At 40.8% G+C, this 288358-nt stretch overlaps 2 protein-coding genes and 1 pseudogene across 4 annotated transcripts; 1 reads left to right on the forward strand and 2 right to left on the reverse strand.

The window, feature by feature from the left end:
- The first annotated feature begins 2228 nt into the window (after positions 1–2228).
- On the forward strand, positions 2229–197379 carry TBC1D4 (TBC1 domain family member 4). Of its 2 annotated transcripts, XM_081084189.1 has the most exons (21): positions 2229–3403; positions 123176–123757; positions 125418–125507; positions 129329–129433; positions 135641–135773; positions 142578–142669; positions 143019–143129; positions 147217–147336; positions 158090–158164; positions 159461–159687; positions 161265–161429; positions 166532–166555; positions 173800–173960; positions 176502–176711; positions 180413–180571; positions 183898–184056; positions 186777–187021; positions 190947–191106; positions 191817–191986; positions 193272–193448; positions 195091–197379. In XM_081084189.1, the coding sequence occupies exons 1-21, from the start codon at positions 2906–2908 to the stop codon at positions 195322–195324; spliced, it is 3897 nt and encodes a 1298-aa protein (XP_080940315.1). In that variant the 5' UTR covers positions 2229–2905; the 3' UTR covers positions 195325–197379. The 2 variants fall into 2 exon arrangements, with proteins under 2 accessions (XP_080940315.1, XP_080940316.1); XM_081084190.1 differs by lacking the exons at positions 161265–161429; positions 166532–166555.
- LOC308511677 (ubiquitin-like FUBI-ribosomal protein eS30 fusion protein) lies at positions 68402–69168 on the reverse strand (annotated as a pseudogene). Its single transcript has 2 exons — positions 69082–69168; positions 68402–68770 (listed from the first exon to the last, which is right to left on the reverse strand). The product of its transcript is annotated as a ubiquitin-like FUBI-ribosomal protein eS30 fusion protein (transcript).
- Positions 197380–201810: 4431 nt separating the features above from the next.
- Positions 201811–211849, reverse strand: LOC308513727 (terminal uridylyltransferase 7-like; the record flags this gene model as incomplete). The annotated part of the gene is given in 8 exon segments (XM_081083890.1): positions 201811–201896; positions 204909–205029; positions 205031–205050; positions 205053–205326; positions 205330–207489; positions 207491–207613; positions 207615–208389; positions 211827–211849. Coding segments are annotated over 8 exon segments (3582 nt in total).
- Positions 211850–288358: the final 76509 nt, after the last annotated feature.

A 288358-nucleotide genomic window follows, 5' to 3' on the forward strand; every position in this document is an offset into this window, starting at 1 on the left:
ACAGGAGAGCCTAGGATGGACTGCTTTATCTTACTGGAAAATCAGAGAAAAGGGGGCTTTGGAGACAGGATCAGGCATTAAACCCTGGACAAGCTTCCACTGCCCATTCCTCCCCTGGTTGCAAGTCTTGTGAGGTCCCTTAGAGAAAAAGAACAGAGATACAAGGTGTGGGTGTTCTCTAGTAAGAGCATGCTATGTGTCCTTTATCTTGAGGCTTTTTATCTTTCTTTGGCTAGCCAGAATCCTAGGGGAGGGCCTTAACAGACTATTTAGTAGCCTTCCAGATATTTCCTTCAATATGCTGATTCATCAAAATGTGCGCACAGAGGTGTCAGGGACTATTTTCTGGTTAGTTTTATTTTCAAAGACTGTCACCAAGAACTTCAACAAAGAGGGATCAGGACCATCTGGCCCCGGATGGTCTGGAACAACAGTCGCCAACTGGTGGTCTGCGGACCACTGGTGGTCTGTGAGGTCCGAAAGGTTGGTGACCGCTGGTCTGGAATGATTAAACCATTTGCTCCTAAGTGTATTTGGTTGGGGAAGATAAAACCCTGTGATTCATTAGCTGGCTGTAAATTGCTCAGCTTGTTTGGCCTTGTTTAATTATTTTATCTGTTTCCCTTATTCCACTTGTCAAGGAATTTCCCCAACTTCTTACTATCCTGCCACATGTTCACTGTCAAGACAAATCTTATGACTGTGCCTAACTTTCAGAGGGCAGGGAAGAGCTATCTTTCCATGTATCAGGAGGTAGAGAGGATCAGATATTTGTAGACAGTAATAATATTCATTAACGCATTGTAGGAGAAACATCACAAAAGCTACAAAGAAAGGGCAAAGGGCATTCCAGAGCAGGAAGCAATCACACTTAGGATGTCATGTAATAAAAGAAATTTCTTCTGTTTTTTTCTTTTTTCTTTTTTGTCAGTAAGTGAAAGCTGTTTATTGCTTCTCTTTCTTTTACTAGTAGGAGATGGCCTGCTGGGGCTCCAAATTCGGTCCTGGCTGCAAAGCTGGTTGATTTGGTAGAACCTACAAGACTTTCATGCTTTTCTCAGATTCTTGTTTTTTTCTTTCTTTTTAGATCTCAGGTATGTCGCCTAGAGAAATGGGCCTGTATGAGAGTTTCTGGTAGGGTTCTAGAAGGTTTCAGCCCATATTCCAAGAACTTTTCACCACTTTTTGAAGACATGGACCTATGGTGGAGTAGCTAAACCAAATGACTAAACTAAGCAATGAATGTCTCTATCTTAGAGTTTAGATGCTTATTTACAAGAGAGCTATCAGGTGCACCCATAAATTCAGCATAGGAATAAAGGCAGTTGATTATAGTGATCTTCCATAAATAGGATCAAAAATATTCCCTGGGTTTTATAGATACTGAGACGAGAGAGAGAGAGAGAGAGAGAGAGAGAGAGAGAGAGAGAGAGAGAGAAAACCCCAACAACCTGGGTTTTCATTTTTCCTATAAGCACTTTGTTAAAAGTTGGGGATTTTTAGTATTTTTCCCATTTATTTTGTTTACCTCTTATCTAATTAATTATAATTCAGTAAGAGTAAAAAGAGAAGAGTCCAATTTGCTAAAATGAATAAAAAATACTTCTTTAAAATTAGAATGACCAAATTATCCCTAAAATTTTTTTAAGGTCCTTGGAAATATATGTCACTACATATTAAAGGGTGAGAAGTTTCTACACTAGCTTTGAACTGAGTACATAATGACTAAAATATGAATTTTCCTTATTTTAAGAAACTGGCTGCATTAAGAGCTAGGAAGACTCATATTTCTTATACAGTGTTATAGCTTTATGAAAAATTAGAATTACAATATTTTATTGTGACATTATGATTTAAAACACGAGCATTTTTCCCATTAGGAAATAAGATTCAGAAATTATGCAATCTTTAGAAGGGATTGAAACCATGCAAATACTATTAATAAAAAAAAAAAATCCCAGCGCCCCATTGAGAGTGGCCCCCTTTCCAGGGGGCAGTAGAGATGCCCAGAATGGGGCAGAGATCTTGGCGGCTTGAGAGAGGCCGTGTTGGTCCGGGGAGTGCCCGCGCCAGGCGCAGGGCTGCTGCCCCAGGGGCGGATTGGAGGGGCGGGCTGGGAAAGGGGCCAGAGGAAGAGGCGGAGGGGCGACTTCACAATTATGCTTTCGTAGGACGGGAGGCGGGGTAGCAGCCCCATTAAAGAAGCAGCCTGGAAGGAAGGAAGGAGCGAGGGAGGGACGGGAACAGTTGGAGGAGGAGCAGTGAGTTGGGCCGTGGCGCCCGGAGGAGGAGCGACCCCCACGAGGCCACGTTTTGTTTTTGTTATTTTCCCTTCGAATAGTTCTCGCAGGCCCTTTCGGGAGACCGATTGCGTGGAAGCCCAGCCGCCCCGACCTTCCAGGTGACAGCCGGTCACCCTGGTAGGAGTCAGCTCCGCCCCCAGACACCCCCTCCCGCCCACAGCCCGTTCCCTGCCCAGCCTCCCGATCCGGCCCCGGGCGAGCGCGGCGGCCGCAGCGGCTCTGCGGCGCTGAAGGAGGCGGCCCCCGGCGGCGGCGGGGGATCCTCGGCGTCGTCCTCCGACCTGGCAGAGCGGCGGCGGAGGAAGGGGGAAGCCCGGCCCCGAGGCCCGAGCCGGAGAAAGGAGCATGACGATTTAACCCTCCCTCTCCCACCAGTCCAGCGGCCGGGAGCTCCCCAGGTGCCCGCCGCCGGAACCTCGGAGCTGCGCCCGGGAAAGTGCCGCAGGGGGCAGGCCCGCTGAGCGCCGAGTTCTGGGTCGCGCCGCGGCGGGCGCGGGGTCCCGGCGAGGCAGTTGGCACAGTTTCGGCAGCGCCTTCCGTGTGCGAGTTTGGGGCGCGGCACGCCTCTTCGGTCGCCTCGGAGCCCGAGTGAAGCGCGAGTTATGGAGCCCCCCAGCTGCATCCAGGACGAGCCGTTCCCGCACCCCTTGGAGCCCGAGCCGAGCGCCCCGGCGCAGCCGGGCCCCGGGAAGCCGGGCGACAAGATGTTCCGGCTGTGGTACGTGGGTGGGTCGTGCCTGGACCGCAGGACCACGCTGCCCATGTTGCCCTGGCTCATGGCCGAGATCCGTCGGCGCAGCCAGAAGCCCGAGGCGGGCGGCTGCGGGGCGCCCGCACCCCGCGAGGTGCTCCTGGTGCTCAGCGCGCCCTTTCTCCGCTGCGTCCCCGCGCCGGGTGCCGGGGCGGCGGGGGGCCCGGGCCCCGCGGCCGCGCAGCCCAGCTCGGCGGTGTTCATCTTCGAGCACAAGGCGCAGCACATTTCGCGTTTCATCCACAACAGCCACGACCTCACCTACTTCGCCTACCTGATCAAGGCGCAGCCCGAGGACCCCGAGTCGCAGATGGCCTGCCACGTTTTCCGCGCCACAGACCCCAATCAGGCAAGGCGGCGGCCCGAGGGCGCGGGGGAGGGTCCGGCGCCCGCGGGGAGAGGAGCGGGGCGGGCGGCGCTGGCTCCCTGCTTTGGGGATCCGCTGTGGTCCCGCTGCTAGTGCGCGCTCTGCACGTGGCGCGTTTGAGCGCCAGCTGGTCGCGCTCCCCAGACCCAGAGTCGGGAAACCAGCGGTCCGGGGCGGGTTGTGGGTGGGGTGGCGGGGTCCGACGGAGACCCGAAGCTGGCGAAAGGGAGGGAGGCAGAGTGGTCCCGGGACGCAGGAGGAGCGGGCGTGCCCCGGGAGGATGCGGGGAGCAGCGTGCGTCCGGGGAGGACCGCGGTGTCCGGAGTGTGACTGCAGAGAACACGCCTGGCCAGTGCCTTGCGTGTGTGCATGTGTGTGTTTAAGAGGGAACGCTGGAGAGGGTTGGGTTTCTGGAGGTCCCGCGCTCACTCTTGCTTGGTCTTGGTGGAGTTCTGCCCCTTGACCCATTTGGATGGTCGCATCCTAGTCACAGAAGCACCTGCGGGTCTCGGTGTGGGAGGCTGTTTCGAGCCGGCTTAGGAAACGTTACTAGATATTGTCAGATTCCTGGCCAAGGACGAATCTGCGTTTAGATGTTGCGTGGAAAGAGTTTTGTTGAAAATGCTTTTATACGCGAATTGGAGGCAGAAGCAACACCTACTTGGGTGGGTTAAAAATCAGTGTCTCAGAAGAGGTCGAAATCTGTCTTCTAAGATAATTTCTCCAGAGTTTACTAAATGGAGGTGCCTGTTACCAAATAGTGTATTTTTACTTCCTTAAAATCTAGCGCGATTTTTATCTACTGGCAAGAGTAATCTAAACAAAACTTTACCATAGTGATTGTGTCTTTGAAAACAGGCTTTAAAAATGTGTGAAGAGTTTTTACCACATCAAAAGCCCCCGAACTGCGATTCTAGAGGTAGTTATTTAATGTTTGCATGGTACTTTAGATCCTTTGGAAAAACAGTGTTGTCAAAATATAAATAAATAAAGTCTCAGTTGCACCATGTGGCTGTTCCTCTGGTATCTGGGAAATGAATAGTCAGATGAGAAAAATAGCCTATACTGGTAAATAAGGCTTTAATTTTAAAATTTTTTATTATTTTATACCTGTAATTGAAAGACATTCTGTTTGTCCAGTAGAATTTCACAAACAGCCTGAGGCTGAATTGAAGAAAAGAAAAGCTCATTGTCTTAGATTTCATCAGTCACTTTGTAAGCTAGTTTAATAACTTAACAGAACTACCAAAGTGAAGAGAGCAATTTTAACTTATGTGACCACTGTTATATTTATGGTAAGACTAGAGGCCTGGTGTAGGAATTCCTGCATGGGTGAGGTCCCTCGGTCTGGCAGGCGATTGAGGCCTATGGGGGGGCTGGCTGGCCAGGGGGAAGGATCCTGGGAGGTTGGCCAGCCAGCCCCCCCCCCCCAGTGGGGGCCTATTGGGTGCCAGCTGGCAGAGGGGAGGGACAGTGGGAGGTTAGCCAGCTGGGGGGAGGGACTGCAGGATGTTGGCCAGCCAGCCCCCCAATTGGGGCCATTAGGGGGGCTGGCCAGCTGGAGGGAGGGGCTGCGGGAGGTTGGCTGTAAGAGTGCACTGACCCCCAGGGGCCAGCTCCTGCATTGAGCATCTGACCCCTAGTGGTCAGTGCATGTCATAGCAACTGGTCAACCGGTTGTTCCAGTCATTCTTGTCATTCGGTTGTAACGGTTGCTTAGGCTTTTATATATATAGATTACACGTTGATTGGTTGAATGGTTGACCGGACATTTAGCATATTAGGCTTTTATTATATAGGATATCTTACTACAAATTATTTTAAGATGCTGAACATGATTAAAATAATTTGCATTTCATCCTTATTTGTTAAAAAACATTTAATCTTTCACCTATGTTGTGAAATTAGAGTGCAGCATGAGTGCCTCTGGGATTTATTGATAGTCAATTAAAAACATCCCCTTTTATTTACCTTCATCATATATTTAGGTGTTAGAGGTTGAATGTGCTGTTTACTTTACAAATAATAATAATATGCTTAGGCTCATGTCCTCCTTTGGTTCATGTAGGAACAGTGGAAGCTATGTGTCTGTTCGATAAAAAACACACAAACATAACATTTCCTATTTATTGCTATTTCCCAGTTGAGTCTTTGATCTAAAGCAGTGTTTTTTCCACCTTTTTCATCTCATGGCACACATAAACTAATTAAAATTCTGCAGTAGCCCAAAAATATGTATTTTTTGCTGATCTGACAAAAATACGTATACTTTTGATTAATTCACACTAGACAGTTATTGTGTTGGTTTTTGTCTTATTTATTTTATTTTTTGACAATTTAAGGGAAAAGAGGTCAGTGCCCTAAATAGTCAGGTACTGCATGCTTCAAAAATTCTTTCAGCACACCAGTTGAGAATAGATTATCTAAAGAAATGGATTTCTGTTTGCTATTTTGAAAGGCCAGATGTTGTCCCTCTAGGGGTTATCTCCAACCATAAATCAGGGGTTATAAACTCAAATGCCTGGGAAGAGGGTTGAGTGAGGACTGTGGAGGACTATATAGTGGGAGTCCTTTTTTAAGGTGCTATTCTGCTCCAGTTAGAAACTGAGTGAACAGGTTACAAATCCAGTGTTGCCAGAGCTTCTGATTTCCCAAGAGAAAGTGGAAATTGGGATTTTAATGAATACATCCACATTTTAAAGAATTAGCAAATATCTTAAACATTTAAGAATCCTCTCTGGGCCATATAAAACACATTTGAGGGTTGGTTTCAGAGATCTAAGGACTGCCACTTTCAGTCTTTGGCATTAATATTTGTTGAGTGGACAAGTGCAGTCATCAGACACTGTGTGCTGTTTGCCACATATCCTTTTGAGTATCTGAATTCATTTCATATGATTCTCATAGTAGGGAACATTGGAAACATGTTTGGGGAAGAATCTACTAAGTAAAACTCCGGTAAGAGATGATTTTTCATCACCTGTTGAGGGAGATGATTCACCACATTATTACCATGCAGCAGTATGCCTCATAGAGTAGACTCTGGGTGGTCTGGGCACCCTTGAAATCAGAAGGAAAAAGACGTGCTGTTTGCTTTACCCCTGAGTTCTACATTTGAAGAAGAGAATTATTTAGTTGGACTTTCAAGATAATTGTTAATAGCCTTAGCCGGTTTGGCTCAGTGGATGGAGCGTTGGCCTGCGGACTGAAAGGTCCCAGCTTCGATGTTTCTCTCTCATCGATGTTTCTGGCTCTCTATCCCTCTCCCTTCCTCTCTGTAAAAAATCAATAAAATATATATTTTTTAAAAAAGATAATTGTTAATAGATTCTCCTAAGTGTTTTCCTCAGTCACTGAACAAGTGTGGAAGGTAGCCTAGAGCAGTGGGTCTGCAAACATCCCCAAATAATCTTGCCTCTGGTTTCTCCCTCATGCTTGTCCCTTTTCTGAAATGGGCCTGTCTGTAGGATGACTATATAATTTATTGTTTTTTAATTACTTTAAAAATATTTTTATTGATTTCAGAGAGGAAGGGAGAGGGAGAGAGAGATAGAAACATCAATGATGAGAGAGAATCATTGATCGGCTGCCTCCTGCATGTCCCACTCTGGGGATCAAGCCCGCAACCCGGCATGTGCCCTTGACCAGAATCGAACTTGGGACCTTTCAGTTCACAGGCCGATGCTCTATCCACTGAGTCAGACAGGCTAGGGCTATAATTTATTGTTTAATCTGGGACAGGTTTCATGAAGAAAGGGGGCACCACTAATGATTACACAAGCATAACAAGTACAAACTTAGATCGATAAGGGTGAACTGAGACATTTTGACACTAGGTTAAATGGCAAAGTTTGTGTTCCCGCCGAGTCACTGAGATGAAGACAGAAACCACTTACTGGTTTCTATATATAAAATGATGAGGTTTTGCAGAATATCTGTTCACACATCTTTTTGGCGATGGATCTGCATGTGACCTCAGAGATGGAAGCACTTGGGTATGTTTTGGGGAGTTGTTGTAGTGACGTGCCCTCTGGCTCCAGACCTTCCCGAAGGGTCATAGGCAACTTAAGGATGTGTGTCTGGAGGAGCCCTCAGTGGGAATGGCCTAGTACAGAGCTGTTTCTCCCAGGTGCAAAGCCAGGTGGGAGTTGGGAGCAAACCAACCAGTTCCAGATCAAATGTATGCCAATACAGTTTGGTTCCCGTTTACTCAAGCTTGTGTAGTCTAGCACAGGGGAATTGTCAGCCTAGCATATTTCAGCAAAACTTGGATATTTGAACTAGTAAAAGTGCTTAACTCTTCTTACTTTAAGAAATTCCACTGGTGCCCTAGCTGGTTTGGCTCTGTGGATATAGAGCGTCGGCCTGTGGACTGAAGGGTCCCAGGTTCGATTCCAGTCAAGGGCACATGCGAGGGTGGCGGGCTTGATCCCCATTAGGGGGCGTGCAGGAGGCAGCTGATCAGTGATTCTCTCTCATCATTGATGTTTCTATCTCTCTCTCTCCCCCTTCCTTTCTGAAATCAATAAAAATATATTTAAAAAATTCCACTGGCATAAATTGAGTTGTAAAACTGGTTGGGGATCCAAGAATTCGCTACCTGCGATCTAGAATGGGTCACTAAAATTTTTCAAATATTTATCTTTACTTTTAGAAAGAGGCTGTATAGCATTATCTCAATTTTCCTACTAAAAACCAGAAATTGTTTTATATCATGTGTATTTTACCATACCAGAGGCCCGATACATGAAATTCGTGCAAGGGGCTTGGCCCTCGCAGCCCCAGCTTCGTCTGGAAGGTCGACCAGAAGGACGACCAGAAGGTCATTTGGCTGTCCAGTCTAATTAGCATATTACACTTTTATTATTATCTACATTAATAAAAGAGAAATATGGTAATTGGTGTACGACCACTACCCCTTTCATTGGCTAATCAGCGAGATATGCAAATTAACTGTCAGCCAAGATGGCCCGGCAGCCAGGCAGCTTGAAACTAACATGAGGCTTGCTTGCCTCAGTGACAGAGGACTCCAACGTTCCCCGCCTGCCGCTGCAGGCCTCTGAGCCTGCAGTTTCAAACATTGTAACAAAACCCCAGAAACCAGCTTTCAGCCGGCTGGGATCTCAGAGCTGGAGTTGATACAGAGTTTCAAGAACCGAAACAAACCAAATACCTGCTTTCAGGAGCGAAGGCCTAAGAGCTGGAGCCTCAGAGGTAAAGCTGGCCCAGAATAAAAAAAAAAAAAAAGGAAAAAAAGGAGCAGTTGGGAGCTTCAGTCCCAGCCTGAAAACAGCCCTCAGCCCCTCATCCAGGCTGGCCAGGCACCCCAGTGGGGACCCCCACCCTGATCCAGGACACCCTTCAGGGCAAACCAGCCTGCCCCCACCCGTGCACCAGGCCTCTATTTCATATAGTAAAAGGGTAATATGCCTCCCAGCACTGGGATCAGCGGAGCTGAGAGGCCTCCGGGCACCTGGATCAGTGTGACAGGGGGCAGCGTCCAAACCCCCTGATTGCCCTGCGGCTCTGTGTGTGACAGGGGGCGGGGCCACAACCTCCCTATCGGCCCTGCTCTGTTCGTGACAGGTGAAGGTGCCCCAACCCCCTGGTCGGCCCTGCTCTGTGGGTGATAGAGGGCGGCGCCCCAAACCCCTGATCTGCCTGCCCTGCTCTGTGTGTGACAGGGGGTGCTGTGCCAACTCCCCTATCGGCCCTACTCTGTGCGTGACAGGGGGGAGCTCCCCAACCCCCTGATCGGCCCTGCTCTGTGCGTGACAGGGGGTGGCGCCACAACCTCCCCATCGACTCTGCCTTGAGTGTGACAGGGGGTGGTGCCCCAACCCCCAAATCGGCCCTACCCTGAGCATGACTGAGGGTGGCATCGCAACCTCCCAATCTGCGCTGCTCTGTGCATGACAGGGGGCGGCGCCCCAACTCCCCAATTGGCCCTGCTCTGAGCCCAACCAGGGGCTGCACCTAGGGATTGGGCCTGCCCTCTGCCACCCGGGAGCAGGCCTAAGCCAGCAGGTCGTTATCTCCTGAGGGGTCCCAGACTGCGAGAGGGCACAGGCCGGGCTGAGGGACCTCCTCCCCCATCCCCCCCGAGTGCACAAATTTTTGTGCACCGGGCCTCTAGTAGATTATAAAAAGCAAGAGCAGTTAGTGTTTATAAACATTGTTAGAGTTAATTATCATTTGCATGAGACTCTTAGCAGGAAAATTAGATATCATAATTATAGCATGAACAATCATTTAAAAGATAAAAACATAATAGCTATAATTTTTAAATGTTTTTATTGATTTCAGTTATTGGATTTCAGAGATTGGAAGGGAGAGGGAGAGAGAGTTAATAATGAGAGAAAATCATCAATTTGCTGCCTCCTACACGCCCTCTACAGGGGATCGAGCTGGCAACCAACTGGGCATGTGCCCTGATGAGTGCCCTAATCTGGATCGAACCCTGACCTCCTGGTTCATGTCAGTGCTCAACCACTGAGCCACACTTGCCAGGCTAATTTCTGTAATTTTCATTGATTTTGTTTATGTACTTTTTAAAGTTGCCTATGACCCATCAGGAAGGTCTGGAGCCACCTCACCTTCCATTGATTTCTAGAGAGTAGAAGGGGGGGAGGAGGGGGGAGTGAGGAAGAGAGAGAGAGAGAGAGAGAGAGAGAGAGAGAGAGAGAGAGAGAGAAGAAGCATCCACATGAGAGAGACACATTGGTTGATTGTCTCTCGCATGTGCCTCCACCTGGGACTGGGAACCTGCAACCGAGGTGCATGCCCTTGACTGGGAATGGAACCCATGACTCTTCGGTCTACAGGCCGACATGCTAACCAGTGAGCACATGTATATATTTCTTGAAGCTTCTCAGAACATATTTTCTGAGCTTTATTCAGGTAACCAATATTCAACTTAATTTTTATTGATGTATTTCAAAAAAGGTTATTTTTCAGTTCTTTCTCATAGTTGACGGTTAGTAGCTTTGTGAATATACTAGTCAGGAAAGTAGAGAAATAGAAATGTGGAAGTTCCCACAATTCTCCCTCGGCTGACTGAGTAGTTTGCTATTCTGGACAGGTAGACCTCTTTTTTTTTTTTTAAATATATTTTATTGATTTTTTACAGAGAGGAAGGGAGAGAGATAGAGAGTTAGAAACATCGATGAGAGAGAAACATCGATCAGTCGCCTCCTGCACACCCCCTACTGGGGATATGCCCGCAACCCAGGTACATGCCCTTGACCGGAACCGAACCCAGGACCCTTCAGTCCGCAGGCCGATGCTCTATCCACTGAGCCAAACCGGTTTCGGCCTCTCTTTATGTTTGATGTAGTCATTTTTTTCTTCTCTCCCTTCCTGCTGATCTGAGGTGCAGGTTAATGTGCTCTGGCTCCTGGTAGAATCTTGCCTGTGATATCTTGGGGAAGGTAGAAATGTGTGCCCAGGCTTCCCAGTTGTGAAGGAGAGTTTTAATGAAGATTGAGGCTGTTTGTTATCAGGGCTTGTGTGTCATAAACCAGAGGCTCAAACTTGATTCTGTGTCAGAATCACCTGGAGGGCTTGTTAAAACAGACCGCTGGATCCCACCCTGTTTGTGATGCTAACAACTTCCCAGATGTTGCTCAGACTACTGGACCGGGGACCACAGTTTTAGAACCATGGCTGTCAATGATGTTGTTCATGTGGTTTGTTGATTATATGACCACAATGTTCCTTTGGTTATTTTTACAATCATTCTCAGACTTGAAAGTTCAAGGTGAGTGTGAAGAGGAAAAATATCTGACTACAGAAGATTTTAATGAAACTCTTCTTTTTCTGCTTCATAGCTTTGCATCTCTTCTTCTCTTGATAGACAGTATTCTGCCAGGCATCATAAGACTAGTCATATGTTGAATGGAAACTTTACCTTTCAAGCAAAAGTTTTAAGTTCTGCAGAGGGACTAAACAACTTTTGGGGGAATATATCCTAATGTTACATTAACATGAGTTTTTGCAAAACTCAAAGCTTTATTTACTTGCATTTAGTGAAATAACAATATTCAGCATGTTTGATATACTAACTGTTAAGAAAATCAGGCAAAAAGAAATAAAGATTTAACACTTTGGTGAATAAGACAATGGCCACTCTGAATAATTATTGCAAACAATTCTGTTTATTCCTTTTTTTTTTTTTTTTAATCCCAGGGCCTTTGTTTTGTCAAATCATCTGGATCGTTGTTTCATTTGGGCTATGTTAGTGTGTCTGAGTCAAGTCAACATGCAGTTACTTAGATATAAAATGAGGGGCAGATTAATTATAATTTAGTATGTTCAGAATAATTGACCAGGAAAAGGATTGTGCTTGAAATATGGTCTACATGAAATATTAACACAAATTTAAGAACTCATTGGGAGGCATTGACTAAGGATGTCTCTGGCTTGTTACTCTAATGCTGTAGTGCAGTACTGTACACCATAGTATGTCTGTCTGAGCTTTTCAATGCATTTCCTTAAAAGTTAACATTATGGAGCACCTGCTGGGTGATGTCAGTGCCCATAGTGCATTTCCTAGGCTGTCCCATTTTATCTTCACAGCAACCATGTAGAAAGTGTACACCAGGATTCTCCCCCGCTTTACAGATGACATAACTGGTATAGAAAATTAAATTATTTCCTCAAGGACACAAAGCTTGTAATATTAGAAGCAGATTCCAGTCCAGGCAGACAGATTCTAAAGCCTATTCTCTTATCTGCTGTGCTAGAATGCAGTTGTTGAAAAATTGTTTTTAGTTGTTAGAGTTATGAACGTTTATGTTATCATTTTTATCCACTATTTCTTTTCAGCTTTATTGAGGTATAATTAAAAAATAAAAATTGTGTATACTTTAGGGTACACTGTGATTTTTTGATATATGCATCAAATGAAATGATTACCACAATCAAACTAATTAACGTATTCATCACCTCACAGGGTTATCATTTTTGTGGTGAGAAAACTTAAGATCTTCTCTTTTTGGAAATTTCAAGTATGCAATGAATTATTATTTACTATAGTCACCATGCTGTCTGTACATTAGATATTCAGCACTTACTTATCCTGCATATCTGAAAGTTGGTGTCCCTTGGCCAACATCACCCCATTTTTCCCATCTGCCAGTCCCTGGCAACCACTATTCTTCTCTCTGCATTTATGAGTTTGACATTTTCAGATTCTATATATAAGGAGATCAAGTATTTTAGATTCTATATATAAGTGAGTATTTGTATTTCCCCCCACTTTTATATTGAAATTCTCCACAGTTAAATAGGCATATTAACTTTGTAAAATAATAATTAACACTGAATGCATGCTTGGATGTAGTTACGCCACTATGTACTTGTCTTTTAATAGGAAGAAAAAAGTCTACATGATTTGTTAAGCTGGTGAAGCGAACCTGCTAACCTTTTACTAAATCACTGGAAAATGTTTAGAATCAATGGGGGAATTTAAAATATAAAGGGCTGTCAAGAAATAGAATACAATATCATCCCTTTTCTTATTGCTTTAATATTGTTATTAAAACTCTGGACAGAAATCTGAGCCTGCTTCAGATGAGATAAAAGGTGATTAGATATGAGATGATTTGACCGTGAGTGGTGGGTATACAATGCAATATACAGATCTTGTATCATAGAAATGTACACACTTGAAATCTATATGATCTTATTAACCCATGTCACCCCAATAAATTTAATTAAAAAAAGAATTATGGCTGAACATAGAGGGCACAACCACCATACATGCCAACAGGTCTTTGCAAAAATCTATTTGAAAACTAAAATAAAAGCAGTGCATAATGGTTAACAGCCTTGCAAGGAGCCAACAGGAAGGGACAGGAGCAAACCATCTCATAGAAGAGGGAAGGCCAGCTTTCATAACTGGAAAGAAATTCAATCCAACAGACAATGCACAATATTTAAAGAGTTAGGTGACAAGCATTCGGTGATCTTCAAAGTGAGCAACAGAATCAGGGCTGTCCAACACAGAGTGATGAAGTATCCCAGCAGGCATAAAGAGCATGCTACTAGATTCCTAAGGGGAAGAAATATTTGGAGAACCAAGACAATCAGTTAATTTCTGGTAAACTCGGGAAAAACGCTTGGGCTGCCCAGCTAAAGAGAATTAAATAGCTAACACCAGGGCAAGAGGTGAATTGAAGAAGCAGGGAACCATCTAGGGCCTAAAAACAGATTTGTTTATTGGTTTGTAAAAGGCCAAGCCATAAATGTATTTCTTCAGATTATATAACTTATTACTGAAAATGTGTATGAAGATACAATTGTGAGGTGCAAGACTACTTGATTTGCACAGCCAGAAACACTGACTTAGAATTTAGACAACAAATTACTAACAGTTACATAATATTGATAGTACAATGTTCTGTGATTTTAAAATTTGAGAATTTTTTGAAATTTTTGTGAAAATCCATAGCAGTTTCAAAGTAAAGACTATCCATCTGGTTAAGGGCATCTACAAAATACAAGAACTAGAGCAGCAAATTTAGGTTCTATATTTAGCCAGGAAGATCCTATTACTTGGAAATCCTTCCATCCCAACCACTTATAAGAAATGAAACTTGGAATAGATCAGTAACTTAAAAAATAATAACTCTAATATATTCTTGGTGGGATTGCAAAAATGTGTATCAAGGTTATCTGAAATTAAACAACCAAAATTCTAATCCCATATTTTTTCCCTTTCTGTCATCTAATCATAGAGTATCAGGGACATAACAAATAACATCTGAAAGTCTAAACTCAGAGATTTCCAAATTTATGGTTGTTCAGAATCCTTTTAAATGTAAATTAAGATGTTAACATAATTATTTTACTGTTACTTTATGTTCACAAAAATGTAGATATAAACTTTATATACTTATAGCTCTAGCTTTTAAACAACTCTAAAACCAAAACCAATTTACAAAATACCCACAAACACAAGTATAAAACCAGTAACATTTGTTTTATACTAACAACCTAAATTCAATATGATGAAAGATGTTATTTTCTAAACACATTACTATGGCACCGGATGCTATATATAACACAGGTGCAGCACGCTGAGTTACTGTGGACCCTGTGGTTTTTTGTGGGGGAGGGAATCATTTGTTTTGAACTCCTACAGAACCATACATCAGACCATCGGGTCACTGGGCTTTATCTAGCTAGCCTTAAAATTTAAATATTCTTTTCTCTTCAACCCAAGGTAATTAAGATTGCACAACTTGGTGCCTATGCCCCTTGCTTTATTGTATATGTTGTATAATGATGGTAAGATGCATTATATTTATATTTTATACTTCATAGTACATGATATACTTTTTTTTTAAAATATATTTTATTGATTTTTTACAGAGAGGAAGGGAGAGAGATAGAGAGCTAGAAACATCGATGAGAGAGAAACATCGATCAGCTGCCTTCTGCACATCTCCTACTGGGGATATGCCCGCAACCGAGGTACATGCCCTTGACCGGAATCGAACCTGGGACCCTTCAGTCCACAGGCCGACGCTCTATCCACTGAGCCAAACCGGTTTCGGCTACATGATATACTTTGATGTCACAATAAATACACTTTAATAGTTTCTACTTTGTAATACTTTGTAGTATTTATATACTTTATGGTTCAATAAAATATATCCAGATTCATGGTTGTATCTGTTTCTTAAATACATACCCTAATGTTTTTTATTCTAAACAAAAGTAGTTATAAAGTTTACAAATAGACTTTCATCCTTTACTTCCCTGCCTTTACTACACTATTACATAAAAGATACACCAGAGTTCAGCTTCACCATTTGTTGGATTGGTGTAGTTAGTTTCACGTAATTTCTCAAGTGTTCTTATGTAAGTCCACCTCATAGTTTAACAAGAGTTTGCTATCTCTCTGCTGATCGACACACCATAGGTATCCAGCATTTGATTCTGTCTTTGGAATTAAACTGTAAACTTCTAGGAGCCAGGTTAATAATAATAAGAGATATGCATTGATAATAATAATAAAGAATATATACTTTATTTTTTTTGACAAGAGGGTGTCAAACTTTAGCATGTATCACCCACAGGCTTTGTTATAATACTGACTGCTGGACCACCCCCAGAGTGTCTGACTCAGTAAGTCTGGGGTGAGGTCCAGAATTTTCATTTCTAACCATTTCCAGGTGACCCTGATGCTGCTGGTCCAGGACCACACTTTGAGAACCACTGCTCTAAACATAGGGGTTGGCAAACTATGGCCTTTTAAAAAAAAATACAGACTGGTTTGTCTCAGTGGATAGAGCGTCGGCCTGCAGACTGAAAGGTCCCAGGTTCGATTCCGGTCAAGGGCATGTACCTTGGTTGCGGGCACATCCCCAGTGGGGGGTGTGCAGGAGGCAGCTGATCGATGTTTCTCTCTCATCGATGTTTCTAACTCTCTATCCCTCTCCCTTCCTCTCTGTAAAAAAAAATGTAAATCAATAAAATATATTTTAAAAAATTAAAAAAAATTCAACAGTTTTATTTGAACACAAGCCCACTCATCTGTTTGAATATTGTCTATGGCTCTTTTCATGGTACAATGATAGAAGTGACTATTTTGACAGAGACCCTATGGCTGCCAAGCCCCAAATCCTTATTATCTGTCCCTTTACAGGAAAAGTTTGCTGGCCTCTCCTCTGGACAATCCAATTAAAAATAGGATTCCCCCCTTTTTTATAGGTGAGAAAGCTGTAGTTTCCCTAAGGACACAAATTAGCAAGTAGAAGATCTGGGTTTCCAAAACCCATGCAGGTTTAAAAACCCACTTTGTAAATTTTATTGATGGTTCTTAAATTAATCGCTATAGCCTAGCCCTCTCTGTTGAGCTTCAGCTTTTTTTTCAGTATCTAAATGCTTATTTAACACCTGCACTTGAATATACAGTTTCTGGTTCAGGTAACCTAGGAATTATATTTGAGTCCTACCTTTTTGGTCCTGGAGGGAAGTCATGTTGATTCTGCCTCCAAAACTTAGTTTGAGTATGTCCACATCTCTCTATGGCCAGTGCAGCCGCCTGATCTAGTAACTTACATCCTCTTGCTGGGATTATTAGACTCCTCTCAACTGTTCCCTCTGCTCTCCTCTTGTCCTACTACCAATCCCTTCTCCCGTGGAGCAGTAGGAGTGGTGGTTGTAAAATTCAAAGCAGATCAGTTTTTCTTTGCACTCAAATAGGCAATTTCCTTCTCACCTGATCGATCCTCTATGACTCCGCCCACTTTAGCTCTCCAGTCTCATCTTAGACTGCTTCTCTCTAGCATGCTCTCTATGTTTTAGCCATCTTTAAAGAAGCCCAGACCCTTAGATTACTTCAAAGCCTTTGCATGTGTGGTTCCCATTCCTTTTTTTTGTTTTTTTGTTAATACTCAATATTTCCCCATTGATTTTTAGAGAGAGTGTAAGGGAGGAGGAGAGACAGAGAGAAACATTGATGTGAAAGAGGCGTATCAATTGGTTGCCTCCCGCACATGCCCGGACTAGGGCTGGGGATCCAGACTGCAACTGAGATGGGTGCCCTTGACCGAAATCGAACCCGGGAGCCTTCAGCCTGTGGGCTGATGCTCTATCCACTGAGCCAAACCGGGTTGGGCCTGGTTCCCATTCGCTGCTAGATCAGCTTTTTCTCAGGTTTCAATTCTTTGCTTAACTCACAAATGTAACTTTCTCAGATTGGCCTCCAACGACCCTCTATCTAACAAACTAGCTAGGTATTCCAGTTTTGCACTTCTGTCCCAGCCCTATATTTGTTTTCCTTTTGTCCCTTAAACATTTAAAATTAAAATTTTTAACACTTTCTGAGGTTACTGTTATACCATCTCTACAATGTAAAGCTCTGTTCACAGTTGTATGCCTAGGACCTAATTTTATAGCAGGGAATCATTTGAACAAATTAAAATTCAGTTGAACCGAGCCAAAGTGGCTCAGTTTGTTGAGTGCCCATCACCCTGTGCAGGGAAAGGTAACTGGTTCGATTCCCATTCAGGGCACATACCTGGATTGTGGGTTTGATCCTGGTCAGGGCATGTATGGAGGGCAACTGATTGATGTTTCTTTCTCTCTCTGTCTCTGTCTCTCTCTTTCTTCTCCTTCCTCTCTCTAAGCATGTCCTCCCATGAGGATTAAAAAAAAAAAAATTAAGTTGAGTAAGAATTAGTCCCTGCCCTCAAGGAATTTAAATCTACATGCAGAGTTTAAAGTTTACTGGCAAGGATACACATATGTTCCTATATTTGTTGCCTTTAGTTATCATTAACTTTAACAAATGTGGGTTGTATTGTTTGTACTATATTATTCTTTTTTGTTAGGAATGTTTATAATTTTAGAGACATCATACTGCTTATAATATTAAACGGTTTTATAGGGCAGGTGTTTTTAATAAGTAAGTTATATAGTTTCTGAAAAAATTAGTAGGCTAATTTGAGATGGATTTTTCCTTGCCCCATCAAGACACATGAAATTTATTGATGCTGCTCACATGGAACAGACCTCTCTGTCACATTTTCATTGAATAATGTAAACGGAACCTTCGGGCATCTGGAAGATGATCAGCAAGAGTGATGTTATGAATATGTCCTTGCAATAGTTGGATTATTTTTCAGTTTCAGTTCAACTCAGTTACTTTGGCTTCTCAGTGGGAAATGATCTCATTTGGAAGGCTATTTAAGATATTTACTCAATGCTTTGAATGGATTCTGTAAGCTTTTACTCCAAAGTCTAAAATTGACTATTTTCTTAGCCCCTGATTTTTAGTCTGATCCCAAAAAGGGCAAGGAGGACCCAAAAGGTGTCTCAAACATTTTTTTTTTTAATCAAAACGGTAAATGGGCTTCTGGTCAGGTGGTGGCATAAGTAAATGCAGTACTAGAATCCTTCCAGAACCATGGCAAAAAATACAAATAATATTCAGAACAACCATCATTCAGAACTGCCTGAAATCTAGCTGAATGGAAGTCCTACAAATAGGGAATTAAAGAAGAAGCCCCATCAAAATTGGTAGGAGGGGCAGAGGCACAGAACAAGCTGGTCCCACACACATCTGTGGCAGTTTTTAATGGAGAGTGATATCTTAACTGCAGAGGTCCCCCTCTGAGAGGTGAGGGGTCCCACCCTAACACCAGACCCCTCAGCCCAGGGTTGCAGTGCTGGGAAGAGAAGTCCGCATAACTTTGGCTGTAAAAACCAGTGGTGATTGAGGCTGAGAAAAACAAAGGCTGCTGGAGTCTCAGGCAGTTCCTCCTAAAGGACCCACACATGGACTTACTTGGACTTATTCCCTCAGAGCTCCAGCAGTGGGGTAGCCGCTTGAAAGGAACAAAGCATATACAGGGAAGAACTAAATTGTCTAGCATTAGGGCAAGAGCTGGGGTTGGGGGTGGGGGGGGGCAGCTTTCTCCCAGACAAAGTGCTGGGAGAGGCCATTGTTCCTTTGCTAAGCCCTCCCCAGCACAGCAGTCACACGCAGGTGCCATATCTGAGTCTTCATCAGTCTTGCTTACACTGTTCATCCCATTCTGGTGATTCCCTGAGACCCCACCCCACCCAACTTGTGGACTCTTCCAAGCCTTTTCCATATAACTGGCCTCATTTGGTTCATGCTTCTGACTTTTCTAAAATCTCTCAAACAAGTAGCAGCTGGCCTCAGTGTGCTCTGTACCTTTCGCTAAATGGCCCCAGGCCCAGCACCAGTGTAAGTCCACTTTGGTTCACAGTTTGGCCTCTTATGGACACCTCTAAGCCCATCACAAGTAGCAGCCATTTTCAGATCGCCCATCAGCTCATGCCCAGTGGCCCCAGGCAGGGCACAGGCAGTGGCTGACTTTGTACCTCCTGGGAGGCCCCAGAGCCAGTGTACCTGGTGGATAGCTTCAGACCACACTGGATTACAACCCTACCCACCTCCATGAGTCACAAACTCAATGGGTGGCCTTGGTGAGCTCCAAAGTCCCACTGAAGTGAACCCTGCTCTGTAGGGTTGTCATCTGCACAGAAGCTCTTCAGTTGTAGTCAAAGGTGGTCCTCACAGCCAGTTGGCCTGGGGATCAATTCTTCCCTGTGATGCCAACAGCAACCAAGGCTCAACTACAACAGGACAGTGCACACAACCCATACAGGGACACACCTGGAGCATCCAGCTCAGGTGACTGGGGAGGCTGCATCACTGTGCCCTATAGGACATCTACTACACAAGGCTACTCTACCAAGTCTGGGAGACATAACAGCTCTACCTAATACATAGAAACAAACACAGGGAAGCAGCCAAAATGCAGAGACAAAGAAACATGTTGCAAATGAAAGAACAGGAGAAATATCCAGGAAAAAAAAACCCTAAATGAAATGAAGGCAAGCAAACTACTAGATACACAGTTTAAAACAATGGTTATAAGGATGCTCAAGGAACTTACTGAGCATATCAAGGAACTTAGTGATAACTTCAACAGCATGAAAAATATTTAGGAACCATAAAAAAGAACCAGTCATAAATGAAGGATACATGAACTTAAATGAAGAATAATTTACAGGTAGTCAACAGTAGAATAGAAGTTGCTCATAATTAAATCAGCAATTTGGAATATGAGGAAGCAAAAACACCCAATCAGAACAGTAAAAAGAAGAAAGAATATAAAAATATAAAGATAGTGTAAGAAACCTCTGAGACAACTTTAAGCATATCAACATTTGCATTGTGGGGGTGCCAGAAGAAGACGGGGAGGATGCAAGAAATTGAAAAAATAATTACAGAAAACATCCATTACTTGATGAAAGAAATAGACATACAAGTCCAGGAAGCACAGAGAGTCCCCAACAAGATGATTCCAAAGAGACCCATACCAAAACACATCATAATTAAAATGCCAAGGATTAAAGACAAAGAGAGACTCTTAGAAGCCACAAGAGAAAAACAGTTAGTTACCTACAAGGGAGCTCTCATATGACTGTCAGCTGATTTCTTAACAGAAACTTTGTAGGCCAGAGGGAATGGCAGGAAATATTCAAAGTAATGAATAGCAAGGACCTACAACTAAGATTATCCAGCGAAGCTGTCATTTAGAATTGAAGGTCAGATAAAGAGCTTCACAGACAAGTAAAAGCTAAAAGAATTTATGACCACCAAACCAGTAGTGCATGAAATGATAATGGGTCTTCTTTCAGAAACAGAAGAAAAATGAGATAAAACTGTGAACAATAAAGTGGCAATAAATACATATCTATCAACAATTGAATCTGAAAGTCAAAATAAATGAACAAGCAGAACAGAAACAGAATCACAGTTACAGAGAACATTTTGACAGTTGCCAGTTGGGAGGGGGATTGGGGAAATGGGTGGAAAAGGTGAAGGGATAAACAAGTACAAATTAATATTTATAGTGTAGTCATGGGGGTGGAAAGTACAGCATAGGGAATATAGTCAATTATATTCTAATTAAGTACTGTGTCAGATGGATATGCGATTTTTTGGGGTAATCTTTTAGTAAGTTTTATAATGTCTAATCACTGGGGTGTACACCTGAAACTAACATAATGTATGTCAACTGTAATGAAAAAATAAAAAATGATTTAAAAAAAGGAGGCAGGAGGCCAGTCTTTGTGAAAAGTATTCCAGCGGGTTTCCCTACATCCTCAGGTCTGCCTTGGACTTCTCCTTTAGACCAGTACTTCTTAAACACAAAGATCCCCTGGGTTACCTGGGAGACTTTAAAAAACACAATCACTAACGTAGTACACATAAAATATGGAAACAATATATAGACATATATATATATTTATAAAGAGGTAATATGCATATTAGGCCGGGATACCGTAATGGTCACGACCAGCTCAGGAGGAGGGGCCTGGCATGGACCCAGAGCTGAGAGAACAACAGACAGGGCAGCCTGCACCTGGCCCTGGAGCCAGAGAGAACAACACGCAGTGGGGCTGGCCCCCAACTCCAGCCCCGCAGCCGCGGCGCTGGGCTGCTGGGGCCGGAGCGGAAACACAAACCCGCAGGGGGCTGGGTTCAAATCTGATCAAGGGCATGTTGCTAGGTTTCAGGCTCCTCCCTGGCTGGGGCCCAAGTCAGAGCTCATGCAGGAGGCAACCAATTGAAGTGTGCCTCTCACACTGATGTTTCTCTCTGTCTTTCCCTCTCTCTCCCACGCTCTCTAAAAATCAATGGAAAAATATCCTCAGGTGAGGATAAAAAAAAAAAGAAAGAACTGTCATATCTTATGAAAGAGACATCTTGAAAATGCCTAAAGAAAGTTGTCATTTTTTTTGTGGTGAAGGGATTGGAGTCCGTGTTGATGAAAACACCTTGGCGGCTGTGATGGCCAGCAGTGGCGGCAGCAGCGGGATGATGGGGGTGGCATCTTCTCCTGATCAGCCTGGTTGCCTCCTACAGAGGGTGGCCAGACTGAGGCTTAGGCGGGCCTAAGCTGTCAGTAGGACATCCCCTGAGGGCTCCCAGACTGTGAGAGGGGGCAGGCTGGCCTGAGGAAATTTCATGCACCGGGCCTCTAGCACTAAATAAAATTAGATGTCTTCCTGCTAAAAAAAGAGAAAACAAGTAAACAAATGAATGAATGGAGGGGAGATCCACCAGGATGAGACTGGGGATGGGAAAGAAAACAGCTGTGCCCAATGTCCACAGTGAACTGTTGACCGATAATAAGATGTAAGATTTGTATTACGGATTTTTTTTTTTTGTTTGCTTGAACAGCATGTCCTGTGACAGAGTAATTACTTCCCTTGCATTAATTTTATCTGATGTTTAGAATAAGAACAGTTAATAGGTTGATTATAATGTTCAGTGGCCACGGGGCATGAAGCAGGACGCCACAAGTAGGATGATATTCACATTCTGCAGTACAGTATCCCCATGGGTTGGGGCTCTACTTTAAAGAATACACACTCAAGTAAAAAAAACTTTATTTTTCTAGGAAATAAAAAAGTGCCATAGTCATTTGCCTTTATAAATACAGGCCCCCCTGCTTCTCCCTCTCCCCCTCAGAAAGGGCATTTCCTCCTCATTCCTTCATTGCTTTCAGGTATAATTTGTGTACCTACCAGCATCTCCACGTTTCTTCAGTGTCTGGTCCCTTGTACAGGGTAGGAGAATACCTTTTGCTCCATTGATGAAGCAGGGTGTGTTTTCTGAAAGAGCTTCTCTGTTTTGTCATTGTTCTTTATTAATGACTGAAATGATCTTTGAAAACCTCCTTCCCATTAATTAGTAAGCTTGGCCTGAAGACAGATATTGCTGATGCTGCATTGTTCAAAACAGCAAATATAGCTGTTATTAAGGCAAAAGGCAAACATGTAAATAGTTTCATAACACGTCTGCCCATTTAAAAATGGCTGTTTTCCTTTGCTCTTGGAATGGAGGATAAACCCAGGAGTCACTTCGGCAGAGAAACAAGCTGTAATGTTCATATTGAGTTTGAGAGTTGATATCTGTTAGCATTGGGTTTGTTACTCTGTTTACATTACCGTGAGGAACCAGTTAGGTTAATAGCTTTTGTGTATTTGTGATTCTACCAATTAATAGCTTCTTTGGAAATGTTGTTGGCTGTGATTTTGCTGTGATTTTTCTTCTGAGAGCAGAATTAATTCTGGATATCGACAGTGGGAACGAACGTATCTGTGCCCCGTAATTTTCTCTTATCTACTTACATTTTCCAGATGATTTATTTTTAGAAGTCCTTGCACCACCTTGAAAGAGAATTACAACAAGCACTTTGCTTATACTTAGATCCACATAAATCAAGTGGATACTTTGAACTGATTAGTTTTCTAAATGGTTAATTTAAAAAATATTTGTTAAATTTCCTCAGTACCTGCATAGGGCTTAGTGTATGTTTTTAGTTTTGGGTTCTTACTTTTAATGAACAAAATTTTCATTTGTTGAATGCAGGTAAGGTAAATGCAAGAAAATCTCATTCTTAACTCACATCATTCTATGTTTTGAACATGTTCACTTATTATCTGTCTTAAAAGAAGTGACTCCTGCTTGAGTCTTCATTTGCTGTTCAGTGGCTTTGCAAAGGAGAAAAGACTACTTATTATTGACTATGTAGGCCTACCATGTAGAACAGAGATAGCGGACCTCCAGGTAGAGCAGCCAGACACAGGAAATGGAAGCCGTGGACCCCACTCCTCCATAACATGAAAAATCTGTGAATCTGGATTGTGGTTTTCCAAGTTGTTCCTTTGTTCATTACCTCATTCATTCACTTATATCTTCAACCATCTATTAATTTGTTCAGATATTAGGTGAATTGAATGTTTTTTATATGTCTGGTGTACTACATTAGACATTAATTTGGAATAGTATACAAAATAAATGCATTCCCTGCTTCATATATCTCGTAGTTTTGTGGAGGAGCAAGGAAGAACTAAGGGAAAGAACCACACCGGGCAGTAGCTGAGAGCCTGGGCTCTGGGTCCTGGTGGTTGGGACTCAAAACCCTACCGGTTATAGGCTCCATGGCCCTGGGCAAGCGGCACCTCTCGGTACCTTGCTCTCCTCATCTGTAATATGGGGATGATAGGATTGTTCTGAGGATTAAGTGAACCCATTTCACTTGAAGCATTTAGAACAGTGCCATATAATAAGTGCTCTGTACATGTTAGCTACATATCCACACATAATCCAATGTCAAACTGTGATAAGGGCTATGAAGAAAACGATTGTGGTGCTGTGAGAGACTTACTCTAGAATGGGTTGAGTAGTAGATAGATTCTCCATCTCTCTCTTCCTAATAAAATCTTACATGTTTCTTAAAGATGTCTGCTCTTTTGCCACTCAGCCCACATGGGATTCTGGCCCCATCCCAGCTCCAAGGTGGGAAATGCCACCTTGTCCAGGAATCCAGGCACAAACTAGTTTATAAGGTTGTACCTGGCGATCCAGGGAATGTGTCTCAGTTTTTGCCAAGAGGAGAGAAATTGACAGAATTTCCCGGGAAAGTTTTCTCCTCGGTCATTGTGTATAGACTTAAAGCCTGGAAGTCTTATAGTTCTTTCACTGCCAGGATAAAAACAGGACTAACACACTAAGGGGGGCACCCTTGAGGGATGGGAAAAACTGCGCCTGAACTGGGGACATGCCTGTTTACCGCCTACCTGCAGGCCTTTTCAGTTTATGAAAGTCGAGTTGAATTTTCTGGTACTTGCAGTTAAAAGCAAGACACGAGTTAGGGAAGGAAGGGTTTTTGTGGACATGACAATTAAGAGCAAACTTCCTGGTTTGCTGAATTTTTGGCTAATGGGTGGGTTTCATACTGATAGGAGGAAATCTGGTTGGAGGAGTCCAAGAGAAATAGGCTTTAGGGGCAAATCAAGAGTTTTCATTTGTCAAATAAGAGGGCTGGATGTTAGCAGTGATTTGCACACTTTTTCTTTTTCTGGCCAAAGATACCCGAGAGAGATGAGGTCCTTCATCAGTAATTATGATTTTTAGAGCTTGGCCACCATTTTCATGAACATTGGGCCAATGAATTCAGAAACTCTGTGGGGGTGGGGAGGGTGATATGCAGGTGGTTTTCAACCTGAGAGCACAAAAGAATCTTATGGGGACTTTGAGAAAAACATACATATTTATTGGATTCTTGAACCCCTCCCCAGATGTGTTGAATCAGAATCTCTACCTGGGAATCTATTTAAAAACTGGTGCCTGGAATGCAGCCAGCTTGGCAGCTGTGCAGCCTGCATTTGGAGAACCACTGCACTAGGAGGTCCAGGCCCCTTCCTGTACAGGGATTTTGATCACAACCCTAGGAACCGACTTCAGTTAATTTAAGATCAGGAACCAGCAAGACCCATAGGACTAGGCCAGCGGTTCTCAACTTGTGGGTCGCGACCCCTTTGGCGGTCGAACGACCCTTTCGCAGGGGTCGCCTAAGACCATCCTGCATATCAGATATTTACATTACGATCATAACAGTAGCAACATTACAGTTTGAAGCAGCAATGAAAATAATTTTATGGTTGGGTCACAACATGAGGAACTGTATTTAAAGGGCCAGAAGGTTGAGAACCACTGGACTAGGCATAACACCATCTTGTTAAAAAGCCTCAGCTGCCATCATGACACTGTTGCTTCTTGATACCACCTCTGGTCACATTGTTAGGATGTAGATTCTTTCAGCAGTGATGGTCAAAACGCCATATCTGACTGCAGGCATAATGGCAGTATTGCAAGGGTATTAATAGTGATCAGTGCTTGGGTGTTTGATTGATGGTTACTAGAACACTAGGGGCCCAGTGCACGAATTCGTGCACCTTGAAAGGAACTGTGGCCTTGAGGCTGTGGTGGGCACAGGGGCGGGTCTCTGCCCATTTTTCGTGCCCCCGCCTGGCCCCTTCCGCAGTGGACCCCAGTTCCCTGTCTGCTGGCAGCCCCATTCCCGCCACCGCTCCCAAGCACTGATGGTGCCAACCCCACTCACACCCGCTGACGGTGTGGAGTGATTGGGGTCAGCGCTGTCAGTGGGTGCAAGCAGCTGCTGCTGCCCTGATTGCCCCTCAGGAGCAGGGGAAGGTGGAGAAGCCCTCAGGGGCGATTGGGTCTGGCAGATGCTGCTCGCACCCCCTGATGGCACTGAGTGATCAGGGCCAGCGCCGAGTGCCGGCAATGGGTGCGAGCAGTGGCACCAGCAGTGGGTGTGAGTGGGGCCGGCGCCGGCAGCAGGTGGGAGCACCAGGCGGGACTGTGGCATGTGGGAGCAAATAATTTTCGGTAACCACCAGAGGCTTGCCCTGCCTTGGTCTTGGTAGCCCCGCTCACGTTCTCCACCATCCCGCCGCGGCTTATGCCCGTCATGTTCTGTGCTCTGCCATCTGCTGCCCACGCCCACCATGTTCTGCGTGTGCCCCCTAGTGGTCAGCGCATGTCATAGGACCGGTTGTTCAGTTATTTGGTTGTTCCTCCATTTGGTCTATTTGCATATTAGGGTTTTAGATATAAAGATCTGTTACTTAACCGCTAAAATGTCACTTTATGTATCAGTAGCTGGGTAAATTCCATGAGAAATCAGGTACTAGATCAGCTTCTAATCATAAGGTTATGTTCCATAGTCGTTGCAAGGACATTACTACCCATGCTCTGCCCAACAGGTGACTTTCATCAGACAGTGAGAGGCTGTTCTGGAGAAGAAACAAGCCAAGGACACACTGAGGCATGATGAGCAGCAGTGTTACAAGCAGCAGGGAGGAGAGTTGTCTGTGATGGGGATGAGCCAAGGATGGTACAGGCTTCAAGGCTGAGACAGGCCCCCCAAAGAATGAGATGCTCTGCAGAAAGAATTGCTCTAATTAATATAATTAAGGCTTTATTCATGGTCATTTTGGGCTGCATTGGCAGCTAGGCAATTTGCCCAAGGTAGTAAGATTCTCTCAGCTTTGGAAAATGATGCTGTAGGCATTTTGGAGGAAATTTTGCTTTGTTTTGCCACATCTTTTTTTTCGTCCCCTTCAACCTCTACCCTCATAGGCTTACAAGTGGTGGATGGAGAACACCTAGTCCTGGAAGGAGGCAGCAGTATATTAACTCTACTGTGTAATAATAGATAGGTTTCCGATTTGTTTCTGATTGGAATTTCCCAGAAAGAAAACAAAATCCTATATAATAAAGAGCTAATATGCAAATGCACCCTCACGCCATCACACTGTAACAGCTCAGACACTCAACACTGGGGAGAGAGGAATGGGGACCAGCCAGGCACAAATGAGCTCACGATAGAGGAATGGGGACCAGCCATGCTGCAGCCTGGGAGAGGGACAAGTTGCCTGCCCCAAGGTCCTGGGTACCAACAGCTGGGCTGTGCTTGGGAGAGGGACAAGCCGCCCGCCCCACAGTCCCTGGCACCAGCAGCTGCGCCTGTGCCTGTGGCCTGGCCTGGGAGAGGGACAAGCCGCCTGCTCCGTGGTCGCGGGCGCCAGCACCTGTGCCTGTGCCTGTGGCCTGGGAGAGGGACAAGCTGCCCACCCCGCGGTCCCGGGCGCTAGCGCCTGCAGCTGTGGCCCAGGAGAGGGACAAGCAGCCTGCCCCGCAGTCCTGGGTGCCTGCAACTGTGGCCCGGGCGAAGCTGCCCATCCATGGTCCCTTGTGGCTTCCGCCGGCCCAGGCAAAGCTGGCCCAGGTCCCAGGTGTCTGCGACCAGCCAGAGGAGGGAATCCTGGGTCCTGGGTGCAGGGCGAGGCAGAGGCAGTTAGGGGCAATCAGGCCAGCAGGGGAGCAGTTAGGGGCGATCATTCAGGCAGGCATAGGTGGTTAGGGGTGATCAGGCAGGCAGAGGGGTTAGGGGCAATCAGGCAGGCTGGCAGTCAAGCAGTTAGGAGCCAGCAGTCCCGGATTGCGAGAAGCAGTCAGACTTCCCCTGAGGGGTCCTGGATTGGAGAGGGTACAGGCCGGGCTGAAGGACCCCCCTCCCCCACTGCCCCTGTGTATGAATTTCGTGCACTGGGCCTCTAGTGTAAATATAACAGTCTTTGTGCTGATTTATTTTTGAGGTGATATGCACTTTAGGAGTTATCTTAGGTATGATAGGAACTTCAGAACATTGGACACCTTTGCATTTGTTTCTCTTTTTCAATTTGCCATCCATAATATGAATTGGCTTTTATACTTAAAAATTAGCTGAGCCTGGCTGGTATGGCTTAGTGGTTGAGCATCGACCTATGAACCTAGAATGTCTTTGTTCAATTCTGGACAGGGCACAGTTCAGGGCACATGGTTGTTATGGGCTCTATCCCCAGTGGGTTGTGAGTTCGAACCCCAGGCAGGAGAGGGGCATGTAGGAGGCAGCTGATCAATGATTCTCATCATTGATGTTTCTCCCTCTCTTCCTCTCACTTCCTATCTGAAATCAATACAAATATATATAAAGAAAAAAAATTCGTTGATCTGAGGAAAAAAAAATAACGGTGTCTGTGTAGGATATTTAGAGGATGACTTTTGGTTACATGTTAGAGCTAAGCATGTCAAACTCAAAGGCTAACGGGCCAAATGAACGAGCATGCGGCCTGCAGGCCGTGAGTTTGACATGCTTGTGTTAGACCTTGGAAGCCATGAAACTCTTGTAGTCATCAGAGTGTTTGAATTTCAGCTCCACTACGGCCATGAACATGGTTAAGCTAATCAAGTGTAAAGATTAGCGCGTTAGCAACCAGGCATGAGAGATTGGAGTGATTTCTGCAGAAACAGATGAACAGTGGTAGTAGCATAAGCTTTTCTTACATGTGAGGGAAGCTGTTGAGAGAACACATGTTTAGTGGGTCCCTCCGCATTCTCTGACATGAGGTCTGTACTATGTCTCCAGGGATTGGTTCTAGAGTTTAGAGAAAAGTGACAGATAATTTTTAACAATTAAGGATTTTGTTCTTTAGTGGAATGTTGCCCTTAATTTGTCTGAGACTTTTTAAAGTCAGTATATCTACCTGTATAAAGGAAATGAAGAACTCTGTTAGGAAATTTTAACAGCAGTGGTTGTTTTATCATTCTTACATTTCTAAAAAGAATATGGCATTTATGGATTTAATTGAGTTACACATTTCTTTCAGTAGCTTCATGATGATTTTCAAGTTGCTCAGAAACATAATCATGCCATTTTGAAAGAACATGCTGGTATAGCTGGCAAGTTTATAGCTCCTAGTAATTTTTGAATTTGTAACATTAAAGAAATTTATAGCTCCATTATGTATGGAAATGGGAGCTTGAAAACATATGATAATTGAAATCCACACATAGTCCTTCGCTTGGGGTCCTCTCCAGACTGTGGTGAGAAATAAAAATCATAGCACCAACCCTTTTTATTTTAAGCTCTCACTTGCATTCTTTTTTACCATTATGTACTGAAGATTCTAAGAGGTATTACAAGTATTTTAAAAAAGTAGTAAACTGAATATGAGCTCCTCATTGTTTTGCTTCTTCCTTTCTATGGTTACAGACATTTATGGGACCCCAAACTTACACAGAGTAGTAGATGCACTCTCTGTAATCTAGTGACTTAAGTCATCATGATAGTATTGAAAATGACAACCAAAATCTATGTTGACTGTTCACGGAAACAGGTTATGAAAGGGTGCAGCTTAATCTTGTATAATGTTAGTGTCTGGTATCTAAGACTCTATAGTCATTGACGGGGTATTTGGCTCAACCGTTTATTTCAGTCCTTGTTTCTCTCCTTTCTTAGGCCCAGCCCCGTTGCTCAGAGAATGCCCAAGCTCCTTAACGTGGCTTAGGTGCTACCCCTTTCCCTTTTCCCACCTGCCACTCCGGCTCTGCCTTCCAGCCTCTTTGAACTTCTTATGTCCTCTCCCCCCGGCCTTTCACATCTTTAAGTTTGTTGGGAATGTCTTCTTGCCCACCATTCTGGTGGTGCGGTCTCCTAATCTTTACAGGCACCACTCAAGTCACTTCTTTTCCTGTAACATCTTTGACATCAACTTCCAGCCATTTGAGAGTTGCTTCTTCCTCTGTGCTCCCAGACTCCTTCTGTATAGCTTTATCATGCAGTTGTCTAGTAATCTTATTGTTCATTTATAAGCCTCTCTCTACTGCTAGTTGGTAAACTCATCGCAAGTTGAGACATTGTCTAACCCCTCTGTGGTACACCTGAAACTAAAAATACATACTATGGAATGTAAACTCTAATTTAAAAAATTAAAACATTTGAGGCAGTGCCATTTTTGTATCTTTAGCATCTAGCACAGTGACTGATATGTATTCTGCATTCACTAATGCTTTGTGGAAATAATTTCAACAAAATACATTTTTGTTGTTGCTTTTGACTGTTTTCCTTTCTGAGTAGGACTGTGCTATGTGTCCAGTGGTATAAGAAGTGTGACATCTGACTTGGGTCTTAAGAGGCTTAAATTTTTTTTTAATCCTCACCGAGAGAGAGAAAGAGAGAGAGAGAGAGATCTATGTGAGAGAGAAGCATTGATCAATTGCCTCCTGTATGAGTCCAGACGGGTGATTGAATGTGAAACCTAGGTATGTGCCCTGGCCGAAATCAAATTCACAAGCTATTGGTGTATGCCAGTGGTACTCAACCTTCCTAATGCTGAGACCCTTGAATATAGTTCCTCATGTTGTGGTGACCCCCAATTTCATTGTTACAAATTGAACATAATTAAAGCATAGTGATTAATTACAAAAACAATATGTAATTATATATGTGTTTTCTGATGGTCTTAGGCGACCCCTGTGAAAGGGTCATTCGACCTCCAGAGGGGTCGCGACCCACAGGTTGAGAACCACTGGTGTATGGGATGATGATCCAACCAAATGAGCCACCGGCCAGGGCCTTCAGAGGTTTATATTGCGGTTGGAAGAGAAAAGATACAAAAGGAAAATGTTAAGTAATTAAAGACATTGAATGGTACTACCACTGCTTTAAGAAAAAGAACATGGAGAAAGCACGTAGGTCCTCCATAGAGAACTGTGTAAAACACACTATGTTTGTACAGAAGAGGGGAGACATAGGAAAGTTGGATGGAGTGTATGCATCTGTTTTGGAGGAGGAAAAGGAAAACATAAAGCAGTGTCTGAGTATGGAGACTAGATGGAATTGAGAGAATTAGTAAATTACTTAATCTAAATATTGTTTTCTCTTCTATAATAATAGGAATAATATTAGTACCTATTTCACAGAATTATGCAAAAAAAGCGAGATAATTCATGTAAAGCATTTAACATTATGCTTGCAACACAGGAAGTACTTACATGATAGCAATTTGTTATTATTGTTGTTGTTATACTTGTTCTCATTAAATTGTAGTGGCCAGGCATAAAAACTCACTATTATGAGGGGACCATAGGAAGCAAATCATGCAATCAATCAGAAAAACGGTTGGAGAATCACATCAGCCAAAAGGAAATTGGGAATGAACACGGATCAGGTCAGTGTTTGGAGAAAGGAAAGGCAGAGAAGTTTCAAGAGCAGGCAGGAGCTAATACAAGAACTAGTGAACAGGAGACGACCTTGAAACTAAGGCAGTGCTTGCCTGCGGCTGGTAAAAGAATGATCAGCTTTCTGCTGGGACTGGAATGATGAAGGAGTGTGACCAGCCAGGCCCTGATGGTGGGAGCAGGTGTGTAGAAAGAGTGAGCTGGTAATTAGGATGACTTGTGGAAAGTGGGGACTTGCAGGAGGGGCAGATGGTGACAAGAGACAGAGTAGGCCCTAGCTGGTTTGCCTCAGTGGATAGAGGTTCGGCCTGAGGACTGAAGGGGCCTGGGTTCCATTCTGGTCAAGGGCACATGCCCGGGTTGCCGGCTCGATCCCCAGTAGGGGGCGTGCAAGAGGTAGCCAATCAGTGATTCTCATCATTGATGTTTCTATCTCTCTCTCCCTCTCCCTTCCTCTCTGAAATAAATAAAAACATATTAGAAAAGAAAGAGAGAGACAGTGTAGTGCTGGAGGTAGGTAGGGATACTTTTGAGGGAAAAGAATGGCTGAAAGATTTATCAGAAACAGGATCCAGATTTAACTTTACCCGCTGCTTTCTCTTTCCACTGCCCTCTGTTCAAAAGGCAAGACCAGCAATCCAGAAATGGTGTCATCTCATAGGCCCCTAGGGGAATCCGCAGCCACTTGCTTGACCCATCTGTTCCCAAATGTTAGACAGTTCCATGCACAGTATTTCAGCTTTCATTGACTTTTATTCTATTTTATTTAGCATGAGATAAAAAAATAAAGTCTTGTTTATTTTGTTTGTGAAAATGTTCAGGATTTTTGTCATGTAATATAACCAGAACATTTTCTACCTCAGGCGTATACATTAAATATAGCTTAGAGCATACTGTTCTCAGACTTGCATGTTTATCAAAATCACCTGAGGTGCTTGTTAGACAAGTTAGATTTATAGGCCACTCCCCAGACCTACTGAATTTCTAGGGAAAGCACCTGGGAATTTATACTTATAAGCATCCCAGGTACTTTTCATGATCAGGCAACTTGTATACATATTGCTTATGTCAAGTGAAAGACTATGAAGTTCTTCTATCTGTGTAGGTCAAGGATTCCAGTTATAAATTTTTAAGTCATAATTTGATCGTACTCTGATTCAAACTTTAAGAGATTATAAGGAAGGTTTACTATATCTTCCTAGTTACATAGGGAGTTTAGCCTAGGGGTTCTCAGCTGGGGAGGGCGTGGATTTTATCCCCCAGGGGACATTTGGCAATGTCTGGAGACAGGCACCTAGTGGGTAGAGAGGCCATGGATAATGCTAAATATTCTTTTTTTAAATTTTTTTAAAAAAATTCTTTATTAGTTAAGGTATTACAAATGTGTCCTTATCCCCCTCCCCATTAACCCCTCCCCCCATGCATGTTCTCATCCCCCTGTTGTCCATGTCCATTGGTTTGGCTTATATGCATGCATACAAGTCCTTTGGTTGATCTCTTCCCCTTACCCCCTCCCTCCGCTACTTTCCCTCTGGGGAGTGATAGTCTGATTGCTGTTTCTCTGTCTTTGGATCTGTTTTTGTTCATCAGTCTATGTTGTTCTCTATAATCCACAAATGAGTGAGATCATGTGGTATTTATCTTTCTCTGACTGGCTTATTTCACTTAGCATAATGCTCTCCAGTTCCATCCATGCTGTTGCAAAAGGCAAGAGTTCCTTCTTTTTTACCGCAGCGTAGTATTCCATTGTGTAGATGTATCACAGTGTTCTAATCCATTCATCTGCTGATGGGCACTTAGGCTGTTTCCAAATCTTAGCTATGGTGAATTGTGCTGCTGTGAACATAGGGGTGCACATATCCTTTCTGATTGGTGTTTCTGGTTTCTTGGGATATAGTCCTAGAAGTGGGATCACTGGGTCAAATGGGAGTTCCATTTTTAGTTTTTTGAGGAAACTCCGTACTGTTCTCCACAGTGGTTGTACCAGTCTGCATTCCCACCAGCAGTGCAGAAGGGTTCCTTTTTCTCCACATCCTCTCCAACACTTGTTGTTTGTTGATTTGTTGATGATAGCCATTCTGACAGGTGTGAGATGATACCGCATTGTCGTTTTGATTTGCATCTCTCGTATAATTAGTGACTTTGAGCATGTTTTCATATGTCTTTCGGCCTTCTGTATGTCCTCTTTGGAAAAGTGTCTATCTAGGTCCCTTGCCACTTTTTGATTGGATTGTTTATCTTCCTATTGTTAAGTTTCATGAGTTCCCTGTAAATGTTGGAGATTAAACCCTTATTGGTGATATCATTGACAAATATGTTCTCCCATATAGTGGGTCTTCTTCTTGTTTTTTTTTTTAATTTTAAAAATATTTTTTATTGATTTCAGAGAGAGTGAGGCAGAGAGAGAGAAACATCAATGATGAGAATCTTTGATTGGCTTCTTCCACCTGCAGCCCCCCACCGGGGATCGAGCCTGCAACCTGGGTATATGCCCTGACCGGGAATTGAATCATAACCTCCTGGTTCATAGGTTGATGCTCAACCACTCTGGCCTGGTCTAAATATTCCATTTAAAAAATATATTATAAAATTCATTCTAGAGAGAGAGAGGAAGGAAGAGGGAGAGAGAGAAACATCGTTTGGTCACCTCCCATACACTCCCTGACTGGGGATCCAACCTGCAACCTGGGTATGTGCGCTGACAGGGAATTGAACCTTCAACACTTCAGTGCAACCAACTGAGCTACACTGGCCAGGGTAATGCTAAAATATTCTATAGGACTAAGACAGCCTCTTACAAACAAGGAATTATATGGCCCCAAATATCACTAATGCCAAGGTCAAGGAAGCCTGGTTAGCCCTAAGGTCTGTCTGAATTCATCTCTCTATATAAAAGCCTAAGTGACCGTTCAACTGTTGGACTGTTCGACCAGTTGCTGTGAGACACACTGACCACCAGGGGGCAGACCAGTTGCTTTGAGGCACACTGACCACCAGGGGGCAGATGCTCAACGCAGGTGCACAGCTGACTGAGGGGTGCCGGGTTCGGCTGGTGAGCGGTGAAAGCCTCTCCCATGGACACTCCCCCTGTATGCCCCTCCCCCATCCGACTGGGACTAGCATCGGGACTGACTGGGCGCGAGCCCATGGCTGATTCTCGGCCATGGGTGTGCTGGTATCACCCTAACACAGGTGCACGGAGACCACAGCAGAGCGGCAGCGAGCCTGCCGAGTGGCAGGTGCAGCAGGGCTGGGATGAGTGGGAGCGAGGCGGTGCCCGTCTGGGCTCGGGCTCCTCCCTGGCCGCCTGCCGCTTCATGCACTACTACATCCCTTGGGATGTTGGACTGCTGGTTTTGGTCCATCCCCCCAGGCTCCACAGGCCAGGTGCACGAATCCATGTACCGGGCCTCTAGTTAATAAATAATTAGTTAATTAACTAAGTCTTTAATCACATATCATATATATCCCATGTGACTACCATTCATAATAAATATAGAACATTTCCTGCACTCAAAAGTGTCTTGTCTCTTCCTCCTGTAGATACCCATTCTCTATCCAGAAATCATTATCCTAAACATCATAGACGGCTTTGTTTGTGCCTGAACTTTATAAATAGAATCATATAGTATGTACTCTTTTGTGTCTTGCATTTGTTCAAATTTATACTTGAGAGATAAATTCATGTTGTTGCCTATGTATTACTGCAATTTAGCTATCCATTTTACGGTTGACAGATTTGGTGTTGTTCCCAATTTTTGGCTATTATGATTAAGGTACTTTGGACATCTTTGCGTGTGTCTTTTAGTGAACATAAGCAATCACTTCTCTTGCATATATTCCTAGGAGTAGAATTGTTAGATCTTGGGGTAGTGTTTGGCCTCAGTAGATAACAGCCAAACAGGTTTCCCAAGTGTTAGAGCTCACCAGCGATGTGTGACAGTTGTATAGTTCTACTTCCTTCCTCCTGTCAAATATTGGCAGCTTTTACATCTTTATGGCAGTATACTGTTATTTTGTGGAGGTTTGAATATGCATTTCTCAGATGACTAATGATGTGCTAAGCACTGTTTCATAGGACTTATTGGCTCTTTGGATATTCTCACATGTGAAACAAGAGGCTCGATGCATGAAATTCCTGCAAAGGGGCTCGGCCCTTGCAGCCACAGCGGCTTGCCTCGGCCCTTGGCTTCTTCCGGAAGGTCAGTCGGCTGTCTGGTCTAATTAGTATATTACACTTTGATTATTATAGATGCCTGTTCAATGTCTTTTGCCTATTAAAAAATACTGTATACCAGCTATACTTAAATTTTTTAAAAATTGGGGTTGTTTGTCCTTTTACTATTGATTTGTGGTAGTTTTAAAAAATATATTCTGGATATGAGTCCTTTTTCAGAGCTATGCATATTGCAAATGTATTCTTCTAGTGTCTTACCTGGCCTTTTTGTTCTCTTTTGTCTTTTGTGAAATACCAGGCCTTAATTTTAATTAAATCCACTTTATCAATCTTCTGCTATAATTAGTGCTTTTGTGACCTGTTAGAGCAGCGATTTTCAACTAATGTGTAGCCGTGGCGCACTGGTATGCTGCAAGAATTTTTATAACGTGCAATACTTGACTATTTAGTCAGGGACCCTGGCCTCTTATCCCTTAGATTGCAAATGAAAAATGACAACAGCCGGTCAGTGTTGCTCAGTGGTTGAGCATTGACCCATGAACCAGGAGATCACTGTTCAATTCCTGGTCGGGGGACATGCCCAGGTTTCGGGCAGCCAATTGATGATTCTCTCTCATTGATATTTCTGTCTCTCTCTCCCTCTCTATTTCTCTCTCTGACATAAACAAAACAAAAAAAATATTTAAAAAAAATGACAACAGCCAATCTAACAATAGTCATTCAGTGTGAATGAATCAAAATTATACCTTTTTTTTCCAGATCAGCAAAAAATATATTTTTTGGTGTACCACAGAATTGTAGTAATTAGTTTATGTGTACCATAAGATGAAAAAGGTTGAAAATTGCTGTTAGAATAACAGATACAGAGGCAGAGCTGCCTCAAACAGATTGTCAAACTGCAGCGGGAAGGCCGGGGAGGGTTGGGGGGCAGGAGGTAGGGGGGTAAGAGATCAACTAAAGGACTTGTATGCATGCATATAAGCATAACCAATGGACATAAGACACTGGGGGATAGGGGAGGCTGGAGGACTGTCTAAGGCGGGGGGATAAAATGGACACATATGTAATACCCTTTGTAATACTTTAAGCAATAACAAAAAAAAAGAAAAAAGAAAATTGCTGTTAGAGAAATTAGTGCCTGTCTCAGACATTTGAGATCTTTTGATGTTCAGGTTTCTATGTCAGCTCTGATCTTTGTAGTGAACCAGATTTGAAGCAATTAGGGCTTGTTTTTCTTTTGTATAATGTAGTTGGTTTATACTGGACACTGTATAAAAAGCCTATATGAGTAGCAGTCATATATATATATATTGCTAGTCTCTTGAGATAGGTTCAGGTCAAGGTTCTTTTTTGCAGATGGACAGATTTTAGAGAGTAGCATCTCTGATCCAAGCATGTCGAACTTGAGGCCCGTGGGCCACATGCGGCCCAAAATAAATATTTTTGCAGCCCAGCCAATATAATAGTATGTAAGAAACGGTTTTTTTTTTTAAAATATATTTTATTGATTTTCTACAGAGAGGAAGGGAGAGAGACAGAGAGTCAGAAACATCGATGAGAGAGAAACATCGACCAGCCGCCTCCTGCACATCCCCCACTGGGGATGTGCCCGCAACCCAGGTACATGCCCCTGACCGGAATCGAACCTGGGACCTTTCAGTCCGCAGGCCGACGCTCTATCCACTGAGCCAAACCGGCTTCGGCGTAAGAAACGTTTTAATAAAAAACTTTATAACTTAATTTTTACAATATCCTGTTATATATAACTAGAGGCCCGATGCACAAAATTTGTGCAAGGGGCTCAGCCTTTGCAGCCCTGGCTACGAAGGTTGTTTGGACGGTTGTTTCACTGTTCAGCTGTTCAGTCAATTTGCATATTATGCTTTTATTATTATAGATTATTAATAATGAACTACAATGTTTGCTAATGACTGATTACTATAATCGTGTTGCATTCATTTCTCTCTTTTTTAAAAATATATTTTATTGATTTTTTACAGAGAGAAAGGGAGAGGGATAGAGAGTTAGAAACATCGATGAGAGAGAAACATTGATCAGCTGCCTCCTGCACACTCCCTACTGGGGATGTGCCCGCAACCAAGGTACATGTCCTTGACCGGAATCAAACCTGGGACCTTTCATTCCGCAGGCCGATGCTCTATCCACTGAGCCAAACCGGTGAGAGTTGCATTCATTTCTCTTATATGCCTTACGTGCAGGCGCACCGTTTCTCTCCACTAATACTAGCAGTGAATATTTTAGCAGCCGATTGCTACGTCATTAGTCTTGGACTGACTAGTTTGGTGTGCGCAACAGAAAATATTTTGCTTTCAGAGAAAAAGAAAAATAGGTTTATTTGCGTTACGCTTATTAATTTGTGCAGTTACTCAGTGTCTGGTAAGTTAATGTTCAAGAAAAAATATTAATTTTTATTAAAATGTTCTGTTATTTTATGTTTACAATTACTCATTTATTTCATCCCTTTGTATTCAGCATGTTCCTATCAAAATAAACCTATGTTTCTATGAAAATTGAAGCTTTTGTTTTTTTGCGGCCCACATAAACTTAAACCTTGTTTATTTGGCTTGTGTTAGCCTTTGAATTTGACGTGCTTGCTCTGATCCATTTTTTAAACTAAATTACACTTTAAAGGTTCTGTTGAAGTGGAATCAGAATGTAAAGACACTTGGGAATCGGTCTGAGTCCAAAGTCATCCTAAATTTTTACAATTTTTCTCATTTTCTTTTATTGTTGTCCAGTCTGTACTTGATTTTGATAAGAGTTTTTTGTTTTGACTTGCCTCAATCCTGTAAGACACGTTTTTTGTTTTTTTATTTCATTTGGGACTCATACTTTATCAGTTTACCTTATATTTAGTTACATGAGTGTGATTCCAACTGCTATAAAGTGAGTACAAACAGGGCTGGGGACAAACACAATAGACTTACAAGGATTCAACTAGGGGGACTGATAAGGTTTCATAAGTGGAGGGCGGGCCCCTAATGACTAGTAGCCAGTGGGTGTGTGGGCACAGGGGACATGCATGTTTTATGTTCATCAACTCACTTTTGGGAAGGTTTATGAAGAAGCTTCTCCAACTGGTGTGGCTTGGTTGGGTGTAGTCCCATGCACCAGGAGGTTGCTGGTTCGATTCCCTCAGGGCTCATGCCTGGTTTTCCAGCTTGATCCCCAGTAGTGGGTGTGTGTTGGAGGCAGCCAATCAATGTTTCTCTCTCGTGGATGTTTCAGTAAAGATATATATTTTAAAGAAGCTTCTCCAGTTCTCACCGAGGCGTGTAGTTTGGAAAACAGGATGGAAAGGACTGAAAATCAGGTATTTTGATCAGCTACATAGAAGCAGTCTAATTTTTCTAACCTCTCTAATGTAGACAACTAAAACTTAAATTGTGACTTTTCACCAATTCATAGTTTTTGAAAAGAATCAGAAGTGATTGAAAGAATAGCCATATATTTCATTAGGAAAAACATGTTGATGTTCACAGTTTTTCTAGAGAGTACTGAATTTTTAAGTTTAAAATAATAGTGTGGGATCAGATAGAAGATTCTGACAACTACAAAAAGTTACTTTTGTGTACGTTTTCAATGTGATTATGTAAAGTACTTTAAGATTATATTTCAGAAGCAAAATACATGTGTCTTTAGATGAAATCATTGCAAACCCTGGGTAAGAGGTCTGGGACTTGCAGACTCTTGTTGGTTCTTGCTTGTCTGTATCTAGAGCCAGCCTTGATTAACAAGCCAAAATTCCACCCCATAAATTCTGCCAGAAAGCACTCTGCCAGTTTGAAGCTGTGTATTGCTTCATAAAGTCTAGCAACTCCTATATGTTTTCTGTAGAAGCTGAGTAAATGTAGCAAGATAGAATCTGTGCTTACTTCCAGAAATGATAGTATCTTTTACTTAAAATATTTCAGTTAAAAGTTGGAAGTAATTATTGCATGCAGCTTTAATTTCACATGAACTATTTTTATATACTGTGGGAGAAGTCTTGTAAGAATTTAAAATGGAACATCTGTGCTAGCATTTGTATTCGTTTTTTTATATACCTGGAAATAACCCTCTTAAATAATATGAGTGGATAGTTTAAATTACATTTCAGAATGGTAGACTATATACTTTTTTTTTTAGTCACAAGTGAGATTTATTTTATCATGCCTTGTTAGAAATAATTGTATCTCACAAGCAATTCCTTTTATTTCCATTTTTGCTTAATTTATTATTGACAATTCCAGGTACTAGGATACACACATGATTTTTCTTGTTCACCTTTTTATTTTTTTTTTTATTTTTTTATTTTATTTATTTTTTTTTTTTGTTCACCTTTTTAAATAAGAATCTTTTATAATAGATAAACTTTCTCCCCAGTGGAATATACAGATAATTAGTATTTTTAAAAGAAAATTGAATAACTTTATTTATTTATTTTATTTTATTTTTTGTTAATCCTCACCCGCATATATTTTTCCATTGATTTTTTTTAGGGAGAGTGGAAGAGAGGGAAAGACAGAGAGAAACATCAATGTGAGAGAAACACATGGATTGGTTGCCTCCTGCATTGGCCCTGGCAGGCTGATGTTCTATCCACTGAGCAAAACTGGCTAGGGCTGAATAACTTGATTTAAAATGTTTATGGGCTCTGTCCAGTTGCTCAATGGTTAGAGCATCAGCCCGAGGACTGAAGGGTCTCGGGTTTGATTCCTGTCAAGGGCATGTACCTTGGTTGCGGGCTCCATCCCTGGCCCCATTGGGGTGCTTGCAGCAGGCAGCCAATCAATGTGTTTCTCTCTGTCTCTCCCCCTCCTACCTCCCTTCTGCTCTCTTAAAAATCAATGGAAAAAAATATCCTCAGGTGAGAATTAACAAAAAAATGTGTATGGGTGTAACTCAATTATTTGGCAGTATTTGGGGAGGAAAATATGAATTGGTGAAAATTTCAAATTTAAGCTTTAACTGTATAATTTATTGTGTTGAAAAGAAAAGCTGAATAAATGTAGCCATATAGAATCTGTGTTTAATTTTGGAAATGATAGTATCTTTGACTTAAAATATTTCTTGTTAGAGAGTCTTAGGAAATTGGATCTGAATAGCTAAGAAAACCTTATAACTAGCGGAATTCTAGATGTACAACTCAGTGCTTGAGGGTGCTTGAAAACAAATTTTTTTTCCTAAAAGTCCTATTTACATATTCATAAACCACCTGTTTGTGTTTATCCTTTTTTCCAGGTAAACACTATTTATTACAGATGTTTTACAATCTCATAACGCCTGGGATTACTCAATATATGGTGTTTGTAGTCTGTCTAGAAATCGCAAATAAGATGAACTTTTGTACTTCTTCCATAAAGGACAAAGATATTTTCTTGGAGTTTATGACCCCAAATACCCTAATTAACATACAATGCCTCCATCTGTTCAGAAACTGTGAACATATGATATGAGCATATTTTTATAAAGCTATGAGCATATCTTTTAAAAACTTGTCACATTGGCTTACAAAGCTAAATTATAACACCAATAAAAATGGGGGAACATAATTTGAAATATGTATTCATGTTTATTTCATAATTACCTAAGAATCTGTCAGTTATTCTTTATGATTAAGTATTAACCCACATTCCATTGCATAACCATTCCTTAAAAGTTGTTACAAATTGACACAAGTAATTTTCACCAGAGAAACGGGTAGAGGTTAGTCTATATTCTATTTTAAAACACTTTAATCCCTCATATGTGAGTGGAGGAGTGTGGTGATTATCTGGATCACAGGAGATAAGATAACACTTCAGTTGTGGTTCTGTAGAAATGCCATATGAAAGTCTTTTTCCTTTTCGTGCAGTGTCTGTTTCTATGTAGCTTGTTGCTGTGGTGGGGAAGCCTGAGGAGGAAACCCAGGGCAATAGCGTCTGGAGGTCTTAGACTTCGCACTCAGCATCTTTAATTAGAGCAGCTGCTTTTATGTCATTGGTATACTGGGATTACTTGGATGATGTCCTTTGCGATAAAGAATACTCCCAAGACCAAAACCAGGCTGGTTTAGAAAACCCTGGCCCAAGAGAATGTTTAAGGATTTTAAACATAGACTGAGCAGTTGGAAATTATAATAGAACAGAGAAGTAGAAAGGAGAAGCAATACAGATGGCAGGAGACAGATTCATTTTCTCTCCACACACCACAGTGAAAATGTGAAGAATGTAATATGACTGTTAGGCTGCTAACCATATGCTACTTGCTGAGCTAATGCCGCACTATTTTTTATTTTTATTTTTATTGAGGTAAAATTTTTAGAACATAAAATTAACTCTTTTTAAATAAACCGTACAGCTCCATAGCATTTTTATGACTATGGAGTACTTCTAATTTGTGCTTATTGAATTTATTTATACTGGGCTTTTTTCTAAAAAGAGCTTAGAAATGGCATTTAATAAAGACAATTAATGAAACAGAGATGGAGATCAGGACCAAGGAAAGGAAAGGAGAAGGAAGCTAATATGTCATCCACCATTGCTAGTGTCGTCTTTATTCAGTGTCATAGTTGACTCTGAAGTGTCCCAGCAGCAGGGCATTCAGGTGCATCCCATAAATAACCTAAAAGCAGAGCAAGTGCCGGCTCCTCAGAGGAAACAGTTTTTCTTCACACTCAGCTCTAAATGACATTTCTTGTTTTGGGACTTGACATAGCATTGAGTGACTACAGTTTTACAGTGGATGCTGAAGCGTTTTGAATATGGCTCTTTTTGTAATAATGCTCAATAAAAGCTAAGGGCACAACATTATTCTGTGAGGCAATGGCAGGAATTTTAGAAACAGCAGTCACCAATATTTGACTTCTACTTGCTTGATCTCGTGGTAGTCTAGATCAGCGGTTCTCAACCTGTGGGTCGCGACCCCATTGGGGGTTGAACAACCCTTTCACAGGGGTCGCCTAAGACCATTGGAAAACACATATAAAATTACATATTGTTTTTGTGATTAATCACTATGCTTTAATTATGTTCAATTTGTAACAGTGAAATTGGGGGTCACCACAACATGAGGAACTGTATTAAAGGGTCGCAGCATTAGGAAGGTGGAGAACCACTGGTCTAGATAATTTTTTTTTTTTTTTTTTTTTTTTAACTAGAAAGAGGCAGGAAGTCCTTAAGAAGGCCTCTGTCAGCAGTCCTGAGGAGCTGGGAGCCTGGTTGGGCCAGGGGTATGTTTTGCAGTTAATAGTGAAATTATAGTTTGAGGGCTGACATTTTTTTTGTATGTTTATGTAATGAGGCATAGAGGATACAAGTGTTAACATTTTGGGACATTTGTATTACCTCTTTTTATTAAATGCGGAACCATTTGAAAGTAAGTTGTAGGCATGATATTTTAGCATGCATTTTTTAAGAGTATGGATATTTTCACTTACTCCACAACCACACTGTCATTATTACAGCCGAGACATTTAACACTGATAATAGTAAAGTTATCTGTATTCTGTTTATACTCAAAATATCACATTCATCCTGGAAATGTCCTTTCTACTGTTTTTCTCCCCCCACCCCGCCCAACCCGCTCCATTCAGGATTCAATCAAGGCACATGCCTGGCATTTGCTTGTCATGCTTCTTTAGTCTCCTTCAATCTAGAAAAGCCCTGCTGCCTTTTATCTTTCATAATATTGATAGATTTGAAGAGTACAAGCAGTGTTTGTTTTGTTTTTTTAGAGAATGACCAGTGGTCTGGTTTTGTTTGATTGTGTTTCCTGTTAGATTCAGGTTATACTATAATGGCAGGAATGTTACATAGGTGAGATTGTGTTCTTTCCATTTCATCACACCAAAAGGCACATGTGTTGTTTCTTCTGTTTTTGGTAATGCTCTATTTGATAAGTAGGTTATGGTGGGATTCCAGAACTTTTTATCTACTGGTAACTTTTCTCCTTTGTAATTAATAAAGGAGCCATTTGATAGTCTGTGAATATCCTCTACCTCATCTGTATATTGCATTGTGTGCCCACCACCCAAATTCAAATCATCCTCTGTCACCATGTATTTGACTCCCTTTACTTACCTTTTACTATCTCCGATCCCCTCTTCTTCTGGTAACTGCCACACTGTTGTCTATGAGGTTTTGTGTGATTGTTTTTCTTTTCTTTTAAAAAAATTTTTTTAAAAAATATATTTTATTGATTTTTTACAGAGAGGAAGGGAGAGGGATAGAGAGTTAGAAACATTGATGAGAGAGAAACATCAATCAGCTGCCTCCTGCACACCCTCCACTGGGGATGTGTCCGCAACCAAGGTACATGCCCTTGACCAGAATCGAACCTAGACCCTTCAGTCCGCAGGCCTACGCTCCATCCACTGAGTCAAACCAATTAGGGCTTGATTGTTTTTCTTGTTTGTTCATCTGTTGCTTTCTGTTTTAGATCCCACGTATGATGGAAATCACTCAGTTCTTTAAAACAGGTAAATTGCCCTAACTGGTTTGGCTCAGTGGATAGAGCGTCGGTCTGTGGACTGAAAGGTCCCAGGTTCGATTCCGGTCAAGGGCTTGTACCTTGGTTGTGGGCACATCCCCAGTAGGGAGTGTGCAGGAGGCAGCTGATCAATGTTTCTCTTTCATTGATGTTTCTAACTCTCTATCCCTCTCCCTTCTTCTCCGTAAAAAAAATCAATAAAATATAATTAAAAACAAAAAACAAGTTTTTTTTCTGTTTTATTGCTCTGTAACATCACAACATTTTTTTTTTTTTATCCATTCATCTGTTGAGGACACTTAGGTTGTTTCCTTATCTTGGTTACTGTGAATAATGCTGCCGTGAACATGGGAATGCAAAGAGCTCTTTGAGTTATTAATTTTGTTTCCTTTTAATATATACTAAGAAGTGGGATTGCTGAATCATATGGTAGTTCTATTTTTAATTTTGAGGAACTTTCATACTTTTTCCATAATAGCTGTACTAATTTACATTCCCACCAACTGTGCAAGAGGGTTCCCTTTTTTCTACATCCTCAACAACAGCTGTTATCTCTTATCCTTTTGATAATGGCCTTTCAAACAGGTATGAGATCATATCTTATTGTGGTTTTATTTTGCATTTTCTTGATGATCAGTGATGTTGAGCACCTTTTCATGTGCTTGTGGCCATCTGTATGTCTTGGGGGAAAATGTCTATTCAAAGGTTCTCTGCCCATTTTTTAAGTGGATTATTTGCCTTTTTTTTTTTCTATTGAGTTGTATGAGTTCCTTATATATTTTAGATATTAACCTCATATCAGATATATTTGGATATATTTTGGATATATTGTCTCCTGTCTGTAGGTTGCCTTTCATTTTGTTGATGATTTCCTTTGCTGTGCAGAAACTTTTTAGTTTGATGTAGTCCCACTTGCTTATTTTTGCGTATGTTACCTGTGTTTCTGGTGTTATAGCCAACAAATCATTGCCAAGACCAGTGCCAAGGAGCACGTCCCCTTTGCTTCTTCTATCACTTACATTTAAGTCTTTAATTCATTTTGAGTTAATTTTTGGGAGTGGTGTAAGATAGGGGTCCAGTTTTGTTCCTTTGCATGTGGCTATCCAGTTTTATCAGCACCATTTATTGAAGAGATTATCCTTTACCCATTGTGTGTTTTTTGGAGCTCTTGTTAAAGATTAGTTGATCATATAGGTGCAGGTTTATTTCTGGGCTTGCTAGTGTGTTCTGTTGGTCTGTCTGTTTTTGTGTCAGTTTTCATTATTATGGCTTGGTAATATAATTTTAATTTAGGAACGATATCTTCAACTTTGTTGTTCTTTCTCAAAATTGTTTTGCCAATTTGGGATCTGTTGTGGTTCCACACATAGTTTAGGATGTTTTCTCTATTTCTGTGAAAAAAGCTATTGGGATTTTGACAGGGATTTCATTGAATCTGTAAATCGCTTTAGTTAGTACGGTCAGTTTAACAATATTAATTTGCCCAATTCAAGATCATAAAATATCTTTTCATTTACTTGCCTTCTTCAGTTTCTTTGATCAATGTCTTAATAGTGTTTATTATATGCCTTTTAACTCCTTAGTTACATTTATTTACAAGTATTTTACTTTTTGGATGCTATTGTAAATGGAATTTCTTTCTTAATTTTTCTTTCAGGTAGTTTGTTGTTAGTGTACAGAAATACAACTGATTTTTACAATGGTTTCTGAGGAAAACACAACAGACATTATTATACCTTTTGGTACATATGACATAATAACGTGCTAAAGGACCATGTTCATATTCAAATCTCCACAAGAAGTCCAATGTCATATAGACAAGGAAGTGTTCTCTTCTACAGATTTGAAGATATTTATTCAATAACAGCTTGAGCAGTTTTAAGAACAGTGCCATTCATTGTTCTATATGCAGTATGGGATACAGAAATGAACAATGTATACCTATAGATTATTTCAAATTCTGTAAAGATGGGAAATTGAGAAATGGCAGTTCACTCTGTGGTTTTATATATATTAGTGTGTGTATGTATATAAATGTATATATATTTAAATATATCTTTATTGACTTTTAGAGAGAGAGGAAGGGAGAGAGAGAGATAGAAACATCAATGAGAGAGAAGCATTCATTGGTTGCCTCCTGCAAGCTCCTGGCTGGGGATCTAACCCACAACCCAGGCATGTGCCCTGACCAGGCATCAAAGAAGCGACCTCTTGGTGCATGGGTGACACCCAACAACTGAGCAACACAGGCTGGGCTGGATATATTGTTTGATGGCTGCATAATGTTACTAGAAAATACCAGTTTCAATATAGCATGAGGAAAAAACATGATCTTCCGAGTTTACATAGTTGTGATGACAGCCCTTAGCTTTTCTATTGGTTTGACTTGGGCAAGTGACTTCTTTTTAATTGTTATTTGGAAAACGCAGATAATTGTATCTATTCCCAGAGGTTTTGGGAGAGTTAAATGAGACCACATACAATCAATAAATAGTAGTCACCTGAGATTTGGCTGTCTGTAGGAAAAGGTGATTTCTTTTCAAGACCATCAAACTTGGAATGAATACAGTATTCTCTTTCTTGACAGCTATCTATTTTGAGCCCGGGGGAAAGTATACTCATTTACTAGGTGGATATAATATTCTATTTTTGTAATGTGCAAAGACACAATCTATAACCCAACTGGGAGTGAATTTTATTATCTATCTATTTCCTCTTATACATATTGGAATTATTCAATAAATAGTTTTTGAATGCTAAAAAATGGTAGCCACTAAGATAATTTCCTTTCAATATTGAAATATAAAGTAGAAATATAAAGTAATCATAATACATCACATTATAAATTAAGGTATTAACACAATATCAACACAAAATTTGAATTTAGCTGTGTAAACGAACACACAGACTGTAGGGATATATGATCAACTCTAGAACAGAGGCGTTTTATTTTATTTATTCTTTGTCTCTTGAGCCGTTTTGTAAGTCTGTAGGTGGCTTCTAGAAAAGCTGGGGAATACATCAAACGTTGTCTGGTTAGAAGCCAGATGATCTGGCAAATCTAGCTGCCTTTGTGTGTATAATTCTAATGTATATATATTATTTTCATAAACTTTCAAAACTCCATGACACATCTTGCCTTTTAGTTTCTTCATGGTTAAACTCAACAGTGAAAAAGGCAGTTGCACAGTTATTTGTCAGTGACATATTTTGGCCACTATGTCCACTTTTCATCTGCCCACATTTAGTGAGGGGCCTCTGAACTGAAGGAAGTAAGCCCTGGGGAGCTATGACAAACTCCACAGAAGACAGGCCAGTGGTACCTGTAGCAGCTTATCCGTAATGGTGGTCCGCAGGCTAAGCGATGATGCTGTTTTTAGCTTAGGCCAGCACACAGAGAAGAGTTCTCAGCCCAGGCAGGAGAGGGAGTCTGCACTGTTTTTGTTTGTTTATTTGTTTTTCCCCTGGGTCTCCCTTCCCTATCTTTTCTTCATTCTCCCCCCCACCCCAAGTAAGTCACACTCGACTTGAAATATTAGCTTTAGATGATATTCCAGGACCAAATGTAAGTGATTTTTACACTTGTCTTCTATTTGGGGATATTCTAGCATTGCTGTACTTTATTACTGTTGATCATTAGGATCTTAATAATAATAACATTAATTATCATGGCTATAATGGCTAAGGTTTAGTAAACGTCAGGTATGTGCTAGATTCTCTACTGGACATTATTTGGTTTAGTTCTAAAATGATTCTGTGAATAAATGTTACTATTAGTCCTATTTCTTGGAAGAAGAAACCAGTTTTAAGAGGTTAAATGTAAAACAGCATTTGTCAAAAACTAACTAAAGACCACTTCCTCCTTTTTGAGACCTGATACATATTTTTTGAGGTTACTCATTATACAACTGAGGAAGTACAATATATATATATATATATATATATATATATATATATATATATATAGTCCCAAATTCACACAAGAAGTAATTTTGATAGAAAACACAGGTTTATAATTAAAAATTGTAAATTTTTTATTGATTCATAAAGTATACAGTATAGGGTTATGCATGGAATAGCACATCGGATAAATGGCCTCCACGGCTTTGCTGGCACATACGCAAAGCTGTAGTCTTCATTGTCCCTGCTCCTGGGCCATAATTGGTACTTGGTAATGCTTATCAAATTGAAGGGATTGAAATCAAAGGGCAACAGATATTAGAATCTGATTCAATAAACCAGGTAAAATTAGGCTTTTATTTGTTGTTGTTGTTGTTGTTAATGCTTACGCAAAATTCAAATCTTGCGTGAATTTTGGGACACCATATATATATGTGTGTGTATATATATATATATATATATATATGGTATATATTATGATGTTTATAAATTATCCAAGTATTTACTGAAACTTTTGAGCAGCCCTAAAATGGAAATATGACTAATCATTATTAATAAGTACATTTAGCTGAGTTAAATATTGAATATAGTTACACCATACATTAGATACAAAGATGTGTAAAGTGAGTCTAGTTTGTCTTCATATGGGTGAAACAGACACATGCAGTTAAACTGTAATGCGGATCGGATAGCTGCTATAATTCACGGGGAAACCACAATGGGAGTATAGAGAATGCAGTGATTGATTTTTACTGGCAGGATTGGAAAGGCTATAGAGTTGTCCTTCTGTTTCTGGATTTAACTGATCCTGTTACAGCTTGCAATTTTAAATTAGTCCTAATAGTCATGACTACATAATTTTGTAACATAGTAGGTGTTGTAGGCCATCTGAGCACGTGGTACATTGACCTTCCTGGGCGATGGAAAATAAACTATATTTTTAATCTTCTTAGAGATAGTAAGAATATAATGCTTTTAAGGTAGCATATTAATTCATGGTTTCTTGTGGTATTTGATGTCTGCTTTTGAAAATATGTTTTCTAGATGAGTTCCCTAAAATAGATATAGCTGTCTTCATTGTATATATTTCACATATTGAATATATAAAGCAATAGTTTTTTATATCTCAAAAGTAATGTCATCTCTTATTCTCTTTTTTATCATCTAACATTTAGCATAGTACCTGTCTGATAGAAGTGAATGATCATTGAATGTGAATAAGTATTAAAATATGGAGATGTAAACATAGGTTCAGTCTTCAATGTGTATTTCTTGCTTTTAGTTTAGTCTTCATATTCTTTTTTATAAAATACTTTTTATTGATTTCAGAGAGGAAGGGAGAGGGAGAGAGAGATAGAAACATCAATGATGACAGAGAATCATTGATTGGCTGCCTCCTGCATGCCCCCCACTGGGGATCGAGCCCACAACCCAAGCATGTGCCCTTGACTGGAATCGAACCTGGGACCCTTCAGTCTACAGGCCAACACTCTATCCACTTAGCCATACCAGCTAGGGCAGTCTTCATATTCTTTATATCACAGGCAGTGTGTTTGTTTTTTTCCCCCTCTAAAATTTAATTGTGCCAATCACTGCATTAGTTTAAAACCCCAGCTGTTTTCTCATTACTTGAAAATGAAGTCCAATTTCGTGCATGGCCTAATGCCCACTTCATGATGTGACCTGGCTCAGCTTAGCCTCAGACTTCTCAAGGGACCTATTCCCCCTTGAAGATTTAACCACTTCACTTGTGTATTCTTCACTCCCACTTGAAATACCTTCCTCTCTACTTCCAATGAAAGCAGTTTTTACCTTATCGTAAATGTTCATTCACTTATATGAGTCCTTGGAACTTCTTGAAGATGGGAATTTCTGCCTTAATATATTTATATAGTTCATCTTTTAAAAATACCCGTGTCTGTTTCATAGTAAGTAGATTAAAAAATGCTTGTCTAATAATTGTGTGCTCTCTCAGAGTCCTGCACACATTTTTTTTTATGCTCATTAAGTACAAAGAATCTTTTAGTAAAAGATGCAGTGCAAAGTCAGACATTAATTTTGCCATGTGGTATACTATATTCCAAGGAGTTTTGGCTGTTATAGATACTGACACATTTTACACTAGCATCAGTAAAAATGACTATCTTAGTTTTCTATTGCTGCTGTAACGCATTACCACAGATGCACAGGCTGAAAACAACCCACATGTATTGTCTTCCAGGTCTGGAAGTCAGAGTCTGACATAGGCTTCATGAGATGGAGCCACTGTGCTGGCGGGGCTGCTTTCCTCTGGAGGACCCCGCCTTGGCTCCAGGGAGGACCCCGCCTTGACTCTCTGTGCGGTCCTTAGCTTGTGGCGCCCCTCCAGCGATTGCATCACTCTGATGTCTGTTTCCTCCGGTGATAGCTTCTTCTCCCACCCCCTCGCCTCTCTTTTCTCCTGTAACTCTTGTGATGACATCAGTCCCACTGGGATAATCCAGGATAATCTCGGCCATCTCGAGACCCTTAATTTAATTGCACCCGCAGATTCCCTTTTTCCATGTGAAGTATTGGGGATTAGGACAGGGATGTTGTTGACGGGGGACGTTATTCTGCCTACCACAGTGATTAAATGCTCTTAAAATTGTATTTGTTTTTCTAAACAGTGAGCCAAGCAAAAATAGTAATGGACAGAAAGAACAGACTGATGAATGTGTTCTAAGCAGCTACAAGTGAAGTATTTATCAATTTATACCAAGTTTTAGACGTAGTCAGTGGTTTATGATTTCTGTTAAGTACTCTCCATACCAACCTTATTATTTTGTATAATTAATATGATATCTTTGAGTGAACAGTATGATTTGCACAGGAGAAAGAACAAAAGATTAAAAGATCAAGCATATATTCATGATGACGACAAAGTATTAAATATGAACTGCCAAAAGTAAAAAATTACAAGTTTTATCACAATACTGGCCTGAAGTGAATAAAAATCAGCATACATACAGTAAGAACTAAGTCTTTTTATAAAGTTTATTATAAAGATATTTAGATGTGGTAAATTTTACTTAAAGTTTCCACCAAGAAACTGGAATTATCTCTTGGATGAGGAATGAGGCACTTTTTTTGAGATTTTCTCTATGGCAAACATTTATAGAATTTTCAAAGAGAAACATCAGTAGTTTGTTGCTAGAGCTTATCGTCAGCTGCAGCAGCTAAGCACTTTGTTCTCAAAATATGTGGTGCACACAACACCATAAAACAAAGTATTAAACCTTTGGCACTAAAAAATGTAGCTCTTCATTTAAATGATCTTAAACCATAAATATTTTTTTATCTCATATCATGTGCCCTTTTTACTATACAAGTACATAATTGTAAGAAGTGATTTCCACGTTTTGTAAACAACGAGTCTGAGGATTAGCCACTGTTTATCTGTAGTGGATGAGGTCGACATTAAACTGCTACAAAAAATAAGTGAGGAGCCATGCCACGCTTTTGGATGAAAGCCTTAACATTGTAAAAGTTTTCCATAACGTTTTACTGCTTGTAACTTGAAATTTTAGTGTCGTATGGCCTGGTGTGTCCTTGCCTCTTAGACCGACTCTTGGTAGAGAACTTGGCTACACATTTGTTGGCTATGTTTCCTACACAATGGGTGTTATAGAGGACATTGATTGGATTTGCCCCTTTCTGTACATCCAGGTTGGAGCCTTTTCATTTTTAAATTTTTAGATATTTGCAAGTGACTAGAGTTTTGTTAAGGTGGTATTTCAGGAGCAGCTAATATTCAAAGACAATGAAATGTTTCTAGAGAAAACTGAGCATAAACATTGTTTCAATTAATTATTTGGAAAAAATTTTTTTACAATGGTCAGATTAATAGAGATGCTTTTTTGTTTTATTTTTTTTAAAAATAGATTTTTATTGATTTTAGAGAGGAAGGGAGAGGGAGAGAGAGATAGATATATCAATGATGAGAAAGAACCATTGGTTGACTGCCTCCTGCATCCACCTCTCTGGGGATCGAGCCCACAGCTTGGGCATGTGCCCTTGACGGGAATTGCACCCAGGACCCTTTAGTCCTCAGGCCAAAGCTCTATCCACTGAGCCAAACCAGCGAGGGCATGTTTTATTCTTTATAAGTTGTAAGTTTCTAATAATTCCTAGAAAATGTAATTAATGGAATATGCACAACTTCAAGAGGAAGGCTTGACTAAAAATTAAAAGGCGGAAGTTGAAAGAGCAATTTTGAAAGAGCAATTCATCATCATTTTAGTTATTGGATAAAGCAAGATGATAAAAAGTTTATAATGTTGGAAAATTAGGGTGTGATTGTAGAGTCTGCAGGTCCCCCCCCCCCCCCATATTAGTTTAGCTTTTTTGAGTATCACCTAGGCTTACAACATTTTCCCCAAATTGCAATAATTACAGCTATAGTTCCTCTAAAATAGCTTAGAAAGGCCTTGTGAAAAAGAACTAGATTTATTAATGATTTTAAGCACATCTTTACTCTTTAGGCAGCCTTCTACTAGTAACCAGGAAGAGTTAAAGGCATCTTCAAATAGTTCACAGGGAATAACAGTGACTTCTCACTGAGAAGGTCAGGACACTTAACAGCCTGCTCAGTTGTTTTTTTTTGTGGTTTTTTTTTGGAGGAATTAGCTGCTACTGGTGAGTTAGCTGTTCTCTGAGAGGCTGCTATCCACTGGAGAACTGCCAGACTTTTTAAGACATCAGCAACTTTTCAGTGTATTAAATCTGAAAAATTGTATGTTGGTTTTTTTTTTTTTTGGAGGGGCTAGAAATAACCCCACGTTTTTTACTGTCTGTAATGAGAATATAACTTAAAGGAATTTGCTTCCAGGTGATAAACTGGACACAAGGAATGTGTACACTGTAGCCAACTGATTGTAGAGTTAAAAAAACACTATATTTTACAACTTTTTTTGTTTTGAAATAGTTTCAGACTTATAGAAACATTGAAAGAATGTTACAAAAAACATTTGTCTCTTGCTCAAATTTCCCATTTGTTAATATTTTTGCCAAATATGATTACAATTCTCTCTTCATAAATTTTTACATAATTTAAAAAATATAGTTTTATTGATTTCAGAGAGGAAGGGAGAGGGAGAAAGAGATAGAAACATCAATGATGAGAGAGAATCATTGATCGGCTGCCTCATGCACACCCCTTACTGGGGATTGAGCCCGCAACCTTGGCATGTGCCCTTGACTGGAATCAAACCTGGGATCCTTTAGTCCGCAGGCCAATGCTGTATCTACTGAGCCAAACTAAGTAGGGCATAATTCTTTTTTTTTTATATTTTTTTATTGATTAAGATATTACATATGTGTACCCTCTACCCCCCCCCCACCCGCTCATCCCCTCACCCCCCCGTTGTCCGTGTCCATTGGTTAGGCCTATATGCTTGCATATAAGTCCTTTGGTTGATCCTTCCCCCTTGCCCCCACCCTCCCCTACCTTCCCTCCAAGGCCCGACAGTCCAATCAAAGCCTCTCCGTCTCTGGATCAGTCCTTGTTCATCAGTTTATGTTGTTCATTATATTCCACAAATAAGTGAGATCTTGTGGTATTTATCTGCTCTCCAGTTCCATCGATGCTGTGGCAAATGGTAAGAGTTCCTTTTTCTTCTTCCTCTTCTTAAAGAATACCTTTCAGCATTTCATATAATGCTGGTTTGGTGGTGATGAACTCCTTTAGCTTTTTCTTATCCGTGAAGCTCTTTATCTGACCTTCCATTCTGAATGATAGCTTTGCTGGATAAAGTAATCTTGGTTGCAGGTTCTTGCTATTCATCTCTTTGAATATTTCTTGCCACTCTCTTCTGACCTGCATGGTTTCTGTTGAGAAATCAGCTGACAGTCAGATGGGTACTCCCTTGTAGGTAACTGACTGTCTTTCTCTTGCTGCTTTTAAGATTCTCTCTTTATCTTTTGCTCTTGGCATTTTAATTATGATGTGTCTTGGTGTGGTCCTCTTTGGATTCCTTTTGTTTGGGGTTCTCTGCACTTCCTGGACTTGTAAGCCCATTTCTTTTACCAGGTGGGGGAAGTTTTCTGTCATTATTTCTTCAAAAAGGTTTTCAATATCTTGCCCTCTCTCTCCTTCTGGTACCCCTATAATTCTGATGTTGGTACGCTTGAAGTTGTCCCGGAGGTTCCTTACACTATCTTCATATTTTTTGAATCTCTTTTCTTTGTTCTTTTTCGGTTGGGTATTTTTTGTTTCTTTGTATTTCAAATCTTTGACTTGATTCTTGGGATCCTCTTGTCTGCTGTTGGATCTCTGTAAATTATTCTTTATTTCAGTCAGTGTATGCTTAATTTCTAGTTGGTCCTTTTTCATGTCCTCCATGGTCTCACTATACTCCTTGAGGGATTCATTAAATTTATCGGCGGTTTCCATAAAATTCTTGACAAACCTTATAAACATGGCCTTGAACTCTATATCCAGTCGTCTGCCCTCCTCCATTTCTGCCAATTGTGACCTGTTTCTTTGTCTCCGCATTTTGGCTGCTTCCCTGTGTTGATAGAGTGGCCCTGCGCGCCAGGTGTCCTATAGGGCCCAGTGGCTCAGCCTCCCCAGTTACCTGGGGTGGACACTCTTGGTGCACTCTTGGTGCCTTGGTTGTTGTAGGATCACTGGGAGGAATTGACCTCCAGGCCAATTGGCTGTGGGAAGCAGCTGTGTCTGAAGTGGGAGAATGGTCCCCCTCTGACCACTGGGTACAGTGGCTCCTGGATCTAAGGAGGTGCTAATTCAGCCCCTGCCTGAGGCCACACAGCCGGAGCCACGGAGAGGCTCAGCTGTGAAGCAATGCAAGCCGCTGCGGGGCCTTGGGCCTTCTCTTGGAAGTTCCGGGTCTGCTTGGCTGGGCTGTAGTTAGGTACATTCACATACAAAAGCCTCTGCTGCAGCCTGGGTGGGGCGGGGTCTCAGGGAGTCAAAAGGGCGGAGAAAGAAGCTATGGCTGATTCTCCGCGCCCGGAGTCGCGCGTCTCAGTGTCCCGGTAATGGCTGCAAGCACCTCTGAGGGAAATCCGCCCTCAAGTTCGCCCGCTGCCGCCTGACAGAGCAGCCTCTCCCCGTATGAGTCCTGGGTCCCCAGAGACTTCCCAAAACCGGAGTTCAGAGCAGTCGGGAGCTTGTGATTCAGAAAGACAGCCGCGTCCTCAGGTGCCACCCCCTTTCCGCGCGCGCGAGCCGCCGCAGTACCTCTGCACTCAGCCTCCGCAGCTCCTCTGGCTCTCAGCGTGCTTTTCTTTTCTTCTAGTTGTAGAAATTACACTCAGCCAGCCTTCCTGTTGTTCTGGACGATGTTTGCTCCGTCCTTTGGGATATTTATCAATTGTTGTGGGAGGCGACTATTTCCCGGTGTTTATCTATGCCGCCATCTTAGTTTCTCCAAGTAGGGCATAATTCTTACTTATATTTTTTAAAAATATATTTTATTGATTTTTTACAGAGAGGAAGGGAGAAGGATAAAAAGTTAGAAACATCAATGAGAGAGAAACATTGATCAGCTGCCTCCTGCACACCCCTACTGGGGATGTGCCTGCAACCAAAGTACATACCCTTGACCCTCTTGACTGGAATCGAACCTAGGACACTTCAGTCCGCAGGCTGATGCTCTATCCACTGAGCCAAACCGATTAGGGCTATGCTTATATATTTTTAATGAATTTTTTGAACTATTAGATAATCAGTTGCAGATGTGATGTTCTACTATTAGCCCTGTTAGTACTTAAGTGGGCTTTTCCTAAAAACAGACACTCATATAACCACAGTGCTACCATCAAAATCAGGAGGTTAACACTGATCTATTATTACCATTTAATCCACAGGCCCCACTCAGATTTTGCCAATGACCTCCATGAGACCCTTCATAGGTACAGGATTTATATCCAATTCATTTGTTTATTTATCTCTAGTCTCCTTCAGTCTGGAATCGTTCCCTAGTCTTCCCTTCCCTTTCATTATCTCAACTAGTGCTCCAGTGCATGTATTCGTGCACATTGAAAGGAAATTAATTAGAAGAAATATTTTAATATTGCTGTTGGCCCTTTCTCTATAATAAAGGTGTCAACCAAATTCACGATTGACAATGACAGATCAAAACACATGTGTGCGAGAGCTGTATATGTATCACACATGCTTGAGTCAACTTAGCCTTTTATAGATATAGAATAAACTTGCTTAATTAGACCTGCTTTCTGATGTAGCTAAACTTTTTTCACCCCAGTGAAGCACCCCAACTTCTCTTTCAGGTAATTGTCAACAACACAGCAGTAAATATCAACATGAAGCAGATTATTATTGTAGATCATGCAGGGAAAACAAAGGGTAAAATATTTAGCTGCAGCAGTGTTTGACTATATTCTGCACAGGGAGAAAACCTGAAGTCATTTTCAAGGTCCACCATTTCTTACTTCTTTTCAGTTGGGTCAAGTTTCTAAACTTTCTAAATCTCCATTTTCCTGCTAATGAAAAGAAAATAGGATTCTACCGAGTCTCCTATCTACCTACTCCAGGACTTCTGTGAGGATCAAATGAGATGAGGCATGGGAAAATGCTTCACAGACATTTGGTTAAAGTGTAAAATATTTGCACTTGGCTGTAAAGCAAGTCGTGTTCCTGGGCTGAAGAACTGCAAGGAGGCTAGTCGCTAGGGAGAGGAAGCCAGGTGTTGCTATGTGACGTCATTACCCAGCGTCCACAGCCACTGTTTCCAGGCTGGGCCGGGCTGTGGGCTGCATTTTGCACCATGGGGCCTCTGCAGAGTTGGCTGCGATTTGGTGGGGCGTTGCTCCAGGGTGGTGGCAGGGCCTGTGTCCCACTTGGGGGAAGCCAAGTGTTGCTTTGTCGGCACCATCCGAGGTGCCATTTCTTTGTAAATGGCCAGTGCGCATCACGGCAGCTCCTGCGTTGAGTGTCTGCCTCCTGGTGGTAAGTACTTGTCATAGCTACCAGTCAGATGGTCAGAGGTACACCTAGCATATTAGCCTTTTATATGTATAGATTAGAGTATGACTTTTTAGAAGAAATACCACAGATGTGTGTCCTTCTCAGTGTATCATATCAGCAGGGATATGTTTTGTCCCATTACTGGTGATGCTAACTTTTAAAAAAATTGAGATATCATGGACATACAACCTTATATGGTGATGCTAACTTTTATCACTTTGTTAAGATGGTGTCTACCAGGTTTCTCAAGTGTAACGTAATGAGGCCTGGCTGATGTGGCTCAGTGGTTGATCATTGATCCATGAACCAGGAGGTAACAGTTCGATTCCCAGTCAGAACACATGCCGAGTTGCAGGCTTGATCCCTGGTAGAGGGTGTGCAGAAGGCAGCTAATGGATGATTCTCTCTCATCATTGATGTTTCTATCTCTCCGTCTCCCTTCCTCTCTGAAATTAATAAAAACATATTTTATAAAAAAAAAGTTAATGAGATTTTGTACTGATAGATTAATAATAAGTTAGTATTTGGGAGATACTTTCAAACTTTTACCTGTTAGCATTCATTGATGATTCTTGCCTAAATCTATTATTACTATCATGATAGTGAAATAGTAATATTTTGATTCCTTAATACTGAATATATTATTTTGAAATGCCTATGTGTGCAAGTCTATGTCTCCTACTGTGTTCTGTTTCTGCAACATAAATAGCATGGATCCTTAGTGCTAATACAGATCCAGGCACATTATAGATACTCAATAATTGTTTGTCTTTTTAATTGGATGACAAGGCAAGAATCTGCCTTCTTCTAACTATTGGCAAATAGTTCCTTACGAAAGATCTTTGGCGATAAGTATGTAACATAAAATTCCTTTTATTTGTTTTTATCATGACATCTATTCTCTAACCCTGATCATTAGAGTAATCAAGAGTATTTAGAAAATTTAGAAAAATGCATAAAAACTTTCCTAGAATCCAACCATCCATATGCTTGATAGACAAATGACATCTGTTTTCTCATTTCTCGAGAATGAAAATTACACAGAAACAAAGGACCAATACTCAGATTGCTCATAATTTGTATATATTATTATTAGCTCCTACAAATCAACTAGCAAATTCCTAATTTCTAGGTCATCTTCTGTAATTGATTAGAAGTATTGAATAAAGCTGTTGTAAGGCCCATTACAGCCTTGTATCCCTTTTCTCTCTGGGACGCCCCCAGAAATAGCTTCACTTAAGCTTGCCAGGGGTGTTCATTTGCTGGGGTCCTCTCCTGAGCTGAGCTTGAGTTCAGCTCATTTTAAGACACAAGGCTTAAAATTCACTTTGTCTTTGCATGAGAAGCAGCAAAGATATCCTCAGTCATGGTGGTGGGGTTGTGGGGAGTCATGCAGGAAGGCAAGTGTGAGCAAACACACCTCAGGAAGGAGCTATGCTGCTTTATGGAAAGGAGGGGTGCGGGGAGAGTCAGGTGCTGTGCCCGGGGAGGAAGCCTGAGGGGAGCAAGTGTTCATATCCACACATCAGTGGGAAGTAAAAGAATGAAAGATTTGAAACAGGAACGGCTGTCCGCACCTATGATTAACATTTGGTAAGTGGTGGTTTCTCCATATGTCCGCTGATGAGCTGGCGTGGAAACTGGTATAAAGCAGCAGCACTTAACAAGAGCAGCCCTTGCATGACCTCTTTCCCAGGTAGGCCGGTTCCTCATTCTGTGCTCTACATTCCATGGCGACCCTTTGGTTAAATCTGGAAAGAAGAGGGGGCTATAAGAAAGAAAAGGGATTTTGGAGTGTGTGCTTGGGATGGAGAGGGAGCAGGGTAGAGACTGTCTTGAGAAACGGCCCATTTAATTTAGAATTCACCACGTTCACTTACTTAATTTCAAAGCAATGGGACAATGCCAAATTGAACTCCAGAGTAGAAATGAGACAGTGCTAAACTTTTCAGAGCAGAAAGTTGTCAGCCTTTAAAGAACATTTGTGTTTCACAGTGAAAAAGGAATGTCCTCTAACGTAAAGTGTCATTTTTGTCATCTCTTTATTCAGACTACAGAATAAATTTTATAATGTCCAGTTACAGAGTGAACCTATAGTAAGGTATAGGTGCAGATGCTGTAAGAATATTTTGTGTAAACTTGGATCCTCAAGGGTCATATATATTTGTCATAATTTTATTAAGTTCACCAGGATGCTTGCTGTAGTAAATAAACAATTTTTCCTGTTCTGTCCTTGTCTGGAAATCTTGGTCACTCTATGTGGACTAACTCCAGTTTTCCACCTTTCCCATGTGGGTATTTTTGGAATACTTTATTATGTAGATTACAAAATTAATCTAAAAATCTGTTCATTCTATTCATGTTCTTTAGGAGTACTTTGTGACCTGAAAGTGCTATGGGTTCTCAGACTGAGGCTTTTCTAAGTTCCTCTTTGCATTTCAGTGTTGTCTTTGTCCATTTGTGCAGCTATAACAAGGTGTTATAGCCTGGGTGGCTTACAAACAAGAGAAACCTTTTTCTCACAATCTGGAGGCTGGGAAGTCCAAGATGAAGGCACTGGCAGATTCACTGTCTTGCAAGGGCGGGTGGGGTGGGGACACTTTCTGGTTCATAGATGCTTTCTGGTTCCCTCTATAACCTCACAGAAGGCGAGAGTGAGCTCTCTGGGGTTTCTGATCCCATTAATCCCATTCATGAAGGCTCAGGTCTTAGGACCTATCACCTCCCAAATACCATCACATTGAGGGAATACGTTTCAACATATAAATTTGGGGGCGGGCACAAGTGTTCAGTCTACAGCAAGTGTGTAAGGTTTAACAACTTTTTTTTTTCTAATTTGCCCCAGATGTTGTTGTTGTTTTTATTCCTTTTTTCTTTCTTAGTAGCAGTCCCACATAAATAAATTTTAAAAAACATTTTAGGATCATTTAAATGAATTCCTTTTATTTTCTGTTACCAAGGATTTTTTGAAGAAAATTTGTACAGACTTTCTTGTCTGACAGAAGTATAAATGCCCAGGACTGGGAGTGCTGGCAAATGGCACCATGTTGCCAAGACCCAGAACCTTAGCTAGGTAAGATCAGGCCAGAAAATCCTGGAAGCTCTGGTTAGCCCTGGGTCACTCTGTCTTATGATCACACCCCAGAAGTTCTGTTCCAACTAGGACTTAGGTCTATTAATCGAATGGTGGAACTGGGATCTTCCTTGACAGTGGAGCTGATTCTTCATTGGTCATAAGGTGAAAAACACAAAACATACATTTATAGCCAGTAGGAGGAAGGAGCCCGCCAATGGAGAGCCTGGCCTCTGATAAGGGGTCTTTTGTCAGCACTCTGGAATACGTAGTGCCTAGTATCTAAACATACTTTATCCAGACCCCGGAACTGAATAGATTTGGATAGTTAAGGATATTTGTTTTTCACTCCTGTGATGGTAAATGATATAAACACATGTGCCTATCTGCTCTTTTCCATCCATGACCATTGATAATGCACATGATTTCCAATATGATTAAATGTCATATGTAGGTTTGTGTTGTTTTCCTCTCTGTTTCTGAATTCATTTATACTAGAGGCCTGGTGCATGAAATTTGTGCACGGGACGGGGGGGGGGGGTGGTGTCCCTCAGCCCAGCCTGCAATGATGCCAGCGTCCCCCCTCTGCACGACTGGGGTGCGGACACTGGGCTTGTGTTGCCAGGGTGATGCCACCAGTGTCCCACCCTGGCCACTATGGGCGCCGCCATCTTTGTGGTGGTTAACCATCTTTGTGATGGTTAATTTACATATTACTCTTTTATTAGATAGGATAAATGAATGCTGTTTCGAAGCATGCATACACACATAGGTAGAGTCATAAAATGCTAAGTTTGAGAAAATTGCTATTGTGATATTTCTTTTTTTTTCTTTAAAGAAAATTTGATTTCGGAGAGAGAGAGAGAGAGAGAGAGAGAGAGAGAGAGAGAGAGAGAGAGAGAGAAACATTAATGTGAGAGGGAAATATCAACCAGTTGCCTCCCATATGTACCCTGACCAGTGATCGACCCAAAACCTGGGTATGTGTCCTGACTGAGAATTGAACTTGTGCACTGAGGGAGGATGCTCCACCACACCGGCCAGGATTATTCTGATATTTCTTGGTACTCATAAACTATGAATAGGAATCTGGTGCCTCATTATAGGCGTCCTTGGTTTTTTGTAGCAGGTGATCTAATGCCATGAAAACAGAATGTGATAGTTTTAATTTGTCAGTGATGCTTAAAAATAAAAAAAAAAAAAAAAACACAGAAAAGTCTCGCACAAAGCTAGGATTGTCACCGCTGGAGACTCTGTGTTGTGGTAATCGCATGTGCTGTCTGAGATTTTGTGATAGTTGGGTGATTCAACAGTGACAGTTTCCACAGTTAATTTATTCTTATCTCTAGAACGCATGGATTTTTAGGCAGTGGGCTCCTGTCATTATCTCACTGAAAGTCAGCCTCTAAAGACCAAAGCTGTCCAAGGTGGAAACACGGGAGCCATAGGAAATGTGTGACGAAGGGGTTCTTTGTGACAGCTCGCATTCTCCTATCTACCTCCCCCTCCGTCTGCCCTGAAGATGTTTGTCTCAAGCGTTGGTCCTAGAAGGCACCGGGTTTTGTAATATTGCCTCAGAAGCAGGTGACTCCATTTCAAAATAGAAAAATGAGCTAATCCATGGAATTATGCCACCACAATCCATTTCAGAAGAAAATTGTTCCTCGATTGTCTATTATATTTTCGCTTCTGTTATGTTCAATCCCTGATTCTATACCTAGAGTCTTTTAGCTTATCAAAGGATTGTTTTTATTCATAGAGCTAAATGAAATCATTATGTGTTAATTCCAGACTTATTTGCTTTTCGAGAAAGATCTAATATAGAACCAGCTCAGTGAATGCCACACCAGTTTTCCAGTATTTATTATTGTATACATAATTTTTAAAAGTAAGGATGGAGCAGAAACATGCGGGGGATGGTCTACAAAACGTGACATTTTTCATAGGTAAATTTTCAGTTTTTTTATCTTTAAAAATCTGCTTTGATGGTTCCCATCGGAAATTAGTGAAGAATGCACAGAAATAGATACATGTTTGTGGTCTGTCTCTTGAGATGAAGCATATATACTGAATGTGAGTGTTTTGCTTGCTTTATTTCTTGCCTTCCCCCCAATAAACCTTAGTAAACACACAAACCCCACAGTACAGAAGCACCCCAGTAATAAAGGCTGCATATAATATCCTGTGTGTTTATACTTGTAGAGAATACCAGTTATTAAATACCAAGTTTTACATAATTTTACACCAAGTGTTAAGTACTTACTTCCTGACTTTATTTTTATGGTTCATGCTTGCACAGTCTATTCCTTATTTCAGCCCTTCTTTCTGTTGATGAATTGTTAGAGGATTGTTTCCCAAAGTACATTAAAAATTGATGAACAGTTTACTAAATTATTATTAGAAAAGTAACTTAGCATTTTCTTTTTGCTCCTCTAACCAACACAGTAAAAGCAAACAGACATGTGCAGTATGTCTTAAAGGTTTTTTAGTTAGAGAGTGAATAAAGCACAGTTGGAAATGCTAAAGTGGATGCAAAGGTGAGTGAGACCAGTGAGGAGAGTGGTGTTGATGAGTAATTGGAGAGAGTGAATGTAGGACTAAAGTAGGATCCCAGTGATGTATAAACACAGAAGAAAACCAGGCCCAACCTCCAGGAGTGTAAGGCTCATGACCTGCACTCAAAATTCTGTTTTAATAATGCTGATATACATGGGTACTTAAAAGTTAGTGTTTTGCAGATATTTATCTTTTCTACTTTTGCTTAAAGATTTTTGATCTGGGGATGTTTTCTGTTTTTGATCTGGGGATGTTTTCTGTTTCATGAGGTTTTTGGAGATCAAAAGCCTTTTGTGGTAATTACCAGACATTGGACTGTGCAAGACGGCTTCCAAGCCTGTGTAGGTGTTTGTCCCATCAGGTAAGAAGTTGAACCAGTACTTCTTACCTGATGAATACTTCCTAGAATTTCATATCAGTGTTGCTAGGAAATGAATTTATTTTATTTTATTATTTATTTATTTATTTATTTTTTTGTATTTCCACCAGCAATGAATGAGAATTCCTGTTGCTCCACATCCTCAATGAATTTATTTTATTTTAGAGAGAGAAGAAAAGAGAGGGAGAGAAAGATAGAAGGACAGAAACATTGATGAGAGAGAAACATCAATCGGCTGCCTCCTGCACACACCCCACTGGGATCAAGCCTGCAACCCGGGCGTGTGTCCTGACCGGGAACCGAACCCTGACCTCCTGGTTCATAGGTCAATGCTCAACCACTGAGCCACGCCAGCCGGGCTAAAATTAATTTTTATTGAGAGAGAATAAAACCTGTGTTATAAAAATAAATCAAGGGCCGTGCCAAAAGGAATTACTCTAGAAAGGCCTTAAATAGAGACTGAACAGAAAATGTAGCTGTGGAGTCACTGTATCATGGGCTTTTTTTATAGTCTCACAGAGAAGTCTTCCTTCCTGAGCCTTCAGTACCGAGGATCAGTAGAGTAATTAATATCTGGAATTGATTGATGTCGTCACCTGCTTGGGTTTGTTCCCCTCCACCTTGGTTTATTCAATCTTCTTTCTTTTTATTGACTTAAAATTTTTTTAAAGAGAAAACTCTCTCTTTCTTAAATACAACTTCTGTAGCAAGGCAGTAGTCCTAACAAACCACCTCTTGTTAAAAACAGTGCTTCCTGTATTTTCACTGCTGTAATAACTGGGAAATATACATGTTATTATGCCACATTCTTTTGGAAATAAGTTATATGGAAATTTACTGACATATTTAGCTGCAACTTAATAACTAGCTTTAATAGCAAAGAAAACTTAAATATATACGTATCTAGCTATGTAAGTTAAATGTTAACATAGATTATATTACAGTAAAATTGTAGCTACTTTCTATTGACTGAGGGCAAATGCCAGCTCTCTATTTAGACCTAGTTTGTGATTACTTTGGGCTAATGTTTCTGCTTCTAATTTAGAGTGTTTTGCTTTTTGAAACTTTCCTTCCCAAGATTAGCTCTGGTATAATGCCATTATAATACGTTTTCCCAGTCACCTGGGTCATTAGCATGAAATTGGCCTGATTTTTAAGTTTAATTTGGGTAAAAACTATAAGGTAAATTAAAGTAGAATTGATAAACAGATGGTAATTAGACATATGTACAGAAATCCATTTTAAAATCCAAAAGTAGCTGTATACTTGATTTTAGTCTCTATTTTGCTTATATAGAAAAATGATCAAATTAAAGGTCTCCTAAATATTCTGTGACATTTAGAAATGCATTGAGGGTTTTTCCCCATCAGTCCCAATTTTTATTAGAAGTAATTTTTTTCAGCAACTCTTTTTTTAAAATGTATTTTTGTTGATTTCAGAGAGGAAGAGAGAGAAACATCAGTAATGAGAGAGAATCATTGATTGTCTGCCTCCTGTATGCCCCCTACTAGGGGGATTGTGCCCATAACCCAGGCATGTGCCCTTGACTGGAATCGACCCTGGGACCCTTCAGGCCACAGGCTGACACTCTATCCACTGAGCCAAACCGGATAGGACTCAGCGACTCTTTTTATTAGGAGGCACGTTACATTGATGCTACCTTTATATAAATACCCAGAGAATATCCTTTTCACAGATTTTTCTGGAACAATTATGAAGGTAATTCAATAAATGAATAACAAGTATAGCAGTTTTTAAAAAGATGGATTTTAATCTTGTGAAGGATTAAATTTTTGAAAGAATTTTCTTTGATAATAAAAAATTTATAGTAGGAATCCTCAATATTTTAAAATGAACTTCCAATATTTTTCTGATTCCAAAATTAATTTTTTATCTTAATAATTAAGCAATTTTTGCTTGACATAAATGTGTTTATTGAGGGAATTTTAAGATGCAGGTAAATGAGGTAGTATCTGGGATTGTTACATGCAGCTGCTCATCTTGGTTATGAGGAAGGAAGGGCATCTAGGAACTGTCACAGAAGCGGTGGCCTTCTAACTTCAGCCATGAATTATTTTGATTTTTTTTAACACTATATTTTTCAGACAGCATCCCAGGGAACCCCACGAGATCAGGGGATTCATCTTTGTCTAGTTCATAATGTGGGTCAGCAACTTTAGCTCCTTGGAATAATGTCACCGTGGGTGACATTAAAAATAACGCCTAGTTCACTAACTTTTCATTTTAGTGCACAGTCTTTGTATCCGATGTACCTATGAAGGGCAGAAAATGCCCTTGTACAATATTGGATGAAATGGGAGGACAAAGAACCTAAGTGGTTGATTTCTCCCAATGTCAGTGATAAAGCTAAGTCACAATATTAACCTTAGAACACATATCTTTTATAGATTTGGAATATGGTTTCCTTTTGCTAAGAAATGAAATTCTTACTTGTTTGTAATATTAAAGGAAATGAGGTACAAGTATTTTTCAAGCCTAAAATCATCTTGCTGAAAATAAGATTTGTTAGAGTTCTCTTTGATTAGTCTGTGATATGCTGATTCACGTCATGTTTTACTTCCAAGATTCTACACACACACAACCAATGGAGTAACCATGAGTGCTCCTTTGAAGTGTAATTGTTCTTAGCAAAAACAATTATTCTGGAGTTCTTGTTGTAGAACAGTTTGTAACAGGAAAGCATGTGTAAATATACTCCAAAGAAAAATTTAGCAACAGAGTTTCCCATTCCACAAGGAAGTCCTGGGGACTCAGACCAGGCCCTCAGAGGTTGCACAGACGAGTGTGACCCGACTCCTGTCCCTGAGGACTTTTGAGAACTCAGTTGGGGGATAAGATCACACAGAGACTGGAAATGGGGTCTGAGAGACCAAAACCAACTACAGTGATGTTTCCAAGGATGGAGAGATTAATGTGGCCAAAAGGGCAAGAAAAGTCTTTGTGGAGAAAGAAAGTGGTTTCTTTCATTGTCATTGTTTCGAGATGTGAGATGTCGTTGATGTCCTCATGAGATTTGCAGAAGCACCTCAGGTACCTGTGGTGTGGAGGTGCCACCCATTGTTCCCCAGTTTATTACTTCTCTGAAGGACACTTGGGAAGCAAATGTGGCAAAGGTTTCCAAGATTTTGTTAGTGCTTCCTTTTGAACATGTCGGCAGGGTTTCTGTGGATAAGCACACATCTAAATTGTGAATGAAGAAAGATGTTTTTGTTTGTTGACCTTGGAATGTCTAAAGCCAGGTTCTTAATAATAACCAGGTATAAATCTGCTTAAATCATTCCTACTGCTTTTCATTTTGTATTCATTCAAGTTCCATGTTCTAAAGGCCTTGTTCACCTCTTATATGTGCTACATTTCTTCTCTAGAATTTGTTCTTTCCTTCTTCCTGACCGATTTCCTGCTTTTATGTTTTCTTGGACTGTGTGTCCTTTTCCTGTCTTCTTGGCGTCGGCATATTCCACTGTGTTAGACGTGACTTAAATTATTGTTGGGTAGAATTCACAAGGACCTCACAAGGCATAATTGTGTGAGGTTATTTGAAACTTGGTTATGTCGGATTATGTTCCAGGAACCTATAATAGTGATCTGCTTATGATTCCTGCTTATCTTCTTGAAAATAGAGTATCTGCATTTCAGGTTGCATTAAGTACTTCTAAATGTCTTGCTTATTTGCCTCACCAAATCTTCACTTGAGACCCATGCAGTTTCAATTACAAAAGGTAGGTTACCTACGTGTACATTTTGTTGATTACTTATTAAAAGTAGCACTCTAAAAAAAATCATACTTTTTTTAAGATCTAAAACTAATGCTGACGCCATGCGTATGAACATAATAAATTAACTACATCAATTTGAGTACTTCTACGGCTCTCTGAATTTGCAAGGCCGTGGAGTTAAAAGGCTAGCTGCAGCTGGTGAGTAGTGGCGGTCCTCATTCATCTCAACTTCTCTGGGGTCAAGTGGCTCTCAAATAAGAGAAGTCTCTTTTCCATTCCTGTTTCCACTGCCCTGCCCAGGGCTCACCTCCCACCCCTTTCCAGAAGCTTTTGGCATTAACTTCTTAGTTTGCCACTGAGGAATTTCTCAGACCGAGGCTCTTTGGCCTATTCTGTCTCTGCCAAAATGTGTAACTTGGATTCTTCAAGTACATTCTTCTCTCTCCTCCTTCTTTGCATTTGTTCATGTGTTCTCCCCAATTCTGCCCAGTGAAACCCTGCTTTTCTTTCAAAATCTAGCTCTTATGCCTCTTCCTGCATGAGGTCTTCTGATCCTTCCAGAAACTGTAATCTGTGCTAGTGGCATAGTGTTTTTTAGGGTTTATCATATTGATATTCTGTGGCCGTATGTATGAATCTCTCCCCCCCCCCCACTGCCCCCAGGAGAGCTGCTGTATCATATAACTTATTTTTATATTCCCTATAGCAGGTAGCATGGTACCATACACATAAGAAGCACTTCGTAGAGAGTTTTTAGATTTAATAAAGTTTGTGAGGCCCAAATGTACCAGCACACATAAGGTGGCCACGGCTGGAAGACCACAGTTAGCTGTCTGCTTCTGTCTCATCTTTGAAAGATTACAAAATTGTGATAAACCCTTTACTACCATGTGGTGGTTCTCATTCATTTCCTATTTCAATTTAAGAAATACATCTATTAGAATATCTGGAAGATCTTTTTTCTCATTTAACATTATTTTAATAGCTTGTTCATATAACTTTGAGGTGTGCTTAATCTGAACTAAGATACTTGCCTTCTTTTAGTCCATATTTTCTTAAAGCTGGTAATAGACTAGTAAATCTAAAAAGTTGGTAAAATCTGTGATGTTAACTAGATGCACACATTTTTTTTTTTTTATGTAGCAATCCAAGCAAAAGAATGTGGGAATGTTGAATGAAATGTCAACTTTTTCTTTCTCCCTCCTCCAGCATTGGAATGGGAAGAGGACAGAGTGGTAAAGAGGCCAGATGATTGCTTAAAATCACCCCTTAGATTTCCACAGCACTTGACTAGCAAAATAAGCTCCAGCGAAACTTTCTTAAGCAATTATCTGAGGGAATTGTAAAATAAGCTGTATAGTAAAGGGGCTGCTTAAGTAAAGGTCATATTCAAATTTGAATTACTATAAAAGTGCCTTGAGTTATTTATAATTAGAATATCCAAATTATAATAGATTATGAACATTTATGTAGGACTGTGTATTCATGTTATCTATATTTTTCATCTAATTTAACATTGCTTGAAATACTATCAAGTAAATACTTAGAAAGCAAGTATTTAATTAAATTTAATTAATTAATTAATCAAATTTTTATTGAAGTATAGACATATAACATTATATTCGTTTCAGGTGTCCAACACAATGATTCGATATTTGTATATATTGTAAAGTGATCACCACCGTAAGTCAACTTAACGTCCATCACCATACATAGTTACGGATATTTTTTTTGGACTGGGTTGTGTGGCTTTATTAGAGAGAGCCAGGATTACAAAGTACTTAAGGGTTGGCATTAGGGCCCTTCTTGTTGCCAAAGGTGGGCACAACGTTGACGAAACTGTCTGTTGTATTGCATCTGCTGCTTGGCCCAACCAGTCTTCTTCTTTTTCTCCTTTATGGCCATCGTGGGGATCTGACCTCTTACTTTTCCAGCATGGGCCAGGACACCATGGACTTGACATCCGAGCATGTGTCCGGCTACTTCCAGAGTGGACAGAAACTCCACCTCACCCTCTAGGGGCATGCCTGCCAAGAGCACGACTTGATCTGGAGTGAGGCCCTTCAGCGAGGCTACATGAGCCTTGATCTGGCCACAGTCTCCTGGCCGGCCACCTCGAGGATGTGCAGCTCCTGGGTGCGCACGAAAAGCTATTTGTTGGTGACTGAACTGTGGCTTCTCCAGATTTTTTTTGTGTGTGAAGAGAATATTTAAGATCTAGTCCCTTACAACTTTAAAATATGCAATATTGTAGTATTAACTCTAGTCACCATGCTGTACATACATCCCCATTACTTAATTTATAACTGGTAAAATAGATATTTGAGAAAGATTTAAAGGCCACATCTTAGATTAATTAACAATAAGGTTTGAACTAATAGCTAAATGTATGTCTTTAATTTCTTTTTCTTTTTTGCTAGGATTCTCTTCTCCCTTGTTCACTTGGCAGATTCCTACTTACCTCCAGGGCCCAGCTCAGATGCCACTTGATCCATATAACTGTCCCAGATTCATCCCCTTCTGGTCTGAGAAGTAATTGTCTCTCCATCTGGATTCTTATTTAGATTGGTTTTTCCACACCTTTCATTACAATTTTTCTTAACATTCTGACTTCCCAGTAGACTGTAAGGATAAACACTCTGGTGTTCTAAATACTACATGTTGGGGCTAAGTGTTGACAGTGACAAAAGCTATCTATCACTCAAACTCTGATTGAATTAAAAACTGGGAAATTAATTAAAATGAATTTTACTAAATGATTTATAAGTCAGTCTTTGTCAAGTCTAACATTTTATGATTCCAGGAGAAATATAATTTTTAGTATTTTTAACAATAATGATGATGATAGCAATAATAAAAATATAGTAGTCAACATTTATAGGCATTTCATTATATTCTATATACTATGATTTATACATATGCTTATTTAATTTTGGCACCAGCCTATGATGTTGTCAGTGTTATCACACTGACAGATGTGGAAGAGATAATGTGACTTACACAAGGTCACATAACTCGTAATTGACAATTTTTGAACCTCGGTCTAGCTGGTTTCTGAGCTTATCTGTCAGCCAGTTGGAAAGGGGAACAGAACAAGAAGCCTCCCGGGGCATTTATTTACCAGGGTTGGTAGCTCACAAACCACTGAAATAAGAATAAATACTGCCAGTTAAAAGAGATATTCATATATTAATTCCTACTGTCTGAAGGAAGAAGCCACAGAGGAGGTCTGAAGGAGGCTGTGTCTGCCTCATCTCCACTCCTGTTCTCCGCAAGTTTAAGGTCTGGCCCAAGACAGGCCTTTGATCCAGCCTGTCCCCATCCCCTAAGCCAGAAGCAGCATCCTATTCTGAAACTACACGGTGTTTTTATTTTTATGGCTCTTATTTTCTATCTGTGTTGCGGTGTCAGGAGGATAATAAAATGGGATTCTGTTTGAGCTGAGGTCCTCAGTGCCCATCACTCTCATGGTCCGAAGCACAGTGCCGCACCTCCTAAGCAGGACTTGCTCTGGGCAGGGTGAGGAACGAGGTTTGGGAATGCCAGCTCAGCACCCACCTCCAGCCTGTCAGTGGGCTGCTGAGGCTGACAGGAGATTTGGAAATAGGAGATGATGAGGCTAGTGTGCCGTCAACCCCCCATCCCAGTGAGAAGGTGGCGAAGAGAGCCTCACATGTGTGCCCTGGAGCTTGGGAAGCAAGGGGACCGTGTGTTAGTCATGCCAGAGAAATCTAAAGGGAAGGAGCTGGCTGATACAGCCAGTGACAGAGGAGAGGATGTAGATGGGGAGGAACTGTTTCCCCCTGCAGGAGGTGTTCTGTGACATTGTAAGCGACCGTCCAGAGAAGGTGCATTCATGCTTGTCAAGAATGAGCAGTCAGCTTTGATCATCTGCACAGCAAACCAACCAGATATTTGCAGGGCAGTTATGACTGCCCATCAGTTATTAGGAGGCTGGGGAGATCTGCTGTCTAAAGGGAGAGGGAAAGTGAGCCTGCCCTCCTGCCCCAGACACACGGCAGGCTCTGTGCCTGCAGCAGGCTGAGCAAGGGGAGGCAATGCTGAACTTTGAATGAAGTCCAGACTTTGGATTTTACGTGGACTGGGTATTTAATTACTGAACTGAGGCTATTTTTAGGGACTTTTTTTATTATCCAATACCTGGCACACAATTTGGGCCTGTTTTAGATTTAATCCTAGGCCAGAGGAAGATGTAGCCTGACAGAGTAGGTTTCTAGGGGCTCACGAAGGGGAAGACATTGCTTTGTGTCTTTTGTGTATTGCTCTTACAGCGTCCTGAGTCTTATTTTTTCTCTCCTGGACATTAAATTCCTTGGCTGTGGGAGCTTGGAAGTTAGAGAGAAGTGGGTTCTTTGTCATCAGGTCTCAGTTGTCTTTGCAAATGATGTAGAGCTGAGCACCCATTTGTTCAATGCATATTTATTGAACAAATGCTAGGTTTATAATATTAAGCAAAACGTGATCTTTAAATAAAAAGAAGTACAGTGATTCCTCTCCCCCCCTTCCCCAACATAACCTTTTTATTTTAAGGTAGTTTTAAATTTATGGAAAAGTTACAAAGATAGCATGGAGAGTTCCTGCACACTTGCCCAGTTTCCCCTATTGTCAAAGTTTTACTGTAGTATGGTGCCTTTATCACTACTAATGAACCAGCGATTACTTTGTATTTGTACAAATTGTACTTCCTACGGTATGAGATAATACAGGAAAGAATGCCACAGTATTTATTTCAAAGAGTAGCCATTTTGGTTTCTGGATCAAGATTTTGTTCTTAGTGTTTGTTAAGCTTCTTCATGAGTTTGCTTTCTACAAGCAATATGCTTCCTAATTTCAGTTATAAATAAAAAAGGAAGTAGTTATGCTTTTCTTTAAAATGATTAAGGAGGAACTTGATACTTAACGTGAGCTGCTGTTTTCTTTAATCCCTCATGGAGTGTGTCACGTTGCTGCCAGAAATAACGTGAATTAAAAGTTAAGACTTTTTGGTTCAGGTGGTTTTGTATAAAACCATAAAATATCAGGAAGCAATCAAGTAAAACTTGTTAACCTAAGAAATTTTCCTCTTTCTCTAGCCCAGCCTTTATATCCTTGATCCAAACAGTGTGGTCTTCCTCCCAGAATAATTGCAAAGAAAAGAAGCCAATTAATGTAAGAAAAATACTCAAAGCCAAATAAGGTGATTCACACTTTGTCACTGTTCGCCAGAACTGCATTTGGTGGTCTGTTATTTAATATTTATGTGTTCACAAGCACAGTTTAACCCTACAGTAAACAATGCTGAGATTAGAAGTACTCTGAATAGGTATGCCTATGTAAAAAATGGCTTAATAAACTTATTTTTGAGGATAACTTAATCACATGTCAGGGAAATTTTATCTAATACTTTTTCTAGTGTCATTGGGACTTTTTCCACCATACCTGCCACCAGGGCTGGCTGTGATTGGATGTCTTATGTCACTCCAAACTCAGTATGTCTAAAATGAATTCAACTTTTTAAGTCTTAGCTATTTCTCTTGACATCCTCTTTTCAGTTTATGGCAATAATCCAGTGACCTAGCCCCAAACCTCATATTTTACCTTTGATTTCTTTTCCTTTCTACTTCTGTATTAAAAAAACTTCACATTGTTGGCTTTGAATGCATTTCTTCTTTCCACTTCCAAGTCCTTGGTTTAAAGCTTGAACACCTCTTATCTGAATTATTGACACAGCATCCTAATTGGCCTACCTTCTTTTGTTTTCTGTTCCCCGACACACACATACTACACTCCTACTTCTACCAGGCCACACTCACCTTTCACATCCCCTCTACACCCTTCCCGCACAGGAAGCAAATGTGCGCATGTGCACACATTCCTTTGATTGACCTAACTCATGGTTAGATTAATGTTCCTAAAGTACTGCCATTCATTTTAGCATAGTACAGAACTCTTAATGGATGGCTCCTCGTGCTGGTAGGATATTGTCTGGGCTTCTCAGTCCAGCTTTGTAGGCAGTTTACCTTTTATTTTGCTTTGTGAGAACTCTCCCTCTGCCAGCCCTAGGTTTTTGTACATAGGAGACTTACGTGCTCTTTATTGAGACTTCTAAGAATGTCAGCTGTTTTTGTGGCATCATCCAGAACTCATTCAGGACTTTCCATGGGCCAAAGCCTAGAATCCTCCTTATCTTATGTCAAAACCAGAGAATACATCCAGGCAAGCTGATTGATTCGTGCTTAGCCTTATGAAAATTTATAGGATAAAATAGAGTGAATATTGCAAATGCAGATAGTGCTTTTCTAAAAATATGTTTTCATTGATTTCAGAAAGGAAGGGAGAGGGAGAGAGAGATAGAAACATCAATGATGGGAGAGAATTATTGATCTGCTGCCTCCTGCATACCCCTGGGCATATGCCCTGACCGGGAATATGCCCAACCACTGAGCGACAACGCTCAACCACTGAGCCATGTCGGCGGGCAAGGTAGTGCTTTTTGATCCCTAACAGTCTTAAAAGACTAAAAGACTCTATAAACATTCTGTGATTAACTGACTTAATAAATAGGGGCTGTTACTCTAGCTTCAAATAACAGTTTCAGCATTGTTCTATTAAAACCCTTTGGCCAAGTGGTTCCTGCCACTGAGGCCTTTTGAGAGAAGTCCTTTCCCCCAAATGTTTGTGAGTTTGAGAGGGATTCTAAGGGCCTTTATTGATATATTATAGTTTGTGTATAATTATATCAATTATTAGAGGCCCAGTGCACAAAATTTGTGCACTGGAGGGGTGTCCTCCCAGCTCAGCCTGTGCCCTCTCATAGTCTAGGAACCCCGTGATCGATCACCCCCCACCCCCAGAGGGAGGCCCCGCCCACCTGCCGCAGCCCACTGGTTGGTGGCCTGGGCTTCCCTCTGCAGGGTGATCATGGGGCAATGGCCAGGCCCTCGACCAATAGGGTCGCACCCGCCTTGGCTGGCCTGGCACCAGTGGGTGTCATAACATGGTTGTCTGCAAGGTCGTTTAGCTGTCTGGTCTAATTAGCATATTATGCTTTTATTATTATAGATAATATTTATACTATTAATTGGATTTTACATAAGATCTCCTGCTTCATACTAAGTGGTACCTAGCTCTATTTCATTATATTACATTGAAAAGGTGGAAAGAATAGTATAGTGTATATTATTTCATTTTTTTGGTATTGTGTATTTTATTTCACTATAATTATTGGCATTGGAAATTGAATTATTGCCATATTTACCACCTGCTTGCCTTTAAAGCTCTGTAAAGCAAAGGAACAGGTTTGGAGAAGAGAATCATTTAAGTCATTTGTTGTAAAATCTGTGGCACAATGTGAGGGTGCCTTTGTCTTCATCTGATACAGCTTTTGCCGCTTGGATCTATGGTTTGTGTGAAGCATCTGGCATTTGACATGGGTTGAAATATTTTTTACTGTACTTAGAATGTAGGGTGTACATTTTCCCCTTTGGTATTTCTAAGATAGTTATTTTCACTTTTTTTTTTTTTTGCATAGTCCTCACCTGAGGATATTTTTGCATTGAATTTTAGAGAGAGTGGAAAGGAGGGGGAGAGACACATAGAGAGAGACATATCAATTGGTTGCTTCCTGCACATGCTCCCAAAAGGGGCTAGGGACTGAGCCTGTAACCAAAGTATGTGTCCTTGACCAGAATCGAACCCAGGACCCTTCAGTCTGTGGGCCAACACTCTATCCACTGAGCCAAACCCACTAGGGCTACTTTCACTTTTAATTTTCATATACTATCTCTGAAAGAAAAAAAAGACAGGTGTTTAATAGTTTGGTAACCAACTCTAGATTTGCACATCACGTAGCAGCATTCTTTGGAGCCATGTGCCATGAACCATCTTCTTAAGCAAATATAGCACATGTAGAGTTTATTTATAGTTTTGACATCTAGTCTTCATTGGCTCCTACTTTATTTGGGGCATAACTCACTAGGGTTATGGGTTTCAATATTTAAGGGTCAGCTGAGGAGAAGGAGATTATCATGTGTGTAGTATACTGAGGTGTGTCCACACTTAAATTATGCATTATGGTGGGTGTGGTTTAGGCAGACCATAGAAGGACAGACTGAAAGCATAGGGGCCTTTAGTATGAAAGGAGGAGACAGGCATAATATAGAAAAGCTTTGAAAAAATATTTAAATATTACTAACTAGAGCCAGTATCTACTGAAGGATTATCAGGTGCATGCACTGTGGTAAGAGCTTTATATATGACAGCTTATTTAAACCTCACAACAATTTTCTGAGAGTGTTGTTATTTCCTTTGTACTAAATAAATAGCCGAGTTTTAGGGCTATGGGAAGTCAGGGTAAAATAAACAAACATGAATTTGGTGAATGTATGTAAAACTCCTGACGTTAATTAAATGCTTTATAACTTCCGTGAAATGGATCAGAACATTTAAAAGTTTTGCATTAAGATTTATTTTCTCAAGAGGTGATAGCAGGTCAAGTATAAAGTGACACTACTATCTTAACATCCTAAGTTTAGAAGGAACTTTTGTAGCTATCTAGAAAAAGGTTTGCATAATTTATCAATTGATATTATATAAGTGTCTAAAAAGAAGCTGGGATTGCAGACAACATTCACCAAATTTTTGAAGGTGCTTGTTGGCAGCAAAATGTTAATCTGTTAAGGAGATTTTTGTTTTTGTTCCATAAAATTGTGTCTAGGATTTTGTTTGTTCTGTTCTGAAACTTCTCCAAGGATCAATCTGAATCATACTGTGCACTTCAAACTTAAGTGAATTAACCCAATTTGCAAAAATTCAAGAGGAGCCCAGATACTTTAAATTATCTATTAACCAGAGTATATTGAAAGGGAGAAAAACCCTAATGAGTATGTTAAAACAAATCCACATTGGAAAAGAATTGAATGTTTGCTAAGACAACTGATATGGAATTACAAAATAATTGTGAACCCAGTCATTAAATTAAAGCAGTTGATCAACTTCTTGACAGAAGTGAAAACACACTGTTTAAACATTAATAAAAAATTTAAGATTTGGAAAAAAGTACATATTTATTATAGAAAAAAATTAAAACAAAGTGACCAAAGAGAAAAATAATTGCCCATAACTAGCCATCACTATACTTAGAACATTGGTAAGATTCCGGTATGTACTTTTCTAGCTTAAAAATACACACACATAAGAGTATAATTATGTCCACACACATTTATATATTTGTAATAAACATGCCCAAAATTATGTTAAAACAATTAAATTTACAACAGCATCAAAAAGAACAAAATATTTAAGGATAAGTTGCACAAAAGAAGTGTAAGACTTGTACACTAAAAACTATAAAATGTCACTGAAAAGCAATAAAGAAAGTCTAATAAATGGAAAGTCATCTATATTCATGGATTAGAAAAATTAATATTGTTAAAATGGCATTGTCAAGTGGATCTACATAAAACAATGCAATCCCAATCAGAATTCCATCTGGCTTTTTTGCAGAAATTGGCAATCTGATCCTAAAATTTATGTGGAAAGGGAAGGGATCCAGAAATCTGAAAACAATCTTGAAAAGTGCAAAGTTGGAGGACTCATACTTCCTAATTTCAAAATGTACTACAAAGCTGCAGTAGTCAAGTCAGTATAATACTCACATAAAGAGAACAGAATTCAGAGTAAAGAAATAAAACTTTACATTTATGGCCAGTTGACTATAGACAAGTGTTCAATGACACTTCAATGGTACAAGACAGTTCAATGGGGGAATAATTATCTTTTCAACAAATGATTTGGGACAATAGTATAACCATTTGCAAAAGGATGAGTGTAGATGCTACCTATTTCATACCATACACACAAATTAACTTCAAGTGACTCATAGGTCTAAAGGTAAGAGTTAAAGCTGTAAAACTCTTAGAAGGAGTAAATCTTTATGACTGGATTAGTAAATGATTTTAGATATGACTTTCAAATGACAAAGGTCAAAAGAGAATATTGAAAAGTTAGACTTCAAGGACACATTTGTAATACCTTAACCAATAAAGAAATTAAAGATAAAAAAATCAATAAAATATATTTAAAAAAAGAAAAGTTAGACTTCATCAAAATGAAAAATTTGTGTGCTTTTACAATTAAGAAGTGAAGGGAACCCTAACCGGTTTGGTTCAGTGGATAGAGTGCGGACTAAAGCGTCCCTGGTTCGATTCCAGTCAAGGGTTTGTACCTTAGTTGCAGGCTTGATCCCCAGCCCTGGTCGGGGTGTGTGTGGGAGGCAGCCAATTGATGTGTCTCTCTCACACCAATGTTTCTCTCTCTCTCTATCTCTATCTCCCTCTCCCTTACACTGTCTCTAAAAATCAATGGAAAAATATTCTTGGGTGAGGATTAAAAAAAAAAGTGAAAGGACATTTTACAGAATGAGAGAAAATAGTTACAAATCATATATCTAAAGGGACTTATAACCAGAATATATAAAGAATTATTACAACTCAATTACAAAGACAAATACTCCAATTAAAAATGGGCAAAGTATTAGAATGACATTTTTCCAAAGGAGATATGCAAATATCCAATAAGCACATTAAAAATGTTCAACATCATTTGCCATTAAAGAAATGCAAATCAGAATCATGAGACACTACTTGACACCCACCAGAACAGCTATAATAAAAAAGGCAGATTATAACAAGTGTTGACAAAGAAGTGGAAGACTTTGAGTCCTCATACACAGTTGGTGGGATTGAAAATGGTGCAGCCACTATGGCAAACAGTTGGGTGGTTCCTCAAAAGGTCATAGTTGCCATATGACTCAGCAATTCCACTCCTAGGTATATATTCAAGAGAAATGAAATGAAAACATAACTGCATGCAAAACTGGTACATGAATGTTCCTAGCAGCATTATTCATAATAGCCTAAAATGAAAACATCCTGAATGTCCCTTAAGTGATGAATAGATAAACAAAAGTGGTGTATCCACACAATGGCATAATTATCCTATATAATAAAAGGCTAATATGCAAATTGACTGAATGGCAGAATGACTGGTCACTATGACACACACTGACCACCAGGGGGCAGGCGCTTAATGCAGGAGCTTCCCCCTGGTGGTCAGTGCACTCCCACAGGGGGAGTGCCCCTTAGCCAGAAGCTGGGCTCACACCTGGTGAGCACAGTGGCAGTGGCGGGAGCCTCTCCTGTCTTCCCAAGGGGAGCGGGCCTAAGCCGTCAGTCAGACATCCCCTGAGTGCTCCAAGACTGTGAGAGGGCGCAGGCCGGGCTGAGGGACACTCTACCCCCTGCCGCCCCGAGTGCATGAATTTTGTGTACGGGGCCTCTAGTTTTACAATAAAAAGGAATGAGTTTTTGAATTATTAATCATACTACAGCATAGATGAACTTCCAAAAGTGCTAAATTAAAGAAGTCAGTCACAAAAGATCGCATGTTATATGACATTATTTATATAAAATGTGCAAAATAATCAAATCTATATAGGGATAAAATAGGTTTCCAGGACTGGAGGAGTCGGGGAAGGACAAGGGTATAGAGATGTGACTGGTAATAGATATAAGTTTCTTTTTGGGGTATTGAAAATGTCCTAATTTTGGGTAATGGGGCTGGTTGCACAACTTTATAAATATAGTAAACACCAGTGAGTTGTATGCTTTAAAAGGCATATTTATGGTTTGTATGTGATATGCTCATAAAGCTGTTAAAAATACTGTAGTTTATTTTCTGATATTTCCTAATTTGTTCCCTCTTTCTCTTTGATCTGATCCGTCTGTTTATTTTTTCTCTATTTTACCTGTTCTGCTCAAGTTTGCTTCTGTGCCCAGGAGTTTCTTATCGTTGTGAGTACCTATCTATAATAAAACCATAATATGCAAATCGACCAAGCTGCTGAACTGCGGGACGACTGTCCTGACCATCTTCTGGACAATGCCAAGTCTGTGAGGGCTGCTGAGGCCGCCAGGGCTGCGAAGGCCTACTCTTGCACGAATTTCGTGCATTGGGCCTCTAGTCTTGAATACGAGTCTTGGGGGAGCAGTTTCCAGAGTGTTTGTGGGCCCATCCCACTTGCCTGGTATTGGTATTGGAGTAGACAGAAGCCTTCCAGTTCAGTTGCTGCTCTCCAATTGGCCAGCCAGGCTTTCAGTGAGGACCTGATGGCTGCTCTGGCCCCTCAGTCACCCTATTGCTTCCCTTTCTTTCTTCCCTCAGAGGTACAGGGAATGTGCGGGTCTTGTAGGTATATGTGATTTGTACCAAAACATTTGTATTTTGGAATTCTTCAGGATACTTTCTCACCTAATTTTGTTGTGGCATTGTCCATGGGTTCTGGTTGTTCTCTTTAAATGTGTGTCCATTGCTGCTTCCATCTTTCTAGAGTTCAAAAGTATAATCTTTCAGACATACTTGAGGAAGAGATTTGGAAGGAATTGGTCTGACTGAAACAGAGGATAGCCTTCTGGAGCTTAGGGAAGAGCCTGTGGTGTATTAATCCTTCTAAATCCAGAATCTAGCATAGGCTAAAGCAGGGGTCCTCAAACTTTTTAAACAGGGGGCCAGTTCACTGTCCTTCAGACCATTGGAGGGCCGGACTATAGTTTAAAAAAAAACTATGAACAAATTCCTATGCACACTGCACATATCTTATTTTGAAGTAAAAAAACAAAACGGGAACACATACAGTATTTGTATTTGCATGTGGCCCATGGGCCGTAGTTTGAGGACCCCTGGGCTAAAGCATTAATTAACACCCAGCTAAATATTAGTCAATTAACTAAAAGTGACATAGAATTTATATTTAGTACCCACTTACCAGTGTTGACATAAATGGGATCTGGAAGAGTGTTTTCCTTCCTTACACATGCAGATCAGAAACTGCTGAAGTCTTAGTTCAGCTACTCAGCTATGTTACCTGCCTCACTGTATCAAGAACTTGTAAAATGCTAACATCATTGTAAGTTTCTAGTATCCTAGATATTGATGATCTAGGTTGCTTGGGTTCCACATGCACCTGAGTGAGTGTTGGTAGACCCTTAATTGACACATAGGTTCTGGGTCTATGTCCCAGAAGTCCATGGTCTTAGATTTTTTTTTTTTTTTAACCAAGACCCACATGTGGTAAACAAATCACATAATATGAGATAAAGTCATGTCATGCAGGACCTTTCAGTCTGATAGAGGGCAAACTGCCTGGTCTTTCTTAAGCTCGCTTGTTTCTCTAATAAATCAGTTTTGTTTATTCTATTCTTATTCTCCTAGGAACCATAGAAACTTGGTAAATAGAACTATATATTTTACACAAGTGAATTCTCTCAAGGCTCTCCTGTGTTCTGAAACTGCTTCTGGGCTGCCTTGGGCCAGCTCTGGTGATATGCCAAATCCTGCTGATCCCTTTATCCTCATCATTACTTCCCTTCCTGTGTTTCATTTCCTTGGTACTCTGTGTTTTGCAGCATTTAGTTTTATGAAATTGTGCTGAGATAGAAATGAAGGACAGAGGCATAAAATGTGCTGTTCAAGACAACGCATTTATTTGTGTTGTAACAAAGGCCTGCAAGGCTTTGACTCAGAGAAGTTGAGTTGGGTGGAAATTTGAATACTTTTGCCATTTTTAAAATCCAGATGATACCCAATGATTTTGGAACTAAGTATAAAATGTAAATAAATTTAGGAGTACGGAGTGGCTGTGAGCCTGATTAGAGTTACAGCTCTGGGTTGGACTCCTGGATGGATTTCATAACAGATTCTATTGAGACACATGTGTCAAATCAGCTTGTTAAAAAGAAAAGGAGCATGTAGCATCACCCTCACAGTTGGATGCTTTTAGACACTGCAGCTGTTCCAAAGGCCGGGGTGAACGAATTCAATTATGGTTGAGAAACCTATCGCCCTATGTTAGTACTTGTCATGAACATCCCTCTTACAATAATGATAGCTGGGGGGGGGGGGGGGGAGATGTGCAAGGATTACAAGTGGCTGTTTTTATTTTCAATTAGCAAAGGAACAAAATATCCCAAAATGGCATTTATGCTTTTAAAGGGAAATGAAGAATTGTAATCTTGGTATGCCATGCTTGAAATGTATTGAAACTTCCTTTATTTGATTCACTCTTTGGAACTGTGCCTAATTTTGTATATAGTGTTTAATTCAACTTTTTAAGTAAATGAGTTTTTGGCTTAAAGTTTTTCTATTTAAAAAAAATCTTAAATACTAATAGAAGATGTTTACAGTAAAGTTTACATAATATAAAGTATAAAAAGTGAAAAACAACTTTCCTTTAAATTTTCCTTCCCCTTAGGAAATTACAAGTGATGTATACCCTTCTAGACTTAAAAATGCATATATATGATTTATTGGAGATGAATTTATTAAATTATTTTGTAAAAATTGCATCATGCTATTTATACTGCTTTGTACCTCTGTTTTTTCACCTACTAGTTCATGAAATTCTCTCCATATAGTGAGAGTTTAACAAGCTGAGTTCTCCCTTTTTGTATTTATAAGGGTATTCACTGTTGGCCTGTATGTAAGAAAGATGTCAGGAAGAAAGAAACCTCTCCAGATAGTTTGCCCTTCTCTGTCCCTAGTTTGAATAGATGTGCCAGTGCCTAAAAGTCATTCAACAGCTGTCAGAATAATTGCACGGCTGCTGGTGACAGGGAGGAGAGCAGCAGCTGGCAGACAAGGGTAGCCACCCCATTGCTGAGTATGGGAGGAGGGACAGTAGATGGACATATTTATGCTATTGTCCCATTTTTAACGCCATGCTTTTCCCTTAGGTGTTTCTTTTTATGGTCATAAAAATGGTTTTAGTGAAATATTTTCAAACGTGAATTAGATAAATGAGAGAAGAAAAGAGTTACTCATAGAACCTCATTGCCCAAGCAAATTCTTGTTAACAGTGTGTTCTAGTTCTTTTTTTAATGCCCTCTGGTAAATGTGCTGTTAGAACTAGCACTTCGCTTCTGTGATCTTCCTCACTGAAACTCATCACCCCAGTCTAACCATGAGAAAAGCATCAGAAAACCCCCAGTAAAGGAACATTCTACACAGTGGCGGATGATTGGGCCTCAAAACTGTGAAGGTCATCAACAACAAGGAGAGTCTGAGAAATCGTCACAGCTGAGGGGAGCTTAAGGAGACTTACGTGACTATATAAAAGTGGTGTATGGAAGAGATCCTGGAACAGGAAAACAGAAGGACATTTGGGGAAAGCTAAGGACATATGACCAAAGCATGGACTTTAGTTAGTAATGAAGTATCGATATGGGTTCGTTAATTGTGACAAATGCACCATGCTAAAGGAAGATGTTAGCAATAGGAGGAACTGAGTTTGGATTTTATGTATGTATATATGTATGTATGTATGTATTGTAATTGTATTTTTACTTAAGGTTAAGCATGTAGCATTTTATTTATTTTTATTTAAAAAAATCTTTATTGTTGCCCGACTGGTGTGGCTTAGTGGTCGAGCATCCACCTATGTATCAGGAGGTCACGGTTCATTCCTGGTCATGTGCCCAGGTTGGAGGCCTGATCCCCAGCAGGGGGTGTGCAGGAAGCAGCCAATCAATGATTCTCATCATTGATGTTTCTGTCTCTCTCTCCCTCTGCCTTCCTCTCTGAAATCAATAAAAATATTTTAAAAAATCTTTATTGTTGAAAAGTCCCCCTTTCCCCTCCATTGGCCCCTTCTAGCCCACCCCCACCCCAGGCCTTCACCACCCTATTGTCTGTGTCCATGGGTGATGCACATATGCATACTTGGGTTGATCTCTTCCCACCTGCCTTCGCTCTGAGATTTGACAGTCTGTTCCATGCTTCTATTTAAATGCTATACTACCTTTGCATCTTTTCTGTGAATCTAAAACCATTCTAAATAAAATTTAAAAGTGTGTAGTTACTGTATTCTGTATATATTGTTTTATATTTTGTTTTTTTTTATTGTGTTGTCTTTAAAAAATTAGTGATTGTTTACTATTTCTCAGAATGAATATGTTACAACTCATCTATTTCTTTCATGTGGGATATACATTATATAAATTGTTTCTAACAATTAGTAATGCTCTGATAACAGCTATATCATTTATTTGTGTGTATATATATATATATATACTTAATATATGTATATATTTTTAATCTTTATTGTTGAAAGTATTACAAATGTCTTGTTCCCTCCTCTCCCCTTCATTGATCCCTTCTAGCCCCACCCCAACCCCAGACCTTCACCACACTATTGTCTGTATATATATAGTTAATATTCTTATTAATTTTTAGAGATAAAGAAAGGGAAAGGGAGAGAGAGAGGAGCCTAAGATGTGAGAGCGAAACACAGGCTTGAACCCTGACTGGGAATTGAACCTGTTGCCTTTCAGTGCAGGGGATAGTGCCCAACCAACTGAACAACACTGGCCAGGACTGCAGAAATATATATTTCTATGTTAATTTTTTGAGAAGAGAATAGATTCTTAAAGTGGAGTTACTGGTCAAGTTGAATGAAGATAGTACACATTTTGCCCCTTTGTTTTACTGTAAGATTACTCTAACTTACAGTTATACCACCAATGTGTATGTAAAGTGCCTGCTTTCACTGGACCTCCTCCAGCATTGCTGATCATCTTTTGTTTTAAAATCCCTTTCAAAACTAGCATCTTAATAAGAGGTAATCTGTATTTCTTTAATTACTTTTGAATTGAAACATCTCACCCTTATCCTTATCTTACTACTTCTGTTAAGACTTATCTGTTCACATCCTTTATCCCACTTGAATTTGTGTTTTTATTGCCAATTTTGCTTGAGCTCTTTAAATAGCAAACATAAAATCTTTAATAGTAAACACAAAATCAGCTGAGATATTGGATGTCATAGTACTCCTTTAGAATGATGATGTGCAATTAGGAAGAGGAAAAGTACAATTTATTATGACAAAGTTTGATGTAGTTGAAATTTGCATCATAAGAAGTTTAAAAAAATACTGTGTAATCAAACCATCGTTTTGTAAATAAGATTAATACAGTGTTATATGCCAAATATAGCTTGATAAAATTGGAAAGTAAAACAAGTAATATAAGTAATTTCCTTTGTGCATGGGCAAGTCTTTTGGAGCAGCATGTGAATTTTGGAAATGTTGGGGTGTTGAACAAAATTATTCACACTTCTTGCTTTTATTTATCAAGGTATCTACCAGATCAAAATTAGTAGGCTTTTTAACCTTATGATAATATGTAGAAAACCCACAAAATCTTATAGAATGTAGTTTAAACAATATAAATAACAGAACCTATAATAACATTTTGTTTAGTAATGATGAAAAACTAGTTGTTGGCAAATGATTTTATTATACCTATGAAATGAGAAGAAATCATTTTTTTAAAAAATATATTTTATTGATTTTTTACAGAGAGGAGGGAAGAGGGGTAGAGAGTTAGAAACATCGATGAGAGAGAAACATCGATCAGCTGCCTCTTGCACGCCCCCTACTGCGGATGTTCCTGCAACCAAGGTACGTGCCCCTGACCGGAATCGAACCTGGGACCCTTGAGTCCGCAGGCCGGCGCTCTATCCGCTGAGCCAAACCGGTTAGGGCAAGAAATCATTATTTTAATGCTCTCTCCCTCACCAAAAGAATCCAAAGCTTTTCTCTGAAATATAAAGTGAGTAATGATGTGAAGCTGAAGACGTGGTGGCAGATGAGGAAATGAAAATGCAGTGACCTTGGGTCTGTGATACCCGGCCATGCGCAAGAGCAGGTCGTCACCCGTGGGTAACAGGCGGTCCAGTCTCCTGGTTTGGTGTATTTTGGATCTGCATGCCTGGAACAGGCCTGAAGAGAGGGGCCCTGGAGCCCACAGGCTCACGTTCTTTCCCCATGACTGCAAATGCCAGGCATACTCTGAAACTGACTGCGCAGCTCACTCACCCGGGCCTGGTGACTGGCATGCCTCACAGCTTCCTCTCGTTTTATTTGGGCACAGAAGTTCAGAAGGCCTCTGTGTGTGTGTGTGTGTGTGTGTGTGTGTGTGTAACTTGACCTCTCTGTGAGTTGTTTTCCTCTTTGGGGCTTAAGCAATATCATGATTTTAGATATAAAAGCCTCCAGTGTCTCCCTCACTTTTACATTCCTTGTAAATTTTACCCTTTGTCCTGTGCTCACCTGAGTTAAACTACATATATAAAATAATTTATTAGAAATCTTTTCATCACAGATCATGATACCTGTATGTGGTGTGTGTGTGTGTGTATGTGTTTGTGTGTGTGTGTGTGGCGTGGTGTATACATGTTTTACTAAGGGTGGAAGATCACATGGAAAATGATTTTCAAAAGTAAAATTGTATGTACCAAATAAAATACTGGTGTTTGGAGTTAGGCTGACAAAAGACCTTTTAAATGGGGAATGTGAACAGAAAGTTCAACTTTAAATACCTTATCCTTTTTTTTTTAAGCCATTAGCCAAGAATGGAAGTACTTATATTTACAGTCATTGTTATATAAATGTCTGGTTCTTTTAGTAATGTAATGGTGAAAAGTTCTATGAAATGCTTTTGATTTTTTTTAGCAAAATCTTAAGAGCAGAGGAACGTGAAGGTGTACACCTGGAGTCACTGGGGTGAAACCCTTGCAGTCTGCCACAAGCTCTATAGTACTTTTAAGCCTTGCTGTACATTAAAAACAAATTCCTATTTTAGTCTCTTCTATAATACTGTAAAAAATATTTGGAGTATCCCTTAGTCCAGCCGTGGGCAAACTACGGCCCGTGGGGCCCCGTTTGAAGTGAATAAAACTAAAAAAAAAAAAGACCGTACCCTTTTATGTAATGATTTTTACTTTGAATTTATATTAGTTCACACAAACACTCCATCCATGCTTTTGTTCCGGCCCTCCCGGTCCAGTTTAAGAACCCATTGTGGCCCTCGAGTCAAAAAGTTTGCCCACCCCTGCCTTAGTACTTATTTAAGAATCTCTTTGCTTTTTAACCTGGTGAGATAAGCTGGTACTGTTTAAAACTCTTATTTCAGGAAGGTTTTTCCCTGCAGGCGAATTTAAACTTTATCTTTTAAAAACAGTCAACAAGGTCTAAAAATGTTTTAGACCCCTGAGCAGTAGTACTTTTAGGTCAATTCTGTTACCCTCCCCCCTCCTTTGAGACAGCTGTTGAGAAAATAAAAGGTTGAGATATAAACCCCATTAGTAGCATTCATGCCTGAAAGAAAAATGTGCTTTATTGTTTTAGTATAATGAATGGAACAGCCTGTGGGTCTGTGCTGACTTTACCTCTGGAGGTGTGAGATTTGAAGCTTGTGATTTTTAATGAAGGAAACTGGATTAAACATTGACCCTTTACATAAATTATAAGCATGTGAAATAACACTGTGGAAAACATTGCCTGGAAGCAGGAACTACATTAATAGCAGGTCATGAGACAAATGAGGTGCTGTGTTGGCAAGCCCAGAGCCCATGGTTTGCAAAAACCATCTGATCCTGTATATAACTGAGGACACTTAAACAAGCCAGCCAATTAAAATGGGAGGACCAAAAAACTAACTGATTCTGGAGCCATGATACAGAGCGAGGTGTCATATCCGCCCCCTCCCTCTCCCCAGTGGATTGTGAACTTCATAAGCTGCTTATAGGTTTGCTATTTCTAGCAACACGAGGCATTATATAAATAGCCTTTGATAGTATATAGGTATCTATACTAATAAAAGCCTAGGTGGCGTCACAAGATGGCCACCACAAGACGGCTGCCACAAGATGGCCACGCGCACAGCGCAGGTGGGACCCGGGGGCCACTCCACGCAGTGAGGCCTGGGGGTCCTATGGCTCCGCAAGGTGCGGAGGAGGCTGGTCCCGGTGTTTCCGCCACCTCGTGCAGAGGAGGTGGGTCCCTGCAGAAGAGGCAGGCCCTGGCAGGGGAGGGCAGTTGGGGGTGATCAGGCCGGCAGGGGAGGGCAGTTGGGGGCCATCAGACTGGCAGGGGAGCAGTTAGGCGTCAATCAGGCTGACAGGGGAGCGGTTAGGGGACCATCAGGCTGGCAGGCAGAAGTGGTTAGGGACAATCAGGCAGGCAGGCAGGTGAGCGGTTAGGAGCCAGCTGTTCTGGATTGTGGTAAGGATGTCTGACTGCTGGTTTAGGCCTGATCCCTGTGGGATCAGCAGTCAGACATACCCTAAGGGGTCCCAGATTGGAGAGGGCGCAGGCCGGGCTGAGGGACACCCCCCCCCCCCCCCCCGGCCACGAATTTCATGCACTGGGCCTCTGGTTTTATATGTTTGAGGAATGCATTTCATATTATTACTTGTGAACTTTACTACTCACTTTTAAAAAGCGTGGAAGAGGTCTTCTATTGTAAAGCCAGCTTTGTACACATCATCCTGTGCCTAAGGTGGAGAGTCACTGGGAGAAGCAGTGGTACTTGTGTTCTTCTCAGGCCTAACCTTATCACACTGCCCAATAGGTACAGACCAGTACATGCACTGGCCATCCTGCGATCTCTTTGGATTTCAGAGAAATTCTACTCTTGTTTTTTTTAAAAATATGTTTTTATTGATTTCAGAGAGGAAGGGAGAGGGAGAGAGAGGTAGAAACATCAAGATGAGAGAGAATCATTGATTTACTGCCTCCTGCACACCCCACGCTTGGGATCAAGCCCAAAACCTGGGCATGTGCCCTGATTAAGAATCAAACTGTGACCTCCTGGTTCATAAGTTGATGCTCAACTACTGAGCCATGCCAGCCAGGCTCTACTCTTGTTCTTAAAGAAAGACTACTTTAATACTTAAAGGAACAACAATATTCTTTTCAGAAAATATATTAAAATATGATAAACTCATTTTTAAAGTATTTTTTAAATTGATTTCAGAGAGGAAGGGAGAGGGAGAGAGAGAGAGAAACATCAACGATGAGAGAGAATCATTAATTGGCTGCCTCCTGCCCGCCCCCAACTGGGGACCGAGTCCACATGTGCCCTTGCCCGTAATCAAAACTGGGACTCTTCAGTCCGCAAGCCGACACTCTATCCATTGAGCGAAACCATCCAGGGCAACTCATTTTTTAATTTACACTTCTAGATGCAAATTTTTGCATTTAGCACCTGCACTCTGTAAATGGTTGTTGGTATATTTGGCAACTTCTCTACTGAATGCAATCATTTTGAAGGCAGTGCTTTCCCTCCCTTGTCTACTCTCACAGGTCTAGCAAGGTTTTGCACATATGAGATGCTCAATAATGTTTGTTGAATGAAATTAGCTAGTTGCAGCCCTGTTCCTATTGTTGTTTTAACTCAAACACTATGTTAGGGTATTGAAAGCTCAGCAGCGTTGTTCCCAGTGTTCAGATTCATTGGGAAGAGCATATTTGGCTTGATTTATACTGAGAAATAAAACTTGAACCCAACAAAGCAATAAACTGCATATTTTTTTAATTTTTTAAAAGATTGCCTGGCAAATCTGGCTTCTGTTGTATTTGCAATATGAAATATAGTTATTTTTGTTATTTAATAATAAGGTGTGTATTCTAGCAAGTATTTGGCAGGTTGGTGGTTTTTTTCTGAGCACTTATTTTTTTCTTCTTTTCCTTATTTTAAAAAAGTTATCACAGCTGAAACATCTGGCAAACTGATTTAATACACACAGACGAATCACCACTGTTTTTTCATGAGTGGCAGTGCTTTTGATGACTTCTTGTGTTTAATAATGTCATTTCTTCTTTATAATTCACAAGGGCCTAGCAATATCTAAAATTCATGGAATCTAATCCCTGGTTCTGCCAGGTCTGGCTTAATAAACAAGAAAGTAATATGGTAATATGAATTTGAGCTGAAAATAAATGGGTCTGGGTTGACAGTAAACTTGTGTTTACTTCTCTAAGATAATTATACTTGTCCTATGTTCCTCATAAGGTAATTTTAAGAGTCAACTTAAAATTAGTTGAAATAATTTATATAATATTGGGAAGTCTACATTTGGTAGATTTGGCCTATGCCTAGCAAGCCCAGTGGGCAGTATTGGGTAGTATACTGTGTGGTGAATCTAGTACAGCAAAGGATATCTATTGATTCATACTTGTAAAATGTTTAGAGCAGGGCCTGGCACACAATAAGCCCTATATAATTTTATTATATACATTTTAAAAACCAAGAAAATATTAATTATTTAGTAAAAAGGTCATTAAGTGTAACATTCCAGAGACCAGTTTAGTAGAGTGAGGATCAAAAGTAAGAAGGCAAGGGTTTCAACGTGTATAAGGAAAGATGATCCATTTCGTTTTCAGAGAGTTGGGCAGCTAAGGGCAGGAAAAGAAAACCTATGTGGTGGAGTAGTGAGATTAAGCAAAGGCTGTACATGTGGTGGTGGTGGTGGTGGTGGTGGTGGTGTGTGTGTGTGTATTTTTAAATTTAAATATATATTTAAGATGACAAAAAAAGATGAAGCCCATGGTGAAGAAATGAGTGGAGGTCTTAAAGAAAAGGATATATTGAAAAAATTGGAGTCCCATCTCCCAGGAGGAGAAATGGATTAGGGGCTCAGTAAAGGCGAAGGATTTACTCTAGAAAAGAGAAGGGACACCTGCAATACTTAGAGGAAAGTATGAGATGATCGATATAGTGACAGTGAAATACTGAAGTGAAATAGAAGCACATGAAAGAACTTATGTGATCTCACAAGTGCAATAAATTAAAAGCGGATTGTCTGCTGTGGGGACCTGCTCTTTGTCTTTGGATTAAGAGTACTGGAGAATAACTGAAACTATAGGAAATGTAGACATGAGAGATGTGATAGAGAATGAATTTTGGTAATGAAGTAGAAATAAAGTATGAAGGAGAATATGGTGATATTTATGATAATATTTGCAATATGCTGTTGGGATTTTTAAATATAGTGATTTTTAGGCTGATTATAGGTACATTTTAAAACACAGTCTTGCTTATTCAATAAATATTTTGTTCAACAAATATTTATTAAATATTTAATTTCATAGGGCTTATATTTTAGAGTTGGAAGACATGTTGAAAGATAAAGAAGTAAAATATATAGTTTGTTGAAGAGTGATAATTGCTAAGGAGAAAAATTATGCAGAAAAGGTGAGGGTGGAAGGAAGGGGGGAGAAAGAGAGAGAGAGAGAGAGAGAGAGAGAGAGAGAGAGAGGTAGTTTTGGGAAATGTGGCCATTGAAGTTCTCACTGAGAAGATGACAGTTGAGTCATGATCTAAAGGAGGTGAGGGAGAGGGACAGGAGCTTCATGGGCCTGAGCAGGACGCCTACTGGTCTGTGGAAGGAGCATAAGGAGGCCACTTGGCCGGAGAAGCCTGGGTCAGCTAGAGTGGTAGGAGACGAGCTCAGAGAGGTAGTAGGAACCAGATATTGTGGAGAGGACTGTAATGTGAGCCTGGATGACATTACTAAGTGGAGTGAGTATAGACAGAAAAGAGAAGAGGCCCAATCCTTGAGCCCAGGGTGTCTCCAAGGGTTAGAGTTCTGGGAGATGAGAGGGAATAAGCAAAAGAGACTGAAAAAGGAGAGGCAGCGAAGTGGAGAAAAACTAGGACAGTGTGTGTCTGGAGGCCAAGTGGAGAAAATGTTCCCGAGGAGAGGAAGTGATTTTATCTGTCAAATGCTCTTGATGAGTCCAGAAAGAGGACTGAGAATTAACCATTGGAGTGAGCTCTGTGGTAGTCCAACCTCTGATTTGATGGGGAAATGGGAGCAATTGCCTGACTGATGTGGTTTGAGAAGGAAAGGGGGAGGAGCAATTAGAGACTGTGAGCACAGGTAACTGACTCTCGCACGGATTGTAATTGCAGCTGGGGGAGAGGATGGGCATTGCTGGCTAAATCTCTTTGAAGTTCACGTGCAGCGTTTTTAAGCTTTTACTTTAAGCCTTGAGGAATTGCTGTTAGAAAGGCAGGATGTTAGAGTTGGATTCCAGTTCACTTTCATTGATTATGTTTTAAGTCTGGGGCTGATGTTGTAAGTACTAGTCACACGGGTGAATGAAGATTGCTGAAGGTGGCAGTAGAAGAGTCCGCTGGTGTCAGAAATTAGTGACACCTTTACAAACACTCTTGAGCATAAGCCCTGGTGCTGGGATAGTGGAGGAAAAGCCCTGTCTCAGTTGATTCCATATCCTGGTCACTTGGAAGACAGACTATCTAATCTCCTGGATACTGGAGCTTTTGACCCTTGAGACTTGACTTTCCATTTAACCTCTCTTGACTTTTCATTTTAAATTTTGCCTTAAAGACTTAAGTCTTCTGGACTAATTCTTTCTGTGACGTCTGGCACCCTAGACTTCTGATTTGCCGATAATTTTTCACAGTCTTCTGTGTTTTAACTTGTTAACTTTCATATCTTTCTGCTCACATTTTTTTTGCTGGTTTTTGTCTGCTTCTGACAGACACAATTGTTTTGATGCCTAGAATTGGTATGCAGTAGCTAATTAGTCTGTAACAAAATTGACCGGATTTCTAATTGGATTTATAAATTTCAATAATTGCTATGCCTGAACTGCTGATCAGAATTATTTGTTTCTTGAAATTATGACATTACTTAACTAGTACAAATTAGTTAAGTAATTAATTCTATATTATTTATTTAGTCAGTTTAACTGTATCTCATAATCTACAGTATTAAAAATAAAACATAAACCAACTCTGAAACCATAATAGTGAACTAAAACTAAGCTTTTCTAAAACGACTCTGTTTTTACAGATAGTTTTTTTTTCTGAAAGAGAAAAAAGAAAAGAAAAAGACTGTGATAGTTTTTTAAATAAATAAAATTACATAGAAAATATGTAGTTGTGACTTAATTTTCACAGTATGATTAATGCTTTTGTCTTTTTTTCCAAATCTCCTTTCAAAGTTGTTAATGATTTATTTTGACTTCAGGGTAACTGACAGAGGCAGGTCCAGTCTGTGGAGTGAGTTCTCCTGGTGAGACATCATGTGGTCCTAGTTGTCATAAAAATAGGATTCAAGTCACATATTGAGGTCCTGTTTTAAGGATGAGAGGAACCTGGAATATTGCAATCTATCAATTTTTTAAAAAGCCAAAATACTTGAACCCAGAATAGATGTTGAGCAACAACGAGCACTTATTATGTGCCGAGCAAATATACTCTCTCATTTACTCCTTGCAACAATTATTGGAACTAGTTTCAGTAAACCATTTTATATGCAAACAAGACTAAAGTTTTAGAGAAGTTTGTGATCCTTTTGTGTATGGCCACACAGGCAGTAAAGAGGAGAGCTGGGATTGCAGCCTGTTTAAACAAATTTGAAAGGTGTTACGTTTATAACCTATAGGTCTGTAGGTTTAGCAGATTATTGAATGTAGTGGGGGTAACTTAAGTCAATGTTATAATATGTTTTTGCTGTGGGCATGGTGGGATACTCGATTACCATGAACCCTGGGCTTCCTGAGGTGCTTTAAGTGGGTCAGCAAAACTATTTTCATCATAATGTTAAGACGTTCTCTGTCCTTTTCACTCTGTTGACCTATTCACTGCTGGTACAAAAGCAATGGTAGATAAAATGCTGTTGCCTTAGCATGTATTGGCACCAACTCTGTTAGTGATCACTGAACTCACAGGTTTTTTTTGTTTTGTTTTGTTTTTTTAAAGACACTTCACTTAAAAGTGTCCTTGATGAATCAGTATAAATTAATTTATTAAATTTTGACCCTTGAGAACACATCTTTTTAGTATGTGTGACAAAATAAGAAGTGCCTATCCAAATACAGGGGTTGTTTAGAGGAAACTTATCTGTGCAATTATATGAGTTCTGTGGTAGGCAGATTAATGGACCCAACATATGTTCTTGCCCTAATCCCTATGAGTATTTCACCTGACATGGCAAAAGGGACTTTGCGGATGTGGTTAAGGTTAAGGATCTTCAGATGGGGAGTTTATCCTGAATATCCAGGTGATCCCAATGTAATCACATGAGTCCCTAAAAAGGGAAAGAGGAAGCTAGAAGAGGAGGTCAGAGAAACATGATATGAGATGACCTAGACCTGCCTTTGCTGGCTTTGTAGATGGCGGAAGGGGCCACAAGCCGAGTGCGGATGCCCTGGAGAAGCTGGGAAGAGCCCTCAGGTGAGAGCCAGAAAGAAAGTGGCCCTTGGTTATACAACTGTAAGGAAATGCGTTCTCTCCCGAGACTCCGAGAAAGAGTGCGGTCTTCCAGCACCATGACTTCAGTCTCGTGAGACTTGTCCTGGACTCTGGACTTACAGAACTGTGAGACATTAAAGTAAGGTTTTGGCAAGTTGTTAGGGCAGCGGCAGAAAAGTACAAGTGGTGAGCTGAACTAGTCACTTTTGGATGGAACACCATTTTCATCTGAAAGCATGACTCACAGCAAAAGATGTTTAATCAGTATTGGGTGTGTGGCAGACATTTTCTTGAAAATGGACAAAATGATCTTACCACTTCATGGAAAACAATTGATAGTATTGAGAATTTTGGGAAAACAAATTTATCTCTCTGTACTTGTCAATACTAAAGACTTCTGATGAGAGTAGTGGTGATATTAACATGTGTGATATTTTGGTAATGTTTAATAAAATGTGTCAATGTCAACATTTGCATAACTCAGTGAACCAATATTATCCAAAAGACCAAAGCATGAGTTATAAGTCATGCATTGATAAAAGATTCATTCAAAGTGCAAGAAAAAGAAATGAATTTTAATTCTAATGAACAAAATAAACTGATGAACAAAATAGAAATAGAGGCATGGATACATGAAACGGACAGCTGTCAGAGGGGTTGGGGATGGGGGCTGGATGAAAGAAGGTGAAGGGAGTAAGAAAAAAAAATATATATCACATAGATATAGACAGCAATGTGGTGATAGCCAGAGGGAAAGGAGGGTCGGGACAGGTGGAGGTGGGCAAAGGGGGGATAAATGGGGATGGAAAGAAACTTTGCTTTGGGCAATGGGCAGATGATGCCATGTGCAGATGAATGTTTTATTGAGTTGTACACTTGAAACCTGTATAGTTTTGTGAACCAGTGTCACTTCAATAAATTAAACTCCAATTAAAAATGGATTTTAGCCAGCCAGTGGTTCAGTGGTTGAGTGTCAACCCATGAACCAGAAGGTCGTGGTTTGATTCCAGGTCGTGGCACATGCCCAGTTGCAGGCTTAATCCCCAGTAGGTGGTGTGCAGGTGCAGGAGGCAGCCGATCAATAATTGTCTCTCATCACTGATGTTTCTACCTCTCTCTCCCTCTCCTTTCCTTTCTGAAATCAAAAGAATATATTTAAAAAATGGATTTTAATGGAACAGCATATAGAAAGATTTCACATTGCAAAAGTCTTACAAAAACTATCATTTATTGATTTGGGGGAAGGTGTCCAAAAAGAATAGTCATAATTATCTGAAAGGAGTTTTAAAATCCTCCTTTTTCCATGTACATATATTTGTGTGCTACTGGACTTTTCTTTATATACTCCAACCAAAGCAACATATTGCAGTAAATTGAATACAGAACTAGTTAAGAGAATTTGGCTGCCTTCTATTAAGTTAGACATTTAAGGGATTTTACAAAAATGTAAAATAATACCAATATTCTTAGAAAATGTTTTGTTTTGAAAAATTAAGTTACTTTATAATATACCACTTAGGTTAATATGCAATGATTTATTGTTATTTTAAATGAATAAATAAGTATTAAAAAATTTTAATTGCACTATCTAAAATGGTGACTATTGATAAATAGAGCCACACAAAAGCTCTTACAAATCTCTCAATGGTTTTTAGAACACAAGAATGGCTGTTCTAGAAACCTTTTAAAAAATGATGATAAAATATATAATTATTGAGATGGAAAAGTGCCAAAGCAATGTTTCAAGCACAAGAGCAGGGGGAAGGAGGTGTGTCACAAAAACTGTGCTTAGAATGACCCTTTTTGTTTAACACTAGTGGCCCGGTGCATGAAATTCATGCACAGGGGCGGGTGGGTCCCTCAGCCTGGCCTGTACCCTCTCCAATCTGGGACATCGCTCTCACAATCCAGGACTGCTGGTTCCTAACCACTCACCTGCCTGCCTGCCTGATTGCCCCTAACCACTTCTGCCTGCCAGCCTGATCACCCTCTAACCACTTCCCTGCCGACCTGATTGACACCTAATTGCTCCCCTGCCGGCTCGATTGCCCACAACTGCCCTCCTCTGATGGCCCCCAACTACCCTCCTCTGCCAGACTGATCACCCCCAACTGCCCTCTCCTGCTGGTACCTGCTGCCTCTGCACCGCGCGGAGCTTCAGGACCCCCAGGCCTCACTGTGTGGAGTGGCCGCCGGGCCACGCCTCTGCTGTGCGTGTGGCCATCTTTTGGCGGCCATCTTGTGGAGGCAATCTTATGATGATGTCACGTGAGGGCGTGAAGACCACCTAGGCTTTTATCAGTGTAGATTTTATACCTACACTAACTATATGTGCGTAAGATATGCCTGGAGGGGTGTTCTCTAAAATTACAGTAATAGTAATCTTTGGGTAAATATTTTCTTATTTGTGCTTTCTTTTTTATTTTATTATTTTATTAATGAGCAGGAATCATTAAAGAAAATAAGAAAGTTATATTAGAAAACACATTTTATTATTTTACAGAAAGTGTCATTTTTATGAAACCATATAAAAAGTGTAGAATGTTCATAAAAAACTTTTTATAGTGCATTCTTTTTAGAGATGCTGAATAATAACTGTGGTTTGTATTCCAAATTTATAGCCCAATAATTTAACTTGGTAGTTTGAATGGACATATTTAAGATGGTGTTATTTGTAGCTTGACGCAGATGTTGATATTACATATCTGAAAATGCAGCCATACATTAACTTTACTATTATTTTTGTTTTCTACCTAGTACTTATGTTTAAGACTTATAAGAGAGAATTATACTGAGGATGTTTGTAAAAATACTGTAAACTGTTTAAGATCATTGCAGGACGTGGTGGCTTTATGGTGAGTATAGTTAATCGTGAGCAAACACTGTCACAGAAATCCAGTGTTTGATGTCTAGTTCCTTTGATCTCATCTTTCTCTCCAGTTTGGAAATTGTCATATTCATTTTCTTGATTCAGTTAACATGATTTAGTGAGTTAAGCAAATATGCAGAACCTAGGGCAGTTTCCTATCAGTAAAATCAGAATAATAATAGAATTACCTCAAAGGATGATTGTGGGGATTGAAGGAGATAAAATATATAAAGCATTTAGAACAGTGCCTGGTGCATAGTAAATACTCAATAAATTATTTAGGAAATGCCCAAAGTAAGTCTATAGCAAACATTATTTACAAATAGCTAACTTTTCCCAATATTTATATATATAAAAGGCTAATATGCAAAGTGTCCCCTTGGGAGTTCGACCGGGAGTTTGATTGCTTGCTATGACATGCGCTGACCACCAGGGCCAGTGTGGAATTAAGGAAGGCTCCAGCTGGCAGCCGGCAGCTGGGGAAGAAAGAAGGAAGGCCCCGGCTGGCAGGTGTCAGTCAGGAAAGGAAGGAAGGAAGGCCCTGCTGGTAGCCAGAAGGCCCTGATCACCAGCCAGGCATAGGGACCCTACCTGCACAAATTTTGTGCACCGGGCCTCTAGCTCATTTATAAATTGTCCATTGTTTACATTAGCAATGGTTATAAAAAGGCTCTTAGGTTTTGGGTTTTTTTTAGAATAGGCACCTGCTTTTAGGGGGCATTCATAATTCAATTAGTACTGCTTTCCCAAATGAGAATACTCTGGGGTCAGGCAAGAAGCTTTGTAGTGTTCTGAAGATCTAGGAAAGTGAGTGGAACCATTTTCTTCTTGATTGTTTGTTTGTTCATTCATCTATTCATTCATTTTTCAAACATATATTGAATGTGAGCCATATGTGCTATGAAAAGATAAAAAGGCACTCTGGCTGGCGTGGCTCAGCGGTTGACCGTTGACTTATGAACCAGGAGGTCACAGTTCTATTTCATGTCGGTCGGGGCACAGGACTGGTCTGCAGGCTTGATCTCCAGTAGGGGGTGTGCAGGCCAATCATTGATTCTCTTTCATCATTGATGTTGCTACCTCTCTCCCCCTCTCCCTTCTTCTCTGAAATCAATAAAAATGTATTTTAAAAAAAGACATGAGACATCTGTGGGAGAGACAGATGCTGTTAGATGGCTAATATGGTTTGGTGTGTCTTTGGATCATTTGGAGGGGCCTGATGCTGCTACTGGGCTCTTGGTTTGGGCACCTGCTGGAAAGGGGAACAGAGGGAAATTCCCTGAAGGGAATGATGTTATCTTGTGGAAACGCTGAGCAAAGGGCCTCCCAGGTCAAAAGGACCTACCAGATTGAAGAGCAGTGTGGCTTTGTTTTAGTTCTCCAAGAACATTTTATCATCTGCTGACATGCCCTGGAAGCAGTTCGCATGGAATACTTATTAGTGATGTTTTTATGTTCTTCACATTCTATTCACCAGGCTAAAGAAGAACATATGTGTTTTTCCAATACTTATAGGCCATCAAACATTTTAGGAATGTTTAATAAGGCAAGGAGGTTTCTGAAAATTTTTCCCTTGTATTCTTTTAACTATCACTGGAGTTTTAAAAAATTTAATGATTGTTTGTTTTATTTCAGAAACATTGAAGGAATACTCTCTCCCAAATTCTTTTTTTTTCCTGAATCAGGCTACAAATTTGTAGATTAATCATAAGAAATTCATTCAACTGTTATCTGTATAAAGAAATTTTTTATTATAATTAAATGTTCAAATTTTTGGCCTCATATTTTTACCTTTTGCAATAGTTTTTTAAACTAATTTTCCCCTTGATCTTTTCATGTTGCTAAACTGAAGTATAATTTGTGAGGAACTGGAGAGTTACTGTCAAGTTGATCTGATGCAATGCCGTAGAGGTGTCCAGGAAGGAGTCTGTTAGCTCACTGGAGATAAGTTTAGAAATGGCTTAAGTGCTGGGGAGTATGAGATGGGAAGCGGACACACTATGTGCAGATATATAATGAGATAAGAAAGAGTACCGAACAAGGGATTTAGAATCCAGTAAGATCGACAAGGGAAGAAGACAAATTATATACAAGTCAGAATGTAATAAGTACCATGAAGATAAAAACAAAATGTTTTAGCAGTTTATTCAATAAATATTTGTTGAGTGCCTATTCTATGCCATGGGTGGGAGGGATATAATTTCCACTTCAAGAATTCAGGAAAATTGATTGTTTACAAATTATGATGCATCTCTTGAAGATTAAAAGAATTAATCTTACTTATCTAGTTCATTACCATTTTAGAGACAGACCTCTCATTTATTTCCTTTCCCTAACTATAGAGTTTTATAAAAATCTAGGTATTGAGAGGAAGAAACATAAGAATGAGTAGGTGATTTTTGTAATATTTTTAATAGATTCTAATAATTAATATAGACTTAATATACATTTAAATAATTTTTAATAATTTCAACCAACTTTTAGTAAAATAAAATTTAAAATATGTTGATGAACATTTATACAAGTTGAAATATATGGAAACAGAGGCTAAAGCTGAACAGAGGCTAAAGCTGAACAAAGGATAAGGAGTAAAATCATGTTGATGGATTTTTCACTAACAAAGTGTGAGACTATAGTACTAGTGTATTGCTCTTTAACATATTATAATAATTGTAATTTATGAAACTTCTAAGATATGAGAACCCCAAATCATAAGATTTTTATATTTCAAAAGAAATTTAAGGCTATCAATTAGAAATATATTTTCACGTCATCCTATATAATCCTATATAATAAAAGCCTAATATGCTAAGTGTCCAGTTGTCTGGTTGTCCATTCAACCAATCAAAGAGTAATATGCTAATGATATGCTAAGGCCGTTCAACTGCTCACTATGACATGCACTGACCACCAGGGGGCAGATGCTCCAACCGGTAGGTTAGCTTGCTGCTGGGGTCCAGCTGATCAGGACTGAACAAGATGGACCAGACATTCCTTGGAGCCCTCCCTGCAGCCTCTCCCTGGATGGCCAACCTCCCATGTCCTTCCCCGGCCCTGATCATGTACCAGCGGGGTTCCTCCGCCTGATCTGTGCTTTCTTGCAATCCAGGAGCCCTCGGGGGATGTTGGAGAGCCAGTTTTGGCCCCCCGATCCTGCAGGCCAGGCGAGGGACCCCATTGTTGCAGGATTTCGTGCACCGGGCCTCTAGTTAGTATTTAATTGCATGCTACTTTTATGTATTCATTGTAGCAAGTTCCTAAATGAATTCTATTAGGTCTGGTTTAATTTATACACATAATGTTTCTAACATAATAGAATATGATTAAAATATTTCTGTGATTTAAATTCTTGCAAGTGCTGACTTGTCTTTATCAGTGAAATAATACTTGACCAGCAGGAGAGCAAGTGCATGTCTTTCTTTTTGCCCATTTGTGTTTGAGGAAACAATCGTCGTGTCCGTGGGATAGAACAGTGGTAAGTGCATCAAGTAATTGTTGCAATTGGGCCTCTGTGTTACCATTGGCTTTCAGGGCCATGGACACAGCAACAGTGTGGCGGTTCCAGAGGGAAGGAGGGTGGAGGAGTAAAGGGGGGTCAAACATATGGTGATGCAAGATTTGACTTTGGGTGGTGGCCACACAATACAATATGCAGATGATATATGTGGAATTGCACACTTGGAACCAATATAATTTTATTAACCAATGTCACCCCTGATAAATATAATGAAAAAAACCCAATATACAAAAGTAAAAAATGTGTATTAAAAATGCTGAGACATTTTCTCCTAGAAACAAGCATGGTGTTAGTAAAGAATCAAAAAGCAATTTGTATGTCACACCTCTTCTATAGTTTTGGAGAACACAGTCTATAAAAGTAAGCAGATGGCCATAGCAGTTGCTCTACACTGTGTATCGTGGAAGTAATATGGGAGCCATATTTCACATGTAACTGCCTTTCTCTATTTGAAGTGGAAGGTTCTTTACAGTGCAAATAGTTTTTTGATATTTACTTAGGAGTTGGCTAGGAACAGTAGGTACCCTACTGTGTTACATTGAAGGTCTGATGTTCACCCTTTACAACAGACAGAAATGTTTATATCCTGCCTAGTAATACTGTTTATGAAGGCAGAGATGTATACAGTACACACCCCAATTGACTAAAATGAAAACTTATAGACATCAAGTCAACTCTCAGCTGCTGCATAAATTCTTGTAATAAGATAAATGCTGGTTTAAGGGTGATAATATTCCCTTTGCTTGGACTATTGGAATGAATTGAACCTATAGGTCCCAAGATAAAACACAATTAAAATTTTAATTATATTTATTAACTAGCTTCATTGCTTTGTGACTGTACCAGAATACTATGTGCAGGGGCATATTACAGGTTGAAATGAAGATTAGGTGGTTATTTGTGGGTTGTTGCCCTATTGCTGTCTCTATAGATCACCACACTAACATGGCTGGTTCCAGTTAGAAAAAATATTTACAACTAGGGGCCCAGTGCACGAATTTGTGCACCTTGAAAGGAACTGTGGGCTGTGAGGCTGTGGTGGGCACAGGAGCAGGTCTGGGCCATTCTCTGCGCCCCCACCTGGCCCCTCCCGCTGCAGCCCCAGGTCCCCTGTCTGCCGGCAGCTCCACTCCCACCGCCGCTGCTTCCATGTGCTGATGGCGCCAACCCTGCTCACACCTGCTGATGGCACGGAGTGATTGGGGCCGGCGCCAGCAGTGGGTGCAAGCAGGGCCAGTGTCATCAGCAGGTGAGAGCAGTGACTACTGCCCCGATTGCCCCTCAGGAGTAGGGGGAGGTAGAGAAGCTCTCAGGGGCGATTGGGGCCGGCAGCCACCACTTGCACCCGCTGATGGCGCTGAGCAATTGGGAATGGCCCTGGGCACCAGCAGCATGTGCAAGCAGGGCCAGTACTGGCAGTGGGTGTGAGCAGTGGCTCTGGTGCTGGCAGCGGGTGCGAGCGGGGCCATCGCCAGCAGCAGGTGCAAGGTGCAGCTGCTGGCCCCGATTGCCCCTCAGGAGTAGGGGGAGGTGGAGAAGCCCTGATGGGTGATTGGGGCTGGCAGCCACTGCTTGTTCCTGCTGGTGGTGCCGAGTGAATGGGGCCGGCAGCAGGCACAAGCGCCCGGCAGGACTGTGGCGCATGGGAGCAAAGAATTTTCAGTAACCACCAGAGGCTTGCCCTGATGACAGTGGCCGGCACCCCACCTTGATCTGGCACCCCTACTCACCTGCTCCACCATCCTGCTGCGGCCAATGCCCGCCGTGTTCTGTGCTCTGCCTCCTGTTGTTGACGCCTGCCATGTTCTGCACATACTCCCTCGTGGTCAGTGCATGTCATAGTGACTGGTTGTTTGGTTGTTCTGCTGATTGGTCTATTTGCATATTAGCCTTTTATTATATAGGACAGGGGTCCTCAAACTTTTTAAACAGGGGGCCAATTCACTGTCCCTCAGACTGTTGGAGGGCCGGGCTGTAGTTTAAAAAAAACTATGAACAAATTCCTATGCACATAGCGGCGGCAAAAATACCCGGCGGGCCGGATAAATGTTTTCGGCGGGCCGCATGTGGCCCGCGGGCCGTAGTTTGAGGACCCCTGATATAGGATGTCAGTGGTGACTGTTGATGTAGCTAACTGTATTACCATCACAAGTGCTTATTATACTTGAACTAGGGGCTTTGTGCATGAATTTGTGCACCTTGAAAGGAACTGTGGCCCGCGAGGCTGCAGTAGGCACAGGAGCAGGTCTTGGTCCACCCTCTGCGCCCCCGCCCGGCCCCTCCTGCCATGGCCCCTGGTCCCCTGTCTGCTGGCAGCCCTGCTCTGGCTGCCGCCGCTCCCATGTGCTGACGGTGCCGGCCCCGCTCACACCCACTGATGGCATGGAGTGATTGGGGCTAGTGTCAGCAGCGGGTGCAAGTGGGGCTGGCACCATCAGCGGGTGCAAGTGGCAGCTGCTGCCCCAATCACCCCTCAGGAGCAGGGGGAGGTGGAGAAGCCCTCAGGGGCGATCAGGGCCAGTAGCTGCCGCTCACACACGCTAATGGTGCCGAGTGATCGGGACCGGTGCTGGGCACTGGCAGCAGCACCGGTAGCAGGTGTGAGCGCCTGGTGGGACCATGGCATGCAGGAACAAAGAATTTTTAGTAACTACCAGAGGCTTGCCCCGGTGACAGTGACCGGCACCGTGCCTTGGTCTAGTGCCCCTGCTCACCTGCTCCACCATCCTGCCGCAGCCAACGCCTGCCATGTTCGCGCATGCCCCTGGTGGTCAGTGCATGTCATAGCGACCGGTTGTTCGGTTGTTATGGTTGTTCCATCTTTCAGTCTATTTGCATATAGCCTTTTATTATATAGGATGAGAAACTATAGTCCAATAAGGGTTGATCATAAGGTTTTTTTGGAAAACTAGTCCAGGCTTATCTTTTTTAAATACGTATTTCTGCTGCTTTGACATGAGCCTCCCCCCTCCACCCCTTTTTAGAACCATTCCATGATTTAAATACTTATACCTATCCTCAGCTTTTCTCTGTTAAAGAGCTCTGACTGATGCCTTTTTTCTCATGAATTATTGACAATTTTGACAGGAATGTGAGTTGTTCCTGATGTTTCTTCTCCCTTCTTTAGTGATAGAATTTTAAACTAGGTACATGTCCATTCAGAGTTAGGACTAAATTTTTTATTTTTATTGATTTCAGAAAGGAAGGGAGAGGGAGAGAGAGATAGAAACATCAATGATGAGAGAAAATCATTGATCGGCTACCTCCTGCATTCCCTACACTAGGGATCAAACCTGCAGCAGGGGTATGTGACCTGACCAGGAATAGAACCATGACCTCCTGGTTCATAGGTCAATGCTCAATCACTGAACTACACCAGCTGGTCAGGATTACATTTCTTAGTTGCTCTTGCTGCTAGGAATTCTTCTAGTTCTGGCCAGTGGGGTGTAAGTAGATTTTTGTGTGTGACGGCTTCCTTAAGAAAGAGAGTGTCCAGTGTGTGTGTGTGTGTGTAGGGAGGGGGATACCCCTTGCTCTCTTTTTCTCTTTATTCATTCTTTCTTCACATCCTGCTGCCTAGAATACTGTTGACACCGTTTTGGACAGTGGGATCAAGGCCCCTAAGGTAGAACAAGAAGAGAGAAGGGACCTGAGTCTTTGATGTTCAGTGGCACGATGGAGTTCTAAAACTCCATCCCTGCACCCTCAACTGGACTTTTGTAGAGAGGGAAATAAACTTGTGTTATGTGTAACTAGTTGCTTTTTTGGGTTTCAGTCATAGGAGATGAACCCAATCGCAGTGATCCTCATAGATTTGGCTAACAGGACGCAGAGGCAAGGGTGAAAGCCACCATCTATGAAAGGATCCTGAGTGACCCCCAGAATTGGAGGCCCAGGCTGTCTACAACCAGGGATGTGACCCTACCATTTCTCTTTCTCTCCGTATCTTTTTTACTTTTTAAGATGATGCAACAGAGCCAGCATCTTTCTTTCCTTCTTTTTATTTTTTTTAAAGATTTTTAGAATTAATTTTTAGAGAGAGAGGAAGGGAGAAGGAGCGTGAGAGAAACATCCATGTGAGAGTGAAACATCCATCAACTGCCTCCTTCATACGCCCTACCAGGGATCGAGCCCACAAACTGGGCATGTGCCCTTACTGGAATCAAACCAGCAACCTTCCGGTGCATGAGACAACACCCAACCAACTAGGCCACACCAGCCAGGGCTGTATGTTGGTTTTAGTTCTCTTTTCCTCTGGGTTTCATTTTGTGTCAATTCAGACTGGCTTTCTTCAGCACAGGGACCTGGCTGCCTGTGGTGCCAGATTAACTTATCAGCTTGAGACCTCGATGGGAAACAGCTGTATCCCATCTTCTTTTGAAAAATATTAGGGAGCGACTCAGATTGACTTTACTTGGGCCCTCCGCCCACCTCTCTATATGTCACTGGTCCAACTTGGATTACATGCCTTTCATTGTGGCCCACTTTGTAGAGGGTTGGGAGATTGGGTGAGTGGGAGGGTGCAAGAATTGGCAGTGTCCACAAGAGTCATTTGTTCTAAATGAAGATGAGTGGTGGGTGCTGTTTAGGTAAAACAGTGCCTATTTCAGTGACTAAGTTATTCACAAGTGACTTAAGGATCATTTCTTTCTCAAAAGCAGTTCATATATATATAAAAAAAACCCCAAAAACAAAACCAAAAGCTGCTAATTTGCTTTGAATTTGCTTTCTGACTTTGAAATTGTGAGTTTTTACAAGATGCAGCTCAGATTGCTCCCTTGTTTGGAAGTTTTAATGAAAATGAATTCCGGCCACATTTACACTGCACGGGCTAATTACTGTACAGATTTCCTTAATTTCTTTTATCGTCAGCCATGTTGATTGTAATATCAGCACTGAAGCTTTGTTGTAGTCCTTTTAGTATAGATACTAGAGGCCCGCCCAGTGCACAAATTTGTGCATGGGTGGGGTCTGGCTGGCCTGCCCCAATGGAAGCCATTGGGCTGGGCCGATGCGGGGGAGGGAACATGGGAAGTTGGCTGGCTGGCCCTGCCCCAAATGTGGGGGGGCGATCGGGGGTGGGGCTGGCCAGGGGGAGGGGCCGCGGGAGGTTGGTGGGGGCCAATTGGAGCCCCGATTATGCCCATTGGCTGCTGCAGTGCACATCATAGTGACTGGTCGTTCTCATCATTCTATCATTCTGGTCACTTGGCTTTTATATATATAGATGAGCCAGCATGTGGGTGTTAGAAAATTAAGGCTATTACATCATGAGAAATATTTCAGTGCCACACATTCTATTTAAAATTCTAAAGTGAGAGTTTCCTTCAGGGAATTAAAATTTAGCAGTTACGCCCTGGTCAGTGTGGTTCAGTGGATAGAGCATCGGCTCGTGTACAGAAGGGTTTTGGGTTCGATTCCCAGTCAAGGGCATGTACCTGAGTTGCAGGTTCAATCCCGGCCAAGGTCTGGGTGCATGCAGGAGGCAACCAATTGATGTGTCTCTCTCACACTGATGTTTCTCTTTCTCTCTCTCTCTCTCTCTCTCTCTCTCTCTCTCTCCCCTTCCCTCCCCTCCACTCTCTCTAAAAATCAATGGGTAAAGTATCCTCGGGTGAGGGTCAACAAAAAAAATTGGCAGTTAAATGTTTGACATACATAAAAGTTGATAAATGAAAATGCTTTTGGGAGGGCGTTCTCGTACTAAGTTACCAGTTTATTGAAAACTGAAATCATGAAAGACCAGTTAATTGAAAGGGAAAGGTGTATAATGTGATTGAGTTCTGTGAAGGGAGAGATCTCTGTCCACAAGGCACGTCCAGGGGTGTGCGGGCCGGTTTGTGCTGGCAAAGGCTGGTCCTGACAGTGCACTCTCCTTCCAGGTAGCTTTCAAGCAACCTGGTGACGTTACAGACTCAGAAGTGGAGGTTGACTGCTTTAGAATTACTTCATTCATTAATGTGGTTTCCAGTCAGATGTCTGGGGAGTGCTTAGAAGGAATATATTCTTTCTCCAGGACTCTGCAAGGCTAATGCTTTTCATTGTTTTCTGCAATTAACGATGACAGGGAAATGGGTTGCTTGAGTCACCAAAGTCATTATATGCTTTCCCTTGGTGTCATTTAGCCAGACCACACAGAGAAGGGGAGGAGGGGACCTGTGATGCGTAATGAACAAGGAAGAAAATCGTTTTAACAGCCAGTAGCAGCTCTGAAAAAAAAGTCTTTTCTGACCAGAAACTTTTCCAGGTGATAGTCATCATCGTCGCGGGCAAGATGAAGGAACAGGGGCCAGAATGGCAAGTCTTGCTGCAAGTTTTCGTAGTATTAATTTTTTATGTCCCTAGGAGCAGCTGTATCAGCCACACTCCATTGTGACTTAATTTTGTTTGCAGGAGGTTCGTTCTACTGGGAGGGCTGGACACAGAGCAGTGTAGACGAACTGCAGTGTGAATAGTCACCATGCGGAGCAGTGCTTTTCCTTCACCCTCGGCAAGGGCAAGCCCCGGTCAGAGATGAGGCATCTGGTCCCTTGCCGCTGCCTTTCCTGCCAGCTAATTTTTGAGAGAGGGAAAAGCAGGTCTCCCCTTTCTTCTTGGGTAGCAGGCAGTTCAGACTTTGTAGAAGGGAGACGTTTGCATATTTCGTGGGTAATGATAATGTGTACAAGAAACTTGATGTCTCTGAACAGAAGCTCAAGAATGTTGTGTCGTTTCATTTGCAAGGTGTAAAATCCGTGGTGCTGGTATAAATATCCGAAGTAATACGGAAGCCAGGACCAAAATAGGTTTCTGGGAAATCCGTGGTGTTTTCTGCTTCCTGATAGTATTACAGCTCTCTCCAGGACCTCAGCCAGGGCTTGTCCTGGGAGGCCCCTCGGGGTGAGCCTTCGCTCCCTCCCCTCTTTTCCTAAGCCCGTTCCATTTCACAACGAGCCTGACTCCAGTAGTCCTCCCCTGAGCAGTTCAGATATTTCATAAGTTAAAACTGCTTATTAAGTGTTCAATTTCAGCATTTTGTTTAGATGACTTTATACTTTCACGGATCATGATAAAGGATCACAGCATATGTCCTTATTAGATTTATTATGTCTTGTATAAAAATATGTAACAGATTAAATGTTGACATACATAAATGCATTTATCAAGTGATGATTATTTTGTTATACTCTTAATTTTTTTTTTTAGTCAAACTTTGTTTTATTAACTTACTAATTTATTGCCAAACTTATCAATTAAAATTCCAGTTAATTTACTTGCCAGTGACTAATTTTGTAAGCCTAAATGGGAGCAGTAGTAATATTTTATTAAGAGTGACTTTTTTTTTTTTGGTTTAGGTAAACTAGTTCATGTGGGAAAGCTCCCTCTAGTGTTTCTTGGAGTAAATACAAATGTATTGAAAGGCTTACTTTTTTTTTTTTGGTAAAGACTTTTTTTTTTTTAATCAAATGCTTTTTCAGCATCTATTAGTATAATCATGCAGTCGTTACCCTTTGTGACAGGTCACAAAGGGTAACATGGATGGACCTGGAGAGCATTATGCTAAGTGAAATAAGCCAGAAAAGATATGTACCATATGATTTCACTCATATGTAGAATCTAATGAGCAAAATGAACTACCAAGCAAAATAGAGACAGATTCCTAGATAAAGAGCAGGCAGACAGCTCTGGTGGGGAGGGAGTGCTGGGTGATGGAGGGGTCGATCAAAAAAGAAAAAAAGAGAGAACTCATGGACAACAGTGTGGTGATTACAGGGGTGGGCGGGGTAGGGGGTGGTTTGAAATGGAAGAGGGATAGAGGGGATAAATGGTGAAGGAAACAAAATAAAATAAAATAAAAAATAAAAAAGAAACGTAAAATAAAAAAGAGTTTTTAAGAGCAATTTCAGGTTCATAACAAAATTGAGAGGAAGGTACACCTCTGTCTCCCATATACCTCTGTCTCCACACATACATAGCCTTCCTGTTTACTAGTATGACTAACAAGAATTGTGCATTTATTACCAAGGGTGAACACTACATCGACACATCATGATCACCTAACGTAAATAGTTTATCTTAGGGTTCACTCTTGGTGTTGTATACTCTTTGGGTTTAGACAAATGTGTAATGACATAGATACCTCATTATAATATTATACAGAGGATTTTCACTGCCCTAACATTTTCTGTTCTGCCTAGTCACTCCCCCTCCCCCACTCCATTTTATTGTCTCCACAGTTTTGCCTTTTCCAAAAGTTGTATAGTTGGAATCATATATAGCCTTTTCAGATTGGCTTTTTTCATTTATTAATATGCATTTAAGGTTCAGGCTTGATAGCTCATTTCATTTTGGTGCTGAATAATGTCCCATTGTCTGGATGTACTTCAGTTTATTCATTTATGTACTGAAGAACATCTTGGTTGCTTCCAAGTTTTGGAAATTTCGAATAAGTATTCTGTCAGTATCTATGTACAGGTTTTTGTATGGATATACATTTTTGAGTAAATACCAAGGTGCATGGATTATCAAATGTTAAGAGTATGTTTAGTTTTGTGAGAAATCAGTATTTTTAGTTTTGTAACTATCTTTCAAGATATCTGTCTTTTAATGTGCCTGTGTCAGTTTGTGTTCTCATTAGTAAGGCATGAAAAGTTTCTCCTGTTCCACATCCTCACCGGCATTTGGTGTTGGCAGTGTCCTAGATTTTGGCCGTTCTAATCAGTGTGTAGTGGTATCTCATTGTTGTTTTGAGTTGCATTTTCCTGAAGACATATGATGTGGAGCATCTTTTCATATGCTTATTAGCCGTCTGTCTACCTTCTTTGGTGAGGTATCTGTTAAGGTTTTCCTTCCGTTTTTTAATGGGGCTGTTTGTTTTATTATTGTTGAGTTTTGAGAGTTCGGCATATTGTTTTGGATAATATTCCTTTCCAGAAGTGTTTTTGGCAAACATTTTCTCTCAGTCTGTGGCTTTCTTCTCATTCTCTTGATACTCTCTTTTGCAGAACAGAAGTTTTAAATTTTAATGAAGTCTACTTATCGATTTTTTTTCATGGATTATATATTTAGTGTTGTATCTGAAAAGGCACCACCATATCCAAGGTCCTCTGGTTTTCTCCTGGAGTTTTATATTTTTGCATTTTACAGGTAGGTATATCATCCATTTGAGTTAATTTTTACAAAGGGTGTAAGATCTGTGTCTAGATTCGTGTTTGTTTGTTTTTGCATGTGGATGTCCAGTTGTTTCAGCATCATTTGTTGAAGAGACTATTTTTGCTCCCTTGAATTATCTTTGCTACTTTATCAGAGATCAGTTCACTATATCTAAGGGGGTCTATTTGAGGGCTGTCTCCTCTATTTCTATTGATCTATTTGTCTATTCTTTTACCAATACCACACTGTCTTGATTATTGTAGCTTTCCAGCAAATCGTGATGTCAGATAGTGTCAGTCCTCCAATTTTGCTCTTCTTCAGTATGATACTGGCTATTCTGAGTTGTTTGCCCCTCCATATAAACTTTAGAATCAGTTTGTCAGTATTCATAAAATAACATGCTGAGGATTTTGATTGGAATGACATTGAATCTGTAGATGAAGTTGGGAAGAACTGACACCTGGACAATATTGAATCTTCCTAATTGTGAACATGGACTACTTCTCCATTTATTTAGTTTTTCTTTGATTGTGTTATCAGAGGTTTGTAAAGTCTTGTGTGTGAATACTTAGATTTATACCTAAGTATTTTATTTTTGGGAATGCTAATGTTAATGGTATTGTTTTTTTAATTTCAAATTCCACTTGTTCATTGCTAGCTAAGCAGCTGACTTTTATATATTAACCTTGTATCCTACAGCCTTGCTATAGTCATTTACTAATCCTAGGAGTTTATTTTGTTGATTCAGAGTTTTTACATAGATGATTATGTCATCTGAGAACAAAACAGTTTTATTCCTTCCTTTATTCCATCTTTATACCTTTTGTCTTCTGCTCTTGCTCGATTGCATTAACAAGGACTTCCAGTGTGATGTTGAAATGGAGGGGTGATCTTAGTGGGCACCTGATCCTTGCCTTGTACAGGAACTTAGTGGGGAAGCTTTGAGTTCCTCATCATTAAGTATGGTAGCGCTAGGTGTTTTGGTAGACAACCTTTATCAAGTGGAGGAAGTTGCCCTCTATTCCCAGTTGTCTCAGAGTTTTGATAATAAATGGGTGTTGGATTTTGTCAAGTGTTTTTCTGCATTTATTGATAGGTCATGTGATTTATTTATTTATTTATTTATTTATTTATTTATTTATTTATTTTTGGTCTGTTAATGTGATGGATTATGTTAATTGATTTTCAAGTGTTAACCAGCCTTGCATACCTATGATAAATCCCACTTGGTCTTTGTATATAATTCTTTTTACGCTTTTTTTGGATTCTATTTTTTGAATTTCCTTGATATTTCAAGGATTTTTCTACTTATGTTCATTAGAGATATTGGACTACAGTTTTTTTCTCTGCCTTTTTCCTCTGAAAGAGATTATAGAGAACTGATATAATTTCTCCCTTAAATATTTTATAAAAATTAACAGTAAACTCATGAACCTAGTGCTTTCTATTTTGGAGGCTTATTAGTCATTGATTCAATTTCTTTAATAGAGATAGGCCTATTTAGATAATCTCTTTCTTCTTGTGTGAGTTTTGGCAGATGTGTCATTTAAAGAATTGGCCTATTACACTTAGGGTATCAAATTTCTGGGCAGAGAGTGGCTCAGAGTATTTTTTTATTATCCTTTTAATGTCCATGGGTTCTGTAGTGATGTCCTTTTTTCATTTCTGATATTAGTAATTTGTTTTATCTCTCTTTTTTTCTTAGCTTGGCTAGGGGATCACTGATTTTTTACCTATATACTTTTAAGAATGTGAGCATGAAGAAAACAAGATGACTTTTATGAAAAGAAGGCATCCAGTTGAATAAATGGATAGTAGATTGATCTCACATTGAAAGTGCTTTATGGTTGGGTAAAGGGCTATGCTGCATTTGAAATTGAGATTCTCATAGTACCAGCATACATAAATAAGTAACAACTTTTCAGGGGTATTTCTTAGATACCCCTATTCTGTAATTATAGTGAGAAAATGGAAGATTTAACTTTCTTGATTACATTTACATAAGGAATTTGCCTTTCTTGTATTAATGAGTTTGCTTATTTCATGTTTTTGGTTGTATCTGTATAAATACCCACATACAATAAAAGAAATATGGAATTATTTTATACAAGTGGCACAAATACTTTATAATCAAACTATGTTATTTTTATTTTGGTAAGGTACAAGACTATATATTTTGTTGTTGTTGTTGTTGTTTTGCCTAACTGCATACATTGTTTTTTCCAAAATTTATTTCATATATAAATTCCGTTCTGTTTTCTCCCCTGAGCTCTAGACACATATTTTCAGCTGTCTATTGTCATCTCCCTTGAGAAGCTGTTTGGACTTATCAGAACCCAACAGCTTCTCAAAATTATCATGTCCAAAACTAAGCTCCTGCTTTGTTAAGCATCCCCCTCTCTCAATCTGTGTCACTGGCCCAAACCCATGATGTTCATTCATTCCTCCTCTCCTCTCTTACACATCACATTAACTACATCAACAGGTCATCTTGACTGTGCTTTTAAAACTATATCCAGACCCTTCATCTTCTCACCGCTTTTCTTGCTGTGGATCCTGGGTGAGCCCCCATTGTCTCCCCCTGGATGGGTGCAGTAGGCTCCTGCCTCCTCATCTTTGCCATCTAATCACACAACAGCCAACCGGACCTGTACACACAACTCAGCACCCGACCTTGGCTTTCTGTCTCACTAAGAGTAGAAGCCAAAGTCCTTTCAAGGTCCTGCATGATTTGGATACCCCTGGCCCCACAGTGGCCTCGTGGATAATCTCTCCTGCTCACTCACTCACATTCAGCCACACTGGCTCCCTGAAGTTCCTTGAACGTGCCAGGCGATTGTTTGCTTCAAGGCCTTGGTACATGATGTTCTGTCTGTCTGGAATGCTCCTCCCCCACATATCATCATGGCTCACCTCCTTGCTGAAAAGAGGTTTTTACTCAACTCACTAAAATTGCAAATCTTCTGCCACCTCCTCCAAATGTTCCGTCCCCTTTGCCTGCATTATTTTTCTCCTTGGTAATCTTTACTATCTCAAATCCTTTATATTTTACTTATTTTGTATCCCTGCTACTAAGTTTCATGAAGACAGTGTTTTCTTATTTAGCAGCTTCCTCCATCTGCTTACACAATGCAAATCGGACGTACATATTTTATTTACTTGAACAGCATTGAATGTTTTCAGTGTCCTAGCCTTGTGTCAGGCACATTTGCTCATTTAATTTAATCTTCACAGCTTACCTCTGAAGTAAACACTTTTCCATTTCACAGAAGAAAAAAAGAGAGGCTGAGAGGATATGTATTTCCCGTAATGGGCAATATTGGAATGGGGCTTTCAACTAAAGACCTCTGACTGCATGTTATGTCCCTGCTATTATGTTACACTGCTTTCTAATCTGCTTTAAAAAATAATGATTTTGCTTTTGAAAGGGAATTTGAAAAGGACTGTTCGTATCTATCCTTTGCCCTCTGACCCTGTCACCACGTTTCTATCTGGTGCTCATCTTTTCCTGTAGCATAGCGGTTCTCAACCTGTGGGTTGCGACCCTTTGGGGGTCGAACGACCCTTTCACAGGGTTCACCGAAGACCATCGGAAAACACATATATAATTACATATTGTTTTTGTGATTAATCACTATGCTTTAATTATGTTCAATTTGTAACAATGAAATTGGGAGTCACCACAACATGAGGAACTGAATTAAAGGGTCTCGGCATTAGGAAGGTTGAGAACCACTGCTAGCACTTAACTCAGCTGCTGCTGGGGGCATTCCATTCCCTTAACCCAACTGCATGATCCCCCACATTTTGTTCCATGAGTTACTCTCATGTATTTTATATATGACCGCATTTGCAAATTCGAAATGGTCTTACAGGCACGGGTCATATCTTCCAGAGAAGGAATTTGACGATATGATCACTGAGATGGAATGGGAAGGGGAGAACGTAGCTGAAAAGTTTAAGGAATTTTTCTCTCTCTCTCTCTCTGATGCTGGAACGGACTCAGACGCCACCAAAAAGGAAGCAGTTAGAGAGTTGCTGAGCCGAAAATGAGTTTGGAGCAAAGTGACAGGGGACTATCTGAGAAGGAAAATCCTGGTCTAAGAGGAAACTGTTTTGGCTCAAGCCCAAGATTGAAACTAAGCAACTTGGAAGCAGAGATAACTGGGCTTTCTTTGGCCCCAGAGAATCTCCTTCCCTGCACTCCTGTTATTTTCTGCTTTATTGGTTTAACATTTGATGTAAATGGTTTTTTCCACATCTGTAGAACAAGATAGTGCACCTTTAGTTTCAAAATTCTGTAATTTTAAAAATCACTGTGTTACTCCAGTCAATTTAGACTCTAGACCTAGTGAAAAGCACACATCTTTTTACTGTGCAGAATATCTCCTAAAGTAGTATTTTATATTTTTAACTGAGTACAAAGACTTGCTGAAGTACTTTTGGGTAAAAATGAAAATGGTTTAAAAATCATTTTTATTTCTAATTAAGATTGTCAGACACCCTCGCGTTAAAAATGACAGACCATGATCCCAAATGACTGGGACTGGAAAAACCTAAGGGTTTTTAGGTAAGGGTCAGTGTTTCTGTAATGTGAGTGGGCCATTTCATGATGTGCACATGCCTTCTGATCACTTTCCATTGGCTGGAGATGAGCTTTAAGAAACCAAATAGAAATGATAACATGAAACGACAAAATCGGACTTTTCTCAAAATGCTGACCTGATCGTAATAGTTTAAGTAAGGCAGAACTAGGAAGGGACCCTCCCCCCTCCCCTAAAGGCACATACTACTCCCAAAGCAAATATATTTCTTTTCCATACTGTCTCTATTTGATTGAAACTAGTTGAAATTGTTAATTCTTCTCATTAGGCAGTTTTTTTTTCATTTTACTTGAATTGTTCCCCAAGGTTTCCTTCAAAAATTTTTACACCTTTTCCCTCTTTTTGCATTTTTCTATATCTTGCTGTACTTACTATAATTATTATACAAATATGAATAAGAAATGAATTAATTAATCAATTAATCTATCAATTGTAAAAGGATTTACCCAGGTTGTTTTTTTAAAATAGAATTTTATTGATTTCAGAGAGAGGAAGGGAGAGGGAGAGCGAGAAACATCAATCATGAGAGAGAATCACCCATTGGCTGCCTCCTGCACACCCCCCATTGGGGATTGAGTCCACAACCTGAGCATGTGCCCTGACTGGGAATCGAATTCTGACCTCCTGGTTCATGGGTATGCTCCACCACCGAGCCATACCGGCCAGGCCCAGGTTTTTATTTTAAGTATGTTATTAAGCAGCTTATTCTCCCATTCATATTTGTATCCATTTTTAAATGTTTGCTGAGATTCATCTATTTATCAATGAAGTCTATGAGGAAAAAAGACATTGTACTAGAGGTTCATCTCTTATTTTCATTATTAATGAGTGCTGGGCACTTGTGATTATTTAAGTAGCATAAGAAAGACAATGGTTATCAAATTTAAAATGTTCTTTCTAAAGAAAGCCAGCGCTCTTGTGCTTCACTCCTGAACAATCAGGGTGTTTCCGGATTGCAGAGTCAGGAAATACTTTACTTTTGAAGCAATAACGGTTGCTCCTGGAAGGTTTTATAATTGGCTGCATAGTGATAAGGTGGACTTCCAACAAACACAGTGCAGCCACTGCTGACTTTCTTAAAAAGAAGGGGAACTTCTAGGTGCGACAGAGGCTAATACTGAGGATTATTACATCAGTTTGGTTTATTCATCGCTTTTGGAGAACCACTGGCCACCGGCTCCCTGAGCACAGGTATCTTTCCTTAGTGCTTGTAACGATCCAGATTTTTACCCTGTGCTTGCCTGAGTCTGTAAACTGTATTGTGTTGTTAGTTGTAGAATTTGTTTCTGAAGTCAGGCAAAATGTAATTTTTACAACTCCACTGGATTGCTTGGAGTGTGATAAATAATTATGATAATTAATGAGAAACGACAGCATGACATTTAGGGGTCTAGTGGGAAATTTCTTTTACTCTAGAGTGAGGAATTGCTTTAATGTCTGAATTTTTGATACTTGAATCTAGGTTCTTTTAGTGAGATTACTGAAATGTAACAGCAAAATGCTAGCTAAAGGTGGCACTATGCTTTTTCTAAATAATCATGAAGCATTTGAAAAAAGCCCTGTTCATTTTATTGTTAGTGGAATTGATTACTTTGTGTCAATGGAGATGAATAATTTCAATGACTTACTATATTTCTGGCTTAATAATAGAGACCATTTTCCATTTTCTTTTAATGTATATTATCTTGTTCCTAAAGTGACATTGATACAAAAATAAACCCACAGATATTTGTATCTAGATGAGACCCTATTAACTAGGTATCTGTCCTCTCCTTTACTGGAGAGGATATTCCAAGAGGCAGAATAGCAAAATGTCTGGTCCAACTAGGGATAGAATTTACACCTGTCAATCTCTCGTTTGGTGGAAGTTTTGAGGTCATTATTATTGTTTTATGTTATAGATTATGTGCTGCCACAGAATAAACACCTTTCCTTGAGTTGGCATTGAGTCCTCATCTGCTCTGTGGGATGTGGGCGGACTCTGAGCAGTGGTGTTTTCTGTAGCTAGGGTGCGAGGAACCAGAGTGAGCAGCAGGAGTGTGTAGCTTGAGGTGCTCCATAGCTTCTGGAGACATTCCTGACACACGCATTCGCTTCCTGCTTGGGGTGAGCAGAGTGGAAAGCCATGGCTCTCCATTTTGGGGACTGCCAGATCTCTGGAGGTATCAACAGAAATTTAGTAAACCTATCTCACTCCCAGAGAACTTTTATCAGGGTTCTAGGTAGCTGTTCACTACTACTTATATGCCTGTTTGCTGACAGCAGTTGCCCCATTTCTTCTGAGCAGAGAACATTTTCCCAGTGGTCATATAGAAAAGCTCTAAGTAAGATTCAAAATTCAACTCATTCTTTAACTTAAGAGCTTATGATATAACTAGAGGCCCAGTGCACGAAATTCGTGCACTGGGGGGTGTGGGGTGGGTTTCTCAGCCTGGCCTGCACCCTCTTGCAGTCTGGGAGCCTTGGGGGATGTCTGACTGGCGGCTTAGGCCCGCTCCCCATGAGGAGCGGGCCTAAGCCACCAGTCAGACATCCTTAGCGCTGCCGCAGAGATGGGAGAGGCTCCCGCCACCACTGCTGCGCTCGCTAGACATGAGCCGGCTTCTGGCTGAATGGTGCTCCTCCTCTGGGACTGCACTGACCACCAGGGGGCAGCTCCTGCATTGAGCATCTGCCCCCTGGTGGTCAGTGCGCATCATAGTGACTGGTCATTCCACTATTAAGTTGATTTGCATATTAACCTTTTATTATATAGGATAGTATAGAAACAAAGGAGATGTTGTAAGATTCAATACACACAGGAAGTCAAGTTCGTTTATATATGTAATGTCAGCACTGTCCTCTGGGAGAATATCATTTCCTCAAAATATCATTTGTATGTACAAGTACTAGATGGAGATTTTATTACTCTGCTGCTGCTTCTGATAACTCCTTTAAATAAATGCCTCAATAGGAGGTTTTCATGATTCTCTGATAACTCGCTCCCGACTATGAGTGTGACGTTTCTGCTGCCGGCTCTGAGCGTGTAGACAGGGGCTGTATAATGTTAACTCTTATGTGTGTCTTGCACATGATGACAAGCAAAACCAGAGCTGAGTGTTGTTAGATCAGTCTCACAGCTCGTCTCTCTGCAGCCCAGCTCACTGAAAGCTGTGGTTAGCTCTGACCTGAGAAAAGCTATTACAGACAGCTAGAATTTAGGTTTCACAGCGTAGTTAACAACTCAAATGACTGGAAGTTCAGTCCAGATGATGAGCTTTGCTTGTATAAGCTGGGTCATTAGCTGTATCACGTGTAGGTGCTGAGCCTTTACCTGTGGTCAGAGGGAGATGTCCTGTGAGACTAGAAATTCAGACACTGATCGGTCCTTCCTGTAAGAGCTCTCAATATAATGGAAGAGAAAAAGTACAAACAGGTAATACAGAGTGAGTGACACAACGGAGGTTGAGTTGACTTTATTTGCAGCCTGAATGGTGGAATACAGTATAACTTTAATAATGCACCAAAACAATTTCAGTATTTGTAACAAGATAAAAATTCTTCAGGTTCATAAAATCCTGCCGATACTATTTCTGTCCGTAGTTTTACAGAAACATGTTTGGAAATTTAGAAGCATGTTGGTTGCAAAATCAGATGAAAATTATTTAATAAAAAGATGTTTTTTAAGGAAGAAAGGATCATTCCATCTTAGGGTTTTGCCCACTGCACTAGAATCAACTTTTGCAGGGTTTAATGTCAGCTAGCTCACTTCCATAGCTTTGAACCTTGTCAGGTATTGAAGTAAAAAGAAAATGTCAGAGCGCTAAGGCTGCTGGTCATGCTTTAGTACAAAACACCTGACTGTTTCCCTGAGCCATGCCAAGTGTTCAGGGCGAGTCATTGAAACTATAGTTTTTGGACTTTATCCTTTTATAACAGCCAGCTGAAATTATTGTTGTTTTTTAAATTGTGACTGCTCTGGCAGTATATCCCAAATAATTACATGGAAGAGAAGAAATTCTGGATTTAGAATTGGTGCTGAAAGATTCGAAGATATGCCGTAGGTGTCTGAATGTGAAGCAGCCCTGAAGATAAGATGATCTCTTTTTCCAAAGATAAAAATGACCAGAGCGGTTTTGTTGCTAGTACACATATTGAGGGTCTGATATGTACCAGGAATTGTTCTAGGCTCTGGGGATACAACAAGGAAAAAATGAAGAAGGATGGAAGGAAGGAAGGAAGGAAGGAAGGAAGGAAGGAAGGAAGGAAGGAAGGGAGGGACAAATCACCGCCCTCCTAGAGCTTATATTTTAGCAAATAAGTCATACAAAATGTTAAAGGTGGTAAGTGCTATGGAGAGCAATAAAGTAGGGAAAAAAATCCAGGAAAATGCTGACTGTGTCAGTGTGTGTGTGTGTGTGTGTGTGTGTGTGTGTGTGTGTGTGTGTGTTTTCCAGTGGGTCATATTCAGATGACAAGGATCCTGTACATTGTAAGTGTTAGGTCTGATCAAATAATTGAATCAATACCCGCTCCATTGGGAACTGACCTTTAGACCACTTCACAACAGACATTCCCTGTCTTTTAAGACCATGTTCCACTTGCCAAGACGATTCCCCTTCCCCTTTAGACCTTCCCAGAATCCCGACCCGCCCACAGAATTCTCCTCCTAGAAAAAGCCCACGTAGAGTCCTTTAAAATCTCTGACTTCCATCCCTGGGGACTGATGCCATTTTGGGGCTCAGCCCATCTGGTATCCAGATGACCTAATCCTATCTAATAAAAGAGAAACATGGTAATTAGCGTACATCCGCTACCCTTCCCATTGGCTAATCAGGGCGATATGCAAATTAACCGCCAGCCAAGATGGCAGCCGGCAGCCAGGCAGCTTGAAACTAACATGAGGCTTGCTTGCTTCAGTGACGGAAGAAACCAATGTTCCCTGCCTGCCTTGCTGGCCTCTGAGCTTGCAGTTTGAAACATAGTTATAAATATAGAAGCTAAACAAAACCCCAGAAACCTGCTTTCAGCGAGCCGGGATCTCAGAGCTGGAGTTGATACAGTGTTTTGATCATAGAACACAAACAAACCAGATACCTGCTTTCAGCAGCAGAGGCCTCAGAGCTGGAGTCAGAACTAAAGCTGGCCCAGAATAAAAAAAAGAAAGAAAAAAAGGAGCAGTTGGGAGCTTCAGTCACCCGCCAGCCTGAAAACAGCCCTCAGCCCCTCACCCAGACTGGCCAGGCACCCCAGTGGGGACCCCCACCCTGATCCAGGACACCCTTCAGGGCAAACCAGCCGGCCCCCACCCATGCACCAGGCCTCTATCCTATATAGTAAAAGGGTAATATGCCTCTCAGCACTGGGATCAGCGGAGCCGAGAGGCCTCCTGGCACCGGGATCAGCGTGACAGGGGCCAGCGCCCAAACCCCTTGATCGCCCTGCGGCTCTGTGTGTGACAGGGGGTGGGGCCAAAACCTCCCTAACCACCCTGCTCTGTTCGTGACAGGGGAAGGCGCCCCAACCCCCTGATCAGCCCTGCTCTGTGCCTGATAGGGGGGAGCTCCCCAACCCCCTGATCGCCCTGCGGCTCTGTGTGTGACAGGGGAAGGCGCCCCAACCCCCTCATCAGCCCTGCTCTGTGCCTGATAGGAGGGAGCCCCCCAACCCCCTGATTGCACTGCGGCTCTGTGTGACAGCGTGCGGCGCCCCAACCCCCTGATCAGCCCTGCTCTGTGTATGACAGGGTGCGGCGCCTCAAACCCCCCCCCCCCCACCCCCCCACGGGCCCTGCTCTGTGTGTGATGTGGTAGAGCCATAACCTCTCCATCAGCCCTGTCCTGAATGTGAGAGTGGCGGCGCCCCAATCCCCTGATCGGCCCTGCTCTGTGGGTGATAGAGGGCAGTGCCCCAACGCCCCCCCGCCTTCCCCCCCCCCCCCCCGCAGGCCTTGCTCTGTGTGTGATGGGGTAGAGCCATAACCTCCCCATCGGCCCTGCCCTGAGTGTGACAGTGGCGGCGGCGCCCCAATCCCCCTGATCGGCCCTGCTCTGTGTGTAACAGGAGGCGGTGCCCCAACTCCCCTATCGGCCCTACTCTGTGAGTTGCAGCGGGGAGCTCCCCAACCCCCTGATTGACCCTGCTCTGTGCATGACAGGGTACGGAGCCCCAATCCCCCTGATGCGCCCTGCTCTGTGAGTGACAGAGGGCAGCACCCCAAGCCCCTGATCCGCCCTGCTCTGTGTGACGGGGTGGTGCCGCAACCTCCCCATCGACCCTGCCTTGAGTCTGACAGGGGGCGGTGCCCCACCCCCCAATTGGCCCTACCCTGAGCGTGACTGAGGGTGGCATCACAACCTCCCAATCCGCCCTGCTCTGTGCATGACAGGGGGCGGCACCCCAACTCCCCAATCAGCCCTGCTCTGAGCCTGACCATGGGCTGCACCTAGGGATTAGGCCTACCCTCTGCCACCCGGGAGCAGGCCTAAGCCAGCAGGTCGTTATCTCCCGAGGGGTCCCAGACTGCGAGAGGGCACAGGCCGGGCTGAGGGCCCCGCCTCCCCCCCGAGTGCAGAAATTTTTGTGCACCGGGCCTCTAGTCTGTACTAATAAAAGGGCTGTGGCCGTGACACTGTAACACCGTCATGACAAAACAGGCAGTGCTCTCACGGGGGGGGGGGGGGGCGGGGGGGGGAGGGCGGGGGAGTGGGGGGGAGGGGGAAGGGTGCGAGCTACTAGTGGCAGAGAGTTATGAGCAGCAGAGGGTGGGGCGTGAGCTACTAGCAGCAATGGGTGGGGCAGCCAGCTGAGGCAAGCGGAAGCGAAGTGAGCTACTTGTGCACGATTTCCCTGGGCCTCTAGTAATTTATGATAATTTACCAATTTTGGCCTTCTTCAGGGACCCTTACAGTAAAGTAAGGATCTTGTCTTTTACCCTTAATGAAATGGGGAGCTTGGAGGATTTGCTAGTAACATGACAAGTTTAAAAAGGATCCTTTCGACGTTTAAGAGTAGACTGAAGGGGGCAAGGTACACCAGTTAAAAAGTTTATTGCAATAAACTGGGTGAGAGATGATGAGTGGTTATCCATTGTGTGACTGTACCACATTTTTCTTATCCATTAACTTTTTTCTTCAGTATTATTGACACATGATGTTGTATTAGTTTAAGGTATACAACATAATGATTTGATACATGGATGCACTGTGACATGATTCCCACAATAACTCTAGTTAACATTCATCACCTTACATCAGCAATTTTAGCTGGTGTGCTGCAAGAATATTTAGAACATGCAATACCTGACTAGTTAGTCAGAGGCACTGACTTCTTTTATCTTAGACTGTCAAATAAAAAAAAATGACAGTAGCCAACACAATAGTAGCTGTTCCATGTGAATGCCTTGTCTTGCACCATAAATACATCGGTCATATAACAGAGTTGTATCTTATTGGTCACATAATAGGGTTGCATCTGATTGGCTAATTCTTGGTACCAGAAATTAACCAATGATTTTTAAAAAGTCAGTTTAAAGCAAAAATGGTAGGTAATTACTATTCTTACATTTTTTTGTTAGTAGTTCAAAATTATACCTATTTCTTGTCAGATCAGCAAAATATATATTTTTTGGTGTGCCACAGAATTTTAGTAATTAGTTTATATGTGCCATGAGATGAAAAAGGTGGAAAATCACTGCTTTACATAGTTACAATATTTTTCTTATGGTGAAAACTTTTAAGATCTCCTCTCTTAGCAACTTTCAAATATATAGTAGAGTATCATTACCTACTAGAGGCCTGGTGCACGGATTCATGCACTGGTGGGGTCCCTCAGCATGGCCTGCAGGGATCCAGGGAGGAGCTGTTCCCACTCATCCCAGCCCCTGCTCATCCTGGTCAGCTGAGCGGCACTCCGGCTGTGGGAGCACACTGACCATGGGCGGGGGGCGGAGGAGGGCAACTCCTGCGTTGAGCATCTGCCCCCTGGTGGTGAGTGCGCATCATGGCAACCAGTCGACTGGTAGTTTAGGCTTTTATATTTATAAACTAGAGGCCCGATGCATGAAAATTCGTGCAAGAGTAGGCCTTCCTTATCCTAGCTGCTAGCACCGGCTTCCCTCTGGCACCTGGGACCCAGGCTTCCCTCCTCCGGCTGCCCGCAGGCACCAGGGACCTGGGCCTGCTTCCCTGGGGCCCTGGCTTTGTCAGGAAGGATATCTGGATGTCCGGAAGGTCGTTTGGCTGTCTGGTTTAATTACCATATCACACTTTTATTATTATAGATAGTTACCATGCTATATATTACATCCCCAGAGCTTATTTATCTTTTAACTGGAAGTTTGTACCTTTGACTACCATTCCCCCCACCGTTGGCTTCTGGCAATCACCAATTTCTTCTGTTTCTATGAGCCCTTTTTGTTCTTGGTTTCCACATATAAGTGAGATCATATAGTATTTGTCTTTGTCCAATTTACTTTACTTTGCAAAATGCCCTTAAGGTCCATCCATGTTATCCCAAATGGCAGGATTTCCTTCTTTTTTATGGCTAAATAATATTCCATTGTGTGTGTGTGTGTGTGTGTGTGTGTGTGTGTGTGTATTTCACATTTTCTTTATCCATTTATCTGATAATGGACACTTAGGTTGTTTCCATGTCTTGGCTTTGTGAATAATGTTGCAGTGAATGTGGGAATGCAGATATCTTTTCAAGATAGTGATTTTGGTTCCTTTGTATATATGCCCAGAAGTAGAATTACTGGGTCATAAGGTAGCTCTATTTGTAATAGTTTGAGAAACGTCCATACTGTTTTCCAAAGAGGCTGCAGCAATTTACATTCCCATCAACAGTGCACAAGGGTACCTTTTTTGCATGTCTGCATCAGCACTTGTCATCACTTGTCTTTTTGATGATATCATTCCAACAGGTGTGAGGTGATGTCTCATTGTGGTTTTTTTTTTTTTTTTTTTTTTTTAATCCTCACCTGAGGATATTTTTTCCATTGCTTTTTTCAGAGAGAGTAGAAGGGAAGTAGGGCGGGGGGGTGGGGGGGAGGGGCGGGGGGGGTGAAAGAGAGAGAGAGAGAAGAGAAACATCAGTGTGTGAGAGACAAATCGACTGGTTGCCTCTCGCATGAGCCCTGACTGAGGGTGGGAGTGGACCTGAAACCCAGGTATGTGCCCTTGACTGGGATAGAATCCAAGACTTTTGGTGTGCGGGTCAATGTTCTAACCATTTAGCAACACTGGCCAGGGCTCTCATTATGGTTTTGATTTGCATTTCCCTGATAATTAGGGAGTGTTCACTTGTTGATAAACATTTGTGAGTTTTTTTTCCTGTTTTGGGGTGTTTTGAGTAAGGCTTCTGTGAATATTCATGTACAAGCTTTTATGTGAACATAAATTTTCAGGGCTTTTGGCTAAATCTCAAGATAGTGATAGCAGTGGAACGATTGGATCCTTTAAGCCTGTGTTTAACTCCTAAGAAACTGCTGAACAGTTTTCTAAAGTGGTTGTGCCTTTGTACATTTCCAAATACAATGTATGAAAGTTCCAATTGCTTTACCTCCCAGTGGGCATGTAAGCCATTCTAATAGGTGTGTAATGTTGTCTTACTATGGCTTTAATTTGTATTGTTCCTGATGGCTAATGCTGATGGTGTGTGGATTTTAATTTGTTGATCTGGAAAGTTGAAACTTTGGTTCCTGTTCACCGAGGCTCATAATAACTTTTATTTATTTATTCATGTATTTTCAATCATTACACTTTTAAAAATTTTATCTTTTCCCCTTAATTTTCATTACTCACAATCCTATATACTAGTAATAAAAGGCTAATATGCAAATTGTCCCCTTGGGAGTTCGACCCACTGGGAGTTTGACTGCTCACTATGACGTGCGCTGACCACCAGGGGGCGGCCCGGAATGAAGGCAGCCAGGGGAAGGAAAGCCCCAATCAGCCCTGATTGCAGGCCAGGTTTAGGGATCCACCTGTGCACAAATTTTGTGCACCGGACCTCTAGTAACTTATAAAATTACTCAAAAGGTAGACTATGATTTATTAAAGGTTGATAGTGGCCTATATCATTCATGGTTTTGTTGTTTTGGAAAATGAATACATTTAAAAGGAGAATGTATAATATGATATCATTAAATGTCAAATCTTACTTCCAAGTCATGTATGTCTGATAGTGTAATTTAAATTTGTTTTACATAGGGTCTGGCTGTTACTTTCTATAGTTTATCATTTGGTAGCATTCTGTGTGATAATAACAGGTCTAGGAAACATACATGATCTCTAAAGAGTTGGCTGAAATGAGTATTGTAAATTATCTTTTAGGTTCCCGATGTTATCAGCAGCATAAGGCAGTTGTCTAAAGCTGCCATGAAAGAGGATGCCAAGCCCAGCAAAGACAATGAGGATGCCTTCTACAACTCCCAGAAGTTCGAAGTCCTGTACTGCGGGAAGGTGACCGTGACGCACAAGAAGGCCCCGTCCAGCCTCATCGACGACTGCATCGAGAAGTTCAGCCTGCACGAGCAGCAGCGCCTCCGGGGCCAGGGCGAGCACGGCCCTGACGCCGCCAACCACCGGGCCGTCTTCGAGGTGGAGGGGCCCAGCTCCCCCGCAGACATTCTGTTGGAGGAAGACGATGACATCCCCGACACCCACCCTGCCTTACCAGCCGTGGCCAGCCAGCCTGCGCTGGCCAGCTCTCGAGGTTGCTTCCCAGAGCGGATTTTGGAGGATTCTGTCTTTGATGACCCGCAGGAGTTCCGCTCCCGCTGCAGCAGCGTCACCGGCCTGCAAAGGAAAGTCCCAGAGAACAGCCACAAACCACAGCCACGAAGGCGACACGCCAGCGCGCCCAGCCATGTGCAGCCCTCGGACTCGGAGAAGAACAGAACCATGCTGTTTCAGGTGCTGCCCTGCAGGGGGCTCTGCGGCTCCTCAGCCCTTGCTAGACAGAAGCACTCATTCTGCAATAATCCAACTTTTATTTCTCCCCTCCTTGGGAAGCAGATAAGGCAGGTGGAGAAAGAAAGGAAAGGAGGGAAGGGCTGAGAGACAGGCGTGGAATGTGGATTGTAAGAAATGAGGGAGCAGGGAGAGATGGAGAGAAAAGCAATTAAAGAAAGGAGATTCCTGGACAGCTAGTGCAAGGCGTAAAAACAGAAGATGACTCTTAATATCATCAGCAATTTGCCTTAGGGGGATTCGTAGATAAAAGTTGCTGCTTTTTTAATAACTGTAGAAAGCCAGTTTTTGTTGTTGTTATTGTTTATGGGAGTCCACAGTGACCTCCAGTCACGACTGTTACTTCATTTGGGATCCTGAAGGGACAGTTTTAGCTTTACCTTTTTTTCAATCCTCACCCAAGGGTATGTTTATTGATTTTAGAGGGAGGAAGGGAGAGAAGACATCACTCCCTGGTCAGTAGCCATGTGCCCTGACTGGGAATCAAACCCACAGCTTTTTGTTGTATGGGTTAATGCTCCAACCAACTGAGCCACACAGCCAGGCCCAGAAAGTCAGTTTTCTAGATTATTTAAAGACGTGAATCTGGAGAGTGAGATTAGGCTCGGAGGAGAGGAAAAGGAAAAGTCCAGAGGTTTATAGGTGTGTTTTCAGATGAGATGATACACAAAAGAGAAGGTTAAAGAAACACCAGAGGCCTCATTATCTACTGGATCAGGGATTAAAATAATTTGGTGCATGCTATATTTATTATAGGTGTAAAAGATACTGTCTTAATTATAAAATGTTTTTGAAGTTTTACAGGATATCACTTAAAAGAGCTTAATTTGTTACAAAGCCTTAGTAGAGGTTCTTTAATCCTGAGTTTGTAAGGTTAGTTTTCTTAAAAAAAAAAAAAAAAGTGTTGCTGTCCTTTATATCCTGTTATAAAGAACCCAGGAAAAGGAAATTCCACAGCATAGCTTGATAAACAGTCCCTGTGTGTAATATTTCCTTCATCAGAAGTTCATGAGTTCTTTAGTTTTGTTCTTTTAAAAAAGTTAATATCACTCTAAGCGTATTACTGAAGTGTCCATCGTCTTGCCTTTGGTGACGTGTTAACTGTTGACCCTCTTCTTTGGGCTGTCGGATTTATTCTTTTTCTTAGCTAGCCACAGTCCATGATGTTAATTTTTCTGAAGAGTTGTTTATTTAAAAAAACTTTAATTATCTGTCCAATGGCAAATGGCATATCTTTTTGTTGACCATTTGGGAGAAGGTATGATCATAAATTATAATTAAATAATTGGTATTTTTAGAAAGCACAAAGTAAGGAAAGGCCACATTTCTTTTGGAGAGACAGTCACGTTTAACCTGAAAACAAAAGGTAGCTTGTAAATTAAGACCAACTTAATTGTTATGATTTGTAGCTAAAAGAAAGAAGTTTTATGAGGCTGCTGATATTTGGAGTTGAAATATTGGTTGGATTGGATGATGAAGCACATGTGAATAAGTATTTCTGGATACAGCATTTGAATCTATGTTATTAGTTGAATATTTAATTATAAAGTAGGATGTTAGGCCCTTGAGTGTTGAAATTAATTGGAATGTTTTTATTTTTAAGGTTGGGCGGTTTGAGATCAACCTTATCAGTCCAGACACTAAATCAGTTGTGCTCGAAAAGAATTTTAAAGACATCTCTTCCTGTTCGCAGGTATGCATTGAAGTTGATCATAGCTTTGAGGAAACCAACCAAATCTTGTTTCTAAATTAGCCACAAAGTAACTGGGCTTAACCATCTTCAAATTGGGCTATTCTTAAAAAAAATTAAAACATTTTAAGTGGATTTGTCTTAAATTGAGAGTGTTTGATGTGTTTGTGTCTATGTCAGTAATAAAAGCCTGCTCGGGTTCCTCAGTGTCAGAATAGTTTGTCCTTGTTTTCATCAACCCTTTCTCTTCGTACGTCGCTTCATTACATTCGCCGCACTGTTGGAATTTCTGTGGTGGTGAGTTCTCTTGAAAAATACCTTCGCAGATAGTGTTCCTCCAGTTCTCGGTCACTGGGGCTTGTGGGTATCACTGAGTCATGTCTGCTCTTTACACCATAATAGGCAGTAAAAGGAGAACCGGTACTTTCAAATTCTGTTAATGGAAAGCCTAAATTTTGAAAAGAAAATTTTGGTGTATTTTTTGTTCTTCTGTTTATTTTAAATTCATAAACTGTGTCTTTGAAACTTGTTTAAATAATTGATACAGTTAAATGCATACAAGTCATATTAGACACAAACTAGTGTCCTAAATACCATACTGATAATTTAGAATATCCAAAAGTTAGAACTATCTAAATATTTTGTAAACATAGAAAAAAATTGTGCAGATGTTTGAGCAGAGGGAGTATCTAAATCTAAATATGGGCAGGTTAAAAATGCAAGGATGCCCCTGGAAGAGAGAGGATTAACTTCTTTCCTAGCTAGGTGACTTAGATATACCTACAGGGACCTGATTTTGTCAAGATCTCTTCCTATGTTTTAATGTTGAAAAATCAAGACTTTTTAAAATTGATTTTTAGAGAGAGAGGAAGGGAGAGGGAGAGAGAGGGAGAGAGAGAGAGAGAAACATTGATGTGAGAGCAAAACATGGATTTGCTGCCTCCTGCATGCCTTCTACTGGGGATCTAGCCCAAAACCCGGGCTAGTGCCCTGACCTGGAATTGAACCAGAAACCTTTCAGTGCACGGGGTGATGCTCAACCAACTGAGCCACACTGGTCAGAGCAAGACTGTCTTTAAAAAAACATTGTTTTTGGAGTTGGCATTACCATAGGTATGATATTAAGACATTTTCCCCTTTGAAAATGATAAACTTTTGTATATCTTGTTAATTTTTCACTTCAGCCTCAGCTAATGCTGTTTCATTTTGTTCTATTATGTGAATACATAAAATTATGTTGTAAAGGTAAAAATTTTCTACTCTAATAAGAGATAGAAGCAGCATATCTCTATAGGAAGAATATATTCCAAATTTTTAAATTGCCATTTAAAAGACAAAAAATAGAGTAGAAAGATTATTTACTTTAATGGAAAAAGTATTTATTGAGCATTCTCATAATTATCTGTTTACTGGGGGTCCCTGCAAGATCCTAAGCTCTGTGAGGGCAGGTGTTTTATTCTGTGGTGTCTTATTATACAGAGCATCAGAAGAAGATGTGTTAAGACAGATCTTAACACTTAGGTATTCAGTAAATGTTGAGTGGATATTTCTACATGTAGGGCCTTGTGCCAAGTACTGGGGAGAGAGTGGTGTATAAACTAGTGTAGTTACTGCTCCTCTCCCCCCAGAGCACAAAGAATCATCCTAAAAAGTGCTGCTCACCCCACAGTCCCCAAGCCTTTCTGTAAGAAAACTGGCAATGCTCATTGAACAGCCAAAGGGGGGAAAAAATAGTTAAAAACAACAACAAAAAACCCAGCCAAGTCCAATATATAAAACTGGCAGGTCAAATGTGGTTTTTGCTTTTTCCTTTCTTTTTTAAAAAGCAACCTTTCTATTCTGACATTCTACACAACAATATGACAGAAATTTGTGGAAAAGGCCTTTGAATGGAATAATTGTCAGGTTAACCCTTGCTCCTGACTGAGTGGCTCTGCTCTTATTACTTCTTTCCCCAGAATTGAACTGATATCCTGTGGCCACTTCCAGGAACAGGCCTGTTTTTTAACACATGCACACCTACTGATGTTTCATTCTTTGGAATCTGTAGGACTGTGTCTTTGGCAAGCAAGGGGAACAAGAGAGTGGTTTATGGTACTGGAAATAGTGCCACTGCCTGAAACTCACTGAGCTAATGAGGTCCTATGAATTTACCCCATTTAGCACTAAGCTAGTAAAGGATATTCTTTAATCACCAATGAGTTGTACTAGATTGAGCTGACTTTCACCTCATGAATTATAGCCTCACTCCTCACTATAGACTTTTTCCTTTTTATCAGAGTTGATTTCCTTTCACCATATCTGTTGGGTTGCTTGAGCTTATTATTATAAGAACTAGAGGCCCGGTGCACAAAATTCATGCAGGGGGTGTGTGTGGTGTCCCTCAGCCCAGCCTGCAACCTCTGCAATCTGAGACACCTCGGGGGATTTCTGACTGCCAGTTTAGTCCTGTGGGATTGGGCCTAAATTGGCAGTCTGACATCCCTCTCACAATCTGGGACCGCTGGCTTCTAACTGCTCACCTTCCTGCTTGCCTCTAACTGCCTCTGCCTGCCAGCCTGATCGCTCCTAACTGCTCTCCCCTGCCGGCCTGGCCTGATTGCCCCCTAACTGCTCTCCCCTGCTGGTCTGATTGCCCTCTAACTGCTCTCTCCTGCTGGCCTGATTGGCCCCTAACTGCTCTCCCCTGCCGGCCTGATTGCCCTCTAACTGCTCTCTCCTGCTGGCCTGATTGACCCTGAACTGCTCTCCCCTGCCTGCCTGATCACCCCTAACCACCTCTGCCTCGGCCCCCGCCACTGTGGCTTTGGAAGGATGTCCAGGAGACATCCGGTCTAATTAGCATATTACCCTTTTATTAGTATAAATAGTGGTTACCATTTCGCAAACGTGCCAGGAACTATGATAGATATTTCTTAGTTCCAAATCACAAAAATGTTTTGCAATTAGTGCCATTTCCACGCTTTTATAACAAAAAATGGTGCCTCAGAGGTAATTACTAACAACCCAGAGCAATGCCTCATACCTAGTAAGTGGTTGAACTAAGATTGAAACTCAAATCTGTCTGACTCCAAACCCCCGACCCTGCACACTTTTTTTTTTCTTCTCATTGGGATTTAGGTTGATTGCAGGACAACTTTAAATTTTTGCCTACCTGGCTTTTCAAAATCCTTTAAATTTTTGCCTACCTGGCTTTTCAAAATCCCATGCTTGCTATTAAAATAACAAGCTACTGTCTACTAATTGGTATGTATGTATTCAGGCTGACTGAGCTTCACAAGTGACTCAGAATTTTTTAGTAAGTGTAGCTGAGTTTATTTAGCTTAGCCTACATCAGGGAGCACAGTGATTTGTGCATTTGGATAACTGACATCTGCAATAATTTCTTTAATGTATCGTTTTCTAGTGGGTTTGGCTCCTTAAGGTCTATAAGTAGATAAATGTTCTAGTATTTTTAATGCACACTTTAGGGAATTGTATGCCATTTAATTAAAGCATTGTTAGATGTGGCTTTTCTGATCCTTAGCCTTTTGGAAACAGGGTTTATGATGAATCACCCATTCACTGAGTAGCAGTTCATTATATTTTCCTCCTGTGGCACTGAGTAAACAGTGTTTGTCTGAAATAAAAAAAAAAGAGTTTTTGGTTTCATCCTTTATTTTATGTATCAAAAGGCCACCATATAAATTTGGTGTGACATTATGTTCCCTGTCACAGTGCTGTAAGGAGACTGGTGGAAGTGTGAAAGCATGGGACTAATGTTGATTTTCATAGCGTTGATTAAAAGGACATATTCCCATAAACACCACTTCTTTCCCTGCCAGGGTATAAAGCATGTGGACCACTTTGGCTTTATCTGTCGGGAGTCCCCAGAGCCTGGGCTGAGCCAGTACATCTGTTACGTGTTCCAGTGTGCCAGTGAATCTCTGGTAAGTGGTGTGATTGTTTCTGCCCAGAATTCCGGCTAACGGGAAGCACGTCTATTATGACCCAAGCCTCACAGAACAGCCACCAGTGGAAAAAAGAAGAGAATACCTAGAAATAGGATTCTGCTCTTTAAAGAAGCACAAGAATAGGGAAAACAAAAAATGCCATGGTAATTTTTAAGCCGAGATACTTTTTTGAGTTTAGCAAATCCAATCATCTTACCAGGAGTATTTTTTAAAAGTAGGAAAGGACTAATAATAGAAGAGCTGTTACTTTTTTCATTGCTCATGTAAGAATATAAGGAAGGCCACTCACCTCATATTCCCTTAATTGCTATAACATCTCAGAATACATAATGCTTCAGAGAATGATTTTGTTTTATTTCATTAGTCCTGTCCTCATTTTGAAAATACTTCATTCTTTATGGTCTTTAGTCTTCCTTTTCTTTCTTTGGGGTTTGAAAGTCGATTCATGTCTTCAACCCCCTCCACCTTTTATGCGGGCTGTTGGAGTTTGGAAGAAATATGTAAGGCACACTTGGAAATACATCTGAGTGAATAAAAAATATATTGATATTTTCCCCTAAAATTTCTTCCTTTTTCTTCTACTTGTGTTATCTTTCCTAACCATTTTAACACAAACCTTTAGATACATCACCATCATTTGAAGAAAGATATTTCCTTAGACATAGAATGATTCTTCCACAAACATTTCTCCCCCACACACCTTAGACATACTCCAGTGAGCCAGGCAGCATTCTCTTCATTTTCTCGGCGCATGATCCCGGTGTGGCTCTTGCCTTCCATAGTCGCAGCCTGGAGACTGAGTTTGGGAATAAGGAGGAAATGGAAGTGCATGGATACCAAGGTGCTTTCTGACTAGTGCCTTCTGGGTCTCAACCTTTTCCTCTGGGGATTGTAGTGTTCTTGCCACTGACCTTATTCGAGAGAGGTCCATATGAGTTTTGTTCTCACTAAGTAACTAACCACACCTATGGCAAAGCCAAATGCTGGTATCCAGGTGGCCACTCTGTCATAGTTCAGTTCAGGACTGGAGAGAGAAGTTTGAGGGTCGGTGTTACGTAGATGACAGATGAAGGCATGGAAGTGGATGAGCACCCTGGGGGAAGTAGGAGAGAGAAAGCCAAAGAGAACCAATGACTCAATACTGGGAAGTGCCCACCAAGTAAGAGGTAGGCAGAAAGATAATGGAGGATAATCTGTCACCCACGCCCACTGCTCCACTGCCCCTGCTCAGCTCACTCGTTACTACTCCCTTCTCTGTCCCTCTTTTTGACCTAAGACCGATTCTTCCACCAGGTTTTGGATCCTTTACTCTCCTCCCTTCCCCAAACCTGTCATATGAGCCATATTTTATTTTGGCAGCTCCATTTACCCAACTTCTCAAGTTAGAAACCACAATGCATTTTCTTCACCTTCTATATCCACTGTTCACCAAATTCTATTAACTCAAGATAGAAATATCCCTTATATCCATCTTGCCTCCCTTTCTTCTCTGTCTGCTCCTTGACTCTGGGCATTTATCTTCTTACACTATTGCATTTGTGTTCTAACTAGTCGCCCTGCCACTGGTTTAACCTGTCCTCTAGCCACAGTTTCCTTGCTCACAACATTTCCTCATCAAAAACCAATTTATGCCTCCTTGGTAAGGGACAAAATCTAGATTGTCTAGCATGGCAGAGGGTTGCCTCATTCTCCTTCAATCCCCACCCTTTCGTGACAACATCCTCACACAGGCTGTTCTGTCCCCTGAGCTGTTCTCCAGGCCAGACCCCTGAGACAGGAGTGACAATCGGTGTGAGGTTCCTTTTGTTTGGTTTGCTGTTGAATCAGCAAATACTGTGTGCATGTGACTCATGTGATCTAGGATTTAAGTGGTGTCTGGGGCTCACAGAAGTGCAGTTCAAGTTCAGAGGTCACTGTTGGTTCTCACAGAGAGGGAGGAGTCAGCCGTGTCAGACAGCCAGAGCCAGGGCTCACTGCTTTTATGCTGCCGAGTGGGAAGGAGATGACGTGGGCCTCAAGGGTCTGCCCTGCTGCTAAACGAGGAGATGGTGCGGCCTTCGTTATCTGTGTTTATATTCTCTTGCCTGCTGCTTCATTGGATGCAAAGCAGGCCTGCCCTTGCTCTGCTGTGGCCTGAGCCCACTTCCTCTTTTTTTCTACCATGCGCATTTTAGGACCCCGCTTAAATATCACAGCCTAGCGAAGCCTTTTCTGATGACTTTTTCAGGAATTGACTTTAGTTACTCTGTCGTCAGGGTGCTTGCTCTACCTTGTGCACTAGCAGGTCACTAGCAGTTCTTACAAATCCCCACACTTATTTATTTGTTCACAACTTCCTACCCCACTAGACTGTGCATGCCACGGGGCTGGGGTTGGCACCATTCGTATTCTTGTTGTATCTCCTCAGTGTTTCTAGGCTATTGGGGGCTTGGGAATAGTATTTTAATGATCAAGAGTGTATTATTCTTAACTTCAAGCAATCATTTTCTGGGTGCTGGGTCATCTTCGATGACTGGATAATATACATTAAAAGGAAGACTGTGGAAACCTTCTTACTTCCAACCTCTTTTACAAGTTTTGCTTTGCTTGTAGTTTTAGTATATTTGTTTTACCCTCGTGCATGTAGAATGGGTTTTGGAAACACGGATTCAGAGTAGAAAGACGTGCTGTGTCTTTCCACCCTAACAAGCTCCGTGACTAAGGCAACAGACGAGACTGGCTGAGAATGCCTTCCTGGTACATAGAAGCTGGACTAGAATCCCAGTTTGGGCACCATTATTCTGAAGGACAGGCCCATGCTAGAATCTTTGAAACTCTGTTTATTCTAATTTTATCAGAAGGCATCTTAAACAGAACAGCTAGTCATCAGAACTGCAAGCCAGGAGAAAAATATGTAAATTTCCTGCCTAACAGAGGATGGGCCAACCAGCTGACATATGGAACAAAACACAACAGTCAGTTAAATAGTATAGGTCTGAGCACAGTGTTATGATTGATGTGGCTTGGCAGTTGTGTAAAACAAAATATTGCAAAACCACAGCATGCTGACTTCTCTGAGTACAAAGAATACGCAACGAGCATTTTGTGTGTGTGTGTGTGTGTGTGTGTGTGTGTGTGTGTGTGTGTGTAGCAATTGCTGTGAATAGATAAATAGTATGGTGTTCTGATGGGTGCTGGAGGGTGATACTGGAAGTTTAGATGTCAGTACTCCTTCCTTCTTTTGTAAAATAGCTATAGGTAGGTAAGTTAATTTTGTTTAACCAAGCCCTGAGGTTTGTAGAAAATGTCATTTCTCTTTTCAACAAAATTGGTTTAAAAGGTGTGAAAAAATGAAAGTTACTGTTACTTATAGACAAGGAAAAAGTAAAACCCCATGGACAACAATATCCAGGGAAACTAGAACAATAACAAAAAAAGATCCAGGCTACCAAGACTGAGGTGTAAGTTTTTACAGAGAATTAGACTCCATAATCTTTTAAAGTCCTTACACATTCTGTGATTTTTAAGACTTATTTTAAAATGCTATAAAATACCCAAGTTTGGCATGTAAGTGTTTATGAACATCATCTTCATTATGAATTTCACCTACATATTACAAATTGGCTTTCTTTGTCTCATCTTGTACTTTTCGCTGGAAATTTGCTTTTGCCCGATAATAACATTAAGAATACTTTCTTTTTGTTTGCAAATGATTGATTTATTTTTACCCATTCCTATACTTTTAACCTTTTAACACAATCTATGAGTTTTTGTTGTATTTAAATAAAAACAATTAAATTATTCACATTACATTAATTTGAAGTTGCAGTTTCTCTGTTCCTATGGTAGGTCTCATAGGCCATATGGAAAAAAAAGGTGGATTAAAAAAACAAAATATTTAAAATTTTAGAAGTCAAATAAAGTTTTTAGTAATGTTTGTGGTAGGAAGAAATTGGTAACCACATTTCAAACATAATTAAAATGGCCTTTTGATTCATCTAGAAGTAGATAAAACACGAAAGTTTAGTATTTCCATTGGAGGCCTTTTACAAGGCAGTATTACTAAATATCAAATAATAACCCTCTATGAAAGCTAATCCCAAGATAAATGAGAAACAAAAATGAACAGTTCCATAAGTAATTAAAATTACATTTTAATACATAACAAGGCAATGAAATCAAAATGTGAAGGCATTAAATGTAGTGATTTCATTTTCAAGAACTAGAAATCTTTATTTTTAATTACAGCATAAAAGAACACATTTTATGAATACTTCATTTTAACTCATAGAGTGATATAAAATTATTCATAAGCCTTTTCAAAGGTTGGTAATATAGTAAAACATAACTGAATAGTGACTGGCTACTTAGTATTTGAGCTCTCCTTTTAGTAATATTAGGAGAATAAAGTTTCTTTTTATTCTAAGTTCCACATACACTCAAATGCAGAAGTAAATTGAATCCTTTAAATATTAGATTATTCTTCAACTAGGCCATAGGGGAAGGGGAAAAAGAGTCTTAAAAAAACCCCACCAAAAACAGTTTACAAGCATGGTGCATGGTTTTGAGTACCAAAGGTAGTTCTGATGAACCCTTAGTACTCCATAGCCCCCCATGCAGAGCCCAGACTTTGACCACAGTTGGGAAAACCACACCTAACATCAATGATTGTCTCCCAGAGAAGGCGAGATGGCCTGAGGTTGACTTGACAATGCTTGAGACCAAGCTGTTAGTTGACCTGAAGGAAGCAACCAGGAAACTAGAATGCTAGACTCACACTTATTGACTGAATCACTTGGAAGAGCAAGGAAGAAAGTAGCTGGCAGTTTTTAAGCTGCTGGCCCAGTGGTGAGACCAGCTGTGAGACAACATGATATCAGAACTTCTTAGTGTCACCAATCAGAAGGAAGATAATAATAAATTAGAAGCCAAGAGATAAGATGAGCAACCTTTATAGTCTTCCCCAACATTGTTTAAATGGAATTCATTTACCCCAGAACTTTGCTTGAATATATTTTGTTTCTACACTAAAAATAATCCAGAAGTGTTATTGGTGGAAGTGGGGGATCTCCTTCCCCATTGGGTGCTGGGGGTCAGGTCCTTATGATATCTCGAGAAAAAAGAATTTTCTGAGACTCTCACGGGAGGATGAGATGTGGTAGGAAGTTTTATTTTCGTGGAATTACATCCCTGCTTTTGCAAAGCCCCATTCCCCTTAATCCAGTCCTGGGAGAGGTGCAGCTGGGGATTCAGTAGAGGAGAAAGCAAAGGCAGCGTCCAGAGTTTCCTTTCCCTGGCGAATTTGGATCCAGTTTAGCATTAGGCTAGGTGCAGTCCATTAGTCCATTGTGTGGGGTCCATATGGCTGTGGGCCATGTGGGCGAACGCAGGGAAGCCAAGAGAGCGTGTCCCCTGCAACAGGAGGGCCACCCGGAGCCAAGAGAGCAAGAGTGACCTTCTTTGTTTAGGGGATTAGATATCTCAAATCTTCCCACACTTGCAGTCGCCACGGCGACACTGGCCAATGACCTGTTCCCAGGTGTGATTGACAGACGTCACCCAGACTTTACTGGGCAGGTGTCTATTCCCCCTACACCCCCCGCCCCTCCGCCGTCCAGGTCCTTCCCCCAGTGATCTGTGGGGAACAAACAAGTAGCCCCCTGGGGAGTGTTTAACTGTTGCTTTCTGGCAAAGCTGCACAAATGGCATGCCTATATTTGGTCTTTCCTTTTGCTCCTTTCCAGTTATTCACAACTAGGTTCATTACAATGGTCTCAGAAGGACACAGTAAGTAGGATACCTGTTAACACAAGTGAATAGTAAGCCTATTTTGTTGCTCCCTATATATTGCAGGTGAAACTTCCAAAGAGACCTTTGTCTGAGTAACGACTTAAACAGAGACCTGATTGACTATCAAACTGTCTGTGCTAGCATAACACTTAGTGGGATTCAAAAATAGCATTCCAGTAACAGACCAATCTTATGTTACACACATTAAAATGGTCTAATTTTATCCAGCTTTCAATTATATGTATAATGGAAGGTCTGACTTCGAGACAATATTTTCTAAGAGTTCTGTAGTCATCAAAATTCTGTGATTTATTATTTAGTCAGCATCAATAAAGTCTCACATTGCTGTTGGGGTTGTGATGTGTTACCGTGAACGCAGACTTTTATAGACCTGAGCTTTGTTTCTTCCTGTAGGTGGATGAGGTAATGCTGACTCTGAAACAGGCTTTCAGCACAGCGGCCGCCCTCCAGAGTGCCAAGACCCAGATCAAGCTGTGCGAGGCCTGCCCCATGCACTCTTTGCATAAGCTCTGTGAAAGGATTGAAGGTACGGTATAGCTTGGCCTTTGCAAACGAGAAGTTTGCTTTGGCATTTGGGAAGTGAGAAAGTTGGTACTGTCATCAAAGCTTCTTTGTTTTGAGGTAAAACAAGGACCCAAAGGATCATTTCTCATGTCCAGTCAAATTTGTGTTGTCAGTCTCTCTTAGGTGCTTGGCTTCCTCCCCTTTCTTTCTCTCGTTTTTTATTTTTAACTTTTTTTCTTTTTTTTTCTGAGGATAGACTCAAGGAAGGAACTTGTATTTCCCACAGTTCTTAAGATGTGCTATGTACAGAGTGGGGACTGACCAAATATTTGTTGAATGAATGAAGAGAGGCAAAACCATCTCAGAATATTGTCTATTTAAGTCTTTCCTTTTTCAAACCCTTTTACTTGATGAGGTAGGCCTTCCCCTACAAGTTTAAGACTGGGATGAAATTGTGTGGCTTTGAGGGACATTTAAACACGACAGAGATAGTAGTGATATCCTAAAGCAGGTTTAAAAAAATGGTCTGAGGAGGGGAAGGGGCATGAGGGAGAGGTGACTCTGTGATTCACCTTCCTTTCTTCTTATGTCTTACTAACAAAACACTTTTGAAAAATACCACATAGGAGAAGAAACACAATTTAATGAACACTTGTTACGCATCTCCTATGCACCAGGCACTGTGCTAGGTACTGGGGATTCAGAAGTAATTGAGATGAGGACTGTGCCTCTAGAAAGCTTGCAGGTTAGAGTGCAAGACAGGCTTGTGAACCAGTGAATATAATTCAGCGTGGTAAGTGTTACAATAGGTGGGGAGAGTGCAAACTCCAGAACTGCACAGAGAATGGTCTCGTCATTGTAAGTGCAGATTGTGGTTTCCTTTTAGTAGGCAGCAGAATCATAGGCACATGGCAGGATCGATGATGGACCGTGGGTTTATTGAATATCCATTCAACTGTGTGATCAAGGAGTATTTAAATGTAATATTCAGATTTTAAAACTTGTAGGAGTAATTTTATAGGATACACATTATTTTCAAACATATATTTAACTTTTCCAGACAGGGACATTTTTTTTGGTGTATGGTAAAGGGAACATTATAAATCTGCGGAGGAAAGGCTGAATTACTCAAGATATGGTGGGTGTTGGGTCAGTTTGCTATCCAAAGAGAGAAAGATTCCTTCTCCTTATCTTACTGAATTTCACAGTAGATGGATTAAAGTCCTTGGTGTGTAAACAAACAAAATATTAAAATCATTAAAAGAAAATAAGACCATTGTTATGTCCTTACACAAAGAAGCCTTTAAGACGCAAAAATGGAAAAACTATTAAAAGAAGACATTGACAGATTTAAGTTTATAAAAATTTAAATTTTTTACCTAACAACCACTGTATACTTGGAAGTTAAATGCTAAGCAACAAATGAAGTAGCAGGTTAGTATGTAGAATTTGTAAGAACTCTTATTATCTATAAGAAAAAGATAAAACCACCAGTAGGAAATTATGCAAATCATATTTAAAGACACCCTTTTGAAAAAGAAATTAAAAGGTCTAATAATAAAAATGAGAAGATGCTCAATCTTACTACAGGTCAGAGACATGAAAATGAAAACAATAAGCGACTCATCAGATTAACTGTTGGTGAAATTGTAGGGATAATGGTACATTTATGTGATATTAATGGGAGTGCAAAGTAGTATAGACATTTTGGGAGGCAATTAATAGAAACTCACTAAACTAAAATTAACCCTGTTAACCAGCAGTTTCATGTCGTAATAAAAGAAACTCTCATATAGGTTCAGAAGGGGACGTTTTTATATTCAAGGTTGTATTATCTGTAAAGAATGGAAAATTGGGAACAACCTATATTTGCATCAATAATGTATTGAAGAGTGTTCATATAATGGAGCAATGAATGGGAATGAATTTTAACTGTTTATCATCTTGGATACATCTTAAAATTATATTATTGAGTGAAAAAATAATTTGCTGAATAACGCCTACATGTTGATGCTACCTCTGGAAAAATAAAATGATACCTTGTATTTCGTTAACATGAAAAGAAATTTGGTATTTATTTATTTATTTAAAATGTTTATATCTTTAATGACCACATGTAATCCTTACAGAGCAAACAACAACAGTACAGCTCTCCCTTTTATATTTTTAAAATACATTTTTATTGATTTCAGAGAGAGGAAGGGAGACGGAGAGAGAGAAACATCAATCATGAGAGAGAATCATCCATTGGCTGCCTCCTGTACCCCCCATAACGGGGATCAAGCCTGCAATCCAGACATGTGCCCCGATGGGGAATCAAACAGTGACCTCCTGATTCACAGGTTGACGCCCAACCTTTGAACGAGTCCAGTTAACCTTATAATCCTCACAAATAGCCACGTTGGCCTGGTACAAAAAATTGGTCTATTTTTAGACTTACATTGAAGTATCAGGGTGTTTCCAAATATTCCACCCCCATTCTCCAACCACCCCCCCCCCCCATTGTTAGCATCTTCTATAGCCCAGTGCAGTGATCAGAACAGGATATTAACATTAGTACAATAGTATTATCCAAACGAAACACTTCATTTGATCTTCACCATTTTATTTCACTCATGTCCTTTCTTGTTGTTCCAGGATTTCAGTCAGGATCCTACATTGTATGCAACTGTTATTTCACCCTGGACACCTAGTCTACAACTCTTCCTCAGTCTTGCTTTGTCTTTTATGACTTTGACATCCCTAATGAGTGTTGCTCAGTTATTTTGCTGAATGCCCCTCAGTTTGGCCTGTTGATTTCTTCTCACATTTGGACTGAGGTCTCTCCTCCCTGACCAGAGCACAACAGGGTGGTGCTTGCATCCTTCTCAGCGCATCATATCATGATGTTCACAGATTTCATTACTGGTCAGATTAACCTCATCACTGGTCAGGGTGGTCTCAGGAATTTTCCACTACAACAGTACTGTTGTTCCTCATGGACGTAACAAGTATTTTAGGGAAGACAGTTGAATCTACACAAATCTCTTTTCTCTCATGCCTTTGCCCACTGCTTCTATAAAAGGCAAATTTAGCTCTACTTATAATGTTCTGATATTTTTAAAATGAAGGACTTATATTACTTGGGTTAATAAAATATAAAGCATATATATGTTTACTGGCAGGGAATATGCCCCAAATGTTAATAGAATAAAGATAAGTAATATTTTCCTCTGTGAATTTTTAGTTTTCAGACCTCACACTATAAAAATAAGTTATGTATCTGTAGACAAAGCTAAACATTTAGGAGTAAAGAAGTGCCTTTGTATTTCTCTTTTTAAAAACTACATTGTAGTGCATTTTAAAATATATTTTCTATTACAGAAAAGAAGTTTTTAAACCTTCCCACAAGTAGGTAGTCTGTCAGAAGCTCACTGTAACATGACAGGGGATGATAGCAGGTGGGAAGGACTCTCTTTATATGTGCATAGGGCTGGCCCTTAGTTTGGTGGCACCTGAAGTGTTTATAGTTTTAAAGATCTTTCTAAAGAAAAAGCATACAAATTATGAATCCAGAATTAGCAGGACCCTTCCTAAAATCTTGAAGGGACTCTGAAACTTAAGCTTCCCTATCTTCCAGGTATGCATATATCTGAAGGGAGCAAATGCAGGGTCTGTGCTGACTGGAGAGAGTCATGCAAGCTGTTTTTCGAAGGCCTTGGATAACACCTTCTGACCTGATTTATTTTACCCCTCTTTTGACATCAGGCAAAGAGAGTATAAGATTGAGCCATGCTGTCATAGTAAGAATAAAAGTAATAACAATAGGAGTCACTGTGTCTAGGCACTGTTGTGTTTTGCTTATATTAGTCTACGTAATTCACACAGAAATCCCAAAACACAGATACTGTTTTTTAATTCTCATTTTACTCACGAGGAAACTGAGGCACCAAGATAGTGTGTGGGTAATGGCTACCATACCCATAATGCTTGGGAGGGGCAGAACCAGGATTTGAACTTGTTCAGTCTGTTTCCAAAGCAACCCACTGCCTTCTCTCTGAGGGACTATCCGAAGGCAGGATTTTCGGGGCCACGTTGTCTGGAAGCCTGGGCCTCGGTGTGTTTCCCAAACAGTTATTTTCATTTAAGTAAGATGGCAGCATGAATTCTAAACGTCATATACTTCATGCTTAGGTACAAAGTGTGAAGCTGGAGAAAGGACCACATTTAGATTCAACACAAATGAATAGGAATAGAAATTTAGTGAGGAAGGTATTTGGAAGGAGTATGTAGATATTATTCCATATCACTTACTGAGGATTACAGTATTCTGTCAGTATGTTTGGCTGCATGAATGAGTTCTATTTTCATTGATAAAAAGAAAGTAGATACTACTATGCTGATGTGACCTGAAGTGAGTCTCGCCATTTAGACCCGGAGGGAGGAACAGGGCCAGCCTTGCCTGGGGACTAAAGTGAGTCTGGGAGTCAGTATCTGAGGGGGAACTCTAGCTGCTAAGGCCAAAATCTTCGAATGTGAAACTAAAGTGAGGGTGAGCACCATGCAGATGGGGCTATTCTCCTCAATCTTGTTTTCCTGCACTGAAATTCCCGAGGGACGAATACTAGTAATATACTTGCCTCTGAGTATCAGTAACTCACTACTCGGTTATTCCAAAATGGGGAGAAGAAGGAAGTCAAATCAGATTCGCCTTGATGAGGTGGAGGGGGATATGTATACTTTGAAAATACATGCCAGCTGCTTCCAATTTCTCTACTGAAATAAAGGTCCAAATAAAAGTCTGGGGCTATGGATTTAGTCACGTATTTCAAATAACTGCCCTCTTTACGTCTCCCCTTTGTAATCTTTTATCCTCCCAGGCATGTTAATAAGACACTGAAGTAGTAAACCACTTAAAATAAAACACAAACAATCGTGTGAGTCAATTTCTGCATATATCGCCTAAGGAACCTCTTAACTTTGCCAGCCAATAAACTATGGGGTAGTGGGTGTCATCGCATATCACAGTGAACTTTAGTGCTGCTGTTCCTGTGTGCAAGCACAAGTTTTCACAGAATTTTGTTGGAACTGCACAAAGAAAGATGGAGCTGAGGGTTTCAGAAGCCTTTCTTTCTCCTTTCTGATGTGCAGTATAGACATGCAAGTGGGTTAGAACAGGTTCAGTGGTGGCCCTGTGCACATTCTGACAACCATCAAACAAATTCTAGTTCTTTCACAACAAAACATATTTTGATGTGATTCTCTCAGTGATTTTAAAGTGCCAGATTACTTCTTAGGTTCACTAAATATTATATATAGGTAGGTTTCCTCTTTCTAATCCTATCTAATAATAGACAAACATGGTAATGGACCATACCTTCGCTACGCCTCCCATTGGCTAATCAGCGTGATATGCAAATTAACCACCAACAAAGATGGCGGCTAATTTTCATACTGCAGGCAGGGCGGGTCAGCGCCATCTTGCCTGCCCCGCCACCATCCGGGCCTGCTATTTGCTACTCAGGGCGGCAGACGTCCTGTGTGTGACCCGACCCAGGGCGGCAGGGCAGGGCAGCGTGGCTCCTCTGTCACCCCAGCTTCCTCATCATAGCTCCCTTGGGGGCCTAAGCCTTTAGTCGGACATCACTCGAGGGCTCCCTGGCTGCCAGAAGGATGTCTGACTGCAAGCGTAGGCGTGATCCCCCAGGGACTGGGCCTAAGTCGACAGGTGGACATCCCCCAAGGGATCCTGGACTGCAAATGGGCGCAGGCTGGGCTGAGGGACCGCCCCCTGAGTGCACAAATTTTTGTGCACCGGGCCTCTAGTCAAAATATAATAGCAAGCAGTATTATAAGTGGAACTATGTTTAGGAGCTCTACTGCTTAAAAATAGATGGTCATTTGAATCATTGTAAATATGAATTACATTTTCTCTTTTTAAAACAATTATAAAAAATGTTCTTATGGGGAAAAAAATTTTGCTCAAGGATTTAATATGTTATGTGTAACAGTGTTATAGATAAAAACATAAAAAGGTATAAAGAAGCAAACACTTTCTTGGTAAAATTATAGTATTAAAAATGTCACTAAATATTAATGGTGTTATTGACGTTTTATTACCACAGAACAAGACCTGCGTGATGGGGGAGGTGTGCCTGTCTAAGCTCTAGCTCTACCTTTTAACATTATCAGTTTTTCTTTATTTTTTAAAAGTCAGGTTTTATTCTTAGAGATTTTGGCCAAGGCTAGTGTTTAGCTTTGATTTCCGTGTCAAGAACTAGGATAATGTTAATTCACCACAAGTTCCTGTGGTGGCTAGATTGTTACTATATCCAATGGTATCTATCTGGTTAAGCTGTTGATGTATCATTTAGAATTTTTTTTGTTAATAAATCTGACTTCAGGATCATTGATGGGGCAGTGATTTTGGTGATGAGGTTTTCTATCATGTCCTCTTTTTAAAAAAATATATTTTTATTGATTTCAGAGGGGAAGGGAGAGGAAGAGAGATAGAAACATCAATGATGAGAGAGAATCATTGGTTGCCTCCTGCATGCCACCTACTGAGGATCGAGCCCACAATCCCGGGCATGTGCCCTTGACCGGAATCGAACCCGGGACCCTTCGCTTGCAGGCTGACATCCTATCCACTGAGCCCAACCGGCTAGTGCTCCTTCACGTCCTCTTGATTTCACGGTGGTGCTCCAAGGTTTGTTGTAGGCAGGGATACGTCTCCTTGAGAAGACGTAACCTCGGAGCCTGTTGACGTGGGGATAAGCTGTGGTACATGATACACATTCTGATTCCTGCAGCTGCACTCAGTGCTGAAACCCATCATTTCCCTTAGGTCTCTACCCCCCAAGAGCCAAGCTGGTGATTCAGAGGCATCTCTCATCCCTGACGGATAATGAGCAAGCGGACATCTTTGAACGAGTCCAGGTAACCTTGATTATAATCCTCACAAATAAGATATAAGGAATGAGAACTGGATCCTGTTTTTCTAAGTTCTTTTTCTTATTTCCGTATCTGAAGTTAAACATTGTACCACTGGGTGCCGGGAGCCGGTCCACCGACTCCGTCTACACCTTTGGGAACCCCTGGACCTGCTGGGGTTGGACCCCAGCAATTGGGTAGTAACTAGAATGCCACTGGTACTTGTGCTTCTGAGAGCAGCGAAATGCTGAGCTTTATTAGGCTTGTCTGCCAGACAGATAGAACCAAGTGGGAATAAAATTAACTGAGAGAAGCTGTGTTGCCATAGTGTGCTCTTGGTTTGTCTGTTCAACAGAAAATGAAGCCAGTCAGCGACCAGGAGGAAAATGAACTTGTGATTTTGCACCTGAGGCAGCTGTGTGAAGCCAAGCAGAAGACACACATTCACATCGGGGAAGGCCCGTCGGTGAGGAGAGGGTTCTTTCTTGACCTTGTTTTGTCTCTATATGCAGTCAGATGACCACAGAAAATGGGAAAGGAGTTTCCTTCCTTTGCGTTCTACCTTTAGGGCTCAAGTCTTATCAGATTTATTTCTCAGCATTTTAGGAGTTTCTTAGGAAATTCAAATGGACATTGGCACATTGAGATAAAATAATAATGGTTTTTAAGTGTAAAAACATTTGTGGGGTTTTTTTTGGTATAAAATCATTAAAAACATTTCATGATTTAGGGTGAACATGAATTTTCAGTTACATTAATCCATTATTTTATTTTAAATTCATGGGAACATGTTGGGGAGGAAGAAACTTTCCTTCACCCTTCTAGGCTTTTTTTTTTTTTTTCTGCTCAAATAATCAAATAGACATGAGGCAGATGAATAAGATAAAATGACCCAATTTAATTACACACTGTGTACGGGAACCCCACATACTTGAGAGTCAGAGATCCCATATATGAGAGAGGCTGAGTTTCAGAAACAGAAAGGGAAATGAGGACTGTGTGACATTCTGAGGTAAGGGTGCCTTGGGCTTCTTAGGGGAGGATAGTCATTGTTGGATGATAAGAAGAGCAGATGTTCAGTAATTAGGAGTTTGCCCTGCCCTATAGATAGATCATAAATTATTTCTTTTTTTAAAAAAATATTTTTATGGATTTCAGAAAAGAAGGGAGAGGGAGAGAGAGATAGAAACATCACTGATGAGAGAGAATTATTGATCAGCTGCCTCTTGCATGCCTCCCACTGGGGATCAAGTCTGAGCCCTGGCCGGGAATCCTGGTTCACAGACCTACACACAACCACTGAGCCACACCAGCCAGGCAGTCATAAGTTATTTCTGGTGATAACTTCTTTTTATGGGCAATGCCCCTAATTTAAATTCTTTATGGGAGAGGCAAGATTCTTGTCAGTCCACACACAAGGTCTTGATTGGTAAATAGCAAACACCCAAAGAATCAGTAATATCATGGAGACAGCTATTCTAGCTGCAAACTCATGAATGCTCTTTTTGTGCACATGGTTTAGAATGTATTTTCAGTTGCATATAAATAAAGCAAGACCACCACCAATAGCATGTAAAGAGCTGATGACATATTTACTTCTTAATAACACTAATTCAGGTTGTGTCTTTATTTCACTTTATTCAGAACAAATCACATATCACTTTTTTTCCCTTTATTGATTAAGGTATTACATATGTGTCCTTACCCCTCACCCCCTCATGCCCTCACCCTCCTGGTGTCTGTGTCCATTGGTTAGGCTTATATGCATGCGTACAAGTCCTTTGGTTGATCTCTCTCCCTTACCCCTCCCCTCCCTTCCCTCTGAGGTTTGACGGTCTGATTAATGTGATACAAATCACATATCACTTTACTAGTGATTCCTTAACTTATTCGTTGAACAGGTTCTTCCAGAGAACCTTCTATGAGCCAACCTGAGTGATAATGTTGAACAAAACTGTGATGAATAAATGATGTTCCCTCCAGAGAAGGGCTCAAATATGCCAAAAGGGATTGCAAACAGATGGACACACATAATAGAAGCAACAAAATAGCTTTTTAAAAGGATGTGCAGTGAGCACAAAAGTAGCTATGTCTTTGCTCTGGAGCTTGAGTAGAGTGTAGGGTAGAGGGAAGAATTAAAGAATTCAAGAAGATATTTTTTGGGGGGCGGGGGGGGGGAGCTGGATTTTTAAGAGAGATAAAGTTTGCTAATCAGGAAGTTGAGGAAGTATGTTTTAAGAAAGGGACATTGAGCACAGAGTTGTGTAGTAACTTTGTGACCAGTAGTGAACACGTGCTCCGTGCAGGCCCTGGAAGTACATACAGGTTTTTTTTGTTGTTGTTTTTTTTTAAAATATATTTTATTGATTTTTTACAGAGAGGAAGGGAGAGAGATAGAGAGTTAGAAACATCGATGAGAGAGAAACATCGATCAGCCGCCTCCTGCACACCCCCTACTGGGGATGTGCCCGCAACCCAGTACATGGCCTTGACCGGAATCGAACCTGGGACCTTTCAGTCCACAGGCTGACGCTCTATTCACTGAGCCAAACCGGTATCGGCCAGGTTTTTTAGGGGGCGCTTGGAGACTGATGGGGAAATAAGACTGGAAAGACAGGCAATGGTGAGATGATGAAGAGCCTTCAGTGCTATGCCTTGGTCATTGAAGGATTTCAAGTAAGAGTGTGAGAAGACCAGATTTGTACTTGAAATAGAAAATTTTATTATCACAGTAACAGTCAATTTGTGGAACAGGTTGGTGGGTGTTGACAGCATTAGGAATAAAGTCACATTCTCAAGTTCGGAGAATTTTACAATGGAATATGTGAGAAGTGATTCATTTAATTTTTGCACAAACTTTTATAACGTGCATACTATTATTAGGCAGTGGTGATGAATAATGACAGCTCTTTTCTGCCATCTAACTATTTAGGAGGAGAAACCAACATGTACTCAAATAAATTAAAATATGGATATAAGGTGTGATTAGTACAATGATATAAGTATTAGCAGGCAGAGATAGCATGGGTACACAAATAGATTGAATGGTTCTGTCTTGAAAATTTTGTTTGGGTGAGAGGCCAAACTAGAACACGGAGAGGAACTGAGTTCAGGACTATGGGAGGCATGATCATTAGGATTTAGTGTTGACTGGATAGATATGTAAAGGAAGGGAGCGGGAGGCTTCAAGGTTTCGGATTTGGGGGGGCTGGATAAACAGAGGTAGAAAACACAGAAGGAAGATGAGAGTGGGGTACGGGATGGAAATGAGAAGAGTTTAAGAAACGTGCTTGAGATTTAATTAGAAAAATAGGTTAATTTTAAAAAAATGGAGGCATTTGAGTTGGTAGTGCAAATGTGGAGAAAATGAGCTTTGGCAGAGATTGAAAGTCAGAGGGGGATGTGCTGAGGAACACCCACATTTCAGGCAATGAGTGGATTAACATTAGGCCAGTAAACCAGACTGAAAAGGAATAATGGAGTATAAAGGGGCTTAAAAAGGCTTATTATGGTAGGTGACCAAGGTAGGAGAGAGCTGAAATAAGATCAACAATGGCCAGTGATATAGTGGGAAGGTCAAGAGACATAAAGACTAAAATCTTTTTTTTTTTTAGAAGGTGTTGAGTTGTTGTTTATTTAGCTTTTTGATTTTTTCCATAGCCATTTATCTCCTCTATGCCCTCTTCCATCTCTACCCACCCCCATGCCCTGCAATCACCACACTGTTGTCCATGTCAGTGAGTTCTTTCTCTCTTCTTTTTTCTTATTTGCTTAATCCTCCCCAACACCTTCCCTCCCCACCACTGAGAGCTGTCTGCCTGCTCTCTCTCTATGAGTCTGTAGACTAAAATCTATTAATGGGTTTGCTTTTATCAGTCATTGATGGTGATAGTGATGTTGACCAGAAGGACAAAAACAGTGGGTGAGTAGTTACTCGTATGTGCATTGTTTTTTGTGTGATGGAGGACACTATAAAGAAAAGATTTTTAACAAATTATAGTTCCTGCTAATATTTCTTCCCTTTCTGTTTCTCTTTCCCCACCTCCCTCCCTTCCACTCTCTCTAAGAAATCAATGGGAAAAAAATTCCCTCAGGTGAGGATTAACAACAACAACAACAAAAAAGACAATGGAATTGTAATAGAGGCCATAGAGGAATCCAGCTTTCCAGAAAATGCATTTTTTAAAACATATTTCCTGCACTTTTCTTGGCAATTTAAATACAAATATGCAACTTCAAAAGAAATGGCTATAGTTGATAATCAAAATAACAACAATGAAAACATTTCCAGTGTAATTTTTGTTAAATGCAGATGGAATAAATTAGCAGAAAGAAAAGGCATAAAGAAAAGACCTTATTTCTGTCTTTTTATTACTTACAGTATTAAAAAGTAAATCCCTTCCCTTATAATCTGTCTGTTCACAGTGTGGAACCTAAATTATTTCTCCTTAATAGAGCTGCAGAAGAATTCTTGTGCTTTTTAATGGCATCTTTAAAGCCTCAATTAACCTTGAGTATTCCCAACTAAAATTTATCTGTTTTTCTTTCTATAGACTTTTTCAAATAGTACAATCCCGGAAAATGCGGCAAGCAGTGGAAGGTTCAAACTTGACGTTCTGAAAAATAAAGCTAAGAGATCTTTAACTAGCTCCCTGGAGAATATCTTTTCAAGGGTAAGAGTACACTGAGACCCTTTTAATATCTGTGTTCTTTACTAGTAACTGCTTTGTTTCATTCTCAGTTGACTCACAGAAAAGTCCTTTTTTAAAAAACAACAAAAACTACCATGATAACTGTAATTTTGTTAACACAATTTAAATAATCTCTCAGGGTAAATTTCATTCTCAGATATAGATTTATTCTGGTTATTATAATATCTGAATTTCACTAATAGAGATTTATTAGTGAAGATATATCCTAAATAATAAAAGCCTAGGTGGCATGATGCCCTTGCACGACATCATCACAAGATGGCTGCCACAACAGGGCTGCCACAAGAGGGCCAGCAGGGGAGGGCAGTTGTGGGTGATCAGGCCTGCAGGGGAGGGCAGTTGTGGGTGATCAGGCCTGCAGGGGAGGGCAGTAGGGTGTGACCAGGCCTTCAGGGGAGGGCCATAGGGTGTGACCTGGCCAGCAGGGGAGGGCAGTTGGGGGCAAGATCAGGCTGGCAGGGGAGGGCAGTTGGGGGAGAGCAGGCCTGCAAGGGAGGGCAGTAGGGTGTGACCAGGTCGGCAGGGGAGGGCAGTTGGGGGAGAGCAGGCCTGTAGGGGAGGGCAATAGGGTGCAACCAGGCCTGCAGGGGAGGGCAGTTAGAGGTGACTAGGCCTTCAGGGGAGGGCAGTTGTGGGCAATCGGGCCAGTGGGGGAGGGCAGTTGTGGGCGATCGGGCCAGCAGGGGAGGGCAATTGGGGGTGATTGGGCTGGCAGGGGAGCAGTTAGGCATCAATCAGGCCGGCAGGGGAGCAGTTAGGGGGCGATCAAGCTGGCAGGCAGAAGCAGTTAGGGGCAATCAGGCAGGCAGGCAGGTGAGTGGTTAGGAGCCCTACGTGATCGGGCCTAAACTGGCAGTTGGACATCCCCCAAGGGGTTCCAGATTGGAGAGGGTGCAGGCCAGGCTGAGGGACACCCCCCCCCCCCCCCGTACATGAATTTTGTGCACCAGGCCTCTAGTCCTATATAATAAAAGCCTAATATGCTAAGTGTACTGTTGTTGGGGTCATTTGTTCAATCAATCAAAGGGTAATATGCTAATGATATGCTAAGGCCATTCAACCGCTCGCTGTGACGTGCACTGACCACCAGGGGGTAGACACTCCGACTGGTAGGTTAGCTTGCTGCTGGGGTCTGGATGATCAGGACTGGGCAAGACAGGCCGGATATGCCCTGGAGCCCTCCTGCGGTCCCTCCCTGGCTGGCAAACTTCCTGGGTCCCTCCCTGGCCCCAATCATGCACCCGTGGGGTCCCTTGGCCTGGCCTGTGCCCTCTCACAATCGAGGACCCCTCAGGGGATTTTGGAGAGCTGGTTTCGGCCCAATCCCACTGAACACAGGAGCTGCCCCCTGGTGGTCAGTGCACTCCCACAGGGGGAGTGTTGCTCTGCTAGAAGCCTGGCTCACAGCTGGCAAGCACAGTGGCGATGGCGGGAGCCTCTCCCACCTCTGCAGCAATGCTAAGGATGTCTGACTGCCAGCTTAGATCTGCTCCCCGTGGGGAGCGGGACTAAGCCATAAATTGGACATCCCACAAGTGCTCCCGACTGCGAGAGGGCACAGGCTGAGCTGAGGGACGTCCCCCCCTCCAGCCCCCCTGCTGAGTGCACTAATTTTGTGCACCAGGCCTCTAGTAAAGTTATAAAGAAATCCTTCTTTTGCTCATTTTAGGAGCTGATAGGAAATGCTGAAAATATTGAGTATAAGTGAACAGAAATTTATGTATTCCTTTTAGTAAATGTGGAGGAAGAATATAGTCTATTTAAAAATAAGCAAAGTGATTCCTATTCCCTTTCATTTTCTTCTTCCTGAACAATTCAGTCCTAATGCTGTTAGTGAGATCAACTAATAGCAGGTGTCTTGGGGTTGGAGGGCAGGGGAACCGCAATGGCTCAGAGCAGAGTGACAGTGCCTAGTGGGTGCTGTATGTGGGGTGGCCCAAGGCAGCATGTGGGAACCAGAGTGTGGTGAGGAGGGTGTCAACTTAGGAAGTTGCAGCCTGAGTTGATGAGGCCCAGTGCAGGGTGTCAGAGCCAGAGTGGAGAGGAGAAAGCACTCATGGTGCCTGATACAAGGAGTTAGAGTCTGTGCAGGGTGGGGATGACGACCATGCCTGGGGGTGGCACTCAGCATGGGTGTTGGAACTTGAATAGGATGGGGAGAGTGTCTGTGAGGTGGCAGTTGTGGAGACCAATTGCACAGAGGGGATATAATGTATTAAGATAGTGGGATGTTGGGAGAAAGGAATTACAAATATACAAAGGGAGGAAATTATAATGAATTCTGTGTTGTTGGATTCAACTCAGAAGTAACAGCATGGAATCTTGGTTATCTATCTATCTATCTATCTATCTATCTATGAATTATCTATCATCTATCTATATTTTTGAGGAATAGGATTTTATATATTACTAGAGGCCCGGTGCACAAAAATTTGTGCACTCTGGGGCGGGGGGGGGGGGGCGGGGGTCCCTCAGCCTGGCCTGTGCCCTCTCTCAGTCTGGGACCCCTTGGGGGATGACCACCTGCTGGCTTAGGCCTTCTCCTGGGGGATTGGGCCTAAGCTGGCAATCAGACATCCCTCTGGCAGCCCGGCAGCCCTCGGAGGATGTCCACTTGCCAGTGGGGAGCAGGCCTAAGCTGCAGTCGGACATCCTTAGTGCTGCTGAGGAGGCAGGAGAGGCTCCTACCACCACCACTGTACTGGCAGCCATCAGCCTGGCTTGTGGCTGAGCAGAGCTCCCCCATGTAAGAGCACACTGACCACCAGAGGGCAGCTCCTGCATTGAGCGTCTGCCCCCTGGTGGTCAGTGTGTGTCATAGTAACCAGTCATTCCCAGTCTTTCTGCTGTTAGGGTCAGTTTGCATATTACCCTTTTACTATATAGGATAGAGGCCTGGTGCACGGGTGGGGGCCAGCTGGTTTGCCCTGAAGGGTGTCCCGGATCAGGGTGGGGGTCCTGCTGGGGTGCCTGTCCAGCCTGGGTGAGGGGCTGATGGCTGTTTGCAGCTGGTCACACCCCCTTCAGGGTGGGGTTCCCCACTGGGGTGCCTGGCCAGCCTGGATGAGGGGCTGATGGCTCTTTTCAGGCTGGCCACACACCCTTTAGAGTGGGGGCCCCACTGGGGTGCCTGACCAGTCTGGGTGAGGGCCTGAGGGCCATTTTCAGGCTGGCTGGAGACTGAAGCTCCCAGCCTCTCCTTTTTTTCTTTTTCTTTTTATTCTGGGATTTATTTACCTTCTATAATTAAAACTTTGTTGCCATCACTGGAGCTAAGAACCGAGCTCCTGCTCGCTTCGGCTCTATGGCCACAGCCTGCTGAAAGCAGGTATCTGGGGTTTGTTTACCTTCTATAATTGAAACTTTGTTGCTTTTGGAGCTCAGAGCTGGGCTGCAGCAGGCAGAGAACCTTGGCTTCCTCCATCACTGGAGCAAGCAAGCCTCCTGCTCACTTCAGCTGCGTGGCTGCCGGCTGCCATCTTGGTTGGGTTAATTTGCATATCTCGCTGATTAGCCAATGGGAGGCATAGCGAAGGTACGGTCAATTACCATGTTTGTCTATTATTAGATAGGACTAGAGGCCCGGTGCACAAAAATTTGTGCACTCGGGGGGGCCCTCAGCCCGGCCTGTGCCCTCTAGCAGTCTGGGACCCCTTGGAGGATGTCCACCTGCTGGCTTATACCTGCTTCCTGGGAGATCGGGCCTAAGCTGGCAGTCAGACATTCCTCTGGCAGCCTGGGAGCCCTTGGGGGATGTCCACTTGCCAGCGGGGAGCAGGCCTAAGCTGCAGTCGGACATCCTTAGCGCTGCTGAGGAGGCGGGTGAGGCTCCCACCACCACCGCTGTGCTGGCAGCCGTCAGCCTGGCTTTTGGCTGAGCAGAGCTCCCCCTGTGGGAGCTCACTGACCACCAGGGGGGCAGCTTCTGCATTGAGCATCTGCCCCCTGGTAGTCAGTGTATGTCATAGTGACCAGTCATTTCCAGTCATTCTGCTGTTATGGTCAATTTGCATATTACCCTTTTATTATAGAGGATACATATAATATATGTATTGACATGTGTGTTTAAATGTGTACATATGGTCTCTGGCTCTGTCCACTGATAGGAGCTGGGACCAGCTTTTCTACAGATAATATCAGATAATGAATTAAGTCTTGCTGGGTGACAAATACCCAGATTTGGGTTTCTATATATCATTCTACAAGAGACAACCATGATCCTGGGAGAAATGGCTAGTTTCAGGACTGTAGGGAAAGTACAAGATAAGACCAGAGTATCTTGGTAATCTAACTAGTAAGGAAATGCTCAAAGAAAGATGCTGCTATGTCATAAAGACATAAAAACCATAAAGGGCTCCCACTGGTGACACCTGAGACAATATGAGCATCAAAATGAATGATAGCAACAGATGAATCTATTGCATAACATAGGAAACCATGAGTCTATTCTGACATGAAAAATAAATGAATACATTAAGAGTTTGAACAGGATTTAATTAATACTTACTGTTTACAAAGAGGAAAATAGTAAGTTTAAAATGGAGTAATGAAATTGAATATCATCAGCAACGGGACATCTGATACAAAGAATACTTTGGTGGTATTTCTGCTAAAGGGGCAGAACCTGAACCTGATCATGAAGAAATATCAACAAACTCAAGTTATCCTCTACTACAGGCTTGGTGCACGGATTTGTGCACCAGTGGGGTCCCTTGGCCTTGCCTGCGGGGATTGGGCTGAAACCGGCTCTCTGACACCCCCAGATTTGGAGAGGGCGCAGGCCAGGCTGAGGGACCCCACTGGTGCACAATTGGGGCTGGGGAAAGACCACAGGAGGTTGGCCAACTGGGGAGGAACTGCAGGAGGGCTCCAGGGCATGTCCGGCCCCTCTTGCTCAGTCCCAGCAAGCTAACCTACTGGTCGGAGAGTCTGCCCCTGGTGGTCAGTGCACATCATAGCGACTGGTCAAATGGTTGAACGAATGGTCAGACACTTAGCATATTAGGCTTTTATTATATAGGATAATCCACAAAATAATCAGTAGCCTGTTACCTTCAAGAGTGACAAGGTCAAGAAAGTGCAATAGCATTAGGACATTGTAACTTCTGATATATAGTGCTCTTATTTTTTTATTTTGCTAGAAATCAAAATACTTCTATAGGTATTTTTCTTAATGGTTGAGATTCTTCTAAGTCTATCAAAAGCAAGTATGCAGCTTTCAGCGCTATTATTTTATCACCAGACACAGAATCTAGAATAAGAGTATCTAAGGAGATTACTCAGAAGTGTGTTCATGCAACTTTTTCTTAAAACTTTTACTACCTTATTTTCTTCAAAGTGTATTAATTAGCTATGTTCTTTCTTGTTCCTCCCTCCCCCTCCCTCCTTTCCTTCCTTCCTTCCCGCCCTCCCTCCCTCCCCTCCTTCTCTTTCCTCCCTTCCTCCTCTCTTTCCCCTGTCTCCCATGGTGTGTTGGTGAGAATTTTAATAGGAAGTCCATTTAGATAGATGGTCAGGGGATGTTCATTCAAGACCTGCCCCTAGCAGATTTTATATTTTAATTTTTGGGAAAATTACTTACCTTCTCTAAGCTATAGTTTCCTCATTTATGAAACAGGCATACTACTATCAGCTTACCTCACATTACTGTGAGGATGAACTGTCAGTATATTAGGAAAGTATCACATTATAGATATGAAGTGGTCCAAACAGTGGGAGCTCTGAAACGTTGCTATTTACCAAATGACAAAAGGATATGTAGAGTTCCTCTCTTAATCCAGCTAGTACTTCGGCATTCTGCACAATACCTGCACCGCTGTCTTTGAAGTGCCACTTCGTAGCTTTGAATGACGGTAATGACACTTTAAGCAAGAGCACAGCCAGTCTGTTTTGATCAAGGTGGATACTGTAGCTTTTACGTCACAAATGCCGCCAAGTGCCATAAATTACGTGACCAAACAAGGTCTTGCCTGCACCATGTGCAGCAGAATGGACTTACTGGGAAGGTTGGCAGCCACCCATGTTGTATCAAAGGTTACAATAGAAAAGGGGTTTTGTGTACTAAAATTTGTCTGTTTTGTTTTTCCTCTTTGAATAAAAAGTAGAAAATTGACACTTCAGACTTAAAGTTTGACTCATAATTACTGTCATTTTTAAATGTAAAAGTATTTTATTTAATTGACTGTAATTGTTTATGAAATAGGATACATTTTTAAATAGCTGAGAAGCTCAGATCCCTGACAATCAAAAAGTGGGTCCAAGGGAAAAGGCTTGACACATGTATTACCAAATCACAGTATAGTAAAACTGAAACAGCTGTCTGTTCAGAGGTGAAAAGACAGTCTTGTGTTTGGATTGTTTGTTGCTTTTTCTCAAGTTGAAGTTTACCAAAAGAGAATATTTATTAATATATTTATTAATATACATACTTCTAAAAAAGGACTATAAATTAAAGTGTGAGTCATTGGAAAACAGTCCTCATTTCATGCTTTCTTCAGAGTAATATCCATTGTCCTTACTTGTTGAAAATGTGTGAATAATTAAAACAATAAGTAAGTTTTCTTTCTTTTTTTTTAAACCTGGGTTGCAGTTTCCAACTCCGGCCTCAGTTGGGGCATGGAGGCAACCAATATATGTGTTGTTGATGTTTCACGTTGATGTTTTTCTCTCTCTCTCTTTCTCCCCGCCTTCCCCGCATCCCTTTCTCCCTCCCTTCCACTCTCTTTAAAAAGCAATGGAAAAAAATATACTCGGGTGAGGATTAATAAAAAACAAAACAAAACAAAAAAAAAAAGAATTATCAGGTCCAAACCAAATGTCAATAGTGCCAAGATTTAAAAACTCTGATCTCAGGCATTTGGTCAAGAACATGATAGGAATGTACTGATTGGGTGAAGTACTTGCTTGAAAAAAAAGTGTCTTTAAATTCTTCAGGGAGTATTATAATTGAACCTGATGGACATATTCATCAGCTCTCATGTTCCTCATCCTATTACCTTTTTCTTGGAATATTAAAGGACATTAAAAACCAAAAAATAATAATGATAATAGAAGAAAAGCAACGTATTCAATTAGATGAAGAATAAAGAAACCCTTTGTAAGTATGATGGAAATAATTAGTGCTTAGATGAAAGTTTACAGCACTAAACGTCCATGTTAGAAAGAAGAAAGGTACAAATTTAATAATCTAAGTTTAAACCTTAAAAAGCTGGAAAAGCCATACAATGAAATATAGATAAAAAGAGATGAAGTACTAATACATGCTAGAAGATGGATGGACCCCCAACACCTCAGTAAGTTTTTTTTTGTACACACATATACATGCACACGCAATACATGGATAAAATACCTCTGTGAGTAAAATGTGTGATTTAAGTTGCTATTATAATAATGCAAATGGTTCAATACCCATCTTACTACTTTTACTATTGTGAGCAAATAACCTGTTTAAGATAACCAGGCAGGTTGGCATGTAAGCAGCAGCTAAAAAATTGCAGAAAGTGACCTGGTCTTTATAATATTTACCTCTTGGCCACACACAATTACCCAGTCATTTATCATCCGCAAATATAGTTTATTATTGGAAGTGTGACATGTTATAGTATAGAACTGAAGAACTGAAATAACCTTGATCAGATTCTAGGCATTTGTGTTATTACACGTAACCAATGAAGGCTAGTTTTGTTTGTAATTCTACTTTTCACAAAGCTCTATCTTCAGGGAGGAGTATTGAGTAAGAGCTCAAGAGCTTCACTTTTAAATTGTGCTTCCTGGGTTCAAATTGATGCTTTGTCCTTTAACTAGCGATGTAAGCTTTGGCATCGTAATCATATCAGAGCTTCAGTCTCTTCATCTGTGAAGTTGAGCTAAAAACTACACCTCCCTCACATAATTTTTGTGAGGGATAAATGAGATAATGCAGTGTAAAATGCTTAATATAGTACATAGCACACGATAAGCATGCATCTCTTAATTTTATTGCTTGTGTAATTGTTAGAGAACCACCAGTAATATAACACTATAAGTAATATACATAGATAAGAATAAATATTGCTTGTATGAAACAAGATAGGATACCATAAATATAAAATAGTCAATTGAGAACAAGAAAGAACTCTTAAAACTTTCTGATAATAGACATAAAAAGAAAAGGTCAAAGTCTAGGAAGCTAGAGTTAAAAAAAATCTTCAAGAAAGTAAAGCAAAATGGCAAAGAGATGGAAAATAGGAGAACAGGGTAAAAAGTCAAAAGATTAGTCTGAAGATCCAATAGCCAAATGGTAGGAGTTTCAGAAAGGGAAAGTGCATGCAGAAATTTTCAAAGAAATCATTTCAGAAATTTCCCAGAGCTAATGGGCATGTTTCCGGACTTAATGGGCTCAGAATATGTACAATAGAACGACTGAATAAAGCCATGCCAAGGCCCATGGTTGTGAAACTTCAGAACGCCCAAGGGTAAACTTAGAATCAGTTCCAGAGAGAGATAGCAGGCCATACAAAGGCTCCGTCACAATGGCATTAGTCTTCGGTGCCAGAAGGCACTTGAGCAATGCTTGCATTGTGAAGGAACGTTTGTAACCAAAATTATATATCCAGCCGAACTGTTAATGAAATATAAGCGTAGAATAATGACATTTACAGACATGTAAGTTAAAAAAACTATTTCCCAGTCTCCCTTTTTCAGAAAGCACTTGGTCTAGGTGCTCTACCAAAATGCAGAAGGAAACTGAGAAAGAGGAAGACCTGGATCACGGAAACAGAAATTCCAACATAGGGCAGCATTAAAAGATATCTCTAGGTTCATAGTGAGGGAAAATACTGGGCAGATCTGTTTAGCAAGCCTACATTGCAGCCAGTCCAGACTGGGTCAGGAGACAGAGGCCTTCATAATGGGTAACTCAAATGAAAAGAAAAAAATGTAATTCATAGATTTTGGGTTGTTTGACCCTACTGAGATCTGTTGGTGACTTCTGTAATACACCAGTGATCGCTAACTCTTTGAAAAACAGACTGCACAAGTTATAAGTTGTAGTAAGAGTCAAATATATAGCTCAGCTGCAAACACTATTTACAAAGTCATAATAATCTAATCCAGTGGTTCTCAACCTGTGGGTCGCGAACAACGAAAATACATCCTGCATATCAGATATTTACATTACGATTCATAACAGTAGCAAAATTACAGTTACGAAGTAGCAACAAAAATAATTTTATGGTTGGGGTTCACCACAACATGAGGAACTGTATTAAAGGGTCGCGGCATTAGGAATGTTGAGAACCACTGAATCACACATTATTGTTTTAACTGAAACCTGTGATATAACTATTAAGAGAAGAGGGAAAGAGGGAGTGTGTTTAGGAGTGGGTAATGAAGTAAGAATACTAAAGTCTCATCTTCCGAAGGAGGAAGTGAATAAATAGTGCCTAAAGCGGAAAGCTTAGGAATAGTAATATAAGTTGAATACCAGAAGCAAGTATTTGAATGCACTTTCAAGTATTTGCTTTTGGAGAATGGGATTCAGTGTGTGAGAGAGGGGGGCGGGATGGTGACTGTCACTTCTCGTTTTGAGCTTGGTAGCACCATTTGGCTTTTGAAATTTTGTGCAGATATTAATTTGATTAAAAATTCAAATGAAATTTAACACTCTTCCCTCCAAAAATTAAACCCAGGAAAGTATGGCCACAAAACATTAAAACTATAAACTGCTGTACAAATATCATGTGTTTTTTATTTTGCAGAGTTTGTATCACATGGTTTGTATTTCTAGTTACTCTTTTTAGAGCTTTTCCATGGGTTTGGTGTTACATGGAATGCCTCAGTCTGTGGTGTGTCTCTTAAGACCTTCTGTATGATATGGTGCCCAGCCTGCCCTTCCATCCTCTTTCCTTCAAAAGTTGGCTTCAGTTTCTTCCTGTATGAAGTGAGGGAAATACAGGGTGGGACAAAAGTAGGTTTACAGTTGTTTGTATGGGAAGTAATACAATAATTAATAAGTAATAATACAAGAATAAACTCTTTCCCATACTCACAACTGTAAACCTACTTTTGCCCCACCCTGTATATAAGATGATCTCTTAGGTTCCTCTTTCTTAGACCATCTATGAGATCTACACCAAAGGTATGTGAAAAGAAAAATAAGATCCAATATTCACCAATATTGAAGCGGACTGTTATTTAGTCTTTTTAGAGAGTAATCCTTTATTGAAGTTGTTTTGGATTATGGAATAATGAATGAAGCTCAAATCCATACATTTTAGGATGCAGTTTTCTCTTCTTAAAATGTGTCTGTTATAATCCTGCAATGTGAATTATGATGTTTGCTGCTTGGTCGTAGGAAGGTTGTATGTATTAAACCATGTGGTGGTTAGATGTGCTATGCCTTCCAGTTTGTGTTTATCTACATGACACACAAAGTTAATGGGACTCTCTCACACTGATTGTGGGGATGAAAAATGTTTTAATCTTGTAACCAAAATGACTCCAAAAAGCTTGGTCTGATATCTAGTCATCTAAAGGCTGAGTTAAGAATATTGGAAATAGATAGTGAATAGTTCTATTTACTGTGCTGCAATGGCTCTTAATACTGCCAAGAAATTGAGTGAACCACAAAAGGGATCAATTTAATGCTAACGTAAAGAGCCAACTGCTTTTTATAGTAGTTTTAAAGTAAAAATTCAGACCATCTGAATGCTTTAACTTTATTCTCTTCACTTAGGGAGCTAACAGAATGAGAGGGCGGCTTGGAAGTATGGACAGCTTTGAACGGGCAAACAGTCTTGCTTCAGAGAAGGTAGGCAAGCGGACAAGCCCCTCCCCCCCTTTTTTTAACCACTAATTGGGACTTGGCACAAACCAACACTGATATGGTAATTTGTGTGCTTAGTTATTTTGTTCTGAGTCATTTATGATTTCAGAAAATATATTTGAGGCTTTATTGTTTTAAATAAGAATATTCTGGATATGAGCATGTTGCTCTTTACTCAGCTGAAGCTTTCTCATGTGAGACAGAACATACCCCTTGCAGACTAACTCTGCTCTATCAGGCCGCTTACTATTCGGAGCTAGTATGAGGACAGTATTTGAGCAGCCATTACCCCAAAGCCATAGAAGAATGAGCCATGGAATTACTGCACTTGTGCTGTGCTCTTGTTATCTTTTGTTTTCTCTCCATGTTACCCCCCTCCATTTTTATCCATTTTAACTGCAACATTATGCTCTTTATCTCATAGACAATTCTCAGTAGGATTGGTTTCCTGTTTCCTGTATCATGCAACATGGAACCTGAGGCATATGCAACCTATTTATTAATGAAAAAATATTAAAATATTTTTTTATTAAACTTTCTGTTGATAAAATTGAGGACTTGGTTCAGCTGTGAGTCTTTTAGCCCTAACTCATGTTTATTAAGCTAAGCATTTCTACAGCGGTGATTGTTCTGGAGAGTATAAACAGCATACCTATCTAAATTGAAAGATTTATGAAGTCTACACATGCAATATGAGATGCATTCCAGCATAACTCACTTCTCATTCATTTCCTGTTTTTCATGTCTTTTAAAAAATGTACTATCAGGGGACATGTAGTTGGATAGAAACATTCATGGTGAAGGAAGACACTTAACAGGCTCTATTTTATTTCCCTGAAGGCTCTGCCACCAGACTTGGACACTTAAACGTTGTGATATTGTTTTGAGAGTACAGGAAGCATGCAACTGACATGTCACGGAAATCAGTAGATACGTAAACGCAGACTCCACCCTTTTTTTTGTCATGATCTCTTTTCATCTTTCTGGCAACAATGAGAGTTGCTACAGCATTTTACCACAAAGCGTTAGGGAAAAGAATACCTTTTCTTATCATCCCTTTCACTTTCTGGCCCATCTTTACTGGTGCTGCTATCAGAAGAAATGGGTTGTGGGGATACTGATTAGCCTTCAGCATGGATCAAATGAAAAAAAACAAAACCCCACCAGCTTTGTGTTGACCCAGGAGGAAGAAGAGGTGCCCTGTCCTTTCTGAGCTCTGTGTGGACAGGTCTGCCATGATCTCTGGGGGAAAGAAAGACCTCACTTCTGCTTGCTTCGCAGGACTACTCACCCGGAGACTCTCCGCCAGGGACGCCCCCGGCCTCCCCACAGGCCTCAGGTTGGCAGACGTTCCCTGAAGAGGATTCTGACTCCCCACAGTTTCGAAGACGGGCACACACGTTCAGCCACCCGCCGTCAATCACCAAGAGAAAGCTGAATTTGCAGGATGGGAGGGCTCATGGGATGCGCTCCCCTCTCCTGAGGCAGAGCTCCAGCGAACAGTGCAGGTGAGTCCAGACCTCTCTCTGCAGTGGGAAGTAGCTCCTCCCGACCTGTTTTGATCACGGTGGAGTCAAGATTTGTTGTGACGTCGTGCTGTAGCCTACCTGTAGTTTTTAGAAAGATCATCAAAATTAATTGAATGATAAAGACCTTAGTTACTAGGTGAAACAAGGCAAGATTGAAGGCATACCCAGAGAGCTGAGTTAAAGCATTTTGGCTGGAAACTTTTTTCCCCCAGAAAAACAGAGGAAGCAAGATATTACACATGTGGTTTCGCCTGAATAACCTGCTGACAGGACATGTTATCAGTGTCTTCTTGATCACTTAATGAAACAAAGTCAGCAAATTCATAAAACAACAGAGCAGCAGAACTCTCTTGGGGGCCTACAGTAAAATACCAGGGTTCAAAAAAATCACCGAAATTACCTTCATGCATGAGACAAAAAGTAACTATATTTTATTTCATAATAAATTAAAGCCAAATAAGAAAATTGTTAAAAATTTTATCTTGAATAACATGATGTCTATAAAGAATACACACAGCCTAGTCGACAGGAAGTAGCCGTAGGAATTACTTTACATGGTTATTTAAAAACATAACTCAGCCAAATTGTTGGCATTTGATAAGAAATAATAACGGGGGTAAATCTGGAGTAGTAGAACTTTTATATGTCTTACTGTGTAATACAAATCAGAATTTATATCCTAGAGCTAATTTTGTTTTTCTTCTTTCCCTGTGAGTTTGATATGGGAAACATGGTCTGGTAGAGATCCCAGTTGAAGAAAACAAAAACACAAATCAGAATGCTAAATGAAAAGAGGTTAAATTTTACATTGTTATCAAGATTTTTTTTATGATCACTTTATCTATATTTTCAGGAAAAATTATTTTTAAGAATTTAAAATATTATTTTAAACTAGAAATGATATCTATTCTTCCCTATGCTTTCTACATTTTATAATGTATAAGCTCAGATAATTTCTATCAATATAAAAAGATGCTGTTTGTATTGTTGTAAAAACATGCTAGGAAAAGAATCTTCTAAAAATAAAAAGACCTATGCTGGCGATTTAAGGCTTCGTATGAAACCGTGGCTGTAGGAAAGAATATGGACATAAATGTTTGTGAGGCCAAAGATACGATAATTCCAGCAGCCAAACATGTTGTCCTTAAATTGTTAGAAGAATTTATGTCTTTAAAATAGTGAAGTCTTTGAACTACTGATAATCGTTTTTTCCTTCTGGAACTTGTTTCCTGTAATTTTTTGTGCTTTCCTATTTTTTTTCCCCCTTAAAGTATCTTTTGCATGTAAAAACAAACACTGTTTGTCCTAAAATTGTTAAGAAACTGTTAGTAGAGACAAACACAGGAGGAATTCAATTTGTGAAAGGGTGAAACAAGGTCATACTTTTAAATAGAGAGAACTGCATGTCCCCTGACCCCTACCATAAGATCCAGCCCTGAGCCTTTAAAGGATAGATTACATGAATAACACGAACTTGTTTATATACTTTTTCATAGTGAATGAAGACTTTGCCAAAATATAAATTAAGATCAATCTGCTGTGTTTTCTGTACTCAGCATTCTTCCATCTGCTCGGCGCATGCACAAGGAGAGTAACTCTTCCTCCAGCCTTCCAAGTCTGCACACTTCCTTCTCTGCCCCTTCCTTCACTGCCCCCTCTTTCCTGAAAGGCTTTTACCAGAATTCAGGTAGACTGTCCCCACAGTATGAAAATGAAATCAGGTGAGATCAGTGTCCTCTGTTTGCAAAGCAACATTTTCCACAGTGTGATATACTGATGCGTTACTAAAGAGTGGCTAATTTTGGAGTGACTTTTATGCATCCTTATGTTGTGCTTGTTCTAATCTATTTCTAATATATTGGTTTTTCATTCCACTTAATTTTATTAAGAAAAATTCTACAACCAGCATTTTGAAACTTTTATTTTTTTATTTTTTATTTTTTTATTGCTTAAAGTATTACAAAGAGTATTACATATGTCTCCTTTTTTCCCCCCGCCCTTGACAATCCCCTGGCCTCCCCTACCCCCCAGTGTCTTATGTCCATTGGTTATGCTTATATGCATGCATACAAGTCCTTTGGTTGATCTCTTACCCGCCCCCCTCCTGCCCTCCTACCCTCCCCGGCCTTCCTGCTGTAGTTTGACAGTCTGTTCGAGGCAGCTCTGCCTCTGTATCTATTTTTGTTCATAAGTTTATAATGGTCTTTATTATCCAGAAATGAGTGACATCATGTGGTATTTTTCCTTCATTGACTGGCTTATTTCACTTAGCATAATGCTCTCCAGTTCCATCCATGCTGTTGCAAATGGTAAGAGTTCCTTCCTTTTTAGAGCAGCATAGTATTCCATCGTGTAGATGTACCACAGTTTTCTAATCCATTCATCTACAGATGGGCACTTAGGCTGTTTCCAGATCTTAGCTATGGTGAATTGTGCTGCTATGAACATAGGGGTGCATATATCCTTTCTGATTGGTGTTTCTGGTTTCCTGGGATATATTCCTAGAAGTGGGATCACAGGGTCAAATGGGAGTTCCATTTGTAGTTTTTTGAGGAAACTCCATACTGTCAACATGGTAATCTTTTAAAATTATTATTATTTTTATACTGTTTGTATGTGTCTTTGCCTTGGGCCCCAAAATCTAAGCTTCGTTCTCGTTTGGAACAAGACTTAGTGCTAACACATGCTAAGCGAGCCTCCCCAGTTCTTGCCTTTTTTTTTCTTTTTTCTTCTTAGCCTCTCTGGACATATCTTATGGAATCCAAAAGCCACTGATTTAAACCATTTTACTAAAGTGATGGATATAATATATCTTTACTTTTAAGTATATAGGATATTTCCTAGGCATTTCTTTGATTTTTCAGTGACAAGGACTCACTTCTCTGAATCTCAGTGTAAATCACATAATGGGTACAGCATCATGTTGACAGCAACACTCTCATGAAAGATCTCTTGAATTTTGTAGACATTTGAGTTTGTTTGGTTACCAATATTGAAAATGAAGAGCCTTTAAGTTTTGTTCTTTGCTCTTATAGCGACACAAAATTAGATGTAGTGATTTTGGAAAACTGGCTTTTAAAGAAATCTGAAATTATGAACTCTTACTGATCATTCATATTCTTAGTGGGATGTTCCTCCCTTTGGAAAGAGGTGGTTAAGTTGGGAAGTCTTCTAAGGGGATCGCTGTTGGCTTAGAAGTTTATCAGATTGATTCATTCCTGTTTTTATGCATGGCTTGGAGCATTCATTTGTATTGTTATATAGTATTCCATTTAATACACCACAACTTATCCATTCTCTTAATGGGACATTTGAGTTGTTTTGAGTAGTTTGATAATTGGCAATTCTTGCACTCAAGGAGTGGAATACATGCTATCAGCCAGCCTGGGTGCTGCTAAAATCTTCTGTGTGCTTTTGGCTTCCTTTTCTTTAGATTTAGGAAATCCTCAAAGTTAACATATATACCCTCAGTAATTAGTTAAATTAGACTCTTCCTTAAATTATCTCTACCTTTTGTCCATGTGTGCCAATATTTTTCACTCCAATAAAGATTACTAATATTGGATTAATGAACTTTTGAATCTGAACTTTTCTCTGAATTAGTACATGTTCAAGCATTGAATTTCTAGTGAAGAAGTTGATGAAGAATTGATCTTAAAAGGCTTTTTTTTTTTTTTTAAGGGAAAACCTTAGGGGAGAAATTTTAAAAGAAGTTAGCCATAAAATACAATATAATATATATGTAGAATATGTAATGAATTTAGAGAACCAAGAATGTGCACACTTAAAAATATCAGTTTGCCTTATCTCTATAGTACCACCTACTAATAAGAATACTACACTTCCAGTGAACTCTATTTGCAGTTTTTTATTGTTATATTACTTAAAGTAAGCATTTGGGGAATCACAGTTTCCTTCCAGAAACAAAACCAGGCCTGAAAGTGACAATGAAGCTAGCCATTAAGAAGGTCAAAGGTTAGCTGTGAATAGGATGTTCTAGAGTACAAAATCAGTGACTTTTAAAAGATTATTTATAGTGCTTAATGTAAGGTTATACGTTTATCTTGAGTAGTTTCTTCTTAGATGTGTATACAAGGTGTCCCCCACCCCAAAATGTATACACACTTTAACAGCTGATAGCTTAATTTTGAAAATGAAATGTATTTTAATAAACACTGCCTTTGTAATTATTCAAAGTATGTATATACATTTTTTGAACACCTTGTATTATTCTTTCTCATAGCTTCCTTTAGCTCTCTAATTTCATTTTAGTAGAAGGATATTGCAGTCCAGAAGGCAATTATATGTTCATTTTGCATTGGAAAATGTCACCTTTTTGCTGCTATCTTATTTGAAGTGCTCTGTTTAAACATGAAGAGAACTTATAAATTTGTATAATCAGCCCTGACTGGTTTGGCTCAGTGGATAGAGCATCGGCCTGCGGACTCAAGGGTCCCAGGTTCGATTCCGGTCAAGGGCATGTACCTTGGTTGTGGACATATACCCAGTAGGGGGTGTGCAGGAGGCAGCTGATCGATGTTTCTCTATCTTTGATGTTTCTAACTCTCTATCCCTCTCCCTTCCTCTCTGTAAAAAATCAATAAAATATATTTAAAAAAACAAACAAAACAAACAAACAAACAAAAATTTGTAGAATCATTAAACATTTTGCTATTTTTTTTTGTACTTTGTAATGTTTTCTTGGCTTTGAAAAATTCTAAAAATCAGAAAGCACTTTCTATACTTTTGTATGCTTTTTAGTAATTTGTATGCATGGAATCAATAGGCTAAAAAGACACTTAAATTTTTTTCATTAAAGTATTTTTACTGGTATTAAAATATAACTATATAGCTCATTAGAGTGAACATTCCGTGTAACCACTGCCTGGTCACTGCCAGCAGCCTTGCAGCTCCTCTCTTTTTCCACCCAACCAGCATGCCTATCCTGACCTCAAATACCATAGCTTAGTTTTGCCTGGTTTTGAACTTTATTTAAATAGAACAATACAGTATAAATTCTTTTATATGTGGCTTCTTTCATGAACATTAGTTTGTGACATTTATTCCTGATTTTATGTGCACTTTAGTTTATTCATATATATTGCTGTATAGTATTCCATTTAATGCTAGGTTTATCCACTCTTTTACAGATGGACATGTGGGTTATTTTTATTTATTTATTTATTTATTTACTAGCGGCCCAATGCATGAAATTCGTGCAAGAGTAGGCCTTCCTTCCCCTGGCTGCCGGCACCGGCTTCCCTCTGGCACCCAGGACCCGGGCTTCCCTCTGGCTGCCAGCAGGCACCCGGGACCCAGGCTTCCCTTGCAGCCCCAGCTTCGTCAGGAAGGTTGTCTGGAAGGATGTCCAGAAGGATGTCCGGTCTAATTAGCATATTATGCTTTTATTATTATAGATTTTGCTTTTAAAGAGTAATGTCCTTGATATTATTGTTTATGTCTTTAGCTGATTTCTATGTATTATTGATGACACAGTAATAAAGCTGTCAGACAAAATTAACTTTTAATAGGTTTATTTCAATGAATAAGTCACTTAGACATAAATTGACTAGTTACAATTTTGAAGAGAGTGTTTTTAAATTTGTATTTGGAAATAATACCAAGTTTACAGGAAAGTTGCAAAAATATATGGAGGACTTCTGCTTACTCTTTACCCAGATTCATCAGCCTTTAATATTTGCCCCACTTGCTTTATCATTCTCTCTGTTCATTTACATAGGAATATATACATGCATACATATAGGCATTTTAAAATTCTAACCCATTTGTGAATAGGTTGCATACATCATGTCCCTTTACTTGAAATAGTTTAGTGTGTACCAGTATTTCCTATGAAGGAGGAGAGTCAGGAGTGTGTTTTTAATCCATTTTTAATCCACTGACTTCAGAACTCTACATCTCTCATCATCACTACTTTCAGAGAGAACATCCTACTGACACAGTTACCATGACATCTGGAACTACTCAGAATATTGAGGGGAGGAGGTTCATAATACTATGAATTGCAGTTTCCTTTTCACTTGGGTATATCTTACTGGTTTTATAGAGTGGGTCTCTAAATATGCATCAAGTGAGGGAGAGAATAGGTTAGCATATAGATTAACAAATACTACTTTTTAGAAGGCATATTAATTTGAAATTTGAAATTCAGATTAGGCATCCTTTTCTAGGACCACTATTTGAATTATTAAAAAGATGTCAGGTTACTGAGAAAAAGGAGCCAAGATATTTTTAATGTCATGATTTATTGATTAGTAGGGTCACTTGTACAGCATTAAAAAGGTAAAGGAAAGGGAATAAGTGTATGCTTTGAATACCTCACTTCAAATTAATTTTTTAAAGTTTAATTTTATTTCATTGTTTAGTAGCTAAACTATAATTGTCTATGATGATACAGAATATTTATACACTACCCATTTATCAAATGTGTAATATGTTTTCTAACAACAGGCATCTTATCACTCCTTATTGCTTCTCAGCTTTTAAGACTATAATTAAAAATTATTCATATTGAAGTTCATTTGTCAAAAGTAAAATGATAGTCATTTCTATTTACTTATAAATCTTCAATGATAAAGTAAGATTTTGTTGATGAAGTACTTTGTTAGACAGTTTTGGTTCTCTGTAGTTCTCTCGTATTTACTGACAAAAATAGTATAATCATTCATTGTGGTTCATTATTGAAATAATATTATTTATGCATTATTAACTTATGGGAATGCCTTTTTATTCTAAATACTGATTTTGGACATATGTCTCTTTCTTTGTGCTAATGTCATTCCTTGTTTTCCTGTTGAACTAGACAGGACACTGCTTCAGAATCAAGGTGATTAGAAGTCTAAATATTTTCATTTAAAAATTTTGTAAATTCTTCCAACTGAATATCAACATTAGTTTAAAAGCAGTTTTGGCTGTCTCCTGAATGCATGCCATCATTCTGGTGCTATGAGGGTTACACGGTAGAAAAAAATATGACACATTGTATAATCAAAGATCCCAGATGACCATAGGAAATCCTGTTTCTACTCTATTCCATGTTGAGATTTCCTTAAAACTGTGCTGTATCCTTCAAGCGAAGCCTAATTTTAATTTTGAATTATTAGAATTAGACATATAAATTCCTTATATGAACTAGTTTAGAGGTACATATATACATATAAGTAATTCATTCTAAATCCCAAGAAGATGCAGAAATAAGAAACCTACTCATTAAATTGACTCTGGTTTTGACCTGAAGAGGAATATTAATCTACTAGAGGCCTGGTGCATGAAATTTGTGTGGGGGGGCGGGGGGGCTCCTCAGCCCAGCCTGCACCCTCTCCAATCCGGGACCCCTTGAACATGCCTCTCACAATCCGGGACCGCTGGCTCCTAACTGCTCACCTGCCTGCCTGCCTGATCACCCCTAACTGTCCCCCTGCCAGCCTGATCACCCCTAACCACCTTTGCCTGCCTGCCTGATTGCCTCTAACTGCCCCCACCCCCCACCGGCCTGGTTGCCCCTTACTGCTCCCCCTTCTGCTGGCCTGGTCGCCCCCTCCTGCCCCCCCTGCTGGCGTGGTCTCCCTACGCAGCCTGCTGTTCAGTCGTTTGGTCGTCCCTCCCTAACCCCTTCTGCCAGCCTGGTCGTCCCTCACTAACCCCCTGCTGGCCTGGTCACCCCACGCAGCCTGCTGTTCGGTCGTCCGTCAGGTTGTTTCGGTTGTGACAGCCCCTAGATTTTTAAATATTAGGATTTCTGCCCATCTTAATTTCTGTCACGTTGGGTACTTTGATACACTGCTGAGGCCTCCAGACCTCCCACTGGTCTGGACACAGGAAAACACCTACTTCCTTAATGTGGAAGTCTGACCACATCGCTGATGACACTTCTTCCTCTTGAAAAGCATGCTTCCGTGGTAAGCATCCAGGGTCACTGCTGAACAAGTTAAATGGAAATGGGTACTCTTTGCCTTGTTCTAATGTCCATGCTTTGCTTATATTCCCAGCTCAGTGAAAGACAGACATGCCCATTTCCCTACTGGGGACCACTGACATTTAGGTTTCTTTCAAGTTGGAGTAAAAACATGGTATTAAAGACTGGGCTAGAATGAGATGTACAGGGAGAAAAATATTATCTCAAAAATTATTTTGGCCACATTAGAAAGATGAAAAGTAACTTTTTGTATACTTTTAATTGACCTTTACTTTTTTTTATGGTTGGCTATAAGACCATTTACATAATAACTCTTATCTGCTTTTAAAAGCCTAATGGAAATGTTAGTTTTACTTTTTGTCCTTTTAGGTTTTACAACAGCATATAATTTGATCTGTTTATTATCTTACATGTCATTTGGCCTATAATTTCCTTATTTTACATATGTTTAAATTAAGCTGTGGGAAAAATTAATGTCTTGCTTGCTATCATTTTCTTAATCCTAGGTTAAAAGGATGTAAGTAAATAAGCTACCCAGAGATACTTTCAATTCCAATGTAAAAATAAAATTTGCTTTTCAAATAAAATTTGCATTAAGTATAGAGTTTAGGAAATAAAACTTTTTGTTTTCCTCATTCTTTTTTTGTTTTGCACATCGTTCCACTGATTATCACTTTTGACTCATAACTCAGATGATGTATGTTGATTTCCATTAAAATAGTTCAATCTCAGTTGTTGTTGTTTTTTTAATTAGTAAAGATTTTCCGTGATGATAGATGGTTTACTCAATTGAAAGCCAGGACTTAGATAGACTATTAGTGCACCGGATGCGATTGTGACTTGAATTGGGCTATGGATCCTGTGCAAAAAAAGCTAAAGTTTCATTACTATTTTGTTCCACGCAGCCTTTCTTGGGATGTTTACAAAGAGAAAGCTTTCTTAGATTTCTGTTAAGTAGTTAGTATTACATTAATCAAGTTTTGTTTCTATCCTGAGTTGTAATACATTGTGATTTAGCTATAGATTTAAGCAATGTGTAGTCATTTATTTGGACCTTATGAAGCTAGTAGTTTTAGATGGGTGCTCGGAGTTGAAGGATGAGGGGCAGTTTGCTGCTCAGCAGAACAGCACCTTTGTACAGCAGATCCTGGCCTAAGAGTGCCTTTATGAAAAGTGTATCCGTGTTGTCCTGGTGGGAAATAAAACATGGCATCCTTCTTAAAGTTGAGTCCCTGTGAGTGGTCACTAAAATCCTCTCAATATCCAGTCAATTAATTATTATTAAATCTGGCAAGTGAGCATCAACAATTCTGTATTTAACATAAGCACCATCATGTTAATTTAATAGCTGAGGTGGTGAAGGCTCTAATTTCTTGGTCAAGGATATGTTACTAAAACATTATCTTGAAGCTCTGTGGGAGGGATGCTTCATATCATATCCATTGCTTTTGATCAAGGCTCCATCCAGAAGGGCTCAGAAATGCCTACCAGCCCTCATTGTGGTACACATATTTCCTCCCCTATGGCCCCTCATTTTGTTCATGGATTGTGGTGACTAGTAATAGGAAGAATATATAGAATACACCCATACAAAAATAGGTGGGAGTTCTCCACATTGTACTTCCTTCCTAGTTATTCATTTTTAATTTAATACATTTAAATAGAGGTAATGCTGGCACAGAATAAATTTCCAGAATATGTTTCTTGGGAAGCAGTTTTATAATGCACATGTTGATATTCCAAAATACAGAAAGAAAAGATTATATGAAAAATAAGGGAATGATTTTGTTTCATTATTTTTTTTAATATATTTTATTGAATTATTTTTTTTTTTTACAGAGAGGAAGGAAGAGTGATAGAGAGTTAGAAACATCAATGAGAGAGAAACATCAATGCACTGCCTCCTGCACAACCCCTACTGGGGATGTGCCCGCAACCAAGGTACATGCCCTTGACTGGAATCGAACCTGGAACCCTTCAGTCCCCAGGCTGATGCTCTATCCAGTGAGCCAAACCGGCTAGGGCTTGTTTGGTTATTTAAAAAAAAAAGTAAAGATAATTAATATATGTATATTCCACCATATTAATGTGTTTTTGATTTTTCCCTCCTAAGTAAAAATAAAAAAGTCTTTACATTTTGGAATGCAATGATTTTAACAGCAAAGAAAAGGAAATGAGACATTTACATAAGTGAATACCTAATACTACTCTGAAGTTATTAATCTGCTGAAATAAATGACATTTTTCCATTCAAATAAATGAAAAGAGAAATACTGACCAGATATTTTTCACCAGAAATACAGGGGATCCTTGGAGTTCTGACAGCTTTGGTTTTGAGATTTTATAGACCTTTTCTGAACTGATGCAAAAAGTGTTTACATTGGCAAGATAAATCACAGTACGTAAGTTTCTGGATTTCAGACTTCCTGAGTTTGAATTCTGGTTCCTCCACTTATTATCCACGGGACTGTGGGCAAGTTACTTAGCTTCTTTCTACCTCAGGTTTCTCACTAAAATGGAAATAGTAATAACACCTTCCCCATAGGTACTGTGAAAATGAAATGAGTTCATACCTGTAAAATGCTTAGAACAATACCTGGCACATAGTGTGTGCTTTTTGTATTAGTTTTATTATTACTACATGTTGTTTTGTTTTTATTTTCACTCAAAAAGTGGACATTGTGTTTGGCTACCTGCTAAATTTAATTAAAGGAGAAGTCAAAGTGAACACTAAAGTTACAAGTACAAAAACAACTCAAACAACCCATCTTTTATATATTAAAAGATATAATAATAGCACCCTCCCACCCCCACATTTTTCACCTCATCCCAGTGTAGCTTTTTATTTTCCTCCAAATTTGTTAGTGCTTTATTTCACTGCTACTACTCTTTTAAGAAGAGCATCAAATCTTGGGAGCTTGCGATGGCTACCATGAAATCCAAGGCTTCCCTTTGAAACACATCACTGGCTCACTTCCTATTGATCTCCAGATACCTTTTTTTAAAATCTTAATTGTTGAAAGTATTACATAGGTCCTCCTTTCCTCCTTTTAACCTCTTCCAGCCTGCTCCATCCTCCCCACCCCAGGCCCTCACTAACCCATTGTCCTTATCCAGGGGTTATGCATATATGCATACCAGTTCATTGGTTGATCTCTTCCCACCCACCCTCCCCTGCCTTCCCTCTGAGGTTCAACAGTCCCCAGTGTAGTTTTCAAGGTGGAATATAAGAATTTTCATGCATTATCTTTCACATGGTTTTGATTCTTGAAATTACCAGTTTAAGAATGTCAGATTGCTGACTACATGTACATCCGAGATTAAACTACTGTAAGTTGTCTCCATGCACTGACTGTTGAAACACTTATCTGGACCCTGGCTTCTGAATCCATATCTTCTTGCAGCTTATGCCTTATCTCAGCCACCAAGCTGCTTTTTCAGGATGTCGTTTTTTAGTACCAGATAAAGGTCAAATGGTCTGTTATGTAAGACCTTCCTTTCAGTATATTATTATCTTATATTTTGACTGCTAATTTTTGGCTTATTACTCGCTGTTGAATTCCAGACATGGGAGGACAATGGGTCATTGGCATTTCATTTGGATTGCAGGATTTAAAATTGTAGACGTTATGAAATTTTCAAATATGTAAGGTTAATGTAAAGCTACTTTATGTACTTGTTTTATAACATTCCTCCCCAAAGTCTGTATTTTATAGTAGTAAAACTGATATAGGTACTTCCAGTCTTATTTGTAGTACTTTCTAAACACTTGATATGTCATTAACAGTGAATCAGGAGGTTTTCAAAAGATGGTTTAATTCCAGCATTAAAATGTAAAAGTTTAAGAATCCTTTGATTTGGTTTACTCTAGTATTCTTTTGTAGAGCTACTAAGAGGTTAAGGTAAGCTCACCCGTGAGGGATTGAAATAGGTGCTTTTACATAATTTAGTTAGCTTTCTAGGCTTAAATTATAAATTAGATGCCCTTATATAGGACAGGAACAACACTTACTTGGAAAAAAGATGCCTTATGTTGTTTGCTAACACTGTTTTCATTGTCAGTAGCTACTAGTGCCATCAACAGCTTAGTCTGCACTTTTGGGAAATAGAACTTTTTGCTAGAAAAACTTAAAAGTCATGACTACCAACTAAAGATTTTAAGAAGATCCATCTTTTATTTATTCCTGTCATGTTAGCTCAGCCAATATCATTTTTTGTCCATTTTACTAACCTTCTGAGTTAATGTTTCATATTGTTTTACAGTGTTTATTCAATGGATATTTATTGAGTTATTACTGTTATTTGCTAGTTACTAACTAGGAGTTAGAAATACACCCATGAACTAGCATTAGTAAATAACTGCCGATGAGATAATGTTACTAAAATGAAAGTGTTGCCTGGCCGGTGTGGCTCAGTGGTTGACCTATGAACCAGGAGATCATGGTTCGATTCCTGGTCAGGGCACATGCCCAGGTTATGGGCTTGATCCTCCAGTGTGTGGCATGCAGGAGGCAGCTGATCAATGATTCTCTCTCATCATTGTTTTATAACATGTTTCTATCTCTCTCTCCCTCTCCCTTCCTCTCTGAAATAAATAAAAATATTTTTTAAAAAACAATAAAATGAAAGTATTTATGACTATTATATATAGACATCTGAATCACAGTTTCTAAAAGGGTAATACTTGAATTAATACTTTCCAAAGTGGAAGTAAAGATGAACAAATGTATTCAAGATTTCAGGGCATTTTGAACCATGGACATATATTAGGGTTATAATTTTATCCAGATACACAACAAAGGAGGTTTGACTATATATATATATATATATATATATATATATATATATCTGCAACTTTCTGAAATATCATAGTGCATCATGACAACTGCTGTCTGTGTAGCAGCTTGAAAGTATTAACCTTCATTTAGCTAATTCATAAGTAATATTTCCAGGATGATAGATCAAGATTAGAAATAATGGAATTACCTGATGCGTGAGTACATGAAGTAAATAAAACTATGACAACAGATCTGAATGTCTCCTGACCTCTGATGACCCCAGCACCACAGAGCTCAGCTGAGAACCTGAGTGGGTGTGGTTTTTAAGCCTGAGTTTCTTTTCTGATTTAAGAGCTGACACTTCCTGAGCTCATCAAAACTTTTGCACCTTCACTTATTGGTATCACACCTATAAATATTGCATCTTCCTCATTCTCAGGGAAGCTCAGTGGCCTTGAAACTCAAGAAAAGTGAAGTATTCCCACCACTAACAGCAACAATTATTGCGTAGTATTCCAGCTACTGACATAATTGGTCTCAAAAGTGAATTTGAGTCATAATGATCTTTTATTGCAGATAGGTCTAGCATAACTTAGAACAACCTTTCCCAGAAAGGAGATTCTTAGAGCCAACCAGCCTTTCCCATGTTTCTGAAAGACTTATATAGAAAGGTGTGACACCCCCAACCTTCCCAAAAAGCTGGGGTTGAATAAGTTAGGGAATTTTTGTGCACCATTTCCCTCTTGGAGAGTTGCAGTGCTTGCTAGATTACAGTCCCTATGAAGTCCTACTATAAAGAATATGTTTAATATTTTTAAATTTAACCTATTCAATCTTATTTGACCACAGTTTTTTCTTAACATATTACCTAACAGCAATCCCAACGTTGACTGTTCTGCCTTAATTCAGATTACTTTCTGCCATGATCTATTCGGAGGCGAATCTTAACACTCATAGCCAATTAGAAACTATCTTTATTAGCCTATTCTATAAGAAGTATAAGAAAAGTTCTTTATGAACCTTTTATGGAATACTTACATTGCTTAGAGCATACTATTTGAAATTTTTAGCAAAGCATGAGTTCATTACTTAAGCAACCTTTGCATTCCTTACATTAGGACTTGAGAGGTGGGCTACTATGGAATGAGTAGAAACAGGAGAGCTTCTCATGACTGGGCTGTGGCCTGGAGTGTGTTTTCCTGGAGATGTGGTGGCCTGGGTGCCCAGTGTGCCGCCTGATGCATTGCTCCATGCTGCCTGTGGCTGTGCTTGCCCGTGGCGGGACTTGTGAATGGCTTGTGCTACCATATTGTTGCAAAGAACCAGGTTATGCAGTGATCCTTACAAGTTATATATTTTCGTATTTGCTTTCTGCAGTGATGGAGAGGGGAGAAAAAGGACCTCGTCTACTTGCAGCAATGATTCCCTGAATGTTGGAGGAACCCCCGTCACTCCTCGCCGAATCTCCTGGCGGCAGCGCATCTTCCTCAGGGTTGCTTCTCCCATGAACAAGTCTCCCTCAGCAATGCAGCAGCAGGGTCTGTATGGTGCTCACTCAAGAATTACTCCTCATTAGTGTAAATTAGGGAATGGAATGCAGTGGTTTGTGTCGAAAGAGACTTACGTATTACAGTGGAGAAATAATTTCTCTTTCTACTAGACAGTGGTTAACTTCTCAGATATCATTAGAACATACCTGGCATTCAGTAAATGCTTGTTTAATGAATGAATAAGTTTCCAAAATCAGGAACTATCATAATGCTAGAAAAGAAGTCATAGATTTTTTTTACCTTTTCTTCCTCCCTTCCTCCCTCCCTCCCTCCCTCCCTTCCTTCCTCCCTTCCTCCCTTCCTCCCTTCCTCCCTTCCTCCCTTCCTCCCTTCCTCCCTCCCTCCCTCCCTTCCTTCCTTCCTTCCTTCCTTCCTTCCTTCCTTCCTTCCTTCTTTCCTTCCTTCCTTTCTTCCTTCCAACTTTAAAATTTAAAAAAAATTGAATTTATTGGGAGCTACATTACTTAATAAAACCATATAGGTTTCAAGTACACAACTCAGTAACACATCATCTGCATACTGCATTGGCGCTCGCCACCCAAGTCAAATCTCTTCTTGCCACCCTTTATCCCCCCTTTATCGTCTTCCCCTCTCACCTCCCCCTTTTCCTTGGCAATCACCATATTGTTGTCTGTGTCTCTGTGCTTTTTAATTTTTGTGTTTTCCCCTTAATCCCTCCATCTTTTCACCCAGCTCCTTCCCAACCCCTCTCCCCTCTGACAGCTGTCAGTCTGTTCTGTTCAATTATAGTTGACATTCAGCATAGTCATAGCCTTTTTTATTATTGGAAAAGCAGTGTACTCTTTTTTAACAGTCACACATAAAACAAAGTGACATAAAATGTTGAACAATGAAGAAATGGATACAGATACACTAGGCGAATATCAAGCAAAAGAGACTGTGGCAGCTGTCTTCGAATGTTAGGCCTTTTGTTAGAAATTAAAGCAAAAACATACAGAGGGGCAAAAAAACTAATAAACAGAAAGATATAAAAATAATGAGAACACACATAAGTATACAGACTTGAGTGCTAGAAAATCACAGAATTTTTGGCAGAAAAAAAAAATCACTAGCTCTTTTAATATATTCCTCCATGAAAATTGAATATAGAAACATTGAATACAGATAATAATTGAGAAATACAATTAAACAAAGTAGATCTGAAATTTATATGGAATCTTGCCATCAGAAAATTCATTCATTTGTAGCACATACGGAACAGTCATAAAAATTAATTATGTTCTTGGCTCCAAAGATTTTTTAATGAATTCCACACCATCATGACCATTTATACTCTGTTCTCTGATTGCAGTGCAAATAAGAATAAAAAGAAAAAAGAAGGAAAAAAAAGAAATGAAAGTAAGACAGGACTCAAGAATTAGAGGACAACTAAAATATTTTGTCTGTTTGGAAACTGAAAACTCTACTAGAAGCTAGAAGAAAGAAAATATGATAAAAATTGAGTGGTATTTAGAGAGCATTTCTAAAATTAAGAAAGCCAAAACTTAAATGTACTAAATATTTAACTCAAGAAGCTAAAACAAGAGTGAAAGAGTGAAAAAATTTTTAAGTTATTAAGAAAATAAATAAGGGTACGAGTGGAGGTCAATTTATAAATTAAAAAAACAAGGAAACAGTTGACATTACTAAAGATAAAATCAACTCTGCCTCGGCTGGTAAGAAGAAGCTTCAGGGCAAAGCTAGGTATTTGTTTAAACTCATTGCTGAGACAAGTATGTTTCAGAAAGAGGAACTAGCAAAGCTCTGGAGTCATTGGAGGGAATTTTGTAGGTCAGAGAATCATGAGAAATTGAACTTTGGGAGCACAGAATGGAAGACTGAGATGAGGATGGGAAGGTTACATGCGGCCGGAGTCTGAAGGGATCTGTATGTTACCCCCTGTAGTCTGGATATAGTTCTTTGGCATATAAGCAATCATTGACATGTTTTGAGACATGGTCATGCCTGTTAATACAGAAAAAATGGCAACGGTACAAAAGATGGACTGGAACAGAGGAGAAAATGAGCTCAGGAATTGGGCAAGAGGCTGTTGCAGGAGGAGTGAGCAGGGTGCTGAGCCAAGGCGTGCCCAGAGTTGCTCAGCCGCTTTTCTCCTGAAGGATTGAGATGGTGCATGTAGCCTTCAGGAGAGCCCTCATACCGACTCACACACTCCTTTTGCTTTGCACAATCAGAGGGTGTACATAGGTGAATTGCGGAAGTGTTAAAACTCAGGGGAAAGGCCGGTTCATTTTGGAGCACCTATCTTTTAGGTCATTTTGTGCGGAAAGGAGAAGTGGTGAAATGAGATACGCTTTCATTTCACTATGAGAGGGAACTCTGGAAGGGGAATTCAGTCCAGTGAGTTTACTTAAACCATTCCTTCCAGACACCGACCGTGGCTGGGAAAGTGGCTCTGTGCAGAGCTTTAAAGGTGGACCGTAGGACGAGAGCACGTTGATGCTGGAGAAAACTTGTGTAGCCTGGGTTACTGCTGAGGAATGCCCCTCACTGTGTTCTTCTCTGCAGATGGGCTGGACAGGAATGAGCTGCTGCCTCTGTCCCCTCTCGCTCCCACCATGGAGGAGGAACCGGTGGTTATATTCATGTCTGGGGGCGATGACCCAGAAAAAGCTGAAGAAAGAAAAAAATCAGAAGAATTGAGGAGTTTGTGGAGAAAAGCTATACACCAACAAATTTTGTTGCTTCGAATGGAAAAAGAAAACCAGAAACTGGAAGGTTAGCCATTCAAATGGGGCTAAATGAATGATATGCTACTATAATTTAAGATTGTTGTCTTGGACTGTATATGCACTTTTTACTAGACTACTGATTATAATTGCTTATTTCTATTTTGTGAGGTGGTTATAACACGGGAAAGACCAGCTTGAAATATTGGCATTTTGGCTTAGCAGAATTAAAACATCAGGCACTCTTAGAGATTTTTGGGTAATAGAGAGTGTAGATAATACGATAATACACTCATATATATTTGGTCATCAATGTATTTGATATGACTGAAATATCATTGTGCATTACTTTAAAAAAACTCAAACACGAGAAAGCAAATTCTTGTTGAATATGATTTTCAACTTTCAGGATAACTTTATAATAGGTGAAATAAGTATTTCAAATAAATTGTATCCAATTAAAGTGTCTAATTACATATTATCAAATCAAAGTTCATATTTTTGTTATAAATTTTCTATTTAAAAATTATATGCAAATCATTAAATTTACAATTGGATAATTTATAGTAGCTATTGTGCTGTTTATAAACTTTATTGCTAAGTTTATAAATACCAAATGCTTTAGAATGTGTTTTCCAGACTTTGAAATATTGATGTTATTTACCTCAGTACTGATAGAACCACACACCAGGAGATGTGGAGACAGTTCCAAAATGCATTAATGCCATTATCTTTGGCAAATCACTTAACATAAAAGAGTCTTATCTTTTACATTTGTAAAAGGAAAGATTTAGCTTAAGTGGACCCTTTGATTTTTTGGAGTCTTAGAAACTGTACAATGGAGGATTGTCTCTGAGTTGCTTTTATTGTGTTGTCTTCCGAAAAGCTTTTTAAATACAAGCATTCACCTTTCTGTGCTCATCATCTAGCTTAAGATTCCTCTTACTATACCTGTTATTCAATTCAGTTTTTAATTTCAACAATATTTAGTTTGCAAGTTCATAATTTATTTTCTTTATTGTTATTTTTCTTAGCAGAATGAAGAGTACTAAGATTTTACATATCCCTAGGAAGTAAATGTTCTTTAAAAAAATGCAATTAGTTGCTGTTGACATAGCTTTTAAAAGTTTGGTGTGATAAATAGTATGCCCACTTGAACAGCCATACATTTTTTTAAAGGAATTGAATTTATAGGATGGGGCAAAAATAGGTTTACAGTTGTTGGTTTGGAAAATAATACAATAAGTAATAATACAAGAATAAACTCTGTGTTTCTCATACCTACAACTGTAAACCTATTTTTGCCCCCTCCTGTGTGTTTTCAAGCAATTGGTTACATCTTGAATTAACTCATAAACAGAAAAAGAAGTTGAAAAAGGATGGCTATCATTCTCTAAAACAGTGGTTCTCAACCTTCTGGCCCTTTAAATACAGTTCCTCATGTTGTGACCCAACCATAAAATTATTTTCATTGCTACTTCATAACTGTAATGTTGCTACTGTTATGAATCTTAATGTAAATATCTGATATGCAGGATGGTCTTAGGCGACCCCTGTGAAAGGGTCATTCGACCGCCAAAGGGGTCGCGACCCACAGGTTGAGAACCGATGCTCTAAAACATTTAAAGCATGAACTTACATATTTCATTAACGTTTGGGAGTATGTGCAAGTAGAATCTTAGATTAAATTCCTAAGGAAGTTTTAGAATCATAGACTGCATTGGAAATGGCCTTCGAGATTATTAAGCTCCATTCTTCATTCTGCAACTGTTAGTCATTGGCTTGGGCTGGATAAGGAATTAACCTAAGGTCACACGGTGATGTGCTGGCAGACAGGTACTAAACCGCTTGTTTACTTCTCATGGTTCTCGGGTTTTTCCCAGTATGCCACAGTATTTCTCAACTATTTGTGTGAATATAGGGAAGTGGAATGTTTCAATGCAACGGACTCTGTGTATACTGTAGAAACTGACAGAATATGAATGGAGTTGACATTTAGAATATACTATAGAAAACTTTATTAGTTTTATATTTATTTCTCTACTTATGTAACAAAGACAAAATAATTTAGCTTATTAAAATTCTAGCCAATGGATAATCATTTCTTGGTGGCACTTTATTCTTGCCTCATTAAATAATTGAGGGCAGAGATGAACTGCTCTTACTCAGCAGTTTATCCTCAGGGTCTGCAGCTGGCACATCGTAGGTAGTATCATTTTAAATAATAAAAAAAAAGGTCTACAGGAGGTTGGAGAAAAGGAAAATCTGAAGATATGTTATGCTATGTTCATTGTGAAAAAAATCATTAGTAAAGTTAAATGTGAGATTATATTTATTATTAGCTTTAATGAACTCACTCCTTTTACTTGATTATCATAGAGAAATATAAAGCAAATATTGAGAATCAAAGCTAAATTATGTTAGAAAGCCATCTAGTGGTATCCAGGAGGACTATTTTTGTGTGCGATTAATTTTTTTTATTATGTCTGGAGTTTTATGTAGAGCATTTTACAACCCTGTTCAAATAGCAGTCGATTGTAAGATATTTAAATTTTTTGAAAGGTTTCAAACACACTAAGTAAAGAGTAATACTGGTTTTGCTGTTGTTTTTTGTGCTGTCGAGGACTTTGGATGCATGACAAAGATTTGTGTTGCAGAAGGTAAGGTAGTTGAGCCCTGTGGGCTTGAATAAGTACAGATTACTCTGAAAGACTCCTGTTCAACATGATATGAACGAAAGAGAAAAAATATATTCTGTCATGGTTTTTCTTCTTCATTTTGAAATCAAATAAAGACCAAGTTAAGATAGTGCTTGCTTTTGTAGGCATTTCTTTTAATAAGCTCTGGGCTTATATTTTAGACCAGCAAATGAAAGAGAATTTTGTACTATTTAAAAAATGGAAGTAGTGATAACTTCAGTAACATGAATTCTCCTTTTTAAGATTATTACGAATGAACACAGGAATGCATAACTCAGTGTTGTTAAGGACAGTGTTCCTAATGGAAATAGTTATAAAAATATACCAGGTTATGATGGTCAAATATTTATGGAATCAAAGTTAGCATGAGGCATTGCTTCTCATAGATGTCAAATATAAAATATTAACACTTGCATGGTGTTTGAAATGTTGTAAGTTGTCATTTTGGAGGCTATCACATTTATAAAAAAACTAGAGGCCCGTTGCAAGAAGAGATTCGTGCAATAGGCCTTCACTTCTCCTGGCTGCCGGCACAGGTTTTCCTCCGGCACCCGGGACTCAGGCCTTCGCTCCGGCCAGAGCTGCCTTCAGTCTTACAACTTCGCTGCTCTGGCTTGCCTTCAGTCTTCCCTCTGCTGCTTGGAGCCTATGTATGCAAATTAACCGCCATCTTTGTTGGCGGTTAATTTGCATATCATGCTGATTAGCCCATGGGAGGGGTAGCGAAGGTACAGTCAATTACCATGTTTGTCTATTATTAGATAGGATTGAAATTTTTAGCAGAGAAAACATGGTTTATTTTTATATTTAGTAGAGCGACAGAGTAAAACCTCCTCAGGAAGTTATTCCTGACATTTTCTTACATGAAATGACTCAAAGTTTGAGAACCTTTCATGTATTCTCACTTTTTAAAAATTTTTCTTTTTTCAGAAAATATTAGTGGTTGATTCCTAAAAGTCATTTGGTATAGTTTTACAAATACAATACAATGTTAAAAATACTATACTTTAAAAACATATCGGTCTTACATAAATTCTCTTGTTTTCCTCAGCAAGTAGAGATGAACTCCATTCCAGAAAAATTAAATTGGACTATGAAGAAGTTGGTGTATGTCAGAAGGAGATCTTAATAACCTGGGATAAGAAGTTATTGAACTGCAGAGGAAAAACAAAATGTGATATGGAAGACATTCATACTTCTCTTAAAGAAGGTATTTTAGAGCACCTCAATCTTCTTCTTTTTTTGTTTTTTTGTTAATCCCCACCCGAAGATACGTTTTCATTGATTTTTAGAGAGAGTGGAAGAGAGGGGGAGAGACAGAGAAATATCAATGTGAGAGAGACACATTGATTGGTTGCCTTCCGTACGAGCCTGTACCGGGGCCAGAAATTGAGCCTGCAACCGAGGTATGTACCCTTGACCAAAATCAAACCCATGACCCTTCAGTCCAGTGGTCGAAGTGCTATCCACTGAAACAAACCGGTTAGGGCTCAATCTTTTTAGAGAAAGCTTCAGAGATTTTTTTTTTTTTTTTTAATTTGTGACCTTGGGCATACTTTGGTCTGTATGCTTTACCTATAAAAAAAAGGAAAGTGATTACTTCTGCCAGCAGTCAGTGACTCAGTTGGTAAGAAATGGTGCTAATGGAGAGAGTGTCCCTGAAGCAGCACCTTTTCTGCAGACTTTCCTGCCTCCTTCAGTCAGCTGTTCTCAGCTCAGTCTCATTGTTTACCAAGGAAGGAGCAGATTGCTTGGATTCGCTGGTACAGATCTTCGATCATATCCATAAAATAATTTAGGCTTACAGACTTGACTCATTTCCATCATTTGGTTGGGAGAGTTTATTTACATACATGTGTACATGTATGTGTATATTCACTTACATGTATGTGTTTATATATACATAATTATATTCTTGTTAATCAATAAGTTTTCCTTCCACCTATTTATTTATTTTGGAAAATTTACTTTTATTTAGCCATTATATTGCACTGCTGCTCTGTCATATAAAATGACTGATAATGAATCTTGTTTTAAAAGGTTATGGTAATGTGTGAAAATGTTGCATAACTAAATTTAAATTAATTTTGTAAGATTCTACATTTACAGGCCTACCATATTGGTGGTTTGCCTTGAAGATACGGAAATCCTAAAGATTTTCATTGAATGCATTATTTGAGAGACAAAATGGTTACTAGGGAAAAAAGTGGTTACTAGAATGTGTGAGAGATGTATGATTTTAAAATATGTTTTAGGGAGTGCCCATCTTCCCATTTCATACAGGATACAGTTTAACTTTCTGAACATTGTGCCCAGTGCCCCCCAGAATCTCTCCTTCTTCATCTTTCTGGTTTCATTTTCTGCCTCTTGCTACCTTGTATCACGTGTTTCAGAGAGACTGTGGGTCCCAGCCTATTTCTGTGTGGAATGCTGCAGCCTCCCTACACTACTCTTCCTTACCATGCTACCTGCTCCCCTTCCCAGCTCCCTTCTTTCCATCCCATCTTCTTCTCACTCCTCCTTCCTCCTCCCATCCCTCTGCCCGTCTCAGGGCTTTCACACACCCTCCTCCCGGAGAGATTGCTATTCACACTCCCAGTCTGGAGAGTCTTAGTATCCGTCAGCACTCAGTTCAAATTCCACTTCCTCAGAAATAGTGTGCCCACCCTCTCCTGCACCAAAAAGAATTAGTTTCACTTTATTATTCTTTCTTATGATTCTTTCCCTGTGATTGTGGTGATCATAAGTTGCAATTTTATATTTACGTGTACATTTGTTTAATGTTTTTCTCACCCCACCACTGCACTGCACATCTAGCATCTAAGAGAGCATCTTACACAAGTTACTTACTGAATGGATGAATGGATGAATGAACGAATGGATGAGACTAATTTTCCTGAGAATGCATTTATTCATTTCTTAGTGATGAGGTACCCTCAGGGCCATGATCTCTACTCTGCTACATATTAGATGCTCAATAAATACTTGTTTAACTGAAGTGAATTACATTTTTGTAAAAACAGTCCACTCCGATGATCAATAATTCATTTAATAAGCTGATGAAAATTACCCCCTAAGAATGACATTTTACACACTCATTCATTCATTCATTCAACAGATGCTTACATAGCAAGGTATGTTCTTGGACTTGGTCATACGGAGATGAAAGTATGCTCACTGTTCTCCAGGAACTTGCCATTGCAGTAGGGAAAACAGATGAACATACAGCAGAGAGCTACCTGTCATCTAATATGGCCGTGTTAGTAGAGTATGAGCCAGGTAGTGAGTGGAAAGGAGTGATTACTCCCAGAAATGTCTGGGAGGCCTTCAGTAGAAGAAGGGCATTCAGGCTCACCCATAAAAGACAAGCAGAAATACACTAGGCATTCAAGTGGGGGAGCTTGGATTTCCATGAGACAGTAAGGAACTGGAGGTGTGACAATAGCCATAAGCTTCCTATGCTTCGTGCAAGGTGGGGAATGGGAGGCAATCGGACTGAAAAGGTGGTTTGGAGATATATTGTGGAGGCCCTTGTAAGCCAGTCAGTGAGCCTGAGCTATAGCTTTTGCAAAATAATACTTTTAGCTGATGCAAACTGTGGCATTGCAGCCCAAAAAGATTATTGCCATTAATAATCTTTTATTACCCAGCTGGAGCTCAGGAACGTATTTCAGAGCTAGTCTGTCTGAACTGAAAAAACGTAGTGAAATAAAATTAGTTGCTTTGTAAAGAACTGAATTCTGTCCCTCCCAGTGCTTACTTCATATCCTTTGGCATAAAAAGCAAAATTTTAGCATACTTTGAATTGCTTGTGATACCCTTTGGTTTTCTAACACAATGGAGTTAATGCGTCATTTCATAGGCTAGCTGTTTTCTTCTCAAAGACTGAAGGTCGTTCATTAGCACTCCAGTTATACCTTCATATTGTACTTCTCATTTTTATTACTTCATTATTCTAGGAATGCTGTTTAATTCTCTTTTACAAAGTTTCTTATTTATGACCAATATTGAGAAGTTATATGAGGATTTGCATTTGTTAGTAGCTTCAAACCTAATAAAAGGTGATAATAGGCAGTAATGCTTACCAGGATTTCAGAATTTGGCTTCTGAAACCAGATTTCTCGAGCTCTAATTCTAAGCTGCCACTTGCTAGCCGTGTGAATTTGGGCAAGTTACTTCGCCTCTTTCTGCCTCAGCTTCCCCATCTGTACAGTGGGGGTAATAGTGATCACCTCTCTCATTGGGGTGTTTTCTGAGCCCCTTTACCATGCTCAGCAGTGAGGCACCCTCAGTAAATTTTGTGTTAGCCCCAGTGTTGGCCCCTGTTGCTAATATTGCCATTGTTATTTGAGGGTGGGATTTTTTTCTGCAAGACATCAGCAGCTGCGGGATTAAACTTGTTAGTCGTGCTCCATGTTCACGCGGTGGCAAGCTGGACATTACAGCTGCCTGTTTCAAGCATTATATGGTTCACCAGCTACGATTCAGCAACTTCCTTCCAGAGTTCAAGACCTTGATTTTTATCTCGGGCTGTAGGTGTTCCCAAAAGCCGACGAGGAGAAATCTGGCAGTTCCTAGCGGTGCAGTATCGTCTGCGGCACCGATTGCCCAATAAGCAGCAACCTCCAGACACGTCCTATAAGGAACTTCTGAAGCAGCTCACCGCCCAGCAGCATGCGATTCTCGTGGATTTAGGTATGTCTGTCCTGTTGATTATTTACAAAAGTAAACAGTGGGTCCGTTTGTTGAGTTTTTTGTTTGTGTTTTGGTCGAGAAAGAGGAGCTGTTGGCCTATGTAGAGATAATGACTCTGTCTTTTCTGGAGGGCAGTTGGTTTTATACCTCATTGAAGATGTCCTAATTGCCCGAGTAGAAAGTGAAGATTTTGTCACCAAACTTGCCCTCCGAAAAGGGAGTTATCTTATATGTGAATCAGTATGAAGGTCATATTGTCAGATACTCTCAGTTCCTGTTTTTGAATAACTGACTTTTGTTTGGGGTGGACAGTTATCTCAATCAGCTTTGATTTTGAAATAGGCTAGAGTAGGTTAAAGGGCTGCCAATATTTTTTAAAACAAAGTTCCATTAAGTATATCTGGACAGGTTGCTGAAAACAAGCCTTTGACTTTATAAAGCAATATGATGAGTGGTTATGTTGTGGAAATCATGACTCCTTCCCTATGGGGTGAAAGAAAAGTTAGCTGTCATAATGTTCGATGAACGGGTAACTCTAACCTGGGGGAGGATTTCCAGTGCCAGCCTCATCAAGCTGTCTTTCTCAGGGCTAAATTTCAAATAACCTAAGAAAGTAACAATAGTATTATTTAAAAAATTATATTGTGCCTAGTTTTTCTCTAAATTAACATATTATAATATATATTTTATTATTTTATAATATCAAACATTTTGGATTAAATACTGTACATTGACATTTGACTATTTCATCTGTATCCCTAAAAATTGGTAATTTTAAAGTGGGCAGATATGTTACTTGAGCCCATTTGTGAAAACAAGTGGTTACGTTTTATTTGGAGTCACCTTATATTAGGGCATATAAAAATCACGGGCCTAAACCTAGTTTTGACCTCTGTTCCTTTTAGATGATAGCTTTTTTTGGGAAAGGGGCCCAAATCAGTTAATATTCTTGAGCCCAATAGAATTAAAAGGGAGAATTTTACAAAGAAACTGGAAACTTCAGTTCTTGTTCTGATTTTACCACTGAACTGTGGTTTTAGGCAAATTACTTTGCTTCTGAGTCTCAATCTTCTCTCTTAAATGAGAACTTGGCACTAGGCAATCCTTGTGTACCCTGCAGATCTGTGGTTCTGTGACTGGAAATTGATCCTGAGACTTGAAATTGGGATGATACACTTAGGGTGAGTCTAGATGTCCTAATTGAAGGAGATGATGAGATCAGATTGCAGGGACTTATTTATATAACTTATTTATCGTTTTCTTTAACAAAAATTTTAACTGAGAAAGTAAAATGATAATTTTAAAAATGCTTATTTGACTCTACTTGTAGCCATCTGTGTTTCGTCAGCATGTTCTTGTTATTTCTCACATCTTCCCCTTACTTGTTCTGCAGAATTAATCTTATCAGTTCCCGAGGGTTTGGGGAGGGGTGTCACTCTTAAGCACATGTGGTGGAAACATTTAAAAATCTGAAATTCTTATAAGATTTAACGTACATAAGTAGTCATTTCACACAGAAGCTACCATCCCCTTCATTTTTGTGGCACAAAGAAAGTCCCGCACCAGTCTGTGCACAGCGTTGGTGGTGAAGATGGGTTTGTTTCTCTGTTTAGTACCAACTTTTCAGTGATCCAGGACTGATTGTGTTTGCTGGCTGCAGTATCTCTGTGGTAATTTTATATCCAAAGGAGAATTTTAGAGAGGAATTAAAAAATATATATATATTTTTTCATTGACTTGAAAGAGAGAGAGACATTGATGTGAGAGAGAAGCATCAATTGGTTGCATCAATTGCACGCACCCCAACCTGGGATGGAACCCGAAACCTTGTCAGTTGCAAAGAATCATAGGTCTTTTGGGTATGTGCCCTGACCTGGAATCAACCTGTGACCCTTCAGTGCATGGGACGGCGCTCTACTACCCGAGAGAAATGTTTTTGAAATCACCTTGACCCCTTACTTTCCTTGTCCTTTTTCGATATATTGGAGAGAGAGAGAGAGAGAGAGAGAGAGAGAGAGAGAGAGAGAGAGAGAGAGAGAGAGGAGAGAGAGAGAGAGAGAGAGAGAAGGGGTCTACATGGCTTGTGGAGGTGGTTTAAGAAACAGAGAGCAAAGGATGTTTGAAAAATAAGCATTTCCTGAATGACAGATTGAATGTAAAACAAAACAGCTCCCAAAAATCCCTTCAGTGTCATATTACAAGAGAAGCAGGAATAAATCTGTTTAGGACTACTAAGATTTCCTTTTAAATAATGACACATCTTATGGTTTCAGTTAGCTGGTGGTCTTTATGTGACCTTAGAATTTGCCTTGATTTATAGTCAGAATAAATTCTGTATTTTATTCTCTTGAGATCTCTTCTAGATATATCCTTGATTTGTTTATGCTTGTCCACCCCCCCCCCCCCCCAGATAGAAATTCTGGTTAGCATAAAATGTTTATGTTTACTTCCCTGTCTTGTATGTGGAGATAGGGTGATGATCTAGAGAACTTGGGGTTTGGGGGATGGGAGAGAGAGAGAGAGAGAGAGAGAGAGAGAGAGAGAGAGAGAGAGAGACTCAGTTGAGAGAGAGAGAGAGACTCAGTTCCATGGACAGTCCAAGCAACTCCAACTGGTTTGAGCAAGAATGTTTATTTCTGGAAATCATTGAATTGCAGTTTTGCTCTGGTCTCCAAAGCACGAGGACATCTCAAAAATATTTCCTTTCTTTTCCTTTGCAGGAAGGACATTTCCTACTCACCCTTACTTTTCAGCACAGCTTGGGGCAGGGCAACTGTCACTCTTCAACCTCTTGAAAGCCTACTCCTTGCTGGACAAAGAAGTGGGTTACTGTCAGGGGATCAGCTTTGTGGCTGGAGTCCTGCTTTTGCACATGAGTGAAGAGCAAGCCTTTGAAATGCTGAAGTTCCTCATGTATGACCTGGGCTTCCGCAAACAGTACAGACCCGACATGATGTCGCTGCAGGTGAGGCTGCAGACATTCTCGGGGAATGCATAAAGTTGTGACCAGAAAATCTTAGGAGCAAACCTCTTCTAAATTACAGCAGATTTAAAGAAATTTGGATCCACTGTCCCCTAAGTCTACACATTACATGGAAGAAGAATTAAGTCATCTTAATTCACTTTTCCTCAACTTGTCAGTTGCAAAGAATCATAGGTCTTTTGTTTAAAATCTGAAAATATAATGTCTTTATTCCTTTACTTGGTGGCATGCAGAAATGGCAGATGTCTATGTCATGGTTCTTCTTGAGCTTACCAATCTTTTACTTCTTATCCAAAGCATAATATTATGACTAACTGGGTATCATGCTTTTACCATAAGGTCAGATAGGTTCCTAGATGGGGAAGAGTTCAAAGTATACGGCACTGTGTCAGCCTGCTTTTCTGAGCCTGCTCTGAAGGAGCACTGTTAGGATTTTTTGGTTCAGTAGGGTATTCACTGCTACTTTTATCTTCAACTTAGTTCAAACTCCCTGTTTACACATTTCTCCTCTCTAGTTTAAACTTCATTTTCCTTAGTGTATAGATTTCTAACAAGAAGTTTAAATCTTATCTGTAGACAGGATATCCCAAACAACCACTACCTTGCAGTTTAAAGCTTTTAGTAGTAAAAATATAAAGGAAGACTTTAAAGAGAGGAATGTCAGGGTTCTCTTGCCTTGAAGTGAGGTCAGCATGATACCCAGGTAGTCATAATATTATGCTTTGGATAAGAAGTAAAAGATTAAAAAATGCTTTTACAATGTACTCTATTTCCCACTTCCCAGGGCTCAGTTTTCTCATTTAATATCTTAGTTACTAACCCACAAGCAAAAAAGACTTGACGTTTTCACTTGATGAATATGATAGTGTATGGGATCCTCCTGAGGGGATGGTGGAGAAGCAGTGCTCCATTTCTCTTTGTGAAGATGACGGTTTGGTAGGGGTGACGGGGGGGCGGGGGGGCTTTCCTCTCAGTGTTCGGTTTTCAGGTGTAAGGTCAGAGGGAGGGCGTTCACCGTAAAACAGATATGGTGGCTTGGTTCCTCATTGTTGACCATTCCTAGGTCTATAAACATTCCCTAAGGGAAATAATAATGACCATGGAAGGTTTTATTTTTCATTTTATTGCTGAATAGTTTACTAGTCTCATATCGGATAGGAAGTATTGCTGCCCTTATAGGAATTAAATAGTTCTGATTTCCAGAAATACCAGTTTGGTAGCTTTCCTTAGAATTGCAAGGAGTAGAGAGTACTTATGAATAGCTGATTTTGGTCAACAAATAAAAAGATAGATATAGCTATCACTTAAAAAATGCAGTGACTTTTTTATTTAAAAACTAGTAGCCCTGCGCACAAATCCGTGCACCAGTAGCTCGCTGCCGCCCTCCTGTAGCTTCCCCTGCCCCCTCCCCCTGCTCCCCCTCATAGCTTGCTGCCCTGCCCCCTCCTATAGTTCTCCACCGCCCACTTGTAGCTCACTGCCCCACCTTCCTGCTGATCCGTGATCCGGTTGTTATGCGATTGGTTGTTATGTAGCAGCCATTTGCATATTACATCTTTAGTATATAGGATATCTCATCAATTTGACATTATAAAAATTTATATAAATTGGATTTATGTATTAATTTAATATGACTTGCAATTGCCAAAAAATCTGTTAAATCTGTACTAATGAAAATGAAGATGTTTTAACATTTTTGGTGGTAGCATTTTTACAGGCCACAAGATAGGGAACCTTATTCTAGAAGAGTAGATCTTTTTGCTCTGTAAACACTTTTCCACTTTCTCGAGCAAGAAGTATTTTTTGTCTAATCAATATGAATTTCAAAAGGGGAAGCAGCAGTGGGCTTGGGATCACTTGGTATGGTTTCTGATACCTGCATAGTGTGAGCGTGGGTATTGTAGGCTCTGTCTGTAAAAGGAGGAGGGAGTTGAGGACCCTTCTAACTATGTCTCATTTTTGTGTGTGTCTGCAGTTTATTGTTTTGAGTGTAAAAGCATCATATCTTTTTATGTAACATCTTTGGTCTCTACTTTTTTTCCATCTTCTCATGCCCCACACTTCTCACCTATCCCTGTATCTCCCCTCTTCCATCTGAAGATTTGCCATGTTATCTATAAGGTAGAACGCAAGAATTATTTATCTTAGAAAATGGCATTTTATTATTAAAGTTTCCTTTGAAAGAAGAATGAATTTTGCTTTTATTTGCCTTTTTCAAAATAAATTTAATGGAAATATATATTCATGGAATGTTCTCCAGCCGTAGTTTAGAATGTAGGAAAAAAGTAGGGTTCTTTTTAAAAAATTAAACATTGAAGTATAGCGTTTGAATTATGATCATAACTATACAAGAGCAGAATGCTTTTGATGCTGTGTGTTCTTTTTATTCTGCTAATTAGATTTCTCTGATTTTTGTGCTACCAAAGCACTTTGATATAACTTCTCTTGACATAACTCAGTATGTCTAGTTTATAAATTGTAAATGGCCTAAGGGAAATATAGGATTTTTTCAATATGACTTAGTAAGATAAAAATCTCATTTTTAAATCTTATGTTTGCCTGTAGCTAAAGCTAAGCTTCTTACTTTATAGCTATGACTTCCTGTGCCTTTTTCTTTCCTTTTACAGTTTGTGTCAAACCTTAGTTTCCACAGATATGTGTTATAAAGATCAAACAAATAATTTGCTTTATTTATATATAGTATTTTGAATTTTAGTTTTGTGCTCTAGAAACAGCAGTTGCTAATTTCACAACATAGCTGTATATTTTAATGTATTTTTATAGAGCTAACTATTTAAGGGTGATATTTTGATGATATCTTCTCGTGAAAGAAGACTGCTAGATTTTATAAGCTATTGTCTATATTTCTTACCAAAATGTTAAGCTGATATAACTGATCAGGGAACCAGTACTCAATCTGTTACTGTATGGATAAAAATATAAATCAAAGCCCAATTCACAAATTTGTTTATTGTTTGCTACTGCTTAACCTTTAGCTATTACAGACATAAGTTTAAAAGTTGCTATATGTTGTGTTTATAATCTTTTTGAAATATCAGTAATCAACTCAGTAACCACATGAAATAATTTCTTATTTTAATACTAGAAACATTCAGACTGCAGGTTTTGCTTTAATCCCCTTTGTTGTGAAAAACAAGCTGTTGGAATACCTTGGACATTAGAAGTCACATCGCAAGCTTCTGGCTCCGTAACATGCTAAGCCTAGCAGTGTCTATGGCCTGGTGGGTGGAGGCCAGAGCTCCATCATAAATCAGACACGGAGCCCAGCAAGTAGAGTAAGCTTTGCTTCTGAACTGAATGTGGTAGATTCTTTGGAATGGAGGCTTTTCTGAGACTGGCCTGAAGTTAGAATGGCCTCCCACGGGAGTCCTGGACCAGGACAGTTCTGGTTATTCCCTTCCTACATTAATATTGACATGAGGAAAAATGACTATCCTATATAATTAAAGGCTAATATGCAAATTGTCCCCTCGACCTGGAGTTCCAACGGAAGTTTGATCAGGGGGCAGCTGCCGGCCAACTGCCCATGGCCACTCTCCCCCGCCAGCCCCCTGCTGGACTCACCCATGCACGAATTTGTGCACCAGGCTTCTAGTTTCCATATGTATGTTAAACCAAAACACACATGATGGTAAAACTTGCCCAATAGTCTTAGATGACCTTCCTGTGACTTGCTTTTATGACCTCAGTTAAGTGAACTTAACTATCAACTATAACGTAACATAACATAACAATAACAATAAAAATAAAGTAATACTGCTTTTATTTATTTGAATATAGGTGAATTTGTCATTGAATATTAGAGCAATAAAATTAAACTTCGTGTATTTTATGCACCCTCAGACAAATGCATAACATTTTATTTTCTTATCCAAATTAATTTTAGATTCAAATGTACCAGCTGTCCAGACTCCTTCATGACTATCACAGAGAGCTCTACAATCACCTGGAAGAAAATGAAATCAGCCCCAGTCTTTATGCTGCCCCCTGGTTCCTCACATTGTTCGCCTCTCAATTTCCATTAGGATTTGTAGCCAGAGTTTTTGGTAAGAGATGCCTCTGAGCAAATAGAACAGTTATTTATTCCAAAGGAATATACTTCTAGCCAGTTGCTTTATCATGTGTGATACAGAATAGCAGATTGCTAGTAGAATTGAATAAAAATGCCTAGCTCTGTTCTGAGAGTAATTTGAAACCATATTGTTCTTAAACAAAATTGATATTACAAGGGAAAGAAGAAGAATCGGCTCCTGTATTTGAGAGAGCTGTATTGGGCCTTTACTTTCATTTATACCTAATAATCAGAGTATACTTCTGGGCTGAGGGACCTCCCCTGAGTGCACTACTTTGGTGCACTGGGCCTCTAGTTTATATATAGTACTTTGAATTTCAGTTTTGTGCTCTGGAAATAACAGTTGCTGACTTCACAATATAGCTGGCTATTTTAATGTATTTTAGGATGATATTTTGATGATACCTTGTAGTAAGAAGAATACACATGTTTGTTTCCATCATATTTTTTTGTTTTTATTTTATTTATTATTATTTTTTAAAATCTTTATTGTTGAAAATTTTTTTGTTTTTAAAACTAGGTGATTTTGACCACTATTCTTTGGCAAAATATTTGGTGGTTTTGCTGCAGTAATTTAAAACAATAGCCACAATTTAAAAAAACACACAAAACTATTAACACCAATAGCATGCTATTTACAATAGTGGATGCATAATTTGATATGAAAATTATCTCTTTTTTTAGATATTATTTTTCTTCAGGGAACTGAAGTTATATTTAAGGTTGCACTCAGCCTGCTGAACAGCCAAGAAACACTTATAATGGAATGTGAAAGCTTCGAAAATATTGTTGAATTTCTTAAAAGCACGCTACCTGATATGAATACATCTGAAATGGAAAAAATTATCACCCAGGTATGCTTTACAACATGATAGTAATAAGATAACAAGATTATAAAGCAATTTCCTCTACTCATTATATATTAAATATTTTAGCATAAAGATGCAGTTTTGCTTGACAGATGGTTTTTATTTGATCAGCTATATTCTATTTAGAAGTGAAATGTGAAATTTATGTATTATGACATTTTCTGTGTGACTATAACTGCCAGTTTGTACTGCTTAATCCCTTCACCTTATCACTTTGAAATTTAAAACTTTTTAAACTACCTTTTACACATCTCCCTTTGCTTATATATACATATAAATATGTATATTTTTTTACATAAGTGAAATTATACTATACATACTATTGAATAACTTAATTCTTAATTAAAATATCTCTAAAGTATTAGACATTCTTTCATGCCAATAAATACAGCTCATATAATCATTTTTAATGATTGCACAATAGTCCATTGTGTCCATACACAGTAGTAAGGAAAGAGTGATACTTGTTTGAGAGGAATAAAAAGATTGTTTAAAAATCTCACTTAAATTCTTAGATTTGAGTTTATCTGATTATAAAATGATAAGTCTGATTCTTTGTGGGCTCTTTTTTCTTCACAATGTTAGTGTAGACACCAATGCTTAAGAGGCAGCAACTGCCTCACCTTCCCCCACATGTTTAGATTAAGGAGCGGTTACCTATCCTCTAACTGCTAAATAACCTGTCTTCCTATTTGGCAGCAATATGGGAGAGGGGAGGCAGCCTGATTAAACCCTGCAGCTCTGTGCAGTGCACAGGATGTACAATTTTGAAGATTCTCTGTGTGGTAGAATACATAGATGTCTCCTAAGAGGCTCACCATGGCTTAGCAAATGGATCAGAATGTGTAGTATATGACCTTTCTGTCCCATTGACAAATAATTAGAAGGGCTTTGGGTGTCATTATTATAGAAATACTCTATGCAATTTTGCTTACTGATCAGCACAGATGATCTCTAACATAGATAGGAGGTACTCAATAACTAATGTTGTTTTTCTGGTATGCTACATGTTGGGAGATAGTTACTAGATTGTGTATATTTTGGTTACCAAATATCTTTGAACATTAACTTATTGTAATCTTGGCTTCATGATGACAATGTTTCATGTGTGTAGAAATAATTTATTTTTCCTTACATTGACATTCCTGCTGTGCCACGCTATTCCTCATTAACAAGTATTTGGACATCTCTATGAAATACACCCGCTTCACAGACTGTATATCCGTATACATACTGAAGACCAGACTAACCCGTGGCGTTTTCATGGCAGGTTTTTGAGATGGACATTTCTAAACAGTTGCATGCCTATGAGGTGGAGTATCACGTGCTGCAGGATGAGTTGCAGGAATCGTCCTATGCCTGTGAGGACAGTGAGCCTGTGGAGAAGCTGGAGAGGGCCAACAACCAACTGAAAAGGCAAAACATGGACCTTCTAGAAAAATTGCAGGTAAAGAGATAAAGATTTGACCAAAAACAAGCAAACAAACAAAACAAAACAAAACAAAACAGACAACCAAAAATCCCACAAAAAACACTTGAACACCTCCTGCCTGTACAGAGCTATACCAGAATAATAGGGATGTGACATGGAATGAACCATTGCTGACGATGGGCCACAGTGTGTCAGACTATGACCACGTGCTGTGGGGCTACAAATGTACATACAAATTGAATTATTACTTGAGAGAGGAAATGTACACTCACAAGGGAGTTAAATGGCAACTCAAAGTATAATCTGGTTAACTACCCAATGGGTGTTGCATATACAGGGTGGAGCCAAAGTAGGCTTACAGTTGCTTGTATGGAAACTAATACAATAAATAATAATACATGAACAAATTCTGTGTTTTGTGTACTCACAACTATAAACCTATTTTGCCCCATCCTGTATTTCGTTAAATTCAAGGAAGGAGAGGTTACATGTGGGAAACTGGGAATGCTCCAGGGAACTTGGGGCTTGAGCCAACTCTGAATGGTTGGTGGAAGGAGTGAGAGAACCAGCTCAGAAACAAGGGGATGCTAGAGTAACTGCTCCCCAAGAAAAGGAACACTAACTTCCTTTACTTCATCTTACGTTAGCTCTGGCCCATTGGAAATTTTATGCTTTTTCTTATTCAAAAAATGAGCCGACGTTGTTTGTTTTTGAAAAGAAAAATAAACAGTTGAGGGTATTGTTCATGATTACATGGATATTTCAACGATGGTTAGTTGAGTATGTCTACATGCATTTTGAGTCTGCTCAGGCATTACATGCCTGAGGAGAAAGCAAGGTTGAGGTGTATTTGCACCTGCTTTATATTATAATGATTTTTGTTAATGATAACAAACTTTTTCATTGACAGCTCATGTTGTCATTGTGTCTGAGTTCCCAAGTTACCTGAGTACTGCTGACACCCATAAAAACTGATAGGATTCTAAGTGTGTTTAGAAAACCCTGCATGTCCATTTGGTAAAAAGTCCCTCTTAGCACCTCAAGGCAGTCAGGAATCTCCTGTTTCTCCATCAGATCCCACTCATTCTGGGGGAGCACCAATGTATGGAGTGAGGACCCTCTCCAACTTGGACTGATGACAATGTTGCACTTTTGGTGTGCTCAGTGAAATGAGATGTATTTTGTTAGTACCATAGTTATATTTTTAGAGAAACCTATAAAATCTCCATTTCATGGAAGGTTTCAGAGTACCTGCTTCACATACTATTTTATAAGTCACTAGAGGCCTGGTGCACAAATTCGTGCATGGGTGGGGTCCCTCAGCCTGACCAGCAATTGGGGCCGTCTCGCCCAGTCCTGACTGGAGCTGGCCTGCTGGGGGGAGGGGCCATGGTAGGTTGGCTGTGGGAGCACACTGACCACCAGGGGGAAGCTCCTGCATTGAGCATCTGACCCCTGGTGGTCAGTGCACGTCATAGCAACTGGTCGCTTGATCAACTGGTTGTAATGGTCGCTTAGGCTTTTATATATATAGATATGATAAGATTGCTTAATATACATAGGTCTGGTTGCTGCTACAATGAAAAACCAGAGTCTTCACATTTTTTATTTAGAGGATTTTTATTTTGTCTCTCCTCCCTTCTCCTCCCCCCAACAGATAGCTCATGCTAAAATCCAGACCTTGGAATCCAACCTGGAAAATCTTTTGACCAGAGAGACCAAAATGAAGTCTTTAGTCCGGACGCTGGAGCAGGAGAAGATGGCTTATCAGAAGACAGTGGAGCAGATCCGGAAGCTGCTGCCTGCCGACGCTCTGGCCGACTGCGAGGCGCTGCTCAGAGACCTGACCTGCAACCCCAACCATAAAGCCAAGGCCGGGGGCAAGGCGTAGCCGGGGCTCGGAGGACACTGCGGACAATCTGTGAGCTGTGGGCTGTGCTGGGCAAGACACTGAGGGTGGACCGTGTCCCGGCTGAGCCCCAGCCCAGCCCCAGCCCCAGCCCCAGCCCCAGCCCCAGCCCCCGCCAGTGGGCCTCACTCTCACCAGAGTTTGCCAACCCTAAGCCATTGGGCATAGGCGGACTAATTTCTGTTGTTGTAGGCTATGTACATATAGAAAATGGACATCAAGAATTCACACTTCGGGACAAAAGGAGGTCCATGTATATTTAGAGCAATTTTTAAAATCAAAACTTCATGAAATCCACACCAAAGGGAAGTTAGGGTAAAGTTCCCCTTAGACACATGCGAAATCATCTCATCTTTGTAGTGAAACAAAGCTAGCGAATCTTTGTCTATTGAAATATACTTGAAAAAAATGAATGTATTTTTTTCTCCAAAGAACAGCATGTTTCACTCAGTAGTGTGTGTGTGGGGGGGTAACATTTGTGACTTGATGTGTGTCTATACCAGGAAGATGACTGATTGCCAGTCACGCTCCTGTGGTTTTTCCCAGGAAAATTTTCGGGGACCTTTCTCCCCAGCCTGCTTTGTGCCAACCGGCATGTTAGTCTACATGCATTTTGAGGCTGCTTGGGCAGCACCTTTGATGTGCCTGAAAAGGCAAGGCTGAGTCTACCCGCCTGGAAGAGAATTGTTGCTAATTTTCTAGCAAATTAGACCAGCATTGTAACTCAAACTAAAAATATCAGGCCTCTGAGTTTTAACTTAGGACCTGAACAGTTTTCCTCCCTTTTTATTTAAATCACTCCCACATTTGTCTCCCCTTTACTTGGTGCCACAGTGGTGACAGGATTTGCCATTTTCCCACCAAAATGTGGGAGCTGTTACTTCTCTCTACCTTAAATGAAGGACAAGGAAATGCAATCATGGCTGGTTTGCTAAAGATGACAGGCTATGTTCAGACACTTTATTTGGACAATTGATAGAATGTAATCAGCTCACAGTCATCTCCCCCTTCCATGTGAACATGTGTGGGAACCGTGAAACGTATAAAACAAGCTGATGAAGTGTGTTGGAAGGAAAGGGGAAAGCGCAGAAAGCCCATCTGAGACCCATACCCCTGCATTGGGGCGCCCAGCTTTCTCGGCCACGGACGGTGTATTGGAAGACGTTCTGGTGTGGTAGGTGCTTGGAAGGGAAGCGACGTTTAAAGCACACAGGCAGTTCTCCGTTTCAGAGAAGATTCTGTGACGGTGCCTCTGGAAGTAGGTGCCTTCTTGCCTTTCCAAACAGCATTGATCATTACTGCTTTCTGCAGGACTAATATTATCACAGATGAATGGTCTGGGATAATTCTCCTTGAAGGGAGTTTGGTATATACACAAGCTACACTGTATCATAGAGTAGAAGAGTCAAGCTCTAAAGGTTTTGGACAACCTTGATGAGCAGATGAAAAGCCCCCTCCACACTGTTCCCCAGTATAATTGTACTGACTCCTGTTACCAATCAGCAGAGCATGCTCTCTAATCCAGGCAGTTCCTTACAAGAAAATGAAATCTTATTAGTCAAGATAATGTAATTTCTAGGTTCTAGGAAATGCTGATTCTGTATACCCCATTCAGTTGGGGCCACCAACTGATTTGCTGCTCAATTTTCCCCAAAATGTCTCTACTTGTAGGAGGTATTTTTTTTTTCCTATGAGGAATATGAAAAATATCCTTCTGTTACTCGCTGGTGATGAAAATTGCTTGATGTGTGTGAGAGCCACGGAATCTTCAAGTTGGGAAGAGAAACTTTTGTTCAGTGTAAAGGAAATTTTATTCTGGATGTTCAGAGGCAGCGACATGAGTTGTATTACGGTGGTCAGAGACTAAGGTGTCTTGGATACACTATTTCTTTTGAAAATGGATTTCCTTTTCTTTTGTGACTTTGTAAACGTTGCATCAATTACGCTTCATGCATTGTTACATCTTCATCACATCTGCATCGGGTGTATGTAATGTCTAGTTCATTTCCAATAAATACATCGCTTCCGTTTCCTTGGCTTACTTGTTTTACTTTTGTTTGTAATAGAAGAGAATTCTTTTTAATAGAATCAGAGACAACAAAGATAATTTTTAGAAACATTTGTGGAAGTACATTGCTAGTTACCAATTTTCAACTTGTCCAATGAAGCCTTTGGCTGATGAAGATAGAAAGAAAAAGTTAACCACACTGACTGATTTGCATTCTACTCTTTGGTTGTCTATGCTCCTCATAAATAGCAAGGGAGAGAGAGAAAGTGCATTTTTAAAAATATTATTTTTACTGATTTTAGAGAAGGTAGAGGGAGAGGGAGAGAGCGATAGAAGCATCAATGATGAGAGAGAATCATTGATCAGCTGCTTCCTGCATATCCCCTACAGGGGATCAAGCCTGCAACCCAGGCATGTGCCCTTGACTGGAATCGAACCTGGGACCCTTCAGTCCGCAGGCCGACGCTCAATCCACTGAGCCAAACCAGCTAGGGCAGTGGTTGGCAAACTGCGGCTCGGCAAACCGTGGCTCGCGAGCCACCTGCGGCTCTTTGGCCCCTTCAGTGTGGCTCTTCCACAAAATACCAGCTCTTCCACAAAATACCAACTTCTGCGCATGGGCCACGAAATTTCAATCGCACTGTAGGTGTGTGCCCATACGTGGTATTTTGTGGAAGAGCCACACTGAAGGGGCCAAAGAGCCGCATGTGGCTCGCAAGCCGTGGTTTGCCAACCACGGAGCAAGGGCAAGAAAGTACATTTTTTGATTGCGTTAACTTCCAAATAAGAATTAAGGCACTTATTGATGGATATGATATGAATGTGTTTACATAAAATAAATGGGAGACATCTATAATAGTATCAACAACACAAATTATACATTAAAAACAAATATCTTCAGAGCATCCTCAAGTATGTTTGCAATCTAATAAAAGGATACTGTATCTCCTTGCTAATATTAGGACTAAAACTTTTAAATATTTTGCACTACATGTAGTAGTTAAACATTTTGAGTGTCAGCAAGAGAATCAATAGGGAGACAAGTGTGTGTGGGAGAGATTCGAGGGGGAAGGGAGGAGGGAGGAAGTGTGAAAGGCAGGAGGAGAACAGGAACTGTTAGCCAGACTTGGGCATTCCTTCATGAACTGTTCTTCAAAACACTCCACCTCTGTGGTGACTGATTCAGTCGATGGCAGCTTGTGAACCTGAGTTTTTCTAACAACAAAACTGGAGTTTTGTATGTACAACGAGGAAGACCACCTAAAACAAGGGGGCGTTTCCCAGAGGACCTTGTCTGAGAGCGATCACCCAGCAGGGACTGGCAGGAGGGCAGCCCCAAAGGCCCTCTCACTCATTTTGGCTTTCTGACTGCTCATCAGCAGTCACCCCTAATCTCGGCAGCAGAGATTTGTACTTGACTTCAAGTCGGCGACAGTTAAGAAATTAATTAAATTGTTCCAATTCTGTTGGGTTTAGTCTTTAAACTCTATGGAAGTACTTATAATCGGCCAGTTCCCTCTGGAGGGTTTACTCATGCGTTGGCCCCATGATTTTGGGCTTGTTTTTCCTTACGTGTATGTGCTGAATGATGAATGGGGAAATCTAATCTTGAAAAGGTTTGTGTCTATATTATAAAAAGATTAATCAGTTTTAATATATAAAGTATATAGGGATTTATTGAATCATAGCTTGGTATATTGCTGAATTTGCCACTAGGTGGCACTATTGTTTCGATTTATCTTTACTTTCTTTGGAATTGGCTTCAAGGGACAGCAAAGTTACCTGAACAAATGTAGTTCACCATTCTGCTTTCAGGGAAAGTATCTCCAATATAGGAAAACCTGGCCTTTTTAGAAATGCCTTTGGGTAAAGTATTTAAATCTCCCTTAGTAACATACTTAAAACTTAATTCTCTTTATTGTCAAGAAACTATTTTTTTAATCAAACCTATATTTTTAATACTGCTGGTTAAACACATTTCTTCTTCCTCTGTTCTCAACGGAGATGTAGAAAAACAGACCACCTTTTTATATATAAAAGTCTCTCATATATAGAAAACCCATATAAAATTACATCTTTTTTTTCTTTAAGGCAAAAATAATATAGTTCCCTTTAAGTTTTCATCACATTTCTTCACCATTCATTCTGCCTAGTTTTTATTTATTTATTTATTTTTTTATGAGATCTGGAATCCAAAAATACTCCAAGGACTTTGGATTTCTGTTCATAGCTGATTTGCTTGTTAGATTTCCAACATTTCATCAATACAACCTAACAATAGCTTCTTGGGTTCTTAGGCAAACACAGAGAATAAAACTAATATTGGTTGAAGTCACCATGCTTCATCCTGATATTGATCATAGAGCATAGAGTGGACAGGTGTTCATCAACTCTGACTTGTCCTGGCCAAATTGCCTTTGAAAGCACCATGCCCCTTTCCACCCCCAGACCTTGTTATTTCCTCTAGTGGGGGTGATGGCCACGTGCGCACCCTACACTCCTTCCTCTTTCCTCGTGTCCACACATCTTCACGTGCAGGTTGAAGGTCATTTCCTCAGGAGTCATTCCATGAGTCTACTGCCTGGCCGCTGCTGCTTGCAGACCATGTCATGTATCCCAGCATAGTGTCCTCAACACCTTGCACTTCTCTTTTGTAGAACTTTGCACACATGTAGCAATTTAATTATTTGTGAACACTTGCTTAATGCCTGTTCTCCCATTAGACTATTAAGTTAGTGATAAGGTCTGTTTGTTTCCCCCTCCCCCCTCCAAAGAGCCCCAGCACTTGACTGGTTTACATCAGGCACATGGTGGGAACTCAGTTGGCCTATTTTGACCAATGGACTAATTTCTAACTTATTTTGCATCCTTTCCTTTTCCAGATATATAATGGTTCTCAGTAGGGCAATTACCAGGAATCAGGAGACAGACAGGAGCATAGCTTATTAAAACATCTGAGAGAAAAGTCAGGGATGTGAATGGGGAGGAAAAGAGTGATACACACCAGTTTGTTAAGGAAGGAAAAGCCAGATTTTAAAGTTGGTGCCATGGGCAATTCAAACTATTGATGGATCTTTAAAGAGGGAAATGGCGTGATCAGATGGTTGCAATTCACCAGGAATGTTGTTTGGTTCATGAGGACAAAGACCATTTGTGCTGATAATCTTGACTTTAAGCCTGCTCTTCTTGGCTGGTTGTAATTTCATTTCCAGCTGTTATTTTGAAGGATATTTTACTGTGGTTTAGAAACCTTTCACACAAATGTAGATGACAACAGTGATGTTGATAATAACAACGCACATAAGAATTGCTGAGTACTTACTGTGCACCAGGCACTGGGCTAGATCAGTGATCAAACGTTAGCAAACCTAACAAGCACAGGTGGGTGGGGGGTGGGTGGGTGGCCTCTTGTTAACTGCACTGCTCGTCTGATTGCTCTTCCCTGTACTGTGCTCCACACATGTTGTGTTTTTACAAATTGAAGGCAAGACCCTTCTCTATAAAACAGATTACAACTCACGTTATCCCTACACTGGTGTTGTTGGGGTGGTCGGGAGCTGGGCCTACAGCATCTCCAAGGTGTGCCTGTCCTGGTAGGCTCTGCTCTCAGAGTTTCTAATTCAATAGGTGTGGGAGAGGCTGAGAATTTTTGTGTATCTGACATATCCTCAGTGATACCGACGCTACTGGTTCAGGGGCCACACTTGGACAACCACTGTGCCTCACATCACTTAATCAACAACTGTAAAAGGCAAGTAGCACTGTTGGGGGCCAGCCCCAGCAGGTCCAGGGGTTCCCAAAGGTGTGGACTGAGTCAGCAAAGAAGAATGACATGGAGACAGCATTCAGTTGATCATCATAGCCAGGTTCCCTAGTCAGGTTCTCCAGCCAGGTTCTGTCTTTTATTGTCTTGTTACATCTGTATTTATACCAGTTGATTTTAATCCTATCAATTTCTATTCCAAAGGTTAGGGCGTTTCTTATCTCCATTCCAGGGAGTAAAGATTATGTAGCTTAAGCATGATTGGTCATAGTTAAAGTGATTAACTACCCGCCTGGCACTTTGTTAAGGGGTTTTATTCCCTCCCTTGCTTCAGGGAAAAATCCCTACCTGGGGAAACAACCTTTCTCGGAGAGGTGACCTTGGTTAAGACACATAGTGCCAAGAAGGTGAGCAAACATATTAAGAACAGTTTGCCATATACGCCAGGTCCCTTGAAACATATGCTGCGCAGGTGTTTCTTCCCTGCAGCGACTGTGTCAAGCAAGGATGGACTGGCTTCTGGAAAATTCTCCCTTTTTTATTTTTTTAAATGATCGTATGTAAATCAGTGGCCACCTCTCAGATTGGGTTGTTTAAGACTCGGAAGAATACTGACAAGCAATGATAGCGAACATAGCTATAATCGTTGGAGTGCACAAGGAGCCTTGTTCTTGTAGAAGGTTGCTAGCCTCTTCAGTCAAAGGATTTTAGCTGTCCTCAAGTCGGTGGTTTGGTTGTCCTTGTTGATCTGGCCAGTGAGCGGCATCATTGGCGACGGGCTTTCTGAAGCGTCAGCAAGTTAAAGGGCTGCATCAAAGGGTCCATCAGGGCCGTGCTTGATGGTGGTGTCGGTGTCCGGGGAGGAGTCAGCTGTGCCCTCTGGGTCGGCTGATATGGAAGATACCGGGGAGGAGGAGGATGAGGCCGAGATGGAGGGTAGTAGAGAGAAAAAGAAGAGAAAGCAAAAGAACTACAAGGCATGGAAGTGTTTAGAAAAAAGAGGGAGAAGAAAGGGAAGAAGGCAGCATCCTGACACAGCCCTTTCCTTCAGCTGCTCCTTTCCCTGTGGTCCAAGGCAGAAATGGGAAACAAGTCCTGTTGCAGTGAGAGGGCAACTGCTGTCAGCCAGTCTCTGTCTTTACCTGGGTCCTGATCTGAGCTGGGCGTGGGAAGCAAAGCAGCCAGGGGTGCAGGAGACCTCCCTCAGAAGGGGTGAGGGTTCAGGCCTCTGCAAAGTTGTGGGGGTGAGGGTCTGTCCCACCTCTGTTGACCCCCAAGTTGTCTCCTGATGGTCCCTCTGCGACTGTGCCTGTCTTAGGTTGTTCCTTCCCTGAGGAATCTTACCCATCTCTGGCTAACCAGCCATCCTCCGGGGCCAAGCAGGATGATGTGAGGTGTGCGAATGAGGGAGGGGCAGCGCCCCCCTTCAAGAGGTTCAGTTCTGTCTCCTTGGTAGCCTATGCCCCTGTGGCCTTCATGCCCAACACCTGCTTTGGGCTCCCCTCACCTGCTGGCGGGGCCCTGGCTCTGGTCACATCTCTTGGGGAAGCCCAGGTTTCTTCTCCAGGGAGGGCCTAGCTCACACCATTGGGCGAGAGACAGATCCATGGCACCGGCCACCACGAGGCCTCAACCTCAGCGTGAACAGAAAGCCCAGGAAACAACTGTGGGGAAATGGACTGTGAGAAGAGGGTTCCTCTTGACACAAGGGCAAGAGGGCCCAATACCGGAGAAAGGAGGAATGGCCTGTCAGCATGTAGTCCTGGGACAGGACTTTCTCAGCCCAGGATGTCAGGCTCTTGGCACAAGACAGCTCCATGTATGGGGCATATACCAGACAGCCCCAGTCATGGCAGAAAAGGGAGGTACCCTTCCTGGAACAGTAGGGTAGGGAGATTCTAGAAAAGGCTGTGTTCAGGAGAGAAGGAGAAAGGCCAAAGAACCAGCAAACAAGTAGATTAAAAAAAAAAAAGAAAGAAAAAGGAAAGGAGATGTGGGGCAAAGCTGGGACATATGGACAGACAAAAAGGAGGCACATGTGATCCTCCCAATGGACAGGTGGTTCCAGCTCAGGGCTGCACATCTGCTGCAGACGGGCACTGGTCAGGTGTGCTAACTCGGCCTCCCAGGGGTGACGGTCCCCAGGAGGGAGGCAGAGGCTGCTCCTTCTGGAAAGATACAAAACACAACCTCTTCCCCACATCATTACTAGATCTGGTAAAACTCTTGTCTGGTTTGTGTATCCTTCTACCAGACTGAATCAGCAGAGGCTATTGTACAGGAGGCCCTATGCCTTTTCAGATGTTAAGGGCCATTGCTCAATCCATATTGGTTGTGATGATTTCCAGACTATGGGATCAGCAGTCCTAAGGGCAATGGCCCCAATTATAAATCCTGTAGGGGAGTATGAGGTATTACTTTCTTTTCCTAATCCCTTTTCTGGATTAAATCCCATGTTTAGCATTTGTGATGTTACTCTATCACTGTGGCTATATAATAGAACTCCCATTTGAGACAAGGTATCTCTTCCCCATAATGTAAAGGGAATAGTCGTAATTACATAGGGACAGAATGTTCCTGAATGTTGATCTTCATCAGCCAAAGTTAAAATCTGAGAACTCTTTTTTACATTAGATGCCTTGCCTAGTCCTACTAGGGAAGTGGAGGTGGTGTGCGTGGGCCATGAAGAGGGCCAATCCTTCTCTTCTATGCAGGAAAAATCTGCTCTTATATCCAATAGACCTACAATTGGTTTTCCCTGAGTTTGTAAAATTTTTGTAGTGTAGGTCTAGCAGCATGGATTTCTTGTATCCAAAATGCTGCATCACTAGATCCAAAGCCTCCGGCCCCTCTGGCTTCCTGGATAACAGTTGTCCCTATTTTATGTATTGGTAACAGGAATAATTGGGCAATTCTCTGGTTGGGCTGAATCTGTATAGTTGTGGTGGGTGGGGAAAGTAAAACCTGTCTTTCTCCTGTGTAGTCTGCATCAACAACTCCTGGGATGACTAAGATACCCTGTAACGAGGTGGAGCTCCGTCCTAATATTAAACCTACAGTTCCCTCAGGCAGCGGCCCAGACACTCCTGCAGGAATGGCTGCTACTGGCGAGTCTGGGGTTAGTATTGCGTGGGTGGTTGAATGGAGGTCCAATCCTGCACTGCCTGAGTTGCTCTGAAGAGGTCACTGACTGACTGAAATTTGCAGAGGGGTTGAGGGTTGATGCCCCTATCATTGCAGGGGCCTGGGGCTTGCCACCTCTCAAGTTTCCCAATTGAGATGATGGGATAGAACCTCCTTGGGAGTGGTTTGTAGAATTTAAAGGTCAACCATTTTTATGGTATTTTGATCTACATTCCTTTGCCCAGTGGAATCCTTTCTGACATCAGGGACAAACAGTTTTTGGAGGATTAATATTATTCCCTGATGTATTTCCAGGCTGTTGAGGAGCTTGCCATCTGGCCTGAGTATTATTATTTTTATTTGGGCATTCTCTGCTAAAGTGCCCAGGTAAGCTATAAGAGTAGCAGTTCATATTTCTTTTATGAGGCATGTACTGCACGTGATTTTCCTCTTTTTATTAAAATATATTTTATTGATTTTTCACAGAGAGGAAGGAAGAGGGATAGAGAGTTAGAAACATCAATAAGAGAGAAACATCGATCAGCTGCCTCCTGCACACTCCCTACTGGGTATGTGCCTGCAACCAAGGTACATGCCCTTGACCGGAATCTAACTTGGGACCCTTGAGTCCCCAGGCCGATGCTCTATCCACTGAGCCAAAGTGGTTAGGGCCAGGCTTTTCCTTTTTTGAGGACACCTCCCTCTCTGCACACTTGTTTTGAACTTCTTTGTCATCTTTGCTTCTTTTGTCTTTGTTCTCAGGGTATCTTTGGTTTAGGGTATCTTCCTGATCTCACCATCACCTCATTTTTCACCTCAAAAGACAGTCCTTCATGAAGTGTCCAATTTTCCCACAAATTTGGCAACATCTATCATTTGGGGTCAACTCCCCTTCAGTTAGCACATCTGGATCAAAAAAGTACTCCATATTTGAGGGGTAGTCCTTTGGAAATCCTTTGACTGGAATACCAAATACTCTTCTACCATTAATAAATGCTTTCAATATAAAATTGGTCATTTTCCTTGATAATCCAGCTCCAAGATTACGATTCAAATCAAAGGGATCTTCAATAACAATGTATTTTGAGGTTCACTGTTTCTTAAAAGTCGCAAGCAGACTTTTCCTTCTGATGCTAATAACATGTTTTTTAAAATCAAAGTCCTCTGTGTAGAAACGAAGAAGTCCCAACCAGAGCTCCCCAACAGATTCTGTATTATTTCCATATTCTGGCCAATAGGTGGGCAGTTCATCTATTTGATCAAAAAAATAAATATTCCAGCCATCAACAAATATTCCAGGTTTCTTTTCACCTTTGTATATCTCTTGAAGGACAGGAATGACTGGTGGTTTCCTCTGCTGGAGAAAATATAGCACCATAAGTGTGTATGCATATGATGATAAGCTGCCTCTGGATGCATCACCAATATCACATATCTTTGCAAAAACTTTCATGGTATAGCATAAATATTTCACTCTGGGATCAATGGCTGAATAAGCAAATAGAAGCCTTGTGTTATGAAGGGCCAATGTGTTATACAAACAGATGTCCACTTCCAGACTACTTCTCCAATGGAAGGACTTTACAATTGGCACCTTTGCTGTTGTAATAGGCAAGATGTTTCTCAGATCTGAATGTTTTTTGAGGACTCTGGCCAATTCTTCAATAGTTCTTATACAGTCCAACCCCTCAGCAGTTTCAAGTCCATTAATTGTCATACAGATGTCAAGATCACTCTGTTTGAACCCAAATCCATTTTTGGAGGAGCCAAACAAGCTCAATTTAGTTCCTGGAAACTCCCGACTTATGAAACTTTCTAGGTTTTGCTGAATATGTTCACGAGCTCGATCTTCTAAAATAGTTGGAGAAAAATCCTTATAACACTGGATACAAACTTGATCTAGGATACTTGTAAATTTGGGTGTCAATGGTGGCAAAGGTTCCAGCTGGATTCTTTTGAAGTCTTCAGGGCAGTCCTTCTTTAAATGACCCTCTCGTTTGCATAAATTGCACACTACTCTAGGAGACTTGCCTTTGGTGAAGGTGAGCTTACTAAATTCATAGAAGTTAGATGGATCCATGGTTGAATTTTCTTCACACACATTTTCCTCCTTAAGACTGATTTTATTAAGTTCTGTTAGTAGAGCTCCAGCCACATCTTTTCCACATTCTTTTGAGTCTTCGTACTTAGACTGGCCTACCTCCTCATCCTCTTCAGATAGGGCACCCTCATCCCCTGATCCAGTGTAGGCATTGTCTGCTACTTCGTTAGAATATTCTGAACATGTAACAGTACTCAGAGGCTTTGGAAGGCTAGATTTTGTAATTTTGTGTGGGAGAGCAAAATATTTATATGTTGTTCTTAAACAATGAAGTATGTATTCAAACACGGGTTGACTGTTTAGGGTTTTTGCCACATTCCTTTCAACAGAGTAGGGATCTTCGATGGCAATGCGCTTTTTGGGCCAATCCTTTGATTCACGAGATATCATTTCCTTGACTCGGATACTTATCACTAAATCAGCCAAATTAAATTCTAAAGCATAGAATCGAAGCAATTCCACCCAGAGCTGCCCAACTGGCACTGAAGGCTGGTGTTTTAAATCAAATATTAATGATTCCTGTCCTGTTTTAATAGGAATTTTTTTTAGTGCCTCTTCTTTTGCTGTGTCAGCATCCCCTGTGGCATTATCAGTGTATTCCCAGACCACGACGTCTTTCTGAATATCTTTTAGGTTGAAGTTGCCCAGTTTATTCAATGAGAATCCTTCAACCCATGATCCTAGATAAACAGGCAGAAGGGGTTCTTTCCTCTGCTGAAGAAAGAAAACTGTCATCAGGGCAAACACATATGGTGGCAAACCTCCTTCTTCAGGGCGATCTATACTGCAAAGCTTTGCCCAGTACCTAAATGCAATCACCAAAGGAACCAGCGTTGGTTCTAATTTTCCAAGGGCAGTTAAGTGATTTGTTGTCAGACAAGCCTGTTCATTTCCTGCACTCACTTTACAAAAAAGACCACTTTTCTTTTCTTTGCACACCACCACTGGCACCCTAGCACGAAAATCTGCATCAACATCAATAAAAGAGTCACTGTTCTTTAAACATTCCTGAACAAGTAGGAGCACATCTGGCTGAGACATACTGGCTGGAAATTGAATGTCAATGTTTACATCCGAATTTTTGAAACCCAATTGGCTACAGGATGACCCATATAATCTTAGAGAACAATCTGGTAACTTGTGTTGGAACACATTTTTCCATGATACGTTTAATTTCTAGTCTCTGTTCCAAGTTCTCATTGAGTAACCCAAACTCCTGTACAACTTTGTCAATGGCAGTACCAATTGCATTTATCTGGGAGGGCGTAGGCGAGGGGTAATGTAGTGAGCAACTCTTTCTCCTGCTTCTCCTTAATGTTTTTCTTGTGCCTCTTCTCTTTCATATGCTCATGGGCAGATGCAATGGATTCAATGAAAACATCACAAAGTTTGCAGATGTACTTTGCTGTAGGGTAGTTTCTCGGTGGCCTTTCCAGCCTGTCAGTGCCGTCCCTTTTCAATGGCTTCTCAGCCTGCTGTAAACCCAGGAGCTCCTTTGCTGAAAGCACAGACTCGTCGATCACAGGGCCTTCCAAGTCCTCGTCCAATTCACTTTCCGCATTTCTAGTCCTCCGTGGCTTCCTAGGTCTGGACTTCTGCATCTTGTCTTCATGGCTTCCTGTTTCCACTTCTGACATGGTTTCCAGGCTTGTCGGGTCTTTGTGAGATAGTCGCCTTACAGCTCTACAGCCTCTTCCATCTTGCCACCGATATCCATCCTCACTTTCTTGAAAGAAGTCTTTTCTTGGTTGGTTCATAACAGGAATTCTAGGTCCTTGTCTGAATTCTCTCCAACTCTCTGAATTACCAGCAAGTTCATCTGATAGCCATCTCTTACTTTGATCTCTGTGGTTGTCATTTACCCAAACAGGTTGACTGTAAATTGGGTTTTTAAATGCATATGGATTGCTGGAAACAGCATATGGTCCTTTTCCAGGAGTATTCCCATAGTTCCCTGGTGCTATCTTTTTCTTGGGAAGGCCTTTTCCCATGTTATTGCCATGGCCTTTAGCATAAGCATCCATTATTAAATAATCTTGTTGAGGGTGACCCCTTGTTGGGGTCCAGCCCCAGCAGGTCCAGGGGTTCCCAAAGGTGTGGACGGAGTAGGCGAAGAAGGAATGACACGGAGACAGCATTCAGTTGATCAGCAGCCTAGCCAGGTTCTCTAGCCAGGATCTCCAGCCAAGTTCTGTCTTTTATGGTCTTATTACATCTGTATTTATACCAGTTGATTTTAATCCTATCAATTTCTATTCCAAAGGTTAGGGCGTTTCTTATCTCCATTCCAGGGAGTAAAGATTATGTAGCTTAAGCATGATTGGTCGTAGTTAAAGTGATTAACTACCCGCCTGGCACTTAGTTAAGGGGTTTTATTCCCTCCCTTGCTTCAGGGAAAAATCCCTACTTGGGGAAACAACCTTTTTCGGGGAGGTGACCTTGGTTAAAACACATAGCACCAAGAAGGGGAGCAAGCATATTAAGAACAGTGTGCCATATACGCCAGGTCCCTTGAAACATATGCTGCGCAGATGTTTCTTCCCTGCAGCGACTGTGTCAAGCAGCAAGGATGGACTGGCTTCCGGTATACCACTATCATTTCCCTTTCATAGATGAGGAAACTGGACTTGACTGCACATCATTTTGAAACACTTAAAAATGAATTCATTACATAAAAGAGAGGACGAAGGGAGAAAGACTCCACAGCAGGCTTTTGTTGGGAGGAGCTATGAACGTAGGAGCTCTGGGCTTAGGTTCTATTGTTTACTAACTCTGTTGTAACCTTGGCTGAATCACCAACATTTTCCTAAGTCTCAATTGCCTCATTTGAGAATAGGAATAATGATGTGTGCTCTACCAAGGCAGAGCATTCTTGTGACGATTAAGTGAAATGATGTCTTTTAAAGGCTTTATGAAATCTTGGATACTAAGCAAGTGTGAGCTTACTTTTGCCCTCATTCAAAGAGAGACTTCGCACCAAAGACACCTCCCAGCTGGCAATAAGCGAGACTCGTTTATTTATTTATTTTTCTCTCTACAGCTGCCATAATGCTCAGCTCCTATTCAGGTAGTTATGTATAAACGATTTCCTTAGATTTTTTTTTTCCTGGCAGGCATAAACAGAGACAAAATCTTTTTATATCATCTGTATGCTTTCCTGAAAGCACCAAATTATGGGCAGGACTAATGGGTTGAGAATGCTGAAGGCCAGTTTATTGTGGCTTGCTTATGACATATCACCGTCTGAAAAACCATCACAGAGGGAGGAAAAAAAAAAATCTCATAGTTTAAATAATAGTTGCATCTCTGCAATGATGACAGACTGTGACAGTTTATAGGTTTTAGATGACGACTCCTTCACGCTGTGAAAACAGATCAGCCGCCAGTGGGCCTACAATTATTGCCACACACATCTGTGGATTTTAAAAGGGAAATTGAGTGGGCAGCTGCCACTTCAAGCAGGTGAATTTAGTAGAATGAGCATATCCATCAAGCAGAGGTTAGGTTACTCTCTGCTCTGAATGGAGAGGGGAGGTGACAGACGTCTGAAGTTGTACCAGTAATGACTACCATTTGTATAATACTCCCAAAGATTAGCACAGTTCCTTTATTGAATTCTACCAAATGGCACCTTCACTTGGCGTCCCTCACTCACTGAAATGCAAAGATTGCAGTATTTAAATGAAATGTTTTTTTGAATGATATGCCAGTGGCCTTCCAAGTACAAATCCAAGGATGTCCTCAGCCTTCATCCAACTTGACTGTTGGACATGCTGAGCCTCCACCTTCTTTCCTCCCGAGGCTTCCCTGCCAGTCGAAGTAGAAAAGAAGGGAGATTGGATACTGGGCAGAGAAAGAGGAAATAAAACCACTTCTATATAATGTTAACCTGGCTTTTATTTCTCAGTGATAGCACCTACCAGGCTGTGTGGCAATTTATTGTACTGGCCTATTAAACTATGAAATCTTAGGGGGCTAGGCAGTGCATTCCTCAATGTAGTACACACAGTGCCTTACACATAGTAAGTGCTTGATAAATGCTTAGTGAATGAATGAATGTGTTTTTAAAATTTGTTTTTATTTAAGTAGAGTTGGTATACAATCTTATATTGGTTATATTAGCTTCATGTGTGCAACATTGTGATTCAACATTTTTATATCTCAAGATGTGATCATCCACTAATTCTTGTAATCAATTGTCACTGTGCAAACTTACCACAATATTGTTAACTATATTCACCTTCCCCTTTTTACCCATCCCTCCACCCCCTCTCTTCTGATAACAATTTCTTTGGTCTCTGTTTATATGATTCTGCTTTTGTTTTGTTTTTAGATTCCACAAATAAGTGAAACCATTTGTCTTTGACTTATTTCAATGAGCATAATACTAGATCCATCCATGTTGTCACTAAGGGCAAGATTTCATTCTTTTTTTATTGCTGTGTGTGTGTGTGTGTGTGTGTGTGTGTGTACACACACATCACCATCTGAAAAGCCATCACAGAGAAAAAAAATCATTCAGTTGATCTAAATGATGGTCACATCTTTACAATGATGATAGACTGTGACAGTTTATAGGTTTTAGATGGTGACTCCTTCACTCTGTAAAAACAGATCAGCTGCCAGTGGATACACCCCCACACACCCACAGCACTATTTCTTTATCTATTCATCTATCAATGGATGCCTAGGTTGCTACCATATCTTGGCTATTGTAAATAATGCTGCAATGAACATGGGGGAACATATAGTTTTCAAATTAGTGTTTTCATTTTCTTTGGATAAATACACAAAGTGAAAGTACTGGGTTGTATGGTATATCCATTTTTAGTTTTTGAAGAATCTCCATACTGTTTTCCATAGGGGCTGCTGCAGTTTGCTATCCCAGCAACAGTGCGCAAGGGTTCCCTTTTCTCCACCTCCTCGCCAAGAAATTATTTGTTGATGTTCTGATAATAGCCATTCTGACTGGTGTGAGGTGATACCTCATTGTGGTTTTTATTTGCATTTCTTTGATGATTAGTGATGTTGAACATTTTTTCATATACCTATTGGCCATCTTTATGTTTTCTTTGGATAAATAAATGTCTTTTCATGTCCTCTGCCCATTGTTTTGATCAGATTGTTTATTTTTTGTTATTGAGTTGTATGAATTTCTTATATATTTTGGACATCAACTCCTTTTTGGAAATATCATTTGAGAATACGTTCTCCCACTCAGTAGATTGCCTTTGTTTTGTTGAAGTTTTCCTTTGTTGTGCAGAAGCTTTTTAGTTTGATGTAGTCCCATATATTTATTCTTTTGTTTCCCTTGCTTGAGGGGATGTATCCAAAAAGATATTACTCAAGTGATGTTGGGTAGTTTATTTCCTGTGTTTTCTTCTAGGCGTTTTATTGTTTCAGGCCTTACATTTAAGTCTTTAAACCATTTTGAGTTTGTTTTTGAATATGATATAAGAGAGTGGTCCAGAGTATTTTTTTGCACATACCTGTCCAGTTTTCCCAACTCCATTTGTTGAAGAAACTGTTGCTACTCCAGTATATTTTTTTACCTTGCTTGTCATGGGTTAATTGACCATATAAGTGAGAGTTTATTTTTGGTATCTCTATTCCATTCCATTGATCTATGTCTGTTTTTGTGCCAGTACCTTATAGTTTTGATTATTATAGCTTTGTAATATAGTTTGAGATCAGGGATCATGATACCTTCAACTTTGTTCTTCTTAAGATTGCTTTGGCTGTACTCAAGATTTTTTGTGATTCCATATAAATTTATGAATTATTTGTTTTGGTCTGAGAAGAATGATATTGATATTTTGATAGTAATTACATTGAATCTGTAAATTGTTTTGGGTAGTATGATCAACTTAACAATATTAATTAATCCTTCCTATACATGAGCATGGTATACCCTTTCTTTTATTTGTGTTCTTTACAATTTCTTTTTCAATGTCATAATTTACAGAGTAGAGGTCTTTCACCTCCTTGGTTAAGTTTATTCCTAGGTATTTTATTCTTTTTGATACAACTGTAAATAAATATTTGTATCCACACATACGAGATGTCCAGCAATTTAGAAGAATTTTTATGTTGTATAATGCTCTGTTTTAAAATACACATATATTCATACATGTTACTGCTATAGTCACTTCACCAGCTTGGTTACAAATACAGCCACATCTCTCTCACCTCTAAAATATTTTCGGATACCAGAGTTTTATTTCAGTTGAAAAATCCACACCGTTCTTGAAAACTATTCCACCTTGATTTGTTAAAAAACCTCAGGGGTTTACTTACTCTAAATGGGTCTGTGAGTATCTGATTGGTTCAATAGTGGGCCGTGGCTTTAGGAGTCACTGCTTCTGTTTGATTGGTCCATATGCATTCTTGCCTGCCTTCCAACCCTGATCCTTTATTGAGTTTCTTCTCTGGGTCACATATTGTTCTAGGGCAGGGGTCCTCAAACTACGGCCCGCGGGCCACATGCAAATACAAATATTGTATTTGTTCCCTGTTTGTTTTTTTACTTCAAAATAAGATATGTGCAGTGTGCATAGGAATTTGTTCATAGTTTTTTTTTAAACTATAGTCCAGCCCTCCAACGGTCTGAGGGACAGTGAACTGGCCCCCTGTTTAAAAAGTTTGAGGACCCCTGTTCTAGGGTTACTATTTCATGTGTCTCTGTTTTCTGCTGTAGTTATAGGCACCAATCTATTGGTTGTTTCAGATACCTACATAGACTACATGAGACTCCATCCTCAGAATTTCAAGGTTACCTCTTTTGCATTTTATTGGACTCACATAACAGGTTGGGTCTCAAGGCTCTTCTAGGCTCAGCCACACACTTGTGCTGGGACTACCCTTTTCCCCAGACCTTAGGCTCTCACTTTAAGAGAATGAAATTAACCCAGAATTTTCCTACCATTCTGGAGCCCTTGTGGTCCTTTCCTACCTCCAGACCATTTTCAGGAACATCCCAAATATTCTAATAACATTGAACTTCGAAGAGTGAAAATATGATGCTCACCTTCCTTTCCTCCTAGGAGACTCAGAGACACTTATGCAAAATTGTCTAACCTCTCTACAAATGCTAACTCTGCATTTTAAGGGAGATAAGGGAGGGTGAGATGTCTGGTTCCAGAAGGTTCTATTATATTTTCCCCCCAGGCAAAAGGAACCTGCTACCCTTATTTTTGTGTAACTAAGTGATGTCAGTCAAGTGACTCTTCTCTGAAAAAGGAAAATTTACTCCAAGGTGTCCTATGTTCATCTGTAGATGCAAGAGTTTTGAAATAAATGCCATTTTACAATTTCTTCTCAACACGTGCGCACACACACATGCACACAAACACACACATGCACACACACACACATGCACAGACTCAATGTCCACAGAGACTGTTAACAATAACCATCTCAGGCGTCAGGGGCAGACCTGTGCTTTCCCTCCATTGTGTGTGATTGGTTGGCACACGGCACATGTTGGCGGATAGCTTGGTGTCTGCCATCTTTCTGTGTGTTTACGGCCTCCTCTGTGCTGCCATAGATGTCTACAGCCAGTGCTGCCTCCAGCTCCCATGCTCCAGTTGGAGAAGGGAATAGTAAGGAGGTTTGGATTCCATGGCTCCTACAAAGTCAATTACTTGCAAATCTACCAGTGGTAAATCATGGAGGATGCAAATGACTACAAAAGCCGCTTGTAAGACCGCGCCCTCTACTGGACGAGTGAAGAAACCTCATCTTTACAGGCCTGGTACTACGTACTCTATAGGTTCTCAGAAGTCCACTGACCTGATTTGAAAACGTCCCTTCCAGTGTCTGGCGTGATAAGTTGCTCAGGACATCAAAATAGATCTGGGCTCCTAGAATACAGCTATTGGTACTTTGCAGGAGGCACATGAGGCCTATCTGGCTGCCTTTTTGAAGACACCAACCTGTGTGCTATCTATGCCAAACGTGTAACAATTATGCCAAAAGACACCCAGCCAGCATGCCATATACTTGGATAAAGTGCTTAAGAATCCACTATGGTGGGAAACATTTCATTCTTTTAAAAAATATTCTCTTCTTCCTGCTATTGGTAGTTCTGAGCATTAGATATTTTTTCCCACGGTGTCAAAAAGTACCTAGTATATGATGACAAGTGGAAAATGGGGATAGAAATCAGGTACTGGCAGTCTTTCCATTTTCGTTTGTGTGTGAATTTTTAATATAAATGCAGAAACATAAAGCATTAATGCAAGTCAAATGTTTCAGTGAGCAAGTTTCAGCAGTTCAATTTTATAACAATTTAAGTAAACCTTTAAAATTTTTCTGGACAAGACCAGCATTTGGACTCTTTAAAAATAAATTTCTTATTGATGGCAACTAAAGCCAAAACAAACTAAAAAGAAACCAATAACCATCTCTGGATAATAAGATTGCAAAAATATGACTTTATTTTTTTCTTATTTACCTCGATAAATACATATTATTTGAACAATAAAATGTTAAAAGTTAGTAAAATAAAGAGATATAAAGCAAATAAACCCATAACTACAGAGTAAAAGATATCAACCACATAGGCCAGAACTGGAATGTCTTTGAAAATAAAACATGGCAATCTTTGCCTCCTTTTCACATCAAACTCAGTTTCAGGTGAGTTTATAATATCAAAGCACCTGTACTACTTGCCTACTTTCTGAAACGCAGGTGATGGTGATACACCATATTTATACAGTCCAGTGACATTTGCGGAGCTATTTTTCATAGAACTCTGAATATAAATTTTAACTATACTCTCCATTTTGGAATTTATTATTTTTCTGATAAAGCATATAGATGGACAAGTGATTTCAAAACTTTTATTGCAGAAAGAGAACAAGTTGTTGCCTCCACTTCTGTTTACATACTGTTTTATTGCCAATCTAATCTTTTCTAAGGTAGATAGCTCATCCATTGCCATCCTTTCAGGAAGGCTAGCAAAATCTTTCAGGCAATCTCTTTCACATATAATTATTCAGAAATGCAATTTTTTAGCTGTTGATTTAATCTCAAAACCTATTCTCCAAACAAAATAATCCTACAGCAGCACTTCACTCTTCAAATGCGAAGTAGGAGAGACTGGTGCCCACACATTGGAGACAGACAACATATGCAGAACGTGCTCTGGGTGATCAGAATTGGAAACCGCCTACACCAGTTCAATATGGTGAGAGAGCAACTCCCTCCTCTGCCGCCAGCTGTGGCAGTGGGGCCTGCAGAAACTTGCACAGCTGGGAGGGGATGAGAAAGATGACTTCATTAGGAAGCAGATTCTGAATTGGAAGAGAGTTGCTTTTACAAATTTCATAATAAAAACGGATTATTGTTTTTTTCACATGCTTATTCTGCAAATGTTCAGCGTTGTTTCTGTCAGCTAGGTTTAATTTCCTAATTTGGCTCCGGTTTGCATGTGAAACTGATTTGAATAAGCTAAAGGGAGGGTGTTAGGGGTTTTTTTTTGGGAGAGGAGCAGTGGGACTGCTCAATCACACGCACTTCATGCTCTTCAATGGGCTACTTGCAGTCAGATGTCACGGAACTCAGTGGGCGAGAGATGCTCTGCGTTATTGAATCATGGAAAAACCTAACATGTGATTGAGTCATAGAATCAGGGATTGTTTTAGTTGGCTGGGGACCATGGTGGAGGGTGGGGTGCACAAGTTGAACAGTGTCTGGGGGCAGCTTGGGAGTTTTTCTCACAAGCCACACAACAAACCCCCTCTTCCTGACCACTCCCAACTTCCCTCAGTCATGGCAAGAAACAATTCCTTAGAGAGGGAAATGTTTATTCAGAAAAAAATTCTTAGAAGATTCTAATAGGATCCTCTGGCTGAGAATCATAAATTTTATATTCACATGAAAAACACACACAAAAGAAATCCCAGGGAGATATAATAACATCCATCCACTAGACAGGGGTGGGCAAACTTTTTGACTCGAGGGCCACAATGGATTCTTAAACTGGACCGGAGGGCCGGAACAAAAGCATGGATGGAGTGTTTGTGTGAACTAATATAAATTCAAAGTAAACATCATTACATAAAAGAGTACGGTCTTTTTTTTTTTTTAGTTTTATTCATTTCAAACGGGCCGGATCCAGCCCGCGGGCCGTAGTTTGCCCACGGCTGCACTAGAACCTACTTTTTAGGCCATTTCTCTTTAAAATCCATTTACAGGTAAATATACAATCATGCACACTTAACAATAGGAATATGTTCTGAGCAATGTGTTGCTAGGTGAGTTGGTTGTTGTGCCAGCATCATAGAGTGCACTTACCCAAACCTAGATGGGATAGCCTCGCACTGTCATGTAGGTGCTAGACTTTTACCCAACTGGCAACACGTAGGTTTGTTTACACCAGCGTCAGCACAAACCGGTGACTAATGTGTTGTGGTACAACAGGTGATAGGAACTTTTCAGTTCTATTAGATTCTTATGGGATCACTGTCATATATGCAGTCTGTTGTTCACCAAAACATTGTGATGGTGTATGACTCTATCTTGGTTTGCAACCTCAGGAGTTTGCCAGGTGAAATCTGAAACTGGTCCCATACGTGGAGGGCAATGAGACACTGAAGCCCGAGGTAGCCTACTCCTGATTAGCAGGTGACAATTTTACTAAACAAGGGAACTTACTAGGCTTGTGTGGGGTCGTCACTAAGGTAAAGATCTCCTGCCTGCTGCCAGAATTTTAAGAGTTTATACAGAAGACTTAATGTGGTACAGACAGTCTCAAAAACACATTGGGCTCTCAAGGCTGCGTCTATGAAATGGCTCCTAGTGCAAGAACAGTGCACAGACCATACAGTCCAAGGACCGGAGAGGGGTGAGAGCCTCCAGTTGTCCCACCCAGCTCGTGGGTCAACCAGCAGTCGTGTTCTCTTCATGACCTCCTTTAACATCTATGCTGTAGGTAATCATTCATGATGTCACGATTCTTTCCTGATTTCGCAGGTTGTAGGGCAAGCTGTGTCTCATCCAGATGGAAAGAGGTCTCACGCTGAATTATTTAGGAGGGACTGTTCATTTGTTTTTTCCTGTTACAGCACCAGCCTTTAGTCTTGATAGCGAGAGCCCACTCAGTCCCTGCATCTTTCTGTAAATATCCTCTAGATGGGTTGTTTAAATTAGATTTTTGTGAAGATAGTAAAAATGTATGAACTCAGATTATTGAGTGAGATCTCTCTTCCTCTGTTTTTATTTTCTTTTATTGATGATAAATGCACAAAATATGCACCTACTATGAATAGTTTATAGTGAGCTTTAATATTAACTTCCAGTTCTGTTTTTTACTAAGTCAATACTGGCAATACAGCATGGGAAAACGTAGGTATAGAGTTGTTTGTATGGAAAATAATACAGTAAGTAATGCATAATAATGCAAGAGTAAACTGTTTTGTGTACTCACAACTGTAAACCTACTTTTGCCCCGCCCTCTACTCAGCCAGTGAACCTAACAGAATCTCTGGTCTGGCCAGTCTCTTTTCCTTCCTGGCTCTGTGATGGATGTCCTTCTGTAGCTTCATCACTGTCTATGCTGGATTAGTTGCTTCAGGACTCATAAAACTTGATCTTTGCTCATGCACTTGTTTAAGGCATAATATTTATAAACTAAGTCTAGTTCAAGCGTATTGACTTCTGTATGAAATGCTTTGTAAAGGTGGTTTGTACGCTTCACTATAAAGCATTGGGGATATGCTGTATATCTTTTTAATCTGAGTGTTCAGTATCTGTTCTTTGTCATCTGCAAATTCTCTGCCAAATCTGTGTGTTTAAAATCCATCAGAAAAGTTTGATCTCTTTGGGTGAAAGAACCAATTCCTGCTTAAAGTCTCAACAGAAAATGAATGACTTATTAGATAAAAAAAGTGACACTTCAGTTATAACACCAGTAAAATACACCCAAGCTTGGAGACATTCCTACTTAGACATTTCACATCCAGTACATATTGGTTACATGGCAACGTCTCTCTGAGCTGCATGCCCCAATGCATGTATATTCATGGCTGCCCAGACCCCACACCAGTACTGTCCATAAAAATATAATGCAAGCCATATGTGTTATTTAAAATTTTCTAGTGGCCACATTAAATAAAAGAGACAGGTAAATTAATTTTAATAATATATTTTATTTAATCCAGTATAGCCAAGATATCATTTCAACATGTAATCAGTATAAATATATTAATGAAATACTTTACATTTGCTTTTTCTTACCAGCTCTTTGACATCTGGCATGGATTTTTACATTTACAGCACATTTCAATTTGGATGCTAAATGCAGAATTTTCATTGGCAATACTTGATCAGCATTCATATTTAATAAAATTTATAGTTGAAATATAGATATATACCTATGTTTTGCCAAACATATATAAAGGTTTGTGAATAACTAAATTGAGTACTAAAAATTAATTGTCCTCTTAAATTCACATTCACATTGATACAATGAATTTATCTTTGTAGGAGTATTAATTTGACTTTGAAGCCAAATATTTTTCAAAACTACATCTGTCCAAGTTAAATAAATTCACTAACTCTTGTGTCAATACAGTATTGTTAACATTGAATTTAAAAGAGGATTGCATAAATTGAAAAGCAACTCTGAATTTATCTTAAATAGTGTTTTTCAAATTTTTCTTGTAGTTTTCAAAGCCAATTGTATAACACTGTCAATTACAATGAAAATATTGTGCATATTGATTCATCTGAGGAAAAACTTGTACATTCTCTATTATATGTATCATGAAATTTCAATTTTAATATAAATTTTAGTACTTATCTAGTTTAGTCATAAATAAGCTTTTCCTTAGTGCTTCAGATTCAGCTCATTCATATGCAGAGTGATATCTGTGAGAAATCATAAATCACCCTTTTGTCTTCAATTATTGAGTATTTGGCAAGTGTTCAGTTTGTTTCAAGAAGATCTTCAGTAGAAGTTAACAGTACAATACATTTTTGTAAAGTGTTTCCATGACACAAACAAACAGCATTGACTAAGAATGCAAAATCTTTTAATCTATTTTCTATGAATTTTTTTAACAGTTCAATTAACTAACAATGATTAATCATTTGCACATAATTACTGAATGATTTTAACAACTGTATCTGGGATATTTTTTGTACAGTCTGTTTCAGAAAGCCGAGCACAAATTTATTCAATATGTATCATACAATAAAACAAAGTGATAAGAAGGAAAATGTCAGTCTCTTGTTTTAAAATTTTAATAAATGCAGAGTTTTGACCTAACCTAGCTGGAGCAGCATCTATCATGATAGAAATGAATTTTTTCATATCTAGCTGAGATTCTCCTTTGACAGATATAAAAGATTGAAAAAATATCTATTCTTAGAGTTTAAATTTTAAACTGCAAATTGAGAACATATCTTTATACACTGGAAGTCCTTCAAGACAAAAGGACTCTTGGGGAACTCATAAAGGAACATGGCTTTAAATATTATCCATATGCTGATGACTTCAACAAATATAATATGTTCAGCCCTAGCCTCTTTCCTGAATTCTAGTCTTGAATATCCAATGTCTCCTAACATTTCCAAATTCTTGTGTCTCCTGCCAAACTGCCTTTCCCCTAGTCTTTAATAAATGACAACTCAAGACCAAAAAATTGGGAGTTATTTTTGACTTCTCTTTCTCCATCATACCCCATATTCAAATCCACCAGCAAATCCTGTGGGCTCTACTTCCCGAATGTATCCTAAAAATGACCATTTCTCACCAACTCCATTGTTACCTCTCTACTCCCATATGATCTCTTCCAAAACCTCCTTGGTAGTCTGCTTGTTTCCATTTGTAACTTTTGTAATCTATTTTAATACACCCGTAAGTCAGATAATTATATGTTTCTCTTCAACAACAACTCTAATGGATTTACATCTCATTAGAATAAAGTCCAAAATTCTTTCACATGAATATAACTGCTCCCATCCACCTCTCCGTCCGTAACTCCTACCATACTCCCATTTGCTCCTTCCCCAGTGGCTTCCTTGCTGTTCTTCAAATGGGCCAAGCCGACTCACACTCCTGGGTTTTTGAACTTACTGTTTCCTCTGTCTGGGACACTCTTTCCCCGACAGCCAGTAACTTGTTCCCTCACTTTATTCATGACTTTGCTCAAAAGTCTTCCCTGAATATTCACCTAACATGTTACACTGTGTCCTTTTACCTTGCTCTATATTTCTTTATAGTACCTTTCACATTATATAGTTATTTGCTTATTGGGTTTTCTGTCTTTCCCCTTAGAATATGAACATCAGGAAAGCAGAGTATTAATTCACTTGTTATTACTTTGTCTCCAATGCTTAGACCAGCATCTAGCACAAAAGATGCTCAATGAATGGTTGTTGAATTTATAAATGATTGACACCTCTGATTGAAATTCCATCAGTAGATTGAAATCTTGGAATAGTTGTTTTCTAGATGTCTCTATTTTCTGAAAATAACTCATTTGTTTGTGGGATGGTGGCTAATTTGCATGAGAAAGAAATTATGCTGTGAAAATAAGCAGCTGTTTTTTAGATTTTACGCTGCCGGCATGTTGTGGTACTTTACAACTATGCAGTGAACATTGGCCAATGTCTCTTACATTTTTGGGGGGATGGCTCAGTTCCTAGAGAGGCCAGATTTTTTTTTAATGTTTTTGTTTATTCTCTTCAGTTCATCACAAGCTTTATGTTTATCTGTAGGAAAACCTCAAATTTCTAGACAGTCTAGGGATGAGCCTTCTTATCCCTGCACTGGTAGACATTTTATAGTCACTACCTTGCGTGTGCAAAAATATAACTTTATTGTCTATAACATTTTATTCTGGGGCCCTGATCTCCTGCTCTGAAGGTAGCATAAAACTCAACCCAGTAACCTCCAGGGAATTTTGGTCACATTCATTGATTTCTCAGCCACTTCAGACTAAAGCCAGTTACAGGCAGGATATTTTATGTTTTGTTCTCCCTCCCCCATGGGCTCAAAGCGACACTCGACAGTGGGAATAGAGAGCACAGTGGCAAAGAGGGAAGAGCTGCCTCTTCTCTGTGCTATGTCCTAGGCCAGTTCATGCCTGTTCCTTTGGGCCTTCAGCAAAGACAATATGAGGTGCTTCCTAGAATGTAGGTCCCAGCGGGGCTCCCCGTAACGCTATGGAGCCACCAGTCATCAGACATACAACGTATTCTAGCTGGTCCTCAGTAGGACTGTCCATGCTGCACCCTTCTGATGGAGCCGCCTCTTGTTTCAGCTACGACCTAGGCTTTCTGGTTCAATCTCCTCTCAATAATGAGGTCCCGATTATGGGCTGAACTTCTAAGTCTTATAAAACGGAAGGGGTTGTCTTCCATGCCTACAGAAGTCCTCTGATATTTCTCCTCTCCACTACACAGGTAGGGAACTTTCCTCTGAGGTGCCCTATTTCTCTGAACTGGAGAAATACCTGGGAGCCACAGCTCAGCTTCTCTCTCCTCCTGAATCTTTTTATTTAAAGGAAGCCCATTGTCCTCCCCCACCTCCAGACCTAGTACTTAACTCAAGAGTGCAGAGGTTCAGATATTTCTGACTTTCTCTAAGAATGCTCTCCCCTTCTACATAGTGTTTTTCTAGCCCCTAGAGAGTTGGTGCAAATGATATGGGGAGAAAATTGGTTTTGACTTGTCAGGGAACATTGTCTGAGACTTGTAAGTGGGCAAAGGGACTACTAGACATTCTTTCAACAAAGAGTGGTTCTCACTTGGCAATGTCTAGAGACATTTCCCTCCAGTTTTTATTAAGATACTAGAGGCCCGGTGCATGAATTTGTGCATGGGTGGGGTCTGGCCAGCGCACACCTGATGGAGGTAGGGGGGACGATTGGGGGCAGGGCTGGCCAGGGGGAGGGGCTTCGGGTGGTTGAACTCCTGGTCGAGGGGACAATTTGCATATTAGCCTTTTATTATATAGGATAATTGACATACATTGCTGTTTAAAGTGTACAACACAATGACTTGACTTTCATACATTGTTGAACAATTACCACAATAAGTGTAGTTAACATTCATCATCTCATATACATACAAAAAGAAAGTTTATTCTTTCCTTGTGAGGAGACCTCCTAAGATCTACCTAGAGGCAATTTTAATTGTCATAACTGGGCAAGGTGTATGTTACTGGCATCTAGTGGGTAGAGGCCAAGGATTCTACTAAATATCTTATAATTAATGAGACAGGCCCTTACAACAAAGAATTATGTAGCCCAAAATATCAGTGGTGCCAAGGTTGAGAAGTCATGGTCTAGTGGACGCTATGGAGATTATATGATTTATAGGGGTTGTGTTTCTTTGATTGACTTTCCTGTTGACCAGACTGTTTTACATCACTGTAGGGTAGAAAGTTAACTTGTTAAAAACTATTAGTAATGCAAGTGATTCTTGGCCATAGCAAGGCAAATGAATTTTGCCTACTAGAGAGACTTTTGATTTTTACTTATAGAAAATATGACCCCAAACATTATATTTTATTGCCCTGTAAGATAATGACCAGTTTTGCATCTATTAGCAAGTTTATTTCAGCATTTTTGATTGCCTTTCACAGAAATGATCCATGAGTTCCACATTATCAAAGGAAGCATGCAAGAAAAAATAAAATCTAACGTTGCTCTTTTCAAACTCTTTGCTATTTCTGTTGAGAGAATTATCAAGAGCCTTCAGACCCCTCACCTTGATTGTGTGATGGGAAAGGGAGAAATCAGGCATGCATCCATTATATTATTTTTCTTGTCATTTTAAATTACTAGGTGGCAGTTTTGAAATACTGTACATGGCTGAATATGGCTTGACGTAAATAACATGTCTGATGCTGGCAGACAGTAGGTTTCTACAAACCTGAGACACAATTTTTAAAGCTCTCTTTTTCTCCTCTTCTTTCTTGAGGTTGAGGGTATTTTATACATAAGAATAATAAGCTTTAAGAATATGAGCATATCAAACATATTTAAAAATCCCATCTACATTTAGGGTTTTAGCTTTAGTCATTTATTTTTTAAAAAATATAATTTCACTATCTTAGCTTTTTTTTTTTTAAATCCCTCCCTGTACTCTTTGATGGTTCTATTTTCCCATTTGTCTTCTTTAAAATAAAACTCAGGGTTTGAAAAGGAATACTCCATTCTCCAGCATTGCTTCCTCTGGATATCAGGACTTCCAATTTCCTATTTACATGGGGATTTAGAATGACATGGTGTGCAAGACCAAGATGACTCCGTTTTGGCTTATCGCCCGTCTTTTTCACAGACGAGGCACAACTCTTGGCACAGTAGTCTGATGGTTTTTTCTTATATGTTTTACTAATGCTTCTTTTTTATTAATTGAATTTATTGGGGTGACATTGGTTCACAGAAACATCCTGGTTTCAAGTGTACAACTAAAGAAAACATCATCTGCACACTGCGTGATGCATCCATCGCCTCAAAGTTTCTTTTCATCCCCACTTTCCCCGCCCCCGCTTTGCCCACCTTCACTTACCTCCATCCCCCTTTCCCTCTGGCTACCACCACACTGTTGTCTATATCTATGGGTTAAATATATATATATAAGAGGGGAGTTATGGCTTCCCTGCAGCCACTTTCAAAGGCTGTTAAATCGCGTTGTTTACCCATATCTTCAGAAAAAAATCACTTCTATTGTGTGGTAAACAACCTGCTTCCCTATTTATAATGGTCTGGCCCTCTAGCACCTTCAGCGCGAAATTATAGCTAATTTGCCTACAAACGTCAGGTGGTCATAATAATCTGGTCACTCAGTGTGTGTGTGTGTGTGTGTGTGTGTGTGTGTGTGTGTGTGTGTATGTTTTTTTAGTTAATCCCTTCACTTTCTTTCATCCAGTCCTCCACCTACCTCTCCTCTGACAGCTGTCAGTCTGTTCCATGTATCCATGTCCCTTTCTATTTTGTTCATAAGTTTATTTTATTCATTAGATTCCACATATAAGTGAGATCATATGGTGTTTGTCTTTCTCTGGCTTAGCATTATAATCTCCAGGTCTATCCATGCTGTTGCAAAAAGGTAAGGTTTCCTTTTTTCTTTTTACATGGCCGAGAAGTCTTTTTTTGTGTAAATGCACTACAATTGTTTTATCTACTTTTTTTACTGATGGGTAGTTGGCTGTTTCCAGATCTTGGCTATTGTAAATAACTCTACAATGAACACAGGGGTGCATATAGTCTTTAGAATTAGTGTTTCAGATTTCTTAGGATATATTTCCAGAAGGGGAATGCTGGGTCAAAAGGCAGTTCCATTTTTTTTTTTTTTGAGGAAACTCCGTACTGTTTTCCATAGTGGCTACACCAGTCTGCATTCCCACCCACAGTGAATAAGGAATACTTTTCTCCACATCCTGGGCAACTCTTGTCATTTGTTGATGTATTGATGATAGCCATTCTGGCAGGCCTGAGGTGATATCTCATTGTGGTTTTAATTTGCATTTCTCTGATGACTAGTGACTGAGCATCTTTTCATATGTCTATTGGCCATCTGTTTGTCCTCTTTGCAGAAGTATCTATTCAGATCCTTTGCACATTTTTTAATTGGATTGTATTTTTTTGGTGTTGAGTTTTATAAGTTCTTGACAAATATTGGATATTAACTCCTTCTCAGATGTATCATTGGCGAATATGTTCTTCCATTCTGTGGGCTGTCTTTTCATTTTTTTGATGGTTTCCTTTGCTGTGCAAACACTTTTCAGTTTGATGTAGTCCCATTTGTTTATTGTTTCCCTTGCCTGAGGAGATATATTGGCAAAAATATTGCTACAAAAGATGTCAGAGATTTTATTGTCTATGTTTTCTTCTAGGATTCTTATGGTTTTAAAACTTCTATCCATTTTGAGCTTATTCTTGTATATGGTGTAAGTTGGTGGTCCAGGTTCATTTTTTCCCATAAACCTGTCTAATTTCCCCAGCACCATTTATTGGAGGGACTAAGCCTGTCTTTATTCCACTGTATGCTCTGGCCTCTTTTGTCAAATATTAACTGACCATAAAGCCGTGGGTTTGTTTCTGGACTCTCTGTTTTGTTCCATTGACCTATATGCCTATTCTCATGCCATTTCCAGGCTATTTTGATTAAATGGCCTTGTGGTATACTAATCTTTCCTATTAAAGGCCTTTTCACACATTCACTCCCATTAATTGAGACCTTTCCATGGGTCAAGCTTTTTAAACACAGAGTAGAATAAGAGATTCCCAGATAACATGGAAATAAAATTTCCACATCTGAAATTAAATCCGTTACCTTTATCCTTTTGATGTCCTATTTCTCTCAGCATGAAATGGTCCCTTTAACCAAAAACTAACTGATAAACCTTATCTCCTTTCTTTCCCTTGGTGTCTTTCTAAATTTAGTCAGTAAACCATTTCTGCTAACTTCACAACAATTTTTGCCAATTTTCTTTTCCATTTTCACTACAGCCCCCATGGCCTGGATATATATATATATATCCCTTTATTTTGATTTCTGCCAAACCTCTATCGATCTTTCTCTCTGCCTTCTCTTCACCCAAACCCGCTGAACTTCAAATTAATCTTCCACTTGTATTAGTTGATTATGTCACTTTACACTTTCAAACATTTCAGTTACTAATGCTTAACTTACAGCTGCATCCTCTGAAGCTTGTTCTCACAGAATGGTTAACTGCCTTTAACCAAATGAAAGGTTTTGTAGAGTTGGAAGCACTTGGGTAGCAAAATACAATAAATTAGTTAAGGGTGGAGGTTTTCACTGTGGACTTCTGTGAGCCTCAAACATGCTCCAGATGATATTTGTTATGGTGGTTCCCATTTCCCACATGTATTTGGCTATAAAATACTTCCATTCTCCGTGTGTGTGTGTGTGTGTGTGTGTGTGTGTGTGTGTGTGTGTGACCAATGGGTCTTGTGGGATTAGTTCCATGGGGCATCAGTTTGGCAACTGCTGGACTGTAGGGCAAATTCTAAACTCCTTGGACTGGCCTTTAAGCACCCTCCTTTTTCAGCCTCGCTCTCCACGTTCCCTCAGCAGTCATCTTCAGTCTGCAGCACAAGGTACGCCCCTTCTCTCTTCACATCTTTGTTCACGCTGCTGCTTTCTCCGACACCATCCACTCTGCCTCTATCTCCTGAGAGCTTACTCATCATGACAGGGAACTACACAAGCCTAAAAGAAACCAACAACAGCCAGAGTTCAACTTGTGCTGTGAATCCTATGGGGAATGCGGCTGACTAAAAGGGGAATGAGGAAAGAAGGTGTCTGGAGTAGGGAGAAGCTGTTATCGTGAATACCTTGGAAGCTGCCATCCTGGTCCAGGAGGAGGTAGAGGAGGAGGCTCCAAGATACTTCCTAGCCTGGGAAAGGGTAAAGGAAAAACCCCATGCCCAAGTTTACACCAAGACCCAGGCTGCATTGCTCTTTGGGAGCGCCCTCTGCCAAGGACCCAAGAGAAGGAAAGAAGCTTAAAAGTTCTTCCTTGGGCTGTGGGAGGAAGATAGGTGAGCTGTCCCATAGGAGCCCTTTCCTGCAGGGATGGTGGGACAATGCTGAAGAGGCTGGGCAGGGGTTATCAAGGTGCTGGTAAATAAAAGTGAGACAGCATGGGGACTTGGGCCTGGAAATGGAGAAATACTGGGTGGCCAGGAAGCCAAGTTGAGACCAGGTGGCCAGAAGAAATGCCAGATAAGCTGACCGCAAGAATGTCACCACCCTTCCACCCTCTACTCAAAAGCGCAGAGGTAGTGATTTTATCTCCCTGCTAACTGCCTGCTTCCCTGCAGATGTTGAAACTACTGATCCACATGGGCAGCTGATCCAGGTTTGACCGCTCTATGACCGTTCTAGCATGGCAGTAATGCCATCTTGCCCCTACAGCGCAGGCATAAATATAGTTACCAGGCAAAGCAGCTGGAAAAAGAAATCACCTGACCCTGAAAGGGGAAACTTCAGCTTATAGAAGCAGCCAAACAGAGCCAGCCCTGAGTCAGTGCAGAGCACTTTCCTTTCCTCTGTGCTGTCTCCCTTGTGCTTGAGCATAAGCTTAATAAAATCTGTCGGAAATTTCTCTGATTTCTATCTTGGGGAATCCAAGGACCTCAAATACCAGTAACAAAAGTACAGCAGTGGTGGCAGCAGCCCTGGAGTCTGTCATGAAGGAAGAGGTGCTTATAGTAGCTCACTCTGCTCTTGGGGCTTTTAGCAGCTGATGCATGCATCTGGTGTTTGTGCACCCTGGTTGGTGGTTTTGTTATAGGTGCTGTGCACTCTGTGTACCCACCTGTCACTGGTGGAAGTAGGCTTCTTGGGATGCCACGGAAACAAGAATTTCCTGAGGCCCCCATGGGAGGATAAGGTATCATGGAAAGCTTTCTTAAAGATGTAACAGTAAGGTAGCTCCCCTTCAAGATCCCCCCTCCCTTCATCCCACAACAGAAAAAGTCCCATTTTGTCTTCAGTAGGGCTAGAATGAAAGCCACTGCCTGGACTCTTCCCTCCATATTAGAGCACAGCCCAGTCCAGCATCTGGCTAGCTTAGGTTGTGTTCCCAGCTGCAGTTCATTGCATGTGGAATCCACATGGCCACGGGCCATAGGGCGTCTAGGGCCACATAGCAGGCTAGCGTGGGTCACAGAGCAAGCTGGTGCAAGGAAGCTGGAATAAAGCAAGAGGAACAAGAGAGCGAGAACTCTTGTCTTGGGGTTATAACTAGGAGCATAACCAATTAAGCCTTCAGGATTTCTGTGCTTGCACTGGGGTCCACCCTCCTAGCCAAAGATCTTTGTTCTTTAGGTTAGACCAGTGGCCAGCAAACTGTGGCTTGCGAGCCACGTGCGGCTCTTTGGCCCCTTGAGTGTGGCTCTTCCTAAGCCTTAGGAGTACCCTAATTAAGTTAATAACAATGTACCTACCCATATAGTTTAAGTTTAAAAAATTTGGCTCTCAAAAGAAATTTCAGTTGTTGTGCTGTTGATATTTGGCTCTTTTGACTAATGAGTTTGCTGACCACTGGGTTAGACTGATAGGCAAACACTTTCCCTATGGCACCCTGACTTCCCTGTACATGCTCCCTTCTTCCTTTTTTGTTGGACCCCTTCCCCAGTGATCTGCAGGGAATGGACTAGTGATTCCCTGGAGAGTGTAAAGTTGTAGCTTCCTGTTGAAGCTACCCAGGTGATCATGCTTATAATTTCTGGCCTCCTTTTGCTCCTTTCCTATTATTAATAACTAGAAGCCCGATGCATGAATTTCGTGCATTGGGCTCGGTCCTTGTGGACCTGGCTGCCTTGGGCCTCACGGCCCTGGCTGCTCCGCGGCCCCACAGCCCCGCCCACTGGTCATTCTGGAAGGTTGTGTTTTCCGCCCTAATTAGCATATTAGCTCTTTATTATATTAGATAATAACTAGCAAGTTAGGGCAGTAACAGTTTGAGGAAAGTGTTGGTATGAGGGGTGGTAAAGAGAGGGGGAGTTTGGTTCCTTAGCCTTTGAAATACACTGCAGCTGTTTTGCTACAATTCACTTCTTTAAAAAAATATTTTCATTGATTTCAGAGAGGAAGTGGGTGAGAGAGATAGAAACATCAATAATGAGACAGAGTCACTGATAGGCTGCCTCCTGCACACCCCCTCATGGTGTTCGAACCTGCAACCCGGGCATGTGCCCTGACCAGGAATTGAACCATGACCTCCTGGTTCATAGGTCGATGCTGAGCCACTAAGCAATATTTACCAGTAAATTGGCAGGGCCCAATTTACTTTTTAATGCCCCCCCCCCCCCCCAGGGTGGTATTACCACATAAAACACTTGAGTAGTACTTACTGTTTGCAAAGTGAAGTTCATTTACATAATCTCCTTTCTTGCAGGATTCCTGCAGGTAGACTCTGAGATTTGCAAGCAGGCAGTTAATGGTGGGAGGGAAGGAAGGAAGGAAGGAAGGCAGGCAGGCAGGCAGGCAGGCTGAGAAGAGAGAGGAGCTGGGCTGAAATGCAGTTAGGACAAAAACTGATCCCCCCCAATCCTCCATAAGCTCTGTAGCTGGGCTGGCTGTGGGGAGTTGGGGCAGGGTCTTGGACTTTAATGCAGTCTCTCCCAATTGAATGCAAATAGCTCACTCCCTCCACCCTGGAGGTTTGTCTTTGGGCCAGGGCAGCTTTCTTCAGCCAACCAGCGGTTCTCAACCTGTGGGTCGCGACTCCTGAAAATACATCCTGCATATCAGATATTTACATTACGATTCATAACAGTAGCAAAATTACAGTTATGAAGTAGCAACGAAAATAATTTTATGGTTGGGGGTCACCACAGCATGAGGAACTGCATTAAAGGGTCGCGGTATTAGGAAGGTTGAGAACCACTGGGACACTCTCTGGAGTGGGAACTTCAAGTGAGCTGGCAGTCCCCAGCTCTCAGCAGATGAGAGAATGAAGGAGTGCTTCCGTCTTACTGGGAAGGGGGCAGATCTGAGGGCTGCATCACAGCACCCGCTAATCCTGTTATCATCAGAATGATCTTTAGAGGGTCCCCATTTTAAAGAGGAAGACATGGAGTCCCAGGACTATGAGGGGAACTTTGCAATTTTATGTAGCCAACAAATACTCAGTAAGCCAGTACTACTCAGAATTTAAATTCAGGATCGCAGAATCCAAATCTAATGCTCATCGCACCATACCCTGTGGTATATGGTCCATCTCTCCTGTAATACAAGGTACCTTCTCCCTCATGGACTCAGCCTCTGCAGGTGGAAGGGGTGTTCATTCTGGGAACATTCTTATTTGGTACCATGAAACAGAGGAAGCATCTTTTGGAAATGGGGAAATAAGAGTTTTCCATTTAAGGAGGTGTCAGTTTAACTCTGGAAAAATGTTCTCTTTTTATGTCTTTAAAAATTAGGCATTTGATGTCTTGGCTGGGGAGGCTCAGCTGATTGGGCCTCATCCCGAGCACTGAAAGGTTGCTGGTTTGATTCCTGGTCATGGCAGATAACCAAGTTACAGGCTCAATCCTTGGTGGGGGTGTGCAGGGGGCAGCTGATCTAAGTTTCTCTCTTACATTGATGTTTCTCTCTTCCTTCCTCTCTTTCTAAAAATCAATAAAATATCTTAAAAAAAGAAAAAGATACACATTCTTTACCCTCATTGATATGTAGATGCTAGAAACCCTCAGATTTCCCTTTACAGATTGGCTCTTACCTGGTTGATTCTGTACCTAAAGAAGGGCCTATGTCAGTGATGGCGAACCTTTTGAGCTCGGCGTGTCAGCATTTTGAAAAACCCTAACTTAACCCTGGTGCCGTGTCACATATAGAAATTTTTTGATATATGCAACCATAGTAAAACAAAGACTTATATTTTTAATGTTTATTTTGTATATTTAAATGCCATTTAACAAAGAAAAATCAACCAAAAAAATAAGTTCGCGTGTCACTTCTGACACACGTGTCATAGGTTCGCCATCACTGGCCTATGTCTTGCCCTTGCAGCTGACATGTTCAGTGTTTTGGGCACATATGAAGCATCATAAGATTCCAAAAACTTCCAGAGAAAAGATAGACAAGGAGAAAAGACTGCAGAAGACGTAACTTCTGAATTTTCAGTGAAGTTTTTTATTTTTATTTTTTTAAATAATAACTGCATGATCTCCTGATTCTTTTTTTAAAAAAATATATTTTATTGATTTTTTACAGAGAGGAAGGGAGAAGGATAGAGAGTTAGAAACATTGATGAGAGAGAAACATTGATCAGCTGCCTCCTGCAAACTCCCCACTGGGGATGTGCCCGCAACCAAGGTACATGGCCTTGACCGGAATCAAACCTGGGACCTTTCAGTCCGTAGGCTGAGACTCTATCCTCTGAGCCAAACTGGTTAGGGCTCAGTGAAGTTTTTTAATCCTCCTATTCTGATAATAGCCTTTCTCCCCAACAATTACAGTGATGCAGAGAGGCCAGACACTGGGAAGCAAGTGTGAATTATTGTTTTGGGGATAGAGTTCCTTGTGACCACAGTAAGTTTTGACAATAATGAGTGAGGCCTTCTTCTGTAAGGATAATTAAACTGTCTAAACTCCCAGCTTGATTTTTGCTTAAATGGCCCCAGGTGACTCCAGAGGCCAAGACTAATGTAATCACAGGGCATCCCAGGACTGGGGGCACATTACCCAGCATTGCTTTATAACCTCCGTGAGGGCAGGACTGTGTCTTTTGCATTTTATATTCTCTCTGTATAAATTGCCCTCTTATAGCAGTGTGCATAAAAATTGCTTGAAAATACATTAAAAATGTAGATTCTGGTCTCTTCCTATATCTCTGTTCTTGAGAACATTTTTAAACAGTACCCAGTCTATTCTTTTGTAAGAGCCCCTTGTCAATTCATAGGCACTTCTTAATGTATAAAGAGTGAGTATGGTTCTTCCTGCTTTTTTGGCTGCTATTTTAAAAAGTAGCTAATTTATTGAGATATAATTAACATACCACAAATTCACTCTTGAATGGTATACACTGTAGTGGTTTATAGTATTTCACAAAGTTGTGGAGTCATCACCACTATCTAATTCCAGAACATTTTCATAAGCCCCCAAAGAAACTTCGTACTCATTAGCAGTCATTCCCCATTTCTGCTTGTTTTATAGTTTTCAATGTACAGGTCTTGTATTTTTTGTTGTTGAATTTATTCCTAAGTATTTTATCCTTTTTTTGGATGCTATCGTGAATGAAATATTTTTCTCAATTTCATTTTTGGATCGTTCCTTGCTAGTGTTTTTAAGATTGATTTTTTTAATGTTGATCTTATATCCTGTTACCTTGCTGAAATGGTTCATAAGCTGTAAAATAGTATTTTGTGGATTTTCTACCTGTAAGATCATGTTGTATGTGTGTAGAGAGTCTTACTTTTTCCTTGATAATCTTCCTTTATAGAGACAGTTTTATTTCTTTCTTTACAATCTTCCTTTACAATCTAAAGCTTTTACTAGTCATAGCTTTGTCATTTTACATTTATTCTTGAGTCCGTTTTGGTTGTTTCTGTTCTTCTAGCAGTAGGCTCATTTCATCTAGGTCATTTGTTGGTGTACAGTTTTCATACTGTTTCCTCAAAGGTCCTTACATAGGAAAGAAGAGTGGCAGGAAGTCATAATCAGAAGTCGTGACCATGGACCCAGAGGTCAGGTTGATATGGGGTCCTGAGCAAGGAAGGTGGGCAGCCACTCGAAGATGGGGGAGGAAAGGAAGTAGATCCTCCCTAGAACCTCCAGAAAGAACGGAGCTCTGCCAACACTTTGTTTTAGCCCAGGGACACCCATTGCCAACTTCTGAAATATAAGAAAAAAATTTATTTTGTGAAGCCACTCAGTAATGTGTGATGTCAGCAATGGGAAGCAGATTACAGGTGAACCTTCATTGCTCCGCAGTTTACAATCCTGCCTTAACCTCTACATCCTGCTTGTGCAGAGGGGGAAGGTCAGCCAGAAGGAGCGATGAGGCCCTTTCAGGTCTTTCTGGTGAACACACAGGCGTATGTGTGGGGCTTCCTGGACCTCCAGGAATCCACCTGAATGCTGTAAAGCCCCCTGTGCATATGTCATTCCCTCATGTTCCTTTTAAATCGTGTCCATTGTTTGTGCCAACTGGTGTTGCTGCCTTGGGCAGAGGCAGTTTTAAACAATGGCCCTGTTTTGTTTTTACAAACACCTGGGGATAGGACGTCTCCCACTGAGTGAGCGGTGAGTCAGATGAAATAAAGGCCAGCCCTAGGAACTGCACTTTCCTGGGGACTTCCAGGCAGGTCAGACGTGACAGTTCTTTGGGAATGTGGCTTCTGGGAAGCTCTGAATCCATTTCCACCCACGAAGGCTGCTAGGCTGCTGGTCTTCCCGGTTGTGGGGCTGGTGGTTTTCAAAGCTACCGCAGATCTGGGAGAGTGCTATGCAAATGGAGCAAGTTAAAATGCCACGAAGCCTGCTGTTTGCAATGAGAGTTGGCTGGGTTTTTGCTTTTGTCTTTGAATAATGCTTCTTGGATTGTCGGAAGCCTTTGGTTAATTTCCAAAGTTCTGGAAAGTTACGGTTGACCAGTTTTGCTAGTGTTCTTGTTGCTTTTATGAAGGAGTACATTTTTGGAGTCCTCCTTCTGACATTTTGGCAATGCATTCTCTGTCTCTATTGTGAACTTGTTTTCAAAACAACTCTCTTCTGTCAGCTCAGTTCCCCCAGCAGCTCCTCCGCAAGGCTTTATTTGCGGATCCTCTGGGTAGGAAGAAAGTCAGCTGGGCTCAGATATTCCCCTCACCTGAGCAGAGTTGGCCTGGTCAGCCTCCTGTGAACTAGCAGCCTTTGAGGAAGGAGCCACGTTTAGGGCAGCAAGAATGAAGACACCCCAGCTTGCTGTCGGACAGCACTCACTGAGCGAGCCCTGGCCAGTGCCTCAGAGACCCAGGTGGGGACCACGTCTCTCCCAGTCCCGGGAGCTGCAGAATGGCAGCCCTGCCCAGCCCAGCCCCCGCGAATGCCAGTGGGCAGGTTCAAAAGCAGCGAGATGGGTGGGGAAGGTTCTGGAAGATACAGGGGGGGCATTTGAAGTGCCCTGGCTCCTTGGGTGGGTGGGGGTTAGGGGGCGTGTCTCATTAGCTTTTCACCATAAGGCAGTGGTTCTCAACCTTCTGGCCCTTTAAATACAGTTCCTCCTGTTGTGACCCAACCATAAAATTATTTTTGTTGCTACTTCATAGCTGTAATGTTGCTACTGTTATGAATCATAATGTAAATATCTGATATGCAGGATGGTCTTAGGCGACCCCTGTGAAAGGGTCGCTCGACCGCCAAAGGGGTCGCGACCACAGGTTGAGAACCGCTGCCATAAGGCGTTCTGTGAAAGGGAGAAGTCTGGGTTTAAGTTATGCTCCAGGAACACACAGAAATAGTTCTGCAGGGAGCAGACAGACACCTTTTGTGGAGATTATAGTTCCTTTAATAAAGGATGGGGGCAGAATAAGGAAAAGGTAATTTGTACTGTCATTGTGATCATTTTAAATTCCGGTAGACTGGGGTGTGTGGAGAAGGTCTTCGGCTCTAGCAGAGAAGAGGAGCTGGTGGCCTCCTTTCCTGGCCCCTGGCAGCTTGTGCAGAGACTTTCAATGCCCAGCGAGGGAAGGAGGCTTGAGTTCTCACCTCCTCAAAGTATCTAAAGTTATTTACCTTGTATGTCACTCAAATTGTTTGGAACCTTTGTCTAACCTGTTTCTTAAAGTTAGGGGGAAGACTTGTAAATGGCTCACTTAAAGTGTTACTGATTTAAAGAAGTGCTTCGTTTCCCTAGAATCTCAGTGGAGTGGAATTTCTTGCTGACAGAGGCTTCTATTAGCCCACGAGTTTCCTCTTTGCGGGTGTGTGAGTGTATGTGTGTGCTTTCAGTCCACCTCACCTATACTTTTCAGAGCTCATTATTTATTCTCAGGTTTAGATTTGAGATCTTTTTCCTTTCCCCCCCAGCTAGCTTAAATTTTACAAAGGGTATGTGCTGTGGATTGAATCACATCTACTTCTAAATTCATATATTGAAGCCCTAACCCCAAGTATTGGGGCCCCTAAGGAAGTAATTACGGTTAAATAAGATGCTAAGAATGGGTTTTTTTCCCCATCCAGTAGAACTGGTGTTCTTGTAATAAGAGACACCAGAGAGCTTGCTCTCTTACACACACACACACACACACACACACACACACACACAGGCAAGACCATGTGAGCACACAGCAAAAAGTCAGCCACCTGCAACCCATGAGGAGAGCCCTCATCATACATCAGCCCAGCTGGCTCCTTGGTCTTGAACTTCCAGCCTCCAGAACGGTGAGAAAGTAGATTCCTGTTGTTTCAACCACCCAGTGTAGGGTATTTTGTTATGGCAGCCTACGCAGACTAAAAGTGTGTGAGAACATAAACATTTGGGATTAGCTCATGCGACTAGGAAAGCAAAAAGTTAAACATTAAAAGGAAAGAAACACTCTCATATAAGGATGTATTAACCCAGAGAACTACACACTGAGGGCCAAAGGACTCTGCTGCCAGCAGATTTCTTGTGAATTAGGGGAAGTGCCAGTAACCAGGGCACTCAGAGCCCTCTGCTACGCTCTGGGTGTTTCTTGCCTCTAAACATCTGTCCTATTTAGAACTTACTATCAATTTGATGGCATTTCTTCTTGAACTAATTTCAGAGCCTCCCAGGGCAGCAGACACCATTTCCTGGCTTTGTGGCTCCAGGGTGTCCCGGCCTGCTCACCCCTTGCGTATTTCTCAGTTCCCAGGCCCTCTCTGCTCTGAAGGCTGACACTGTGATGCTTGGGGAAGAGTGGCTTATTTTCATTCTTTTTCAGCAAGTAACCATTCAGCATTATATGCCAGGCAATGGGAGGTTCTGAAGTACAGCTGTGAGCATAATGGACAAACATTCCTGCCCTCATGGAGCTCAAATTCTTGTGCTTTGTATATGTTGTGTTTTCTTTACATGATGGCTGTACTCACACATTGAGCACCTCATTTTTTAATTGGAGTGTCAACTCTGCTTCTAGATGGAATCCTTTTAAAGAAAGGGATTCTAGCTGTCTTATTCACTGTAGCATTGCACCTGGTACACAGCAGGTACTCAACATGCATTTGTATTGTAGATTAATTTATGAGCCGTATTTATTTCCCATAGGTTTTTTTTTACACCTCAGCCCTTCATAAAGCAATTCAGAATTTCCAAACACAGGATAGCCCTCAACTGTCTATAATGAGTTACACCATTAATAAGGTTTGCTATTTACCCATAGGCCTTTGATAAAATATTGCTTACTTGCCCTGGTCAGGTGGCTCAGTTGGTTGGAGCATCGTCCATACATCAAAAGACTGTGGGTTTGATTCTCAGTTGGGGCATATACTTAGGTTGTGGGTTCAATCCCTAGCTGGGGCACATGGGAGGCAACAGATGGATGTTTTTCTCTCATATTGATGTTTCTCTAAAAATCAATGAAAGCATATCCTCATGTGAGGATTAAAACACACACACACACACACACACACAATCAGTGACTTGCCGTGAGGACTCCCACACTCAGTGCACTGTCCTCCACCAGCAGTGTCCCTCCCTTCACCCTGGGATCTCTGCCCCATAGCCAGCAGTGCACTTGAGCCAGCTCATACAGGCTTGTGAGATCTGATTGTTAAATTTTGGGGAATTTTGCAGACCCGTTAGCATCACATGGGAAGGTGAAAACGAACTATTGTGGAAGTATTTACACCAGGGAAATTGGCAACTGCAACAAATCAAAATGATACAAATCAGCAGGTGCCCCCACTCTAGCCAGCTGTTAAAATTCATTAGCACCACTTGGGTGGATAGAGAGAAAGGGTGCATGACTGTGTCACAGAGGCACAGAAGCAATCCTGAACTGCCAGCTTCTCGTCATCTTGTTAAATTAATTGCAAGTGTCTTGTGGTTTAAGCTCTTGCTACTTAAAAATGTGGTTGGTGAACTAGCAGTACTAGTGTCACCAGGGAGCTTGTTACAAATGCAGACACTCCGGCCCCACTCCAGACCTGCTGCATCAGAATCTGCATTTGAACAAGCATTCCAGTTAAATATATGAAAACTAGTTTTTGAGCTCCAGGTTAAGTCACTACCTTTCAAACATCAGTGGGCATCAGATTCAGCTGAGCACTTGTTTAAACACAGATCTCAGGGTCCAACCTTTGCATTTCTGATTCAGGTCTAAGGCAGTCCAAGAGTCTCTATTTTTAACACATTCCCAGAGGACGGCCATTCTGGGACCGTGTTTTGAGAATCTCGGGTGATTTATCTGTCCTTGGCTGCGTTTCCCTTTTCTTGTGCCTGAATGCCTCCTCATTGACCCAGGCAGAACCAGGCGGGCGGGTGAGTGTTCAACAATCAGCTCACCTGTTTAAGAAAAACACAGCCTTGATTTGTAGTTCTTGCCCATTTTCCATGGTGTAAATGTTCCCCTTGGCCAGTTTCAAGGTATCACCGAATGCAGAGTTGAGCAGAGACATGCACAGGCAGCTCTCTGAGGCTGTAGAACCTGCTCCTGCATGTCCCACAGACAGCCTGGACCTTGGAGCAAGGAGTTAGTTGTTAAATAGCGTTAAGCAAAGTGACCCCTTTAGATTTGGATTCTAGATGAATCTGCGTCTCCAGGCTCCCTTTACAGGGTCAGGTGGAAGTGAAGAGCCCTTTAGAAAGTGAGGGCAGTATTTCAGCCAAGAGGCTAGGTCAGTGCAGCAGGGGAGGGGTGGATTTGAAAGCTAGTTAGCAGGTGGATTTGCAGCCCAGTGAGTGTGGGGCAAAGGCAAGGGCAGGGTGTAGGATGGTTCCCATAATTTCCAGTTGGGTGATTGGTAATGTCATTACTTAAGATAAGGAAGACTGGAAGAGGAGGAGATTCTGGCAGAGTTTGAGTGGATCTGACTTCTCAGTCCTTTATAAAATTATTAGAGGCCCGGTGCACAAAAATTTGTGCACTCGGGGGGGAGGGGGTTCCCTCAGCCTGGCCTGTGCCCTCTTGCAGTCTGGGACCCCTCGGGAGATAATGACCTGCTGGCTTAGGTCTGCTCCCGGGTGGCAGAGGGCAGGCCCAATCCCTAGGTGCAGCCCCTGGTCAGGCTCAGAGCAGGGCTGATTGGGGAGTTGGGGCGCCGCCCCCTGTCACGCACAGAGCAGGGCCAATCAGGGGGTTGGGGAGCTCCCCCTTATCAGGCACAGAGCAGGGCCAATCAGGGGGTTGGGGCGCCGCCACTGTCACACTCAGGGCAGGGCCGATGGGGAGGTTATGGCTCTACCCCATCACACACAGAGCAGGGCCCGTGGGGTGGGGGGGTTGGGGCGCCGCACCCTGTCACACACAGAGCAGGGCCGATCAGGGGGTTGGGGTGCCTCACCCTGTCACACACAGAGCCGCAGGGCGATCAGGGGGTTTGGGCGTTGCCCCCTGTCATGCTGATCCCTGTGCCGGGAGGCCTTGCGGCTCCTCTGATCCCGGTGCTGGGAGGCATATTACCCTTTTACTATATAGGGTAGAGGCCTGGTGCATGGGTGGGTGTCGGCTGGTTTGCCCTGAAGGGTGTCCTGGATCAGGGTGGGGGTCCCCACTGGGGTGCCTGGTCAGCCTGGGTGAGGGGATGATGACTGTTTGCAGCTGGTCACACACCCTTCAGGGTGGGGGTCCCCACTGGGGTGCCTGGCCAGTCTGGGTGAGGGGCTGAGGGCTCTTTTCAGGCTGGGGGTGACTGAAGCTCCCAACTGCTCCTTTTTTTCTTTTTTCTTTTTTTTTATTCTGGGCCAGCTTTAGCTTTGTGGCTTGGCTCCAGTTCTTAGGCCTCCGCTGCTGAAAGTAGGTTTCTGGCCTTTGCTTACAATGTTGAGATCCTGCTGTCTGAAGCCCGGCGGACTAAAGCAGGTTTCTGGGGTTTTGTTTAGCTTCTATATTTGTTACATAGTTGCTTAGAGTTGCAGCTCAGAGGCCTGCAGCGGCAGGCGGGGAACGTTGGAGTCCTCCATCACTGAAGCAAGCAAGCCTCATATTAGTTTCAAGCTGCCTGGCTGCTGGCCACCATCATGGCTGGCAGTTAATTTGCATATTGCCCTGATTAGCCAATGGGAAGGGTAGCGGTCGTATGCCAATTACCATGTTTCTCTTTTATTAGATAGGATAGTCAGCAGCAGTTTATTTATTAATATACTAGAGACCCAGTGCACGAAATTTGTGCACCGGTTTTTGCCTCTCCTGTGGATACTTACACATTGTAGGGGATTTTTTTTTTTTTCCCCCCAGCCCCACGCTGTCAAAATCTAAACAGTTTGGAACTCCTCAGGGTTCCCAGATAAAATATAGGGTACTTGGTTAAATTTGTATTTCAGATTAACCACAAATAATTTTTTTTAGTTTATGTATGTTCAAGTATTGCATGGAACATACTTATACTAAAAAATCTGGTTTATTTGAAATTCAAATCTTGGCTTTCTGTATTTTTATTTGCTGGCAACTCTAGCCTTCGATATATTCATGAGGGACACGCTTCTGACTGGCTGCATTGAAATTAGAGTAAATATAGCGTCAGGCCTGCTGACAACAGATTGCAGTGGACATGGTTGCTTATAATGGGAGTGCAGGTATAGACAGCCGATGAGCTCCCTGGGAGGCTGGAGTAGGGAAGGCAAGAGGGAGAGAACTGGGCGTGACTGCAGAGAACTGGGCGTGAGTCTGTGGAAATCTGGCTAAATTTAAATGTGAAAGTGGGTGTGTAGTTCATTACCACTGGCCTGAAAATTCTCTTCTAAGAAAGGGATTATCTGAATTGCCCCTCCCGAGGATGCTTCAAATGCTTTTGGACCATTCGTCACTTCCCCTCCTTGCCAACCAAGGTCTCCAGGGAGCATCCCATGCATTGCTCTAAGTTCAGAACTCATGATTCCTTCACTCGGGGACTCCTTCTCCTGTTTTAAATCATTTTTTTTGGTCACAGTCCTGAATCCCCCTGAGCAGGGCCCAGCTGGCCCCACCCATCCTGGGTGAGGTACAGACCCCGTCTATACATGCTTACCACACCTGGGCCCGCCTGGCAGGTATTCCCTTGCCACAGCCCAGTCTCCTGGGGGCTCCGTGGAGATTTGCAGGAATCTGGAGTGCAGATGGGCCTCTGTCTCCCAGAATACCCCAGCCAGAAGTATGACCCTGACATTGAAGGGAAAATCATGCCCATGTGCAAACTTGAAAATGTGAAGTCATGAGCATGTGTGCAGTAGGGTACATTCAATGAAATATTTGGGTGATACTGTGGGCAGAACATTAATCAAGTTCTAGGTAAATGAAAAATTTTATGGGTCTAAAGCAGCGGTTCTCAACCTGTGGGTCGTAACCCCTTTGGCGGTCACATGACCCTTTCACAGGGGTCGCCTAAGACCATCCTGCATATCAGATAGTTACATTACGATTCATAACAGTAGTAACATTACAGTTATGAAGTAGCAATGAAAATAATTGTATGGTTGGGCCACAACATGAGGAACTGTATTTAAAGGGCCAGAAGTTTGAGAACAGCTGGTCTAAAGTGTTTTCAGATTATTTTTGTGATATTGTAGAGGTGCTATTTTTCCATTGTTTGTGCTTCTCGGGAAAAGCATGTCTTAATCATCTATGTGTTTCTTAGCCCACACAAAAGTAAGTCATCACCTCTACTCCTTTCCTTTCAAATCTACTCTTATCCTTACATTCCTAATTTTATTAAACGTGCTGTCATTCACCCAGACAACAGTACTCAGGCCTTGGTGCCATCCTAGGCTCTGCTTTTTCTCTTAACTCCTCCCCCAGCTGTACATCACATTTTTCCAGTTCTATTTCTCAAAGCCAGCCTGCCCTTCCTCTGCATCCCCACTGCCTTAGTCTTACCTCTCAGCTGGAAGACTGTTGTGGCCTAGTCCCATTTTTGAATTAAATAGTATTTTGTTGAGGGCAGAGAATAGATGGATAGATTAGTCTCACATTTGGTGTTAGTTTGAGTTTTCTCATAATTTGGCTTATGTTAAATTATCATTGTCTTCTTTCTTGATAGGAAGACTAGAATAGCACAAGGGTGGTTACAGAATAGGGAGTCAGTGCAGCATAGAACATAATAACATGGGCTCTGGTGCCAGCCCGCTGAAGTTCAGTGCCCAGCCCTGCCAATGTGTGACCTTGGGCAGGTAACTTAGCATTACTGTCTCAGTTATCTTGTGGATCAAGTGCAATGATAACCATAGAACTATTATAAGGATTAAGTGAATGTCTGTACAAAGTAGTAAGTACTCTGTAGGTATTGGTTAAATAAAATGGTAGGTCTTAGGGGCTGCCACATCTGCACCTGTCTCTCACCACATCTGCCACAACTGGGGGACTCACCAGAGGTCTGGCTGTCTTCTCATGACTGGAGGGTACTTCTGAAAGATTGAGATCCTGGCTCCACACCTGCCTGTAGGCTCTTGGTGGGAAGACATGGAACACTAACTTATCTCTAGATTTGTATCTACAGGAGGAAAGCAGGGGCAGGATACCCTGGGACCAGGCATACTGTGCACCTATTAGGGATGAGGGGTGCTCAAGGGGTGCTGTCAATGGGGTAATACTAGTATCATCCATTTATTAATTTATTTGTTTGTCTACATTTATTGTACATGTATGTCTTTTATGTGCCTGGCATTTGGGCACGTAACAAAGATGTACAAAGAACCCTAGCATTACCAATTAAAATAAGCAAATCATTTACACACATGGAGACCAAGGTGAGATGAAAGTGGCCAAGAGCTGAATGAAAGAGACAATGACATTCAGTGTTTGGCCATCCAGGCAAGCAGATGGTTGATCATCATTCAGGAACAGAGCTCAGCGATCCAGGAACTCAACATAAGGCTTTGTGCTCAGGTGAGATGGAGATATAGGCAGGAATTTCTGGCCAGAATCTAGGGGTGGGCAACCCCTGGCACGCGTGCCAAACATGGCACGCCAGTAACTTTTGCTGGCATGTGAAACCCTCTCTTATAATCTTCCACTTACAATTTTTTTTCTTAATATCGACTTTTTTATTTTTCAGATAAATTCAGTGTAGGTGCATCTTAGATAAATAAATAATTTTACATAACAAGTTATCTTAAAAACCATAGACATGGATTGACGAGAGAGGGGAAGAGCAATTTTTATGCTTCTGACTTAACTCTCCCTGCCTTCCTAGATCCAACCAGTGTTTTGGTTTCACCCACATATACTTGTGAATCTTTGTTCTCAGTGGTGAATTTTGTTAAGTCTCATAATAGGAGTAGCCTGACGGATGAAAGTAGTAGCTTGTGCATATCTCTGAAGGTCACGAAATATAAACCTGATGTAAAATCTCTGTCATCAGTGATGCAGCAGCAAAAGTCCCACTGATAATATCAAACGGAGTCATAAAGTTTTCTGTTGGATTATCAGTGTACATGTATACATTAAAAAATAAAAGTATTTTTCATCATCATATACTGTGTTTTTGTCGCTCGAATGAATTTTATTATTTCTTCAAGGTTCTTCACATACGTACACCTTAAGAGATATCAAGTAGGCGTAACATGTTCTCAAAAAATTAGGGTTGGCACGCGGAAGAATGTTGAGTCGGAGATTTTGCTGGTTTTGGCACGCACTCACAAAAAGGTTGCCCACCCCTGATCTAGGCCCAGGGCCCAGAGCAGGAGCCCACCAATGACAAGGCCAACAATGAGAAGTGGTGGTGGTGGTGGAGGGGACTCTGGGGCCACAGGAGAGACCTCCCTGGAGGTCCCAAATAGGAGCCAAGAGAACACAGGTGGTCTGGGCTTGCCCTTGAGGGACCTGATCCTGATCCTGAGATGGCCATTTAAGTGTCTGCTGAGCCAGCAGCGTTGTTTTTATGCTTCCCCCTTAAGTATTGATTTGTTTAAAAACCAGGGCAAGGCCAAGTCAGTGAAACAGACCTTGCTGAGTACTTGCTCTCCATGGAGCACTGTGTTAGGGACCTGAACATAAAATAGGAAGGAAAAGGAAGTCTTTCTCTCCAGGAGGAGTGGATGCTTTAACAAAAGAGGTGTGGGAAACACAAGAAGAACACATATGGACACATACACATCTGGACACATCTCCCTCTTCCTGCTGGCCCCACTTCCCATTTAAGCAAGATTACTACACACACATCAATAACTAGGTTTGCTTCATTTAGTGAATCTACAACAGGGTAGCTTCATTTATTAAAAAAGTATCTTAAATGTTGCAGAGTTGTTGAAAGGAGGAAGGGACACAGTGTCATATAAAGAATAAGCAGTTTTCACTTTTTTAATGTTATAGATATACTAGAACTTTATGTAGTAACCACCATTCTAAGCATAATCTCTGTTTGATGAAATTGTTCTTGGGTTATAACTTATAACACAATTTAAAACATAAGCCCAACCAATTAGTCCCTTCTGCTAAGTTTGGTAAGGCTGAAAAAATACATCAGTAGTGTGTTTCTTTGATTTCTTTCTTAAGATTATTTTTATTAAAGAGTATTTGAGAAAATGAAGACAACCTGGGAAAAATCTAATGCAGGGTCCCCTGTCTCATTTTCAGCAAAAGAGTTATTATATTCTTTCAAAATGTGTGTTTTCAGTTCTCCATGAAAAGATTCTCATCTTTTAGAGATGGCTGCCCCAGATCAGTGGAGTCAAACATGTGCCAACCTCTGGGACTGGTTCATAGGGATTTTGCTGAAGAGCAGGCTGGCTGATGTGGGCTGGCTTCAGCCCTGCCTGAGGAGACACAGCCTGAGACGTGGTGAAACTGCCTTGCTCCCATCCCACTTGCAAATCTGATGCCTCTGTGCTTTATGCTTTATCTGTGTAAGTGAATAACTGGGTTCCCATTTGACGGTCACATATCAGAATCCCAGAGGAAGGATCTGTTGTACTATTCATTCCCTTGATAGCGAAGCAGTTGTTCCCAATTTGGGTCTTGTAGTGTATGTTGGCTTTGCTGAAGCCAGCCCGTTGAAATGGAGAATTCTGTGTCCCTTGGAATCCTTGAAAGTGAAGACTTTATAATGGAGCTGCAGTGGGTAGGAAGGAAGAGGTGTCTGCTTGTGGTGGGGCAGCCCCATCCTGGGTCAGAAACCAAGGAAGGTAGTGAAGATCAGACTCTTTGGGGTCTGAAAATAGGTCCCTGTATGAAGAGATATCTTATGGGGACTGGTAGGCTGCTGCTGGTTCTGGGTGACACCAGGGCTGTCCGTCACTCCAGAAGTCTGGGACAGAGAGGAAAGGGGAGCTTTTGTTACACTTGGGAGAGAAAGCATCTGTCTGCAGCTCCTGGCTGGACCTGCCTGCAGCCCTGTCCTCCTGAGCCCTCGGTGAACTAGTAATCTCATTAGCTGGCTGAGCTGACTGAGGTGGAGGGGATGGTGCTCAGAACAGGTTGAAGCCTTTTCTAAAGCCTGGCCTCCACAAGCAAAGCCAGCCCTATTCTCTTCCCTTCCCCAGACAAACCAAATTCTGCCATTCCCTGCTTTTCTAAGGGTATGTTTCCATTTCTTTTCCTCTTCATTTTCTTCCAAAGGATATTTGGGGGTGGAAAGTTATGAAAGGGGTTGACAGCGTATGTAGTTCAACATTTTTTCTTTGGATCCTAACTTTGAGTAGCCAGATTCCAAAAGCCCTATTGATAAAATGACCCAGACACGCGGGGCTCTCCTCACACCTGGTGCCAGTAGGTGGCGCTCCGTCACCACTTAGCCTTGTAGGGAGCCCAGGAAATTGGGGCTGGGTTCTGCGGTCCAAACTGAAAACCAGTGTTACCCATGCAGGCAAGAGGTAAATATTAAACCTAGCATGTTATGCATGTAGAGAAAGAAAGCCTTTCAATTTAGGTTCACTCCAGATTCTCTGGAGATGGGTTTGGAAACCCCCTTGGCCACTGAACTCAGCACTATGGCCTTTATTCACTTAAAAAATGCTTCCCCAATCCCAGCTCAATTACCTTTGTCTCCCCTCTGGCCTAATACTCTGGCTGAATGCATGAAAGACAAAGCAGCAAGTTCAGACAGCCCCTTTCTCTTTCACAGTGGTTCGTCCTATTTTCCAGAACCAAGTGGTCCTGCTGCCCAAATATAAATGCGTGCATGTTTGTATATGAAAGTATTCAACAAACATATACTTTTGCTCAAAGGAAAGAAATACATTAGTACATGCAACTAAAATAAAGAAACATATGTCTTTTCTTTGGACAAAAGCAAACGTTTTTGGACAGTATTTTTAACCATGTTTATGTGACATTTCAAAGGCCCACTATCTGAAAAACTATCCTGTTTGATAGTTAATCAATTCAATAGCTGGTTACTGACTCTGCTGATGTACAAAGTCTTATAGTCTTGTGTTGTGGGGAATCCCAAGATAAGCAGACTCTCACCCTCAACGACTTTACCACCAGGTCCTAGTAAGATAGCCTTTGGACAATTAGAGCCAAAGCATTGTGTATATGGACTTGAAGATGTGCATGTAGGCTGCATGTGCGTGTTAGTGCGCATGGTATTTGGTCCATATTGAGGTCTGGGGGCTGTTATTGATTAGAGTAATATATTGGCAATATATTGAGATAAGTAGAATGGTTTGGTTGCTCAAGGCACCATTTCTGGATTGAACTGGTCTTGAACTCAATGGATAAAGAGTGAATTAGGCTCTGAAAGGGACTAAATTTACCTTAGGTTGATAGAACAATTATACCTTTCTTATTTATTTATTTTTAATCCTCACCTGAGGACATTTTTTTCCCATTGATTTTAGAGAGAATGGAAGATAGAGGGAGAGACAGAGAGAAACACTGACACGAGAAAGACACATCAATTGGTTGCCTCCTGTATGCCCCTGACTAGGGCCAGGAGCCTGCAACTGAGGTATGCGACCTTGTCGGAATTGAGCCGCGGACGCTTCAGTCCGCAGGCCGATGCTCTATCCACTGAGCCTAACTGGCTAGGGCAAGCAGTTTACCTTTCTGAAAGCACTTCTACATATATTATTTCAGAGATAATGCTTTGCAAATATTTTATGTTGAGACAATTTTCAGCAATATATAAGCAAGAGACAAAAAAGTAAATATATTAAGTAGCAATACATGACCAGGACCCAGAATGCTGGTCATAGCTTCATCTATTTTGCTTCCTATTGCCTATATTTTCCCTCCAGAAACTGTTCATAGGTTTGGATAAAAAGGGAAAATTCCTCTGGTGGGAAAGCAGGTGAACGTGTGTGTGTGTGTGTGTGTGCATGCATATGTGTGTATGCATGTGTATGTGTGTGTAGGCATGCACATGTGCTGTTAAATGTCTTTCTAGAGGTCTTGGTCTATTGTAATAGCCTTGCCAATCCTTCAATTACTGTTTTCTTTCATGAGAAATTGTTACTGGAATGCACGCGCCCTTTTAGGGAGCTGTGAATGTGGTTATAATTGCTTGTTTCTAAGATAATTGGCCTGACTGCATAGCCCTGGAAAAGTTACTTGAAAGAGTGGAATGTGGATAGGAGCCTGTGCTGCTCCTCTGTGTGGCCCCGCCACGACCATGGACCATGGACCTGGAGGAACCTCAGTGCAGAGCAAGAGACAAGAAACAGGAAGTTCTATAAATAAGGCCATCTTGAAGTGCCATGGCCACTGGAGTTTTGGCATTTCCTTGCAGGAAGGATTTTTTTTATGGTAACATTACCCATTCTAGCTTTTGATGGGTTCAAACCCAGTAGCTGTGGAATATTAGACTCTCCAGTGGACGCCACTCTCCTCTTTAGAGAAGGTTCTGGAGAGGAAGGATCTTAAGGCTATCTACTCCTGCAAGAACAATGGAAGAGGTATAGAATGGTGAGAAGTTGATTGATATCAGGCATTAAGTCAATGCAAACTTTTGTGACATCTATATTATTGCTATTCTCAACAGCTTTTGATGGCATTGATAAAAGAGTTGGGCTAATTCATTAGAAGCGGATGTGAAAAGACCATGCTTTTAGCTCCTAGGGCAAAACTAAAATATACTTTCATTTAAAAGAGTAGGATCCCGAGGTGGTACAGGATGCAATTAGTTTTTCTTTCTCTTACACTTTAGGCTCATTTTACTTTCTTAAAAAGGAAAGGAAGATACTATAAAACTCCTCACTGGAAAAAACAACAACAACACACAATTCTGTGACAATAACTGAAAGTTGGTCACCTTAGAGCTTAAAGAATCTTTAACTTGCTCAGAGCAGGAGAGTAATAATTCACAGGGGGGAAAAAGAGGCCAATGCTGTAATAAGGTGAGTAACCCAATCACAAATCCCCCAATGCAGTGAAAGATTGCCTGACCGTCCCAGGATTTATGGAAGCAAGTAAGGACTGACAGGAATATCAGCCGAACCAATCAGTGGTCTATTTCTTGTATTCATTCTCCCTTCCTCCCCCCAACAACCTCCTCTTGGTGTTAAGGACTCACAGGGTTGTGGGGAAGCACAGGTTATATGTAGAGCATTGCCAGGATTGGAAATTATTTGAACTTCATCAGTTTCAAGGAGGTATTGCCAAGAGTTGCTTACCCAGGCAGCTCCCCACAAGACCAGCCAGATTTCAGGCAGGGTCCATGCCAGGCGGCCTCTGGAAGCAGTGAGCCCTATGGTTCATTTGGTGGAGCATTTTTTTTCAGTGACTAGCAATTTAAGCATGGCTCTGCAAACTGCCATTAATTTTTCAAAGAGTTACTAGAAAACTAGACGAATCACACACTTCTTTTTCAAAGTTCTTTTGAGCCATGACAATACAATTATAATTTTCTATGTCAAATCACAAAGATGCAGTCAGTAAAGGCAATAATATATACTAACATGGAAGGACCTAAACAATGTTAAGTGAAAAAGCAACAAGCAGAAAGATGTTTAGGAAAAATCCATTATTCACCTCAATACAAAGGAAAGTGGCCAGAAGCATACACCAACTTGGTTATGTTAGGGGAGAAAAATGAGAGTGTGAGAGGTGTAAAAATGGTCGTCCATTTTACTCTCTATCCTATATAATAAAAACCTAATATGCCAAGTGTCCAGTTGGCCATTCAACCAATCAAAGCGTAATATGCTAACAATACGCTAAGGCCGCTCAACCACTTGCTATGACGTGCACTGACCACCAGGGGGCAGATGCTCCAACTGGTAGGTTAGCTTGCTGCTGGGGTCTGGCCAATTGGGACTGAGCAAGATGGACCGGACACATGCTGGAGCCCTTCCGTGTCCCTCCCTGGCTGGCCAACCTCCTGCGTTCCTCCTGGCCCTGATCATGCACCAGTGGGGTCCCTTGGCTTGGCCTGTGCCCTCTCGCAATCCGAGACCTCTCAGGGGATGTCAGAGGGCTAGTTTCAGCCCAATCCCGCAGGCCAGGCTGAGGGACCACACTGGTGCATGATTTCGTGCACCAGGCCTCTAGTACTTCTATATTGCTTGAATCTTTTCTTTTGCTGAAATATATTAAGTAATTATTTATGTGATAAAATAATTTTTAAAGAGTGACAATAAATGTGATCAAACACAATGAGAAAAACACCTATTTTATTTTGTTCTTTGTGTCAGAGTGGATGCCCGGTTTGTTGTTCTATCACTTACTGTAGCACAGATAAGAAGGGGTTAAGCCATGTAGGCCATTTCTAAACGCCTGGATTCTTGCAATCAAGGCAATCAAAATTGCTTCCCCCTTAGCCCTCTGCCACCATTCATCAAATAGGTCCTGCTCTGCTGGGAAGACAATCTTTTTCACAACTAGGAAAATACCCAGCTGCACCTGGTGTGCACTGCACTGGTGGGAAGAAATCCACGGAGCACGCAGGAGACCAGGCTGTGGTGTTGGTCAGTGTGAGTTGTGGTGTCTGCTTTCTTTTCCTGCAGTTAAGCCTCCCTTGACTATCCTGACGTCCCCGAGATGAATGAAATTGATCCTGGCATGCAGAGAGGGCATGAGAAATGGGTGTTCAATTAATTCTAATGTGGCAGGAATAACACTCGGGAATTTTCTCTGAAGGAATGGGAACTGGAATGCCAAGGGAGCCAGCCTGGGTGGAAGGTCTTTCTGATTTCTGGTGTGTTGTCAGAGCTCTGCTATCACACTGTGTGACGCCTCACTTTCCTCAGCGTCTATCACTAATCCACGTCTTTAGAAGGGGAGGGAATGGGCTGCTGGCCTCAGAGCAGGTGTCCTTGGTGAGCACAGGAGATGCTTTTTCCTTCTTTATTTCTAGCCCTTCTGGTTTCTCACCTGCCTTCAGTCAAAGCTTTCTGCACAACCTGAAGCAGGCATATTAGGGATATTTCATAAAACAAAGGCATATGGCACCATGGACCTTTAATCTTCCCGGGAAAGAGCAAGCCTGATGACTTTGTCAGTATCTAATTGAATCTTTCGTTGGCTTGTTTTTCCCTCTCTGGGTATTATTCTGAAAGTCATAGCCTTGACCAGATCATTGCCTGGTGCGGGTGGCCTTAAGAACGGGTGGATAGATTTGGGGAGGTGTTGGAGGGAGTCACTCCTCCACAAAGCCAGCCTCCTTGCTGAAGGGCTTGTGTGTTTTCCCCTGTTTTGGATTCCTATTGGAGGGCCATGCACTCATCACTGTGGAAATGCTTCGCAAGGTGCTCCTGATATTAAGACTTCAACACAGGCATAAACTGACGGCTCACCAAGTCACTCTCCAAAGTGCTTATAAAACTATTTCACACCTAAAAGGAGGTTTTAAACTCAGAAAAGGTGTACATGGAAGTTAGAGTCAAAGAGTTGGGATGTATAATCCAATGTGGAGAGTTAAGGAGGCAGGGTTATTTAATTCATATAAGAATTGGTGTTATTCTCGAGGCTGAAGAGATGTAGCTGTCGATTCCTTAGGGCAGTGGTTGGCAAACTCATTAGTCAACAGAGCCAAATATCAACAGTACAACGATTGAAATTTCTTTTGAGAGCCAAATTTTTTAAACTTAAACTATATGGGTAGGTACATTGTTATTAACTTAATTAGGGTACTCCTAAGGCTTAGGAAGAGCCACACTCAAGGGGCCAAAGAGCCGCATGTGGCTCGCAAGCCGCAGTTTGCTGACCACAGCCTTAGGGTGTGCCTGCCCAGGCCATATCCACTCTTTCTGAGAACAGATCCCCCTCCCCCCATGGCCAGCAGCCAGCCTGTGTGTGTCATACAGCCCTGCCGACCTGTCCCTGCCCATGTTGAGTGACCAGAATATTGGACACTGGCCCAGGAATGTTCCATCCAGAGACTGGGTTAGGCCAGTAGCTTCTGTAACAGAGATTTAATTTTCAAAATGCATCCTCCTGCATTTTAACCTTTCAGCAGTCCTGTTTATTTTTCTCTGAAGTCCTTCCGCTATGTTTGCCCAGGAAAAGGGGAGCGTGGAAGCGCCGTTGAGCCTTCCCAGGCTAACAGGTCCAGGTGTATGTGATCTGCCCCGTAGAGAAGCCCTTTATTGAAGTCACCAGAGCCACAAGGCACTTCTCAGACAGCGGAGTAGAAGGGGTCAAGGCTGATGGTCCTGAGCTGGCTGCTACAAGCTGATAGCATGACTTCGTGAGAATTAGAAAAAGTTACTCTCGCTGCATGGAGGTGGTAGGTCTGTATTTGACCATCTCACTAGTTAGTGCCTTTTCTTCTTCTTTTTTTTATTGTTTAAAGTATTACAAATAGTAGTACATATATCTCCTTTTTTTCTCCCAATTGACCTTCCCCAGCCTCCCCTACTCCCTAGCACATGCCCTCACCCCCGCCCCCCGCAGTGTCTTGTGTCCATTGGCTATGCTTATATGCATGCATACAAATCCTTCGGTTGATCTCTTACCTCCCCCCGCCCCCCAACCCTCTCCAGCCTTTCCACTGTCGTTTGACAGTCTGTTCTATGTACCACATGATCGCACTCATTTATGGATAATACAGAACATTATAAACTGATGAACAAAAAAACAAACAAAACAAAAATAGATACAGAGGCAGAGAAGCATTGAATAGTTAGTGCCTTTTTGCAAAAGTCACCCTTTTCCTCCAGATGGAGGCAGTGCAAAGCCAGGGCACACAGCTTGGTGAGCATGACACAGGTTGGATTCTGAGCCCATTTGCGTCCCTAGCTAGAGGTGTCTGGCAGTGCACACGTGGTTCCACTGTACCCAGAAGCCCGTGACCTGGAGCCACTTCCCACAACCTCCATGCTTTCGTGTGGTGTTTAGAAAGTGACTGAGATTTCCCAGGCCGCTGCAGGAGGTGACAAAGTGGTTGACGGATGGTGGAACTAGCCACTCTGCACAAGGCACGCGGGGACTAGGCAGGACAGATTTCACAGAGAACCCATGCAGGTGACCAGGGCTCCATGAATATCTGTTTGAGAAACACCGTGAGCTGTCACCAGGTTCTCATTATTTCCTGGTCTTTGGCATTTGCATAATTGGAGCTCTGAATGTTCACAGAGGTTGGGTTTCACTAAATAGAAGTTATTTGACCAACATAGTAGCAACATTAATTCCCACAATTTGCTCTTCCATTTAGATACAAGCTTTTCCCATTTTTCTCTGTAACCAAAATCCTCCTGCAGTGCCCTTTTTATGCAATGATAACCAGTAATCTTCTCATGCATTCACACCAATATAGTCAAAGTTACACAGTGTTTTTTGCAAGACCTATACACTCTGATCTTCATCAGGGTTCCGAATTCCTAAACCATCCACTCCATTAACTCATGGTGTTTCTCATTAAAGGCTGATCATGTTAGACCTGTTGACCCAAAAGAAAAGAGGTAAACTGAGGCAAGCTCAAGTCACCAGAAAGAGAGTTTATTTGGGAATAGCAGAGAGATTGCAGTTGGGGACATGCAACTGCAGCAAGCTGTAGGCAAGTCCCATGAGGGTTAAGGGTGGGTTGCTCTTATGGGCCAGGAGTACAAAAGGGGGAGGTCTGGCCAGGGTGCATGCAGCAAGCTCACTGGCTCTAAGTTGGGGAGAGATTCTTGGTGGATGCTTGTTGGTCCGGAGGTAAGTTTTGATTTTCTGCAAATCAGGGATTTCTGGGAAATCAGTTTCTCAGTCTCTAAGTTTCATTTTCTGAGGGTGCATGCGTAAGATTCTCCATTTTTTTCTGTTCCATTTTAGGTTAAAATCCTTTCACAGACCCATGGCAGGCTTTGAGACAAAAGTAATTCTATTGTCAAGTAAGTTTGAAAAGACTGCATAATATATGTCTCTCTTCAGATTCTCTTCTGTTTCATATCATCATCATCATCATCATCATCATCATCATCATCATCATCATCTTAGAGTTTGTGAAAATTACTCTAACAGCCCATCAAACTCTGTTAAACTCGGAATGGTTTATTTGACTGAAACTCTTTGTTCCTATAGAGCTGTTCTAGGAGAACATTTTGACAAATGCTGTTCTAGACATTGGATTCTGGCACTCACAATAATGAAGGAACATTTTGTGTCGGGCCTTTACAAAAGTAGTCTATATTCAAAAAGGTTTGTTTTCCTATTTGGGAAATGATCTCTCCATGTTTTATAACAACTAACTGTGGCCTTCCATTTTCTCATGTGACCTGTGAAGTCTGGGTTTTGAGTGTAATACTTCCTCTATGTGAATAAGCTATGACTATGTACCGTTCATTCTATTCTTTCCAAGGAAAAATAATTTTTTGAATATTTTCATCTTTTCACTTATGCGTGGATAACCCTTTACTACATACAGAGTGTTTTCACATTCATTATCTTATTGATCGTCACTATGAAACAGTCATTTTTAAACAGCCTTGCAAATAGTATTTAAAAATCATTAGGGCCATTAATATTCCATTTAGTCTGCAAAAAATTTGATATGGCTGACTCCTCCACATCACAAAGCTAAGAGATATAAAATTTTGCCTGTAGCAAAAATGCTCAGAGCTTTTACTTAAACACAGATTGCTAGACTCCCATGAAAATTGAAGGAAAGGAAGTTAAAGTGGGAGAGCCATTTATTGTTAGTGTTAGAAATACTGCCTTACTAAAATTTACGCTTCTAGTTTATTTTAAATTCTGGTCATGCCAACAGCCAAGACAATTACATGTAATATATTATCAAAGATTCTGAAACTCAAGTTATAATATTCTCTAGTAACCCCTAACAAATACATACTAAATAAAATATTTTGTTTGCTATCTTTAATTTACTTATAAAAAAGAATACTATTTTTAGAGCTACCTTCTCATTACAAATTCTAGGATTTCTTAGTTGTTTTATTTTCCTTGTTTCTATTAGAAATAAAATGTATTTGTGGAATGATTAAATAATGAAATAATAAGTAACAAACTCCTGGAATTTATATTTGTTTTTTATACCTTTCCCATGATATCTGTAATACATAACAAGTTTGTTAAATCTGAACCAGTTGCATTTAGCTCTTAATTATTCTTATTGAATTTATATCATTTTAACAACTTTAGTAAGGTATAATTGACACACAATAACATGCGTAAATTTGAAGGGTACAGTGGATGGTGTTTCACATATGCATACACATATAAAATGTTCATCACATGAAGACAACAAGCATTTACTGTATCCCCCCAAGTTATTTTGTGCCCTTGTGCAATCATCTCTCCTTGTTCCCTGTCCCCAGGCAACCACTGATGTGTTTTCTGTCATTATAGTTTAGTTTGCATTTTCTAAGACTTTATAAAAATGGAATCATACAGTGTATTCTTTTTTGTGCCTGGCTTTTTTCACTCAACATAAAGATCTTGAGATTCATTATGTTGTGTATCAATTGTTCATTTCTTTTAAAAACATCTTTTGAGAATAAAATACATTTTTGAGCATATATTGTTACCAAGTAGTATTTTATTATATGAGTATTTTACATTGTGTTTGTCTGTTCACCTGTTGCTTTGCAATGGGTTGTTTCTAGTTTTTTTTTCTATTGTAAATAAAATTATGATGATAAATATAGCATAGCAGGAATGCAGGGATGGCTAAGTAGTCTAGTAGGTAGATTTATATTTGCCTTTTAAAAAATACTTTTTGCAATGGCACTTACGATAACATCTCAATTGCAATCAGAATACCAATCATAAATTTAAAAAATTTCTTGGGCATATATTATGTGCTGGGTACTGTGCCAAGAGCTGAGGATACAAGGGTGACAAAAAGTGAACTTGCCTATTTTCATGGAGCTTATAGTTATATTAAATAATTATAGTTAATAAAATAGCTATTCTAATAATTGTACATTGACATATGGACTTTGAAGGAAAAGAATGTGATTCCTCAAAAGACTATGCTACCTGGACTCAGGGAAGGCTTCCCAGGGGTAATTAAGGATGACTGGAGATAAACTCGGTGCAGGGCTGGAGGGTGTGGAGTGTGGAAGAATATCTCAGAAAGAGGGAGCATCATGTGCAAAGGCCCTGAGGTGAAAGGAAATGGTTACATTTGAAAACTTAAAAAACTGAGTGGCTGGAATAGGAGGCGGCAGGAATCAGATTAGGGTTAGGGAGATCTTATTTATGACTAGGGGCTCGGTGCACAAAAATCTGTGCACTCGGAGGGGTCCCTCAGCTCGACCTGTGTCCTTTCACAGTCTGGGACCCCTCGGGGGATGACCACCTGCTGGCTTAGGCCCGCTCTCTGGGGGATAAGGCCTAAGCTGGCAGTCAGACATCCCTCTGGCAGCCCAGGAGCCCTCAGGGGATGTCCACTTGCCAGAGGGGAGCAGGCCTAAGCTGCAGTCAGACATCCTTAGCGCTGTGAGGAGGCGGGAGAGGCTCCGACCACCACCGCTGTACTGGCAGCTATCAGCCTGGCTTGTGGCTGAGAAGAGCTCCCCCTGTAGGAATGCACTGACCACGAGGGGGCAGCTCCTGCATTGAGCACCTGCCCCCTGTATGTCATAGTGACCAGTCATTACCAGTCAATCTGCTGTTAGGGTCAATTTGCATATTACCCTTTTATTATATAGGAGTGCCTGGCCAGCCTGGGTGAGGGGCTGGTGGCTGTTTGCAGGCTGGCCACAGACCCTTCAGGGTAGGGGTCCTCCCTAGGGTGCCTGGCCAGCCTGGGTGATGGGCTGAGGGCTGTTTGCAGGCTGGCCTAGTCTCTTCAGGGTGGGGGGTCCTGCTGGGGTGCCTGGCCAGTCTGGGTGAGGGGCTGAGGACTGTTTTCAGGCTGGCTAAGCCCTCCAGCGGGGACCCTCACCCCAAGAGGGTGTGACCATCCTGGGTGAGGGGCTGATGGCTGTTTGCAGGCTGGCAACAACCCCAGCCACCCAAGCTCCCAGTGGAGGCTGGCTGGAAGCAGGTATCTGGGATTTATTTGTCTTCTATAATTGAAACTTTGTTGCTATGAGCGGAGGCTACAGCCGGCTCAGGGCTGGTGGGAAGCTTGGCTTCCTCCATCACCCAGGCAACCAAGCCTCCTGCTTGCTCCAGATCCGTGGCTGCCAGCCGCCATCTTGGTTGGGTTAATTTGCATATAGTCACTCTGATTGGCTGGTGGGCGTGGCTTAGGGACTAGTGAAGGTATGGTCAATTAGCATCTTTGTCTTTTATTAGCGTAGATTGGATCTTTTATTTCAAAAGAATGTGTAAGGGTTTTAAGGAGGAAGACAATATATTCTGATTTGGATTTTGAAAAGATTGCTCTGGCTTCAGCATGGTAGGGATTAAAATGGATGCGGAAGACCAGTTTGGAGGCTATTGCAATGTTGCCAACATGAGCTGAGATGGTGTGTGAGGCAATGGGTTTGAGAGCTGGTTAGGAGATAAAATGGACAGGGCTTGGAGACAGGTTAGATGCGGTCTACAGTGCAAACAGGAGTCAATGTTTTTGGCCTGTACAACAGTGTCATTTGCTGATGTAGAGATTTCTAGAACAGGGCCAGATTTAGGAGAAGAGGCCATATTCAGTTTTGCAAAGTTGTGTTTGAGGTACAGCAGGTCCTCTAATAATGTTTTGTTCAATATTGTTTCATCATAACATTGATTTTTAAAAATGGATTCCCTGTAGGGTCCACTGTCTGTGTGGAGTCTGCACATTCCCCCTGGATCTAAGGACTCTCTGGCTTCCACTCACATTCTGAAGATGTGCATGTGAATTGGTGTGTCCAGCTTCTCAGAGTGTGAGCCCCTAGTGGTGTGGTGCATCCTGGGAAGGAAGGGTGTCCTGTGCCTGAGCTTCTGGGATAGGCTCTGATCACCCTGAACTGGAATAAGCAGTTTGGAAAACAAGAGCCTTATTTGTTTTCGTTAATCTTTCCTAAACATATAGATAGCTCACATTTAATTCCGGGTTTCATATTAGAAGTGTTTTCGGTCTTTATTTGGAACTTTTGTGGTGTTTTTGTGACCAGAAATCTACTGCAGGAACTTATCTCTTGTTTATATCAATTAGCCTATGGTAACACTGGTTTTGCTATTTGTCCTTTTGCTTATAGTCCCAGTTTCCAAGATTCAATGGATGATGTTAAGTGAGGATTTACTGTACATTTGAGTAATCCCAATGGGCATGCCATACAAGACATATCTCTCTGTAGATGAGCTATGAATGCAAAGGCGCTGTTGGGTTTGGGAAATACATTTTTGAGTTACCGATACCTAGATGGTGCATGAAGCTGTGGATCTGAATGAGATAGGAGCGGGGATTGTATAGAGAAGCGATGAGAACCTTCATACACATTGAGGAGCCTTGAGGATCTTCGATATGTAATGATCAAGTGGGGAAGAAAGGACCTGAGGAGAGAGGGCATGGCCAGAAACTGAGAAAGTGTCATCATGGAAGTTTAACATGTTACTTACACTAAGACGGGCAGCCACATTAGGATGCACGTAGACAACTGTGCCCTTGTATCAGACTGTGCCATGGAGGTGAAGGAGCACCAGGTTGAAGATCAGGAGCCAGGCAGGGACTTAGAGTTCGTGAGCATCTCTTATGTGCCAGGTACTTAGGTTGACTTTTGTCTTTCCCACTCTCCCTGTGAAGAAGGTTCTATTATCCCTGCACAAATATAGGGAGATGGAAGCAAAGTGGTAAGGTCAAATAAGGAGGGGCTGGCACCATGCGCTTGAGGGAGCTTAATGCACAACTTTTTTGAAAGCTCGTGAATCAGGGAGCAATATTTTTCCTTTGGTCTTCAGAATTTTATTTTTAAATCGAATGACAAATTATCTTCCATTTTATTTTTTTCATAGTGATAAATTCCTGCTAAAAGTGAGGTTAAAAAGACTCGAATGAGGTAGGAAAAACACTCTAAATGCAACATTTCAAGACCTTCTCTTCTCAAAAGTTTAGCGACTGTATCTCTCAGATGCAAACTCTGGTATTAGTGTTGAATTCAAAGAACAAATGCCGTGGCTCATGGAGGGCCTGGAAGTCCACTGGTATTGCTATGGGCACACAGGCATTCATGGTAAAGGGGCCATATGTTAAAACGTTCAAGGATAGTGTGCGAGGCAGGTTTTTGGCTTAAACAAAAGGGCTTGGACTCGTAGATCCATTTTCTTCCCCCCTGTGCATTTTTATTATTCGCATGTTCCTCCAGCTAATTACCAGAAGTGCTTGTACCATTCCCTTCAAACAACCTCATCATCTTTTCCTCTCTGATCCTGCCGTAAAGTTGAAATGCCAGATTTATGACAGTGCAATCATTTTCATGGCAACAGACTGTGGCCTCATAAAAACAAGATGATGATGACTTCACGGCAGGATCTAGCAGAAGAGGAAGCCGGGTTCCATGCAGGAGTAGCTCCTCTCCAGACACAAATTGCTTTGATGACAGCAGGGGAAACACGGAAATCACTGCCGGTGCAGGGAGAGATCCCCAAGCTTGTCATACAAATGTTTCTATCAGCCATGCCCACTTCAGAAGGTCTGAGTCAACTATTTGATGTTTTTGGAAACAGATGTGCAGCCATTGAGACTTGGGTGGATGTTGGAAACTTTTAGAGGTGATTTTTTAAAAGTCGACTTTCCTCAGTTACTGTTAGGCCAATGTTTAAGAAGTGAGCAAAATATGTTCCCATGTTTCTGAGGTCTGCAAATTACAGCATATTTGAAAGTTGAAGTTCCAATACTGTTTGTTGATGTCTTTTATAACTAAGTTTAAGTTTTGGTTCCATTTGAAGAAAATGCTTTAGGTGAATTATCATGAAAATCACGTAGTAGTTGCTACGTTTTGAATCAAACTGTGTCGTCTGTGTTTATAGTGCTACATCAGATATCCTTCTCTCTGTTACACTATGTAACAACGCTTGTTTTTAAAAGACTTGAGTCTATTTACCGGCTTTTATAAAACGTAAAACATTTTTTTTTCTATTGAGAGGAATATTTCACATCCCAACAGTGCTTTTTGACATAATCACCTCTGTGTATGTGCTGTGGCGGAATTTAACTCACTGATTGACTCTTCCCTATGAGCCAGGCATTGTCCCTGCCCTTGGCGAGCTCACTGTTCAATTGCGTATATATTGTCGTGTGTTACACTCCCCTGTAAGGATATATCTGTATGTACAAGAGTGACAGAGGGAAGAAAACGACTCCCTTCTTTCCCAAGTCTCCTCAGACAGACAGCTAAGAGGCTGCTGCCGAGTGGCAGTTCCTGAGCTGCTGTCAAAGTGGATTTTTAGGCACTGCGATCCAAAAGTGCTAGGAGTCCATGTTGACAACCTGCGTCTGCTTGAATGTCCTAGTGTCTACTATACCTTGAGATTTTGCCAGAATGTGTAGCCGTAGTGGGGCACCCATGTAAGAGCTGTATTTATTCTCCTCTCAACTTTGCCTGCTCTTGGAACTTTTCTGCAAAGGAGCTTATAACAGACAGAGGTTCAGAACATAGACCTGGTGGTCTAATAGATCTGCTTTGAGTCCTGGTTTTGGGTTACACATTCTGTACAACATTAGATAAGCATTTTGTCAGGATATTGAGATGGCGATCCAGCTTTCTTTCAGTACATATTTGCTTATCTTTTCCTTTCGCCTTCTGGGAGACTTTCTCAATTTAATCTTCCGGCTCACAAAGGTGTACTCCGACTGTTGCCATCCTACTGTTGATTCCGTCACGTGATTTAAAGATGCCAACTATTTTATTTTTCATACCTAATACTTCCAGTGGGTTCTTTTTTTAATGACTTTCTGTTGCTGTTTCATGGGACTAATTACTTCTCTCATCCTCTCAAAGAGACTTAAAGCCAGGCACCTTTTAAATTCTTTGTCCTCCCAACAATTCTGCTTCACATATTGTTCCTTTTGTTGTCTTTATAATAATTGTGCTCCTCAGATGTCTAGCTATTTCGCCTTATAAGTTCGTGTCCTAGCCTTCGATTCCACCTCGCCACCATTGATAACATTTTACCTGACGTGTAGGGTAAGTTTCATCTTTACACACTCAGAGAGAGGCAGCCCTGGGAGCAGGCAGTTTGGTGCCTAGGACGAGGATAGGGTTGAGGAGTGAGGGCTCCAGAGCAGCGGGTTGGCCCCCACGTATGCTTATGAACATCCCAGGTGTGCAAGGTGTTAGCTTCACGCAGATGTTGCCATGAGGCCGGTGCTGAGACCAATTTCTGCTGTAAAGCACAGGGCAATGTTTGCTCCTGGGCAAGCTCAGGAGAGAGAAAACTGGAATTTAAAAGCTTTCCTCCATGTAGCCTCTGGTCGCCCACTCCTCCTCTACCACTTCAAGTCAATTTCAGTTTTTCTCAGTACTTTCACTTTTTAAAAATAATGGTAGTTTAATAATTGCCCTCTGCTACACAGGTTTCTCTGTGGCTAATTTTGAGAAAGGCAGCAAGCACTGTCCTGGCAGCTACTCTCTCTTTTGGAATTCGTAATGCTCCCATAAGAAGATAGTTGTGGATTCTAGAGTGTTTATGCTTCTATACTATATGCTCCTTGAAGGCAGTTTTCTTCACTTGTTTCTACCCTTATCCTTCTGTTCTTCTTTTTTTTTTTTTGTTTTTTTAAAACTATGTTTTATTGATTTTTTACAGAGAAGAAGGGAGAGGGATAGAGAGTTAGAAACATCGATGAGAGAGAAACATCGATCAGCTGCCTCCTGCACACTCCCCACTGGGGATGTGCCCGCAACCAAGGTACATGCACCTGGGCATGTACATGAATCGAACCTGGGACCCTTGAGTCCGCAAGCTGACACTCTATCCACTGGGCCAAACCGGTTAGGGCTATCCTTTTCTTCTTGATTTGTTAAGATATAGGTTTAACAGTGACTCTCTAAGAAGGTAGAAGGTCACTTTCCTCTCATGCAGAAGGCTGGTCTAGGTATAATACAGTGGCTTTGCTTCACGAAGTCCTCAGGGGTCCAGTCTCTTCACAGTCATCCCTGGGCTGTAGCCCAAGCTGCCCACACCACCTTCCATGCAGCAGGAGGAAGGATTAGCAAAGGAAAGGATATAATCCTGCTGCTGCTTGGAGGAAGGCGCCACAAAACTTACCCCTGCATATTAGCCACAACTCAACTGCATAGTTTTATCTAGCTCCGAGGAAGCTAGAAAACCAGTGCTTACTGCGGCCAGCCACGTACCCAGTTCAAACTGTATAGTTACAGAATAGGGGAAGAATAGGTATGGGGAACAACCAGTAGTCTGTTCCTTTTTTCTTCCTTTCTGCTTTCATTGATCTTGTCTTCCTGTTTTCATTTGTGTCTTCCTGGCCTGCATTCCTTCTCCCGATATTACTTGGTGACTAGTGTACACCAGGGGCTGCCTGAGATGGTTAACTACTTCAGTTCTTTATTCTGTGTTGCCATCATTCCTCTGAGGACAAAGATACTTTACTGTGGAATGAGGAAATCCCAGGAAGAAGAAAACAGGTTGGAGGCAGAAGCTACATTTGTTCTGTGAAAACAGTTTCCTATTTTACACGTAAAGAAACAGACGCTCTGTCAAAAATTTAGGTTAAATTCTCCTGCTGCAACTTACTAAGCAGTTATAGACATTCAGCATTTACTCATTTCGCAAATATGGCCAGCACTGTCTCAGGTGGAAGGAATGCCACAATAAGCAGGTAGTCACAATCCTTGCTCTCAATAGACTGGAGGTGGCAGCCTCGTTCAGCAGCCAGGCAGTGAAATAAGTGATTCGAGAGAGCAGACATGCTCCAATGGGCTAGATCGGGAAGCTCCATGCTTTTCCGCTAGATTATAATACGTCTCAAACGAAACAAAGGAAAACCTTCTTTTCATGTATGTAGTGCTTCCCAGTGTAGCACATGTTTTCAACATGTTAGTAAAAGGAAAGGTCAGGGGATTTCCAGGCAAAGGAAAACTATGACTGCAGCTACAGAGGTAGAAATACTTCGGAAGGAAATAGATCAGTTTGATCAAAGCTTAGCTATAGCCTGGAGAATGGGGGAGATACATTTAGAGACGTGGGTATCAAGCCATGAAGACCCTTTCGTGGCAGATTAAGTCGAGGTTTAGACAGAGGGGAATCTTTCCTAGAGGGTGGCTTATGGACATAGTATTTTAGTAAGCCAGGGCCTGGACACATGCAAGTCTGAAGACTGAAATATTGACAATGGAAAGGGACGTGGTAACTGATACACATGAGGGCTCTTTAGGAAGGAAAGCTGGGGTTGAAGGGCAGCGGTGGTACTCATCAGGGAGAGGCTCTGATATTTCTTGTTTTTAATGTTTTATTGATTTTTTAGAGAGGAACGGAGAGGGAGAGAGAGATAGAAATGTTGATGAGAGAGAAACATCGATCAGCTGCTTCCTGCACACCCTTCACTGTAGATCGAGTGGGTGTGTGGTCAATTCCCCGCAACTTGAGCATGTGTCCTGACAGGGAATTGACCTGTGACCTCTTGGTGCATGGGACAATGTTCAATCCACTGAGCCACACCGGCCTTGCAGGCTCTGCTGTTCCTGAGTGTAACATTTGGTGTATTCCGTGAGGAAGAAAGTGTATGTCCTCCATGAGGACTTTTCAGCAGTTGTATGGGCTGCCAGAAGCTGGAGTGATATTCTGTCCTTCAACTGTGGGTAAGCTTGACTAGTGGGGAAAAAGCAGAGTGATCTGAAAAAAGAGACCCTGTACCATCCCAGGTGTGCAGAAAAAAATGAGAGGCTAGTCTGGTTTATTTTGGGATCAGATCAGGAAAATATTAATGCTCGTTTGTTACCTGGACATTATATCTAGGAGAGCCCTGACACTGGCGTGTGATGGGAACTTCATCATTTAACACCTGGACGTACTGTTCTGACAGTAAGTTACAAGTTGACCTACAGAAAAATCTCTCTTTGCTCATTAAATGTATGCAGGTGACATTGGTTAATAAAATTATATGGGTTTCAAGTGTACAGTTCTATGGCACATCATCCCTATATTGCATGGTGTTCCCACCACCCAAAGTCAAATCTTCTATCATCATATATTGGACCCTTTACCTTTTTCTACCCTTTTCTACCTCCATTTCTCTTCCATCTGATAACCGCCATACTGTTGTCTGTGTCTGAGTTTTTATTTGTTTGTTTTCCTTGTTTGTTCATTTGTTGCTTTCAGTTCTATATCCCACACTAGAGGCCCAGTGCATGAATTCATGCACAGATGGCATCTGGCTGGAGGGGAGGGACCATGGGCGGTTGGCCGGCCCCGCCCCCGATCATGGTGGTGAGGGCAATTGGGGGCGGGGCCCGCCAGGGGAGGGGACACAAGCAGTTGGCCAGCCAGCCCCATCCCCTTGTTGAACTTTTGGTTGAACTCCCAGTCAACTCCCAGTCAAGGGAACAATTTGCATATTAGCCTTTTATTATATAGGATATGAGTGAAATCATGTGGTTCTTGACTTTTTTCTGTCTGACTTATTTCACTTAGCATGATATTCTCAAGATCCATTCATGTTGTTGCAAATGGCAGTATTTCATCTTTCCTTATGGCTATGTAGTATTCCAATCTCTTGAATATAGTCATTTTTTTAAATGCTGCTGTCCATGACAGAACTACCTATAGTTTTGGAAAACACATTTTTAAAAATTGTAATACAACTGAATTACAATTGAAAACTGATATTGTAGACATTAGTTTTAGGTATACAACAAATTATTTTGATATATGTATATCAAGAAATGATCACCACAATAAGTTTTTTAAAAAATATATTTTTATTGATTTCAGAGAGGAAAGGAGAGGGAGAGATGGAAACATCAATGATGGGGGAGAATTGATTGGCTGCCTCCTGCATGCCCCACATTGGGGATGCCCGCAACCTTGGCATGTGCCCTGACCAGGAACCAAACTGTGACCTCCTGGTTCAAAGGTCAACATTTAACTACTGAGCCACGCCAGCTGGGCACCACAATAAGTTTTGTTAACAGCCATTACCACACATAGTTACAATTTGTTTCTTGTGATGAGAACTTTTAAGATCTATTCTCTTAACAACTTTCAAATATACAATACAGTGTTGTTAACTATAGTTGCCACTCTGTACATTACATACTGTACAGGGCTTATTTTATAACTGGAAGTTTGTACCCGAAAATATAGTTTCTTCATCCATTGTCAAGGAAATGAACAAGTGGTTTGAGTGCTTTACTCAAAGATGCAAAAAAACCCAAAACAAAAACCCACAAAAAAAAAAAAACAAACCACCTTATAAACAATAGTTCAGAATTAACTGAAAGGATGGCCACTCCTTGTGAAGAAATATTTTTCATCCTAGCTGGTTTGGCTCAGTGGATAGAGCATCGGCCTGTGGACTGAAGGGTCCCAGGTTCGATTCAGGTCAAGGGCACATGCCCAGGTTGCGGGCTCGATTCCCAGTGGGGGTTGTGCAAGAGGCAACCGATTAATGGTTCTCTCTTATCACTGATGTTTCTCTCTCTCTCTCTCCCTCCCCCTTCCTCTCTGAAATAAATAAAAATATATTAAAAAAACATTTTCCATCCCAGTTTATTTTGGGTTTTGAATTGTATATCCTAAATCTCAATAAATTAAGATATTATCAAATTTCAATGTGTGTTTTGAGAAACTTTAATTTCAGTCATCTTTAGGCTGGGAGAGTTCAGAGGAAGAACAAATAGCCACGCAGTGTTGGTGTTTTTGTGGCGAGCAGAGCATGTCACTGGATTAAAAGATCTTAAAATACTTCCTCCTTTGGATATACCTTGGTTGGTTTTTGCTCCATATTTGTTTTTAAAATTTGATTCATTTACAAAATATCTTAGCTATAAACAAGATCTGTTTAGTATGGAAGAAGTGGAAATCTATCTGGATTCACCATCTGTCTTCTTTACCACTTAGGAATTGTGTTCAACTGCAAGTAACAGAGATTTAAAAATCTGTAGGTTCAAAACACAAGGGTTTTTTCCATTTTCAAAAAAAGAATTCTTAACCAGGCAGTTTCATAAAGCCCGAGGGACCCAGACTCCTTTTGGCACCCCCACGCTGAGTTTACCTCGGGGTCCAAGGCGGCTGCCGGAGAACCTAGACATCAGCTTCACATTCCATGCAGGAGGGCAGAGTAGGATGCTCTGAGTCAGCTTCCTTTAAGTATGCTCCCTGAGGCTTGCCTACAGTCCTCCTGCTTTTATCTCATTGGCCAGAATTTAATAATGTGACCACACCTCTCTGAAAGGAAGACTAGGGAATTTAATATTTCATTCAGGGAGGCCTTGTGCCCCGTTAAAATATCAGTAATCTATTACTAAAAGGGTGGAGCCCAACCTTTCTATGAAGAAAAAAAGAAGGACTCAATATTTGGAAGGCAACCAGCAGTCTCTAACCCATCTTGGAATAACCTAATTAAGGGAACTATGTCCAAAACTCTATGGCTAGAAAAGCAGGAAAGTGGTAAGGGACTTTGTGTCAGCTAAATGTTATAAAAGGAAAAATTGTGTAGTAAGAAGGAAAAAAAAGACAGAGATTCCAGAGGTTGAGGGTTACAATATTTTCAAAGTGACCAGTCTGGGAAATCTATACTGTCAACAATTGGACATTGGCAATGTGACAAGTTCATGCCAAGGGAGATTGGTAGGGCTGTTACATGCTACCTACTACCAGGGAACATATGAGTGATATAAAATTACGCAACACAGAACAGCCTTGGCTGCTCTCACTGGGAGTTTCTGACATTGCCACCTGACTGTTCCTTAATTTAAGGGTCCTAGCTGAAAAAGGTAGCTGCAAGTGATACACTAAAAGCTCAGTTCAATATATTCTCTGTTTCTTCAACAGAGGATTTGCAAGCACAAGAAAGGGGTGGGGAAGGGAATGGGATGGCAACTAGGATTCTGTTTTAAGAGTCTGCATGGCTAGAGGTCTTTATTGATTAGCTTCATACAGATTAGGGGTGAAAATGAGAATTCCTAGCTAGAATCTTTATTTGAAAATCTTTCCTATAGGCAATTTTTAATTTTTTTAAAAAAAATATATTTTATTGATTTTTTACAGAGAGGAAGGGAGAGGGATAGAGAGTTAGAAACATCCATGAGAGAGAAACATGGATCAGCTGCCTCCTGCACACCCCCTACTGGGGATATGCCTGCAACCAAGGTTCATGCCCTTGACTGGAATTGAACCTGGGACTCTTCATTCCACAGGCCAACGCTCTAGCCGCTGAGCCAAACGGGTCAGGGTGGCAATTTTTAATCTTAAGCTGAGGGGTTTCATAGAGGCTTGGAAGGGAGGGAGGGAGGGAGGGAGGGAGGGTGAGAAGAAGAAGAAACAACAGTGATGTGGTAGGAAAAAAGTCCATTGAACTTGGAATCATACAACACAGCTTTTAATTCCAACTTTGTCCCTTGCTAGCTGGTTGATCTTGGTTAAGTTATGTAACATTTCTGGCTTTCAATTTCCTTATCTATATAAAGTAATTCTAAAGTAATAATCCCAAGGTTGTTGCAAGGAATAAAGGAGTTAGTGTATAATATATACAAAGGGAGCCGGTATAGAGGTCAAGCCCTTTCTCTTATGTGTCTTTAAGCTTTTCCTTCGTACTGGCTCTTTCCTAGAAAACTAAAGGGCAAGTATAAAATTCTGACATTTGTGAGAAACTGGATTCAATACTTCCTGCCAATACTCTCAGCCTCCCTAGTTAACCTTCCATCCCATGAGCTTAGTGGAGCTCCAGCATTGCCTCTCCACTCCTGCATCTGTGTGCTGAGTCGAGCTGGGAAAATTCACACAACTTGAGTATTGTTGCTACAAAATTTTATGGTCACCAACCTCAATACTGCTTACTCTCTTTTGTATTACTTGCTCTCTCTGGTTCTCTAGAGTATCTTTTAAAAAGTCCTCCATGAACTCCAAATCCCTTTTCCCCTCCTGCCCTTTCTTTCCCCTGGCCCTTATCAAGTAATTTCACTTCTCACCTCACAATGAAATTAGATGCCATCTTGAGTCTCTTCCAGCTCTTAACCTACAAAATTAATGTTTTTTCATATCCATCTCTTCCTCCTTAATTCTTGCTAATTGGAGAAGTGGCCTTCATCCAATAGGCAAGTTGTCTTCTTTTGTTTTAGAGGTCAAGCCCTTTCTGCTTTCTCAGGATTCTTGTTTTATCCATGATCCCATCTCTTCTGTATCTTTAAGCTTTTCCTTGATACTGGCTCTTTCCTATAAGCATTTATTTATTTGTTTTTTACAAACTAATTTGTTTTTATTGATTTCAGAGAGAGGAAGGGAGAGGGAGAGAGAGATAGAAACATCCATCAGAGAGAAACATCAATGGGTTGCCTCCTGCACGCCCCTTCTGGGGATCAAGTCTGCAACCTGGGCAAGTGCCCTCATGGGGAATCAAACCAGCGCACACTGACCAGACTTCTATAAGCATTTAAACTCACCTTACTTTTCCCCATCTTAAGAAAATATGTTCTTGGGCCAAATTTCCTATTCCACCTTCGGCCTCCCCACTCCGCTCACATTCCATTACCCAAAGCCAGCCACATGTCCAGGCTCAGTCTCTATAGGATAGAGAAGTACTCACCTCCTACAGGAAAGCCCTGTGAATTATAAAGTAATGGGTAGGCTGCATCCCCCTATAATAAGGGAAATAAACAATTCACAATGCAGTCTACTCATCTTTTTTTTTTTTTAATCCTCACCCAAGAACATGTTCATTGATTTTTAGATAGAGAGGAAGAGAGGAGAGGAGTTGGGGGAGAGAGAGAGGAAAAGAGGAGAGAGAGAGAGAGAGAGAGAGAGAGAGAGAGAGAGAGAGAGAGAGAGAGAGAGAGAGAGAGAAATGTGAGAGAGAAACATCAATCTGTTGCCTCCTGTATGTGCCCTGATTGGGTGAGGATCAAACCTGCAACCTAGATATGTGCCTGGACTGGAAATCAAACCCACAACCTTTTGGTGTATCTACCAAATGATGCTCCAATCAACTGAGCCACTTCATCTTCTTTATTGCCAGCTTTTTGAAAGAGTTGTCTAAACTGAAGCATCTCTATTGTTCAACTTAAAAAACACACCAATCTCTTCAATCTGGTTTCTGCCTTCACCGCTCCAGTCAAACTGCTCTCGCCACGGCCACTGACTATTTTCTTGTTGCTAAACCCAAAATACATTTTTTCAGTTCACATAGTACTTGCCTTTTGCCATCATTTGAAAACATAGACCACTCTTAGAAATTCTCTCCGTGGCATCCGTGACTCTCCTTCCCCGCTTCTTCTCCTGCCTCTGACTGCTTATTCTCACTGGCCCTGTGGGCTCTGCCTTGGGCAGCCCCTTAGAGATGGGTGCTGTTTCGTCTCCTGTGCACCCCCTTCTCACTTCACACCGCCACAATGGTCTCCTCTACTTCCATTTCTTCAATCACGCTTTACATGCTTGTAATACGTTAGAAGTACAATCTGGATGTGCTAAATGTAGCTTTCTTTATTTTTAATAACTGATACAATTGTGCTCAATCCTCTTCCTTAATCCTGCCAGTTAATTTTACTCTGTCTCTTTCAGTTCTAATGTCTCTTTCAGATAAATATTAAGTTAACTCAATCTTCCTTTTATTGCCTCTCAAGGAACTTTCCTTCCTTATCACTGCCCACCTCCCAAGATGAAGTCTGGATGTAGGGAGTATGTGTAACTCTTTTCCTGCTCATGGAAGCATGTACTGGTTTATGGAACAGGTTGGATTCATTAGGGTGAAAGCGGAAAAATTTCTTACAATACCCCATTTGATTCTACTCTCTCTTCTTCTTATTCTCCATTCACCAGAAGAAATTTTAAACAGAACTCAAGGTTTTTCTGGTTATATTTAGATAAAAAAGTGCAATCCAACTTATTAATTACATAACAACAAACCCCAATCCATTTTGATTCTCCACCCTAGTGGTTTTGTTTTGATCAAACAAGTATTAATAATTTTTATAATAGCACACTTCAGAAGAAATCTTCTAAATATGTAGTACCTTACGATCACAGGAAGTAAAAGTTAAATTTAAATCTGTATTTTTATTGAAGGAAAGTATGATGGGAATAAAAGAATGGCATCTTCTACTGAATGTTTTAATGACTCTTGGAATCTTCCAGTGGAGGGAGTAGTTTCACTCATTTTTCATTCACTGGCCAGCGGTTTGTGAAGGAAAGGGAAGATTTTACTTCTGGTTCATTTTCTTACTTGGTGTTAATGTCTCTGGCTGAGAGAGACACCAAGTCGGCTCTTTTCGCACAGGGCTCCTTTGTGGTTTTGGAGGCCTCCCTGTGGCTGGGATTTGCCAAGTTGCCTTTTGTTTCCCTCCAGGCTTACCTGCTGTGGTGGTCACATCTGATCATCACCCTCAACCCCAGACTCTCTGACCTCTGGTTTCTGTGTCATTCTTCCAGGGTTTCTTGGGAGACTTTTCCCAACACAATCCTCTCCTGTGAGGTGTACGCCTGGTGAGTGGAGAATTCACATAGCATTAGTCCTGCCAAATTCTGGAAGTGTGACCATTCTCAACACTGCTCTTTCCTTTTTCTCTGCTGTAGTTGGGTCCACAACTTTATTTTCTTAATCCTCACCCCAGGAGTGAGGATATATTTTTCACTGACTTTTAGAGAGAGTGGAAGGGAGGGGAGGGAGGGAGGGAGAGAGAGAGAGAGAAGGGGAGGGAAGGGGAGGGAGGAGAGGGGAGGAGAGGGGAGGAGCTAGTGCATTAGGTAATTAAAACATGAGCACACACAAATTTCTATGCATGTATATTCGGTAGGAAAGTAATATATGATAAACATGCTTTGGTTAGAATTCTTTACGAATAGAAATCCTATGTCTACCAATATCCTATACCATTGTATATTATACAGCAAAATGCAAAAATCAAGTATGACTGCTTGGGAGACCTGTGCACATATCACACAGAATAAAAGACACGAGTGTAAAGTAAGAATGTAAGTGGTTTGACACATTTTTGACTATCTAATCAGTCTTGGTTCATATTTAATCAGTGCAGGTTAGTTCTCCATTATCCAAAATGTTAGGAGGCAGGCAGGCCCTCAGCCTTCTGTCTTAGAAGAAGGTAGAAATAACCAAAAGGGTAACGAGATTTAAGATAATTTTCACTAATAAAAATAATGTAACTATTTTTAAAAAATATATTTTATTGATTTTTTACTGAGAGGAAGGGAGAGGGATAGAGAGTTAGAAACATTGATGAGAGAGAAACATTGATCAGCTGCCTCCTTCAAACCCTTTGCTGGGGATATGCTCACAACCAAGGTACATGCCTTGACCAGAATGGAACCTGGGACCCTTCAGTCTGCAGGCCGATGCTCTATCCACTGAGCCAAACTGGTTAGGGCTGTAACTATTTTTTTTAAATCTCTTTTTAAGAGTGGCGATTACTTTTGAATCAGAATTGACATATGCATGGGTAATAGTTCTGTGTTTTTTGTTTAGTGAGTATGTATTATTACTTTAGTCAATTTACCCACCTTTATTTCACAGTAACCAGATTTTATGTAAAAACAAGTAATGCTTTCTTTATTAGCTGTTTTTAAATTATATTTAATTTTTATAACTGTAATGTTTTAAAAATTATATGAAGCTATTTTTCCTATTTTACCATAATCTATTAATTGCCATCTATGCCCTATGTGTTAGTGGTACTGAGAACGCAATGAGCATTTATTTATTGTTACCTTTTTCTGTTTGTTTAAAATTTTTTTTTCAGTTTACTTTCAGTATTAGTTTGTATTGGTTTCAGGTGTATAGCATAGTGATTAGACAGTTATATACTTTAAAAAGTGTTCCCCCTGATATTTCCAGTACCCACCTGGCCCCATACAGTTATCACGATATTATTGACTATATTCTCTATGCTGTACCTTACATCCCCATGACTATTCTGTAACTACCAATCTGTTACCTTCTGACAATTAATGTTTGGGCCATAAAAAAAAGGGGGTGGAGGAGATATGTGCCATGAATTCAAATACCAGCATGAAAACAAAAATACTTATTCATTCATTAGGATTTGTAAAACGCCAATATCTGGAGACATGTAGAAATCTAGAAGGAATGCTTTCCTTTTTCAGTTTTCTCTGGATATGTGCTCACACATTTTGTGCTCATTCTTCTAAAAATACGAATGTGGAAAGTATATGTACATTTCTTTTGCAAAACATTAAGACTTCAGCTGACATATCCTTATCTCCTTTTCCCTCTTCTCCCCCCGCCCCCGCCATTACACCCACAAGCCTTCTTTCTCTTACATTCTGAACAGTTTTTCACCTCTTTATTCTTGAAATAAAAAAAATGCTGTTGAAACTCAAACCTGGGGCTTGATGAACAACCATTTAACAGACATGGATAAGTGTGCTGTCTCTTTGGGATGATGGAATTGCCCACAACCCAAATGCTACACCAGAGTTGAGTGAGGGATAGGTGAGACATTTACTTTCTTATGCAGAAAAGGAGAAGGGATTCTGTGGGAAAAAATAAACAATATATTAATATATATAGTTAAATATATAATTTAATAAACTCGTCTGTGGCCTTATACCCCTCTGGAAGTCTTGGTGTACCTCCAGGTATAACTGTATTCCAGAAGAGTGACCTCTCCATTTAGGATGTGCAGGGCGAAGGGGGTGGGTCCCTTGATGCCAACTGTATATACTCATCCTTTGTGACTTCTGTGAAAATTCTCAGCAACGGAGAGCGCCATGTCTAACTTGCCACTTCACACATAGATACATTCCCGTGGGAGGGGCATCTCTGGCTCTCCTTGGCTTTATAAGGGGTCCACTTTACTCAAGAGTGTTACGAAGCCCTGACTGGCAGATTGACCTCCTTTGACGATCCTATTATTAGGCAACTGTGGAGCCACATATGACTCTGGATTGTGTACAGTGCATAACATTTCTGCCTCATTTTGATTCTGCACACAAAATGGTCTGCTTCTGTTACGTTCCCCCCACATCCACTGGGGACTCAGCTGCCATTCCACAGGGCATGGAGTGCAAATTAGTTATTCAGGCTCCACTGGCAAGCAGCGAGAGCACTGTGCAATCTGTTATCCTGTCTAAATATCTGTGGCACAAACAATCACTTAAATGTGATTATAGTTATTTGGTGCCGCAACTTAATTTCAAGATAAAATTGTATATATTTATTATCTCTCTGCCAGTTTTTATGAGATCTTGTCGCACAAAGGACTTGGTTTGTTAGGAATCAGATATCCGTTGTAGTTTGCACAACATGCACACCAAAGGTGGGATGTTTTTGTAGGAAGGTGAAAAGACCAATAAATAGCAAACAATGTCTCATTTTATTTAGAAAAATGCTGCAAAGCCAGGAGTGTTTAAGGAATATGCTTCCGGAGAGCTGCAGTAGTAGCTGGAGAGGGGAAACCCACATGTGAGAAATGCCTTCACCTTGGCTGAGACCTACACAGGTAAAAAGATGACACAAAGGAAGGGAGAAAAGTGCATCCTAATCTAATGGAAGTGAGGGAACCACCAAGCTGTCAATTCACTGAGCTGTAGAGGTAGAAACAGAATGGAGCCTTTCAATTCTGCTGCCTTCTCCCTGGGGTTACAGACCGGTTGCCATGGATATTCTGGATTCCTGCAGCTAATGGGAGGGAGATCTGTAGCCTGGTATCCTGGGGACCCACCAGGGTGATGCATGAAATGGAGGCCTGTGGGGTGTGGTGCTGGAAGGCTGGGAAGCAGGAGGTCATCGGGTCGGTTTCAAGCAGAGTTAAAGCTGATTTTATTTCAAGTCACATTCATTTGGCAATCTGTATTTTCCTGAAGAATTAAACCTTTCCACCCCTCCCCTACAGAGCAAAAAGAATCTTCACCTCCTTAAAACGGTTACTATCACAGCACTAAGTACTGTATGCTATAATTAGGTGTGCATCGGTGGTTCCCGGAAGGATTTTTCCCGTGCATTTTTTTGGGGGGAGGGGGTGGAGGTAAACTAATTTTAGTTTGGTTCAGAGATTTTAAGATGTTTAAAAATATCCCCCCCCCACATAACCCCCCCCCCCCACAATGGGTGAATGAATAGGAGTTTCTGATTTATGCTATTTCATCTAAAAATATTATTTGTTACCTGGCCCCATCTTTCTTTCTAATAACTCATTGCAAGGTCAGCTCTTTCTCTACTCCTTTTGTCTGGCTTTCATTCAGCCTTGGTTTTTAACCAAGTCGCCGTAAAACACTTTCCCTCTCTATAATCACTTGGAGAATTTTCCTCTCTGGCTGGATAATCAAGTAATTTAACGTCAAGTTCTTGGACAGTGTTTGCTAATCCTGATAAGCGGGAAGTGCCTCTGCCCTGACCTTCTGAGCTTTCTTCTCAGCCGAGCACTGAAAAGCAATCCGGTCCTCATTAGATGATTTCAGGGAGCAAAAGATTCCGCAGGAACCCTCTCTGCCGCCTTTATCTGCAAATTCCTCCAGTCTTCACGGAGTGAGTTGTTCCAATGCAGATGAAATAAATCTTAATCACCGCTGCTGCCTGGTGAGGTGGAGAGGTGCAGGCCGAAAATTAGGACTGTTCTTGGCATTTTATGTGTGTCTTGCTTTTAAACCATTCCATGGTCTTTGCTTGGCACTCACTGTGTAGCTGGTTGGCAAGGATAACAGAGGAAGGCTGGCATCCACTAATCTCTGAATTCCAAGAATAGAACTGCAGGTTTAATACTATCGGCCTCACGGAAAGCATGAGGACTTGGAAACATTTCCTTGTGGGCCAAACTCAAGGAAGTTCAGTGATTTGGAGTCTGGCAGGAGTGGCTTGTCAGATCCAAAGGAGCATGAGTTGGCCAAGGAAGCACAGTGGCATTCTGCCAGTCTCTTAAGAACCACTGTGATTCTTCCATTATAAATCCCCTTCTCCCTATTGACCAGCCCCCGCTTTTTCTTCTGTACTGTCTTAAGGCATTAGACATTAATTTAAATACCTGATGATCATCTACCAGCAAAGTTCTTTTATCCCCTTCTTCTCTCAAATTGAGGAAGCTGCGGTGGTCATTCCCAAACTCCGTATCCACACATCCATAGCTTTCAGCACAACTCAGAGGCCACCAAAGATGCTATCTCTCTTTAGCTATGGGATGTTTCATGGCATGCTCAGGCCTGTGAATCGGGCACCACCAAGAAGACTGGAAAGCATGGCCTGAATTGGGGTCGACAGCGTGGGGAGTGGGCATGGAGACTTTCCCTCAGTTGTTGACAGCCAAGGCATCTCATTCATGGTGTTTCAGGCAGAAAGGAGATCATTTGTGTGCTTAATTCTCTCATCGCTGGGGGAGTAAAGTACTTCAATTCTAGTCTTGGCAATAGAAGAAATGAATGGTGTGGTCATAGCATATTCTCTCAAGAATCTTATTTTTCTTAACTATAGAATGGTGGATTTGAACAATATGATATCTAAGTGCAGTTTCCAATTCCTGATTTTATATAGGAGAATATTTATATAATTTAGAAATGAGGAAAATTTTTTCTCATCCAAGAAGAAGTAGAGTAATCTGAAAGACTTGATAGCTCCCAATAGAAAAATATCTGTATGTCCAATAAATATCCAAATGTTAAATATTCATAACAAGTGATAAAGGATTAATGGCTTTGTTACATAAAACACTTAGTGATTAAGGACAACTAGTTTAAGGAAACAGAGACAAATCACAAAAGTATTAAAAACCCAATACATAGGTGAAAAGAATATTTGTTCAGCTTCATCAATAATTAAAGAAAATAAAAACAGTGTATGATTTTTAGCCTGCAAATTGGCAAACACAAAAAGTATATTTAGTGATGGCAAGGTTGCAGGGAAAGTAAGGACAGAGTTATTCCCCAACCTGACCTTTTGAAAAATCATTCAAAATATTATAAATTGCTGAATTTTTTCTGGTAGTTATTCTGTCAACAAGTTATAAAGCAATTCCTCTTTCAGGAAGTTATCTGAAGGAAATAAATAATGGCGTGGAAATAAATAATGGTGTGTAAAACATTTAGCTCTAGTTCTGCTAATTATAAAAAATGATTGAAAAAACATAATTTTCAATCACTAGGGGTTGGTTAAATAAATTATGATGCATTCACATAATGGAATTATATAAAAAGTCAATGAGACGGTACTCAAATGCTTCTCTTTGTATGGAAATAAATGATCAAATATGAAATTATATGAGACATTATAGTAGTATTATTAAAATAACTATGGATACATGCATATATAAGCACATAAAGAATTTTAAGTTAAAAAGACCAATGTGTTAGTTTATGGATTTATTTGCATTTTACTTTTTTACCCATTCTAGGGATGAGAATTTATTGCTTTGGTATTAGAGAACAAAAACTTCATTTAATAAAAACCTTATAATACTGCCATTTTAGAGGAATTCCTGGTTAAATAACTAATTTCTAAACTGGCATTCATCTATGCGATAGTAGTGGAAGATTAATCTGTCTGTAGTAATGGTATCAATAAAGGCAGTACATTTTGTTCATACGGATATAATTGAAGACATAGCTGTAATCGATGTTCATTTAGTAATTTCAAAAATACATAAAGGGATATGAGAACAAGCATTCCCCATGTCAAGTGTGAAGACAAATAGGTTCCCAACAGTTGTAAGTGTTCTCAGATCTGCAAGAACAATTGCATAGGTTGGAGGAGTAAAAATGAAAGACATTTTATTGGATTTGATTCTAAATAAATCTTTGAAAATCATGTAGTAAAGTACATTAACATTATTAATATTCACATAGTAAATGCTATGAGAGTTTCAGAAGAATATCCTTCACAACATTTATTTTAGATTTGTCTCTATTTGAGAACAAACATATATTAGAAAGAATTTAACTGATGTAAATGTAATCTTTGTCTACAAAAGAAAATGGAAGTTCACTCTCAGTCTAGTAAATATATCTATGTGGATTGACAACTCACTTTAAAATACTCACCGAAAAGTTAAATTCTCCAGCATGCTTTCCTTTAACACTAACAATTTCTACTTATTTTATAATCTTTTCATTTGAGAGTGTCCAAATGTTGCCCTTTTTAACCATATCTTCCTCCTGCCCCCTTGACTCCATTCCTACTCCCACCCCTAATCCTTGGCGACCACTAATCCCATTCTCCATTTCTAAAATGTTAGCATTTCAAAATGTTATGTAATGGAATCACACATATGTAACTTTTAAGGATTAGCTTTTTTCACCTCAGCATAAACCCTGGATATTCATCAGAGTTGTTCCTTATATCAAGTTTGTTGTTTTATTTTTCCTGTGTAGTATTCCATGGAATCTGTATATCCTAGTTTGTTCACCTGTTGAAAAGCAGCTGGGCTATTTCCAACTTTTGGCTATTATGAATAAAGCTGTTATGAACATTTATGTATAGCTTTTTGTGTAATATAGTTTTTCTTTTTTTGGAATACAAGTATAAGATTGCAATTGCTGGGTCATATGGTAATTGTATATTGAGCTTTACAAGAAACTACCCAACTGTTTTCTAGAGTGGCTGTATCATTTTATATTGCCATCACCAATGTATGAATAATCTAGTTTCTCTTCATCCTCAATAGCATGTGGTTCTATTGCTTTTTAAAAAAAAATCCTCACCTCAGTATATGCTTTTATTGATTTTTAGAGAGAGGAAGGGAGAGGTAGAAAGAAACATTAATAGGCTGCCTCCCTTATGTGCCCTGACTGGGATCAGACTCAGAACCTGGGTATGTGCCCTTACTGGGAATCAAGCCATCAGTCGGATATCCGTAGCACTGCTACAGAGGTGGGAGAGGCTCCCGCCACCACCGTTGCACTTGCCAGCTGTGAACTCGGCTTCTGGCTTAGCTGCACTCCTCCTGTAGGAGTGCACTGACCACCAGGAGGCAGCTCCTTCATTGAGCGTCTGCTCCCTGGTGGTTAGTGCACATTATAGCGACTTGTCGTTTCATTGTCAGGCTGAAATCAGCTCTCCGACATCCCCTGAGGGGTCCTGGATTGTGAGAGGGTGCAGGCCAGGCCAAAGGACACCACCAGTACATGATTGGGGCCAGGGAGGGATGTGGGAGATTGGCCAGCTGGGGAGGGACCGCAGGAGGGCTCTAGGGCATGTCCCGCCCATCTCACCCAGTCCCAATTGGCCAGACACCAGCAGCAAGCTCACCTACCAGTCAGAGCGCCTGCCCCCTGGTGGTCAGTGCATGTCATAGTGTGCAGTTGAATGGCCTTAGCATATCATTAGCATATTATGCTTTGACTAGAAGCCTGTTGCACAAAGATTCGCGCAATAGGCCTTCCTTCCCCTGGCTGCTAGCACGGGGTTTCCTCCGGCACCCGGGACCCAGGCCTTTGGTCTGACACAGCAGAGAAGCCAAGCTCTTCAGTCTTCAGTCCGGCAGGAGCCTTCAGTCTTTGCTCCGTGCCTGTGTATGCAAATTAACTGCCATCTTTGTTGAGGGATGTTTAATGAACCGAAGATGCAGAGGTAAGACGAGCACACAGGATGATTGATGCCAGACAGAGGGCTACAGCTTGCTCAGGCATGTAGCAAACTCTGCACTCTCACCATTGCTTTTATTGGGGTTTGGCACAAGGTTAGTGCTTCAGCAGTTAATCAACTAAATCTTGTTTTGTTCTATATTATTACAATAGCGTATTGAAGACAACTTGCAGCTGTGCCCTCCCTTTCTGCTCTACACCCACAACTATTTAATCTTAGCCTTTCTCAGGGAGGTAAATGTTCCTGGAACTCAAGATTGTGTGCAATCTTGACCCAGCGTGACTCGCTTGCAAGTCACACTGTTCTCCTGATAGAACATTCACTTCTTCTTGGCAGGACTTCAGATCCTTGTTTACAAATGTCCAGCTACAATCTTTGTTGGGTTAATTTGCATAGTCACTCTGATTGGCTGGCGGGTGTAGCGAAGTGATACCAATTTGAATGTTTCTCTTTTATTAGTGTAGATTGGTTGAATGGCTGACTGGATGACTGGACACTTAGCATATTAGGCTTTTATTATATAGGATAGTAGTCATTTGTTGGATATTTGGTTTGCAAATATACTCTGAGCTTATCTTTTCACTAGGGGCCCGGTGCACGAAATTCGTGCACTGGGTGTGTGTGTGGGGGGAGTGTCCCTCAGCCCAGCCTGCCCCCTCTCACATACTGGGAGCCCTCAGGTGTTGAACCCCATCACCCTCCGATTGCCTGATCGGGCCCTTGCCCAGGCATGACGCCTCCGCCAGAGGTGTCAGGCTTGGACAGGGCACCCCCATCTCCCCCCGATCACTGGCTCTGGCCCCCGCCCAGGCCTGAGGCCTCTGGCCCAGGAATCATGCCTGGGCAGGGGACCCCCATCTCCCTCTGATCGCTTGCTCCACCCCCCACCCAAGCCTGATGCCTCTGACCCAGGCTTCAGGCCTGGGCAAGGGGACCATCATATCCCCCCAATCCCCGACTCTGCCCCCCACCCAGGCCTGATGCCTCAGCCAGAGGAGTTGACCCTCATCACCCTCCGATCACCAATCACCGGATCGGCCCCTTGACCAGGCCTGAGGCCTCCGGCAGAGGTGTCAGGCCTGGACAGGGGACCCCCAGCTCCCCGCGGTTGCAGGCTCCACCCCTGCCCAGGCCTAACGCCTCTTGCCTAGGCGTCCGGCTCAGGCAGTGGGGACCTGCAGTGGCAGCAGGGGGCGCCGCGATCGTGGGCTTTGTTTTAGGCCCAGGCAAGGGACCCCTAGCTCCTGGGACTGCCAGCTTCGACCGTGCCCAGCTCCCATCGCTGGCTCCACTCCTACTTCCTGCTATCACTGGCCAGGGCGGCAAAGGCGCCTGATTCTCCGATCATGGCTGGGGGGCAGGCCCAGCCATGCCCCCCAGCTCTTAGCTCCCCGCTGGGTTTCCGATCACTGTCAGTGGCAGGGGGCTTCTTCCTGCTTTCCCTTTCGCCTCCCTGCATTGTGGCTACATATGCAAATTAGCTGCCATCTTGTTGGCAGTTAACTGCCAATCTTAGTTGGCAGTTAACTGCCAATCTTAGTTGGCAGTTAATTTGCATATAGCCCTGATTAGCCAATGAAAACGGTATCGCCGTACGCCAATTACCATTTTTCTCTTTTATTAGTGTAGATCCTTTTTGCATGAGCCATCATGGATCAAAAGTTTTTAATTTTGATTAGATGCAGTTTATCAATTTTATGATTAAAAAAACACACATCAGCCCTAGTTGGTTTGGTTCAGTGGATAGAAAGTTGGCCTGCAGACTGAAGGGTTCCAGGTTCAATTCTAGCCAAGGGCATGTACTTTGGTTGCGGGCACATCCCCAGTGGGGGGTGTGCAGGAGACAGCTGATCGATGTTTCTCTTTCATTGATGTTTCTAGCTCTCTATCCCTCTCCCTTCCTCTCTGTAGATAATCAATAAAATATATTTTTTAAAAAACACAAAAAACAACAACAGAAAAACACATCAATTTATGGATAGGGTTTTTGATGTCAAGTCTAAGGACTTTCTGCTTAGCCCTAAATTTCAATTATTTTCTCCAATTTATTTTTCTAAATGTTTTATAGTTTATATGTTATCTGTCAGCCCATGATATATTTTTGATTTACATTTTGTCCATGGTGTAAGTTTAGGTCCAAAGTTCATTTTATTTTTTACATATGGATGTTTAATTGTTCTAGCATCATATATTTTGGGGGCTAATATTCAACCTGTAATTGATTAATTCTTCTCACTTTATTCTTCTTTATCAAGATTATAGATTGCTTTAGCTTTTTTAGGGCCTGTGGCTTTTCATGTAAATTTTAGAATAAGTTTGTGGCTATAAAAAGCCTTGCTGGGATTTTGATAGACATTATATTAAGCCTATAGATCAATTTTGGAAGAATTGACACATTTACTATGTTAAGTTTTCAACTCATGAACATGGTATATATCTATGTATCTCTTTTTCTTTAATTCCCATTTTGTAATTTTTTTAGCATACAGATTCTGTATAGGTTTAGTTACATGTATATCTAAGTAGTTCATTTTCTTTGGCAATATAGTAAGTAGTATTATATTTTAATTTTTCTTTCTACATTTTCATTGAAAGTACATAGAATTATAATTGACTTTGTGTGTTGATCTTCTATATTATTAGTTACAGGAGTTGTTTTTTGTAACTTTTTTGGGGTTTTCTACATAAACAGTCATGCCATATGCAAATAAAAGCAGGTTCATTTCTTCCTTTTTGTCTATAGAGCTTTTATTTCTTTTTCTTACCAATTGCAGTGATTAGAATTTTCAATACTACATTGAATAAGAGTGATGAGAGTAGACATTCATGTTTTGCTTCCAATCCTATTGGGAAAACATTCAGTCTTTTACCATTAAGCATGATGTTATCTTCAGATTTTTTGTGTGTGTGTGTGAATGGATTTACCAAGTTGAAGGAATGATAGCATTATATTTCTAACTGCTGAAAGCTTGATCATGGTGTTAGATTTTGTAAAATGCTTTTCCTCTATAAATTGATATCATGATTTTGCTTCATTTGATTGTTGATATGGATGACATTGACTGATTTTCAAATGCTGAGCCAGTCTTGCAGATCGAGAACAAGCCCCACTTAGTCAAGGTGCATAATTTTTTGTACATTGTGGGACTCAAGCTGCTATTATTGGGAATTGCTGCATCTATATTTATGAGAACTATTGGTCTGTAATTTTCTTCTTTTTTGCTACCTTTGTTTTTGGTACAATTTCATCTTGGTTGATTTTTGAAAATTTATGTTTTTCAAGGAATTTACCTATTTCTTTGAAGTTACTGAATTTATGAGCATAAAGTTATTCATAATATCCCTAATTATCATTCAATGACTGCAGAATCTGTAATGCTATCCCAATATTGTTCATTTATATCATTTACCTTTTAATTTTTGTCAGTACTACTAGGGGTTTAACAATTTTATTTAAAAGAACTAGCTTTTTAAAAATTTTATTAACTTTATTGTGGTGACATTGGTGAGTATACATTTAGGATTGTTAATCTTCCTGGTGCATTGATACTTACATCATTATATAATGCCCTTCATTATCTATATTAATTTTCTTTGCTCTAAAATCTACTTTGTCAAATATTAATATAGCCACTCCTGCTTTTAAAATTTAATGTTTGCATATTTTATATCGTGTATATAACTTTTCCATTTTTTTTACTTTCAATATGCATATGTCATTGAATTTGGAGTAAGTGTCTTTCAAACATCATGTGTTGGGTCGTTGTTTTTTTTTAATTCATTTTACCAATTACTGTCTTTTGATTGGTGTATTTAGACCATTTACGTATATGGTAATCTTGATATTAGTCCTTAAATCTACCATTTTTGTTTTGCTTGTTCTTTTGTTTCTTTCCCTCTTAGTTTTGTTCTTCTATTTCTCTTTTTGTCTTCCTGTGGATTAGGATTACTCAAACATTTTTTAGGATATCATTTTGATTTATTTATAGTGCATCTAAGTATATATATATTTACAGTTTTCATAGTGGTTGCTTTGGGTATTATGATATGTCAAATGGCTTATTACAACCCATTGGTATGGAAAACAGACTGTTCTCCCCACCCGCAAAAGATGTCCATGTCTGAGTCCTTAAAACCCGTGAATATATTCATTTACATGGCAAAGGGAACTTTGAAGATGTGAATAAGTAAAGGATCTTGAGGTGGGAAGATCATCCTGTCTTACCTGGATGGGCCCCATATAATCACCAGGGTCTTACCAGAAGGAGGCAGAGAAGCATAGAATGGTATATGATGATGGAAACAGAAGTCAGAGAATCAGGGAGATATTTGTATATGCTATGTTGCTTGCTTCCAAGATGGAGGAAGGAACCACAAGTCATGGAATGCATTTATATCTAGAAAATTTTGTCTATTGTGTTAAGAGTCCCTGGGTCCTTATTAAAATTTTTATGTCAGTAGGCTGTCATCCTGTTTTACATGCAGATCCTAGCCTCCTTTTTCTGGCCATTGTTACAATGACAGCTTAATTTTCAGAGCTATTAGTGTTATTTTGGTCCATTTGACTTGTCTTTGACTGCTGGGGCTCCTAATAATACTGCTGGTACTTGCTGAAGGGATGAGGGGTTTCCCAGGCTCGGCTCCTATGTGTCACAGCTGATAAGAGGTGTCTCAGGCCTATATGGTCAAAAGGGCTTCGTGAACTGTGATGCTTGCTGTGCCTGGCTCCATCTTCCAGCCCTCCTGGGTGGATCTCTCTCTTATCTTTCAGTGGGAAAGGGGTCTTAGTCCCAACAGAAAAGGAGAGTGGTTTCTGAGGCCACTTATTGTTAGTGGGGCTCCTGATGCATCTCTCTTGCCAGTTCTTGTGGGTTTGCCTGATGCTATCGGAGGAGCTTTCTTAGGCTGGCTTTTGTCACTGGGTTGCAGGTCTGAACATGCTGGGTTTGGGTGCCTCTCTTTTGGAGAGAGGCACACAACACCCTGCCTCTATGTTGTTCCTCCAGTCCTGGAGTTCCAAACAAGTTTGCTTACTATCTTTCAGAGGTCCCTTTGATTGTCTATTGCTTTGGTTCCAGGATTTATGGTGTCTAGGGGGAAGAATTAGAAACAGGTCTGTGGCTTCTTGTCTAGACCATAAGTCACCATAAGTCTCGATGCAATGAGAAACCATGTTAAGGTTTTAAGCAATGGAACTACAGAATCTTTTTTTTTAATTTTAGAAGATCATTTTAGTTTCTACATGGAAAAGAGATGCTAGGGCTTAAGAGTAGAAATGATGAAATACAAAACTATTACCTACTATACTGAGATATGATGGTTACTTGGACAATGATATGGCTAGAGAACACATTACAGATAGATTTTGAAGGAATTATGTGAAGATTTTGTGATAAATTGGCTAGAGAATATGAATAAAAGGGACATGCCACAAATACCTCTCAAAGTTCTGGCTTAATGAACTATGTGGGTGAAGAAAGAAGAAGGGGAATAGATGCAAGAGGTATTGAAAGAGTTGACTTTGAGATGGGTTTTACATATCCAAATAGAGATGCCACGGAGATGTTTGTAAATATCAGATGAGAGGAATGGACTAGAAATACAATGAGGCAGATATCAGATCATAGGTAATATGGAAACAGCAGGAGTGAACCAGGTCACTTTGGAGAAAATAAAGTAAGTAGAGTTGAGTGCTCAGTTCAGAGCCCTGAGACAAACCCACTTTTAGTTGTTAGTGGAGGAGGAATGTGCCAAAGAAAATAAGAAGCATCAGCCAGAATGAGATAGGAATAAATCCAAGACATGTTTCCCATCTCTATTATAATTTATTTTAAATTCTCATCATATTAATCACCCTTAAGGATGATAAACAAAGCACAAAGTCACATAAACACTCCTCCACATAATATAATGAAGCTCCCTAATTATTCAATTATATCATTGCCACGTCACATTTAAGAAATTATCTGTAGGAGGAATTCCCGTATGTACATACTCAAAAATTTGGAAGATAATGTCAGAAAATGTTCACAGATTATATTTAATGATGGAATTATAGATAGTTTTTACTTCTTCCTTTCACTTTTCTAATTTTTTAAAATTTTCTATAACAAACATATTAGAAAAATTGTCTACATTTTATTTATTTTCTATTAGTTAGAGCAGGGGTAAGGAATCTGAGTATTATGGCACCCCATGATTTTATCAAGCATTCCAGCTGTTTTTTTTTTTAAGTTAGATATATACAATTTATTTGCTTCTTTGCTATCTTCAGGCTTTTTCACACAGATTAGCATGTAGTTATTCATAAATATTGTGAGACAATGATGCATAGATTAAAGAATGTGAAAATTGAAATTAAATGATCTGTATTTGAATTCTAGCTCTGCCACTTCATAGCTCTGGGATAAAATGGGACTGCTGCACTAGCTGGTTTGGCTCAGTGGATAGAGTATCATTCTGCAGACTGAAGGGTTCCAGGTTTGATTCTGGTCAAGGGCATGTGCTGGGGTTGTGGACTCGATCCCCAGTAGGGAGCATGCAGGAGGCAGCCGATCAATGATTCTCTTTCATCATTGATGTTTCTATCTCTCTCTCCCTCTCCCGTCCTCTCTAAAATCAATAAAAAAATAAAATAAAATGGGACTGCTAATATATATCTTGAAGTGTTATCTGAGGATCAAAATGAGATAAAACATATGAATGGCACAGCCCACTTCCTAGCACATGGTAGCTAATTGATATATAAGTGGCCCGGTGCACAAAATTCATGCACGGGTGGGGGGGTGTCCCTCAGCCCAGCCTGCACCCTCTCCAATCTGGGACCCCTCAGGGGATGTTCAACTGCCTGTACATCGACCGACTGTCAGACATCCCTCTCACCATCCAGGACTGCTGGCTCCCAGCTGCTCGCCTGCCTGCCTACCTGATTGCTCCTAACTGCTTCTGCCTGCCAGCCTGATCACCCCCTAAACACTCCCCTGCCAGCCCGATCGCCCCCAACTGCCCTCCTCTACTGGCCTGGTTGCCCCTGACTGCCCTCCCCTGCAGGCCTGGTCACCCCCAACTGCCCTCCCCTCACGGCCCAGTTGCCCCCAACTACTGTGCCCTGCTGGCCAGTTGCCCCCAACTGCCCACCCCTGCTGGCCTGGTTGCCCCTGACTGCCCTCCCCTGCAGGCCTGGTCACTCCCAACTGTCCTCCCCTGCTGGCCTGATTGCCCACAACTTTGAGGATGGGGCAGTCAATTAGCATATTCCCTCCTTATTGGCTGTGGGTGCCACCATCGTTGTGATGGTGTGTGGGTCAATTAGCATATCCCCTCTTTATTAGATAGGATTATGGTGGCTAATAGTGTAGGCTGCGTAGATAAGACTGCCTGGGATTGAAATTTACCCTTCATTTACCAAATGGGTCACTTTCTGCAAATTATTTCACCCCTATGTGCTTCATTTTCCTTGCATGATGAGAGACTTAATAGTACTTACCTCAAGGATTATTATGAAATAATATATGTTCAACACTTAGAATAGTGCCTGGGAATAATACTCAAGTACTCAAAAGATAGCATTTTGCACATTTCTTTTATGATTAAGGATCTTTTATTTAATGACTAGATTTTAAATTTCCCAGGGGGCAGAAACAAGGTCTTGCTCTTTTTTAAATATACAGTGATTATGTGCTCAACATGTTTATAGTTTAGAATTATCATTTCAAATATTAATTCTCATGACATAAGGCTAGAGTAGGAGCTCTCGTAACAGATCTTTGCTGAACTGTCTACTAGGTTGATTGTCCTCTTCTGACTCAGAAGTACCAATGCCCAGTTGATGCTGATCATTCCTGTACAGTACAGGCCATTACTTTTTTTTTCCATCTCATCACATAATTACCATTTATTTTTGTGGTGAGAACACTTAAGATTTTTCAACTTTCAGATACAAAATACAGTATTATTTGATACAATCACCATGCTGTACATGAGATCCCCAGACCTTGTTAAATCTTATAACTGAAAGTTTGTACCCCTTGACCAATATCTTCCCATTCCCCCCTCTCTTTAAAAGAAGTTAAGATGGCGAGAAAAACAAGAACAAAACCACCTACATCCAACCCAGGGAAGTCATTATCAGGCCATTACTTTTATGCATGTCAGCATGTTTCTGCTCCGAATAGTTTGATTGTTTTCTTAACAAGAGACCTGTGCCTATGTCAAAACCAGTTAATGCCTATTGTACTTACCATGACACATTTATTTAAATTAATTGTTAAGCTTTTGAGTACAAAAAGAAAAAGTTGTGTTTCTTATAAAAATTAAGTTGATTGCTTTAGAAAGATTTGATAAAATGAGTTCCTAAAAATTGCTATCAAATTAGGTGTGAGCAGTGCAAAGAAATATATTAAGAAAACCATATACACTCTTTGCCTCACAAATATCTTTAGGCTCTCTTTCCTCTTAAGAAATACAAACTAGAAACCAAAGGCAATTAATGATGTATGTAATTTATATGTATGGTTTATGAAGTTACATATCTTCATCAGTGAACACATATTGAAAGAAGAGATCTTAGCCCAATATCTAGAGATAGGTATACACACACACACACACACACACACACACACACAGGACATATGCACACATACATTTAATGGGAAATGTATATACATGTACACATATATATATATATTTCAAGTTGAAATGAAATATTTAAGATTTATATGAGACCGTTTTTAATGATTCCCTTCTTTAATCAACAACTATTCATCCTGAAAGAATAAGAGGTCTTCCAAAGTAGTTAGATGGGTTCAGCAGAAATTAAACTGAATATCTACTGATTTTGAATTCTAGCTTAATCATATGCTAACTTTATGCTTTTGAGCAAGGTACTTATCCTCCTGAATCTTGGTCCTTCATTTGTAAAAGGTAATTTTTTTAAATTAATGAGAGCTTTTTCATAAATGAAACCACATATGTAAAGCACATGGCAGAGTTCCTAGAAGGGAATGAGTGCTTAATAAATACAGTTGTTTTTTTTTAATACTCAGATGATTACTCAGTCTTAAGCCATGGCCTCTTCTAAGCCTTAAACCACATTTCTAATTGCGGACTGCACATATCCAATGACATTTCCTCAAACCACCTTCACCATCTTATACTGAGTCTCAGACTAATTTTCAAGGCACCATTCTCCTATCTCTTAACTCATTCTCACCAAAAAAATTCGGCCACCAAATATGCTTGCTTTTGAATTTTCAAATTTCTTTTCCTTCTCCCTCCTTTTTCTCCATTGATATACCCCCATTACCTCCCTTCCCTTCTTCCTCTCTTCCTTCACAATTACTCTACATTATTTAGTTTAATACAAGCTATTTATTTCCATTATTAAAAAGTGGGTTTACATAAAGTCTCTATTAAGTAACATCCCAAATTATTTGTCTCAATGCTTTATTACTTATCATTGTACATTCCCATCTCTCTTCTCCCCATTGTATTCATTGCTATTGTTCTGCCTACCAATGTGCACACACACACACACACACATTCATGCCTTGCCATTAAATCCAAATTGGGACCCAGCCTTCTTAGTTTCCCATATAAGCTCATCACAGTCCCGCTGGAACCACTCTGTAGATTAAACCCTTTCCTCCCACCCACCAGACCCAACTTTTTGCTATTCTCAAATACACCTGTGCCATGTGCTTTACATATGTGCTTTACATATGTGGTTTCATTTATGAAAAAGCTCTCATTAATTTAAAAAAATTACCTTTTACAAATGAAGGACCAAGATTCAGGAGGATTTTTCACAATTCTATATTGTCCTTTTATTTCCTCTTGCAGGTAAATTGCTCCATCATTTGGAGCACCCTTTTTTTTTCTGCTCAGGAATTGACCCCATTCCCAGTTATACAGCTCTGAAGATATTTAGGGAATCTGAGAGGCTAAAGCTGTATTTCTGTCACTATCTAGTCTCTCTCTCTCTCTCTCTCTCTCTCTCTCTCTCTCTCTCTCTCTCTCTCTCTTGCTGTTTTGCACATCTGTAGGCAGAATGTAATTCTAACAGAGTTCTCTTGGGTTGACTTAGTGTCTTCTCACTAATTACTTCACATAGGGCCTCAAGTGACAATAACAGCTGGTTATGCAATTAAATCCTTTGGGCTGTGAGTGGATAGCTCCGTTAGGATGACTAGAAGGGCACAGTGTATAATGTACTTATTGGTTTAATAAGATGGAAAGTATTCGGCTGCTCAGTTATGCAATTCATTTTAACTGGAATGGAGAAATCAAATTAACTGCAAGCAGGTACTGGAGGAGCTGACAGCTCCAACATCCTCAGCGTTCCATGAAACCAGAGATTGTCCTTGGAGAGTCACAGGTGTTCTTCCACCCATTCTTTTTCTTAGAGCATTTCAACATAAATGTTCAATATATATTTTTGAGCAGGTAAAAGGATATTTTGGTTTGAGCTCTGCCAATTACAGAATTTGAAAAACAGTAATGTGAACCCTAGTAGTAGAGGCTCAAATATGTAACCTGTGGAAACAGTGCCCTGATCAGTATTCTAACTTGCTGCGTACCTTGCCACAGAAAGAGCAGAAATATATGGACATGGTATTTCCGTCTCATTTAGACCCATTGGGATAATTTTGATTCATGTTTCACAGAAAAATAGACTGTTCCTGTTTTCCAACATTACTTTGATAAAGGCTGGTGTGGTAGATTTACTTTTCAGTGCTCATAAGAGAAGGAGAGAATAAAGAACAAATTTAACTTCCTTTGGAAATATTCCTTATTTTACCATTTGAGTGATTTAGGATGTTTTCTTAAAGGCTTCCACACATGGCCCAAAGAGAGAAGGCACAAGTTAATAGTATAAATTTATAATAGCAATTTAAATATTCAAAGCTCCTTGAAAACACCACCAACAAATTATTATTATATAGAGATAGCACCATTTCTTAATTTATTTGGTGTATAATTTAAGTGAACAAGTAAGTGGAAATGAGAGAATAACAATTACAGAAAAATTAAACCACTTGGCACATTCATTTTAATTGTTGAAACATTTCATGTTGATATAAATTTACTGAACTGTATAAAATTTAATGGCTTATTAAATCTTTCGTACACATGACTGTTTCCTCACGCATCTGTAGCTGTGCTGTGCAAAACAGAGGGACTTTGTATCTGTTTATTGCTTCTTTCTCTCTGTCTCTCAATATGAGCTGCTTGTGGGCCAGGGTCCTGCGTCTCATTTTTCTAATCTTATCACCTACCAGCATCTAGCTATTAGTATCTGTACTTTTAATGAAGGAATTATTTTTTTAAGCACATAGATAATATCTAGTATTTGCCATGCACTATTTTAAGCACTCTGTCTATTAAAATATTAGCTAACTAGAGGCCTGGTGCACGAAATTCATGTACTTGGTGTGTGGAGGGGAGGGGGTCCCTCAGCCCAGCCTGTGCCCTCTTGCAATCAGCAGTCCAGGAGCCCTTGGGGGATGTCTGACTGATGGCTCCCCAGAGGGGGCGTGGGCCTAAGCCATCAGTT

Source organism: Myotis nattereri (assembly GCF_964212035.1).
Source record: "Myotis nattereri genome assembly, chromosome: 2".
NCBI classification, from domain to species: domain Eukaryota; kingdom Metazoa; phylum Chordata; class Mammalia; order Chiroptera; family Vespertilionidae; genus Myotis; species Myotis nattereri.

Excerpts from the sequence above, each read along its gene's own strand:
- TBC1D4 (XM_081084189.1), top strand. The coding sequence starts at position 2,906 with ATGGAGCCCCCCAGCTGCATCCAGGACGAGCCGTTCCCGCACCCCTTG. Across the intron at positions 173,961-176,501 it reads CTCAGCAATGCAGCAGCAGG|ATGGGCTGGACAGGAATGAG; the intron begins GTCTGTATGGTG and ends TCTTCTCTGCAG. Across the intron at positions 187,022-190,946 it reads CCGACATGATGTCGCTGCAG|ATTCAAATGTACCAGCTGTC; the intron begins GTGAGGCTGCAG and ends AATTAATTTTAG.